The sequence below is a fragment of the Xenopus laevis genome, chromosome 1L (genome assembly GCF_017654675.1).
Source record: "Xenopus laevis strain J_2021 chromosome 1L, Xenopus_laevis_v10.1, whole genome shotgun sequence".
NCBI classification, from domain to species: Eukaryota; Metazoa; Chordata; class Amphibia; order Anura; family Pipidae; genus Xenopus; species Xenopus laevis.
In genome coordinates, this window is record NC_054371.1 from 140,586,384 (window position 1) to 140,874,741 (window position 288,358).

Here is a 288,358-nt window from a genome sequence, read left to right on the forward strand (position 1 = left end):
TCGGAGTGGGGTTTGTTGAATATGGTTTATGTAATTATTTGTTAGACCAGCACCCAGGCATTTTTTGATCTTGGTTGTGAATGCACCAGGCTGGACTTATATATATAAATCTTTGAGATTTTTCGTGAAGAATCAAAATGAGTGTATTAAAAAAACTGCATGTACCTATACAGTATACCAGGGAAGATGTCACCGTACCAGAGGCCTCCCCTTTAGACTAGAAGAAAAGAACTTTCATTTGAAGCAACGTAGGGGGTTCTTCACAGTCAGGACAGTGAGGTTGTGGAATGCACTGCCGGGTGATGTTGTGATGGCTGATTCAGTTAATGCCTTTAAGAATGGCTTGGATGATTTATTGGACAGACATAATATCAAAGGCTATTGTGATACTAAGCTCTATAATTAGTATAGGTATAGGTATATAGAATTTAATTAAAAGTAGAGAGGTGTGTGTATGGATGCTGTGTTTTCATTTGGAGGGGTTGAACTTGATGGACTTTGTCTTTTTTCAACCCAATTTAACTATGTAACTATGTAACTATGTCCAGCAAATTATTTCATTGGGAAGATCAACGTTTCAGTCTAAAGCTGGCAATAGACACAAAGATCTGATTGTACGTAAGCCCTAGACCTTTATCAGGACACCCCCAAGCACAAATGAACAGATCTTGAGTGTTTTGGTGCCAAAGATACATTACTATTACATCATAAGGTGTATACTACCTCATAATATGGTGTAAATGTAAAGAAAATAACATAAAATGAACATAAAAGACCAGAATGTGTCAAGTGCAATAACACTGTGCTACAAATGAGAGCAAGCAAATGTGTAATAAAATTAGGAGCCCATGGTGATCTGTAGTGGCCCTTGGTTTCCTAACAGTGCCCTTCAATTGGCCTGGATGTTTCACTGGCAAATAAATCATTAGAAAGCTTATCCCATGCTTACAATGACCTTGCGCAAATCATAAATAAACAGGAACCCAATGTACAACCCCATGGTACCCCACGAGTAACTATGTGGTGGCCAGTATAGCAAGTTACTGATGATTATATAGTTATAGTCTGTTTCTTGCACTATCCAGTGTGACCTAATCAATTCTGCTAATCTAGTTTTTTCGTTACTTTATATCCAAGCACTGATCATATTATTTCCATATCTGCCCTATCACTTGTCATAGTGACAATCACATAGTTTCTATTTCTTTCCTGCAAATCCAGAGTATGACCAAGTCCTTTGTCAAATCTGCTAATCCTGGTTTTTGTTACTTTATTTCCAATCACAATAGCTTTTGTTTCTTGCACAGTTATGGTCATGTGTTTGTTCTCTGTTCTATGTGTTATTGATTGTTGCTGTGGTTATTGGGTAATTTTCTGGTGCTGTTTTCTTAGGGAGAGTGCACATTCCCTGAGGAATATAACAATGTGGTGTTCTAAACATTGGATTTTTCGTTTTAATAAAGTGTTGATTATATTCTTGATGAGTGCAGTCTTTTGCTATTGCTAGTCAGTTTTACCTGCACCAAGACAAGCTGCTGGAATGGTCACGTGAGTGTTACTCCATGTTGCTGCTATAGGTATGGGACCTGGGGACTCTGGATTCCTCCCACACTCCAAAGCATACAGGCAGGTTAATTGGCTCCTGATTGGCCCTAGTGCATCTGAATGTGATATGGACCTTAGATTGTAAGCTTCACTGGGACAGGGACTGATGCAAATGACGTATAATCTCTGTAAAGTAGTGCGGAAATGTGTTTGTGCTATATAAGTACCAGGAAATAAATAATATATAATTAATTTAAATGATTAATTATGGAACTCTTAGGGGGTTATTTACAAAAACACAAATTTATCTCATCTTTTTATTAAACCAAGTTCAACCAAACTCCCATCCACAAATTAATCTTATTTATCAATAAAATCAGTCAGGTTTTCGAAAAAACTCGATAAAATCTTACAAAAACCAAAATCGTACAAGTTTCTTGGATTATCCGGCCACTCGATTTTTTTTGAGTTATCACCCGAAAACCCTATTACCCATTTATTTAAATAGTCCAGCAATATGTCACATACACACCAACAACCTATGCAAATGGAGCACCCTGGCATGGTCTACCAGACCACTGAATCTCTCTGAGTGCCAAGATAGCTTCAGGGATGCATCTTGAGAAGTGAGCAGTAACATCTGACACACAAAGCATTAGTAATTTGTTCTAAAATTAGAATAGAACTGAATCATTTTAATTACAATTTAGTTACTTTAAAATGAGTTATTTCATTATTCTAATGTCTGACCTGTAAACATTTCAGTGTGAAGCAGAAATAATAATTACTGGGCAGTACTAAGAACACCAAATGAAAAAAAAATGCAAACAACATTAATTTAGCAGATTACGCTGGCAAAGAGAACGTGAAGTGCACTTAACATTTTGCCAGATTTAAACATATTTATTTCTAGGATATTGCCTTGTTTTATCACTTATGGCTTTGTCCCAAATATAAATCAGCTGAATGTCTCTGGATTAATCTAAGAAGAAGCAACGCCAAGGGTATGACAGACTTTCACAGTAAGTTTTTTTTCTATCGAACTGCATACTCAGACAGTTTTACACCAGACAATACTATAGGAACTATGTTCCCATGTGCTTCTAATCCAAATGTATAATATCCCACTATGTGCAAACACTGTAAATTATCTCCACTTCAATACATGTATTATATGGAGTCTTCTGTAAACAAGGATGAGCAAATAAGGGTTTTGCAATTTTGTATTAGTTTTTTTTTTGCCTAGAAAATTCCAATAGAACAACCCCAGGAAGGCTTGTTTAGAAAGTGCAAATGTGTAAAATACAGTGGCATATTTACTTACCCTCAATGCCATCGTTTTTCTCCAGAATTCCATACACCATTGCATACACCAGCCAAGCAGAATTTGTTGCAACTTGTATGCAGTGCCCAAGAGTGCAAAACAACACCTACTTTTCATGAACTACAGTATACACAAGTTTTTGCAGACTCCAGAAACCCTAGATTTTTTTCTTGGTGCTAGAGAGTGCCCGTTTAAAACCAAGGCCCTGCTGATTCCAAGCCTACTCCTATTCCACCAACAAAGTTATCCACTTTTTTGACTATTCAAAAAACTCATAATTTTGAGTCTGAGATCAACTTGAAGACTTTTTATAGTCTGCAGACTAGCAATGCCCCTTAGTTTGTTCTGTATCCCTTCAGTCATAACGTACAATATCACTACTTTATAGGTATATGGCTAAATTAGGGTTGGCATAAATCCAGAATTTCAGAAATTCTGCTAAAAGTGGGCAAATACCTAAACAAAAAGCAATGCATAATCTGCATATTAAAATATATAACAATTATTTTATTAAAATTATAGCTTCTTACTGATTATGTTTTCATCAGTAAAGTTAGTAGGGGCTTAGATTTAGTTTGCCCATGTGCTTAGGATTTTGGCAGATCTGTATATTGCAAAAAAGTTCTGCACATTTGCACCCATAGCAAATACTCACATACAACACTGGGAGATGCAGTTCAGTTGCTCAGTGACAATATTTGGATACTACGTGGATACCACATGACTTTTAATGTGTTTACATATTTTTATAGGCTAATATTTATTATATTTGTTTTTGTAACAGATTCAGATTTGATTGTTGGTATATCCAATATATATTATATAATACATCCAATATAATTATTTTTCAGGCCCCTAAAATGTGTAGAGGTTGATGTGTTTTGCCAATTGTTATTGATATTGTTTATGAATTAGGGCCTTGTAGGGCCCCATAACTCCTGGGCCCCCTGCAGCCTCAGGATCTGCCTCCTCTATATTTGCCAGAATATCTCTATCTATCGCTCACTTAGAATTAAAAGGACTAAATTTACCCAGGTACAGTGACACACAACAACCAATCAGCAAGAAGAATTTACTGTCCATCTGTTTAAAAACAAGCATCTCTAATTTTTCAATAGATTTTATTGGAATTTATGAACATAAACCACCAAAATAACATTGTACAATGTAGACAAACAAGGTCTCATTATATATGTCACACTGTGATATAGTTAATGCAATAATAGTAATACATTTTCAAATATATACGTGTATACTAAATAGGAAAATAAAAGTGTAAGGAAAACAAAATAGAACCAAAGCATTGCCATGATGTTAACAATTATTCTTGAATAATTACATACATCTTATTGGCTTCCTTGGGTTTCTGCACCTGGACAAACGTAGTACCTGTTATTATATGGTTGTATGAGGCTAAATTCGGATTTGAGTGAACCCCTGTCTGGTGAGACTTGCTCACCATGGTGATGAAAATGGACATTTGTACGAAACCTCTATGCTACTTAAAGTATACCTATACATTATTTATAATTTTAGTCAGCTTTTTTTCTTTTCCAAGCAAATGTGTATCTCTTCATTAGCAGAATCAACTCAGCAAAAGTTGTATAGAGCATTCTACGTTCCTAGATCCTCCGCTTCTATGTTTATTTTATGTTTCCAGCAAATGGTTGGTCAAGGACAGGCATGTGTTTATTGTAATTTTTTGATTGCTATATTTCATTGCCTCTTAATCTATAAATTTTGCCAAAATGTTTCATATTATCAGTTTGGAAAACTGAATTTGGATTTTTTTTAGTCATAGTCTGTTAAACCCTTTTGTCCTGCCAGCCACAGAGTGTCCTTCTGTAGCCACTCTTCAATGCCCATTTAAAAAACATCTTTACAAAAGTATTTTTCAAGGAACACAGCTATCTCTAAATAAAAATCACTAATACATCCACCTCTCTGTGCTTCTTAGGGCAGGGTGCTGAGAATGTCTGCTGTGTGCCAATGCTTCTGTATTATGCAATATTATAATGAAACAGAATTGCACATGCAAAATCAGGAAATTTTCTCAAGCTCTGCTTTTTATTTGAGACATGCAACCACAATGTTTTGGCGTTGTCATACCACTACATCATGTTGCAATCACTCACTTCTATACACTAAAACACTCTCTGCAGATTTAAATCCACATATTTGCTCTTCAGAAACAACTAAAAATTATATATATATATATATATATATATATACACACAGGGGTGATTCTGTCAATTTTGATTCCTGAGGCGCCCCATTTTGCTGCCCCACCCCTCCCCTTTCAGCGCTGGAGGGGGTCGGGGTGCCAAAGGGGGTTGTGGGTGGTCCAGTCGCTAGTGCAGATAGAGCAATTGCTCTCTCTGCACTAGAAGAGAAATGGAGATTCGGCTCTTAGTTACCAGGAGTGGCAACCAGGGGTGCGCTGCCGCCTGAAGTGAGTGTCTCAGCTTGCCTCATTGGTGGAGCACCCCTTGATATATATATATATATATAAACAGTTAGGGCCATAAATATTTGGAAAGACAACTTTTTTTTCTAATTTTGGTTATGCACATTACCACAATAAATTTTAAATGAAACAACTCAGATGCAGTTGAACTGCAGACTTTCAGCTTTAATTCAGTGGGTTGAACAAAAAGATTACATAAAAATGTGAGGAACTAAAGCCTTTTTTTAAAACAATCACTTCATTTCAGGGGCTAAAAAGTAATTGGACACTGACTCAAAGGCTATTTCTTGGGCAGGTGTGGGCAATTCCTTTGTGGTCAAAGGAGCTCTCCATGCAGGTGAAACGAGCCATCCTTAAGCTGCAAAATCTACAGTTTGGTACATCCTTAGAAAGAAAGAAAGCACTGGTGAACTCAGCAATGCAAAAAGACCTGGACGTCCACGGAAGACAACAGTGGTGGATGATCACAGAATCATTTCCATGATGAAGAGAAATACCTTGACATGGCTGCCAGTGGCACTGGTACACCAGTGTTTATCAATGATGTGACACAGGACAGAAGCAGCCAAATGAATTTGGAGGTGTTCAGAGACATACTGGGGGTCATTTATCAACACTGGGCAGATTTTCCCATGGGCAGTAACCCATGACAACCAATCAGATTGCTGCATTCATTGTTCTGCTTGCAGCTGGCTTCAAAAAGCTAATCACTGATTGGTTGCTATAGGTAACTGCCTATGGGCAAATTTGCCCAGTGTTGATAAATGAGCCCCACTGTCTGCTCAAATCCAGCTAAATGCAGTCAAATTGATTGGGGGTAGTGATGGGCGAATTTGCGCCGTTTCGCTTTGCCGAAATTCGCAAATTCTCATTTTTGACACTGGCGTCCGTTTTTTCGGAAATTTTTTTTTTGACGCCGGCGAATTTTTGGCACGAATCGCGCAAATTCGCGCCTGGCGAATGAATTCGCCCATCACTAACTGGGCGGCGTTTCATAATACAGATGGACAATGACCCAAAACTTACAGCCAAAGCAACTCACAAGTTTATAAGAGCAAAGCAAAGGAGTGGAATATTCTTGAATGGGCAAGTCAGTCACCTGGTCCATGCCGCTCCTGTATTTTTGTTGGCCTGCCAGACTTGGGGTTTACAGCAACTGTGCCTGTGGCCTTCCATTTCCTTATTTCATTCCCTACAGTTGAAACTGATACACTAGTTTAAACCTCTGAGATAGCTTTTTGTAGCCTTCCCCTAAACCAGGATACTGAACAATCTTTGTTTTCAGATCTTTTGAGAGTTGCTTTGAGGATCCCATGCTGTCACTCTTCAGAGGAGAATCAAACAGAAGCACAATTTGCAATTGGCCACCTTAAATACATGGACACACATGCATATGAAGTTCAAGGCTTAACAAACTAATCCAACCAATTTGGTGTTGCCAGTAATCAGTATTGAGCAGTTACAGTACATGCATTCAAATTAGCAAAATGACAAGGTTACCCAAATTTTTGCACAGCCAGTTTTTCACATTTAATTTAATTTCATACAACTGAAAACTGCTTCACTAAAAATCTTTGTTCGGAATACACCCCAGTACTCAGATGTTCCTGGGAAATAAAAGACATAACACTGTTATTTTTTGTTGTTGAAAGTGGAGTAAATTATTATGCAGGCTGAGAGGGGTTCCCAAACTTTTTCATATAACTGTACTTATGAATAAGAAACTTTGCAGTAACAAGCAATGCCAGCCAGCAGCAACAGCAAGATAATACATATATTGTGGTGTATTACAAAGGGTATAGATTCATAGTGGGAGAGGGTTCTTTTTCCTCTTTACAAAGCTCTGGTAAGGTCCAAGCACTGAATATGCAATGTATTCTCTCCCTGAAGTAGTTGTACTGCTAGAAAATCATACTGTAGTCAGAGAGGATGCCTTTTTAGTAGGGATGCACTACTCATCATTTTTGGAACTGGTTAAATACCAAATCATTCACAATAAATTACTCTAAATACCGAACCAAATGAAACCCCTAATTGCCATATTCAATTTGAGTAAAATCCCAAAACATGGAAAAGCTTTTGCCTGTTTAGTGCTTTGATGTGAAATTTTAGTATGTTATAGCATCGCCTACTCTTAGCTACGTCTTAGTTGGTCTTCATTTTTTTTAAGCATTTGAATTGTCGTTCTAAGGGCTATTACAGACGAACGTTTTTACCTGCGCTCCCCTGCGTTCCGTTTTTCTGCATTCAGCCGCAGGGGAGCGCAGGAATAGTCGCATTACATTTTTTCCAATGGGGCTGTACTCACACAGGCGCGTGTAGGCGTCGAGCGCAGGAAAAATGCAGCATGTTACGTCTCAACCTGCGTTCGGCGCCTACACGAGTAACCAACCCACTGTTGGAAATGAATGTGTTGCTAATAAAGTACAAGTACTTCAAAGAATCTTCCATATTTGCACTTATTAGGCATTGCTGTTAATTAATTGTAGGGATATATGCAAATCCTCTATGCTTCGATAAGCGAAGGGTTCAGTGGGATTCTTCAGCCCATGGCTCTTTGGCTTCTAGAAAATTATAATCCATAGAGACCTTTACTTTGTAAGGAAGAAATACATGAGATGTACATCTACCACCATGATATTCAGAGACTATGATGGGAATGCAAGCTACACATGCTGTTAATTGGAGCAAAACCGCATAGCTCTTTGGTGTTATGCTTCCAACCATATCTCATCTATTGCAAAATCATCTTTTTATTTGTATATGCAAGAGTCGTTTGCATGTGGAAATGTGGAATATAATTGGAAGGTGGTGTGGGCAGATGCAAATTTGCTAGTAGCAATGTTTGTTAAAGTGGAAATATTGGCCATTTAGCAGTGAGACAATGATGCCCCAAGATTTAAATCCTGTGTTAATTAGGCTGTGTTTGTCTCCCTTGCAGTATTACAATATTAATAAGAGAATCCTTGGCTTATTCACTGAATAGTCATGCTTAATCTAGCATGAAGATAACATGCCATAAATTTGAATCCATATCTTGTTGAGCATATCTACACAGATGATTACAATGAACAAACCACATTTCTTCATCTTTATGCTAAATTCCTCTTAAATAATCCAGATTACACACGGACATCTAGTTTTTAAAGTATTATTACCTTTATCAGAAATAAGATCATCTGCAATTCAGCTGCCTTATGTAGTGTTGCCTGTACATTAATACAGAGCTTCTAAGGCAGCAGCTGTATCATGGGTAGTGAAGGCTCAAGCTGCTATTAAACTGTTATGTTAAGTAGCTCCGTGTTCAAATATTCATACGCATATTATTAGATGCACAGTCTTCAAAACAACAGCAACTGGTTAAGGGCTCCAACAAGAATTAATAACATAAAGATAATACCACACCCGAAGATTCTTGTACACTTCCTAGGTGAGCTGCTAGGACATGAACGTTAAAACTGAAAAAAAACCTTGGCCTAGATTCAATTCATTAATGGAAAACGTAGCTGCTAAATCAGTTGGAGATTTTCTCCATAGACTACAGTGTAGTTTTCACATGATAAACTATGAAATGTTTTTTTTGTTGTTTTTATTTAAACTTACCAAACAGGCGAGCTAATCAGCATGAAGGTAGGGCCCTAAGATCCTATTTTTACTCAGTAACCCTTGTTTCTTTATAAATTAATTTAAAGCGCTTTTTGCTCTATATATAAATAATTGATAAAGATGATGATAAATGTGCTTATATTTAAACCTGCACTATTTTCTGTTGGGCGCTCTGCCTCTAGTATCTTCTTACTTATCTTCTGGACTTTGTTCCTCAACAGTAGGTACTCAACAGATGGAGGGCACACTATTCTATTGTCAGGGCTACATAAGTTTTATGAGAAAAACTTACCTTATGATTTATTACATGAGAACTCCAGTAATATCTATAGCAAAATCTGTTTCATTTTTAAGAAATATTTTTTTTCTTCACACTGGGCCTTAGAGCGAATTAGGATTTTTGGCCTGATTGACCAAGGTATCACAATGAACGTGACAGTGTAGCATGAAGAATACATCTGCCACTGAATGTATGGCTCATTTCCAGAGATGGGTTAATGCATTGCTTAAGCGCAATTATAATATTGTGGTTAGGCAAATGTAACATTTTGTTCTTTAGTGCTCATTTACACATTCACGGAGCCTTCTTTACTGTCTGCAGAACAGGAACACTTTCCAATTACAAGAGCTTGTAAATCTGATTAAAAGCCAACCGCATTCTGCTAGGTAAATATTTTTCATTATATTGTGGCCAAATGTCCTGCATTATCATATGCATTTGTAAGTCCATAAAGTTCCTTAGGTGACATTATATTAATGTGACCTTATATGACTTTTTTTTAAATACAGATGACGCAAGCGACTCACGAGTGAAATCAAATTCCTGCTTCCAAAACTAAAAAGACTAACATATCACAAAAGCAGCAGCAGCAGTGCCAAAAAGAAACAAAGCACAAATCTCCCAAAATAATAAATCATAAAGAACATAATGGAGTTCAAGCAGTTCCTTTACAGACGAGATGTACAAACCTCAAAACACTGCCAGGCTAATCTAAACATTATCTTAAAGACTTTGGTGCAGATTTATTATTGATTGATCTGGGGAATCTCCAACCAGCAGTTCCACATATTTTATGATTTAAAGGGCAATGGGGATGATCTTGGGGACAATGTTTTGTGAGTAAACCTCACTTTGTCAGTGAGTTAGTAAGCGAGTGCAGGGCTAAGCAGTACTTTACTAATAGTGGTCATATTACTAGAACCATCAGTCGGAAGATGTGTTGAGAGATTATGTTGGTAATATGCAGTGAATATAATTCTGCCTGTAGCTTATATGGATATGCAATAACTAATCTAAGCCTAAATTCCTTGGAGGTAAAGGAATTTAAAGCTTAGTTTAGGGCAAGGGAATGTGTATAGTGTGTATAACAGTCCATATGTCCCTTACTTCTTGATTATTGCCTGATAAAACTATATGTCAGGAAACACTCTGCTGGAATAGGCAGAAAATCCTTAGGGCAAGGTCACACGTGGCGTTTTTATGTTTATGTAGCTGAACGTAAATACACACAAAATTAAGCCCTATTGAAAGAAATGGAATACGCACTATAGCAATGCCCACGGGGTGCTTGTGAGCCAACATCAGCCACGTAACGCAATGGGGGGAATTCACAAAAGTGTCGGGAGCGAAAAAATGTCTTTAAAATGTCGTAGAAAGTGTCGTAGCAACAGCCGACAAATTCACAGAGCATTTCTCCGCCAATGTTCCGACATGTACAACACTTTTGAATTAGTGCCGTTAAAAGTGGGCGTGGTTTTTTCAGCGCCACTTTTCCCGACATTTTTATGAATTACTCGTAAACTCATTTTTTTACCGACAATTTTTCAGACACTATAGGCTCTCCAAAATGAAAATGTCTGTCAAATTGTCTTTTGAAAAGTCTTGGTAAATGTCGTTTGTACGATGAAAAGATATACGACATTCTAGAAAATTGTCAGACTTACGAGACATTCAGAGATGGTAACATCTGCCTTTGTGAATTTGCCGTTCGTACGACATTTTACAAATTTGTCGAACGCCACTTCTGGGTTACTTATTTTACCGACACTTTTGTGAATTCCCCCCAATGTGTTTTTTAGCAGTAATGCCAATACACCAAGAAAAAGCCATTTTATTGAACTCTCTGTGATCCGCAGATTTGGAATACACTTCGCTGAAATAAGCTGTGTATTTTCAATATGGTGGCAAAACTCTTGCGAGATGGATTGCGTATATATATATTTGCTGCATTGTATGCTGGTGACGTAATTACGTTGCATATTGACGATCAGTATGGCTACAGTTGTCATGTAAATCTCTTTTCTGCTTGGCTTTTTTTCACAAAAGTTTACTAAAATTCTTCAGAGTGGAATTGTGGGGAACATAAAAAAAGGCTGAAAAACACATATTATCATGCGTGTATTGTTTAATTGGCGTATTTCCGAATGTTTTTAAACATGCAACGTAAAAATGCCACGTGTGACCTCCCCTTTAACTCAATTTCCATTTAGTCACTTTGTACCTAGATACAACTCCTGCAACATTCTTTTGCACATATATTACCTGTTTGCAGGTAAAGACTTAATTTTCTGTAGACACTCCCCTTCCAGTCCTCTCTCAGCTTTATGGGTGTTTGCAAACAAAGAATAGCAAATAGCATTGCCTCAGGTTAATTTATGCAAAGAAGGGTGAAAGGGTTTATGTGTATATTTTCAATGTTAGCACGACCTTCAGTTAGTTTGTTTACATTGGACAGAAGCTAACAATTAACTTAATGTATAGGCTGCAGGAATAAATGTTATTCTAGCACTGTAGATACATGTATGCAGACACCAAAGCAAGCCCTTAGGCTGGCAGCTGAAATGACTATTATTAATATTTGACTTAGAGAAGAAAACACTGGATACAGCAGGCTTAACAGGATTCCTCAAGCCATTTCTGAAAATAGCACTTTTACGTAAGTGTTTAAGAAGAAACACACACTTTTTTGTCGCCTCATCATTTTTATAATGCAAACTGCTGTCCTACAGAAAGTGGGACAAAGGACATACTCTGCCTGATGTGAGACTTATTCCAAAGTTGGTGGTGGGGAAGATCCAAGGGGAAACAAAACATACACAAGCCTTCGGAAAATGTAAATTCCACATAGATACAAAGTGCTAGAAGTTGAAAGGTCTACATTATAAGGGCTTGTTATTTTAGCATATGTAAACTGTGTTCTTAAGCTACAAGTTCCCACGGAGTCTGCAAGGCCACAGACTGACTTTCCCTGAAGGGTGAAAATTAAAGGGATTCTATTATGATTTTTTATAGTGTAATGCTATAGGGTATAGTGTAGGCAGACACACAAGGTGCATGTTTGTATGCCTCGTAATGCGCCTTCCATTAAAATGTTACCATGGGGGGTTCTCTAGTCAGAAACAGGATCTAAAATTTTCAAGCCTTGCCATTATTTGCTATTACTCATACAGTATTTCACATATTTTGAGGATATATCATATATTCACACCACTAACCTGTTTTGCAGCCTAAAACTGCATTTTATTGAAATGATTACATAGAATAATGTATATATTTTTGTAAGCCTTTTACCTCCAGGGACCACAAACACACTGAGATCTAGAACTTGCCCTCTGGCTACCAGGCCAACCTAAGGCTGGGGTATTACCATACTGTATGTGCTGTACGTTAAGCTCAGTCAGATCCGAATAAGTTGTATAATGTTCTGCACAGGGAAAAAACTATTAATACAAGGCACCCCTTGCTTACCATCGTGAATTTTGTTAGGAGTGTCAGCGACACCGCACATGCTCAGTGTGCTTTGAGCAGCTGTCGGGAAGCTAAGCTTAGAGGTCATCACAAATCATCAAGCAGAAAATGAGGTTTATCTTTTATAGCAGCTGATACTACAAGGCTGATTAATACATTCTTATGCAAAAGGAACTGGTTTCTGATCTGCTTTGTAATCTGAATTCATTCCTGACAGCAGCAAAGGGGATGTGGTTTGAATCAGCAAAAAAGAAGATGGGTTGCTACCAGGAAAAGAGTTGTGGCTGCCTTGGGCTGTTACCGAAACCCAAAAATATAATGTGCAGCATTTCTAGCCTAGTACTTTGTAAAGCAAAAAAGTAACTGAGCATGCATTCCGCTATGTTTTATAATAATCTGCCCATTGCTGTCATGGAGCCTTTAGTAGATATTTGATTTTACCTCCTAGGTAACACAGATTTGCTAAGAAATAACAATTTTTCATGTGCCACTAACTAACTGCCTTATGTAAGAAAAGGCACTAAGTTTGCCCAGGTGCAGTAACCCATAGTAACCAATAAAATGTTTACTTTAAACCAGGTGACCAGTTGCTGCTTGTTTGCTATAGGTTACTGCACCTGGGCAAATTTGTGTCTTTTCATACATAACCTAGAAACATTTGTTGCAGATCCAGTAAGTAACCCATGGCAACAATTGGCATTTATTGGTCTTCTGCAGTTAGAAGAATATAGCACAATTTTTACAATTACTAGACCTGGAGCAAACTTTGTACTTGTAAAATCATGTCACATAAACTTAAATAATGTATATTTAAACACAATCTTTTATCCAAACCTTATGGTTTTTAATGGCATGTACAGTATGTTTCCCTAGGCTGCCGAACGGGTCATATACTGCTACTACTACAATCTAAATATAATTGGAAAAGAGGGGCACTTATGGGTTGAATATTTCCATGTCAACCAGTTCTATATAAAGATTAATAGTTCTAACATATTAATAGTGTGGTTTGTAGTGTCTCTATATTTCTGACAAACTAGCTTGTGGGATATGCCAAGACTAGGGATCTACAGCAAGAGAACAAGTTAAAGGGGACCCATCACCCAAAAAATGTATTCAAAATCCTATTTTATCACATTAGTCAAGCAAAATGAACTTTAATTACATTATATAAATTATTTGAATCTTGTTTCCTTCAGTCTGGGAATTAATAATTATAGAAAGCAGGCAGGAGCCATTTTGTGGATACTGTTATTAAGGCAAGCCTTGTATTATCTCAAAATCTTGTTTGTGCACCAGAATGGGGGACCTGATGTACATCCCCATGCACTTGCTACACAATTAAATGGTGAAGAGACAGGGGCGAATGTTGGGACAGCAGTGACATCTAGGAAGTGCTGAGGAGGGGCAGGTAATATTTGATTGACAGCTGAGATTTTTAAATGAGCTTACAACAGCTATGAATGCTTTAATAAAACATAGAAATTAGACTTCATGTTTAATTTGAAAAGGACTTTTATTATACAGATTTATGTGTCTGGGTGACAGGTCCACTTTAAAGCCCTATCAGCCAAATAACACTGAAGTGGTAAAATCATATCTAACAACTGCAACAGTTCATACAAAGGTATATTCTCTCTCTCTTTCTCTCTCCATGAAAATAGTGCAGTTTAGTTTAGCTGCACTTTATAGAACTATAAGTCTATGTTGATTTTCTTTGTATAACATTGTTTTTTTTAACATTCTGTGTGTTCCTCGTGACTTTTTCAACCTTTTCTTGAGGACTTGTAATGTCAATTCATCCTAAAAAATGTGACTTTAATATTCACTCAAACACATTATTGAGACAGACCTATTATTGACTGTATGACTGGAGTAGACACAAACCAAAAACATGTCAAGCTAACTTTTGTGACCTGTATGAATGACTCACCCTTATTCAAACATATGAGCACTTACTTATGATTTACTGAATCCATCAGCAACATCACCTGAATGAATTTGTTCTCCTCTATATATAAAATCCTTATACGGGCTGTTAACACACAAAAGAAAATGTCCTATATGCAAATACTAAATGCCAAGCTGTACAGCACCATCCACCATGTCAATTCTTAAAAACCTATATTCAATCAAAATGGCAATGACTGCAACAGATGCAACATTTCAGGCTACCATAAGCCTACATTCAAGCACATAAACTAAGAGAGAATTTTGTTCTGCTCAGACACGGTGCTTTTGCTTCTTCCACACTAGAGCAGCCAAAAACCTCTGAAAATAACTATAGGACAATGCATTACCAAGATCAGCCAAGGAATGGCAAAAATAGCTCTTCCTGGTATAGCTACATAGTTAAATTGGTTTGAGAAAAAGACTGAAGTCCTTTAGTTTAACTCCTGCCAATGGACCCTAGGGCACATATATACATATATTTAGTCTGACCTATATATAAACTCACATATATAAACTATAAATACCAATATGTATACTAATTGTAGCTTTTAGTATCACAATAGCCTTTGATATTATGGTTGTTCAAGATATCATTCAGTCCAGGCATTAAAACAATCTGCCATCACAACATCACCAAGCAGGGCATTCCACAACCTCACTGTCCTCACTGTGAAGAACCATGTACACTAATTCAAATGTATTTCTCTTCCATAAGTCTAAAGGGGTGGTCTCTGATGTGCTGATCACACACTTTCTGTCTAAAATGCCATCTAATGTACTTCTAAAGATCATGTCCCCTCACAGGCATCTTTTTTTCCAGAAAAACAAACACAACCATGACAATCTTCATAATTTAAATCTTCCATCCATCTAACCAGTTTATTTGCACATCTCTGTACACTCTCCAACTCATTTTTATACCTCTTAAAGGAGAATTCAACCCGTAACTAAAAAAGACCCCCTCCCTCCTCCCCCCCAGCGTAGCTGTCCCCCTCCCACGGGGAAATGCCCCAAACTTTTTACCTACCCCTCTGCACCGATTCAGGGATTGCAGTTCATCGCAGCCATCTTACGGTCTTCGCGGCGCATGCACAGTTTACCGGTTTGCGACAACTGCACATGCGGCTAAATGGACGGAAATTGCAGAAGCGCAGGAAAAAGACATGAACACCCGGAAGATGCCTGCGGTAAACTGCGATCCCTGAATCTGTGCCGAGAGGGTAAGTAAAAAGTGAAGGGGCATTTCCCGGGGGGGGGGCAGGAGGCTGGGGGGGAGTAGGGAGGGGGGTCTAGGGTAGGGTTTTTTTTACTTAAGTGTTGAATTCTCCTTTAAGGACTGGAGCTCAAAACTGCACTACATACTCAAGGTGAGGCCTTACCAGGGGTCTATAAAGAGGCAAAATTATATTTTCATCCCTCGAGTTAATGCCCTTTTTATGCAAGACAGAACTTTATTTGTTTTAGTAGTCACAGAATGACACTGCCTGCAATTAAACAACTTATTATTCCCAATTAGGATTACCCCCTGCATTTAGTGTATAACTTGCATATATTATTTTTGCCAAAGTACATAACCTTGCATTTATCAACATTGAACCTCATTTTCCAGTTTGCTGCCCAGTTTTCCAATTTAGTCAAATCACTCTGCAAAGTGGCAGCATCCTGCATAGAACCTATAGTTCTGCACAATTTAGTATCATCTGCAAAAATAGAAACAGTACTTTCAATGCCCACCTCCAGGTCATTAATAAACAAGTTAAAAAGCAAAGAACAGACCCCTGCAGCACTCCACTAATAACAATGGTCAATTAGAAATCTTTACCAACATTCTTTGTGATCTATACTTCAGGCAGTTCTTTATATAAGTACAAATAATATGTTCCAGGCCAATATTCCTTAATCAAAGTCTACTGCCATTCTAGGGTTTGCGTTTCTGCTCACTTCCTCATAAAAGGCAACTTAATTAGTATGGCAAGATCTGTTATGTATAAAACCATCCTGACTCTAACTTATAATTTTGTACCCCTTCCAAAAGCTTTCCTACCACTGATTTCACAATAACCGGCTTATAGTTTTCATGCTGAGAGATTCCTTTTTTAATTGTGGCACCATATAAGCAATTCGCCAGTCCCACGGCACCATGCCAGACCTCAAAGTATCCAAAATTAAAAATTTTGGCAAGTAAAGAGGTTTGGCAATCACAGAGCTCAACTTGTTTAGGTTCCTATGTGCTGCACATAAGCTGCGATGCCCCTCAGCTGCCCAATCCAAACTTTATAGTTCAAAGAACGATGCACCAAGGAAACTATAGGCCATAAAACATCACTGTTTATTTATCATTATTACAATCATGTTTAACATGCCACAAACATAGTTTTGGGCTGTCCGTTTAACTAGTTTCGTGGCTTCCCACCACTTCCTCAGAAGCAAAGAATGAGATTTATATTCTCTATGTCAGTATACAGGGCCACCATCAGGGGGGGGGAGGGGGGACAAGTGTCCCGGGCCCGGGGCTGAAGGGGGGCCTGGCCGGTGCTGGTTGGGCCCCCCTTGACCGCTCCGCAGCTGTTCCTCTGCTTGCGAAGCCCCAAAGAGGCAGAATTTGGAAGTGCCGAACATACAAAGTCCTAAGCGGCGGAAAGAACCGAAGTCACGAAAGGAGCCGACACTGAAGTCCTGAAGCGGTGAAAAGAAACAAAGTTAACTTGTAAGGGGGGCCCTGGCGCCAATGTTTTTTAAAAAAAATTATTTTTGGGGCCCCAATTTTTTTAACTTGTATGGGGGGCCCTGGCGCAAATGTTTTTTTAAAAAATTATTTTTGGCGCCCCAATTTTTTTTAATTTACCCTGGCACCAATGCTTTTTTTAAAAGCATTGGTGTGGGGGGGTTATTTTTTTAGCGCTGATGTCTATGTGGTCTTTTAATTGTGATGTGGAGTGGGCGGGATCAGGGGTGGGGCTTGGGCGCCAAGGTGGGCGGGGCCCAGGGGGCCCCAAAAATGTTGTTGTATGGGGCCCCGTGATGGGGTCCCTGTCAGTATATGTACAGCACTATATATGTATAGCACTAAAGGTTTCCATGTAAAATGAACGTTGTGAAGTTTTGTAGGTGTCTTTGCATAAGAATATTGTTAGCATCTCTCAAAAAAGTGCTTAAAAATGTTTTTGTCACTGGCGAGTCTAGACAAGTCTGCATGCATATAAGTATTACAAAAAGAACACAAAAAAAAAGAGCAAAATATTATCCAAAACATTTTTTTTTTTAAATTCCTGGTAGAGTGTAATAACTGCCAAGTTAACATCTGAGCCAAGTAGTATCAAAAGTCAAATGCAGTGACCCGATGATAAGGCAGCATAACATAGAACAGTTGCTCAAAAGAAAGAAGTCAGCACAGTCAAACAAACAACGGTTTGCCCCTTTTAGATAGTACAGACATTTCTAAGAATCATTCACATGAATCATGTTACTTCTTTGAATGAGGGAAAATAAAACAGAGATAGCATAACTAAGGATTTATTGGCACTGATATGGATGTATCTTGTAAACGCTAGTACTTCCCTGCCATAATAACAAAGTGGTCTTTTAAGAACTGGCTGCAGCAAAATTGTGTTAGGAATTCATTTGTTATTGTAATAGTCCACAATATTTGTCCATTGCATATGTATATATGTTTTTCCAGGATCTATTGTGTTGTGAATGCCCTGGTCATGTGGTATTGGTTTCAGGGATTTTTGAGACATGGATGAACTGCAACAGATTGCATGAGAATAGAGACACATTGTGCAGCCTAATACTCAAAAGGTAGTAGATAAAGAACTAGTTAAAGTTCCCACAACTATGCTGTAAATTGGGAACATTGTTTTAACATGCCCTTAACTTGGGCTGCAGGTCCATGGGGGTATATTAGACACAAGGCTTTGGTAAATGCCAAACTCATGTTAAACTGATATTAATTTAAATTATCAGCGGTACAGGGGACAATGTAGTTCTGCCTCACAGACTTTATTAATTTTTCTTTCTGCAGAAGTGATTGAAATGAGTATTATTATCGTATTATGAGAAAAGGAGCTCATTATGTGATAAAAAAGCCCCATCCTGAATCATAATCCTTTAAAAAAATTATCCAAGATAAAAGTGCGAAATAAAGTGGATTTACCTCTTAACTGAAATTACTTTGAATTGGGTCTCTTTTTTAATTTCTCTTGCTTCCAGTTGGCTACAACATAAACTATATTATTTCTAATTCTTTCTTTTCCAAATTAAAAGCTAGATTATGTTTATTGAGCAGCACCCTCCTAACTCTTATATTTACTTTTATTCATACTCACCTTACCCCATTTGCTTAAATATTGTCCTGTTTTTCTCAGCTTTTATATTCCCAGTGCTCTGTAGGCTTAGCTGGTACGCTAGATACTTACAGTATAAGCTCCTGACTTTTTATGGTCTTGCTAAAATTTGCATGTAGACCCTAAGTGGGGACCCTGACACTACAAAGTGCTAAAATCATAGGAAAGAGAGCAAAACACTTGTGCTACTAACAGCAAGGACAGAAACACCAATTAACTCATATTTTATTTATGCATTTTATACAATTGGAGGTTGTTTTTATGAATGGCTTTAGATTCTGATTTTTTTATTTAAAGGATTTGTTCAGTGTAAAAATAAAAACTGGGTAAATAGATATGCTGTTGTGGTGTTTGTGCAGATGCCTGTAGATGTCACTGTGCTCAGACATACTGTGCATGCTTCCTGGACAGCTTAAAAGTTAAAGTGAAAGTTTCTGTTGTGTAATGGCTGCAAGAGTCTGCTAATAAAGCACTGTTATACTCTACTCATCCTCGGCTACCCAAAACATAACAGCTGTGCAAAATAATAAATGTTTCTGATATAGTTAGTTAGCCAAAATTGTAATGTATAAATGCTGGAGTGACTGATGTCTAACTTAACACTACTTCTTGCTTTTCTGCTCTCTAGCTCTCTGGGACTGTACCCAGGGCAGCAGCTTTAGGGGGACAGCCCTCGATTTCCTATATGGTAAATACAAATTTTCACAAAAAATAAATCTGTTCCCCCAACTACTACTACTTTAGTGTATTACTACACTAAGGTGCATATTTATCAAAGGTCGAACATCGAATTTGAAAAACTTCGAAATTCGAATTCAAAAAGACCAACCAAAATTAAGTTGAAGTTTTTTTTTGGCCGAATAGGTCAGTTTTAGATCGAATAGGTCCGTATTCGGCCACATTCGAATCGTACGAATCAAAGTAATATCGTATTCGATCAAATTGGAATCAAAGTTTTTCCCAAAAAAAACTTAGATTTTTCAAAGTCCACCAATTGACTCCAAATAGGTTCTAAGAGGTCCCCCATAGGCTAAAACAGCAATTCGGCAGGTTTTAGATGGCGAATGGTCAAAGTCGAATTTTTAAACAGGCAGTACATGATAAATTTCAATATTCGTATTTTCAAATTCGAATTGAATTTGGACTATTCCCTAGTCAAGCTATACTAAAAATATACTAAAAATAGCTTGAAATTTGATTTTTTTGAATTCAAAAATTCACCTCGAACTTTGATAAATCTGCCCCTAAATCTGCTGGCAGAAGGGGGGATTTAGTGGGTACCTTGTGGACTTTGTAATGCTATGCTTACATACGTTATATAACTTTCACACATGCGCATTACATCACTTTTGTAATGCTCATGCACCGATAGGGCGCACTAAGGTCCGGTGCCTAGAGTGGCACCAGACCAGAATACAGCCCTATTTGCATACACAAAACCTATTATTAGGAATATGAACAGTGGCAGAGTGCACCATACCCCCTGCCCTCCCACCTGCCCACTCCCCACCCTTGGTTGTTCAGGGAGGTCATTCTAGGACATAATATTCGCCCAAAAAAATTCGCCAGTGTCAAAAAAAAATTTTCACCTGCGTCGGAAAAAACAGACACCGGCGCCATTTTGCGAATTTTCCCGCGAAGCGAAACGGCGCAAATTCGCCCATCACTACTGGGCAGTAACCCATAGCAACCAATCAGTAACTGTCTTTTTTCAGCCATCTGCAGGTTGAACAGTGAAAGCAAATCTTTGATGGTCGCTATGAGTAGCTGCCCAGGTGCAAATTGGCCCAGTGTATAAATGAGTCCCATTCAGTCTAAAACTGAAAAGGCAAAATGAATTGTTATGTAATATACCTTTTATTGTAAAATCTACAAATGTCTTGATGAGCTAATAATTTCCTGCTTTTATTCTTTTTGTTTATTAAAAAATGCCAATAAACATAATTGGAAATGGATAAAAACATTTTTCATAGGAACTGTGAATTTCTCTGATATCTAGGTAACATTCTAGTATAGTGTGTCTTCATTGGTCTTGCACAATCCTACTCCTTTACTGCTTCCAACACGTGCCATGGCAAGAGTAACCTATAAATATGATGGAGCCTGTTGGAACATGCAAGTTTGTGGGGCCTTCTAAATGATTTACTTTAGGGAAGAAAGTTGGATTTCTAGGTCAGGGCTAAAAAGAAATCCAGTAGATGTCCCTGTGCATGTGTTTTGTTCCTGAAGCTATGCAATGCTATTCCACAGTATTATTTTGTTGGGCCTTTGTCCTGACTTTTGGGCAATTATGGTGATATGCCCACCTTGAAGTGAGTGATATTGGGCTGCTCACAATGAGGGAATGTAGGCTGCATGTATGAGCAATGCAATCCTGTTCCAGATGGGATTTTAAACCTGCCTGATCAATATCTGCATGGTTTTCAGCCAGATATAAATTGGGCATGCCCATTGGAGGGGCCCATACAAAGGGGGAGACTCAATTTAGTGAGAAAAAGTTATGAAAAGTCATGGACGAGATTCAATTCATGGAGAAAAGTATTTTCCACTCAATTCCAATTTTTTTCCATAGACTTCAATTGAAATTGCATCTCAAATTGAATCTCATCCATGAGTTTTCATGTGAGATACCTTTTTTCTCACTGACTTGAATCTGGCCCAAAGGGAGATAAGCTGTTGACTCCTTTTGCCAGTGTTCCCAGTGTTTTACGCTTTCGTTCTCCTTGATAAATGATAATTCAAGACCCAGACCATTTTTTTTAAAATCTAAAATTTCAGTGTAGGTCTATTGATTTCCCCCCCACAGGCTAAAATGTATAATAAATCAGTAGAACTCTTAATGAATGAGATGATAGTGAGTGTAGGACTGCCCAGAATTTAGATGGAGGCACATAAGACCTATTGTTCTTGGAACTAGATGGTATAGACGATGGGGTGGGGGCTAGGTGACTGTCCAGTAGGCAGGGCCCACCACCCCCAGCTGGTGTGAATAGGGAGGGCTTTAGTAGACTTGAAAGGTGAGGATTGGAGGAAAGGGGCCAGATACCTTTTTTGTTTTCTGCTTTTTCCCACCACCCCAAACCCCTAAGCTGTACACATTTCTATAGGTCACTAGCTGAAGTTGCAGAGCGCATTTTGGGACTTTGAAAAGTGGAATGCATCAGGATGTGATTGATAAAGCACCGGAGGATGGAGCCATGCCCAAGCTAGCAGGCTGTGATCATCTGATCAGACTTCTACAGAACTGTGACATGGACCACCATATGGTGCACCCTATGGACCACCATAGGGTGCACTGAGAAGAGGGAAACCAAGGAGAGCAGGGCAGAAGGATCTGGGCTCCTCCTTGAGACTTCTAAATGTTAATAAAACTGTGACCTCTGGTCCCTCTTACTTTTTTCAAAAAAACTCATGTGGAGTTTGCTAGTGGGTTAGGTTTTGTTGATGAGGTTATGCAAGTTTGTATTGGAGGAGTAACAGATAGGAAACATATGGACAAACAATCGCTGTCTTATTTAAAGGGGAGCACATTTTTAGTAGCTTTATGCTTAAAATGTCTTAATGTCCTTAATATATTCATAATGGGCGAGTGCAATGGATTTTTTGTTTTTGTCTGTCTATATGTATAAATAGATATATTTTTATACACACACAAATGTACACACAATATATACATTTGTGATTGTAAAATGATGTTTGACGATTTAGTATAGAATATAAATATTGCAAGTCCAAACTCTCCTTTTTAGTCTCCTTTTCAAAACACATTTTCTGTGTCATGCTTTGGTGAGTTCCCAGTTTCTTAGCAACTTTTGTTAAAATAGAACAGAATCTGTGAAAGACTAACATAAACAAAACCTTTTGGATTCTGTTGAATTGCAAAAGCTTAAATGTACATCACAAATATGCTGTTTTACACTTCCAGAATTTGCAATACAAAGAAAAAAAGCCAAATAGCTTTTTGTTTCACAAAAACCAGGAGGTCTATCTTTCAAATATTCTTAAATAATTGAGTGTGGTGTACAAATGGATTTGACAATTTGTTCTTAGGTATTATGTATTAAAATAAGATAATTGTGTCAGATGAATATCAATGTTGATGAATGTCATTTTGTGCACTGGGGTGTAAAAATAGGCAAGCAACTTACCCAAAATGGGACTGTGCTAGGCAAATCCTTGATGGAGAAGGACATAGGGGTGTTAGTTGTAATTATAAAACATTGTGCTTGATTCCAACTAAACTTCATGAATTCACAAAACAATCCTACTGGGTTTATTTAGGGGCAGATTTATTAAAGTAGGAATGGTAAATTCAAATTTGAATTCAAATTTTAGAGTTGAATTTTTGGTCAAAAAATCCAAACTCGAATTTGAGATTTATCATATATCGACCCTGCAAGTGGATAGTTCGCTACCTAAAACCTGACAATTTCATGTAGGAGTCAATAGCAGAGGTCTGTTGACATTTGAAGACATTAATAGCCTTCCTGACATCCGTTGGAATTCGTTTTGAATTGGATTAGAGTTTTCAGTTTGGTAATATTCGTTCGAATTTTAGACGTTCACGTTTATTCTTAAATAAGATACCATTCAAGTTTGGAGGCCATTCCAGGTCAACCTTTGATAAATCTGCCCTTTAATGTTTAAATTTTATTTTCTTTTAGCAGATTTACCTTTTGTAGATTACATAACGATCCCTTATATGGAAAACCCCAGGTTCCCAAGCATTCCAGATAATAGTTTCCATACCTGTATTAAAAAGGGTATAAATTCCCATGAGGGTAATTCTTACTTTTAACAAAGTGTTGTTTTGGTTTTATCAAGAATATGCAGCACTCAAACCTGCACTTGTCTACTGAAGTAATGTAAAGAGAAGAGGACATGGAAGATATTAGTAAGGAAGAAAGGCCAGGCAAGAGGTTTTTAAGGGTGATATTTGATTACCATGTATAATTATATGAGGCCAATGTTACACATGGTGGCTTGAAAAACATTTATTAGTAATGTCATAAATGCTGCACAGTTTACACCAGTCTAGAAATCCATAGCAAATGTAACTTTTGCTTTAAGCAGGTAACTAATAAATGCTACTTGCTGCTTGGTTTATTTGGTTTCAATGGTACTCTTAAAAGGATTAGGTCATGATTTTTATGGTATCGTTTTTATTACTAAAGGACACTGTGTACATTGTAAGTAATTCATTCTACCATTTAAAATGTTGCTCTTGAACCAATAAATGTAATTTTTGTTAGTTGTAATATTGGTGTGTATGAAGCCATCTCAGGTCATTGTACCTGGTCATGTTCTTTCAGAAAGAGCCAGCACATCACAATGGAACAGCACATAACAATGGAACTGCTTTAAGATAAACTATTGTTTTTCCTTTTCAATGTAACTCAAGGAGTCACAACTTTGGTTAGCCAGACTTGGATTTATACTATAGAGTGCTGTTCTCATATCTACCACTATATGGGGCATGGAAGCATTTTTAGCAATGCAGGTGTTAGGGAGCTGTTATCTGGTTACATTCCCATTGTTCTGATGATGGGCTGATGGGGGAGAAAAGGAAGTGGTGAAATCACTCCAACTTGTAGTGCTGCAGGAAACAGTGACTAAAGTTTACCAGAGCACAAGTCACATGACCGAGGGCACCTGGAAAATGAACAACATACATAGCCCCGTGTTAGATTTCAAAATTAACTATATAAAAATGTGTTAGCTCTTTTGAAAAAAATGTAGGATTCTGCTGGAGGAAACTATTAACTGATGTGTTTTGTAAACAATATGTTTTTCCATGACAGAATCCCTTTAAATATATTAAAACAGTGTTGGACTGGCCCGGCGGGACACCGGGAAAATACTCGGTGGGCCCGACCCTTTATGGGTCCCCGCCGGGCCAGACTCTCCAGATCTCCTGAAAACAGATTTTTTTTAATGTGCCGCGCAGCGCCATCTGCGCACCGGCTTCTGCACATGCGCTTGGCACCAGGCGTCTTCTACCGTGGTCCCGGTGGGCCCCCCAGTCAGACCCTGTATTAAAATGTTTAAAAACTGAAGGTGGAAGTGCTTAGAAGTCCAATTTGAGATACTGTGTATATGTATAATGTGCTTTTGCTCTGCAGTCTGTCATAGGGTAGGAATTCTTTGTTTGCAAAGGTTGGCAGCTTTTACAGATAGGAGGATTTCCAGCTGGTCAAAGATGAGCTCAAATCCCAGCCTGTGCTACTGAGGAAAAAGACCCCCAACACTAGAAAGCAGAAATCATTCCTGCAAACAGTAAGGGTCTGCTCTGTGGTTTGGAACAAAATAAAAAGCTTACGGCATAGCCTGGGGAGCCAATGCAGCTGTTACTATCTATTTAAACTTCATTAATCTTCATCTTGCTTTTACCACATGGTCCCTAATTATTATGTACACAGTAGTAATGTTATTTATTGTTTATTGTAGATCATGCTTCAAAACACACACACAAAGGCATTTTTTATCCATGTCCCTTTTATTGCAAATTATTTGTTACATAATTTCAGAAATGATCACAGCAGTATTTTTTTTTTATTTCTAAACACACAAACTAAAAGTGCATTGTGAATCCAGTAAACAATTTTAGTTATTCCACTGAAGAGAAGATATTTACACTGCATCCATAAAGCGATTTAAAACTTGCCCATACTTTTCTGTCTTTTATTAGATAAAACAGCAATATGGCACCCATGGCACAGCCTGCTGTGTGGAATAACTGTATATCAGGAATACCCAAATTGTGCCCCCTCTCCTTACTTTTTAGACTACACCCCCAATATGCAAAAGATGCCGGGGCAGTAGAATAACAAAAGCAGAAGGGACACATGCTGGAAAGCTCTAGTGTATATATACATATAAATATTAACACAAAAACAATAGAAACAATTGTAAAGGATTGTATTTAAAACATCCTATTGATTTCCCTTTTATGTAAAAGCTACTGGTCATCATTATAGCTGAATTTGTACTGTATATATTTTATTGTATTGCAAACACACTGTCTTAGACAGTAATAGCAGCAAATGTTCTCCTTGTGTTGAAGGGCACTGTAAAATATCAGACACACTGAAACATTGCTTCAATATCAGGATCAACATAGGAGCACTGGCAACTAAAGATTTGTCTTCAGAATAACAAAGATCACCCTTGGTTAACTCCCATAATGTTGCTGCTTCATCACAATTTAATAAGACATGGGTTTTTTTTCAGCTTTCAATTTACAAAAGGAAGTCTATTTCATGCGGTCCAGTGGAACCATGGGACCAACTTGTCTCAACATTTGAGTGTCATTATCTAATATAGCCAAGGATTGGTAATGCGTCTCAGCCAACCAGCAGTTAACTTTGGTTGGAACGGATGGAAGAAGAAAAACATTGGATTGGGGTAAACTTTGCTGATGTAATCACATATCACTGCCAGTTCAATGGAAAAAGGAAAGTTCTGCCTGGAGAATATTGTTGTATGTGGGCCAGCTATTCCATTTGTAATTACCAGAACCATATGTTAACAGTTGTGGCCAGCCATCATCTAGGCCTTAATTGTCTTTTTTTTTTTTTTTAGGAAAAAGAATAAGAATTAAGATACTAAAATATTATGAGTCAATACAAATTAAGGGCCTGGCACAGTATTTTGAGCCATAGATATAGATATACAGTATTCATGCCACATACTGTACATGGGAAAATTGATCCAAAACTTGTTAAAGGAGAACTAAAGACTAACTAAAGAAGTAGCTAGAAATGTTGTACATGTTTTGTGCTTCTGTACCAGCCCAAGGCAACCACAATCATTCAAGATCTGTGTCTCCAAAGATGCCCCGGGAGCTCCCCATCTTCTTTTCTGTTGATTCACTGCACATGCTCTGTGCTACTGTCACTTACTGAGCTTAGGGATCAACACACAATATACTAAACATACAAAATATAAATGTCACAATATATGGCAGATTAGTAATTAATACAGATAATTACTACAAGGCAGCACATAAACCAGTGCAATTAGCATCAGAATGTAATAATCAGCCCTGTAGCATCAGTTTATATTACAGGCCAAACTAATTTTCTGCTTGATAATTTGTGACAATCCCTAAATTTAGCTTCTCAATAGCTGCTCAGAGCCCACTGAGCATGTGAGTGTCAAAGACACTTTCCAAGATGGTGACTCCCTGTGACAAGTTTGAAGTCCTGGATCATTGCTGCTATTGAGAAGCTGAAACTTTAGTCTGGTGCAATACGTCGGGTATATGAAACATGGCATTATTAGCCATATTAATTTTTAGGGGTTATTTCTCCTTTAACGGGCACTCAAAGACTGCATTGATGTCTTACAAATTATGAATGTATGCACCTATTCTTTTTGCCCATTCATGAGTAGATTTTGTCTATAGATAAAGTATAAAGATGGTTCCAATAGTGGTAAAAAATAAGAATTACAAAAAAAAAATTGAGACAATTATACATTAATTAAATTAAACGAGCAAGGCTCAAAAATTCAAAAAAAAAAAATAATGCTTTGTGAACAAAGTTTTTCCATTTTTTTGGAGTGATGTATTGATAAGCACATACAAATCTACTTCTGTTAGGTAGAGTACATATCTAGGCCTTTAGTATGAGTGCACAATGCAGATCTGATTTACGTCAGAGGGGGTCTATTATTTGCATATGGATAAGTAAAATACATATAGTATAGCCATTGTATTCTGTAACTCCAGTAAGCACCCCAATAGTTATAACTTATAAAACCAGTAAAGAATGTTCCATGAGTGGCAGTTCAGCTGCAGCTTATGAAATTATCCACATTAAGTATGTGAAGGTCGCACTGTACCCTAAAATCCTTTGGCTCCCTTACAGTTATACGGTGCTAGAGAACATTTATAAAATCAGATGCAAAAATTGAATTGCTATAAAAATGCAGGTGATTTTTTTAAGAAGTATTTTCCCATAAGGCTATGTGTTTGCTTTCTCTGGCACTTAATTTAAGTTCTTTTCACAAACGAGACAAGCATTCTTGAAATATATCATAGGCAAATGTAGGCATATACTTTCCAGCTCATATAACCAAACTATTGTCAAAATGTCAGCATACTGTATTAATGTAACTCGATTTGCTCTTTGCACTCTGTAACGTGCCCCGAGTCTTCTGTTCAAATGAAAAAAAAAGATTCCATAGACTATGTGTCAAAATACTTTTTAATGGTTGTTACGTTTTTAAAAAATCTCCTTTTTGAGCTGGCTGATATCTCTAACTCAGGTGTTGCTGTGTAGTTTACAGTTGCCAAATATACTTGGGCACCCCCAGTGTCGGACTGACCCACTGGAATATCAGGAAAACACCCACAGGTGTCAGTGGGTCCTCCTGCTTCTAACCACTTGGTTTAATCCACAAAGCAGAATAAAAACATTCTTCTCCAAAGGCTGGATATTTCCCTGTTCTGTTCTATGGAGGCTCATTAAAGGCTCCAAAATCTATAGAATGTATTTTGCAGGTTAATATGTTGGGTGTGGTATAGTACAGATTTCAATCTAGATTTGATGGAAAAGGTGATTCAATTGTTCAAACTCATTAAATAGGTATAGGTTTATGTCCTGTTATCAAGAATACCCAGTTCATGGGTTTTTCCAGATAAGGGGTCTGTCTGTAATTTGGTTCTTCATACCCCAAGTCTACTAAGAAACTAACTTAAGCATTAATTAAACCCAATAGGATTTTTTGACTCCAGTAATGATTAAATATGTCTTAGGTGAGAGCAATTACACAGTACTGGTATATTTTTCCGGAGGAAAAAAGGAAATAATTTTTTAAAACTTCAAGGGGCACATTTACTAAGGGTCGAAGTGAATTCAAAGTGAATTTTCGAATTCAAAAACTTCGAATTTCAAAGTAATTTTTGGGTACTTCGACCATCGAATAAATTCGATTTGAATTGAAAATCAAACCATTCGAAAATCAAAGTACTGTCTATTTAAAAAACTTCAAATTCGACACTTCGCCACCTTAAACCTGCCGAATTGCTATGTTAGCCTATGGGGACCTCCTAGAACCTATAGCCAATATTTGGCTAAGTTTTTAGAAGTCAAAGTTTTTTTTTTGAAAATCGTTCAATCGATCGTTCAAATCGTTCGATTCGATCGAAAACAGCTAAATTTAAACAAAAAAAACTTAGACTATCGAATTTTTTCAATCGCTGGTCGAATTCAAAATTCGACCCTTAGTAAATGTGCCCCGAATTATTTGCTTAAAATGAAGCCTATGTGAGATGGCCTTCCTGTATCTTGAACTGCACAGGACACTGTTGACAAGCTGAGAAACCTAGTCAGTACAAAAATAGTGTGAAAAAATATCAGTTATATGGTAAAATCCAGTCATTTGAAATAGTTGAGTCAGCTAATGCAGGCATTAGGGTTGTAACAGATAATAGGCCATATTCAATTCAGTGAGAAAAGGTTTATCACGAGAAAAGTAATGGGTGAGATTCAATTTGAGATGCCAATCAGTTCAGAAAAACTTATTTCAAGGTTTATGATGTGAAAACTCTATTGAAGTCTATGGAAAAAACTGGAACTGAATTTGGCGAAAAGTTTTTTCTCCTCAAATTGAATCTCGTCCATGAGTTTCATGTGATAAACCATGAGATAACTTTTTCTCACTGAATTGAATCTGGCCCAAAGTTGGGGAAAGACCTTTTTGGCTTGCGTTGATCTTAAATAGATACTCAGAACTTGTGTGCTTTGCGAAGTGATCGTAGCTCTCCAGCGTGACACTGGGGGTCATTTATAATGTTTGTGCAGCGCATATTTATTCACATATGGTTGTATTGCCCATGCTTTTTCCTGAACGCTAATATATTTCACTGCTCTGCCCGTCTTTCTGGTTTTTGCGAATTCGCATTGTGAATAAATTTTCGCAAATGGCTCGCAAATGAGACAAGTGTTCGCGTGAGGTCGCCCACGAGGCTGTTGTGCACAAATATATCATTGACAGTAACTTAAATTCGCAATTTTCAAAACTTATGCAAATATTTTCTCAGCCGCCAAAGTTGTGGCGTAATTCACAAGTGTGCACATAAATATTTGGGATTTTTGACATATTTAATAAACTCTTATAGACATTCACATTGTGAAAAAAAAAATTGCAATTCTGTTTGCACCACACTTATTCAGCTTTAGAAATATAACCATGCACAGGGCAAATATATTCATTGTGAGAACCAATCTGCCCTGCACAAAGTTTATTAATGAACCCAACTGAGTCTTCATCTTGTTGTTCCTGCTCATTTTGACCCAGCCTGCTCTTGGATTTGTCTGACTGTGTTCCTGATCTGACCTTCGGCCTGTACCAGCCACCAGCCTCTGACCTCTGCCTGTACCTGATACTGCTTCTGTTTACCCCCGGATCCCGTGTTTTGGAAGTCTTTTCCTACTATAGCACTTCTGCCACTCCTCCACGTGGCCAGTCCTGTTACCACAGGTGCTGTTTCCATTGTGGGAGTTGCAGGAGAGGCATCACCTCATCCCTACTCTGCAAACCTTGAGTACCCTAAAGGTGGCCATAGATGCAAAGATCCGCTCATTTGGCAACATCGCCAAACGAGCGGATCTTTCCCCGATATGCCATTAACAAACATGGCTATATCGGGTGTAATCTGATTGTTCGGCCACATGGCCGAACGATCCGATTACGATGTGCCGTGGGCTCCGGCGGGATCGGTCGGGTCAAAATCAAACCTGACCGATCGACCAAATGACCGATCTCCGCCAGACAAAACATGTCGGCACACGCCACACACAATCTGAAAATCGTACGAATCCTTGATTCGTACGATAGGATCTGTGTGTCTATTGCCACCTTCCACTTGGAGAAATAATTTGCAACTTTGTAGCTTTGAGAATTACAATTATTAGGTTTTCTACTCTACAGACTAAAAATGTACTCCTTCCACGTGAAGCCAAATAGTGTTAATGAACCTGCCTCTGTTTCTATGTTTCATTAATAAACTGTGCTTCAGTAGTTTAAGACCAAATTACCCTTCCTCTTTGGTAGTACTTTGTGGTGGCGGAGGTTTGACTGTATGCTTGAGCCATTTAAGTGGGTTTGATAGTACAAGCTTATTGTCAAACTGAACAACTGTTTTCTAAAATTAGCAAGTACATGTGCCTGAACATTATTAGTGACATCCTGACTCCCAGTTGGCTGTCCAAATCCCTAAGCACACAATGCAGCACCTAATGTTCTTGCTCCTAATTGGAGTAAGAAATGATTCAAATGTCACATCAGGCTACTAACTGACCCCAAGTGACACTAGCTGGAGCACAGAATCCAATATCTGTGGCACGCATGAGAATATTCCTCTCTACATATGAGAACTTACTCATTTTCATAGACACTATTGTGTAAAAAAAAGAAGGAAGACCTTCAGATCTGAATATCAAATCCGTATTGATAAATACCTGCACATACAGTATTTTATCAACTTTATTTTAGATGTTTTTGGTTTTTCTTGAAGTGAACTTTATAACCCAGAGAAAGCTGTTGCTGACTTGATGTCCATTTTAAGGAAGACAGAGTAAAATAACCTTTTACAGCATTTTAAGGGGTTCTTTTAAAAAAAAAGTATAAAAGCAGCTGTTGGAAAATACGTTGGCAACATTTTTATTTAACAGAACTTTTTTTCCCAAAAATATACTTTTTTATGTAATTATTCTATAAATGTGCTTAGGCACTTTTATAGGCTTGAAATAGTAAATGATCTGCTTTTAGCTTGTTTTGGTCTAGAACTCTTTTAATCATTATGTTGCTGAACAATTTTCATTGTTAGTTAGAGGTGTACAATACTGTAAGTGCTGTTACAGCTGTCAACGTCTTTGTTATATTTCTATAATTCTTTGTACCTTTATTATCAAGCTGACACAATGTGGATTAGTTTTATGTTTCATACATTTGTCAGGTTACATTAAAATGTTTTTAAACGGTGGAATGTTGTTTGCATTTCTTTGTTGTTGTTTTTTTGTTTCGTTGTTATTCTGTTCACAACACTCATCATTATGTGGCAGCCCTGATGTTTCTCTTTCTAAAATAAATGTCACATGACTACAAATAGGTACTAGTCACATGCGTAGCAGGCTATGCATTTATGTCTAAACTAAAAATGTGACCAGAAATGTTGAAACAGCTTAAGAAATTACAGATGCAAGTAACCCATTATATTTGCTTCACAAGTGTGTGCTTTAACCTTATTTTTCTTGTGATCTAATAGGAATCAATGCAAGCAGAAAATAGTTAACACTAAGGGGCCAGACTCATTTAGGCATGGGTGAAATAGCATTCATTCATCCAAAAACTCCTATAAAATGAGACTTATAAAGAATACACATTTAATGTTCCTTGATGTTATCAGTAACATTGGGGAGCAGTGTAGGGAGTGTAGTGTGAGTTTTGTGATATAATTACAAAGTAGGGCTTCAATTATATTCTTATAGATCTCAAAGGGTTAAAGATTTGACAGAGCAATGGCTAGACTTGGCCAAATTTTGCTCTTGCTGTTACATTCCCCCCGACACTGCTATTTGTATCACACAATAATGGCCTGAATGTAGCTATCATCAGGGTAGTACGTAATAATGCTTAATGGACTCGCTGTTAGCTTTTACCGATCTATTGCATTTACAATAATGAATGCCATCGTCTGTTTGCTTATTGTGATGGCTAACTGAACTGAAATAAACTTTGCCTATGTCACTGCATAACGTCGACTCGCCCAGAAAATTGCACACATCACAGTTTGATTTGATTTGGGCTGAAATAGCTAAAAGCTCATCTGCAAAAACAGAACAAAAAAGTAATAAAAAAAAAAAAAAACAGCAAAAAAAGCTGCAGAGCCAAGGAGGAAATACAAGAAGTTAATGTTTCCTAAAAAACACTGTATGCGTTTTGTGCATTTAGGGCTTATGAAATAGATTGTATACCATGGTAACCAACCGTTTTATAACCTGGCATCATTATGAAAAGAAAACTGATGGAATTGTATATATGTTGCTGCCTAACTAGATCAGATGTGACCCATCAAGAGATTTTTATGAGATCCCTTGACCGCTACCTATAGCATTGTCATATTATCTGGGCCAATATTTAAAAAAAAAAAAAATATATATATATATATATATATATATCCACATATATATATATATATATATATATATATATCTACATATATATATATATATATATATATATATATATATATATATATATATATATATATATATATCCTTCACTTTCAAACGAATTTGCTTGCACAAAATCTTTGCATGCATAGGTGCAATGCAAAAAGAGAGCCCTATACTATCCAGCTTGTCAATGGTCAATAACATATCCAAAGTACAGGGCTTGCCGTTGCACCTTACATGTACTACACAAGGCAATCTAAGTATAATTGCTGTGTATGGCACTTTAAGGCACCCATTAATAGTACATGACTCCCATGGTCCCTTTTTGTAGGAAGTATATGCATCCGAATATTATGGGCAAATAGTGAACTCATTTATTAATTAAGAATAACAAAGATTTGTTTTGTTGAACAATTCTATTATATTTTGAATAAACAAAAAAACTGAAAAAGAACACAAGATTGTCATTCATTCTTTGCATGTGTTTATAATGTTTTATACCAAAGTTGCATCAATAGGTTTTTCCCACGTCATTTCGTACACTGTTTAGGCCTAAATCCCTTGGAAAACGTTTCTGCTCATGACATATTATATATTAACACAATATCAGTTGTATGTATTTACATAGGGCAATGCCAACATCAGTGCTTAAAAAGATTTTGAAATAAAAGTAATCACAAATTACTACTCATGTTTCTGTAATAGGCTCAATGTGCTGCTAGAGGAGTAAGAATGATCTGGCAGTGATTACAGAGTAGGAATTAGAATACTGAGAACACTGAAACAACACTCTCACAAAGCGTATCAGCTTGTTATTGTCACTGCTCTCAAAGCATGCGTTTACTGAGGCAACTGCATTGACAACACCTGGTAGAAAAATAAATATATAACAATAAACCATTAAATTACATTCATCCTGAGCTTACTCCACTGTACTGGATTCCCCATTAAAAACAAGAATGTTCATTTGGATATGCTTCCTATAGATATTCTATTCTTGTATTGCAATACAAAAGACACGTCTTCCCTTCAGGTTTCAATTATATTTATGCTGAATAAAATAACTATTTTGTGGCACTGGAAGATTGGAAGATAATACAGAAGAGACACTGTTCATGGCAAAGTCACTTTGTCCATCCAGCATGATGAATATTAGTCACGTTGGCATAGCAGGATTCAAGACCTGAGACCTACTGTTGTGGAATACATAAAACGTTGATTGTTGTCATAGCATGGAGCTGATATAAAAGCAGGGCTTGTCTATTTTTGCAAATGAATCCAACCAATGAAGAGTGGTAGCCGTTTTGAACATGGCAAAGAAAATCTTGATAGGTTTGTAATAATAAAATGCATATAAATACAGCTGAATCAGTATCTGGTCCATCAGAAGCAGATACTGCAAAGTAGATGACTAGTATCAGCAATTGCTTTGGCCCAATAATCTGCATTGTGATTTTATTTTGTTGTATATGGAAAAAAAATTGTGTATTTAGATTCAATGATTTAACCTCTTTCCTACATTGCCAAGCCTTCTTTTTCTTTAACTGTAGCTATGCTTACTTTCAAAGCTACGGAAGGCTGATGTTTTTGAGAGTCTCCTCATGGACAGATTATCCCCTCGACTTTCGGGTCTAGAAGACTTACTCCTTTGGAATGGATTTCTAAGGCTTGCAGTGGTACGCTGCCTATCTAGTTTGTCACTTATTGAGTAGCTTTTCTTTGTGTGTGAGTATGTCATACTGGGTTCCTCTGCCGAGTAACTGTTAGCCCGCTCTATTTTTGGGAATGATATATTGTTGAAAAGTGTTCTTGAAGAGCTACTTTCATGAGCAGATAAGGAGGTCAATGTACACTTGTTTTTCACCTCTGCATCGTTGTCATCGTTGTCTGAGCTTGGATGGCTAAGCTCAGCTTCTCTCTCTGGGTGACAGCTGCTTAATTCTTCTACTTTTTCTCGCACAAACCCAGGAGATGTAGACCTTTCTGCTGTGGCCTGTGGTGTATTGCTGACACATCTCGTATCTATACAGTCTGTGATACTTGTGTATTCCGCAGTCTTTACTGGTACTCCAAGATTGCTGTAGTAGCTTCGACAAGGAGAGAACATAAAAGTCTGAGACTTCACAATAGGTGTTTCTTCTAAGATAAATGGTGAAGTGGCCAGAAAGCGACTACTTTTGGAGCGCTCTAATGTATGACATAGGGGAGAATCTGTATCCCAAGGGTTTTGGCTGATTGGAATACCTGCAATTTCTTGAGGATATGTAAATGTATCCATCGGGATGCTTTCCTCATAGCTAGGGTTTCTACTGCAACTTCTACCACAGTGTGTTGAAGAGCTGCAGCCTTGTCCTATTGAACCTATATCCACCATTGGGTCTCCAGTGCAAGCTACATTCATTGAGCTCTCACCAGGTTCTAGACAAAACTGTGCCTCATCCATAGCTGAAACATATATGTCTATGCAAGATGAAGGCCTCCTGGAATCTGGCACAACTGACAAAGAGTTTAAAGGGGAAGGAGGGGGTTTTGTATCTTTAGATATTGAATGGGAGCTTATAGCTCTGTGTAGATTTAAGGTTCTTTCCTTAAAAAACCCTTCAAAACGTTCAATGCCACCTTTGTCTCTCAAATTTGGAGCATAAAAAGACTGACTTCTCATGCGGGGTGTAAGATTGGGGGATGTAGGAGACAATGGCTCCTCTCCTACAGGATCTATTATGTCATGAAGTTTATATGTATTTCCTTCTTGGCTATTAAAACTGCTCTGTCTTACAATATATGCTGCATCTGTGCAGTCTGAAGATGTTCTAGACCTTGCTTTATTTGTTTCACCTCTTTCCACTCCAGTGAGTCGTTCCATTGCTGTAGCCATTCTTCCTAGCATTTCCTCCAACTGAGCAAGCCGGATATCTACTGTCTGAAGTGATGCCTTCATAAAATGTTCCCGCTCATTCACTTCCTCCAGTCTCATTGACATGTTTTCCACCCTAAAATGTAAAATGATTCTTGTTATAACCTTTGTGTTTACTTGCAGCACACATAGGCTATGCATTCCCTGGTCAAAGACAAGGCAGGAACCTCAGGCATAAAATCGTAAGAGCAGCTTTGTTTAAATGTCTATACCCCTTTGCTATAATAAGGCCACAACTCATCTCTTTCCCACACATGGTGTCAGGACATTCAGCTACATGTTACAATAAATTACACCAAAGCAGAATCCACGTTATGTACTGTTCATTACTATTCACTTGCACTGCAGAAAGGAGCTTACTCTCACTCCAGCTTATTTCAGTGAGCCAGTGTGTTTTGCAGTGGCTCACCTTGTATGGAAAGAGATTGTTCATGCACTGAACTTTGATTCCAGAAGTGGGGATGGAGGCTTTTGTTATTATAGTAAATAGTAGTTGGATGAAAGCAATGATTGTCAAATAAGGAAAAAAGCATAATAATGAGTAGAATATGGGGAATGGGCTTAAAGGAAAACTATACCCCCAAAACGAATACTAAAGCAACAGATAGTTTACTGTATATCAAATTGAATGACATATTAAAGAATCTTACCAAACTGGAATATATATTTACATAAATATTGCCCTTTTACATCTCTTGCCTTGAACCACCATTTCGTGACTCTATCTGTGCTGCCTCAGAGATCACCTGACCAGAAATACTACAACACTAACTGTAACAGGAAGAAGTGATGAAGCAAAAGGCAGAACTCTTGTCTGTTCATTGGCTCATGTGACCTTACATGTGGTTTGTTTGTGTGCACAGTGAATCTTACGATCTCAGGAGGCGGCCCGTATTTTTTAAAATGGCAATTTTCTATTTATGATTACCCAATTGCACATACTACTAAAAACGTATATTATTATGATAATGGTTCATTTAAATGAAGCAGGGTTTTACACATGAACTGTTTTACTCAGTATCTTTTAATAGAGACCTACATTGTTTGGGGGGTATAGTTTTCCTTTAAGGAGGATAGAATGGAACATGGGGTAAAAAGCAGATCACAACTGTATTTTCCAAAGAAACACGATCAGTTATGCAATTGAGCTACATTTGCAACAGTTAATAATGTGAGTGTAGGGGACTGTAGTCTCCCAGTATTATTTATCAGAAAGTCCCCTAGTTTTATTGATGCCTAACTGGGTCCTAAAATACAGTTAGGAGGGGGGCCTGTTTCCTTATCCTGCCTAAAGCTATACACCCTGTAGTTTACCTAGTGCCCGGCCAGTAGATGACACTGTTCTAAAGTATAAAGCCCTGTGCAGCCATGTGTTAAGGGTCCATTTTGTGCAAGCCCTGGCCTGAGCAGGCAGGCTATGTTGGTTTTACCGCCAGCGGTTATTTCCAATGGAGACACGTTTTCCATTGATTTGCCGCCCACAGTCGAGCATAAAGAATCCTAGGCGACAAATTTACTTGTAGGCTACTGCCCTAACTGCCAAATAAAACTAAATTAAGACAAGGTACCTGTATACACGAGAACTGATAAATAATTAATTTGCTTTAAAGGAATTTAGATATTGGCAAATGTGGAAATGTATGCATGTTTAATATTAAAACAAATGGCAGTTCATTCCAGTGCATTCTTTTGAAGTATGTCATTACTCCATATCTAAGCTTTTATATAGTGAGAATAGTTTACAAATACCAGTGTATTTTCATATATCTATGTATATATTGCACATAGAGAAGGAACTGGTTGCTCTGTTGACTTTTTGCATCAAATTGTTTTTAAATTGGCCAAAACAGTTAGTATTCTGCATTTTCAGGCAACTATACTTTGTAAGCTGAAGGGAAGGGGACTTAGTGAGCCTACCAAAAACTGAGTGAGATACGGGAGGTTATGTAATAAAAGACACTAAGTTTGCTCAAGGGCAGTAACCGATAGCAACCAATCAGAAGGTAGCATTTACTGGTCACCTGTTTAAAAGCAAACATCTTATTGGTTGCTATGGGTTACTGCTTCTGGGCAAACTTAGTGCCTTTAATTACATTTGGGGGACAGAGTACTAAGATTAAAGATATCCCTCTGAAAAATTGCCGCATTGGCACATTTATTCCATGAAGCAGCCAGGCCAAACAATATTCAACAAGCTACTATTTCCTGATTATTACAGGTATAGAACCAGAATGCTTTGCGGTTTGCCAGAGAAATGGCCAGATTCAATTCAATGAGAAAAATATTTATCATGTGAAAAGTCATGGATGAAATTTAGTTCAAAGTGCAATTCAATTCAGAAAAACTTATCTCATGGTTTATAACGTGAAAGCTCTGTTGAAGTCTATGGGAAAAAACTGGAACTAAAATTGGTTAAAAGGGTTTTCTCCTTGAACTGAATCTCAACCATGAATTTTCAAGTGATAAACAATGGGATTACTTTTTCTCACTGAATTGAATCTGGCCCAATGTGTCTTTCTGTAATGTAGATCAACATGTCTTTAAAATTTAAATATGAAAAAACAATAGTATTGTTGCTGTGCCATCAACATAAGATTTACAAGAGCTTAGTTATCATAAAGTAAAAGGTACTGTTGTATAAATACAGAGAATTAGCAAAACAGACAAAATGAAGAATTGTTTGCTTTAAACAGGACACTGTGGGAAATGGTTTTGCTGAAATGTAGAGCTTGTTGGATTCCATATAATAGATTCCCATATCTGTACTATGCTAAACCTCTTGTTAAGAGAGAAAAATACTCACCTTTCTGCTGTTACCCGAATTCTTTCATCATTGGAGGAATTAAACCTGTCATCCTTTTCTCTGAAATACTCTTCAATGCATTGCTCTTCAAAGTCATGTACTTTTTTCAGATCATCCTCTGTTATAAATAACTCTAGTTAGCAGAAAAAAAACAAAGACGGATATTGTTAGTATTTGCTGATATTTTGCAAAATTGTTAAGGCTAGACCTGTACATTGTACAATGACAACTAAATCTGCCATTAATAGGAGACTAATGGGCTACATTTTCCATAAAGGAGTAGCCTTGGAACTATTGTGTCTGTATCATATCTGTTTAATACATAGTGTAGTGTAGGACATAGAGTATGTGCATTTACCAACATAAAAGTATGAGTATCAAGTAATTCTAAATGTTACCCAATCTACTTTTCTTTTTATCACAAAGGTCATTTTAACAATGATTACTTTCCCACATATTGTGTATGGAAAACATCAAACAAACAATAGGCTAGGCTCAGTAAATGGCAGCAGTTAACAGAGTCTACAAATCTCACCAGAACACATTTTGATGTGTAAAATGTATCTTTCATATATTGGTTTCAAAGTGCAGTTGTAAACAAAAATAATTCCTCATCATTTATAGAGGAGAAAATGGGGGTTAAAAGGGAAAAAATATGTAATGTTCGAGTTTTCGGGTCAATTCTATTCATCCGAGTTTTAACAATTACATTTTATTAATAGATTTTGAATTTCGAGTTCATGGGAGTTTATGGGAGTTTTCGACCCATGATAAATGTGCCTCTTTATGAGTTTTCCATTCTTATCATCATCATTTATTTATATAGGGCCTGCAGTGCTGTAAAGGGGTCTTAGAATAAATTAAAAAACAAGGGTTACAGAGTAAAAAATAGAATCAGCAGGACTTACTCAAAAAGGCTTACAATCTAAAGCATTATCCATCCAGACCATGCCCAATTCTGCCATGGCACGATCCTAACCCATTGAATCCCAACCAATCCTTTACGATATTTATAGATATTAACAGCAACAGATGTGCTAATTTGTTTGATAAATTATCGAAATGTTTAGGGAGTTATAGGAATTGATCGATCCTTAATTGGATTAGTTGTATTAGGAATTTTTAGTATACATAATAATAACCTTGGCATCTTATTTAAATTTATTTTGTGACATATGTGATGTGTGTATTGTAGCCAGGGCTTTACCATGCTAAGGAAGGCATTACTGTAATTGAAATGCTTACTAAGTCCATAGTCTCTCTCATCTTGATCAAGTTCACGCTTTCTCCACCGACAGCACAGATGCTTGCAGATCATTGTAAAATGGCTGAAAATGATTAAAGGAGGAGGCAAGACTGGCCTTTCATGAAATGCCATGATCAGCTGATAGCGCTGAAATTTCCAAACTTGGTTTGAAATAGACTTGACTTCAAAGAATGTATTGCTAGGGAAGAAAGAAGAAATTTAGTTAGCTCATACCCTTACTTCTGATCTCAGAAAGAAGATATATATATATATATATATATATATATATATATATATATATATATATATATATATATATATATATATATATATATATATATATATATACATAAAAAATATATTTGCTATGTGTTATATCTGTAAACAGTATTTTTTATTTTACCTTTGCATGGCTCACTGAGGCATAGTATTAAGTTGCCTTTAAGGCACATGTTGGAGAATAAATCGCATTTATGAATGGGCCCTGCAACTCTTACTTAAAGGGGCTTATTTGCTAAAATAGGTGTTAATGTGCACCAGTGCAGGGTTGACATTAGGGGAAGGCAGCAAAGGCACTTCCCTAGGGCAGAATAATTTGGGGATATGGAGGTGTCCATTCCAGAAAATATGTTTATTGTGCTATGTTGCTATTTTGTTGTCCAAATATTTTTTTTTAGTCGAACTGAAGATGTATAGAAGTTATTACGTCACATAAAATTCTGATTCATCTGTATTTCTTTTACTGTGAAATTATCAATATGATATTAAGTTTACATTTCCAGAGATCCATTAAAGGGCACCTGTCGTCTGAATATTTCCTCCACAAGAGGTGCAGGCTGATAGTTTTTTTTCAGAAGATTTGCCCCTGCCAGCGCTAGGCCACCTGCACCATGTGGGCTGCATTGTTGAGCCAGTGCCACCATTTACTCCAAATGCACATGCATGTGATGTCAGCTTCTGAGGCAACTACATCAGACGCTTGCACATAATGAGCAAGTGGGGAGACTTGCTCATTATGTGCATGCATGCTATATAACATGGCAGCCCACACTGGGAGCTCAATCTTGGTGCCGGTGGCTTATCGCTGGCATACTATTATTTTTGAAAAAATATTGTTTCCCCTAAGGCTCTATATGCCTGCATCTCTGGTGGGGAAAAAACAGATGACAGGTGTCCTTTAAGTATAAATAAACCAAATACAACCCAACATATAGTACAATAACTGTAATAGGGAAATATGGTGAAAAACTTACTTAAATACTGCTATTAGGAGGTTAACTAGAAGAATGTTGGCAACTAATAAATAGCAAGCCATGATAGCAGGGACAATCCATGCTCCTGTTTTGCAGGGGGGAAGCTGAATTATTTTCCCATCCTCTCCAGTTACATTATATCCACAAGGAGCTAGAAAAGTAAGATAAAAAAAAGTAGGAGGTCATTTTTTTTGCAGCACCCAAGCTTCATGTATTTTTGCCCTCTTATTGATATATTCATGCTTTCATCATGCATTTTTCACAACTCATTACTTGCCAGTGACTGGTGGGATTTGCAAAGTGCCAATCACAATATCGTTTGAATGAGATGAATGACAGATATTAATGAATACGTGAACAAAATTAGTTTCTACAAAACACATAATCATGAACCCCCAGGAAAAGATCAGATGTATCCATTGGGACTGCAAAAATCTCTCTATGTGAGAATGTGTACTTGAAATTGATCATAGTGCAAGCCTTCTCTGGCTTTCCCTGTGTATGCACACCTCATCATGACTGACCAAATGAAGGCTTCTTTGCATATTTACAAAAATATTATTTTTGTCAACAATTTTGAAATACTTCATCATATGACTAGTAATGATTACCAATGATTTGTCATGGTTGGTTCTCTGAAGAGCAATATATAATACTTTGTAGGGTCCAAAGTCTCATACTTTACAGCTGCCCCGATATTAAAGTTCACTTTAAATTGATTCAAATGTTATTTATTAGGGTTTTTCTTTTGTGTTTAAAGTTTTTTTCTTAGCTTATTTGAATCCCTTTGATTATTTATTCCACAACACCACTGATATTTTGGAAAGGAAAGTGTTTTAAAGATCTGGGAATGCAGATTTCAGGAATGTTAGAGAATTAACTTAGAACTGGGCTGATTCCACTTTATGGATATAGTATTCCTGCAGCTCCAGATTGTCATAAACCAAATAATAAACAGGTTGCTGCAAAAAAGTTGGCATATTCTTAAGTTTAAACTTCATTAAATGGAGCCATAAACTACCCGTATGTGTCAAAATCTAAAAAAAGTAACATAAAACATGATTATAAATATTTTTTCTCAAGGAGTACTATTTATATGTATTTATATATATTTGTATAAGGTATGTATTTTTTTGTGAAAGCCTATAGACTGTAATCTGTAGACCCAAGACAAATGCCATTGCAATGATTTGGATATGATGTTAATGATTCTCAATGGCTGCCACAACATGGGTTTATAGGCAATCTATGCAATTGGCTCAGTAAAATGATTTTGCTGAAAATTAATCTGATTGAACCCCTTTCTGGTATGCCACAGACGACACCGACTTGTTTTAAGTAGCTGGTGCCATCCCAGGCTTCCATGGTGCTGTTCGATTAATTGTTTTTAAATCATTTTACAGAAATGTTGAAAAGTGACATGCGAAATTATTCAAGCTTTTTGGCGTCTAATGTTTAACCCCATACGTCATAGCGGGTCAGCATGAATGCATGCTTTAGTCTCAGTTGCATTTTGGAGACAGACATTTGCAATAAAGAAAGCATACCATATTTGAACTGTACATTTCTCAAATGCACATGGTTTTTATCTGTAACAGATGCAACCACATTAGGACAACAACTTGATTGACATTGTAAGTTAAACATAACAGTATTGAGAGTGGGAATATTTTTGTCACATGGCAGAAATTGTTAAACCTAGTTTATAAGCACTGATTTTGCAAACTTTCAAGGGCTCCTAACATGATTTCATTAACCATTGTTTTATTCTTTCAAATGTCCACCAATGGGACTCCTTAAAAGTAGTGATGGGCAAATTTGGGGCATTTCGCTTCGCCGAAAAATTTGGGAATTTCCAGCGAAATTGCGCACCGGTGTCTCGTTTTAGCGCCGGTGTTCGTTTTTTGCATTAACAGGCACAGCCTTGATCTGTAAGCACCCACACAGGCTCAATTTAGAAAATGCATATTTTCACATTCCCGTGCTGACAGGTCAATGCTCTGCCTGTCAGTGCATACAGGGGCGATCCTGGCCCCTCCGCCGCCTGAGGCAGCAGCAGTTGCTGCTGCCCCCCCTCCCCCAGAAATTCGCTCTTAAAGTACCAGGAGCAGCATTTTTGCTGCCCCTGGTACCTAGTGGGGAAGCCTCAACTTGCCTCATTGGCGAAGCACCCCTGAGTGCACACACAACAGAACAGGAGAAAATGGATCAACCAATAGCCTTGAAAACCTTTAAATGCACTATTCTGCAAGGTACCAGCTAAGAGAGAGAGTCACATGTACAGTGTTCCCCCTGGAGAGCATATTGTGTTGAAAAGCCCTTGTTTATACAACAGTTAAAATAAAACCCATGGGCTTTAAAGTTCTTCAGTTTTGTTTTGTTTTACTGCAACTTCGCCCACATTTATAATATACTATAGTATTATGCATTAATGTTATTATTTCTTTAATGCAGATGTGTTTCCTAATTTACTTTGTAAAGCATTGACATTGGATGCCTAATTATTTATTAAAAAAGAAAAAGTACACTACTAAAAAAAGAAAGAGAAAAAAAAAAGAATTCAATCCAATTGCCTGAAACTGTAGACATTGCTCAAATTAAACACATGCATTATGGTGTAAAACACTAATAAACACCAGATTTTGCAAGAATATTTCCCAAGTACTTTCATAAGAATGCATAATCACTGAGAACTGTACTCTGAACAATGTATCTGAAGAAACAATCTTTTGAGATCATATTTAAGGAAAAAAAACATGCACCTGTTGTATTTCTTTTAGGTAATGTTCAGTTGTGCAGATAAAAAGCAGTGCTTCTACCCCAAGCCATGAATTTACAAGCTCATAAATACCTGCCTGAGTAGCTAGAGAATAAAGAAGGAATTGCTTACGGTCTATTTGGTCTGCGAAAACTTCTCCATAGATCATCCAATAGGGCATGTAAAAAATATTCTTTGCTAGGTTCCATGAGGGCTCTTCACTGGGGAAAAGGATAGCCTGCCTTGCCACACCGAAACTCATCAAAATCACTAGCATGATGATGACAAAATACATCATATCTATCATCTAAAATGATATTAAAAAGAGAAGACAAAGTTCAGAACAGTATGGTTAAATAGTAACAGAAACTATAGTAACATCAATTTCACAAATTCACAGCAGAGAACTATTTTTCAAGTGGTGCATTGGCTAGAATATGTTATTTTTGGGCACAAAGCAAGCTACAGTTGCACTGCCCACCCAGCTGCACAATTATGTGTTCTGTTCTTGAAAGAAGGACTAGAAAGAAGGAGAACTGATGAACATGCTCTGGACTGCTGTCAGCTACCTTAGCTTAGGGGCTGAATCACAATATATAGTAATAGTAGTATATATATATCTATATATATATATATATATATATATATATATATATATATATATATATATATCTATATATATATATATATATATATATCTATATATATATATATATATCTATATATATATATATATATATATATATATATATATCTATATATATATATATATATATATATACATACATACACCTAGCCCCAACCCTGGGTATGGAAGTTAAACAGCTAAACTGCTTACATTGGGAGAAAAAACATTAGATCCTTTGAATGCAAAACTTTAAAATAAATGCAAAATTGATGTTTTCAGAAAGTTACTTGTGTCTATACATACTCCTCTGCAACTTGCAATGAGAGCTTCTTCAGTCTGCCCTGATGAATTATGCACTACTGGACAAATTGATGCAAGGGAACCTGGGAATTATGCCAATTGGCGCAAATGATACTAATGCTGTCGCTTAAGGTGCACTATGCAGCTGTGAAATTTGCTATTTGTGACAATTGCTTGGTAAATGTGCAACATAAGAGCTTGTAGGGTTGATTTACAACCAGAATCAAAGTTGCAGTGATGCAAAAATGGACACAGTCATTGTAAACATTGACTTCATTCATTTAAGGTGCATGTGCCTGAACACACTCCCCACACTTTCCCATATTTGTGGCAAGTACTGTTAACACAAGGGAACTGTGGAGCTACCAGGTAATTCCAGGGTTCCTACTGTGGGCTGTATCAGTAGGTGCAGTAAAAGACTCACACACAGGTGTCATTTTGACACCAAGTACCAGAAATAATGCAATTGCATCTAATTTGTCAAAATTCACCATTGCCCATTATGCCACAATATTCTTGAATTGCGGGGAAAACACTGCACCTGAGTTTGTAAATGAGGCCTTTTGTTTTGAACTGTTAATGAAGAAAATTCTAAATATTTAACTTGGTCATGAGGTGATCAAACACTGTGCTATGCAGTTCAATAGTTAAAGGCTGGTACAGTGTGGGTTGATCTTGTGCTGAGCCATTAGTTCCCCCACTTCCCACTCGAAAGGCCATTTTTTAGTGAAAACATTATGAGACTCTGGAACTCTTCGTGCAATATTTGTATTTTCCAGACCATTAATCAGATTTGCTCAGCTCAAATGTTGTTTGTGTTTTCATCACAATTTAGTGTTATGTTCTTGGACTAAATGTGAATAAAAACCACAAGATAATAAAACTTCACATCTGGAAAAAGCTGCCAATACGTCTAACTTAGCAAAAAATAGCTTGTAGCAGATGTAAGTTTGAATAAATGAAAAGTTATAATAGAAAACAAACTTGAATCTGACATAACAATGCCAAAATTCATATTTTACAAATGAGGAAAAGGTGCGGTGGTATATGCACGTAATAATTAAGCTCCTAAGTAAGTATCTGGTTGCACAGCTGAAGGGTTGGTTTATGCTTTTTATGCAACAGGCGCAATTTTGCTGAATATAGCATAATGGGGCTTATTCATGAGAAGAGCCCCCTCCAAGTTTAGCTGGTCAGCCTTTTGAAAACTTAGTTTTCTGAAGCGCCGCGAGTGCCATCCCAGCCATTTTTCATTATTGCGGGCTGGAACGTAGGGGAAGGCAGTTTGGGCAGATTGTCACCCGAAGAAGAGGAGATTTGACTAATCTCCCTGAATCTGTCTGTGTGCCCTTACCCTAAGAAATAAGTTACAGCCATTCTTTTTCAGCAAAAAGCACTAGCAGTGCAGAAGTTAGAGTAACCTGGGTATTGCATGCTATTGATGATTAGCACACTGCACATGGAGACAAAGCTTTTATACAGTACATATGAATTTTTTTAAAAAAGGCAAGTGAATGATGCCCAAGTAAAGGGACTGGCAACATGAAGTGATGTCTACATCCCTACCCCTGCTTGAATACATCACCACCAGCTCTATATTCATTGTACGGTGGGTGTCTGCAATCAAAAACAAATTATGAAGACTTTCAGAATGTATTTAGGCTGTAGGATAGGGTGCAAAGTGACAAAAAAAATTCAAAACAATTACAGAGTGCACTCATTTTTTTTGCACTTTGCACCTTTGTCTTCCAGTTCATAAAATACACTTAGGGGCCCATTCATTAAGTTCGAGTGAAGGAATAGAAGAAAAAAAAACTTCGAATTTCGAAGTGTTTTTTTGGCTACTTCGACCATCGAATGGGCTACTTCAACTACGACTTCGAATCGAACGATTCGAACTAAAAATCGTTCGACTATTCGACCATTCGATAGTCAAAGTACTGTCTCTTTAAGAAAAAACTTCGACCCCCTAGTTCGCCACCTAAAAGCTACCGAACTTAATGTTAGACTATGGGGAAGGATCCCATAGGCTTGGCTAAGTTTTTTTGGTCGAAGGATAATCCTTCGATCGTTGGATTAAAATCATTCGAATCGTTCGATCGAAGTATTTGCGCAAAATCCTTCGACTTCTGTATTCGAAGTCGAAGGATTTTCATTCCCCAGTCGAATATCGAGGGTTAATTAACCCTTGATATTCGACCCTTGATGCATTTGCCCCTTATTGTCACGCAGTTTAAGTGGATGTCATTCTTTAATGACAAGGATTTACGTATCATGGTCCTGCTTTGGAATGAAGAAGATATCAGGGAAATAAAGGAAAGGAAGAAATTGCTGTTTTTGGGTGATGCCTTTCTAACCTTTAAGAAACCTGCATGTTGGAAAGAATTGAAGGGTTTGGGGAAAGGTATCAAAAAAATCAGCCATTCTGGTCATCAAGAAGAAGGCAATAATCATTGAAGACAATAAGCTACGATGAAGAGCTACTGGTGTGGCAGAGCAGACAGCGCTAGGTGCCAGTAGGTTGTGAGAGTGATTTGCAGAGGAGCAATGTTGCATTTTTCCGTTGATGTGGCCCTATCCTGATAACTGGACCTCAGCTTAATTGTAACTTTAACCTAATTTGCTGAAATCAAATATGTAACCAATGAACTATAAAGACACCTAGTATCAAACTTTAGAACCGTTGATTTTTCCTCAGTGGTTCATGGCTGAACTTGAAACATCTCTTGCATGTGTCAGACTTAGGTATTATCAACACTGTGGACTATTGGCAGCATTAATTTAATACTGCTATATGAGTTTGTAGGTGTGCAGCACTATAATAAGTGTATTGCTTGTCTTTTGCCTGTATTTTCAGTGGGAGGTGCTGTATGTTGTAATTGGCTTTTTCAGCTGCAGGGTGGGGCAGAACATAGTTAAAATGAGTCAAGTTTCCTTCCTGTATGATTACATTTGCTTTCTTGGTATTATTAATATTGACAGAAAATAGGAAAGCATCATAGTCTTGTATGGGCCTATTGCCTTTTCTTTCATGGATGACTATTAAACTATGTCAGTCTGGGTAAGGTTTGGTACTAGTTTGTTTTGAAAATAAAATTGTAAAGCCAGATATATACATACAATAAACAGAAGATAAACTCACCATTTTTCCAATCATCATAACATACGGTCCAAGGTATTTGTTTACACCAAAGATATCAAGCAAGCGAATATACCAGTAGATAATGTTCACACAATAAATCACTCTGCCATAGCTGCTAAAGGGTTGCTCTTGCAAGCGAAGTACCATCCCAATAGAAAAGAGCAGAATGGAGACGAGGTCTGCTAAATTCCAGTATACTTGCAGCCATACTTTAAACTTTTGTAACAGCTTTCCTGGCTCGGACATCAAGATCTGTATGAACACAAAGCAGTGTTACAGAAAGTACTTGGCCAAAGCTCCTTTGCAAACCCAATATGCTGTAATCCTGTTTTTTATGCTGTAAGCAATCCTGAAATTAACTTCACAAATCAAAGAGTCATCTTAGAATACTAGGCAATGAATGTTTTACAATATATTGTAGAGATGAACCCTAAATAAGCACTGCCTGTACTGTGTGAGAATATGCAATCAATATAAACAGTATTGAGCTTTGGCACTGCCACTGTATGCTGCCAATTTGGTATGAGTGCCAAGAATTCTGATTGGCTTCCGAAACATTTAAGAAGTAATCCACTTGATTGCACCAATGTTAAAAAAAGGAAGACATTATTCAGTGCTGTATATATATATATATATATATATATATATATATATATATATATATATATATATATATATATATATATATATAGTGAAAAAGGATTGTGGCACTCACAGGGTTTTAGTGAAAAAACTAAAAATGTTTTATTATTAATCCTCAACTTTCGATCCCCCACAGGGATCTTCGTCAGGAGCAAAAACAAACAAAAAACCCTGTTTCACTAAAACCCTGTGAGTGCCGCAATCCTTTTTCACTGCTTATTTCCCATCCTGGCACCCAGGTATTAATTTTGTCTACGGAGTGCACCATTCCTTTGGTTATATATATATATATATATATATATATATATATATATATATATATATATATATATATATATATATATACAGTGTATATATATATATATATATCTATATATATGCTCTACAATATAATAACAATCCCCCTCTAAGACTGGCATATCACCTCTTTATTTCCATCCTATGCCTTGGCCATGGCAATGCCTTAGCATGTCCCAGAGTGGGGAGATTTCAATTTACACTGGTCAGACGTACACCTGATACGGATATTCCCTCTGAGTATTGAATTAATATATAACTAGCACACAGTGATGACATCAGTCTTGACAAGACAGACCTTCCAGGATAAATGTAACTGTATCTGCCTAACAAGGGAGGTGTTCCTTTTGTATCATAGGCAGCATAGGCAGATACTGACATCTTCTTTTATTCCGTATTATCAGACAAAGGCAATTTGTCCTTAGAATGATCATTTAATGTCATTTTATAGCAGGACAGTTTTAAAAGGGATCGATGGGTATTATCTATAGATATAAGAGGCCAGGCTCTAACAATAGATTCTTACTTTGCATTATGCCACCCTCTCTCCAATATCTCAAACGTTACTTCAGCAATAAATATCAGTATTATCCTACTACCATAACTGCTAGAAAAGCTAGAATAAATTGTTCCTAAATTTGGTGTCATACTCAAAATTCATTTTTAGAGATTGCAGAATCATTAGTCATTCATTTTCACTGTAATACGGTAAATGTTTAAAAAAATTTTCCCAGACTAGAATAAAATGAACTGATAATGAGAACCATATAGTTCACTATAGACAATGTTCTGCATTTTCATTAATGCTCTATGAATATCCAACGTAATATATCCAAACCCTTATAAAGACAAAGCAACAAATGTGATTACAGGTAATATATATATATATATATATATATATATATATATATATATATATATATATATATATATATATATATATATATATATATATATATATATATATATATATATATTTAAAACAGGAAAAAAATGTAACACTGCAAAAAGAAAGCAACTTTTTGCATTCATAAAATATTGACAAAACTAGAAGGCCACTATAACCAGAGTTTACAACAGTTTATTTCCAAAATTATAGTGTCCTCTAGTGGCTACTCATGTTCTTTTCTTTTAATCCCTGCATCTGAAAATTCTCTGGCATCTTGCTCTACACTGGATGATGCAAGATAATAATAATGATAATACAGGTATGGGACCTGTTATCCAGAATGCTCTGGGTTTTCCGGATAATGGTTCTTTCTGTAATTTGGATCTTCATACCTTAAGTCTACTAGAAAATCATATAAACATAAAATAAACCCAATAAGCTGGTTTTGCTTCCAATAAGGATTAATTATATCTTAGTTATTACAGATAAAAAGGAAATCATTTTTAAAAATTCGGATTATTTGGATGGGAGACTTTTCGTAATTCAGAGCTTTCTGGATAACGGGTTTCTGGATAATGGATACCATACCTGTAATAATAATAAATCAGCTTGCTATACAACAGGGTAGATAGTAAACAACTGGACCAATATTGTAATGATCCAGCTGGTGAGGTCATGAAGATAAAAGCTACTATAACGATTTGCTTGCAGTAGTAGAGGAACTACAAATGGTTACCATGGGCTTCAACACTGGTGCAAGGTTGCACCTGAGTGTTTTATTTTCCTATCTGGCTTTTACAGCAAAATCTTGGTTATTAACAAGAGAAAGTGTTAATAACCCACCTGCTGTAATTAGTTCAGATAGCTGGATGATAAACTGTCCATAAAATATCAAAGGCAGAAAGCAGAACAAACATTTTTATATAGTTGGAACACGATATATTCTTTGTTACATATAATAATACATGTTAAAAGTTCAACTGAATCGGCTGTACCTCACGCATTTTTTCTATTCCCAGAGTGAAAATATATGAGATGACAATCCATTCCTGGGTTGATGGCCAGCGGTCCATTTTAACTAGAACAATGTAGTTGAACAACATGAGGTAACCCATATAGGCCATCTGTGGGGAGACACAAGAATAAACATATTTAGATACGGCATTTATTGATCAGACTTAAAGTACAGAAGCAGATCTGTAGTGTATCAGTAATGCTGTGTAAGAAACAAGAGATTAACACCAGAGAGTACAACTATTTAGAGTTTAAAGATGTCTGTACATGTATATAGACAGAAAGACAAAGATATGGGGCATATTTACTAAAGGGTGAAAGAGAAAATCTGGAGTAGTTTCCCTTAACTTTGCCAGTTTACTAAAAAGAGAAAACACCAAGTTTTGGAGAATTAACTTTGCATTGGTGAAAATTCTCTTTGCATTGGCATATATTAACCTCTCTTCTCCAGGTGAACTTTCTCCAGTGAAAATTCTCCAATTGCCTAAGAGCACAAGAATGTATTTTTCACATAGAGATATTTCTCTAGGTTCAGGCTGGCAAAATACCATTATAAAGATAGAGCAGCCACTTTTAAATCTCATCAACATCCCTAATTTTCTCCATGGTGAAAGGAAAATCTTTAGACAATTTTTCCCACTACAATTGTACGGTGAAAATATACTGGCGAATTTAGAAGTTAGATGAAGCAAAAACTGACATGTTAGTAAATGTGCCCCTTGATGTGCATAACAATAAACTTACTGTGAAGAACCAGAATTTAACAATTGGTGCATTGTAAAACTCGTAGATCTTTCTACCAAAAGGAATTAGTCGGTGACGTGGGTGCTCATCTTCATCCTTTTTCCTTGATGAATCTCTATTGCCTCTTGCCAGCATTGCCTATTTGAAAGGATAAATAAGGCTTACATATGTGCATTTACGCCATTTGCCTTGGGTTAAGGTCTTGATGTCTATTGTGCATAAGGTTACTCATAGAATTATCTTTAGAATTAAAGAAATAAATGTACATGTACACGTAGAAGCTTGCTATGTCAAGTCTGTAGAAGCTGCTGGAAATACTTGAGGACCCTGTCTAACCTCAGGCAGGGATTAATTAAATCTAACATTTTATGGCAGCCATGTTTGACACAGTGCTTGGTACAGTGCGGTATATTGTACTAAAATATTAATTCATTAATTAATTAAACAATTGAATATGTTTTTGTAGAAGTTGTAGTCAGTAGAGGATTGGGATGATATAGTGTTGGGCACACTTCATGTCAGCTAACTATACACATTCACATCACATAAGAATATCATTTTTACATATGATAGTCTTTTAATAAATTGTGGATTACACAATGCAGAATTATTTTCGGGTCTGCTGGAAATAATTCTATGAGACAACTATTTACATTTCAAAGATGCATACGACTTGCAATTGATAGGTGGGGAATGGTTAATGATGTCCAGCTTTGTCCCTTCCTATACCAACTCCTTCACATTTTGGTCTTGGTTCTCATCCCTATAGATCTACAACAGGGGATTAGCCTGGTAGATCAATGCTATGGCCAGGAGACAAGTTTCCTAAAAAATACAACCTAGCAGAGATGCTATAAAATATATGACTATAGGTAAATAGTTAGGATCACCATAAAGGGTTATATCACGAAAAAACTTTCACAGCGTTACCTATTGGGATTTAAAAAATGATTTTTCTTTCTACGAGTCCTGTGATAAATTGTTCCTCCGTTTAATACACATTGATTTGTTTAATTTGTTATTATACTTTTATTATCTGCTTAGTACCGGTTTCAAGCTCACCCTTAAGGTTTGCTGGTCCGGGTGCGCAAAGCCCCAGACCCCTCGCAAGGTCACCGGATTCAGCTTCCCAAATGAATGAAGATATAATATCTTACCCGGACTTCATTGTGACCCAGGTGCAGCCGCCCTGAGTCCGTCGCTAAGGGAGAACGAAATGCTGCACACACCAAAATCCTGGACAGCGCACTCTTCGGATCACTCAAGGAATCGCTTGATCATCAAAATCATTGGTAAAAAACTTGATTTTGTTAAATATTTAACATTTTAACAAACTGGCAGTGACACGAAACGCGTCAGACCTCATGGCGCAGGGCTATACAGTTTGTTAAAATGTTAAATATTTAATAAAATCAAGTTTTTTACCAATGATTTTGATGATCAAGTGATTCCTTGAGTGATCCGAAGAGTGCGCTGTCCAGGATTTTGGTGTGTTCACCATAAAGGGTTTACTTTGATGTGGTATGGAGGCAATGTTCTAATCTGAAACTTGTAATTACAATAAACAGTTTTTGAAACATAATGAATTATTAATAAAACATAGGGCCAAGGAACATGGGAATTTCTTTCCATGGTTTCATCAGGAACTATGGGGCAGATTTATTAAGCAGCGAGTTGCGTTTTCCACGAACATTTGAGTTTTCAAGGTTATTTTTTGTTCAAAAATCACATTTTCGTGTTAATTATTTTGATTATACCCCGACCCTGGAAATCGCTTGAATACGAAAATACGCCGTCTAAAACCTGTCGAGGTCATGTAGGAGTCAATGGCAGAGGTCCCTTGAACCATTTGATGTTAATAGCCTTCATGATGTTTGAGTTTTTTCAGGGGTTTTGCCTGAAAACTCAACAGAAAAGTTTTTTTCAACAGAAAACTTGATTAATTCAAGTTTTCAGGTTGTTAACCCCAAACTCTCTGAACTGAGTTTTTTCCATTCGAGTTCATTCAAGGTATAAGAAACTCTAAAATTTGACCTTTGATAAATAACCCCCTATGTGTTACGTATCCAAATAAGTACTATATATTGACTATGGTATGTACCCTAAGCATCTGAGATGTTTTCTGTGGAATTATAAATCAAACACACTAATTGTTACCAATTACTCCTCAATGAAATGTATCATTCTGTATATACTAGGGATTCTATCCTGATTAGTCAGTAGTCTAGGCTCAAGAGAATAGTTAAGGGGGTTATTTAATAAAAGGTACTAAGTTTTCCCAGGAGCAGTAACCCATAGTCAAACTGAGTGCCTTTTATTACATATGGGGGTATGTGAGCTAGAACAACACTTACAAGTAATGTTTAAATATGATAAATTATTTATACAGGGATATGCTAGTTTGGTGCTAATTAGGGCTAAGTTTCAAGAACAAAATGAAAAAGTTAATGGTGTTAGAAATTTAATTTATTCCCCTTGTTACAGAGTATTGACCAGGTAGCAATAATGGGGCCATGATATTGCATAGGCATTGGGGTATTTTGAAATCATCATATACTAAGGCAGGGGTCCCCAACCTGTTTTACCTGTGAGCCACATTCAAATGTAAAAAGAGTTGGGGAGCAACACAAGCTTGAAAAAGTCCCTTGCGGTGCCAAATAAGGGCTGTGATTGGCCATTTTGTAGCCCCTATGTGGACTGGCAGCCTACAGGAGACTATTTGGCACTATACTTAGTGTTTATGCAATTTAAACTTGCTTCCAAGCCTGGAATTCAAAAATAAGCTCCTGCTTTGAGGCCACTGAGAGCAACATTCAAGGGGTTGGACAGCAACATTTTGCTCAAGGGCTACTGGTTGGGGATCACTGTGCTAAGGTGATGGCGTTTATAGCCTCATTTGTTTTCATAGAAGTGAGGGTTCATTTTGATTAGCTAGGTGGTAATATTGGGTTTAGAAAGAAGTTAGGCCAGGTCTTGTATTCCATGGCCTTGAGCCTAGGTAATGGGGTTTCCTATCCTGTGACCAATGTTACTGTGTAAAGAAGGTTCACTCCTTCAGTGTCTGACTGGGCCAGCAGGACCCTGGGAAAAACCTGGTGGGGGCTGGCCTTCATGGGCCTGCCAATCCATGCCTGCTACCCTGCCTGGACTGCCCCCTCTCCCCTGGTCAAACCCAATCACTGCACCAAAATTAGAATGAGTTAAGTACACGCTGTCACTGCATGGGGGGTGCAAGGTTTGCTGCCAGGAGGAGGGCCCCAAAATTCACACTCCCAGTGGGCCCCCGGGTGTTCTAGTACAACCCTGCACTCCTTCATTCTAACTCATACAGGTCTAAATTAATGGATTAAAGAATATTATAAATGTCTGTCAAAATATGTGGTATATGTTATTGAATGTGCACGTGAAGGGCCATTTACACAGTGCAGGGCATGGTACAAAGTACAAATACTAACAAAAACTGCCATATTTTTGCACTTTGTGCTAGGTGCAGAGCCAGACCATGGATGCAAGTACTTTTTAAATGAGCACTAAGGGGCATGCTTTGGTGCTCTAGCAATTGTGTCCGGTGTCTCTATTTTGTGAGCATCATTTTAAGGCATTAAAAATAGAGGCATGGGGCACAATCTGTATATAGATGTCACTTTGTTATTTGTATGCAGTAGCGACATATTTTTAGAACAATTTTTAGAAGCGTATTTAAATACACTCCTCAAAAAATTCCATAGTGAATAGAAAGTGGGTGAGTTTTTTTGTGTTGACAGGTAATTTTACACTTTGATAAATCAGCCACTAGCAATGCTAACTTTCCCACAAAGGAATTCTACATATACAGGTACATGTACATGTGAACTGCATAGCTAATGGTTGTACTAATTTAGTGTAAAAACGATATAAAAATGTATAAATATATAATGTTTTTATATTTCAGTATGTAAAGACAATAATAATCATTATGGCATGAAAGTAGTTGTAATGTTTGAAACTTTGATCATGTGCTTGGATATGGGAGAATAAATAAGGATCCAAAAAGGATGGAAAAGCACAAAATAATCAGGATCCAGTTGAGAAATGAGAAAAGAAAAAAAAAATACCTATCCTGCTCGCCCTTTGCATATGGCCTTAGGTCAAGTACTTACACCATCTAACTTTGTCCTGAAGTCCACCATTCTGTCTTGAAAAGTTTCCTCTGGTGGGCGACTCCACACCCTCACCACTCCCTGTATAAAAAAGTGTTGTTTTAACTGCCCATCCCTTCTTATGTTTGTGTTATATCACATTTTGAGTATATATATATATATATATATATATATATATATATATATATATATATATATATATATATATATATGTTCCTCACTAGCATATATGATATTAAAGGTAATGTTTCACTGAGAAATAGTTGATAAGCAAAGCACTACCTGCTTAGGTGCCCTGAGTGGGATGCATAAGCAATTTCTCTAGATATCTAGTTTATTGTCCAGGCACATTGCACAATAGAAACTGTCACTAAACTATTACATCTCATTGCTTTTTGTCTGATATGACAGTTGCAAAGGTCAGTCCACTGTTATTTGTGCTCAGTGCAGTGTGCTGGGGATTTAACACATCATTTCATATGATACATTTTATATATATGATAACATATATGATAACATATTCTTATGTAATTTGGCAAGTTGGTTCTTCATTTCTATGTCTAGTTGCCTTACAGTGTATGAAGCGGAATTATTCAAAGACAGAGACACCAATGGAGTCAGTATGTATACAATTTGATTAAGTGAATCATATCACCTACTTGACTTCAAATTGATAAGGAAAAATGTGAAGGACTGAGCAGGATGGTTGAGTGTTGATGGGGTGAATAAGGAAAGTTGACCAAACAATACACAAAACTGAAATATTTAGTTGCTGGGAACAGAATTATATTTATATATAAGTTCCTCAACAACTAGATGGTATCTTAAATACTGCTAGGGACATTTATCATCACTTTTCCATTATCTATGGTCCTGTCCAAAGATTGTCCTATATTGGAGGGAAATCTTTGGTTTTTTGAATTATCATTTGAAGATACAGATTAAATTGTCTCCGTGCTTTGTTTTTTTGCATCTGGATAATATTGTATGTTCTTCAGCTCCTAACACAAATTTTATTTCCCATGAAGATACATTTTTGACAGTTTTTTTCCTAGCTGCTTCCAAGAAAGCTTTATTTAATTCTTGGTTACATAAAGAACCCCCCTCGTTAGCAGATGCTATTTCTTTTATGAATTAGCTTAGTTGGCAAGAAGCCTTATTATCCAAAACCAAAGGGAATAATTCCATAGACTCTTTTAAACTGATTTGGTCTCCTTATCTTGAAGCTTGTAATTCTAATTCAGGTAAACAAATAGGACGGTTTCTTCATTTGTAAGTTACGTGTTCAGACATTCCAGTCAACGAATGGACATTTTTCTTTCTTTCAATATGTTTACTTCCACTGGCTTAGTTAATTTTTGTTATTTTCAGTTTATTGTTGTCAGTCTCTTAAAATTGTATTCCGTTTTCAATCTCACTATGCCATCATATTTAATACATGTCTTTCTTCATCTGCATAATATTTGCTGTCATAATGTTATTACTTGTTTAATATGAAAATCAAATAAAACATTTTCAAAATAAAGGGACATTTATCATTAAGATGCTAAAAATTATACACCTGATGCTTCCTGGAGCTACTTTTTTGAAGTACCAAGAAGCAACTTAATGAGTGTTGGAGCTCCACTCAGACTTGTACAACTGACTCCCTTAGAAGCGCTTAGTAATTTCTTAACAAATTTGTCAGACATCATTTACTATGTAAGGCTAAAATGATCTTTTTGAGTGATGACTGCAGTGGTTTGTGTATGTGGTTACTGGAAGAAAAAACTTGACAGATGCTTTGAGATCTGACCACAGTGATCAAATATGATACAAGTCCATGAATTCTTTAGTCAGGTCAAAAGACTGGAATGTCCCTTGTCTAGTCAGTAGCTTGCTATTGCCCAACACTGCTGTCATACTCTAGGGTGTTGTTAATATCTTGTTCTGTTTACCAGATTTTATAGAATTTATAACTCTATTTCCAATATAATACATTTTGTTGACTGTGTTCTCTGAACATCTCATAATAAATGTCCTTCTAAGAGCAGTTACAGTTGTAGTACATGTACCGTAAGTTCCATGTCATCATCTTCTTTTTCTTTTACTGTTTTCTCTGGTTCTTCCACTTCCTTCTCCTGTAGATCCATTTCATTGGCTTGGGACATATATGGCATCTCATCTTTATTTTTAAACTCCAAGCTGAGAATTGAAGGAGGAAGTAGAATGCCAAGAATTACCTAAAAAATGACATTAGGAATTGATTAAACTATAAACACTATGAAATAATCAGTTCAGGTATGGGATCCATTATCTGAAAATTAGTTATCCAGAAAGCTCCAAATTATAGGAAGGCCATCTCCCATAGACTCTACTTTAATCAAATAAATCAAAATAATTTTCTTTTTTTCTGCAATAATAAATCAGTACTTTGTACTTTGATCCTAAATAAGATATGATTAATCCTTATTAGAAGCAAAACAATCCTATAAGGTTTAATTAATGTTTAAATGATCTGTAGTAGAATTAAGGTATGTAGATCCAAATTACAGAAAGACCCCATATCTGGAAAACCCCAGGTTCCAAGCACTTCTTTATTAAATGAGCCTTAAAAAGTGGAAATAGAGGAATTTTCTCTCTGTCCCTTGAGGCTCTTCATTGGATTTAATGTGACAGTTACATTAAAAAAAATATTTCTCAAAGGTGTCATAAATAAGGCAAAATAAAATAGCTGTAGTGACTTTTCTATTCCAATATATTCTGTATTGAGATATATTATATACATTACACATATCCCTGTAGAAGTCATTTTTGCTAACCTTCGCTGAATCAGTTATGACCACTGATAATTGTATCTGACTTCACATTAGCAATAGTTTGCAGAGGTCATACATCTCAGCACAAACCTTAAGGCTAGAATTTTTTCGCATCCGGAGCCTGCCCATCCACATATCCGTCAAAAGCATTTGGCTGCATGTGTGAGCAATGAAGTCTCTATGCTTGGCTGCTACGGCCAGCTGGAGGCATGTGGCATTGCTCCAGTTCTTAAGCTCATAGGTCAACAGTTTCATTGCCAGCTGTTCATCCTGCTTGTATGACTGGTCCAGTAACTCAACTGCCAGCTGCCCAAATTCCCTGAAATGAAAACCTTGTGATTATTCATTGAATTCACCATTGGTGATGAACACTAACCTCGGTATTTTTAGGTGCAATTTGGAAATTCTCCCTTCATCTGATTATTATAAAAAAAATAGTCCTGTCACCACTTAAACTAGAAAGCAGAATGTCCATTGAATATGAATACTGTCAATGGCTGTCATAAGGCTAAACTACATTTCCATTACTGGTGGAATGACAATGCTCTTTCAACAGTGCACCTTGAAGAAAATGAAGGGCCACCAGTGGTGCAAGCTAATTGGGCACCTAAAGCATATAACATTGACAATTACCAGGGCTAGACACAAAAAGCATAAGGGGGTATTCCTCCTTGTATTTTCTGCAATGCAATATATGATTCTGCTGATAATAACTTAAGGTCTAGAACTCTAGATAGTTGAAGTTGTTACTGAGGTTTCTTACTCATGGTAGTGTATTAACCATAGAGCTGTGTAAAGAAATAATAGGATCACAGTATTTTAATAAAAACAAATTCTCAGCAAACTGTCTGTTTGTATTTACGTAATAAATATTTACTTATGGGCGTCTCCATGAAACTTGGAGGTGCCAGAAGTAGGCAGGCTGTATGAGGTAGCTTTGAATGAAGGCCAGGTTTAATGAGTCATATAGCCTGCCTGTTCAGCTGCCTCCAGGGTCTGTCCAAAAAGAGAACAACCATATATTATACAGTAAATATAATATAAACAGGCAGATACTAATTAAAATGATTCTACCCAAATGATTCAGTAGGAGTAGAAAAGGTGATAGTAACGTCATTACCAACCTGGAGTTGTGGTTTAGCTCCTGTGAAATATCATCGACCATGTCATTTTCAGAAGCTTCGTGTGCCATGGCTTTGCAAAGTTTGCAGGCTACCAGGGCCTTTGCCATGGCTTCCTCTCCATGCTGCCAGAAGAACAGAGCCATCTTTTGGCGCTTCATGAGAACTGCCCATAACATAAGCTCATGGAAGGGAAAAGGGAAGTGATTAATTTCAGGGTCGTCCAAATCAATATCGACTTCCTCCTCTCTTTTCTTTGTAGTCTTTCTTCCTGTTCTTATAGGAATCTCATCCTGTCACAGGAGAACACACATGCTTTAACTTGTTAAACAACAAATTCCCTTTTCAAAGAGGTCAATCCAATAGTTGCATTGATAAATGTATCAATTCATTAAACATTTTACACACTCTCAGAAAAATACAGTAAGTTTTATTTAACTCTGCCCCATAATGCTTGCTTTTTTTCTCTGTTTTATCGGCCTGCTGTTGGTTCATAGTTTTAGCAATTCATGTAACATTATTATGTTTGATTGCTTCAGCTTTATTCATGCTCTTATAAATGTATGTCTTGTACGCCTTGTTCTCTGCAAGGGAAATAAAATATCTCAACACATTTGTATGCTCTCACAACAGTTATTTATTGCAGTTATTTTCTTGGTCCATGCTTCTATTGGAATTTCTCTCCAAAGATTTATGATCCACTCATACTTATATTGCCAACATTCTGTGCTCTAAAAATCGACAAGTATGCTAATTCTCACTTTAGCCTATGGAGATATATCAACCCAGTCTCTATTCTGTGCCCTCGGTTTTTTTCATGTAATTTCTTATAAAAATAAAGTGGTTATATCCTTGAATTCCTACACAGTGTAGGAATTTATTAATGTACTCAACAGTCACTGTTAAAACTTTCATTTGATCCCTTGAGTTCCCTTTTACTTTTGATCCTTCCAAGTCACATCTTATTCTATGCTTATCAAAGATTTTGAGAGCTCCTGAAAGCTTTTATAAAATTCATGTCTCTGTTTGCTAGATCAGATCTTTTTATTATGGTCTGCTTATTGATGGGCGAATAAATTCAACAGGCATAGATTTGCAGTGAATTTCTGCATTTTGCCACCCACGAATAAATTTGCAAAGAATTTAATGCATTTGGACAAAATAGTCACGCATATAAAAATTGTTGCATGTCAAAATAATTTTGACGCCCATTGACTTTTGCAAATTTTCGCAGTTTCGCCCATCACTAGACTTCTATATAGAATTTTGTGTTATTTCTTAGTTTCACAGTGACAAGCCAGTGATCCTTATTTATAAATCTTATTCTTCCTTCCTCGATCAGCTGAAGCATCTACAATAATCCTCATATGGACAAACCTTGAAAGATGTCAAAGCATTCCATACTGCATGATGCCATAACTTTTTTCCCGATTTACAATCAACAGTACATTTGGCAACAGTGCCCTGAGACTTTTTGGGTACCTAGAGAAGCCCTAGGCAGAATTGCTCTTTTCTTCTGTGAACTTCTATCCCTTTTCTATTGTGTACAATTAGTACTAGGAAAAGGACCAATGCAACTTATTAAATAAATATGGCTTAATGCCTTGCACCTACCTTGTTTGTGTGGCCCCACCAACTGACTATTCCACTATCAATAACCGTTTCAGTTTCATTGAATGAATATTTTTTTGAATCTAGTGGTTATAAGTCTTATGCAACCGGACTTGATAAGTAATCTGAGTGGCTTGCTAGGCAATCTGAATGCCCTAGAAATGTAACCCCTCAAGGGTAATATGTTATGTTTTGGGTAGCCGAGGATGAATAGAGTATATAACTTTCACTGTTAAGCTATCCAGGAAGCATGCACAGTATAAGTCTGAGCACAGTGACATCTACAGGCATCTGCACAAACACCACATAATAGTCACCAACATCCAGTCACAATTCTTTGTGTGATCCTGCCACAATGGCACTGCACAATTTCATTGAGGCACATGTTAATGTTTAATGTCCCTTCCTCTGTTTAGGGATAGTTGTTCCAATTTAGCATGAACGGACTCCTTCGCACTCCTTTCAAACCATCTGACTTCTGGGTCCATAATATGCATATTTCTGTCCAAAACTGTTGTGTAGTCTGCTCAATATATAGATCTGTGCATTATCATTACATCGGACAATATATCACATATTACTTTGCTTCTGCGTAAGGGTTACATTTATTAAAATGTGAGATTTTGCTACAAAAAAATCACCCACTTTCTATTAATTCTTTTGGGATTTTTAGAACTGTATGTATAAAATGGTGAACGTTCACCTACTGATAAATATGCTTCAAAAAATTCCACATGAATGAATAGAAAGTGGTTGTCACGTTCGGCACCCTATATCCAGAACCCAAGCTAAGCTCCCTGGTCTCAGCTCTCACTTCTGCCTTTAACCGGCACCTTTCACCTCGGGAGGAGTGCTCGGCTAATCGGATGCCGCTAGGTCTTAGTTGAGAGAGGAGCTAAGCTAACGGTTCTGGACGAGCAAAGGCACACAATCGTCTCACCAGGATACTGGAAGGAAGAACACCACCAGGAACAGGCAGGCCGGGCCAGCAGAAGCAGAGATTAGTCAGACAGGCCGGAATCAGGGTTGGAGAGCGTAGAATAGTCAGTGGACAGGCAAATAGTCAGGATTGGAGAGTTCGAAGTTAACAGGCAGGTAACGTCAGGGTAGGAGAGGATCAGAATAGTCAAGAAGGCAGGCAAGGTCAAAACCAGTAGATCAGATAGAAAACACAATAGCAAGTCACCTAGGAACTTAACAAATTGAACCTAACAACGGGCAACATGCTAACACTGAATTCCCCTTTTTATATATTTATTTTTTTATATCTGGCGCCAAATGCGCAATGACGTCATCACGCTGGCGCATAAATCAGGAAGAGCGCTGGTGTGCACGCCATAGAGGAACTGGACACCAAAGGAACAGGACGCATGCGGCGGTCATCCCCGCCGAAGGCATGGCGGGCGACCCGCATGCCAGGGGCACACCACTGGACCACCAGGGTAAGCGGAGACTATTACAGTGGGTTTTTGTGGCAAACACTAATCTCACATTTTGATAAATCTGCCCTTAAGGTTTGGTTCTTTTAGGTGGGCCAACTTCTTTGTTTGCTTCGAAAAACACAGAAATGCCTTGCTTGTGAAAAATATTGCTGCAATATTGGAAAAACTTAAGATGATTTTTTATGTTATTTTCCTTGCTATGCACCTGTGTTGGTCTGGTGTTCCTTTTAACAAAAGCCCAGTGTGGGCATACACAGAGCTCCTTTGAGACCCTTGTATCCATAATGGTGGGGAATTCAGCAAGACTGAAAATGAGTTGTGAAACATTTTTAGGATTAAAGCAAGTCCAGTTGACTTTTCTCTACTATATACTGTTTATCATGTCCTCAGCACCGGATTCGCTGGGCGCGGTTCTAGCGCCCTCCCGCACTACCGCACGCTGCTGCAAAAGCGCCGGAGCACTGGGGAGCACAGGCTCCCCACAGAGCGGCTGGGCGGCATGCCGCCCCCAAAAATGTGCTGCCCTAGGCCTATGTGGCCTCGCCACAAATCCAGGCCTGCATGTTCTGCATAAATATTAATTATTCGACCGCACATGTTATAGTCATATTAAACACTGTGTATGTACTATACCTATTATTGGCGGTGTGCTGTAGGCCTTCCAATACTTAGCAAACAAAGCAGTTAAATTTTTAAAAACAACCACAAAAGGGGTCTTTTCTGCTTTTATTGGAAAGACACAGATTTTGGATGGTCATCAAAATTTAGACAATAGATAATCAAAACATTACAAGGACTCTGCAGAATTTGCAAAATCAAATACAACAACAATAAAAGAACAGCAGAGCAAAAGACTGTATAGTTTACATACCTCCATTCCTAGTAGTTTAAGAGCTTTTGGCTGTTATGGAAATACAAGAAAAAGAAGAGAATCAGCCCTGGCACTGTATATTTTACAGTAATATTTTCAGAAATAAATAATTAAATATATATATAAAATATATAAAGTCAGAATTCTGATTCTTTGCAAGCTGTTTTGGATTTTTGGATTTAAGTCACTGCTGCATGCCCTGGGATGCCTGTCTGGTTACATGGATTTGCCTATTTACTTCCTTTCTTTACAGCTGAGACACACTTTGGCTCAAACTTCTGTCTACTGCTCTGCTGTTTCATTTCTCTGACCAGGATAGGTTGCCTGTTATAGCAGAAATCAGACTGACGTTGGTGAACACCAGTTCCCCAATGAAAACTCAATCAATTCACCGATAACTCGATCAAATTGAGTATTCGCGTTTTTCCCCCTAATTGCATTCATTAGAGTTTTTTCATAAATAATCAAAGATCATAAGAGTTGTGAGTTTATTCAAGGCAGAAAAAAACCTCATAAACCTTACAAGCTCGACCTTTGAAAAATATCAGATGCTGCAAGTTGCTCCACCGTCTCAAATTTTCTAGTGGCAGGCTTCATCTTCTGTTCTGAACCCATGCAAGCTGCATTTGCTTGTGACTGAACCTAAAAATACATGCGCCATCTTGTGGAAGTCCGATGTCATGTAGAGAGTTCCTTAACAGTTAAGACTTGAGAGTTCCTTAAGTTTTGCATCTCTACATGTTTTTTCTCCACTCTCTCTTTTCTCCTGTTCTACAGTACCTTCTTCTCCTGATTGGGTAACCCTAATTCAATATCCAGGAAACTATGGACTCTTGCAAATCTAGGGGCAGATTTATTAATCTTCACCCATTCATGTTCAGGTAACCAACTAATAAAAAAAATAGCGAGTTCAATATAGCTCTGGCTTGCTGCTAAATGACATTAAAAAAGAAAAAAAAAAGAAAATCTCACCAGGTTTTAGGTGGCAAGCTTTGAGTGAGTTCAGGGTCTTACTTGTTTTTTCATCAATCAGATGACCAAGCACAGGTGGGTGAAGATTAATAAAGCTGCCCCTTAGAGTAAACCTCCAGTACTTTAAGTGATTCTGTCATGATTTTTATGATGTCGTTTTTATTTCCAAATTACACTGCTTACACTGCTAATAATTCACTCTACAATATAAAATTTAATTCCTGAACCAGCAAGTGTATTTTTTTTATTTGTAATATTGGTGTGTAAGTAGGCATCTCAGGTCATTTTGCCTGATCATGTGCTTTCAGAAAGAGCCAGCACTTTAGGATGGAACCGCTTTCTGGCAGGCTGTTGTTTCTCCTGCTCAATGTAACTGAATGTGTCGCAGTATGACCTGGATTTTACTATTAAGTGCTGTTCTTAGATCTACCAGGGAGCTGTTTTATTGTGCTAGGTAGCTGCTATCTGGTTATTTTCCCATTGTTCTGTTGTTAGGCTGCTGGGAAAGGGAAAGGGGGATATCACTCCTGTTAGGCTGCAAATCCCCACAGCAGATGTTTGGTGGGTGGGTCATTTTGTATTTAACTTGTTGTACACTGTTTGGCTAATATACACTTGATAAAGAGCAAGAGCTCGAAACATGTTGTGTTCATGAATAAAGGCACCGTTTGAAGCCGATTCGCCTGTGCTTGTTTGTATCCACACCTGCATTTGAATTTCGATATCACTCCAACTTGCAGTACAGCAGTAAAGAGTGACTGAAGTTTATCACAGCACAAGTCACATGACTGGGGGCAGCTGGGAAACTGACAATATATATAGCCCCATGTCAGATTTCAAAATGAAATATAACAACATCTGTTTGCTCTTTTGAGAAACGTATTCCAGTGCAGAATTCTGCTGGATCAGCACTATTACCTGATGCATTTTGAAAAAAATACATTTTTTCCCATGACAGTATCCCTTTAAGGTGTTTGGTCCTAAGGAGAGAACCTGGGTTATGGATCTTCCATGGCATCTGAAGAAGTTTCATATGCCTTGGGAGTTTCTGTTGAGTGCTACTGAGAAGGGTTCTGTAAGACACACCTCCAGATACACTTATAGTTCTGCATGCCAGCCTTCTCTGCTGTTCACTGGTATCTGTCTGGTATCCTCATAGTTTACACAGCATTTTCCAGTATTTTTTCAGTTGTTCTCAATAAACACTGAGGGCAGATTTATCAAAATGCAGGATTAGAGCTGACCACTGAAACACTTACTCACTTTCTATTCATTCCTATGGGATTTTTAGCAGCATATTTATTAGTGGGTGAAAGGAAGAGTTCACCATTTGATAAATATGCTTCTAAAAATTCCATAGGGATGTATAGAATGTGGGTCAGTTTTTCTGTGTTGAGCTCTAATCTCGCATTTTGATAAATCTGCCCCTGGATGTACACACACGGCTATATATTATTTAGCCACTAGATGGCAGCCAAAGTATGACACATTTATATCTTATTTGACCCAAAAAACTGACTGTTAATGGCATTGTTTAGAGCTCTGCTGATCTGCAGCATCTGATGAAAAAAAGGTTGTTGGAAGTAATACAATCCTGGTATTCATTTCTTGTCAGGAAATCAAGCAGAGTATAAGAGTCTGTTGTGTCAAATGGCTTTCAATGAAGAAAGGTTTTTAAATATTTCTCTCACCCTTTTTGGTCCAAACAGGTTGTGGTAAAGAGTGCGAAATCTTTTTCTGGTATAGTTGCAACGATATGCTCCTCCCATCAGGTATTCGATAACAAGTCCGATATCAATCAGGCTTATTCTGTAATCTGGAGGGAGGTTTCCCTAAAACAGAAATAGACTGTATTTAACATATAGGGGTTTGTTGCTAACCTGTACAAAATATATACTATAAAACAACAAATCATACAAGTACAAAACCGACTTTAGAATGAATAGAAATGTATAGAAACAAATGAAACAAATAATGATATTATACTGGGTAATTCACCTTAAAATAGATCCAACCGAAACCTGGATATTCACGCTTGGAAAGAAGACATACAGTAGATTAAATAAGAAGGTGCAGAAATCGCGAGACATAACAGTGGATACAAATGTAACCGCTAAGAGTTCAGCTAAAAAAATAGCTGTACTTTCAGGAGCAGCTTTATTAAAATATGGAAGTGGGGATGCACCGAATCCAGGATTCGGTTCGGGATTCAGCCGATTTGGCCGAATCCTTCTGCCTGTCCGAACCGAATCTGGATCCTAATTTGCATATGTAAATTAGGGGCGGGAGGGAAATTGTGTGACTTTTTGTCACAAAACAAGGAAGTGGTTAACCCTTCCCACCCCTAATTTGCATATGCAAATTCGGATTCGGTTTGGTATTTGGCCTAATCTTTTGCGAACGATTCGGGGGTCTGAATCCAAATAGTGGATTCGGTGCATCCCTATATGGAAGTAATTTGCAACTTTTTGCCTGTTTTTTAATGGGGAAAATGTAGTTTTCCCCACCGTTCACTATCATTTGCTATATTTGTTTCTCATGAGATTACAGGTGAAAATAACGTCTCTCCGGAGGGAGGATTTTCCTTAGATGACCCTGATAAGAAAATACTATAAATGTTTACCAACTTCACCAAAGCATGCTGAAAAGCTTGGTACAATAACTTCCTATACTACATGTTCAGGGGCAGGATTATAATAAAATGGTGATTTTGAGTTTGAATAAAAAGAGATTTTGAGCAGTCTTGGGGCCCTAAATCTCTTGGAGTGCCACATCTAGTCCAGAGAGGAAGCTTACACTTAGCATGCTTCAGCAAATGATGGGAAAACATTTGCTTTTCAAAAAAATAATTTTAAGCAAGCCACATCACCAGGTCCAAAGATAAAAAGTGATTTTATTAAAAAGAAAACATACTTGTAAAAACATGGGTGCATCAAACTAGGAAAACACTTAACTGTACTTATTTCAAGCTCCAGGCTCTAAATCATAGGCTAACATTGATATGGTCACATTATGCTATGTAAGTTAGCTCACAGAACCATCTGGTCACATGCTTGTTCAGCAAACAGTTTAATAGTTGAACAATTTCATCTGTATCTGATGAATGGACAATAAGTGATACTACCTATTGTGTGTCGGTTAGCTCAAGACGTCATGTTACCTGCTGTGGGTTTATAATATAACTTTGGTGCAATTTTGCTTCATTTGCTTTATTTTTGCGTCTCCATTTAGAATAACCTCTGGGGTGTGACATAGTGATATTGGCTAACTAATATAATCTTAGCAAGCTTTCAGAACATTTTAGTTCCTTTTTCAAGCTGATTTTTTTTCAAGATGATTGTAATCAACTTGATTACAAAAAGTTCCTCTTTCGAGCTGATTGTAGTCAGCTTGAAAAAGGAAATAAAATTGTCTGAAAACTTGCTATGATTATATTAGTTAGCCAATAAAGGTATCACCTTAATACCACTTTGTTATTTTTTATTTCAAAAGGGTTGCCCTGTAACACTTGTACACATGTGAGTGGGCTAAGGATTCTATTTTATCACTTTTGACTTACTCACAGTGTCAGACTGGCCCACCGGGATACCAGGAAAAGTCCCGGTGGGCCCAGGTGTCAGTGAGCCCTTGTGCTGCTAGACATTTGGCCTATTTCATGGCCATTCCCTATTTTTATGAGAACAAAGAGGCTAAATAGTTGGAAAAATAGAGTATAGTATGTAAAGAAAAGAGACTAGGAGAATAGAGTTGAGTGAGTAGAGGAAGAAAGGAGAGGAAGAGTGGGCCCCTGGTCTGAGATTAATTGGTGAGCCCCTGGTCAAAGTTTTTGGGTGGGCCCCTGTTGTCCCAGTCCGACACTGCTTACTCATAATTATTTCTGCTTTAAAGGGAACTGTTATGGGGCATTTTTTGCAACCTCCTATGACAATCTGTTCATGGGTTTGTAGGAGCAGTCTTGTGTCCATGGAGATGCCAATCCCTATTGAGATCACATAGTTTGGTACAGTAGCTTAATAGACAACCTCATATTAATTTGGAAGGGCATGCTAGGTGTTTTGAAATGTTTTGAAAAATTCTAATCCATGTAAGAGAGAATATTAAGAAAAGAAAAACTTCCATTAACCAACAAACATTTCAATAGCTGCACCCCAAAAGGTACCATAGATATAGGCATTATAATCATTGATAAAGTACATGCCCCATCATGATGGGGGGGAGTAGTTTCATTCCATTTAACTTCAGGGAAATATTTTGATTTATAACATATGCATCCACACCTCTAGGGTCTGAATTCAAGGTGGGATATTACAAATTTAGTCTGCTTAAACATGATGTTCTCATATGTATTAAGATATTATATATAAAACCTGTTCTAATACTATGCTCATAAAGGTATCTGGTTTTATACCTATTCTGAGTTAATACTATAGTTTCAGGAGTATCTATTTGCTTTGAATGCAATGGAATTTAAAATGCCATGGAGGTCCAGTAGATGGTGCTGTAAACTAGATTATATAACGTGAAGTGACCTCATCAATTTAAGTCTATGACTTAAAGGGATACTGTCATGAATTTTTTTTTTCCATAATGAATCAGTTAATAGTGCTGCTGCAGCAGAATTCTGCACTGAAATCCATTTCTCAAAAGAGCAAACAGATTTTTTTATATCCAATTTTGAAATCTGACATGGGGCTAGACATATTGACAATTTCACAGCTGCCCCAAGTCATGTGACTTGTGCTCTGATAAACTTCAATCACTCTTTACTGCTGTACTGCAAGTTAGAGTGATATCACCCCCCTCCCTTTTCCCCCCAGCAGCCAAACAAAAGAACAATGGGAAGGTAACCAGATAGCAGCTCCCTAACACAAGATAACAGCTGCCTGGTAGATCTAAGAACAGCACTCAATAGTAAAAACCCATGTCCCACTGAGCCACATTCAGTTACATTGAGAAGGAAAAACAGCAGCCTGCCAGAAAGCATTTCTCTCCTAAAGTGCAGGTACAAGTCACATGACTGGGGGCAGCTGGGAAATTGACAAAATGTCTAGCCCCATATCAGATTTCAAAATTGAATATAAAAATCTGTTTGCTCTTTAAATGTTGCTGAATCTGCTGCTAAGGTGCTGACAGGTTCCCACACTGTACTGTTAATGTACTGTACTCAACAAAACATCTGTAGATTTGTAAGCAGAAGCACAGGTGCTCTTCTTATTGAGTCCTTTTTTGACTTTGTGCACATATGCAATGTATCATGGTTATTGGACTTTGAATAAATCCTTGTAATCACTTTTAATTGCTTATTATAAACTGCTTTGGATGCATCGCTTACCTACATTGTGTCTTCAGTCAAGCCATAGTCAACACATAGAATTCTGGTTGAGCTATTATAAACCAACTTGAGAAATCAGGTAATGGCTTGTGTTATTATCAGTTTTAGACAACACAACACCAAATACCGCTCATTCATCCGTGAAGAGATCTTCACCGAATATTGAGCTTACAAACAAATTGCACGGCTTTGCACAGAAAGACACGTACATCTATTATATGGGAGCGCACAAAAAAACTTTTAAAAAGTATCACAGTTGTTTCAGATATGTGATAAGCATACCTGCTTTACGTTTAACACATATTTATATATCTGTCTCATTTCATTAGGAAATGAGATGACCTGGAGGTGAGAAAACACACAGCACATGTACATGTTTGGGAAAATCTAAGGAATTGCACAATGATTAGAGTTTTTGGCTTTTTTATTTTTCTTACCATATATCAGATTTAGGTGCAATGTAGTAAATCTAGTTAACAGAGTGCAATCACGAAATAAATAATAGAAGCCCTTTCTATTGGGTGGTTGTTTTTTATTGTTTGTTTGTGGATTCATTATCTTTGTTGGGGTATTTTTAGAGAAGGATCGATCAATGTGCACTGTTATCTCAGCACTTAAGAATGTTAGACTATTGTCTTTGGCAAATGGCATAAGAGATTTATCCAAAAGATAGATGTAGTTCGATCAGTATTGTAAATGCAAAGGTGGCACTGAAAAGTGTTGTTTATGTTTCAATGAGTAAAATAAAACATTTCATAATCAGCATTGCTCTAAATGACAGATATTAGTTTTGGTCTCTGTTTTTGGCCTTGGCCTTGTATACACCAGATGTAAATGATGAGATCTAATATCATATGGTTTACGTGTATAGTTTCATTCTTCATTAGATTTTACCTATTAATATTTAGGAGTAAGATTTGCAGAGGCAAATATACACTTGGGCAGTAAACTATAGCAACCAATAAGTTGTTAACTTTGTTCAACTGGCCACAGGTAGAACAATGAAGCTAAAATGCAATTGATTGCCAGTGGGTACTGCCCAATGTTGGCTAGTGAACCTTCTTGTATCTTCAAAACTGCTTTGGTGACCATCAAACTTATTTGTTTCTTGAGCATGAGACAGCTTTTTGGAACATTAGTCATAAAGGTGTAGTATAAATATTGGATATTATTCCAACAGGAGATGACTGTGGTCATTTATCATGACCCCAGCACATGTGCTAGATGGTTAGGGAGCATAAAATAGGTCTTCTCCATGCTCAGTCAAGAAGCACATGTGTCTGGCGTCATACTGTGCTCAGGATTAAAAATCGTAGGGCCCAAGGCACCAATGGCAAGGCAGGGTACAAATAAAGCAAAACATAGTGACTTGAGCTTTATTTTCACAACGTGCACCATGTCCTCACTTACATAAAATTACCCCTTCCATTTATTTTGTCAATGTAGAAATACACACACATGTGAAAGATAATATCTTTAGAATTTTACTAGCGCATTGCTGTGAGGGCTAGAAGAATAAGGGATCTCAACTGGGCAGCCCAAAGAATTGCCTTTTGAACAAACACATTTTATGGTTATGCTTACAGTATATATATACATCACAAGGCCACTGCCCACGCCCAATTCCTTGTGTGCAACGGCATCTACTTATGAAACCCAGCAATTTTCTGATGAAAATAAAAAGATTTTTCCCCAGAATTCCTGCATAACCAAGTGTACATGGAGAGTTGTGGCTGAAACTCTATTACAAATGCACATTGTCATAAATTGGTTGCAGTTGCATTTAGTATTTTTATGGGGGGACTGTGACACTTCCGAGACGTTTCAAAAATCTGATGGTAGCTCAAGGATTCACCAGCATCCATAGGCACTGCATACCATTCATCAGAAGAAGCAGGGGAATTTTACTCCTTGATATGCAAAGCTAACTGTAGTTTTGGCATGTTAACTTGTTAATATTTAATTCAAAATGCTAGCGGCCACTGATGTTTAGCTAGTTTAACTGAATACGAAGCACTTTTCTGAATAATCTTCTGGTGTCTGAGAGAAGTGTTTGAGAACATGTAGACTTATATATTTATGAGATGTATACCAAAGTAATAATCAAGATTGCTTTTCTCATCAACACACTGCACAAAGTTTTATGAAAAGTGTTAATTTATTCACTTTCCTTGGAAGACAAGTCATATTTATAACTGCGCCTTCTTTTCAATGCTTTCAGATATTAAAATGCATCCTGTTTATGTTTATTCTACTCTAAGTTATTAATATAATATAATTATGTGAAAATATGATTCACTAATATCTCTTTCCTATTATGATTTTTCTAGGCTCATTTGAAATGTCTGATGTGTAATTCCTTAATAGATTTCTAAATGGATTCCAATGCTCTTAGTGCATTTATGTCATCTAGCTGTCTGCTATCAAATGGCACAGGGCAGGTTAGCAAACTAAACATTATTTCTAGGAGTTGTCAGTCCACTGGTTTTCAAATAACTCCTATAATACAAAAACACATTAATCTGGGGCTTTTGGATGGGGGTCACATATGCAGGTAGGGGGGACCTTGCATGATGCATAATGCAACATTAATCTCATACCTTGGAACACTCACTGGCAATATCAGTTATCCTTGTAACAGTGATTAGCATTATTATTATTAAGCGGATGCTGATTTGTGCTTTGTTCATAAATTATTTCCATACGTTTTTATTAACATTTTATCTCCCTTTAACATGGCTATCTCTTCTCACATATTCATGTGTGCCTACAGTATGTTTTTATGATGTGCGTTCCTACAACTGATCATCCTGAATTCAAAGTGTGTTGTATTTTCTTATTGGAGGCTGTTTCCTCACGCTAGAACTCCAGATATATATATATATATATCTGTATGATTCGATTCACTTGCATAAACAATAACCATATACAATAACATTTCGCAAACATCTTATTTCATTAGCATTGAAATGGATCTAATCACCATTGCCCAACCATGCTTTACATTTGTTGCTGGACAAATTGCAGGTGAACCTGGTATACCTATATGCAGGGGGTATAGGGGCCCCATCAGGCCATAATTCAAATACAATATCAATAAATATTGGTAAAACAGATCAACCTCTAGACATTTTGGGGGCCTGAAAACGAATTTACTGTGGGGCCCAGTGATATCTAGTTTCTCCACTGCCTACACTATGGGGGTTATTTATCAAATTTATCTCAATATTTTTTGCTACAAACTCCAATCAATCCGCTCCGGTGTTTTACGCTTATTTATTATTAAAATTAGCGGTTTCACAATTTTCACAAATTTTTCTGACTTTTTCACTGATTTTCACGATTTTTTTTATTTTCACCCGAAAACTCCAAAAACTTCGGGGTATTGCCCGAAACCCAGCAGACATCAAGAAATCATTGGGACTTCTCCCATGGACTTATATGCAACCTCGACAGGTCTGAGATGCCGGATTTTCAGATTCAGACTTTTCCATCCTCGGGGTTTAATAAATTGATGATTTTTTAAAAGTCAGATTTTATATAAGAAAATCATAAATTTTTCATGATTTTTGCATTCGGGGTTTAGTAAATAATCTGTAGACATACTGTATTTGTAGTACTGAACCAGGGCAAACCTATAACATATACTAACTCCAGTTAGTATATATAGTTAGATTTACTGAAGTTTGAAAACACCTAACTGATTAGCATTGATTGCTAGGCCTATACATTTTGTGCCACTAAAGATATGAAAATGTAACAGTTTGTTAGTATGCAGCATTCTTGTAAACAGAGTATCATGTAAAAGTGCTGTAAAAAATATTCATTTTTATCTAATAATAAAGATTTAACCCAGCAGATGCTTCAGCAAGTCTAGCTCATTTAAACATGGGCAAGTGACTCTTTAAACTGATATTCTAAAATCAAACTTATAAACCCATAGTTATTTAAATATCATCCTGTGAGTAATGTATAATAAAGGATGCAAGGCATGAAACGATACATAATGCATACAACTAATGCTAATATGCAGGATATTTGAAGAATCCACATTTGAATGTCTTAGATGTGCTATGCTTCTTACTCATATAAGTGAATGATTAGCCTATTGATCAACAGGGATGTGGACTCTGCTCAGATCTGGAAGATCAGAAGTAATCAGATGCTGTTAAAAGTATTAAAGGAGAAGGAAAGCTACGGAGGCATTTTATTGCCAATAGATTAGCTGCAATAGTGCAAGCTAGAATGCTATATTTATTCTGTAGAATGTTGTACCATACCCGAGTAAAAAGCTCTAGAAACTCTCTGTTTGTTTAGGATAGGAGCTGCAATATTAACATGGTGTGACATCACTTCCTGCCTGAGTCTCTCCCTGCTCTGGGCTCAGATTACAGTAAAGAAGGGAGGGGGAAGAGGAGCAAACTGAGCATGCTCTTGCCCAGGGCAATGAGGTTTAAGCTGAAGGCTGGAAGTCTGATACAGAAGCCCATGTGTACACAATAGAAGGAAAGAAATGCTGTATTTCTTTTGACAGGGGACTCAGAGCAGCACCACTTTGGGGGTTTACTGGTATATTTAGATGGACCTTTCTGATAAGGCTTACTTAGTTTTAACCTTTCTTTCTCCTTTAATGAAATTGATTTTATCCCTCATTAGCTACATCAGCATCACATGCTCCGAGGAGGGAGAACTCTGAGCTGTCATGTATTGTTTTGGCCCCTTAAATCAATATTATACATTACCTAACTATTATTATGATTTAAGTACAAAAAAAAAAAAAAAGTATTTGACAATTAAGGTAAGAAGTTCCTCAGAAATGTGAATGAATGTGGTTGGTATAATATTGCATGCCACAACATTTTAAAAAAGGAATCATCACACTGAACTATACTTGATTCCAAGGCTGACCATCTTATCTCTGTGGAAAGTTGTTTTCATATCTCTTACACCCGAGCATTATAGAACCTAATTACATATCTACGTTTATACAGGATTGCCAGAATTATGACTCGAACCCAAGCACAAGAATAATGATTTACAGTGTGTATTCACCCAAATATATTTTGTACACTTTAAAAAAAGTAATCTATGGCACCATCTAACAAACATTAAAGGGGATGTCCATCCAGCAAACTGTTTTTGCAGAATTAAGAAAAATGTAATTTTCAATTATGCATTAGCTAACATAATAAAAAAAAAAAAACTGTTTATTTCTCTGCAGAGCAAAGAATTTAACCAACCGTATAGATATTATCAAATGATTTTAAACTAATGCAGGACACATGTCCACCAAATAAACAGCTAACCACCAATTGGTAGGTTGATTCAGACAAAGGTAAATCTGGCAAAACCTGGCTGAGAAAAGTAAATAAAGAACATATGTTCATGTAAATTAAGTATGTAAATGAATGCAAATATCTGCACTAGCAGTGCCTCCGCTTCAATGTGGAGAAACACAGGCTGCAAACAGGAGGATCTTGCATTAATTATATTTGACTTATGCTACTACAGTATATCTCTCTGACAACACTCTGCAAACAAAACCACAGCCTGCCATGAAATACTAGACAATAATTTTACAGCTTCAGTGTGTCCTTAAGATGAGAAAATTTTTGTCTGCGTATATTCTGCGTAAAAAAAAGAGAGTGTATATATATACACAGTATATTGTTGTTTGTTTGTAATCTCCTGATGAAGATCCCTGTGGGGGATCGAAACGTTGAGTGGAATAAAACACATTTTTGACTGCAAAGAAAACCCTGTGAGTGTCGCTCTTCTTGCAAATATATATATACAGTATAAAGACTTACGCATACTTCATGTATTTTCGGTTCTGTTGGTATCTTGTATTAAAGGATAATAATATCAAGAAAATTGCAGCTCCAGTGTGACTCATGTACACAAGGTTTACAACACAGGTAATTTGTACTGTATCAAGATCTCCAAACAGGCTTTATTGGATTTATAATATGAGTCAATCAATAAAGAGAGAAATAAAACAGCCCACAGCAAATACACAATATTTTTTTTACTCGAAACAGAAACAAAATCTTTAGGGAATAATGGGAGTTTAATAGCATGTTTGTCTGATTTTCCTATTTTGATGAATAAGAAGGGCACTATGAATGATATCTTAATACAGAAAAATAACCACTGTACTGTCTTACCTAGGCATGCCTAGGTAATCAGTCTAATAAATTTTACTTAACACTCCATCATCATATTTAGATACAACATACAACATAGAAAAGACTTATATTTGGTCTTGATACATACAGGTTACAAGTTGTGACTGAGATGAGTGTTGGAATGTAAAGCTGGCCATAGATGTAAAGATTTTTAAAAGATCCAATCATTATCGTGAGACCACGAATATTTCGAAACAATCTTTAAATGTACGAAGTGCCCATCAACTAAAAAGACCATTTCATGTGATATTGCCAGCAAAACCGAAGGGTAGCTGCCTGCTTGTCCTGCAAACATAGATAGATTGCACTGGGAACGATAAAGATTTTTTAACCTGGCCGATCAATTTTCTGACAGATGTCGGGTGAAAAATCAAAAGATGTACGATCATTCGAATCCCACTAACCGCACTATAATTTCGAAGGATTGGTCGGACTTCGCTAAAATCGGTTGTTCGTCAAGAAAAATCTTTGCATCTATGGGGAGCTTAAGGAGGTGAAATAAACACAGATATCTGAGAAGCTCATGCAATACAGAAATAAAGTTGGTAGTTGCTTACACGATTAGTAAGATTACCCTTTACTTGGTGTCCAACTCTTACCTTTTTAACATCCCTGACCAGATGATATAAAGTGTTTGATGGTCCATGTCTCTATAATAATATAAAAAAAACAATAGACATACAGTAAATAGTTATACATGCTATTACTACAATCTGAAAACAATGAAAAGTGAATGACAGCAAGATATAGCCAGGAACCTTTTTGCTATAGTCACAGTCACCATGTAAATTCTATATTTCCATTGGTGAGGTGGTATTTGGGCACATATATCAAGTATAAAATTTATGTAAATACACTTTATTCTATTAGTATATACTTTGCTTATTACCGGTAGTTTTCTTATCATAGTTTATTCTCAGTTGTTATCATTTTTATCAGGTATATGATATAAACTGTTACTTAAAGGGGTTGTTCACCTTTGAGATAACTTTTAGGGGCAAATTCACTAACATTCGTAGTTTCGCCAGGCGCAACTTCGCCGCGCTTCGCCCCACTTCGCCAGGCGTAGTTTCGCCAGCGCTCCGCAAATTCACTAAAATTCACTAATTCACTAAAATCCGAAGTTGCGCTTAGGGGTAGCGTAAGGTTGCGAAGTTGCACTAGCGTTGATTCGCTATGTAAAGCGAAGTTACGCTAGGTTTGAGGTATTTGGTGGAGAAATGTCCACACTCTGCTTTAGATCTCTGTATCTCCCCAACACCACAGAGAAACCAGGGTTCGACTGACCATCACTACTATGACAATGTCTTGTATATCCTTTTGTAATCAACTACTACATAAAGCATACATATATATCTATCAGAAAGTCCCTGGTTTTGAACCAGGGACCTGTTGCATTTTTGCCACTGCTCCTCCAGCTTCAGTCAAAGGAGGCAGTATGGCGGCAGTCTTACCCTGATATAATATTTACTATGACACTGCCTCCATGTCCATCTTCCCTGAGTTACAGCCCATATCCAGCTGTGGGCAATGGCTTGTTAAAGGGCTATTTAAGCCCACTTCCCAGTTTCCCCATTGCTGGATCATTGGCCAACCTGCCTTATCCTAGCCTCTTGTGTTGTTCGTGATCTTGATTTTCTCTGTTTCTTGAGATCTTGTTTCTGACCCTGTTCCTGATTCTGATCCTGTCCCTTCAACCTTGTTCCTGAAACCCTGCTTCAGTCCCTGTTCCCTTTGGTTCTGACTTCTTGGTTTGACCTCGGCCTGTTTGAAGTCTTCTGCCTGCCCTTGACCTTCAGCCTGTTATATGAACTTCACTCTTTCTGCCAGCCGCTGTCCCTTGGTCTGTTTCCAGGATCTGTTTGTTCTGCTCCTTACACCTTTCTGCAGAGAGTGGTTTTTCATTTATTTTTTTTTAAATTAAACCTTTGTTTGAAGCACACAGTTCGTATCAAGTGTGGTAGTGGTTATACCGCACATGAGCTCCTGACAGTCAAATCAGTACATATGCATAACAATAGCTACATAAATACATGCTACTTTTGCCTGCTAACATTTTTACTTTTTCTTTTTGCGTGAAAGGCTGTCTTTTAAATTTTGTAAAGGAATATCATTTAAAAAGATTTTGTTTCAAAACTCTGCTACTCTGAGCACATGGCAATCATCACAGCCTCATCTGTGTTACTTTTTCCTGTCAAACGCATCAATTTGCTTTAATACATAGGAGTTAGACATGGAGAGACTACAGAAGAGGAAACTGTACATAAGGCGCAGCAAATCTGCTAGTTTCTATGCTAAGAAAAGATAGTGACTTTACAAGATAACTTTTTGCTTTTCAAAACAAAATGAATGTTACTTAAAAATGAATAAACTCTTTATATAAAATGAACTAGACCTTTGGGAATAAATGATCCATAATCTATGTAATGTAACAGAGTGTGGAACATTATGCGTTTTGGCAAATGCCTTTCTACTTTCCTCCATGCTGGAGATTTAAAGATTTCTTTCTTTCTTTTTCTTTCTTTCTTTCTTTCTTTCTTTCTTTCTTTCTTTCTTTCTTTCTTTCTTTCTTTCTTTCTTTCTTTCTTTCTTTCTTTCTTTCTTTCTTTCTTTCTTATATCATCTATCTTTCTTTCTATCTATCTATCTATCGTATCTATCTACTGTATCTATCTACTGTATCTATCTATCGTATCTATCTACTGTATCTATCTATCTATCTATCTATCTATCTATCTATCTATCTATCTATCTATCTATCTATCTATCCGTCTATTATCTATATATCTCTTATTCTAGCAGATTATTTGCCAGATGCTTTGCATTGTGGATAAAGCTGGGGAATAACAATAAAATGATATAAATTTGGTTTCACATTTAAAGATTTAATACATGGAATGCCTCATGGTATTTGCTCTGAGCATATTGCTGTGAATGATGCACTTGTGTTGTATGCACTGGACCAGATCTGAGGCTTCCATTTTCTTATTTTTGTAATGTAGTTGCCTCACTTTATAGCACAATCCATATACTACTTATGACTTGTGTAACATATTCTCCTTTGCCAGTTGTGTTCAAAGCAAGGTCAAAGCTTCAGCCATAGATCAACGTGGATATATTTTAAAATGATTCCATAGTTGTGCATCTGTACACAGTGTGTGCTGAACAGACATTGGTACTGTAGTTGGCAAGGAAAATGGAAGTACTCCACTAAATTGTACCCGGGAACAGCTGCTTCTAAAATAAAATTATCTGTAATGGCTGTAATAATATGTGTCTGCAGAGGAGAAATAAAAACTCATCATTGAAGCTAATATGGTTATTGAAGAACACTGCAAACATTGACGTGACCAAAATATTTTTTGCCCTACCGTATTATACAGTTCCTCTAGCCTGGAGATTGTGAGGAAGCGATGCATGCTTACACCATTTTCTATAAGCAATTTCACAAAATCCACTCTGTCCAGCACTAAAGCATCCAACATTGCTTGCTCAAGGGAACCCACCTAAAATAAATGTATATGCATTAATAAATACATGTTTTACAAATGCTAAAAAAAAACATATACTTAAAGGGATTCTGCCATGATTTTTATGATGTCGTTTTCATTTATAAAGGACACTGTTTACACTGCAAATAATTCACTCGACCATATTAAATGTAATTCCTGAACCAACAAGTATATTTTTTTACTTGTAATATTGGCGTGTAGGCAGCCATCTCAGGTCATTTTGCCTGATCCTATGCTTTCTGAAAGAGCCAGCACTTCATGATGGAACTGCTTTCAGTTAAGCTATTGTTTCTCCTACTCAATGCAACTGGAGGAGTCACAGTGGGACTTAGATTTTTACTTTTGAGTGCTAGCCTAATTTGTACCAGGGAGCTTTTATCTTGTTACCGTCCCATTGTTCTGCTGAAAGGCTGCTGGGGGGGGTGGGAGGAGTGATATCACTCAAGCTTGCAGTGCAGCAGTAAAGAGTGACTGAAGTTTATCAGAGCACACGTCACATGAATGGGGGCACCTGGGAAACTGACAATATATCTAGCCCTATGTCAGATTTCCAAATGAAATATAAAAAAATCAGTTTGCGCTTTTGAAAAAAAGAATTTCAGTGCAGAAGTCTGCTGGAGCAGCACTATTAACTGATGCATTTTGAAGAAAAACATGTTTTCCCATGTCAGAATCCCTTTAAAATAGTAATGTCTGAGTTTGTCTGAAAAAACTCATGGGTATATGCTTACATTTCTCACATTAGATTATTAGTTTATGCATCTTGTTAAGCATTTTTAATTGAAATCATCAGTGCTTAAAGTGCTTACTTTGTGTGTATTTGCACATCATTGTTGCACATCATTATGTATCATCAATCTTTAACCTGTAGCTACTGCTACAGCATGTCGCATTCTAACAGATTTACCAGCGTTAACATTTTATTCTTGGTAGTATACACAACACAAAATTCAAAATGGCTTAACAAAAGAAATATTATTTAACACTATTAAAACTGCAGTTCTTGTATCTTATTCATCCTGTTCCACCACTGTAAAAGCAGCATCTTCATCTACAGTATTTGTGTTAGAATCCCCTCTATAGAAAAAATATTTCAAGGAAATTCATGGAAATTTAATACAAATGCCCTGTACTGTACTTTATTGTATGGGTCATATAACATCCATCATACCGGCCACTGTTGTCCATAAATGAAAATCTGACTACGAGCGATATCCACTCTGTTCCAAGCTAAGGCAAGGCTCAGCTGATCTGGAGCAGAAGCATTGGCACCTGTGTAGTGAAGGGTGAAAATAATGAAATCATATATTAAAAAATGAATATATAATTTATACAATTGTTTTAAGGCTTAAAACACATCGGTGCAGTTCAACATAACAATACATATCATGCAGTTTTGTAAGGGATCTAAATATGCTTTACTAAATTGTTGCTGCGCTACAAATACCAGCATGCTTTAACATACTATCAAGTGATACTGGGAACTATAATCCAGGTTGAATTATTAAAGTACTATTGAATAAATGCATTTTCCCCAGCTCTCCAGGGTCAACACATTTACACCCTGATCTACTGTATGTACACTTAACAGCAGTATGTCCATCTTCTTACTACAATGTATTCAAGGTGACTGAGAAAGTATTGATAAGCAGTATGCTCATTGGTGAATTCTTTTGCATCTATAATTATGTTTTCAGTCAGCAGCATTCTCATTAATTGATTCTCTTGAATTTTTAAATAGGTTTTGGTCATCTCTAGAGAAATAGTGGCATTTTTTTCTGAGGGTTAAATGCCCTCTAAATATAATTTTAAATTGACCAGAACAACACTGGGAAGGTGCACTTAGCTTCATTCAATAACAACAATCACAATAGGGCTCATTTATGCCTGCTATGCAGTATCACCAACTTTGGTCACAATTTGGCATGTTTTTTTAAACATAATGCAGCATTGTTGCATCTGCACCTTAATTTGTAGGCAATTGCATCTGATATGTTAGAATGTGTGCAAATACATTTTATGCAATTTAGCGAAAAATTATCAGGGATTGTGCAATTTCTGTTGTTCGATGTAAAAATGATGTCTGCACATGATTCTTTAGGTAAAACTCTTGACACAGCCCACAGTTGGCACCGTGGAATTACTGCCATTTTCAGGGTCATGGTAGATACAAGGTTCCCATGTATCAATAGGTGCAGTTGTGCGTGATATATTAGATAAGATTGGGTGGGCCAATAATACACGCAAATACAACAAATACGAGTGTGTTTAGATTTAAGTACAGTGTCAACATGTGCAATGATTGTGTCCATTTTTGCACAACCGCAATTGTGGCTTTGTTTGTAAATCAGTCCTATCTGTTGTGTGTAAGGAAGCTGTTACTCAGTACTACGGGTTCAGCTTTAGTAATAAACTTGCAGTATTATTCTAATAACTCACCTGCCATATGGCACATATATGTGCTCAATTTCAGTTTCCAAAAGCTACATAGAGTTCATAGAAATTTGCTTCATTCTAAACATATTTTTTCAGACCAATACGACTATATACGAATATTGCTATCATTTCCAGTTGACCATTCAATTAAAATCCAAAAACTTTGTGCACATTGACTATGTTGTGCACAGCCCAGTGGTTCGTGGGTTGGTTTGGCCTTGATTGGGTGATATCATGTTGCTATCATATTTAAACAAGCAAGAACCAATTCTGAAGTCATTACTAGGAGAGCTGCAAGTCTACGTAGCCAGTGAAAATGTTTAGATAACAATGAGCTCTTCTCTTTTACTGTATTTGTGGGGGACAATAAAATGAACCAATAAACATAGACTATTTTCAGAATATGAAGCCCACAATACCACTTAGAATATTTAAAAGCACAAAATGTCAATAGTGGTAAGTTATTATTGCAATTCTATCTAATGTTAGCAGATTCTACAGCGCTGCGAAATTTGTTGGCCCTATATAAATACATGTTAATAATGTTAGCAGACTCTAACAATATTCTGTATATTGCAGTCAAGCCTTCTCATCTGAAAGCACAAAGCTCTTTGTTATTACAGACTTACAAAGCAATACTGAGAGAGGCCCACAACTGCACCGCATATTGTATGAAAAACATGCTAAGAAGGACATATTTTTCCTTTCTATTTAAACATCAATACATTGGCTTTGCTTATAAGAGATATGAACGGTAAAGGGTTACATAGAAAAGGCATATTACAAATTTATATGTGTAGGTATTTTGAGTTGTTTTTTATATTAATTTCGCTGGAATGGTTCCCATGATAAAACAATTCAGTGCAGCAATGCTATGCAATCGGAGAAAATAGATGACCCTTCCTGAACTGTCTGGTTATAAGCTGTAAGCGCCGTTGGGCAGGTTAAAAGTAACATATGCTTGAAGGTGAAATGGATTATGTGACTCTGGGAAAATAAGTTATTTCACATTTGCTCAACATGAGGCAAATAAGCAGCTTGGGGGAAAATAAGCTACTTTTTCTTTGTAAAAATAGGGCACTTACAAAATGCTTATTCACCAATATGCTCTTTGCCCCTGCCTATATGGGTTTGTAAATAAACAGAAAAAAATGCTCATTTAATGAGCATGGAATTTTAGTGCTATTAGGCATTGTATAAAGCTTTCGAAATCAGGTCACGTAGATACCTTTGAGCAGAGCAGTCAGAATTGCTAAATCTATATCTTGGTGGCCTTCTGATCCCATTCGGAACACAGTGATCTGAAAGCCAGGACACAAAGAACAAACATAAGAATTTCTTTTGTTAACAATAGGATATAGTTGTCAATGTGATAATACTTTGTAACTAGCAAGGTTACATTGGAATTGAAGGATTAGTGTATCTCTGCATTGTGTATCTTCAGCTTCAAGTGCATAAAATGATTTTTTTCCTTCCTATTACATGAATTACTTGCTGCTTGCAGTGAACTGATTTTTGTCTTCAGTATAAAATAATCTTTCTTTTCCAAAAAAAATACATTATGCGTTCTAAAATTGACTCTAAACAGAAAGAATAGAGTTCCTAGTCAAGTTAAGAACATAGTCTGCTATGCTGTCCACCCTTGTGAAAGTGGCGACAATATTGAATTGATGGGAATCCCTCTGGATAGGCCCATAATGTCATTCCTATATAAATTAATTAGTTATGAACGTTTGCCACTTCTTAAACCTTTCTCTCTTGCTGCTCCTTACATTTGGAATGCCATCCTTTAATCTTCCCTCCGTTTCTTAAAAAATAATCTCAAAAACGACCTCTTGGAGCATTGTCTTAACATTGGACTCAGTTGTGGCCCTTATGATGCAGTGACCAGCACTGTAAACTGTGGCACTTAATCTCTTCCTATTTGTCTGTTACCCACTCAATTAGATTGTAAGCTCTATGGGTGCACAAGTAGTACTTTATAAATAAAAATATACATATATACATATACAAATCATCAGTTTCTAAAACAGGCATATCCATGAAGTGGGGGTTATTTGTTAATATCCTCAACTAATTACATGCTAATTATAAGCATGACACTTTTGCTCTCTCTCTTCTGTCAGTTTATCAAGGTGTAGGGCTGCCAATTTCTATCTATAATTTCTAAACTCATAACTGTCAGTTATTAAAGGGATGTGGTTTAAAACCTGGTGTCAGGCTGAGAAGCAGTCAGGGGCTATCCCTGACTCGAATTGATCGAGTTTTCGGCAAAAAAAAACCTTAAGTCACTCAAATTGATTGAGTTTTTGAGCGAAACCCTCCGAAAAGAACTTAAACATCATGAAGGCTATTAACATCTTCAAATGTTTCAAGGGACCTCTGACTTCTACACAACCTGGTTTTAGATTGTGCATTTCCAGATTTGAGTTGTTTACAGGGTGAGGGTATAATAAATCTAAAAAAAAAAAATATTAACCCGAAAAAATTATTTTTGACCTAGAAAACTAGATTTTTGTTGTGCACAACTCAAACCTTAATAAATATGCACCTAAGTATGATGTAAAGAGTGACAATTAACAATTGGTTTCCATTTTTAATTATTTGTGAGTTTTGACTTGTTTGGTTTCTAATTGAGCAGCTCTCCAGTTTGCAATTTCAGCAATCTGGTTGCTAGGATTCAAATTACCCTAGCAACCATGCATTGATTTGAATAAGAAATTGGAATGTGAATATGAGAGGGTCTGAATAGAAAGATGAGTAATAAAAAGTAGCAATAAGCATAAATGTATAGCTTTACAGCTTTTTAGAAGGGGTCAGTGACTCCCATTGGAAAGCTGGATACAGTTATAAGAAGAAGGCTAATTCAAAAACAATAAAAGATAAATACAATTATATAAAATAAAAAATGAAGTCCAATTGAAAAGTTGTTTAGGATTAGCCATTCTATAACATATTAAAAGTTAACTTAAAGGTGAACCGCCCCTTTAAAGTTTTTTTCTGTGCTGTGTATGTGGAAGAAGCAGGTAGAAGAGGATTGCTCCATGGTGCTCGCTCAAAAGTATCCCAGGCCGGTACAATTTTCTGCTAACTGGAGCACTGGCCCAGGGTATCAGGTAAGTGATTAAAATCACTGGGGGTGCTTAACAGTTGACACCCCCAGTAACTCGCCTTTTCTTCTTCTTTAATACCTGTATCATTAGGGGAAAAGAAAATGCTCTAAGAAATCTCTCACTGCCTGTAGCTCCCATTGGCCATTGTTTATAATTAAATCAATATGCTTGCAATAGAAAACGTATTTACCATTTTCTCTTGTTTTACTCTTGTTTTTTATGTTAAGTTGTACACTTAAAACACAAGAGATAAGCAGCAACAGTATATCCTCATTACTGTATTCTTCGCAACCCTGTACTATCATTAAAGAAACCACATTGATTTGTTCAGGACAAACTCCTGGATTAGTACAATTATGCCCATCTAGTAACGATCCGAGCAGTGGTTGGTGACAATTACTGATTTGCATAACATTTTATCTATTTCAGCATCCTCTTATGGATTAGAGAAACCGATTGCTGTCCAACTGCAGTCCCTACTAAAGGATTGTTATGGATGAGACATGGACTGACATTCCCACACCAGCAGCAATAAAAAAAAAAAAAAACTCTACAGATGATTTATGGACAGAGTGCAGAGCTCCCAGAATGAGCATGTAACCACGTCCATTGCATCAATCCCATTTGATGCCCTTTGGGCTCTCTGTTGGGAAATATCACAGCTGCTACTCCACCAAGAAAACCTTTTTAAAATTACAGGTACAGGATCCGATATACAGAAATCTATTTTCTTTTTCTCTGTCATAAAAAACTGTACCTTGTACTTGATCCCAACTAAGATATAATTAAACCTTACTGGTAGGAAAACAATTTATTTGAGGTTTAAATTATATTTAGCAGACATAAGGTATAAAGCTCCAAATTTTGCAAATATCCCCAAATATCGAAAACCCCAAGTCCTATACATTCTAAATCACAGGTCCCATACCTGTAGTAGCATGAGGTAGGTAAGAATATGCAAATAATACAATTCTTTCCAAATGAAGGCAATTTAAATAATATTGTGTAGAATCTGTATATATACAAATTCTTCACAATATTATGGGGATTATTTAAAGTGGACCTGTCACCCAGACACAAAAATCTGTATAATAAAAGTCCTTTTCAAATTAAACATGAAATCCAATTTATGGATGATTTATGGACAGAACGTAGGAAAAATGCAGCATGTTGCGTCTGAACCTGCGTTCGGCGCCTACACGCGCCTGAGTGAGTACAGCCCCATTTCAAATAATGACTTGCGTCTATTCCTGCGCTCCCCTGCGGCTGAACGCCAAAAAACGGAACGCAGGGGAGCGCAGGTCAGAACGCTCATGTGTAAGAGCCCTATGGGGGCTGGGGGACGGAGGGGGGTCCTGGACAACAGTCCTGTGCCCCCCAATCCAACCCTGAATAGGAGAGGTACCAATCTTAAATTGACATTGTCTCAGTCTGCGCTGGGTTTAGCCTGAAAATCCAATGTAATTGGGGTTTTCGGAAAAAAAAGCCTGAACAATTTGAGCGATTTCGGGTTTTTATGTGATTTCATTAAATTGAGTTATTTTTATTAATAAATAAGCTAAAATCGGGCATGGGAGTTTGGTCTTTTTATATATAAAATTGTGTTTAGTTTTATGACATTGTATTACCCCCCTTTTTTTTTTTTTTATAGCTGCTAGGTATCATTTGGGGACCATTATATTATTAGCCAGTAACTACAAATTTTCTCTTTGGTGTCTCTGCATATTGCTATATCTTACAATCAGTAAATGAAACATTCACTTAGAAGATCACTCATAGTATATAATTTCAATCTTAAGAGCCACATTTGGAACCATAACACATAATTCAGTCGTGTGCTACATTAGCACCGTTTTCTGTATTGGCTAATTATACAATTCCCTCACCGATCTTGTTACTTCAAGGTGGGGAGCAGCTGCAAATCCCTCCCATGCAATCAGTCTAATCTAATCTTTATTGATCATTTGTCTTTTTTACTTTGAATGATTTTTTTTGCCCATGAATACTTCTGTAAAGAACTGATCAGTATGCATATGGTTTGCTCAGACTGAGGTATGAATTTCTGACTTCTCTTTTATTAAACTGGAAGGAAAGAACTGTTCACCTATGTACAAAGAACTCCCACTGAATGAGTGGTTAAATTATATGATTTTTCACAACCTCTTAACCTTACACATTTTATTTTGGCAACAGCACCCATTTCAAGTTTCATTTGTAAATATTTGAACTAATTCCAATACCATATTCAACGCAGAACACCCATCTGAAAAGACATGCATTGCAATAGTTCACAGGAGGAAGGGTTAAAGCTAGTTTTCTGTCCTGCAGAGTAACTGTTACTTACTGTTTCATATAATTATTTACCACTTCCTCTCTTCATAAATTAGAAATGAGGCCCTAAAGAAATGCTGTTTTTCAAATAGGAAGAGTCTCGGTTCTGCTTGCAAACAAGTTGGTAATTGATTATAAAAGTACTGTATTTCTCTTTCCCCTCTGCTGTCATATAACAGTGAATTAAAAACTATATAGGATGCAGTTAACCTCTTCTGTAATACCCTATTAAATTACCATCACCTATCTTGTGGCTGCGCTTTAAATGTTTCTGACAGACCCAGCTTCCATACTAATTGATTTTCTATTTCTATGCTGTCAGTCCTGTCATTGATTACCCTTAAGCATTCAATACAAATCCTTCCTTTAATTTGCAGACATGAGTAATTTTTCACTCTTAGTCCTTTGTCAAATTGTCAGAATGACTGGGCTGCATTTAAGAAAGAATAAACAATGAAGACGCTGAACAAAAATTATGATACACGCACATCCATTGCATTAGCAATTAACAAATCAAAAAAGGGCAACTGTTCAAGTTACATTCAAGATAACAACTACAAAAATATAAGGTACATACCAGTTCCTTTTTCTTCATGCATTCCATAAGAATCATAAAAAGGTGCTGTGCTTGGGTTCTTGTATAGGTAAAAGTCTTCTGAATTGTAATTAATAATTGGTCCCTTAAGGATTCATTGATAAGGCTGAAAGACAGAATGCTTTTGCATTTATACAGAATGTTATGTACAGCTGACATGAACAAATAAATGTTAGTGACCAAAATATTTCTTTCTCTGATTATTTTGAAAGTTGCCATCAAAGACTTTGCCTCAGGCATACGTGAAAGTTCGAACTGAGTCACTCAGATTATACTTGGATTGGACTCACTTGAATAGTATAATAATAATGGTATATGATGCACACACAGCCGGACCAAGGTTGTGGGATTAAATTTAGCTCTGACTCACTCTGATAGGAATCACATCTAATAACAGTCTATTAAACTGTAGGGCCAAAGTAGAATTTTTACTACACTTAAAGGGATACTGTCATGGGAAAACATGTTTTTTTTCAAAACACATCAGTTAATAGTGCTGCTCCAGCAGAATTCTGCACTGAAATCCATTTTTTTATATTCGATTTTGAAATCTGGCATGGGGCTAGACATATTGTCAGTTTCCCAGCTGCCCCAGTCATGTGACTTGTGCCTGCACTTTAGGATGGAACTACTTTCTGGCAGGCTGTTATTTCTCCTACTTAATGTAATTGAATCAGTCTCAGTGGGACTTGGCTTTTACTATTGAGTGCTGTTCTTAGATCGACCAGGCAGCTGTTATTTTGTGTTAGGGAGCTGCTATCTGGTTACCTTCCCATTGTTCTGTTGTTGGGCTGCTGGGGGGGGTAAGGGAGGGGGTTGATAACACTCCAACTTGCAGTACAGCAGTAAAGAGTGACTAAAGTTTATCACAGCACAAGTCACATGCCTGGGGGCAGCTGGAAAACTGATAATATGCTAACCCCCATCCGAGATTTCAAAATTGAATAAAAAATCTGTTTGCTCTTTTGAAAAATGGATTTCAGTGCAGAATTCTGCTATTAACTGATGCATCTTGAAAAAAACATGGTTTCCCATGACAGTATCCCTTTAATAATGACACTTGCGCCGTTGGACCAAATACAGTTGTTCTCAACTTCTTAAAACATAACCGAAGGTAAACCAATTGTTAACATATTTCTAACATTTTAGCAATGAATTTGGATTAGTTCTCAGTTGTGAGATGTAAATTCAAGATGAGATGTCAAGTAGAAAACTCTGCTTTATTTCACTAACATTTCATTGGGAAACGCCTGTTGGTGGTAAAAGCCATTTTCACTGCTGCTCTTCTCCCTGAAATCATGACAGCCAAAACGCCTACAGACTGTACAACTAAGATGAGATACAGAGAGTACAGATCATCTTGGTGGATTTAGTACACTCTTCTTTGTGCCTATATATTAACGCCTATTATCGCATTCATGCTACGTAAGTTGTCTAAAGATTATCATCAGAATTGCCGCCAAATATAGACAAAACTGTTGCCAATTTGTATCACCTCCCAGAGATTGGTGTTATGTGAAAAAAAAAACAAGAACTTGTAAAGTTTAAGAGATGTAAAGTTGTGAACATATTTCATTCCTGATATTGCTTAATTGGTAAGTATATTTAATAATACATCATTAATTGCTAATAAATATTATTTTATATAAACTATTCATTAGTGGGGCCACACAGTTAATCTAAATGAATGCCAAAAAACTCGCAACTCCCCAGAAATAACCCTGAAACAAACTTTTACCCTTGAGTAATTAACATCACTTATTGCAAGGCAATTTGTCTCATTGCACTTTAGGACATATGTGAGTGGCATTCATTTTGTCACAAGAATATTTGCAGCAATAAGGGGCAATGTTTTATTGACAATTTTTATGATCTGTAGTAAATGGATGCCTTTGTACCTTTTATTACTGTATTGTTTTGATGTAAAGTACTATGCACACAAGTAGCGATATATATATATATATATATATATATATATATATATATATATATATATATATATATATATATGCGCACACACAAAATATATGAACTACAACCAAACTTAGGTATGATTTTGGAAACTGGTTATATATTTCATTTTTAACAGAGAAACAAACTTACCCTCCTTCTTCTGAGTATTTGTGACCAAAGGCAAGAATATCAGATGCTCTCCCACTGCCATCACAGACCACAACAGGAACAGGTGGGTTGTCTCGCAGGTATTCCAACACAATTGATATCACATTAGGTCCCCCTTCAACAATGAGGGCCACCACAGGAACTCCTTGACCAATCCCTATAGCAGCCAAGAAAAACACACCCCCAAAATGGTAAAGCAAAAATTAATCAAGGTATAACAAGTTCCCTGGTTATTATAAAGTACAAATTGCTTCCAATTAGTTGGCAGATCATGATATACATTATGCTCCTGGATATCTGAGGGACATCTAATCTTTGGCCTTTAAGCTGTTTTACTAGTGATGGGTGAATCTGTGTAGTTTTGCCTCGCCAAAATGTTTGCGAAATTTGCGACACGGCAAAAAACTTGCAAAATGCATTGAAGTCAATAAGCATCAAAATAATTTTGACGTGAGCGTCATTTTTTTTATACACGTGACTATTTGGTCCAAATGCCAATGGGCGTCCGAATAATTTTGATGCGCGAAAATTTTTATGAAAACGCCAATTTTGACCAGGTTTTTCACTAGCGAATTTTTGCTGCAGTTTCTATAATTAATTTGCTTGCTCCAAAACGCAGAAATTCACAGCAAATTTGTGTCTGGCGAATTTATTCACCCATCACTATAGGGCTGGGTGTATACAGTATGTAAGATATGAAAGTCAAAATATCATATTTATTAGCTACCTCAGAATAGCAGAAAGAATATAATACAGATATGGGATCCATTATGTAAAATGCTTGAGAACTGGGGTATTCCAGAGAAAGGTTTTTGTACTTTGGATCAGAATGCATTAAGGCTATTAAAAAACATTTAAAGAAGAAAGAAAGCTTAACAAAGAAACAGGCTAGAAATGCTGCACATTCTCTTTTGAGATTCTGTACCAAACAAAGGCAACCACGGCTCTTTAGCAATGAAGATCTGTGCATAGTGATGGGCGAAGCTGTCCCATTTCACTTTGCCAAGAAATTCGTGAAACTTCAATTTGCGAAATGATGAATTTTTTTACGTACAAATCTTTGGTTCAAATGCATTAAAGTCAATGGGCATCTGAATAATTTTGACGCGCAATAATTTTTATGCGTCCATTTTGATGAGCAACAATTTTTTTTCCGCAGCAAATTTACCCACTGCGAATTCTTGCGAAAACATACGCTGTCAGCAAAATCGTGAAATTCATGCCTGGCGAATAAATCCGCCCATCACTATCTGTGCCTCCAAATATGCCCTGATTAACTCTCCATTTACTTTTCTGTGCTGCCGTTAGGTATCTGAGATTAGAAACTGACTCACAATATACAGTACACATAAACTATAAATGTCACAATATAAATGTTTATTAATTCAGAGTGACATTACATGGAAGCTAAAAACCAGTGAAAATTGCATCAAAATTGAAGTCATCCCTATAGTCTCAGGTTCTATGGCCGGTAAACAGTGTTCTTTGGCATTATTTTGTAAAACTCTATGTTATTGGCCTATTCAGTTAATAGGCCTGCATAATACATTTGAAAATAATTTGTTATAGTGAATGTTTACTTAAAAATCAACTGATATAGACAGTTACTCAAGAAATTGTGTTAAATGCGTATCCTGCTAAGTAGTGGGAATGGGATTTTGCCTAATTATGAAGAAAATATATGGTGCATCCTTATTAAAAAATAAACAACCAGGCTTATTGTATACTGCATACCAATATCAATGTCTACATCATATTATCTCTAACATGAACAAATTGGAAGTGGACCTATTTATACTAAATGTAACTTTTAGGGGCACATTAATCAAGGGTCAAAGTGAATTCGAGGGAATTTTCAAAGTAAAAAAATTCAAAATTCAAAGTAATTTTTTGGATACTTCGACCATCGAATAGGATACTACGACTTCGAATTAGTTTCGAAGTAAAATCGTTCGAATATTCGACCATTCGGTAATCGAAAGTACTGCCTCTTTAAAAAAACTACGACTTAAATACTTCGCCAAATTAAACCTGCCGAAGTGCTATGTTAGCCTATGGGGACCTTCTACAGCATTTTTCTAAGTTTTTTAAAGTCGAAGTAAAATCTATCGATTTGAAGGATTTAATCGTTCGTTCAAACAATTGTACTTCGACCGCAGGATACCCAAATTTGATGAAAAAAGTTTGAATTCAATATTCAAATTCGAAGTATTCGATGGTCGAATTTCGAAGTATTTTTAACTTCGGAATTCGACCCTTGATAAATCTGCCACTTAATGTTAATGGTTTATAGATATTAGTTTTATCAAAATGAAAAGAGTTCTGAAAGTTATCCAAATCATGGAAACGTTCTTATGGGAATGTTTAGTAATAAGCAATTTTTTTTTCTCCAGGCATGGATTCACTGTGAATTTTTTACCCGGGCAACAATTGCTATCACACCAGATAATTGCTAGGGTCATTTTGGAAACTAGATTGCTGGAACTGCAAACCAGGGAGCTGCTGAATAAAAAGTTAAATAACTCAAAAACCACAAATAATAAAAAATGAAAACCTTTGCAAATTGTCTCACAATATCACTCTCTACATCATATTAAAAGTTAATTTAGGGTTTGAAATTTAAAAAAAATGTTTTTGTTGATTTAAGGTATGGTCATCCAAATTAAAGAAAGATCCCTTATCAAGAAAGCCCCAGGTCTCCAGCATTGCAAATAGAAGATTCTATACCCGTATATACAAAAATGCAGGAACTTAGCAAAAAGCACCTTTTAATGAATCAATGTTTTGGTCCTGACAATAAAATAACATCCTATCTGAGACTGTATACCTATCTTTGGGTACCAGAGTATTGATACAATAAAATGTACTAATTGTTCAATTCCTGTCAGCATTTTGTATTTTATTACTGGGACCACCCAGACATATACGTCTGTGAGTGTGTGTATAAGTAATATATATATATATATATATATATATATATATATATATATATATATATATATATATATATATGTTCAGAAAGTACCTGCACTCAATCCCTTGTGGTTTGTGGTGGGTGCTGGGTCAAGTTTATGATATACAGTCTTCAAAAATGGATCCGCACTCCAAACAATTCAATCAAAGTGAATTTTATTAGAACATCACTCATGTGTCCAACGTTTCGGCCCACATCCTTGATAAAGGCCCTAATGTGGGCTGAAATTTGGACACGTGAGAGATGTTCTAATAAAATTCACTTTGATTGAATTGTTTGGAGTGCGGATCCATTTTTGAAGACTATATATTATATATATATATATATATATATTTATAATCACACACACACACATACATACATTAGTATAGCTAAAATGATCATATATAATCGTGGAACATCAATAATATGATTGCACATGGGTTTTACACTTAAAATTCAGCTGACCTGAGTCTTTTTAACTTTTTAATGCAAAAAATTAACAAACAATTATCTGTGCAGACAGAGTTAAGTCACTAAAATTCTAGCATTCATGTCAGAGAAGCAGTGAACAAAAAGTGGACGATGAACTGTTATTAATATGAGTAGTACAATAGAAAGTCTGGTGTTGCATGAACCTGATCAGATGTACAGGTTGATGAAGCGATGGCTGAGAAAGATGTTGGTGATGACAACTGAACGTCCCTTTACCTTCCCAGCCCCCTTCATATATTCTCAGGCATAGGATGACAAAGGGAAGCCCACAGGTCACATGAAGAGGATCTGCACAGCCAGCAGCCAGTATAAAATAATATTATATTCCTAAAAAAGGCTCAGCAAATTAGATCAATTTAGCAAGCGAAAATGTTAGATGTAAACAATGTGCAAGTAATACATGTGTCTTTCTCTTTACCATACAGTTAGGGGCCTATTTATCTAGTTATTTATTCAGAGTCAGATTTTAGTTGTTTTAGAGGTTTTTATAAACCATGACTAAACTCATAAACTCTAAAACTAGGAACGTCATGACATTTATTAAAAAATCTGAATAAAAAAGTACTCATGGAAAATAATAGCCTAAAAAATACAAAAACCTCGAAAAAACTCTAAAAATTCAAGTTTTCCGTACAATTCCTGGCAAAAAAAAAAATTCCAAATTGATTTAAAATGGTCCAAGTGGAACAGCTAACAAGACCTCAACTTTTACCTGGTGAAGTTTTGTATTTACTGGTCACCTGTGTAAATTAAAGGGATACTGTCATGGGAAAAAAAATGTTTTCAAAATGAATCAGTTAATAGTGCTGCTCCAGCAGAATTCTGCACTGAAATCCATTTCTCAAAAGAGCAAACAGATTTTTTTATATTCAATTTTGAAATCTGACATGGACTAGACATATTATCAATTTCCCAGCTGCCCCAAGTCATGTGACTTGTGCTCTGATAAACTTCAATCACTCTTTACTGCTGTACTGCAAGTTGGAGTGTTATCCCCCCCCCCAGCAGTCAAACAAAAGAACAATGGGAAGGTAACCAGATAGCAGCTCCCTAACACAAGATAACAGCTGCCTGGTAGATCTAAGAACAACATTTAATAGTAAAAACCCAAGTCTCACTGAGACACATTCAGTTACATTGAGAAGGAAAAACAGCAGCCTGCCAGAAAGCATTTCTCTCCTAAAGTGCAGGCACAAGTCACATGACCAGGGGCAGCTGGGAAATTGACAAAATGTCTAGCCCCATGTCAGCTTTCAAAATTGAATATAAAAAAATCTGTTTGCTCTTTTGAGAAATGGATTTCAGTGCAGAATTCTGCTGGAGTAGCACTATTAACTGATGCGTTTTGAAAAAAACATGTTTTCCGATGACAGTATCCCTTTAAACCTGCCTGATTGCTATGGGTTAGTAGATTTGATGCAAACCTTTATTTGATTACCCTTGACTTTTGCTGTTAAGCAAAGAATGTTTTTTCAATTGTGAAAAGATCGCTGTTGCAGCTGTATGCTTGCCAGTGAAATAAATGAAATTATTATTAACATGTATTTATACAGCACCAATATATTCTGCAGCACTGAACAATAGAAATACTTATTACCATTATAAGTGGATTATAATGACAGCTTGGGATGGCTAGCCTCTCCAAAGCAAAAGCAGTTTCTGTAATAATTCACCTGCAGCAGAAGTCTATTAAGACATATTAGCACCTCTGCAATTCATTTTTGGACTTCCCCTAACAATAAATGAATTTGTGTGATATGCAAAGAAGTACCTTGTTGCTGTATTCAAACAAGTACAAGTCATGGTATTCATGTGTAAGAGGGCTACCAGTAACTGGTAAATCCCCAATAAAGGAAAGAGGAAAGGGGACTTGGGGAGCTTCTCACAGGTGTAGCAGTGGCAGACCAGAGCACTGTTTGTCAGAATATTTCAGTTACACAATATACACTGCTTGGAAGATCCCCTCTCTTCCTTGCACACACAACTATCTGTCACTCACTTTCCCCCTATTGTGTCCAGCATACAGTGCATGAGTTATCCATAAGCCTCCAATGTCAGCTATTGAGGGGGGAACTCCTCTCTCTCTCTCTCTCTCTCTCTCTCTCTCTCTCTCTCTCTCTCTCTCTTCAACACTTTCCCATAATATTTCTGTGGTGTCAGCATACAGAGAATGAGCTTCTCCCAAGCTGTCTTATTACAGCTCCACTAGGTTTCCACTAACCTAATACTAAACACTCCAGTTGCCTAACTAGCGCTCAATCACCTGGGTGCTCTTCTCCTCATGCTCTCTCTTAGTGATAGCCAATTTATTTGCTGCAAATTTTTTCACGAAACTGCAGCAAAAATCCGCAGCTAAAATTTTGCAGCAATAAAAACGTCACCAAGACAAAACTGTTGCCATAAGAAATAATGGCCATTGACTTTAATGCATTTGGACAAAAAAGTCACTGAGACAAAAAAGTCGCCACAAGAAAAAATGGAGATCGACTTTGATGCCGTTCGGTGCAGATTCGGTCATCACTACTCACTGAGCTGACATAAATCTCCTAACTCACTTCCTAGCCCTAACAAGGTACAGCCTTCCACCTGGTCCCATGCCTCCCAACATTTGAAAAATGGAAAAAGAGCCAAAAAGATCTGTCACGCATAGCTTGATGAAATTTTAGACCATACCCATTTTGAGACCACACCCCCCAAATTTCTGTGGGGTTTATGCTAATGAAGGTGAAATTGCCCTTTAAGCTACAAATCTCAGTTCTGAAGAGACCTGCTTATCTTGTTAATTTTGATCACATCTAAGTGCAGTGCTGAGTACTATATGTTGGGCTCTTTGCCAAAAGCCTCCTTATCTAATTAAGTTTGAGAAACTTTGTATCTTTTTCTGGTGTTCAGTGCAGGAGATCAAAGATAAATGCGGGACATTTCATTAAGAAACTGGGATTGCAGACTTGTCCCTTGAAAAATGGCACAGTTGGGAGGCATGTGTTCTGGCTCAGAGGACTGTCTGTTTGCTTGATGTTTCTATGCCAAAGAAATTCCTGGCTCTTGCACTTTCTAATACAGGCTCCAGCAGGGAAATCCCCTACAAACCAACCATAAAGACTGGCAACCTACTGGCTGAACTGAATATTGACTATTTACACTTTGAACAGGTGTCCTGTTTAGGCCTTATGTTTGAAGGCCAGTGAAACTGAAGAGAAAGTGTGAAATGAGCTGATGGTTCAGACAGTTATAAGAATAAGCTGTTTAACTGGGATACGAGATTGGTGAACGCTGGGTGGTGCAATTTTTGCAATTTGTATAAAGGTAAGGAGAAGTGGAGACCTATTGCCCTAGTGGCAATATGTCTCTTGGAATTACAGTTAAATGCTGGCAACTATTGTTTGCACTCAGCTGTGTAACAGTAAATACCAAAAGCATTCTATTCCTTCCTTTATATTTTGATCGATTTCCATCTGCCTGTTAGAAGGTCTCCTCACCTGTATGTTGTAAAAACATTTCATTAGTCTTCCCAAACAAAAGCGTCACCATACCCATCACTATAATGCTTCTGCCCCCCAAACATGACTTTACCAGTTTGCTGTTCCCTTTTTGCCCATTTGAAATGCTGTGGGTTTTTTGCATTAAGATCTTACTTTATTTAAAGCCGAATATCCTAATCGATGACATCACACATATACTTCAGTGCATGTGCAAACTTCTCTATTGCCATGCCCTTTAAGAACTAATCAACCAGGTTATGGGTTCGTTGTTTTCTCATGTTGTGGGTATCATTCTGAGACATGAGACAATTTTGAAATGGAATAACAATGCCTTCTATCAAAATCACATAGATTCAACAAAGTTAACTGCCGATAGGTTGTTGTAGGTTACTGGACTGAGACAGACCTTCAACAACATTGCTGCATATGACTGAAAATGTTCTTCAACATACGCTATTCATACAACCTGTTATAACAGAAAGGGTATAATCTGCAATTCTATCACAATGAGAGGAGTTATAATAAAGGATGGATCTGCAGTCATTGAGAAAGCACCAGTTACTGAGAAACAACATGGAATTATTAAACTTTAGTTTACTAGTAATCAAATAACTGTGATTCTTTTATTGCCATGTCCACTCCCAGAATCATCTTCTAATGCCACCAGTCAGGTCAATAAATTGAGTTTCATTTTAGTCAGACTTCTTGATGTTCATGCATGCCAATGAGATTCTATTTTTATTATCAATTCACATTTTAAATTACAAGATGAATATTAATTAAACAGTCTTGGACTCCCCATTGAGTCACAGCAGATTACATAACTACACTACCAAGATCATTTTAAATAACACATAAGCCAATAGAGATGGTCATGAATTAGACTAATAATTGTAGACTAGATTTCATATTGTTACAACTTTGGCCCAGAATCGGTCATATCCCCTGAGTTAACATGAAGGTGTTGTCTTGCTAGTACACACATAAAGCAAATTAGTCAAAAATGAAGAATTGTTTGTTTAAATAGAACACTACTGAGAATGGCATTGCTATATTTCAGAACTAGATTTTACTAATGTGCAACTTTTTTTCTATTGATAAAATTTGTATTAACTATATAAGAATACATAAGCCTTATGTTTTCTGACTTTACATATGCAACTAGATATATGTAATATCTTTAAGGACTGCATGTCCCATATTATGTTTATTACATATTTTGCCTATTTCTCTAAACTGCAGAGATGCTGCTAGAAACTGCATAAGCAATAGGTCTTGCCTTCTGAGGATCCTTTAAAAACCCTATATATACTATATAGTTCTGTAGATGTCTGTACAAGATAACATATTATGATTGATTCATGTTTTCACACTCCATATACTTCATGTGTTGATTATTTTCTTCTGCAATAATTTGGTACTAATCATAAAGTCTGCTTTGATGAGAAATTTTCATCATTAATTATAGAATTCTTCATGGTATTATCAATATCAATTAAATGTGAATTTATTTTGTAATAGAGGATTTGACAGTGTGAAATACATACAAGAAATAAAATTAGCCTTTCTCCCCTCCTACTGCTTGGATATATCATAAAGTTATCCATAGTGGTAATAACTTTTAAATGTAATGTGAATTAAAATTAACCATTTGCTCAATTTTTATTCTGTCTGACATATAGCATGTTTTTCATTTTTACAGCAACATATTTTTTGTCAGAGAGAATAGACAGAATGTAGATGTAATTATTAATTAACCTTTTACTTAAAGAGAAACCAAAGCCGATGGATAGTATTTTCTTGGGTTAATTGATGCCATGCTGCATGTTGTCTGGCAATGTATGGCATTGCATTTAAATAGATTTTTCACCTTCCAAGCCTGAGGCTTGAGAAAGGGTCCTGTGAGTCCCCAAACGTTGCCACATATTGTCTGCTCACATGTTTTGAGACAATAAAATTCACTTTTTGAAAATTAAACATTTCACAGTGTGCTGCAGTATACTGGACTGATGCATTACTTGTAGTCGGTTCTGCTGAGCAGAATCCCAGAGTTTCCCAGAGTTAAAGGCAGCTGTTAGAATTGATACAATATTTGCTAATACTGCACAGATGCTGCTGAGAAATGTATCAACTAATGTAGCAAATTGTAACAGTTCATAATCTGCACCTGGATTACTGAGTGGCCAGACTGAAATAGGAACATTAAATTTACATCTTGGAAATATGGTAAAAAAAAAATTAAAAATGTAAAGCAATTGAAAAAAAGTCATTATTTCTGGTGACACTTTACACTTGAAAAAGGGTTTCATCCGAAACATGTAGTGTGTTGCACTGCTAATAAAAACACATGCAGTTTGAAATTACTGCTTTGAAGCTGTTTATTCCAACAATTCTGACTTTACCAATGAAAATGAGGACTGATATCATATGAATCGCAAGTGGGAAAATTTTACAAGGCCAGCGTTTATATTTAGACATGTCATACACTACATTGACCACAATTTCCACAGAGATCAATGTAGTACTCAAAATTAGGGATGTAGCGAACGTCGGAAAAAAGTTCGCGAACATGTTCGCGAACGTCCGGACAAAAATGCGAACGGTTCGCGAACGTTGCGAACCCCATAGACTTCAATGGGAAGGCGAATTTTAAAAGCTAGAAAAGACATTTCTGGCCAGAAAAATGATTTTAAAGTTGTTTAAAGGGTGCAACGACCTGGACAGTGGCATGCCAGAGGGGGATCAAGGGCAAATATGTTTCTAAAAAATCCATTGTTGACACAGCGCTGCATTTTGTGCTGTAAAGGGCAGAAATCACACTACGTCACTCAGGTGGTGTTTCTGGAGACGGTATTATTATTGATATTTAGACAGAATGTGAACAAGCTCACACAGCTAGGTGGCAGTGGTTTGAAGAACAGATGCAGATGAGAGATCAGCAGCAGGACAGACAGCTGCCCACAGCAGCTACATACAGAGCACTGCAGTAGAAGGTAGATTACTAGCCAGCAAAGCTACCTAACCTGAAATGTCCCTCAAATCCCTGCAGAGTTCTGTCCCTACAATACAGAGCAGTATCAAGTAGATTACTAGCCAGCAAACTTACTATCAACTGTCCCTCAAATCACTAACAGCTCTCTCCCTACACTAGCTCTTGCAAACACACACAGGCAGAATGAAAAAACGCTGCAGGGCTTCAGTTTATATATGGAAGGGGAGTGGTCCAGGGGGTGTGGGGGTGGTCCAGGAGGGAGAGCTTCCTGATTGGCTGCCATGTATCTGCTGGTCTGGGGTGAGAGGTCAAAAAAAAGCGCCAGGTAAGGCGAACCCGAAATGGCGAACGTCGCGCGACGTTCGCGAACATTCGGCGAGCGCGAACAGCCGATGTTCGCGCGAACAAGTTCGCCGGCGAACAGTCCGCGACATCCCTACTCAAAATGTAACTTGTGTTAATCTTGTTACAGAAGGAAGGTGGAATATTACCTTTAATGAAAGGTTCGAAGATGCTTTGTTCTAAGCTTGTTTGAAAATACAATTCTGCTCATTCAGTAATATAATATTGATTATAATCGTTCAACATGCAGTCACTGAAGAATGACACTTTTGAAAGGACGCAAATAAAGCAATGCTATACACTGTTATGAAATGAAGATGTAGCGGCAGTGTCAAATGACAAGCCTAGCATAAGAAACCAGAATCCAGATTTCATGCCTGTCTTGGATTCCAGTTCATTCTTAGATGACCTTGCACTCAAAAGACTCATAAATCATTTCTCATTGGAGACACAGTAGGGTAGACATCTCTTGATAGATATTGATTTTCAGTGTTTGCAGAAGTGAAATGCAAAAACTTCTCTTTCTACATCAGTACAGAAAAAAACCTGTGACCACTTACTTGTATTAATTTTTTGAAGGGAAATGTGTTTTTCCAATTGCCGACGCAGTTTTACTTCTGCACCGTATTTACCAGTTGTCCCGTTGTCAGCAAGAATGAAATGTGAGTGCATACTGTTGAGTACGGTGAGTTTACTCATGGGATTGGACATTGTTTGATAGGGACGAACAACCTGTGAGAATGAGAGAAACAAATAAGACACTGTTATGACTGTATTTCGATAAGACACAGTATACAAAATATATTGTTTATATATAGATATGCTGTAAATATATATACTGGCCCGTTGAGTTCCTGGGCTCTAGTCTCTTTCAGGAGTCATATTGTATTGCTACTTTAAGGCATGATGGGGAAGAGTCTGTTGAGTTTCAGAAACTAATCATTGATACTTGTTAACAGCAAGTCTGTTTACCTGAGTCATAACAGGTTCCAGAATCAATTTCCTGTTTATAACCTTAATTAATAGCTGATATTAGTGGAGTATAACAGCAAACTTAATAAACTGTTCATTCGTCCTATCCTCCTTTATTCTCAATAATATTCTGACTCACTTTTGGTTTAGGGGCTGATCATAAAACTGCTATAGAACACAGGCCTCCAGCAAGTACTAATGTTTTCAGCCATGCAATCTATTATGGTTTTGTAGATAGGCAGTTTGCTGAGAGCCATATAAAGCAGTATAATTTAGAGCAAAATAAGAATAAATGAGAACTGAATGAATGCAGAGCACACATAAAGTGGCTATAGCTGAAATCATGATTACACTACAATACAAATATATTCCATGCATATGGAACACCAAGGATTTATTGCTTTTAATAAACGTATTCATATAAACAGTTTCAGCACATAAGTGGTTTAAGCAGTGCATGTGTTCAAATAAATGTAAACTGTTTTATTTTACCCTCTGGGGCAAAACTGCCATTTAAATTTGTTGCTGCATGTTAAAATATACATTGCCATTTGGCATTGCTTAACTGTATCATCAACAATATACTGTTTATAAATTGCTTGACAAAATAAAAAGCAAACATGTGAACCATGTCTGTGTAGTGTAGACTGCCAAGCTGGATAAAAGAGGGGTAAGTGATAATACTTGCAAAAATATTTGGCACCATTTCTAGATTAATATTTTTATTTGAAAAGATCTGTCCTTTTCATATAAGACTCCATCAAACACACAGGCCAGTTGGTGGACAGGTAAAAGATGGGTTAAACAAAAAAGAAAACATGACTTCCACTTCAGAGGAAATATTTTCACAGGTATAGGACAGAAATAAACCATATAAAAATATTACTACAACAAAATGTTATATATTATGCACAAGGATATGATTAATAAAAGTCCATGGAGTGTGGCCATAATGCGTCAGGGTTGTTTCTGGACTATTGACTCAGAATATAAATAAAAAATGAAACATAAGACACTTTAACTGCTTGGGTTATTTTAACGTTATCCTTGTTGCCTCTGGGGCAATTATCTTCCTTCAACCATTTGGGTTAATTACCAAAAAACAAGGTCAAACAAGACTATTTTTCTGTATCCTGGGGCAGAACCAACCTGGTTTGTGCTTCCCCTTCCTTACACTTCTCTGCTTGGACAATATACTGCAGGGCAGTTGCCTCTTACAGTAGGACTTTAATTTAGAAACAAACTTGCAGTTTTAAAGTTGAAGTATAACTTTAAATTAGGAGTGCATTTAACTTCAGGGCGATGTCAACCTAACCTATAAGTCTGAAAATCTAAATACCCATTTAATCAGCTTGTAGCTGAATGCTGAATGACAAAATACCAACTCGAATAAAAACACATGACAAATGCAGATTGATGATGCTAAAATACACCATCACAATTGCCACCAATAACCAATCGTATCTTTCCTTTCATTAAATGGATTGCTATTGGCATGTTAGTAAACTGGCCATGTGTCAATAAGAGATTAAATACATATTTATGTATATAACAATGAAGATAAAACTGCACAATGTATAGATATATTATTACAATATATATTTACAGTTTTTAAATTGTGGATTACTACTTGTAAACTACATTGACCTACATCTTTTCCAATCAGGTCTTCTTGATTTTCTACTATTCCCCAAGGTGCAATACCGATAGTGCATATCTTCCCTCTTGACTTGGACGCGTGGTCTTTTAGAGCATCTCCAACGTGTCGTATAACACCTTAATAGGGAAAAACATAAGCAGCTGAAGACTGATCTAGATACCCAGCAACTCCATATTTTAAATGCATTTTTTTTAATAATCTAATGGTAACACCAATTTTGATTTCCAGCACTCAAGAGGCAAATGCAATGAGTTTAGTCTAAAACCAGTTTCATTAAAGATACTTCAAAGATGCCCTTTTTGGTGCTTCTATATAGTTGGCTGCTCAGTCCTTTCCGCCTTCCGTTCAGAATCTGGTGCCACTACTCGTATTGAAGCAGGAGAACCTTGGATCTACCAACAACTCCTGACCAGGCAGTAACTCCTGGAATCCCTTTGCAGCCTGCATCAATAGGCGCAGTCCACTTGTTCCTAAAAAATTGCACTCAGGCATCACTCATGCAACTAAAACTAGAAATTATGCCAGACAGACTTAGAAAATATTCAGTGCAACTATGCCCAATTTGTGACAGAGAGAACATATCTGTTTTGGCGAATCAGAAGCATTTGCCATAGATGCAGAACAGTTGCACCAACTGTACAGCACAAAATGAAAGAGGTCTGTGATCACCTGTCACCTTTGCAATGTGTCATGTTGGATTTCTTACCATCATGTACTTCTTGTATGTGAAACCTGATCAGGGAGCAAATATACTGGAACAAGTCTTTAGAGAGAAAATACAAGGTTCCCAAGGAATGAAATTTTACACGGTACAGTGAATTATTTGTGATTTAGAAATAAAAACTACACCACACAAATCATGAGAGAATCCCTTTAATTAAATAAAAAAAGAAAGCTGGGCCCATGTTCATATTGCTCATTAATAGTTTTACAATTTAGGGGACTTAGTGATTAGGAAGTGCAGCATGTAGGAACACTTTGAATGGCAAATAAGTAAAAATAAAAAAGATTAACAACTGGCATTTGCACATTTTTCATTTGAAATAAAATAATTTTAGTAATGAATGGTGTCTATGCACTGATAATGGAACCAAGACCTTGTACAATCCAAATTCTAGTGCAGGGTTTGTCTTGTTCTATTATACTTTGATTTGTTGCTTTTAGCTTACCATTACACTATATAGCACATTGGTTGGATGTTTTTATTTGTGATCCTTGTCATCTTTTCAGTATAAAGCATCAGTCAGCAAAGTAAGGAGGGTATTTTGAAAAGGGAGCAAATTCCCTTAAGAAGGTTGGTACAACAATGGCTCATGAACCAAAATGTTCTTGCTGCTGAGCTACACTAGGTGCCAACTGGGATACAGGAATGCAGTAAAGACATTACATTTGTAAAAAGGCAGTTCATTATAGATTAATGTACTGTTACTGATCTGTTACTAGCAAGAATAAAGCTACAAAAGTACTGTAAAACAAGGTAAAAGTAGAGAAATAAAGCAAAGTAAACAGTCACACATAAATCTTGCTATACTGTAGTTCTATGTATGCATGCATTTATTCATATGAAGCCAAACAAAGTCAGATGTATCAATTTTTGAGAGTTTTTCTGTGACCCCATTTTTAAATCTTTAGCAGTATCATATTTAAGAAAAATAAGAATATTTACGGTTCTGTATTGTTGCGGTAACAAAGTTGCAATCACATAAAAATCAATGTTCCATTCATTTTTCAATGAGGTGAGAGATATCAAATATTTTAATAAACTGGGAAATAATAAATAAGATAAAGTTGCTTTAATTCCTACTGAATTCTAAAGAAACTATGCATCTTTAATTAATTGTGACAATTCCAGTTTTTAAGTAGTTTCAAGTATATTCACAGTTGTGTTTTTGCTTGAATACTGGAAAAACAAAATCTCATTATTGGTTAATCTGCTCCATAGACTATACAGTGATAAATCTATTAAAACACTGTGGGGGTTATGTAATAAAAGACAGTAGGTTTGTTTAGGTGCAGTAACTCATAGCAACCAATCAGTAGTGAAAAAAGAGAAAAAGAACTGACCCATATAATTGCACCTTCCCATCCAAATACAAAACTCCGGTGAAGCCAATTAATAAAACATAACCTTTAATGATTAATTAAAACAAGTCTAGAAAACACAATTAAAAATATGGTTAGGTGTAGGGGGCTGATTAACACAGCACCTATGGGTTCAAAGAGACGTGTGCCAACAGCACTTAAGTCATTTACAGATACGGTTGGAAATCGTTGTGGTGAAATTTAGGCATGTAGGCCACGCATTATTTCTAATAGCCACAACCAGGAAACAACCCGTACCCCACCAACCCCTTCATCCACTTGAGGATCTCTCCCGTTGTGGTATTAGGTTTTTAGGATTGTAAGCAAAGGCCAGATAGCGCAAACATCAAGATACTTGAACTAATAGTGCCAGACCCACGGATAAATGTTTACTCAGTGCCAAACCCACCCCTTCACCCACTTGAGAAGCCCTCCCTCGTGGTATTGGGTCGGATGAACAAAACCAGATGACAAACTCTGGAATACTTTGTTGCTGCAGAGACTGATAGTGCTATATTGCTTCAGTATCTAAATTGTATCGAGCAAAGTAACAACCCGCGGATCATTTAAATATCCAACCCCTTCACCCACATTGATCACCTCCCGATCCGTATTAACCCTGTGGAGCAAATCTGTGTCCCTATCAGACGCCTGCCTAACCAAAACTAAAAATGCGCCTGACGCGCGTTTCACCCGCCAAGTTGCGGGCTTTGTCAAAGGCCTTTGACAAATCTGTGTCCCTATCAGACGCCTGCCTAACCAAAACTAAAAATGCGCCTGACGCGCGTTTCACCCGCCAAGTTGCGGGCTTTGTCAAAGGCCTTTGACAAAGCCCGCAACTTGGCGGGTGAAACGCGCGTCAGGCGCATTTTTAGTTTTGGTTAGGCAGGCGTCTGATAGGGACACAGATTTGCTCCACAGGGTTAATACGGATCGGGAGGTGATCAATGTGGGTGAAGGGGTTGGATATTTAAATGATCCGCGGGTTGTTACTTTGCTCGATACAATTTAGATACTGAAGCAATATAGCACTATCAGTCTCTGCAGCAACAAAGTATTCCAGAGTTTGTCATCTGGTTTTGTTCATCCGACCCAATACCACGAGGGAGGGCTTCTCAAGTGGGTGAAGGGGTGGGTTTGGCACTGAGTAAACATTTATCCGTGGGTCTGGCACTATTAGTTCAAGTATCTTGATGTTTGCGCTATCTGGCCTTTGCTTACAATCCTAAAAACCTAATACCACAACGGGAGAGATCCTCAAGTGGATGAAGGGGTTGGTGGGGTACGGGTTGTTTCCTGGTTGTGGCTATTAGAAATAATGCGTGGCCTACATGCCTAAATTTCACCACAACGATTTCCAACCGTATCTGTAAATGACTTAAGTGCTGTTGGCACACGTCTCTTTGAACCCATAGGTGCTGTGTTAATCAGCCCCCTACACCTAACCATATTTTTAATTGTGTTTTCTAGACTTGTTTTAATTAATCATTAAAGGTTATGTTTTATTAATTGGCTTCACCGGAGTTTTGTATTTGGATGGGAAGGTGCAATTATATGGGTCAGTTCTTTTTCTCTTTTTTCACTACAATTATTATTTGACCCTGCACACCATTTCCTGTGATTGATGGAAGGTGCTCCCCAACTACATTTTTTCTAGCAACCAATCAGTAGGCAGAATTTACTGGTCACGTGTTAATATGCAAACATCTTATTGATTGCTTATTCTGGGCAAACTTAGTGCCTTTTTATTACATATGGGGGTTAATGTTTACAACAGGTGTGTGACCTGTTATCCAGAACATTTAGGACCTGGGGTTTTCGGATAAGGATCTTTCCATAATTTGGATCTCCATACCTTAAGTCTACTAAAAAAAATTTAAAACATTAACTAAACCCATTAGGATTGCTTTTCATCCAGTTAGGACTTTATGTGGGATGAAGTACAAGGTGCTGTTTCATTACTACAGAGAAAAATGAAATCATTAAAAATTTTGATTAAAAATTGATTATTAAGGAGTCTGTTGGAGACGGCCTTTCTGTAATTCAGAGCTTTCTGGATAACTGATTCTATACCTGTACAATACAATGACTAGTTAGGATAATAAAAGAATACACACTGAATGAGAATCAAACCTTATTCAGATTTTTGCAAAAGCATGTACAAAAAATCAGGGGTAACTGTATAAAAAAACAATAATGCAGATGGTTTTATTTAAGGCAGTTTCAGTCAATGTGACTGCGGTCATGTTGCTCCAGAAAACAAAAGGTACTTACACAATCAAAAGCAACCTGGAAACTATGAGTTAAAAGAGTAGCTTTGATTCCCATGGTAGTGAATGTACCTTCCGCTCTGCTGCAAATCTACAGTTCAAGTTACTGTATTGCTTTATGTGAGTCACCACATTCAACAGTTCCTTCTGGGCCTAACATTTACAGTCTGAGGAGCAATGCGGGGGACAGCTGATATCTTTCTGAACTGGAGAGTTCACAATAATTCCCTTTGTGAAGCTAGTTAAGAAGTGTGCACAAAGTATTAAGTCTGTTGTGTCCTCGAAATCGATACAACATTTTGTTTTGAGAGTTGGTTCATATTTAGACAAATGTCAAATAGACCAGTAAAGTATTGTTTATTGCTTTCGCAGAGAACCCTATACAGGTATGGGATCCGTTATTCGGAAACCCATTATCCAGACAGTTCCAAATTACGGAAAGTCAGTCTCCCATAGACTCCAATATAATCAAATAATCCAAAATTTTGAAAATGATTTCCTTTTTCTCTATAGTAATAAAACAATATCTTTTACTTGATCCAAACTAAGATATAATTCATCCTTATAGGAAGCAAACCCAGCCTATTGGGTTTATTTAATGTTTATATGATTTTCTAGTAGACTTGAGGTGTAAAGATCCAAATTACAGAAAGACCCATTATCCGGAAAGACCCAGGTCCTGAGCATTCTGGATAATAGGTCCCATACCTGTATATTGCAATGTGCATTTATATAGTGAATAAAATGCCCTCTCTTGTAAATTATAAGGATATTATAAGTTACAGAGGAGTTTCATTACATAAACAGGTCATGGAACTTCGAATATCCTCATATTTTGCATCAGGGAGTACTTTATTTATTATAATACACACATTTCAGTGAGTCATGTGAGAAATGACATCACTACATACCATTTATAACTGATGACATCAGAACTCACCAAGGATATAATTTACAAGATATTCATGGCTTTTGTGTATTATATATGTGTATTCTAGAGATGCTGTACTGAGTATTTCTGAGAATGTATTCACCATAAATATGGGCAGACTATGACCATCTGATGGTTAAAAGACAGTGCTATTCTTTTAATAACAATGAAAAATATTAATGTCAACAAAGCCCCCACTCATATTTATAAACAGCATTATCCAAACTGATTTACCCAAGTTACTTTATTTTACAGGGCCAATGAAACATGGTTTATTTTTATACATACTTCCATCTTGGAATGTAGGGGCCAATAAATGGAGTTAATACATTCTGTACCCCCTTTCTCCTGTACTATTAGGTGTGACTAAGTTAGGGGCAGTTTTTTTATACTTAGGAATAAACATTTGGGGGTGGTGCCTTTTAGTGGCAAACTTTACAGTTTTTATTCTAAGTTGTTTATCATGTTAAGACTTATCATGGCTTAACCTATTGAACTAATACAACATTGTCATGTTTTTCTTTGTTTATTATATTCTTTATAGCAGTTCATTATTCATTAGGAAATCCTGTATCTATCGTACTTTTCTTCACCCTGCATAATTGAATTTCTTACACTTTAATCTCACCTTAATTGATATGATTTTGCAAACTGCAATAAACCTAAATATGTAAAACAAATGTCATGCAAGTACAATTCCTAGTAACTATTTACCTGTGTTAACTCCTCCAGTAAATATCCATGCCCCAGTTGTCATGGCAGCTTTTATCAGGCCTTTCCCAAAAACCTGCTTCAATTTTGGCTGAAGTTCAAAATTTTGCAGGCCTCCGTGGACAGATATGAGAAGTTTTGGAAGCTCTAGCTGCCATTCTTTAGTCATAAGGTGCAGCAGAAGATCAGGTTTTGTATCGAATGACAACCGCACATACTGTAAATTAACAACACAGCAATTTATTAAAACAAAGTACATAAAAATATACCACTGGAATTTCAGTTAATCCACACCGTTTGTGTTTGGCTTGTATAAGAAATCATTCAGGTTTTTAAACAAAAAGTTAGAAACCTTGTTATTATTAGTATTAGTAGCACTAACCTTGTGGTTAGGAAATGTCCTACAATTTTTTTATTTCTATGAATCATTTCCCAAATAAGTAATTTAATGTTGAATACTAAAATTCTGCATAACTACTATATATGTATAGTTACTGAACACTTAACTACAGCATACTGTATATAGTTGTATAAGTGAACTGAGTCTGCAACTTCACATCATTTCACATGGCATTTCTGCACTTTAACATGTGGAATTATTTGACCCTGCTAGTGAATGACAACAAATCCACAGTAAAGACTAGCTGGTCTATCTATTTATCTATCTATCTATCTATCTATCTATCTATCTATCTATCTATCTATCTATCTATCTATCTATCTATCTATCTATCATCTATCTATCTATCTATCTATCTATCTATCTATCTATCTATCTATCTATCTATCTATCTATCAGTCTATCTATCTGTCTATCAGTTTATCTATCTGTCTATCTATCTCTGTCTAACTTCTATCATCTCTTCTATATGGTATAGACTGAATGATAGGTTGCTTAACTGTCTAATTCTTAATCGAGAGTGATGAAGGTTGGATGCAAGAAAATATAAGCACCTGCCAAATTGAACTAATATGGAGGTTTTTTACACAGAATAGGAAATACAGTACACCTTAAAAAGAAATTTAGGTCTGTCAAGGCCATCATTTCATCTAGATACTAGAGACGGAAAACAGCATGGGCCCTGTTTGTAAAGAGTTATAAGTAAGTCATCATGTAAACATTAAAATTGGTTGAATAGTGCAGATTTTCCTAATGTATAAAAAAGGTTTGACGAAAATATTTTATATCAATATAAGGTTTAAAGGCTACAGGATGGGAGGTAACTACAACATTCTTCAGGAAGGACCAAGCCCAAGCACATTATTCACACAAAAAGTTTCGGGTATAGTGTGATGGGAGGTAATGTGCAAAGTGCCACAAAACATTTATAAAGCACTAAAACACCATGTTTTTGCACTTTGCAATGTGCTACCCTGATATATGGTCACAGCAACCATAGTCATCCAGAAATCTTACTCCTCTCACTGTATGGAGCACAGAATACCAAATGGAGTTACTATGCCCTGACTATGCCCTTAGATACCCCTACCTTGCATGTCATTCAGGACATTCAAGGTTTTACAAGAATTTTACAGGATTCTTGTACTTAGAAACTGTTTAGTGCAGGCATTACTAGGGCTCCCTTGCTCGTGTCAGTGCTGCACTTTATAACTTAGTCCAGTAGCTGTTTCTGGAAAATTTTGACAGTGACCTTAACCAAAATATGTCTTACTCTTTGCCAGACCACAAAAGGGAATATTACAATATTTCCAGTGGGAAGATGAAGACATCCTTTTGAGCAAAGCAAAATGATTGCTATTTTACTACCTACCAATAATTTTGTTGTTTTTGAACTGAATGAATATATATTAGTCGAAAACACACATTATATGTAAACTTCAAAAGTACCATGGCTTTATTGGAATGCCCTCCTCCTTGGAATTCAATCGTGCCAAAAGCATCAGTGGGACTGAGCTGAGTATGCTTTCCGATCGACCACTTTTCGGACTGGATGTCATTGCGATGCCTGCCTTCATTCTTCTCATTTTGTAGGATGGAAATACTTGGAGTCAACCCAACATGCTGTCCTATAAGACGCCCACAGCAACACCTATAAAAGAAGCGAAACAATAAACAACATGCTTCAAAGTTACACTCAGCTGGGATTCTAGTGTCACTGTCATGTAGAATATTAAACACCAAGCGCAAACACAAAACAATCTTTCTCAACATTTCACCCAAAATAAATACCATGATTTTATTATTTTTTTTAACTTTTTAAAGACAGTATTCTATCTGTTCATGTGGGCACCCAAACAACTGATTTGGCAGCTCAGCCAATGGTGCAATGGCATCACTGTTGACTCTCCAAAACTGAAAACTGGCCCTATTAATCACAGTGTACCTATGGGTGACAAGATGGAGGAGTGGTTGGCATTTCTGCCTTTCAGTGCAAGGTGTTCTGAGTTAGATTTTGATCAAGGCACTGTCTTCAAGTAGTTATTTTTCCATTGTTTGTTTTAGTTTCTTTCTGGTGGTGTCTGGGGGGCTGCTGCCATGAGGGGCTGCACAAAGCTGCTCCTGGTAACTTAAAGAGCTGAAAATCAGATTTATAAATTGGAATTTCAACTCTTCTAGTGGAGAAAACACAATTGTGTTCTCTGCACTAGCTATATACCCCCCCTTGACCCACTCCACTGCTAATAATCTAATCCTAAAGCACCCCTGGGTGGCTTGGTTTACCTTTAACACTTCCATACTAGTACATTTGTGTGTAGTAGTGATGGGGCACTTATGAGTGTAAACTCCACTCGGGCATGAATCAGTGTGAATGATGTGTGTGACTATATTATGCCAATACTATAGAGTTTGCCACAGTGTTCAGCCTTTTCATATACGGCCAGCAAAGGTCAGATTCAAAGGATAATGTTACAATAATGCCCTTAATGCATAGGACTAGGTCTATCATCTATCTATCTATCTATCATCTATCTATTTTTTTATGTCTGTCTATTTCACTGTCCTGTGACATAAATACTTTGTTTTGCTGTAAAAAAAATGATTTTGTTTCCTATGGAGGAAATGGCAATATTACTTTTTATCCCTATAGTTTGCCCTCTGAGCAAGACTGCATGCTTGATTGATCTATCAGTTAAAACTATCAATAGTTACTCATCACGAAGGACCAATTAAAGAAAGAGAATAGAAATAAATAATTATCTGGAAATTAGGAATTATGTTTGAACCATTGTACAGCATAGAAAAATGTACTTCACCTAGGGGTAACCAGATCACCAAAAAAACAGAGGATACAAATTAAAATATACACAGCTGGGCTGTATATAATTCAGTGAAGTCTAAATCCAAGCAGATTTCAATCAATGAAGCCTGGCTGATTTAGTGTGTTTCCTTTGTTCAGATGATCTCGTAACCTTAACTGAATCAGATGCTTTGCTACTTATGAAGAAACATCTACATACTCTATTTATCCTCTCTACATTAAGAATCACAGGCATTTTTTTCTTGTAAATAGACCAGGCAGCAGTCAATTATATTTTTGTTTGTTCGGTTTTTTTTTTTGCTAAAATGTTATGCATTCATTAGAGGCAGCTGTAAACTGGTGCATTTGGGAATAGCAACAAATTTTGCACGTGCATGTACATAATCATTCAACCCATGAAAAAAAAAACTTTACTGTGCTGTGATTCCAGCAGACATTACAGGAGAGGCTGAATCATTTGTTAAAACATCATTACTGGGAATCCTTCTCATACTGGTTATTTATATTTGTTATGTATTGTGAGGTACAGGTATAGGATCCATTATCCGGAAACCTGTTATCCAGAGAGCTTCAAATTACAGGTAGGCCATCTCCCATAGACTCCATTATAATCAAATAATTCAAATTTTTAGAAATGATTTTCTTTTTCTCTATAATAATAAAACAGAACCGTCTACTTCATCCCAACTAAGACAAAACAATACTGGCTTTAATTAATGTTAAAATATTAAGCTCCAAATAACCGATCCATTATCCCGAAACCCTAGGTCCCAAGCATTCTGGAAAACAGGTATATTCTATATTTGTCTGGTTGTATATGACCCAGGGCTGGGCCATGTCAACTGGGCATCTCACTCCCCCCACCACACGCTCGCGTTAGCAGAGGGGAGAGCAGTAGAGGGGAGGGAAGGGAGGGAGAGGAGGACAAAGAGGAGGGGAGGGATGGGAGAATGAAAGATGCAAGGGGAGAGTGACAGAGAGGAGGGAGGGTAGTGCAACAGAGGGCAGTAAATGTGGACTAGGGGTAGGCAGAAGACACTTAACAGGTACCTGCCCAGTGCCCCCCTATTGTTGTGCCCTAGGCCATGCCTACCCCTAGTTTCGGCCCTGATATGACCTATGACATAAGTGAAAACATGGTTGGTCACAATCTTTATTATGTTAAAAGCCTTTCTATTATGTTAAAAGCCATAACATAACATAATAAAGGGTAACTTAAAGGTGAACCACCCCTTCAATAAAAGGAAACTTATCTTAGTAGTAAAATACCTATGCAGCAATGAATCACATTCTCAAAGGTAGACACACAAAAAATGAAACCATTGCACAGGTATAATGGAAATATACTGTGTTACAAGACCCTCATATAAAACACATAGGACTCGTTTATTGATGGTAAGGCAGGGTGCAGAGTGCAAAAAAACAAGGACAAGCCCCTGTGGTTTTGCACTTTGCTCCAGGCACCACCATCAGTACCTTGTCTGTCTGTCTGTGTTCAGTAGTAATGTATTCAGGAAGATCAGGCAGAGGCATGCTTAGATGTGCAAGTTAGAAAGCAAGAGTGGGTGTGCAGGGTGCAAATGAGCCCTGTACTTACCACCTGCCCACCTGAAACCACCATGTTTCTGAACCACACTACAGATGTTAAATCAAAACAAAGTGCAGAGTGCAACAATAGTCTGGATTTAAGTGATTATTTTGCTCCCCCCTAGTGCTCTAGAACTTGCATCTGGGCTCTTCTTAAATGACCTTCCTAAATGTGGGTGGCTTCTTATATTATTATTCTCCTCAGTCATGTAACCCACATATGTTTGGTAGCTTTATTCCATATGTAAGTAATTCAACAAAAGCAGTAGCCTAAATCCTAAACATTATTCCAGTATACTTTGAAGTTGTGTGAAATAGAAGGGTGATGTTCATAAGTGATGAGTTATAGTGCAGTAGGACTCCTGCCCCTGGTCTGAGGACAGGAAAACATAACAACTGTTCCCTGTGATTAGTTCCATTCACACATAATGGAGTGTTACATTCAGTTGAACCAGGTAATTATCTGTTTTGTTAGAATTGTTAGAATTCCTTTGGATGTTCAGGTTTCCTCTTGTAGTTCATAATCCTGATACAATAGGAGAAGTTGAATAAAACGGACTCTAGTGTGAATGGTCAGATGTTCAGATCCCAAATATGTCCATAAGACACATTAGGCGTGCTCACAACCACATTTGCGTCACTTAAATGTAAACGACATACACAATAGTGATGGGCGAATTTATTCGGCAGGCGCGAATTTGCGGCGAATTTGCGTGATTCGCCGCCAGCGAGTAAATTCGCGAAACGCCCGCGGAAATTCGTGGAAAAAATTTGGTGTCAAAAACGTCATTTTTGACGCCGGCGCTGTTTCGAAAATTTTTCGTCGTTTCGGCGCAAATTCGCCCATCACTAATACACAATATTACTGATCGAGTGGAGAAATATGTTTAAGTTATTGAAATATTAAAGTTATTAGACATTTTAAAAACAAGTCAAGTTTCCATAACCATTTATTATAAAATACTCACCTATGGGGGTCTTTGATGCTGGGTATGATGTGCACACATTCCCTTTTGTGAAATGCTCTTTCTATCCATGATTTCTGTGCCTAAAATACAAATAAAAAGTTACACTTTTATATGGAGTTACTAGAGCTGAATAAAATAAAACAAATCCCCAAAAGGGGTGGTTCATCCTTATATTAACTTTTGGTATGTTAAAGAATGGTCAGTTCTAAGAAATTTTTCAATTAGTCTTCATTGTTTATTTTTTTTATAGTTTTTGAAGTATTAGCCTTCTTCTTCTGACTATTTCCAGCTTTCAAACGAGGGTCACTGACCCCCATCTAAAAAAAAAATGTTCTGTAAGGCTAACAATATATTGCTATTGGTACAGCTTACTATTCAGGCCTCTCCCATTCATATTCCAGTCTCTTATTCAAGTCAATACATGGTTGCTAGGGTAATTTGAACCCTAGGAACCAGATTGCTGAAATTGCAACCTGGAGAGCTGCTGAATAAAAAGATAAATAAATCAAAAAACAAATAATTAAAAATGGAAATCAATTGCAAATTGCCTCTAAATATCCCTTTCTACATCATACTAAAAGTTAATTTAAAGGTGAACAACCCCTTTAAGAGAGCAACTGCTTTTATGGACATTTGGTAATCTAATATCAATTTAAACGAGTAACTCATACCAACCAATCCGCAAGTAGCTTTTACCTGTCTGCTGTGACAGGGGTCAGGTTATTTAATTTTTGACATCCCATCATGCTATATGCATAGATAGCTGGTTTGATCACTGTAATGTAATTCTGAAAAACTGCTGTGTACACACTTTTCTTTCTTTTTTAATTCTAAACTTTCATTTTAAAACTTTTTAGAGCTCATTTATCCAGCACTGGCATCCACCAGACTGCTGTGTGTGGCAATGTAGGCCTTGGCAGCCCTGTTTTTACTACCTGCTGTGGGGAGACTTATTTTCAAGTCCTTGAACACCGTTCTGAAGCAAAAACATGGCAGCTTGTGGCTGCTTTTTTGTACTTTGCATCCTCCCCCACCATTTGTAAGTGAACCCTAGTATCTCACCATACTCCTATAATCTACCAGTCCATATAACAAAAGGGTTGACATCCTTGCACTAATATTAAATTTCCTATTCCCTTGCTAACATGTTGTCAGAATCCACTTTTCACCATGTTATTTCTTTTTGATATCAGCTGCAATACATCTGTCAAGAAAATGTATCAACAGGATTAAAAAAAATTACTTGATGGGAATTTTGTCCTAGAAGTTATCTCCAATATTACTAAAATGAGCATTTTTTAACATACAATGAAGAAGGTCATCAAAAAAGAAATCTTTAATGTCAAAAAACACTTTTCCAAAAAAATGCAACTTGGATTGCAGGTTAAAAAATTATAACAATAAAGAGTTAACCTTGACATTAGTATGGTGCCTTATCAATTTTATAATAAATTTGTGGCTAAAACCTCCCGTTTTTTTATCCACTTATAGAGAAGTGAATGACTGTTAAACATGAAAGCTAGGAATGTACTGTAGATGTAAATAATCTATTTGTATTTGTATATATCTGTAGCATTTCAATAAACTGGCCTAAAGTGTCCCCTTGAATCTTTTTATGGGACAATAATCTATGTTTTGCTACATCAGAGTTGTTTAAAACAAAACAAGCACTCAGATATTATCTGCTCTCCGCCAGCCAAATGGATTGCATTGAGCCCTCTAGGTCACCATCTTAGAATATGTGCGAAAAAAATGAACATATTAACAATAAAATCTAAATACGACTCACAGCATGAATTTTTTTTTCTTTAATCATGGATCCGTTTAAACATGCCTATTCATTTTCTATTCAACTCTGTGCACTTTCCTGTTACTTAGAGTGTCTAAAATAATTAAATCAAATAATAATACAAATTAAATAGCAGCCAAATTATAGGTTGTTAATTATGAATAAATCCGCAGACACATAACTCAATCACAAACCTGTATATCCTAGTTATCCAGAATTTTATTAAATTTATTAATAATATTAATTATTTAAATTCACTTTAAAGGACGATATAAAATGGCTATAAATTTTCAATAGCACTGTAACATCACAATGAGCCCGAGTCGGACCACTAAAACTGGTGCCACATCAGAAGGATCCCCTGTTTTAAAATACTGTGAATAGTTTTTCTCTAACTTTACTTATCTTAGCTTTCTTTTGCTGTTACCAAAGGCTCCAGAGACTTCTGTGTATTTTTATATTTTATATTACAAAACTGGCCCAGTAGACATAAATTTGGTTTTACAGAGGATCCTAGAACATTGTGAAGCTAAATAAGTAACACTATTTTTCCCCAATGGAGATGCCCATAGCAACCACCAGTCAGCAGGTTTGCTAAATATGTAAATTCACTAAAACTAGCCCAAAAGTGCTGTGAAGTATAAAACAAAATCTTTTGAACATGGAAATCATTCTGGACTGATTTGACCCTGTTACTTACGTATGTTTTTTGACCCTAACAAGTTAATTCACATATACATAATTAACTTCGATGCTACCTTCTTGAAAACAATCAGATATACTGCTACGCAATCTTAATGCGTTGTGTAAGACCATTGAACCTGAAGCGCAATAGCAAATAGGAACATTGAGCTTCTGGCATTGATTTTTTTTCTGTAAGTCGATACAACAGAAGGAGAATATTTGTGATGTGATGTTATTTACTACTTTACTCGATGACTTGATGCATGTCCAACGCGATTACAATGGCTCTGGACAATAAAGCAGCATTTATATAATGTCTCTGCGCACAGAAGCAATCTGATGCCCTATCTACATGATTTGAAATATGAAATGTGTCTTTTCCACAATTGCATCAATAGGAAAATGCTATTATATCCCCTTCTTCTAATGAAGAAGTTTAAACCACTAGAGTGTATTGTTTTCACAAATACAATTGAATACATGAAATAGACATTTGTTCTGTTGATAGCATTTCGTTCTGCCACAAGAGAAGTACAGATATTTATTTTAAAATAAATAAGCAATATTGTTTTCATACACAAAATCTGGACTATCTAACTATCTATATATGGCGATATAGGCATTATATATTGTAGACAAAAGCCAACTAATACAAATAATGTTGCTTAAATACACAGCAGAAGTATAAACCAAGAGAATATGAATGGGCTAGTCTGTCTCTTGAAATAGTTTACCTGCGTTGCAGACAAGACTGGCTCCTAGGGAAATCCAGGGATATGTGGCTGTTGCTCTGCCGCTGACTGTTATACTAATAACACATTCATGAATCCCAGCCACATCCTGCACTGGACACTCTTTCCATTCGTGTCCAACTAATGGTAAAATAGGTAATGATCCTGAGCTCATTGGTTGGTTGGAATGTTCTGTAGTAGGATTAGCCTCATTAAAAGTTACACAGACTTTCATGGCAGCTCACAAATGCAATGCATGATTTGAACATCTAATCTGACGCCAAAAGAAAAACAAATCCCCTGAGAGCTTGGATTTAACTGGCACAAGCCCTGACAGGCTGGTTTTTCCCCCTTTCCAGTAAGAAAGCATGTGAAAGTGTGATAAGGTGTACTGGCCTCTGAAAGCTTAGCTCTGGAAAAAAAAGCAAATTCTTCAAAAGAAACAGTGTGCTAAAGCAGTGAGGAATCTGCACACACAAGGGATATTGTTAATCTCTGAAGAATGAGACCAGTGTGTTTACTGGCAACTTGATGTGAAACTGTATGCCATAGAACTTTATCGTGTATTTATCAAAATTGAACCAAAAGTTCAAAAGTTAAACGAAAATATCAAACATCAATGCTGAAAAGAGTAGCTAATGTCTGCCAGTGGTGCTCACTGCATAAATGAAATTAAGCATATGTCAAAAAATAACTTTACACTGGTGTTGTTCTCTGGTACTCAATGAATATATTTTATACTCAATATGCCAAAATATAACTGCACTTATCGTGCTCATTTTTGCAGAAGTATCAACTCCAACCCATGATCTTATACCATTCTCTGGTCTTTGTAACTTTTTACATTTATTATTTTTTGGAGAGCTCATGTCTGCACCATGGGGGGGCATTTATTTATCGAGAAGTGAAATGGGCAAAAGATGTACCATTAATAATCTATGCAGCTAATCAATACATAGAACAGGGCATATATAAGGGATTCATGTGGCAGCGACATGAGTTTTTATACCCTCAAACTACTATGGGAAGATTAGCTTTTAGCAAGTAGGTTTCTTGTGCAAAGACGAGACAGATAAACTAAAATTAAAGGAAAATAGGACTTTACTTTTACTTTATTCAACAGAAAAACATTTCAACAAGGTACTTATCTTCATGGTATCAAAAATATAAACAGTCACACATGAGTTTGTAGTCTTCATGACTACCCCAAGGCCTCTGCCAAATACTGGGGTCCGCTACAATATCTCCTTAGTGGGCACCCACAATGTTGCTAGAATACTTTGGACTAAAACATTGCATCCAAATTGTGCCCTTTGTACAGGATTTGTAAATGAGCCCTTGATATACTTAAACAGTGTGGAATTTGTTTACACAGTACATTCCCATGTCACAGCGGGCACTTGTAGAAAAGCTTGCTAATTATTATTTACACATTGTTTCCATGTGATTTATTGAAGGATTTCATTTATTACAGATTAGAGATTTTATTAAGCTTCAGATAATTGAAGCCCCACAGCTTCATTAGCTGCTGTTCCATGAAATGGATTCATATAGGTTTTAATCTGCTGGTCCCAGGCTTCTGAAAAGGTTCAGATTACTCACCAACAAAATTGGCTGGTATGTGAATGAGAAAATAATACAGAATCATTGCTGTCTGTGTATGTTATAGATCTGCATCATGTACTCTTACCACTGAACTATCCCTTGGATAGAAATGGCAAAGCCTGATATAGTATCAAATAGACCTTTGGGAGCAGTAACCTAGTGAATAAATATTACTCTTTACCACCATTGAATTATTTGTAGCTTCTAGAAACTATGTTCAAATAAAGAGAAATCAAAGAAGGCAATAACAATATATGAGTTTTATAGAGGGAGAATAGCATGGTCAGAAAAAAAGATATGCTTTGTTCTCAGTGCCGCACAAATGGAAAGTGCAAAGTCTTTGGGTTTTGCATGAACGACTACCATCACTATACATTTTCTTTGCTAATTCTACCTAGCTCTATGCATCTATGCTTTATCTATCTATGCAACTGACTTTGAACCTAGTGAATATGCTGAGATTGTGTGCATCGGTGTGCTATTAACAATAATTGTTGTCCCATAGTATTTATGGAGCAGGAAGGAGTTAGGTAGTTGTGTGGGTGGGGGAGGAGGAAGACAGATGCTGAAAGGGGGACCCCTGAGGTCTCAGGTACAGGACACCCCAATCCGACTCTTCCATTTATTGATGTCAATGGTGCCGCCTGGCATACCTTTTTTTTCTTGAAAGTGCTATATTTTAGGGACGCACTGAATCCAGGATTTGGTTCATGATTCGGCCAGAACCAAATCCTAAAAATGGGTGGAAGTTAAAAAAATGTTAGCCACTCGTTCAGAGGGTTGGGATTTGTTTTGGTTTTCGGCAGAATCTTCATGAATGATTTGGCCAATACCAAAATAAAGGATTTGGTGCATCCCTCATATTTTTGTTATATTTTTTGTATAACAATGCTTAAATAATGGTTATAGCATTTGCACATCATTATCTTTCATTTTTTCCAGTTACTATTGCCAGCAAAAGTCTCAAAAGTTAATAATCACAGGAAACAATAGCCTTGGGCAATTGATTTAATGATCAAATGTGCATTGTGACTATACAAATGTGCTAGTAATATTTAGGTGCTGGAACATATTAAAATCCCTATCCCTGACTGTTCTTTTTGCTGACAAAGCAACAGATGGAGCCTCCAGAGATAACGTGTAACTAATTTCTTTGTGATATGGAGCGTGGCAAGAAATATGATTTGTGCTTTTCTAATACCAATTCAGCAGGGAATCTTATAAAAACAGCAAGTAAACTAAGAATACAATTTGTTCCATTAGATTTAATTTTGCAGTTCAGAAACATACAGTATATGCAGCAAACCACTGTTTTTCATTATTTTTATTCCTTCTTTTGCACTCCATACTGAAGTGAAGATTTCAGATGGGTCAGTGGTTCCCAGAGCCATGGGTGGGAGGCTCAGACAGTTTTGTATATATGTTATTATGAGATAAGTTAGGCCTGATCAAATCTGTTCCATAATGGGGGCTTAAAGAGTGCTGATCTGATCAGACTGCATAGAGCCAAAACAGTCAAATATTTTTTCTAACTAACTTAAGTGTAACTCCTCTTGATGTGTGTGTAGTGAATATTGTAATAGCTCAGCTACAATCTATTGACTGCTTCACCATCATGATACAGGCACATTGTCAATGTGATTACTCATTGCGTGCCCAGTTAGTAGCAAAATATGTATTCACATCTGTTGCAATTCATTAAAACACATTTCATACTGTGCTTCTTCCGAAAAATTAAAAAAAAATACAATGAAAGCCCACATAAATTAAAGATCAAATGCATTTAAAGAACATAGACTTCATAGCTATTCTCAACAAGAACACAATTTACCATTAGACACTCTAGGTCAATTTAGTGGAAATAATCATTCCACTGTAACTATTGATGGACTGCCACAAATGCTCTAAATTCAAATCCATTAAGAACAATATGATTCTGCAGTCCATCTGAACATTAATGTATTCATCTGCATATTTAAACTTAATATACATGCAACGTTTGATTATATTTCTGATATAAATTAGGATATGTTGTCATATCCCATGGGATATTCTGCATAGCCCGGTTGCTTTGTAGGCAATTATCAAAGCACTACTGGTTTTTATTTGTATCTATAGAATTTTTCAGTAGAGAAAAAGGTATCTTGGCATTTTATTCAGAAAAATAAATGTTTTTGCCCATATTAATCTCCAGCCAGTGAGTGATTGCTGTTTTATCCTTTACAGTTGAATCACTTTTTGTTCAAGCGTGTATATTAGAAGATCTCACATGTTATTATGGAGCTCCCCTGAAGCCATTTAAGAGGAATACAGAGGTGCTACCAATTGTGCAATCATGGGAGGACAAATGTGAATGCCAAATTGGTCTACTGGACCAGAAAGATGAGCTTGTTTAGCAATGTCACTTCTAATACATTACAGCAGTAAAGAAAAAGCATGCAGCCCATTTCCCACAGATATCTTCAAAGCTCTATAGCCTGCTACTTGAACCATTGTTTAATTTCCCTTGGCACAGGCATGAGCTACGTCCACTCTGCCAAAAAGTGGGCATAATTATTGAATATTTTTCTATAAACACACTATGCTCTCAATGTAATTTTTTAAGGAATCAAGGCATAGATACAATTATGAATGGAATGCATAAATAGTCTAGGAATTATAAATAGTCTAGAATTATAAAAACCCCCACAGTAATCAGTATTTCTGCTGTTTATTTATGTATAGTATTTAGTGAACATGTCTTAAATCACCAGCATGTGCTATGGGCACAAACTTTAAACGGCAACTTGTCTTTATTGGGGTTGTTCAGCTTTAAATTAACATTTAGGGGCAGATTTACTAAAGGGCAAAGTGATTAAGCGTTACTGTTTTCACAGACTTCGCTGATTTACTAACGGGCGCAGGCGTCACTTCCCTAGCGAAGGAGATAGACGCTAGCTGTGATTTGCACTCTATCGCCGGGCGAATTTTCACTCTGGCGAATGGACGTTACTCCACAAATTCAGTAACAAGTGGATTTTACTGAACGTTACCTCTTTCGCCAGCTCAGACCAGGCGAAGTGCAATGGAGTGCATAGATCTTCCTCATTGTTCTGTTACTTACATCATATTTTTAGTGGAAAAAGTTTCTAAGTCCAAAAAACGCTGGCGTCTTTTCCTTTTTTCAGAGTGATAGCCTGCAAAAGTCCTTAAAATTTCATAGGGTAACCAGGTTCCCCCATACATTTTCTAACATATGGAACATTAACTATACAGTGGGCTCATGTGTAGGGCATTATAACAATTCTATTTTCTTCGTTATGGTTCCCTGGACTTGTGTAATGTAATTTATCTGCTGCAACATATACATTCGTTTTAAATTTCCCTCCGTATGCAAATTAGCCTAAATGAAGGCCTCTAACAAAGTTGCGATAGGCAGAATTAAATGCTAGAACATCTTTGCTTTGATTTGCATTGCATTGCCGAAGTAACACTAGCAAAAATTCACCAGCGTTTGGTGCCCTGGACACAACTTCACATTTTAGTAAATTAGCGTTGTCTGAGCAAATTTTCGCCTGGTGAAGTGTTGCGAGGGCTGCGTGCCCGACACTGATGAATCTTCGCCGCTTAGTAAATTTACCCCTTAGAATGATGTAGAGAGTGCTATTTTAATTTGCTATTTTTTCTGCTATTGTTTCTTAAATATTCAGCTTTTTTGGTCAGCAGCTCTGCAGTTTGGAATATCAGCAGCTATCTGGATACTAAGGTCCAAATTAACCTAGCAACTAGGTAATGGTTTCATAAGAGACTAGATAATCAATAGGAGAGAGCCTGAATAGAAAGAAAAGGAGTAAAAAGAATTAAAAATAAAATTTTAGCCTCACACAGCAATAGTTCATTGACTAGCTCATTCAGTTTATTGCATATTTATTGGCAATATATATCAATTATTTTTGTATAATCCAAACATGCATATTTAACAAAGGATTTAGAGGCAATTGTCCACAAAAGCCTATAAAATATACTTTACTCCCACACACAAGGTACATATTAAATATTTCAATTCAATTGTATAAAAATATGCCCCACTAACCAGCAACATTCTCTTATTCTTATAACTCATATAAATGTTATGTTAATCTGCTTTAGAAGGCCCATTTCTAATAAAACCAATTTATAATATTATGCATGAAATATAAGCCTGAATCTATTCATGTAATAATCCTTCAAAAATATTTTCATCACCAGAGTTGTCAAACCTACTGGCCAAAATTGTGTCTCCACTTACGTCAGTATCCTAACAACAGAATGATTGTACTGATTCAATAATAATGTTTTTTTAAGTACTATTCTTTCTTATTAGAACCTCTCCGAAAGATCTTACATTCTGACTTCCAAAGGTTTGCCTTGTTGCTAAGGTAATGATGCCTTATCAGCCAGAGATCAGCTGAAATTCCAAGAATGAGAGTTGCAAAAACCAAATATAAAAATATTTCAAAATCCACAAAGAAAACAAAATGTAGTTTCATTGTAAACAGTCTTAAAATTCTGCAGTATAAATCATGCTAAAAGTTATATTTAAAGAGAATTACCCCCAATGCAAAGCATGTTTTTTATTATTGCAATACAAGTAACATTTGTTGATCTGCAGTGTATACTGGGGAATACAAATAATTAATTAAGCTCACTTGCTATGATTGTGTTGGCTGTAACCAACATATTTCCATTTTATTGTTTTATTAGAAAGTGTTCAGAGATATCCTGCAGTAGTTTTCTCAGAAAATGCCACAATAACTCTTAGGACCCTGGAATAACAAATTGCTAATCTGTACCATCTGTGTATAATCAGACATTTAAACTGTACTATAATCTCCTTTTGAATAATAAATAGATACTAAAGCTTTTGAGTATAAATAGAGCTATTATTCTGTTTGTCGAAATAAATACATTATTATGTGTGAGTCAAATACGAATTACTCAGAATGAATCATTTAGCATGACTTGTACTTACAGGTATCTTGTTTGATAAAATGGTTTACACTGGCTTCTGGCTTTAAACAATAAACTTACAATCTACGGAAAAAAGTTTTTTGCTTACTTAGAAGGCACTGGCTTAAACTGTGGTCAAATGGGTAGAACTGGAGCATGGGTCATATAAAGCAGGGGCATAGGACATTGAGCAGTGTAACAGATAGCAAATATATAGTTGCTATGGGGTAGTTGAATTTAACAGTCAGTAACTGAAGTTCGAACATGTTTCCATCTACTAGGTGCTCAGATTTTACAAATTTCAGAACTGAAAGATAGATTTAAGGTCCCCATAGACGAAAAGATTTCAATTGCCGAACGACCGATTTTAGTGAAGTCCGACCAATCCTTCGAAATTATAGTGCGGTTTGTGGGATTTGAATGATCGTACATCTTACGATTTTTCGGCCGACATCTGTCAGGAAATTAATCGGCCAGGTTAGAAAATCTTTGTCGGGCCCAGTACAATCTATCTATGTTTGCAGGGCCAAGCAGGCAGCTCCCCTTTGTTTTCCTGGCAAATTGGTCTTTTCAGTTGATGGTCAATTCATATGATTGTACAATCGTTCCGAGATAATCGTGGTCTCGCGATGATGATCTTTTAAAAATCTCAACATCTATGGCCAGCTTTACAATAGATTTACACCATAATTTTGTATGCAGCCCTTGGCACATGTTACTGGGTACAATGGAGATTGTGTGAAATGGTCTATTTATTGACAAGAGTAAAACGGCCACATCTCAATGAAAAGTTATCCAAACCACCCAAACATTTGCAAAATGGTGAAATTTCACTGAAATTTTGCCAAATGTATTGGAGTTGATGGGTGTATATTTTTCTAAAGCATTAACGTTAATGGAGGTTTCTTCTTATGTCATATAAGTAGTGGAAGGGAACAGTTTTCAGAACATATGGTATGACATCTGTATAAGTGGTAGCAATTTGGATAGTCTAAATGAAATGATATTCAATTAAACTAAATGTAAATGTCCAAATAATGGAGCATTCGGCGAATAATGACCACTACATGTTCAATTTATCCAGTACAGACATCTTATACTGCACATTCCAATTTTAGTAATCTTGAATAAGCTTCTTTGAATACCACTGTAAGCTAATTAATTAAATTCTGCTCAGACTTGCCTTTTATTTGTTCATTTAAAGAAGCATTAAGATTAAGATTTTTTAATGGACAAGTTGTTCTTTATTGTGCTGGGCCAATAAACCTCAATTTGAGTAAAGGGCATTTAGCCCAATCTGAAGTTTCTAAAGCCATGGGAAGAGTGTAACTTGTGAGGCACTCCTGCGAATTGTTTAAGGCTTGAGTGGACTCCTTGCACCCTGTACATTACAAAATACAACATGAAAATAACCATGACGCAATGGAATGCACTGCTTTTTACTGACTAGCACTAACCTCCTTTGACTGTTTTGTGATGTGTGACACATTTGACACAACCATGCTTAATGAGTTTAGAGAGGTAAAAAGGCAAAGGCTATGGTATGGAGAAAACAGCAAAAAGCCAAGGGCTAGTAAAATAAGTGAGATATGTGATGCTGCTCCTAGAGAATAGGGCCACACATTGAGTGACATGCCAAAAGATGATGAAAAAAAACCAGATGTATGAAAAGATTTATGCACATGGAAGCAGGGCATAGAGAGCAAAAGCTAATACATTTGGGGAGTAAGGTAGGGAGAATACACTTTATGCTGCACTTGTATTCTTTACTCACAATCCCTGCAGACTAGTGAAGGGCGAATTTCGCGCGAAACGGCACGGCAAATTTTTTCCACGAATTTTCGCGGGCGTTTCGCGAATTTATTCACTGAGGGCGAATCGCGCAAATTTGCGCGAATTCGCCCATCACTACTGCAGACACCTATAATTGATAAGGTCTGGATAACATGAGGGAATAGGGGGAATCACTGGAGCAATTGATACGTTTTCTGCATTGGGCAATGTATCCGAGACTAAGGTGGTTATTTACTAAAATCATATGATTTTTCCAGGCTTTTCATCTGAGATTTTTTTCGAGTTTTTGCCTGAAAACCCAGAAAAAGTCAGATTTTTGGTCTAAACCCAGTGCAGAGCAAATTGGGATAGGTGCCTCTCCAATTTTTTGGATTTTTGGATTCAGGTTTTTTGCAGCATCTGGGTATAATAAATGTAAAAAAATTTAAGTTTTGTTTTCCTCTAAAAATTCAAGTTTTCCAGTGAAAAAACAACTCAAATATTTCGAGATTTTAACATTTGGATTTTAATAAACAACCCCTAAAATATGCAGGGCAATTTTGATCTCCAGTGCTCAAAAGTGATATTATTGAAACAGACTACTGTATAATTGAAATTACTACTGAGTGTTGGATAGTTGCTTAGAATCACATTTTCCATATTAAAAAATAAATAAATAAATTGAGGAGGAGTTCCCCCTTTAAACTCAAACGTGTTCTCATGCCTCAACAATATATATACATATATATATATATATATATATATATATATATATATATATATATATATATATATATATATATATATATATATATATATATATATTCTGGATTTCCACCCACTGCACAGGTGGATAGATAGATCACTCTGACAGCCATAACTGTGCCAATTAATTCAGCTGTGTTGCTTTAGATATAATAAGGAAATGCACCATTGGTGAGGCCTTAAGACAGTTTTAATAACTGTGTTCTCTTGATCTCTTTGATAGTCCTTTCTGTCTGTGTTTATTGACCGCTGTCTCTTGATGCATGAATTGCTTGCATTTCACTGAAACTTATGAGGTTTAACAGGTGTTTCAACTCTGAACCTGATTATTTAACCATTAGGATAAGCCAATAATTATGTTTGATGTTACACCTAGAACTAATCGTTTATTATATATGTTTACCAATAGCCAGCATCACAAAATTCAAATCTTGTTCTCGTGGGCACGTCCCATGCTATCAATCAGAATTGGTGCCTTGTAATAGTGCTGTGCAATAGAAACATTTCAACTGTGCTTAGCATAGGCAATTGTATAGTATAGTACTCATTTATTACAGCCCCAGACAAAAGAGCAAGAGCACAAAGGGGAACAAAATTGCACCCCTTAGTGCTCAGTTATGCAACACTTTCTTTGAGGGCATTAAAAATCTGGCACCAAACGTAGATTGCTGAACTGTAGGTGACAAGATAGATAGTAAACCAATAATAAATACAGGGCTTTGTTTCACCTTGCATTTGTTGGCAATACTTCGGAATAACACCCAAGTTAGAAGGTGGGATACCCATAAGCTTCCCCAAGCCAGATCCTCTTGAATAGAGTGCTGGAGAGTGCAGACAGCACTTCATTCATGGTAGAAGCTCAGAAGCACAATAGACTGTACATTGTATGCTAAGTCTAGGGCAGAGAGACCAAAGTGCACAAATAACCCAAAAGATGGTGGTTTGTGCCAGTTTTTTTATTCTTTAAACTATTCCCCACACATAGTAAATGAGCCCTTCTGGGTTTTTGCAACACATACCCTTTATATAGTAAGTCAAGTTCTGAGTAGCAACCAATTAGGTCTTTGTTTATGATATCTTACTAATAGTAGACTTAAAACTAATTGATTCTTGGTTGGTATTGTCAGTTGTTTTTGTACAATTCATGGCTACTGTATGTTGGTACATCAGCCCCTGGATGTTCATTATTGTCAACAGATAGTTATTGGCTTGGCTGACCCTCTTATAACATCTCTATTGACTACAGATGCCAGTGTCCTGTAGAAGTTCCGTATCCTTTCTTTCCTTTGCTGAAATTAAAGATATTTTATTCTGTGCCAGTATTTTGAATCATTATATTGAAGTCAGAAGTAGTAAAACAGCAACATCTATAAAAATGTAAAATTTCAAAGATTCAAATCGTAATGTATTTTATTACAAGCCCTGAAACCTAGCTGTACAGTGTATTATAGATTTCGAGAAATCGTTATTAAAGAATAGGCTAGCTTTTCTGTTGTTTATCTTGATGAATCTGATTATAAAAATGAATACAATTTAATCTCATCAAATACCAGCTGAAAGTATAATATTGTAGAACATGTGTTTTCTAACATCTCAGTAGCTTCAAAATGCTCTGCTGCACGTTTTGGGCAAAGAATTGTTCACACTCAGGTGCAGGAGTAGGGTAGGTGATGGAAAAAAAAGCCTTTGTGTAATAATTCTTTATGGAAGTTCATTTAATCAGCCGAGAAGTGAAACATTGCATTACTGCATAAATTAAAATTAATTACTGAGAAATGTATGTTCTCCTAGCATTTTGTATTTGTAGTATGATCTTCTATTCATAGTCTAAGAGATGTAGGATTTTCTCCTTTCCCTCAGTGATAAACAAATATACACACATGAAATCAAATGGAAAATAAAAATAAATGAATAGCCTTTTTGCTATCTCTGAAAACAAGGTTTTCAAACAGTGGCCCATCTAATGAATACTTTTGTTACTAGCACATCCCACCCTTCTGGACTGGCTGCTGTTACATTGAAGTCTAATAACGATTTACTTGCACAATTAATAACTTCCATTAAAATAAGATCTTTAGCTCCCTCATGTGGAATCGACTTCATTTTAACACACTGTTACATGCTTTAGCTAGAACATTATAATGATTTGTGATTACTGTGGCAAAAAATTGTAGATCATAGACTGACATATAAATGAATGTTATTTTGGTTTGTATGGTTTTCTACGTTTTCTAGATTAGATAGTTGCAAGAAGTAAAATATTGTTCTAAACAGGACAATAAAATAGTTATTGAGTAGCAGAGTTACAAAAAAACATTTTTTAGTGATTCTATTATAGCCCCTGCTTATTTATTAAGGGCATAGGTTTATAAGTAATAGTAATTATATATAGTTATAAGAAGAAGAGGAGAAACTGTACTACAAAAGTCTATTTTAAGTATTTTATAAATGTATAAATGAAACACAATATCAGGCAAAATGGTAGCTTTTCCTTGGGATTCCGCTATGTGTAAGCAGTAAAAAATATAACTAACCTACATTTAGCTTCCATGATGCAGTAACCAGGGAAACTATCATTATTATTATATTAGCATTAAAACCAACACTTTTTGATATTGTTTTAAGTGCCAAAAATAGTCTACTCAGTTATTCATGTACCAGCTTTGCACAATTTTTGGGAGAGATTTAGGCCAATTCCTTCAGGGAGATTTTATCCATGTTATTCAGGTTAGTTAAATCATGCTTATATACTCAAGTTTCAAAAAACTGATTCTCAATGTCATTGAAGGTTTTGTTCAACTTTGAGATAATTCCTAGTATGATGAAGAGAGTAATAATTTGAGACAATTTTCAATTGGTCTTCATTTAATTTTTTGTACCAGCAGTTCTCCAGTTGGGTATTTCAGCAGTTGGTTCTGTTTACTAGGGTTCAAATTACCTTAATATCCAGGGAGTGGTTTGAAAGAAAGGCTGATACATGAATAGGAGAGGGCCTAAATAGAAACAGTTATAAAAAGTTATAAGTAATAATAACAATAACATTCTAGCCTCACAGAGCAATAATTTTTGCCTAGTGGCATCAGTGCTCCCCATTTGAAAGCTTGAAAGAGTCAGAAGAAGAAAGAAAACAATTACAAATAAAAAAAAATAATAATCAAGACCAAATGAAAAGCTGCTTAGCGTTGGCCATTCTATAACATACTAAAAGCTATCTAAAAGATGAAACACCACTTGAAGATCAGAGCTTTGGCTTGGTCTTTGTAGTTGCATGTATGAGCAGTATGTTGCAGTATTTCCATGTATTTGTTCTACTCATATTGCTCTGAAATTTGGGCAGAAAGCTCTGTCTGGTTCTCATCTGACCACAAAACCTTTTCTCACATTGGAGGTCATGCTAATGGTTTTGGAAAACTCCAGTTGTGCTTCCAAATTGTTCTTTTTGAGTGTGACCATACATACAATAAATTATAGGGGGTTATTTACTAAACTCCGAATGCAAAAATCACGAAAAAGTAATGCTTTTTTTTATATAAAACCAGACTTTTAAAAAATCACAAATTTTTCAGAATTTATTAAACCCGAGGATGGAAAAGTCTTTATCTGAAAATCCGGCATCTCAGACCTTTCGAGGTTGCATATAATTCAATAGGAGAAGTCCCAATGATTTTTGATGTGCGCTGGGCTTCAGGCAATACCCCGAAGTTTTTGGGTGAAAATTCCGAATTTTTTTTTTCCCGCAAAGCAAATTTTTGGGAAAATGTTATAATGAATAAGCATAAAAACCAGAGTGGATCTGATCAGAGTTTGTAGCAGAAAATATTGAGATAAATTCGAACATTTCAGACCTGTCGAGGTTGCATATAACTCAATGGGAGAAGTCCCAATGATTTTTTGATGTGCGCTGGGTTTCGGGCAATATCCCAAAGTTTTTGGGTGAAAATTCCGAATTTTTTTTTCCCGCAAAGCAGATTTTTGGGAAGATGTAATAATGAATAGGCATAAAAACCAGAGCGGATCTGAACGGAGTTTGTAGCAGAAAATATTGAGATAAATTCGGACTTTGATAAATAACCCCCATAGAGATGTCTGTATCATCCTATGGGGCTGCATTTCATCAGCAAACTTCACTGCACTAAAATTTGACTTGCACAAATGTCTGTTGACTACGCTAAACAAACTGGAGCAAATTTGCCTGGAAAAATGGGCAAAAATTACTCCCAAAAGCTGTTACTGCTGTAAAGGGTGGTGCTAACAAATATTTAAGTTTGCACACTGAATGCAAACAGCATATTAAGTTTTTAAATTGTTTTAAAGATATTTTCTTACATAATACAATGTCATATTAAAAAAGAGGCTTATTACTTTGAAAAAAATAGCAAAGCCAACAAAATGTCAGTGTAGCATTCCCTATGCAGTAAAATAATGTAGTCGGTTAAGAGAGTGAATATTTTTGAAAGGCATTGAAGTGACACTTTACATGCTGTAAACTTGCTGAACTACTCCTTATAGTCTCAGTCGGAATTATGTCCAAGACTAAGAGATCCCTTGATATCATCATTTCAGGCTGCATTAATTTATCACTTTTCTAGCTGAGTCTCAGGGGGTGAGCATTTGGAGACAGGAAAGCTCTTAAAATACAGAATAAAAAATGAAAATATTTCTACCTTTGATAAAGTTCATTTATGAGGGAATAAATGATGACAGTAGACCTTTAGGAGTTTTGGATGTTGATGGTATATGTACAGTATGATTTTATTCAAAATCAATCTCTTTCAGATCTGGGACATGGTGCATAAATCTTATATATTAATATCACTTATACTGGATTTGCTAAATCCTCCTGTGTTCCGCTTTACTTCTGCTTCAAGTGACAGCAACTTCTCAATGCCAGTGGACTTTGATTAAGTTTATATCTATGGACTTTCAACAAAATCTTTTTAATTTTTTGAAAAATAACAAGTATATTATTTTCATTGGGTGGTAAATAGCAGACTCCAAATATACCCCTGTAGATCTGTGCTGCTGTCACTTACTTAGCTTAGGGACCAACAACAAGATGTTATCAGTTTTTGAAGGGGTAGTAAGAAAAATTTTACTTCTTAACATATTTAGCAGTTTTTTGATTCAGGTAGAAATTTAGTTTTGCAGTTCTCAATTGATATTTAAAGCCCAGGGTTAATAAGCCAAAGGGTGTAGCTTTGAAATTAAAATTACAGTTGATAGGGCCTATACATACGTGTTTTAATCAACATATAATTCTAGTTTTTATAATTTTTTGCACTAAACACTGAAGAACATTGAAACTGAAGCTACTTCCATTTTACACCTTAATAGTTCTTTAAAGCAATTGTGGGAGAAAGAGATGTTAATCAAACCACATGTATACTGAACTTGTCCTTCCAATTGCTGTTAAATGAATAACTTAAAAATCATCCTTTCATAAATTATGTTCAATCACATACATGGATTAATGAAAATAGTTAAATTAACAGCAGCGTGGACCTGGTGGTAATTCCAGGGCCCTGGAGAGGCTTTTGTGTCCAGACTCAACTAACTTGTGTCAAGTGAATTTGACTAAAATGCTGTTATTGATGCCATGATGGGAGTGTGGAACCATTCACACAAAAATGCAGTAGAACAAAATTGAGCTGCAACTTGCATGGGATATGCCAAACAGGCAAAAAAAAAAAGGCATGGATATTTGTATCTAAATTTTGCAACTTGCACATGGTACTCATAAAGCACTGTACAGTTAAATAGCTAAAATATATGCAATAAATCACTGCAGGAATGTTGCTATTTGCAACAAAAGAAGCAGACACATCTGTATAAATACTAAAAAACACTTTCTTCCCTACAAGCGCAACAATATTTTTAGAGCAAAATATATTTTATGCCATTTTCAAGCACAAATTAAAACATAACCGTAAATACAAATATATGTGTTAAGAATGAATTCTTTCAACTATTTTAATCAGCACCCAAACCTAATAACTGACTGATCCTGATTAGTAGAAAGATATCTAAAGGGACTTAACTGCAATTAACCCCAACGATTCTAGCTCACTGATATAGCTCAAGCCATTTCACCAGTATTTACTAAATATGAGAGATTTTTTTTCCCATGCACCATCACTGCTAAGTGATATATTTAATGGAGGACCACAGTTATAGAAACAAAATAAATAAAAGAGTAACCTAGTTAAAATTTGATTTCTACTGCAAGGTTTTCTTACTTCAGTCACACTGATAGTAATCTGCTCAAAATTCATGTAGCTTCAAAAGAATATGGAATTCTCAGACAGATGCAGAGATCCCAGTGGTCAATCTATGAGCAATCGACATTTTTATGAAGTGTAAAACATTCAAAGACTTTCATCGTTTTGCTCCTGTGAGCAGAATTTTAATTCACGTTGGTTTTCTAGAAGCTGGATACTCAAATACAGTATATAATAAAAGAGACTTCAAGTGCCACTGTCATATAAAAGTAGAAAAGAAAATAGTCTTTCAACTATAGATGATATATATATTTAAAAATATATAGTAAATAAAGTACCCCCTCTTGTAAATTATAAGGATATTATAAGTTACCGAGGAGTTTCATGATCATATAAAAACACGAGGCCAATTAGAAGTTACTCCAAGGTAACTTCTAATATCCTCATATTTTGCAACAAGGGGTTATTATAATAAACAAGTTTCAGTTAGTCATGTGACAGAAATGACATCACTACTCCCCGTTTATAACTAATGACATCAGTACTCACCGTTTATAAGGATATAATTTACAAGATATTCATGACTTTTGTGTATTATATACACATATATCTATAGTAAACTAGGGGGCCTCTTTAGGAAACCTCCATTTTTTCTGGTCGAGTTTTAAAGGGGAAAACTCAAATTTTTAAAGGAAAAAAAACCTTGAATATTTAGAGATTTATTACACACCAAAGCTGCTAAAAATCCAAACCCGAAAATACTCCATCTAAAACCTGTCAAGGTGATGTAGAAGTCAATAGCAGATGTCCTTGAAGTTGTTTCTTGGCCTAGTAAAGTGCGCTGGATAATCTGATAAAGTCAGGGTTTTGCGGGTGACAACTCGAAATGAGTGACAATATGTAAAATTCCAATTGTCTTATGATTTTGTTCTGACTTTTTTTTAGCTGATGTCTTGATAAATTAGTTACATTTGTGGATGGGAGTTAGGTTAAGTTTGTTTTAATAAAAAAATAGATACATTTGAGTTTTAGTAAATAACCCCTAATTGTACATCTTGAGCACACTGTAGCCTTGATATTATACTTGTCCAAAAAGTCACCTAAGCCATCCAATTTCATGTGGGTTTACCAAACAGAAACACAAGCAGACATGTGGCATGTAAGGTTGAGTATCTGGATACTGGTTCAAAATAAAAACATTTTTTTCGCTTGAATTGTTATATCAAAGATCCCTTTATAAATGAGCCAAACATAACATGTACCAAATGTGTTCTGCTATATAAAGTACATGCATTTCTAAATCATTCTAAAAACTAAAAAGTGAAACATCTAAGAAAACTCATGTGCATAACAACAGTATTTATAGAAATGTGTATTGTATCAGTATGACTTCAAAGGCAGGTAGTGCAAGAATGTAGGTTTCAGGAAATCCTGATACTCATGAAAGATGTTAAAGTATATGTGCCACTCAGAGTGGTCAGTCTTAACCAGCTCAGAATCTGGTGCCACATCTGATATTCCCATTACAACTATTTCACTAAACAACGAAGCCTCTGGGACTGCTGACAGGCCCACTGGAATTGGCTGTCAGATACATGTAGTAATTTAGATTAACCTTTTTAGAAAAACCTGTCACTGACTGACTGAAGCAAAATATTCTGCTAATGTTTAAATACAGGCTGCTATAAGACTAGCTGAAAATGCTGAAACAGCGTAGAACAGGTTTATCTGAGGACAGTTCAGCAGTCAAGGACTCAGAGTTCAATGTACAAAACGATTACATTTTTAGCATTTATTACATTAATTTGTTGTTTTTCTAAAAATGCTGCAAAGGCTTCTCAGGCCGCCACAGCCCCCATTCCATCTTGTTTGTTCTCCTATGCTCTCCTTTCTCTGATGTGTCTCCCTTTATCTTTTTACATCATACTCAGTATATACTGCACTCTCAGGGCTTCTATTTGAGCAAAACAATATTCAACGTTTCAGCTTTACAACGCGAGCCATCTTCAGGAAGTCGCCTCGCTATGTAGAGCCGAAATGTTGTTCTCTTGGTGTATATTAGCAATCTATAACCAGCACCCAGGCAGTAATTCTATTATGGTTTTCTGTGTGCTCCATACCAAATTGGTATGTACTTTGCAAGGTAGATTATTCATTCATTGAGAAGAAAAGCTTTCATTTCACTCTACCCTCTAGATTTCTCCTTTAACATTAATAATACATAAACCTGGTGATTGCAGTGGCCATGGAACAAGTTCACCATGAAACTGGTTTTAAAACATCAGTATTCAAAAGGTATTGTCATAGAAATATAGTAAAATATTGGCATTTATCCTGCGTGACTAAAATGGCTTCATATGTTTTTGGCAATGGTTTAACACTAAGCAGGAATAAATTGAACCAGTGACACTATGGGGCAGTTACCCACTCTATGCCATGTTTCTAACATTTGTAATCAGAGAACAAAGTTTTGCTGTGTTCAAACATAATTCCTTCCATGAACCTTGATACAAAACTAATTTTTTTTAATTAATTCTTTTTTAAAAAAAAACAAATAATATGGTAACGGAATAGTCCTCAATTAATCAAATCACTCAGCTGGCAAGTGGATGTTTTACGTGTATGCATCAAGACAGAAGGGCAAATTCCCTAAAGGGCAAAATTCGCCAGCAAGACGTCATTTCATAACTACGCCAATTCCCTAATGGGCGCAGGCGTCAGTTCGCTAGCGAAGGAGATAGATGCTAGTGTTGCTTTGCACTCTAATGCCAGGCGAATTTTTGATCTGTGGAATGGACGTAACTCTGCAAATTCACTAAGATGTGGATTTCTACTGAACGTTGCGCCAGACTTGCCTTCGCCACCTCAGACCAGGCGAAGTGCGATGGAGTGGATAGGACTTCCTCGATTTTTTTTTAGAAAAAACGCTGGAGTCTTTTCCTTTTCTCTGAGTGATAGCCTGCAAAAAAATGTACATTTATTTTTGGGTAACCGGGTTCCCCCCTACATTTCCTAACATACTGTATGGCACATAAACTATACACTGGGCTCATGTGTAGGGCATTATAACAGCTCTATTTTTTTTTTATTAAGGTTCCCTGAGCTTGTGTAGTGTAATGTATTTGCTGTAACATATCCGTCCATTCAACTTTCACTTCCTGCAGTATGAAAATTAGCCACCGTTAGCGCAACTTCGCTTTGCTTGATGAAGTAACGCTAGCGTAACTTTCGCCCTGGATGCAAATTCGCATCTTAGGGAATTATCATTGTCCTGGTGAATTTACGCCTGGGGAAGTGTTGTGAAGTGGGCGAATTGGTCGCTTGCACCCTAGTACTTAGTTTTTGCTTATGACTTCCATTATTGTTTCAATACTGATGAAGGCTTTTAACACAATCCCAAAAACATTTAAATGTTCAAATTTTTTTAAAGGATTCCTGTTAACTCATCATGAGTAAGACCACTGAGAGCACTGTGTTCTCTCTGCTTTATTCAGGTGCCTTGCAAAGATTGCATTTCTTCCTACACACATCAGTAGACGCAAATTGGCACAACAGAGATTTATCTAGCTTTGACACAGTGTAATCATTTCCTCCCACCATCGTCCTAGATGCATTAATTTAAACCATTCTTCTTATACTGTTATGAGTATTTATACACTAAATTAGATATTATAACAAAAGCTTAATTTTAGAAATGAATATACATATGCAAACTTATTTTCCTAGAATATTTGGTACTTCCCAAGCTTTGAAAACTATATAACTCACATATATTCATTTCAAGGGCACTAACATAAAATCAATAAAGATTAAACTAAAAAATATATGCCTTTTGCATTTTATTTCTAGGGTCATGCCTTTCCCCACCTAGTATGCAGTTGAGCAAGGATGACAATTACAAGGGGGGAATAACTGAGCAAGGGGTTCATGTTGTTCCCCCACTCATTTTTAATTCTTGGTTATGTATGAAATGTAGGGGCTTAGTTTGAGTGGTGCAAACCTATGGGTTTCTTTGTTTTCTATTGTTAAATTTAAAATTGTTAAATTGTTAAATTTAACATTGTTAAATAGTGATGGGTGAATTTTCACCTGCGAATTTTCGCAGCAAATTCCTGAATTTAATTGCTGGTGGCGAAACACGCAAATTCGCCATATATCACTATTGTTAAATTGTTAAATTCATTATTTATTTCCATTAAAGTAAACATTCCAGTAAAAATCCAGCCCATAGTCCATACAAGTACAAAGTCTTTCCCATTAATAACTGGGTAGAAATAGGACTTTTCATAAAAAGACAAAGTAGGTAAAAACATAAACCCAATGCATATTATTTAATGATTTATTAGCTTATAAGGGCAGATTCACTAACAGGCAAATTTTCACCAGCGACCGATTCGCACACCTTGTACCATGTTCTGGCGCAAACGTGCATTCTGGGGTTAAAAGGTTGCTAAGGCCTAGGCTCAATGCGAGGTGATCATCTCTACTGACACTAAGCATATTTGACTACTGATGATTATTCTGATTACGACTACGGCTTGTTCCTGACTATTCTTATGATTATCCCTGGATTCCTGTGATTGCTACTTCTGATTTCGACCTTGGCTTCTATTGACTACTCTGCTTTATTATCCTCAATTGGCACCTGCTTCCTGATCGTTTTCTGTGTATGGCCCGGCCTGTTCCTGACTTCGTCTCTTCGATTGCAGATAAGTGCTGAGTCCTTATTCACAAACTGTTATTTTTGCGGGCTCAATTGGCACTCCTGCTATTCCTTATCTGGGACCGTCCTGTACCAACCCCCAGGGCGCAGCTCAGTGGGAAGCGTGGGGGAGGCTTATACCTTCAGACTCGCCTTGATACCTGACAGTTGCGTCCTGGGCGCCCAATGATCGTAACTTTTTGCTTGCGTTACTTCGGCAGTGCGAGCATTTCAAAGCGAAGATTCACTAGGGTTCGTTTGTGCCTAGCGAAAATTCGTTAGAGATCTTGCGCTTAGGTCAATTTGAATAGGGCAGATACATTTAAGTTGTATGGACGTGTTTATTAGAGATGTTGGTGCAAACGCTTGACTTTATCACTTTTTATTACGAATGTCCAAGGAACCTTAGTAAAGACAAAAGAGTTAATATAATGCCCTACACATGAGCCCATTGTAAAATGAATGCTCCATATGTTCCATATGTTCTCAAATGTCTGGAGAAAATGTAAGTTAGGACTTCTGCAGGCAATCCCGCTTAAAAAAAGGAAAAGTCGCCAGTGTTTTTTAAACTTTTTTGCATTTTCGACACACAGGACATGATGTAACTGACATCTGATTGAGGAAGATCTAGCTTCATTTTAACAATTCCCCTGGTCTGAGGTGGTGAAGTCAACTCTGGTGAAAGAGGTAACATTCAGTAAAATCCTCAATTTACTGAATTTGCGGATCAACGACCATTCGCCTGAGTGAAAAGTTGCCTGGCAATAAAATGCAAATGAACGCTATTGATGGTCCCGTTCACTAGCGAGTTGTCGTCTGCATCTGTGAATTTGTGATGTCCCTGCAGATTGGATTTCTATCAAAAAGTCGCTAGCGTTAGCCACTTCGCCCTTTAGTGAATCTGCCCCTTAGGGTTAGAATTAGAAAACACTACAAAACCCAAAAGTGGTATAGTATGTATTAAAGACAAACTGTGCAATGAAGTTTGGTTTTCTACAAGCCCGAATTTCTTATTTGGGCGCCCCTAGGCCAGAGGGTCCTGCAACTGCTCCTCATGAACGCCCTTCCTCCACCCATGACCACGTGCATGAGCAGGTTCACTCTGGAACACTGGTGGTTTGGTGCACAGGAGACTTAAAGAGCTGTCAAATCTTCTGCGTGTCTTTAGTGCTTCTGAAAAAATGACAATGGGGTTTAGTGGCATGCCACCCATAAGATCTTGCTGCCCTAGGCCGGGGCCTTTGTGGCTTTCCCACAAATCCAGGCCTGGTTGTCTACCTGTGACCAGAAATTTTGTGTATTTCTGAAACTTCAGGCAAGTACAATTGGTCTTTTCATGGGTCTTATTGTGAAATAATTCCACTCACACCCCCTTAAATAAAACAACAAGCAATTTTAAATTACAAATTAAATAAGAACATTAGTAGAATTTTTTTAATTTGCATATTGTTTCCCTCATCATACTTACTCTTGCCAAAAGCTGTACTGGACATAAATCAATTCCAATTGAATCTAGTGCTTATATATATATATATATAATCAGTCCATGAAAGCACTCACAACAATCGCCATCAAGCATGTATCAAAAACTCATTTATTGGTGCATGGTGTTTCAACGCGTTTCGGCTCACATGGAGCCGTCGTCAGGATATATATATATATATATATATATATATATATATATATATATATATATATATATATATATATAAAGCCATTAAACATTGTATTATGTATTATATAAAGTCTATCAGGTAGGAGTTACAGAGGAATAAAGTACTAGAATGTGCTTTGGATGGACCCTCTGTAAATAGACATACTATGCTTTCAATATGATATGTCATATCTCTAGCTAATATTTGAAACAAGACAAAACTGCTTTTTTTCTGTCCTTCTGTTAAGTATAAACCATTAATGCTCTACCTGCTATCCTTTAGATACATTTACACTATCATTGAATCAGTTATTATTAACCATACAGTGTGGCCATGTCTGGACGTACAAAGCTCCACTATTATAGTCACATGTTATTTGACAGGAATAAATCTGATGCATCGAATCCTTGATTTCATCACTTCCCTACTATTGCGTGAAACAACAAAAATTCACCAAAATGCATTTAAGTCTATGTGTGACCAATCATATTCAAAATTACTGTATCAGTCATTCAGTCATAACTATAATATCTATCTACTGCTTTAGAACCCTTTGCCCACTGACACTCTCTAATTTGCATATGTGAGTGTCACTCACGTTAAAGACAGGAGAGAGGTAGAGCTTAGTGAATGAGTAATAAGTGGTTCAAATTTCACCCCTTAGTGTCCTAGTACTTGCATCCAGGGCATTGGTAAATGGCCCCTAACATGTTTAGGGGTTGTTTTCCAGACCTTTACATTAATGATTTTGGAAGACCCATTAGCTTAGCATTTTAACAACAGCCCAGAGCACACCAATAATGTGCAATGCCACTGACACTCAAAAGTTGGCCTTACATGTTTAGAAGATGGGATACTGGTGTGCACATCTGTAAAGGTAAGGATCATAACTGAAATAGGGCTGCTGAATCACTGCATGGGTACAGTCATTTCATTATATAAATACAGTATTTCTAGTCATATGCTTTTGCAGGCTTTAATTCTCCAGTAAAAGTCATGTTCTAGTGCCAACAGAATCATTGCATTAAAGGAAATCATCGTAAATCGTATTTAATTGAGACAAATGATTTTTCTGTCGACTGTTAGATTATAAAACATTGTCTGGGAATGTACATATTATCTACTTAATGGTCTGAGTTACATTATTAACATCACACAATGATTCCATGATATGCTCAAATACAGAAAAATCACAGGTGTCAGTAAACAGCCAAAGGAAATATTTTCATATTGCATCAAGTTGTCCCAGACCTGAGCTATATGTTTCTTTCATGTCAGCTTACTTCTCTGACAGAATAATCTAATATACTGTACATGTTAATTTTTTTTAAATGTGTTTTTTTTTAAATCAAAAAAGGTTGAAACTTAATACATTTGTGAAATATATATGCCTTGCTTAAATAAGTGAATAAATAAGTGACACCCCCCCCCAATTGTTGGACCCCTAGGTGACCTGCTTTACAGCCTGGGACTCTATGCAGTTCATATATATATATATATATCAATAGTTTCCAAACCAGCACTCCCTTTTGATGAAAACATATAATCTTTTATTGTGAAATGGTATAAGATACCATGTCACAATAAAAGATTATATGTTTTGCATCAAAAGGGAGTGCTGGTTTGGAAACTATTGATGTATGCTAAAATTACCGTGCACCCCTCCTTATCCTTATTGCCTTGGAGTGTGGATACTCATATATATATATATATATATATATATATATATATATATATATATATATATATATATATATCTATATATATATATCTATATATATATATATATATATATATATATATATATATATATAGATATATATATATATATATAGATATATATATATATATAGATATATATATATATATATATATATATATATATATATATATATATATAGATATATATATATATATATATAGATATATATATATATATATATATATATAGATATATATATATATACAGTACATGCAAAAAATAAGGATTTTTAAATTAAATATGAATAGTTGTTTATAAATCCTGAAGCTGCTCCATCTCTCTTTCAGATGAAACACATATAGCACAAGGCAAGCAAAGTCATGTAGATAGGAACAGGTGTTCTATTTATGGGCAATGGTCCAAAAATGTACTTACATGTTCATTTAAATATTTATAACAGCATGGGCCATTTTATTTAACACTGGGGAGAATTGTGCACTTTACTGAAAATCATCAGAGGTGTATATTGTAGAAAAGACACGCTTGGCATGTCACCAAGGGATTCTTTGTTTTTTAATCATAATCTTTTTTCTTTTTGTGCCATATCACGTACAGGGAATCTAGTAAATTTTTACTCCTATAAAGTATTGAAACAAGGTAATGAATAAATTGTGATTCATGTGAGCCAAAGCACACTTAACAGAGCCTATACTCGCTGACTGAAGCTTAAAAGGTATATCTGACAGTGCCCTTGATATTTAAGAATGCATCTGTAATTGTGGCATATTGTAACTAGGTCACGTTGAAAAGGCAAACGTTATCAGTGTGCAGAAGAAATAATATACGATTTTCAGATTGTTCTTTGCTTGGAAATTTCCAAAACAAATGCATTTTATGCATAATTAAAAAGATTTTGAGTTCATAATTCATTCTGCTGCACTCAGGCTACGTGTGGCTGCCAGACCAACATGTGGGTATAAGTCTTCAACTGTAAAGTGTACTCAGATAGTTATTTATCATTCTAACAGGTTTTCTCAGCAAATGGTATATTCACAGTCACTAAAAGAATCTGGTTTCTGTGACCTAATGTAACCTGTAAGAAAACATTACTGCGGCACAAAATCAATTTTGTACCACGTAAGCCAGTACTGTTTGACAAAATAGATCAATATCATGTTTTTGGAACTCTTTGTGGTTATAATCTATTTCACTGCAAAATATATATAGTCAAGGTACAACAAAGATTAAAATATAGGTCACTAAGTAATTAGATTGATATTTATTAAAACTACATAAGCTACTGAAGATGCATTATCATATTGGACAGATGTAAATGTTAGGTTTAATGGATCTTTAAAAGAGAAGGAGAGCTACTGAAGCAGTTGATAGACTTAGATTAACCACAAAAGTGCAAGATATAAAACTATATATATTCTGCTGAATATCTAAGTAAACAGCTCTAGAAGCTCTCCCTGTTTCTTTAGGATAGCAGATGCCATATTATCTTGGTGTGACATCACTTGCTGCTCACTCATAGCTCTGAGCTCAGATTACAGCAGGGAGGGAAGAGGGAGGGGGAAAATGGAGGGGAGAGAGGAGCAAACTGAGCATGCTCAAGCCCTAGCCCTGGAGGTTTATGCTGAAAACAGGAAGTCTGATACAGAGGTCCATGTATACACAATAGAAGGAAAAAAATGTTGTTTTTCTTTTGACAGAGGACTCAGAGCAGCATTACTTTGAGGGTTTACTGGTGTATTTATATAGAATTTTCTGATAAAGCTTACTTAAGTTTAACCTTTCTTTCTCCTTTAAAATACAATAGTTAATGACAGTAGCATATTGGGGTATACTAACAATATAAATATTATTATTGAAACATGCATGTAACACAGTAACATAATCTTTGCTTCTATAATTGAAAAGAGTATGCGAAGTGAGCAAATACACCTTATCTAGAGTGATTTGAGGTCCTGGGTAGTTAGAACTAATCTGTTCTGTTTGCCGAAAAATGCACAAAACCATGTGTAAATTCCCAAAATGCTGAAATTTCCCAAAAGAATTTGTAAATCAATGGTATTTTTTGTGCTCTATCAGAGTCAGCGGGTGCTTTTTCATTGCAAAATGCATTAAAGCAAATGGGTGTTTTTGTGCTGCAACTTTTCCAATGAAAACCAATTTAAAATGAATGGCTCTTTTCTCACAGCAAAAAAAATTCATTCATCACTAGCTCTGGGCAATTTGTACAAATATGAAAATGGAGTTATGTAGATAGAAGCTGTGTGGCAATTATCTATTAAAAGAAAAACTTCAGTTAACCAATTACATTTTCATTGCAAAATGCATTAAAGTAAATGGGTGTTTTTGTGCTGCAACTTTTCCCATGCAAACCACTTTAAAATGAATGGCCCTTTTTTCACAGCAAAAAATGTAATTCATCACTAGCTTTGGGCAATTTGTACAAATATGTTATGTTATGTAGATAGAATCTGTGTGACAATTATCTATTAAAAGAAAAACTTTAGTTAACCAATTACATAATTTCATTCAATAAATGGCGTTACCACTATGCATAGATGAATGCCTCTCCAGTTTTTTTCTTTATATGTATCTTCAGTGTAAATTAAGCTGGCCATACACAAGCCTGTGTTAGCTGATGACTCTATTTCTACCATTTCTACCGCAAAAAACTCCAACGTCATGAAGGCTATTAATATCTTCAAATGGTTCAAGGAACCTTTGTCATTGACTCCCATACAGCCTAGATGGTGTATTTTCAGATTCAAGCTATTTCCAGCTTTGGGATATAATACATTTTGAAAGATTAGAGTTTTTTCTGAAAAAAATCGAATTTTTCTAGTTTTTTTTAAACCCAAAAATTCTAGTTCTGACACAAATACCCTCAAAACAACTCAACCTTTGATAAATAACCCCCTAAGTTATTTATGTCCGGTGGGTTCTTAGGAGGCTCCGTCTAAAACTGCTAGATATAAAATATGTAATAAAAATAATAAAAATAATAAATATAAATAAATAATACAAATAAAATCTGACCTTACAGTTAAAGCTGCTTACTGGTTGCTGGCAAGGACAAAATAAAGAGGCAAAAAATATTTAAAACCAAAACATAAAAATCTAAAGACCAACTGCATGCTTAGATGACTTCCATTTAGAAAATACTAAACAAATATCTTTTTTATATCAATTGAACAAATAAATAAACAAGTAAAATAACCCCTATGATTACTGTATTATATAATATTATGTCTTTGTTACTCTTAAGCAGCACCTTTACTTTAAGGGATAATATTTCAGCAGAGTTGTGCACTTATTCCTTCAAAACAACCCATAAAATTCTTAGGTAAAAGTTTTGCAAAGCAATATAACATACAGTGGCTACTGTGGAATACCAAGGTGACAACCCATAGGCTAAAAAATAGTCTTTGCAATAGTACCTTGCACATCAATAATGAAACTGAAGGGGGGTTGCTTCCATGAACAATACTCTCTCAGCATGTCATAGATTTTTTGCTACATTACACAGGCTATTGCACTTTTCTCAGAGCAGTCAAGTGTCTGAAGCCCAAATCTCACTATGATACAATTAATGTCTCTGCAAAAAAAGTGTATACAATGGATTACATTCTCTGACTCCAGGCATATGTTAAACAAGCACATTTTTTTTTGTTATTATTTATATTTGTATATTATGACATTTCTGCAACTACATTATCTGGGATTATCCAGAATGCATTGGGAGCTGGAGATAAGGGGTATTTCTGTAATGTACAGTACTAAAAACATTTAGGGGGTTATTTACTAAACTCCAAATGCAAAAATCAGGAAAAATATATAAAATGAGAAATAAAATGAGATATAAATATAAAATATTGAGATAAATTCAGACTCTGATAAATAACCCCCATAACTTTTAAAATCCCCAATTATAGTAATGCTTTAATATGGATTTATACCAGTTTAGTTTATACAGTGTATATTGTGATGTTTGGGATATCACAGCGGGGTTTTTTTCACCAAACATGCAGGCCACTCCAAGTTAAAGGAAACATTTAGTTTATTTTCTTCAGTTCAAATAAATCTCTCACAGACAAGCAATGGCACAAAACAGCTTCAGTTCAGCAACAAATATGTCCCAACATAAGAGCCGTGTAAAAAAAAAAAAAACTTGCAGTGTCCAGTCTGCCGGTAGTGAACTCCCTAGTCTTTTAGAAAAGAACTTTCTCCAACTCCACAGTGAGTAGCCACACATGAAAACCAAACTTTTCTGTTTAACACAGCAGTGAGTTTCCACACTTGAGAAAAAACTGCCACCACTTTCACCTGCTGCTCACCTCTATTAAACATCCCTTGGATGTCCAGCCCACCTCTGGCTGGTTAACCCCATGGTTAGTGATGGGCGAATTTATTCGCCAGGCGCGAATTCACGGCGAATTTGCACGATTCGCCGCCAGCAAATAAATTCGCGAAACGCCTGCGAAAATTCGCGGCAAAAATTCGCCGGCATCAAAAAATATTTTTCCGAAAAAACGGACGCCGGCGTCAAAAACGGGCGCCGTTGTCAAAAACGGGCGCTGGCGTCGGAAAAATGGGCGCCGGTGTCAAAAACGATATGCCGGCGCCGTTTCGCGAATTTTTCGCCGTTTTGCGAATTTCGCATGAAATTCCCGAATTTTTTGGCGAAGCGAAACGGCACAAATTTGCCCATCACTACCCATGGTGTCTCTTAAAGAGTTAGTTTTTAAACCTAAAGAATGGGGATATATACCGGTCATCTACAATATATCCCCCCAGCTTCTACAATATATACAATAATAGATAGATATATATATAGATATATATATATATATATATATATAGATATATAGATATAGATAGATATGTACAAGGTATTATTACTAGATATGCCAATACAATGGGGAATGACAGAGATGACATAAGGTAATGTAGCATTTTTATTTTGTTCCTTACTATTTTTCCATTCTCTGATACTTGTAATTCATCAAATGGTATTTTTTTAGGTGAATGTATACTCTGCCTATACATTTCATTTGAATTGAACTGGATGGGGCAGATTAACATATGGTCGAATATCGAGGGTTAATTAATTTTTATTTCGAATCATTCGATTCGAAGTCGTAGTCGAAGGTCGAAGTAGCCAATTCGATGGTCGAAGTAGCCAAAAATATCGAGGGTTAATTGATTTTTATTTCTAATCGTTCGATTCGAAGTCGTAGTCGAAGGTCGAAGTAGCCAATTCGATGGTCGAAGTAGCCACAAAAAACATTCAAAATTCGAAGTTTTTTTTATTCTATTCCTTCACTCGAGCAAAGTAAATGGGCCCCGATGTGTATGTGATGATATGGCTTTATAGAATGGGCTTGGAGGAGGTAAATCCACTACTGCCTCCTCTGATTACCAAGTTTTGGTTTTTAAACTCGTTTATATCCTTTTATTCTTTTGGCACCTCTGTTCTTTTTATACAATACTAAGTCCACCCTGGGTGGAGGGTTGATACCCTTTTTCTATCTACAGAGAGCGACTTCTTAATCCTGAGTGGGGTCAGGACAATCTCCCCACCTGCCTTTACAGTGGTTGCCTATTGGTAACCCTGGTTTGTGAGTATATGTTATCTACTCTTATTTCATTATCCCTTACCAATACATATTACACTATTGGGGCTCTTGGTGTTCCTTTTGTTTATAGAATGGGCAGAACATGTAAGATGTGTAAAAAGTAATTAAGTATATTTATATTTACAGTTTTTAATACTGCAACTTACACTCTTCACATATGCTGACACACTTTGAAGGCTGACATCTTGGGTGTAATGGGCACAAGTATGCCACATTCGAAGATCTGCTTTAGACAGCTCAATCAAACCCCAGAGAGTACAGCTAATGGAAATATGGAAGATGGAAGATGAGTGAAATCTTTTGAAGCTCACAGAGTCCCTGAGATCAAAAGTGGGATTATGGCAGAATTTAAGAGACAAAGCTAAATTTACAGCATTGCAGTTCACAATATCAACGTTCTGTAATATATATGCAAAATAATTACATCTATGTTCCATTTTTTGGAACACTGTCCTTCTATTCATGTGTCTTAAACAATGCATTCACAAATATAAATTAGAGCTGCCTTGTTTCTTACCTGAGCAGAGATATTCTCTCTACATATTACAATGCTCTTATTGGCCATAAAAAGATGGTAGTGTTATGTAACCATTAGTAAAATGCTTCATATAATGTATGCTGGAGTTTAAGTGAATGGTATAATGATAACCCTGTATATTATGTATGGGGGACCTTAAAAAATACCCAAAAAAATCCTCTAGCTGAGTTTCCATTTCTTGGGCTAGGTGCACTTAAATAAAGTTGTGTGAGTAACTTATTCACCTTTTAAAATATGCATAAGCATAAAATTATTTTTCTTATTTTGCCCTTTGCTTATAGGAATTCCTTCTAGGACTGTGTTTAAGTCAAAAGAAACACTGCATTTATTTCCTTCTATTGTGTACACATGAGCTTCTGTATCAGAACTTCTTTCAGCTTAAACAACCAAGGCATGGTCTTGAGCATGCTCAGTTTGCTCCTCTCTCCCGCTTCCTTCTCCCTCCTCCCCTCCCTGCTGTAATCTGAGCCCAGAGCTATGAGGAAGCAGGGAGCAAGAAGTTATGTCAAGACAAGCTAATATGGCAGCTGCTATCCTAAACAAACATAGAGAGCTTCTAGAGCTGTTTATTCAGGTATGGTAAAGTATTCTACAGAATAAATATAGAGTTCTAGCTTGTACTATTGTGGCTAATCTATTGTCAATAAAATGCCTCGGTAGCTTTCTTTCTCCTTTACTGATTAATACTCACATTGGATGATATTAATGTGTAAACATCCATGATCCTTAGGATTCAATATTAAAGCTTTTGTTACCATTAAAAGTATGTGATAATTTATGCACATACCATAATCTACATCACAGTAAAATTATAATAAAGGATTTAAAGAAAAAGAAAGGCTACCAAGGCAGTTTATTGGCAATAGATTGGCACAATAGTGCAAGCAAGAATACTATATTTATTCTATAGAATGCTTTACCATACCTAATAAACTCATATCCTGTAGATATGCACTTTTTTCAAATGTCAGAACTTGCTGAAGCCCCCTTAGAACAGAAGCAATACATTCAGTATACTTTTTTTTATATATTTACTTGTGCTAAAAAAAATAGACCTCTAGGTACATAAATAAAAATCATTGCATTTATAAATGTTTGTAGATATTTCATTGTAACTAATGGCAAAATGACAAAACAATAATTTTAGTTTAAATCTAGTAGTATCACTAATGGACATTCTAATTATTTTGTTAATTTGATTGTAATTTGATTGTATGCAGGTAGTCTGCCTTCACTTAGACTGAAGGTCAAACCTTTAGCCAAATAATATTTCATTTATACAAACAGGGCTACACTGTTTGAGAACTGTTTTCCTTATTACTGAAGGCTTTCCTTTGCTTTCCAGCTATTTCAATTAGTTCAATCAGACTTCCTTTCAAAATAATTTAAAGGAGTCCTAGGTCACAAGAAATAAGTAGTGAAACAAAAAATCCTTCCAATTTCTGCAATATTTTCTTAAATTTCTTTCAGAGTTAATTATTGTGATGCCGCGTTACCATAAATAAAAGATCAAGGTGCCATTATAAAAATTCATAGTTGACACTATGAAATGGATCTTACCATGGTTAATAAACTGGACTGCTAAAACTCATTAATTTTATGAAGAATGCAATGCAAAATTGTATAAACCATACATATATATATTAATTAGAAATGAGATGTATGCGAGGGACTGTGATTAATCTTTACAAATGCCCTTGCAGTGAGAAGGATTCCTCAAGGTTCCTCTTTATTCTAAGGACCATGCAAGTGACATAAGTAATCCACTGAAATGTAAGAAGAAAAATGAAATCATCACAGTTAAAATAGTGTCTTTTTTCTTAAGTTAAGGAATTCATTAACATGCCAAACATAAACTTTTAGTTCCTTGGGATGGAATATCTTTCACCCTGGGTTTTATTGGCTAACCATAATTCCATATAGGCACCTTTGAATAGATTCTGTTTAAGTTTTAACTTGATTGTGTATGTCAAATCTATGATCTACTAATGCATCTTTAAAAATTCTCTTTTGAAGGTTTAATAGATCATGTCATGCAATGCTGATGATGAAATGGAGCCTCCAATCTAACCAAGTGCAGATACAGAAATGTAAAGTAAGAAGGGGTGAAATCTCTGCTCCCTTTATGATACTGTATTATTCTAGAAACAGAATAATTGGTACACTGCTTGTTTATTAAGAATCTATCTGGAAATCTTACTTTTGAATTTCAGAATTCCTACCAGTTTACCAGTTTAATGGCAAAGTAATGTCCCATTGGTTGGCACATTTCCTAATTACCAGACTAGGAAGCAGTCTCATGCAGGAAAGGGCTTTTGACTGCTTAGTGAAAAGTTGGTACTGATTTAAATGCTCAGCAGTCTGAGAGCAGAACTCTGGAAGTGCATAATTTCTTTGAAATTATTCCTACATCTTGGATGTCTATATCCATTTTACAAACAACAAAAATATCACTAGTTGCAGTTAGCGTATTATTCTAATCACACAGTATGATGTTGCTTAAAAAAATTCATGGTACTTTAATCCTCTTTAGCCATTTAACAATTGAACTGCTAGCAACTAAAATGGGACCAAAGGTCATTAAGACACGAATAACTGCCGAAAAGGACCAAATCATCATTATGTACTGGATACCATAACCTTATTAAGCTGATCAGTTGTAGAGTTCTGCAAATATATATGCAGGTTATAAAAATATAAACCATATACTGTATGTAATTACAATAGTCATACATAGTTTTGTTTAAAGAGTATATATCCCTCCTCCTGCCAATTATTGCTGCATGTCTCATATGCTTAATTTAGCACTGCACAATAAAAGGGTTTTTATGAGCTGTATTTTCAGTTTCAACATGCAAGACCTGTGGCTATAATAACTTGCAAAATTTTTTTTTTTGAATCTCTGGAAAAAAACTGTTTTTCCCATCCCATCCACAAACACACACAAAACTGAGATTTTAGGTCAGTCAATGAATATATTCTGAAAACTGGAATAAGAACAACAAAGAGAAGCAGGAATAACTTGAACACAGTATCACTGTAATTGACAAGTTTGGCATATTATAATCATATTATAAATTAAAAACAACCCATTGATTATTTAGTGTGTGGATAATATATAGTGAATAAAGTACCCCCTCTTGTAAAATATAAGGATATTATAAGTTACCGAGGAGTTTCATGACCATATAAAAGTACGAGGCCGAAGGCTGAGTGTTTTTATACAGGTCATGGAACTCCGAGGTAACTTCTAATATCCTCATATTTTGCAACAGGGGGTACTTTATTTATTATAATATACAAATTTCAGTGAGTCATGTGACAGAAATGACATCAGAACTCACCGTTTATAACTGATGACATCAGAACTCACCGTTTATAAGGATATAATTTACAAGATATTCATGGCTCTTGTGTATTATATATGCATATTAAAGGAATTGTTCAGTGTAAAAATAAAAACTGGGTAAATAGATAGGCTGTGCAAAATAAAAATGTTTCTAATATAGTTAGTTATCCAAAAATGTAATGTATAAAGGCTGGAGTGATTTGATGTATACCATGTCAGTCAGAACACTACTTCCTGATTTTCAGCTCTCTTGGTTTATGCTGATTGGTTACCCTGGTTACCAGGCAGTAACCAATCAGAGACTTGAGGGGGGGGGGCACATGGGTCATATCTGTTGCTTTTGAATCTGAGCTGAATGCTGAGGATCAATTGCAAACTCACTGAACAGAAATGTACCATGTGGCCCCCCCCCTTCAAGTCGCTGACTAGCTCAGAGTGATAGAGCTGAAAAGCAGGAAGTTGGATTCCTGCTGTTTTATTAGACTGTTATCTGTTCACTCCAGCCTTTATATATTACATTTTTGGCTAACTAACTATATTAGAAACATTTTTATGTCTATTTGCCCAGTTTTTATTTTCACACTGAACTGTTCTTTTAAGATTCATATACACATATTGTCACTTTGATCAAATACATCTATTATCTAATACAGGATAGAGGCAGAAGCTTCATTTCCTTTAATTTTACTTCCTTACACCAGGGGGCAGATTTATCAAGGGTTGATTTTCGAAGTGAAAAAACGTAGAAATTCGACCATCGAATAGATGTAGTATGATAGTCAAAGTCGAAGGTTTTTTCCTTAAAATTAAAATCATTAGATCGCATGATGAAATCCTTTGAATCGTTCGACAGCAATTCGGCAGGTTTAAGGTGGCGAAGTGTTGAAGTTTTTTAAAGAGAGATTTTCGAATGGTCGAATTTGTGAAGTTTTTTCAACCAGTTTTATCAATTTAATCAATTTCTGACCAAAAAATAACCTTGAAAACTCGAATTGTCTTGGAAAACACGACTTAATCCTTAATAAATCTGCCCTTTTATTTAAATGCAGTCGATGCAACCAAGCAAACTGCTTTTATTAGAGGCATCCCCCATTTTTACAATTATTGTAACCTTGCATGTTTTGGTATTTGAATGAGCATGAATCTGGCTTTCCATTAAACATACATGTATACTTCTAGCTGTATGGATACAGAACATAAATAGAAAAGAACAATGTTGAGGGCTAATATAATACCAGGTGCACACTCTATGCCAGTTCTTATTACCCATAGCTGCTAATAAGCAGGTATCTTATATTTGAAAGAAAACATCAGGTTAGTTGCAATGTGTTAGTAGATGTTTTGCAAACATTCCTACTTTTATTTTAATCACTCCCAGGAAGGAAACTGTTTATACTCACTTTTTCACAGCTCTTGTCTTTTGACAAGTCTCACAAAATATAGCTTGCAATTTAAACACTTAGAAAATCATACACTGGAAGACTTGGAACAAAATTACCTTTAGTGATTTCTTTTTCAAGAATATGTTATTATCTGTATACACTGTGTACTGTCTGCAAGTTAAAAGTTATCTATCTGGTTTATGGGCATGTGAACCTATGATCATGGAAAAATAATCAATGTGTTTCTTGTACAGTACATCCACAAAACCAGTTTCATCTAAACAGTATGTTCAACTCAAGTGTAAAGCGGTTAAGCGGTAAGAGTAAAAATGAAATTTTATTGTTGAAGGGCCTCTTGTGAGAGAATTAATAGGTTATGTTATAAAAGGCACAAGGTTTTGCTCCACATGTCGGGGGAAAATACTGCTATATTATTTGGTTTATGTCACTGTAAAGAACAATTTCCTAGCCTACATACAACACATACCTTTAGGAAAGCAGAAGACAAATACCTTAATTGCTGGCTAGTATTTGGATAGCTATTGAGATTGTCCTATTAACTGACAACCTGAAAATAGGTTAGAAATTATCCCCTACTTGAGAAACATGGTGGAAGATTCACAAAAGTGTCAGGATTGGAAGAACATTGTTTTAAAAAGTGATGGTCACGAAACCATAGATATCTGGAAGTTCTGTGGATTTGATGTAATGCCACTAAATTTGCAAAACCTACGCATGAATGGTAAACAATTTGTCATTGTTTTGCCAGCTATTAAGGTATGTGTCTTCTGCTTTCCCAAAGGTGGAAACAGAGGGAGTGTGGGGAAATGATACAGCCCAGATGAATATGTCTGAAAGGGTCATCAGTCATCAGGTGTCTAAAAATAAAGATGTAGGGTATCATCATTTCATTTCCTAGAACAAATTAAACATTCCTTAAGCAGCTAATGAATTTTCCGCAAAGACAATGTTGTATTTATGTTATATAACATAACCTCCATTTAACACTAATCTAATTAATTCTCTAAACATAATCATGCATATCAAAAGCCTCAAGTACAAAGAAATAATTTATTTTGAAGTGATTGTTTTTAGATCTTGTTACACTTAATCGACTTTATCCTGAATTAATGAGTCAGCCCACACAGGTATGCATGAAACCCAAATACCAGACAGGTCTGAATTATGGGAAGGCCCTAGACTTCATTTCAAGCAAAAAATTCTAATTTTTAAAAATGATTTCTTTTTTCTCAGTAATAATAAAACAGTACATTGTACTTGATTCTAAAAAGTTGCATAAATCTATATTTTTGGTATTTACAGATAATAGATTCAATACCAATACTTATATATACTTTGCTGAAAATTTTTCAGGGAGAATAATGAAATAAGCCATATAAGGCACTGTTAGTAAAGTACAGGTTTGAAAATGTTGGGCTGTGATAAAATTAATGACCGAAGCAAAACAAAACCTGCATTTTTGTATTGATTTTACTGAAGTTACGAATATTTATGCTAATTTATTTAACTAATGAAAACATAATATAGAGCTGCATGTACTGACAGGTGACTTAATTAACAGTAGTACAGTATTATTATTATCATTTGGCACTGCTGCAAAAAAAGAAATGATTACAGCAGCAATCGCTAATTAACATGGAATGTAATTCCATGCTATATAGATATAGGAGACGAAATGGCATTGCATTTTCCAGTTGTTAAAATAATGGTAAATAGTGCATGCTGCTTGTTTGCCATTTACTTCAATATGACAGATGTATTTATATTTCATAAGCTCAGGCTTCACTGACATGTTGTGACATTTTTACTGTAACAGTTTTTCTTTTTTTTTAATAGATATTTTATAAAATAGATTTATTTTAAGGACCATATTTTTTACACAGAGTAATCATATGTGAAGCAATAAAGAGTCAGATACATATATTGAAAACCTACATAAATGAAAAAGCTTTATATCATTTAACAAATCCTTTTGAAGAAATAGACATGAACATCGGATAATAAAAGATGAGAAATTAATTGTTTTCAAACATATCTAAACTGTCATCATTCTCTTTTAACATTCAAAGCTGTCATCATCTGATATTTGGACCCGCTCACTAGGAAAATATATTCTAAAGGCATTAGGAAGGCATAGGAGGGCGAAGTACATGTTGAAGATGTTGAGATGACCTTGCTATGCATATGACCAGTTTTATTTTTACCAATAGTTAAAAAAACTATTACCTTTAAACCAAAGACTGAAAAGTTTAAAAAAAAAAATGAATGTCCTGATAAATAGCTATTCCTTAAACTGTTAAATTTTTTTCATAATTATTACTTCAAGAATCTTGTTCATTCTACTTTTGTTATATTAAATTTTAGTACAAAGTGAAATTTTACTACTTCCATCGTCTGCATGTGTGGAAGGAAACAGTACCAGTCAAATTAAATAATTTGATTCCCAACTAGCAAAAAACATGGAGCCTTTGAACTACATAAGTCTTATCAGATTTGAAAATCACTTTTTCAAATAACAAAAACTGTATTAAAACATAATTTAAAAATGTATTTAACCTTCGGTTGGTTGAAGGATGCTGCCTACCATATTTTTGGAAGAAGACTTCAGAAGAAAGGGCTACTGAAGACACCCAAGGAACCTAAATGTGTTGGCTGAAACATCTCTCAAAGGATAATTAATTCATCATTATTATCACATTATTTTAGCTTAAATACAAATTACAAAATAAATAAAGCTTTACAAATGCAACAAATATGTATCATTATACAGAGATTAAAGGATATGTAAACCCCCCACAAAAAAATGTAGTCAGCAAACCACCTCTTTGAAAAATCACTCAAATTGAAAAAATCTTAATTAAAATAGATTTTTTTGAAAAGATTGATTGGTAGTTTATTTATGAAAAAACTCAGATTGTGAAAAAATTATTGTGTAGGGGAAACATTTTTAGGTGATCGGTGTCCTTTAATATGGGCATTAAAATATTTTCATAAAAAATAGTTAATGTTTACAGAACCAGTTTCTATCTCTAGGAAGAAAATATACAAAGTATGTTAAATCTCTGTATGAATCCATACATCCAGCTGAAGGTTAGTAAACTAAGCAATCATGGAGAGTGCTTTTTTCAGGAACAAAAAGTGATTTCTGTTCTTGAAGGTAGATTTAGGACATTTTCATCTCCACATTTCGAAAATCTGCCCAGATATTATTACTGCACATCAAACTAGTTTACAATATGAAGCCATAACGTAGTAAGTTACGTTTTAGGGCTACTTAAAAAAGTTTACATCCTAGTGTTTTATTACTTAAAGGGGTGGTTCATCTTTAAGTTAACTTTCAGTATGTTATAGAATGGCCAATTCTAAGCAACCTTTCAACTGGACTTCATTATTTTTTATAGTTTTTTTAATTATTTGCCTTTTTCTTGACACCATCTAAAACCAAATACTCTGTAAGGCTACAAATTCATTGTTAATGCTACTTTTTATTACTCAACTTTCTATTCAGACCCTTTCCTATTCACACTCTAGTCTCTTATTCAAAGCAATGCTAGGGTCATTTGAACCCTAACAACCAGACTCAGCTAAAAGCTAAATAAATCAAAAACCCCATAATATCTCAAAAACCACAAATAATAAAAAATGAAATCCAATTGCAAATTGTTTCAGAATATCACTCTCTACATCATATTTATGTTTGCAGCCTTCCTGACATTCAAGTTTTTTTCGGAAAAAAAAAACCTTGAATCAAGTTTTTTAAATTAAAATCAAGTTTTTCTAATTTGAATTGAATTGGATTCGAGTTTTCGGGTCAAGTAGTCCGAGCTAAGAAAATAAAATGTTCAATTTATTTTCAATAAATTGAATCGAATTTTGAATATGGGAGTTTATGGGAAATTCGACCCTTGATAAATGTGCCTCTAAATGTTAACTCAAAGGTGAACAGCAACTTTAAGTTGCATGTTACTCTCAAAGCATTGAAGGTTCATGTTTTGAAACTTATACTGTATGACAGAAATTGTATTTTTAAAATGTCTCATTTAAACTAAAATATCATTTAGAGCTCAAGGTTTTTGTTTTTTTTATTGTGATCAATACATGTTCCCACCAATAGACCATGCTGGTGAAAGGACAGTGGTCAGTGGTTTTCCAGGGTATGACTTAGAAAAATACAGAAAATGTTTGGTGATACCTTTTATTGGCTAACTGAATAGGTAACAATTGCAAGCTTTTGGAGCAATCAGGCCCCTTTGTCAGGCAAAATACAAATGAATGGCTGAAACGGCACATATATACTGTTAGATCATTGAAAAATAGAAAGTCAACATTTCAGAGCAATACCAGTTTAATGTAAATGGGTTAGGCCATTGGAAATTAGGTATCAGACACTTTATTGTCTTTATTAGCTTCACCCTTAGAATTATACATTACAGTGGAAATGTCTCCAATTACAAAGAAGCAGGGCAAGACCAGAGTAAAATACATGTGTACAGAATTGAATAATTGTCAGATTGTTATTTAGTGAACTTCCCCAAAATTTGCTCTTCTTTAACGGTTGTAAAACAGCAGTAAAAGCATTACAACTTCTCTTGTAGGCTATTAATAACATGCAACTTTGTGATCATTACTTCATATAGCTGAAGTTCTTAACCTTTCTGCCATGTTATCCAAGAATATTTAAGCAACCATTATCCCATGTAAACAAATTGTCTACTGATCCTTGAAAATCTTGTTTTCAATATCAGTCTAATGCAAATGTGCTATTTGTGGAAAAAGCTGTTTAAACAGTAGGAAAGAGATGTCTTTACTTTAGAAGAGAGTCATAATGAAGATTCCCTTTTATGCTCCTCCTCAAGTGTGCTTGAACAGAAACGAGCCATAGATGTGCCAACACTTAGAGGTAGCTGCTCATAGCCATTAACAGAGATTAGATATAGATAGTAGATATAGATATTGTTTTAACACCTACACAATTTGTTTATTTAAAGCAAGTGTTATTTATCTATATTTCTATAGATAAAGAAAAAAGTCCCCTGTCAGGAATTATCAGTGTAGCTGCAACAGAACTTCACCACTTCAGCATTATTTAATTACAGAGAACTAATTCAGTCAATACAGATATTTATTCACAAAAAACACAACATGACATGTATCTTAGAGATGCAATTTGACATTTCTTAGTCTGGAAGGTTGAAAATATGACATGAAACAAATATTACATTTGAAGGATTTGTCAGAACAGAAAGTTATTCTAAGGATCTTTACCGAAGTCTTAATTTCTATGTGCTTACTGTTATTTGTCTTTAATTAAAACAGTAATGGTTTTACTAGTGAATGGTACCCTTCAGAAGGGAGCTGCTGTGCAATCAAAGATTACTCCTATCAAGTTTCTTAATTTAAAAACCTGTCTCTCTATTATGCCATATATTATAAATCGTTTAATGTCATAAAAAAGGGAATCAGAAGGGTATTGGAATAGCTATAGCAGAAAGGAGCGTTTGTTCAATCCTGCCCTAAAATTATCCCACCACTACTATAGAGGAATATACTCAAGCTGCAAGCATTTATGCCAGCATAAATCAATATGACTACTCCTATCTAGTGATGGGTGAATCTATTCGGCAGGCGCAAATACGCGGCAAATTTCCACGTTTCACCACCGGCGAATAAATTTGCAAATTCACATCGAAAATTCGCTGACGTCAAAGTATTTTGGACGCCAGGGACGGAATCGACGCGAGCAACAATTTAGACACCAGCGACCCTTAACAGACGCCCATTGACCTTAATGGTCGCCGGCGCCAAAATCAGTGTTTCGCAAATTTTTCTCCAGTTTTGCGAAACGGGACAAATTCGCCCATCACTACTCCTATCCAACTAGTGATTGTTATGTAGGGGACAGATATTGCAAATGCAAAACAGTGTAAGTATATTGAGCTCCTGGTACATTTTGACTTATGTCACACAATATCTTTTTGGAAATGCTAAAACAAAAGATAAAATCCACTACATAATTGTCTTTCATGCCAAAAACAGCCAAACGTGAAACCAAACCTGTGACTTGAAAATGGCTGGATGCCGGATATGACTTATCTTGTATTGGACTCTAAGGGGCCTATTTATTAAACCCCAATGTAAATCCTTCGAAAAATAGTTTGATCGAATGAAAAATCCTTTGAATCGTTCGATTCGAAGGATTTTAATCCATCGATCAAACGATTTTTCTTCTACCTAAAAATTGTTACAAAGCCTATGGAGACCTTCCCCATAGGCTAACATGGCACCTTGGTAGGTTTTAGGTGGCAAACTAGGGGGTCAAATTTTTTTTTAAAGAGACAGTACTTCGATTATCGAATAGTCAAATGATTTTTAGTTCGAATGGTTCGAAGTCGAAGGTCGAAGTAGCCAATTCGATGGTCGAAGTAGCCAAAAAAATCATTCCAAATTCGAACTTTTTTTTCTTCTATTCCTTCACTTGAGCTAAGTAAATGGGCCCCTTATAGTGGTGAGAGAGTAGTGACAGTGAGATACATTTTTAAAGAACCCTAACCTGTTGTGGATGCCTAATAAATCTGTTTTACATGCAATTTTTATAATTTTTTTGGTTTTTGAATAATTAATTTGTTTTTACATCTTACAATTTATTTCTGAGTTTCTTAACTTAACTTTTTTTCCAGCTACAATGAGTACACTCATGATGTAAGTCACTGGCAGAGATCACCTACTCTGACTGGCGAGTTTCAGAGTGGGTCAGCTATTTGCATTGGGTAACGTAACAATGTTTTTGGCTAAGTTGTTTTCTGTAAAAATAAAAAAATTGGTTCAGGAAGCACACTAATAAATCCATTTGTTTCTTAAAAACTATCTATGGTGCTAACTAGACACTACCTTTAATTCAGTGATATATTCATAGTACTTATGAAGTAAACATCAATTCTAGATAAAGGATCACACAGCCAATAAACAGAGAAATCTTTTTTTTTTTTTAAATTTGACATCAAAGAAATTCAAGAAAGATTATATCAAAAGGGAATACATCTCTTTGTAAGTAGACACATTATAAAGTATATAGTATATATATAATGAATATCTGGTGATGTAGTAAAATAATACCACAGATGATCATATTTCATGTCAGCATGTAAAACTGGTGATTAAACCATATTTGTTTTCAGGCCTCAGAGACAAAACAGTAGGAAAATTGATGTAGATCTGAGGCCTTTATTGCCTAAGATGCATTATACCTTTCAAGAAAATATATTGTTGGCCTCTGCTTGAGGAAGAAATGTATCAATAATATAAGGACATAGATATGAGAGGCTATTGTAATAATGTTAAATAATGACAGATTTATGTCCAAATCTATGAATTTACAGTTTGCTTTTTTCTTTTCACAGATACTTGTATTTAGACACATAGTATTGATAATTCAGTCGTGTAATTGATTCTTTTTGAAACTACACAGAAAATAAAATGCCTTTGGTAATAAAATCTTTAGGACTTCAGATTTTAAAAAGCTGCTTTGTTTTCTGAAGTTTTAACTGCATCCCCAAGCTGAAGTTTTTAAAAAAAATATTCACATATTTTCAATAAAAGGAGAAATATATATATATATACTGTGCCTATACTGTGGCGGCCAAGCTCATTTTGCGAATTCCTGCCCTTTGAAGCCGAAAGGTAAATCAGGGATATCTCCTGTGGGTGGCATTACATCAAAGCTTCAAGTGAATTCTCATTAGTTACGCCTTCCTCTGCAGATTTGCCTGCCTGCTAAGACCTCCCGTGGGCGGAGTTCGCGCATAACAATGCATGCCACGCTTCCACTGGAAGGTCTCCTTTTATGACAGTATACGGACAGCACACTCAAGCCTTTCCACAAGACTTGGTCTTGTCAGATGTCCCTGCTGCAGACGATCAAGCAGCCAAAGCAAAGTTGGAGAAAAGTGCTCTGGTGCATAAAACTTTAGCTGATCGTAGACGGAGAACCTCTCCTCTATACAAGGATGGAGACAAGATATGGTTGTCCACTAGGAACATTCATCTAAAAGTTCCCTCACCCAAGTTGGGTCCAAGGTTTGTTGGTCCTTTTTCCATTTCTGAGATAGTTAACCCTGTGTCAGTCCGACTATGTCTTCCTCCGGAGATGACAATTCCTATAGTTTTTCACGTCTCTTTGGTTAAACCAGCAATTGCCAATTGCTTCTCTCCAGACCAGTCTCCTCCTACATCCATCTCTGTGGACAGTCAATAGGAGTACGAGGTGGAAAAAATTTTGGATTCCAGATTCTCTAGGAATTCTCTCCAGTTCCTCATTAAGTGGAAGGGCTTTGGCCCTGAAGAATGCTCTTGGGAGAAACACTCCGATGTACATGCCCCTCACTTGGTAAGGGAATTCTATAGCCAGTTTCCCCAGAAGCCAAGGCTTGGTGGTCCAGGGGCCCCATGTAGGGGAGGGGGTATTGTCATGAGCTGTTTCCAAGATGGCGGCACCCAAAGGTTAAACATGGGTAACAGCGGCACCCTGACACCGATGCCTTGCCACCGGTGCAATGACATCACATGCATGGGGCAAAATTCGAACTTAAAAACCCTTCCAGGTCACAGGTTCAATGTCTGATTATAGCGTTTTTTGGAACATTCCTGGGTGTTTGATAATTCTTGTTAACCTGTTTTCTGTACTTCTGACCATGCCTGGATATTGACTCTGATGTTATTCTGCATGCCTTTGAACTTTTGCCTGGACTTGGATTACGATTTTGCCTGAACCCATTTGGACTGGGATCTTGGACTTTAACCCCTAAAGCTTCCTCCTTGGTCCTGACTACTCCCCGCTGGGAGCCGATAGGCCCCCTGGCAGGTACACAATGTGATGTTTGACAATATATTTCCCAGCACATGCTCTTTTCAGTATTTGGCATCTAGGTGTTATAGAGAGAGCTGTGCTGATCTATGTGGCTTTGGGGGATAAAGGATGAAAGACTTGGTAGATATGTTTTCCCAGAAGGCCCATGTTATTGGTTAGCAACAAATCACTTGGTGTGACATGGTGGTCGGGAAGCCCTTAGAAATCTATCTTGAATGGATCTTTTTCACAACTTCCCTACATGTTTCACAGTTGCTATTTTCAGTTGTTTTAAGAACTTTGCTAAATCATTTATAAAGTTCAGGTTTGTTCAGCACAAAAGCTTTTCACATCATTTAAAAAAATAGTTCAAGCATATTTCTGTCACAGTGTCTCATGAGCTTAAGTCTTTGGAGAAAAATATACTTTAGTAAGCTCCACACATTTTAAGGAATAATAATAAAAGAAAAACAATTTTTGCTATATGTTTTTAGGAGTTTCTAAGAAAGGTGTTTTCTTATGTAGAGACTAACCAAGAGGTTAAACAATATGTTCAAAATAGATGTAGTAAAATAGAAAAATCACCAGTAAGAACGTCAGGGTTATATCTCTAACCTGAATCCACCATCCATCATATGATGGAGCTCAATAATGCTGTCTCTAGCTGACTTGCTAATCTTACACTCTACTAGAGTGTGCTATTAGAGTAGTTAACCTTATCACTATCTAATAACCTTGTTCACAGGCTATCTGATCCCGACTAAGAGCACACTTCATTACTGAGGCCTAGTTGTCCCGGCATCAAGCAGATACCCAACCTTTTCAGAAGGTCTAGGCCAAAGAGAAAGCTAAATGCCCCCCCCCCCAACTTTATCAAACCAGAGTATGTTTGATATTATACTATATTTTATATGAACATTTTTTATTTTGAATATAGATCACACACTTTTGTTGATCAGCAAAGAAATCTCGGGTTTTTAGAAGAACTCACCAGTTTTGAAGGGAGGTCCAGGTGTGCCACCATGAACCCTCAACTTGGGGAGCGGATCACCGTAAAAAGAAAAAAGGCAGGCACTAGCAGAGACCAGTCTTCCAGGCAGATTTGCCAAATCATTCAGTAGTTTATTTCAGTACACAAGGATAGGCTGTATCCTTGTGTACTGAAATAAACTACTGAATGATTTGACAGGCCTGCCTGGAAGACTGGTCTCTGCTAGTGCCTGCCCTTTTTTCTTTATACAATTTTTATTTCGATTGATTTTTTTTAGATTTAGCTTTAGTGTCTAAATATGTAAACAAAATAATGTATTTACATGCATGTATTCAGAACCAATTTACAATTAAACAGCTGCCTTTCTTGGTATGTATTTACAGGATAGTAATTATGCTCAATGTGTGGTTATGTGAGCCTGGAAAAAAACCAGAAAATGTTGGATCCTGATATGAGTGCTTATTGTAAAATTATCAGCAAATATCAGATTTGTGTACAAATCAACAAAATAAATTGTGCTACATGCATATTTAGTCGACAGCATTTACTAGGCATAGAACATACAGTATATTGCTTGTGTGCTATGTAAAGCCCAGTGTTTCTTTTATATTCTTACTATGTTATACCCAGCCATGGAGGCCTATTTATCAAAGGTCAGATTTTAATGGTTTTAGAGGTTTTTCAAACCACAACTTAACTCACTTTCTCTAAAACCACAAATGTCCTGAAATTTATTAACAAATATGAAGAAAAAAGTACAAATGGGACAAGTTTCAGAAACTTCGCAAAAAACTCAACTTTTTCGAGTTGTCACAAAAAACTACAACTTTTTCATATTGTTGAAAAAAATCAGCGTCAAAACCTCTCGAAAACCTCTAAAATTACGAATCAAAGAAATATCTTGCACTTTTTCTCCCAACTTTTTGGATTTTTGCCGTCAAAAAGCTTGATCCGAAAAAGTCACAGCTAATCTCTGCTTTAGTAGGTTCGTCAATAAGCATATACAGTACTTTTGCGCTTCTGTATTTGCTCATATGGCTAGTATTAATTACTAATACGTTTGCTAGAGCTTCATCCATGAGGAGTTAACACATTTAATACCACTGTGTCTTTCCTCTCTGGGTCCTCACTTGGACTCTCTCTTTTAATTTCTTTTGCCAGATTCTTTTGTTATTCATTCTTTTAGTCATGAACAATTCAGGTGGATCTTTACTATAGGGTACTGACAAGTCACTGACCCAGCTACACCTGCTTAATAGAGCAATGGGTTCTCACCATATACCTCTATTACCTCTATTGTACTGTAATTCCTTGTCACATGCAGCAGGGCAACTGTTCTCACTCTCTTAGGCCCCCAATATAATTCTTCACTGGAAGCTTGAAATGGATCCAAGATAATGACTCTTGACATCACACAGGTTTTCATATTGCTAGGGTATTCACCCAACCATTTAAATCTCTACCCTAATACACTCATAAATATTTTTTATTATCAGTGGAGCTACACAAAAAGTTCCCACTTTTGCTATCCCCAAAAAAAAACAAACACTGTTCCTGCACGAAATTTCCATCCTTTTCTTTGACACTAGGATGCAATATCAGGGGGGCCCTGAATAGAAATTACAGTTATCTCACCTCTACATATATTATCGATCATAAGTTTAGCATAAATCGTTTATTTATAGTTATTGAACTGCTGAATAACTATCTGTCCTTTAGTGAAATTACACTGTGTTCAGTTGCCAAGGCCTGAGGTTTAAGGTTATAATATCTTTACAGTACCTTATAGTGTAGCTAGGTTGTGTATGAGTTCTGTGTTTTTTACCAATGTAACATGTGAATGAATTTTACATCAATGTGAAGTGGAATTCAGCGTTAGATCACTTTAACAAAGTGGTAAGCCTATTTATCTGTTGTATACCTAAATCTAAAGCTGTTTGAAAATCAACTAAAATTTTAACTCATACGATGCTGGCAAACCAAATCAGTTGCTCTGTTTGTTCTGATATAATCAGTATTCTGTTTTACACAATGTAAAAGTTTGCATTAGTAACAAACAGATTTTTATCAGTGTAATAAAATCTTTATATTGCGTGAACATAAATAAACTGTAGTAACATCACATTCTGCTTGTGTTCTGTCAGTAGAACCTAAACTGTTTAGAAATACTGTATGAAATCTTCGGGTTTATGGCTTTTCCAAGGTTTTCTTAATGCAAAGTATATTTTACTGTTTATTAAACCAGCCGAGAGCTTTTCAGTTCTAAATGCACCAGACTATGCATATTTTATGTGCTTTCTTGAACTCTTCAATTGTAGAAAATCCTACAAAATATCTTTCCACATTTGAGAAAGCTAATAACGTTTCTAAGCTATGTTACATACATAATACTTCATCCATATTAAGGTAGTTTTTTTATTTAATGACATTTAGTTCCATGAATAATAATCATTGCTGTTTTTAATAAGTTCACATGAATAAAACTCTAAAAATGTAATTTAACTTTTACTTCTAGCAGAGAGGCGGGAAGTTTCTTGAATATTTGAGTTTACAACAAGCCAGGCTGATTTGCAAAGCTGCAAAGTAATGACATTTGTTTATCTTTATGAATAAAAAAAGAGTTTAAAACCATTGGGGTCCTTTGTAGATCTGAATGCAAGCTTATGGCACTGAACCATATCATTTGCGTTTGACTGTACCATATCAATGGTGCTTATTACAGATCTATTGATTTTTGCAAAAATTAAGTCACAAAATCACAATCCTGTTTATTTATACCTATGAAACCTTTTTTTTTTTTCATGATTACATTACTCATCTTGTCACCTAAAACTCATCAAGCTTTTTCATTTTTGAAAAAACGTAAATTCTGTTTGTGAAACAAATGTCATGTGTGTTTAAACCAAGGGCCAACACTCCCCTTTGTGAATAACAGATGGAGATGTTGTACCACAAAATGAGAGAATAAAATCTCACTATTCTTACAGCGAAATATTTGCATGCATCCAAACTGAAATGGCTGGCACTTTTTTTATAAATATAGTACTGCAGTTTGGTGTAACCTACCAGACAAATTACAGTTTATTAAGAAAAAAATAAAATCACAGTGTACTAATTATTTGATTTTTCAATAAACTTTTATGCAGTTGGTAAGTGGAGTAAGTGGAGTCCAGTAATTTGCATTTCTAGTTGATATACTGTAGTTACTTGCTTCCAGACATTTTTTCATTTGAAAGGAAGCCCTCCATTTGGACTCTCTCTATGGGGTAAAATTATCAAAGAGTGACGTTCCGCCACTAGAGTGAAATTCCGCAGCTCTCCATTCATTTCTATGGGATTTTGAAAGGGGTATTTATCAATGGGTGAAGTGAATGTTCGCCCTTTGATAAATACGCCTATAAAAATCCCATAGAAATTAATGGAGAGTGAAGGAACTTCACTATTAACTTCACTCTTTGATAAATATACCCCTATGTATACATTTGTCAGAAGTTTTTTTTCCTTGAGTTTATGGAGTCACAGCTTTAGATGAGAAGATGTTTTGGAGAATAATAGGGAGCATATAGTTGGTTTGAAGGAAGAGGAAGAGTTAAAAACTTTAAGCTACGGAGGACAAAAGCAGGAAGGAAAAACAAAATTCTGTCAACCAACCTTTTTTTTATTAATGTGCTCAAGCCTTTCACAATGAAAATTAAGTCAAATCCCACTATTACTTAATAAAAAGCAGTCTCATCTTGTATTACATAGATGTTAAGACATCATAAATTGACACAATATGTGCCTAAACTTGCAATTCAGATTGGTGGCCCAGAATAATTTATACTTTGATAGATCACTTATAGAAGCACAGATTAATATACAGTAGCTCTTGTGCCTGCCTTCAGTAACCCATATTTTCTGTATGTAAAGGAACTTCTAGAAATGGTTAAAAGATGACTTTTCAGACAACACGCCTTACTTGACATGCAAATATATGTGAAAAGTATTCTTCAAAGAAAAATCTAAATGTAGAGATGCTGGCTTACAACTTACATACAGTACAATCCTATTCTTAAAATCAAGATATTGCATATCCCCCATCAAATAAAAATCAAAATGTACTGATGTACTCACATACAATCTGATTCTTAATCCCTAAAACTGTATCTTTTAATGCAGTTGGTAATCAAAAGAGCTGTTAGATCCAAACATCTATCAGCCACTCTAAGGAATTCAGAGTCATCTGGTTTGCTTGGATGGGAATGAAATGGCTGTTAGAAATATGTCCAAATGCCTACTGGACTGAAATCAATAGACAGGTCATTTAATATTACTCATAGGCTGCTGAAAATGACCATAAAACTCAAAAATGTGCTTTTTAGTCTTTCTCCTGAACCTTGCATCCCCTTTAATTCACTTGTAAGTTTACAATTTATTTTTGAATAGTGGCATACCTCCCAACATTTTAAAAATAAAAAGAGGGACAAAAAAGTTGGCAAAATGTTTTTTTCCACACCTATTTTTGTGGTTACACCATGTGGTAATTACCATGTTCATTTTGCAAAATTTGGCAGGTTATGAAAGTTTGAACATATTTCTGTGTTATTTCAGTTATTACTGTTTTGCTAATGAAGGTGAATTGCCCTTTAAGCTGTGAGTCTAATTTTTCCCAAGGGACCTGTTATCTTATATTGTTACAATTACGTATTTGCTTAACTTGAAATTTTTACAAAAGTATCTTATCTGCTGCTGTGGCTGTTCTAGGCTCTCTGCCGAAAGCCAATTAAGTTTGGAAACTTTGTTGGTTTTTCTGGCTGTTTAGTGCAGAGAAAAACAGGACTTTCCAGTACAAACAAGGGACTGCGGGTTGAGCTGTCAAAAGAGGGACTGTCCCTCTAAAACAGGACAGCTGGGAGGTATGTAGGGGGTAGTTATATGTGTCCAATAACTCGCCTGTTGTTGCAAACAACTTTAAAATCCTTAACCAAGGGGACAGTATACGCACATGCTGACTTGAAAACCATTTACTGCAGCTAAAGCTTTTGCAGTACTTTATTCTAGCTGGTATAAATCAATGCAAGGCATAAAAAATGTAAAGATCTTGTGGGCACTTTTCTTTTGTAGTTATATGTTACTCTATGGGGCAGATTCACTAAGGGTCGAATTTCGAAGTAAAAAATACTTCGAAATTCGACCCTCGAATTGAAATCCTTCGACTTCGAATATCGAAGTCGAAGGATTTAGCGCTAATCCTGCGATCGAACGATCGAAGGATTTTTCGTTCGATCGAACGATTAAATCCTTCGAATCGTTCGATTCGAAGGATTTTAATCCAACGATCGAACGAAAATCCTTCGATCAAAAAAAGGTTAGCAAACCTATGGGGACCTTCCCCATAGGCTAACATTGACTTCGGTAGGTTTTACCTGCCGAAGTAGGGGGTCAAAGTTTTTTTTAAAGGGAAAGTACTTCGACTATCGAATGGTCGAATAGTCGAACGATTTTTACTTCGATTCGTTCGATTTCGTTCGAATTCGAACGAATTTAACCAATTCGATGGTCGAAGTACCAAAAAAATACTTCGAAATTCGAATTTTTTTCATTCGAATCCTTCACTCGAGCTTAGTGAATCGGCCCCATAATGTACAATAATTACTATATGTTTTATTTACAGTTTAATGAAGCTGATAAGTTTATTATATCTGTAAACTATTACGTCATTATTTAGCACTCGTGGTATCTGGTATATGTGCAAAAAAATTGGTTTGACATTTAAACAGTGTTACTGAAATCTTATAGGATAACTAAACTCTAAACACAAATATGTCTAGAAATTCATATTTTACATAAACCAGCCTAAAGTTTCAGTATCTCTATAACTGTAATGGTCAGTAGGATCCTAATCTCTCTTATTTATGTAAAATGCCAAATGTGGCATAGAAATAAAAATATTTATTTACATTTGTAGCATTTGGTTTTTAATCCCAGCATTCTTTGGCATTTGTCAATTTTCTTTCCTGTTTTTATGCACATGAATTAGTTAGTAGTAGTAGTAGTTGAAGTACCCTGGGACCTGTTAGATTAGTTTGGTGAGTGGGTGCCTCTCTGTATACATATACCCTTTTAAAGGCATTTTGGTTAGTACTCTTCTGCCATTTAGAGCATTTCACAATAAAGTAACATCAAAGCAACAAAAATATAAAAATCTGGTCCTAATTAAAAGAAATATATAAATGTAATCCTGGTAGTAAAGGCATATGCATATATTAGTTTGTGAAATGTCATCCCTGTTAACAACAGTAGACTTGACCCTCCGCTTATTACTGGAGAACGGCATTCTCTGTAAATATAGAACTGGTGTCTCCACTCAGTATGGGGTTGTGCATTATAATTATCCTTATTAGGACATAATACACAGCAGTAATGCACAGTCCGTGTATTAACAGAATATTGTTTGTGGCAGCAACTCCAGAGTGTAGGTTAGTAGTGCTTTAAAAAATAGCAGCTGGTCAACGCTACCACGTTGTTTGGACTAAGTCCTCACAATTTCTTATTTGTTTCATGTACATATTGTAGCAACTATTGTACTTCTAGCTGCCACTGAGCCTATAGGAAAAGATTCAGGCACAGGTGTATCTTATATATGTATGTACAGGTATAGGATCCCTTATCCGGAAACCCGATATCCAGAAAGCTCCGAATTACGGAATGTCTCCCATAGACTCCATTTTATCCAAATAATCCAAATTTTTAAAAATAATTTCCTTTTTCTCTTTAATAATAAAACATTACCTTGTACTTGATCCCAACTAAGATATAATTAATCCTTATTGGAAGCAAAACCAGCCTATTTGGTTTATTTCATGTTTAAAAGAACTTCTAGTAGACTTAAGGCATGAAGACCCAAATTACAGAAAGATCCGTTATCCGGAAAAGCCCAGGTCCCAAGCATTCTAGATAACAGATCCCATACCTGTACTGTAAATAGTTGGGACTTAAAAACTTCCTAACTGGTCTCACTAGAATTTCTGAGCAAAGTGTGGTGAACGTGGTTCCACCGCTCAGTGCTGCTAGGGGTCTAATGTTTATAAATGTTTTTTTAAATATTAAATAGACAGTAGGCAGTTTAGGACTCACGTTCAACTAGGGACCTTGATGTGGCACCTGAGCTTACATATTTTGGCCAAAATGCAATACTAATGCCTCAGTTTTTGTAAAATATATTTAATTGGATTCACAGAAACTGAACTTGGGCACTGGCATTCTCCTCCTAAAACTGGGAAGAGCATACATCTACATAGGAGTATTAGCAGACAGTATTTTACATGTAGTAATCCTTGGACATTTTGGTTAAGGGCATTACTGCTGTTTTGCCATTGCCTTATGATTTATATACCTGTTCCTGTTCCCCTCTTCCTGCCATGAGAGCAGAACTGCCATGTTCTATGTACCATTAATTTTTGTGGTTGTCTGACTGCTTTACCTGCACCAACATAGCAGAATCATTTAGCCCACTGCTAACCAAGCAGTTTATCACACTACATACAAAGTAGCACAAAATATTCACCCTTCTCACCATGGTGACAACCTCTCTATTGTTTTTGTTCAGGGAGGGCGTGGAGTCTGCAACCCTGACAGGAAGGAAGGACCTGCACAGGAAGTGAAGCAGTAGATTGAAAGCAAGGTGCTGTACAATCCTGGATATTATTATCGTGTGTGGATAGTCAGTAGGAAACCCCAGTGGCAGAACATCACTTTCTGTTTAGGGTGCAGAAGCAAAGGTAGTCCTTTTCAGGGCTCTGAAGAAACTGCCACATAAGTGGGGATCCCCCAGCAGCTCAGAGACACATAGGTAGTTGCAATCTGCAATATTATATGAAGGTGCTCCTGGCTGGCAGGCTGTATGTATGCAAGTTGTCTTAAAGGTACAGTGTCCTGCAAATAAACACATTAACCTTTGACTGTGGATCAGAAACATCCCCAATGAGAAGAATTACAGACCAGTTTTTCCTGACCCTAGATGGAGGTACCCCAGTTTATAGTGTACCCGTTTTGCTATATAAGAATTGCTAGTTAGAAAAGCCAACTAGCAATACTCATGTCTGGACTAAAGAACTAAACTAGATAGATAATGTCACAATGAGTTTTACAGTGTTTCTGCAAAGGATTTCTATACCAAATCCTGACATATTTGATTTTTTCTTGAAGTTAGATGTTTTTCCTTATAAATACCGGGCATGAACGGGTGCTGGAGTAAGCACAGCGCTTATAAGGATTTATGAGTTGTTTGCTTTCTGATCTGCTCATTGGCAACCTTTTGCCTTATTTGTTTGTTCATGATATCACAGAAGCAGAACTCTTCTGATCTGTACTAAGTAAATAGCAAATGTACCTCTGAGAAAGCACTCTAGTTAGATCGTGTTCCCTCTGCTCACAGAAAACTCTCACATTCATTTGGTGGATAAAATGGAAGTTATTATAGATGTATACCCCTCAAATCTGTTTTTACTTATATTTACCTTGAACTAGCAGATGAACTAGAAATTCTTGGGCCCCTTAAAAGGGTTGTTCACCGTCCAAACACTTTTTTCAGTTCACTTGTTTTCATATAGTTCAACAGAAATAAAGACTTTTCAATTGCTTTCTATTTTCTTTATTTGTTACCGTTTTTTCCAAAACTCTAAGGTTTCATGTTCCTGTCTCTGGTGTTTCAGTCTGGCAGCTCTGTAAATCACGTCAAGATTCTGAACTGTTACATTTCATTATAACAATTGTTACATTGCTACATTTTATTGCTACATTTCTCAACAGCATCTGTGGAATTATAATACCTGCCTTTAATGCAATTCAGCTCAGCAGGGCCAAAGATAAGAAATGTGTCAACGAAATGTTTAGAAAGTTTGCAGAGTCTGTGTCCCCTCTCCCAAAGCTGCTTTAGAAAGACAAAAGAAGGTGACAAATGCAAATCTACACTTCAATATTAGGGGAACAATTGCAAATAGAAAATAGAAAGTCATTGAGAAAAGTCTTTATTTTTGGTGAACTATCTAAAAAAAATGAAACAAAAAAAGTGTTGAAGGCGAACAGCCCCTTTAAGACACCTTTACCATTCTCATGTCTGAGTTTACACTCTTAAAGACATTGATACTCGAAAATTAATATATTAATGGGGTAATTTACTAACAATCGAATTTCACATTTTTCCACAAATTTAAAAAAAATTTTGGTTTTCTAATTTTTTTAAAAAAGCTCTAAAAATGTCAGGTGTTTTTAAGTGAAAACCAATAATACAAAACGTCATCAGGTAAAAGTTGTCAAGGTCCTATAGAAGTCAGTGGGAAGCTGTGCTGATTCTTTTGGACTGCTTTAGTATCAATTTGGACTTTTAAAGGTTTTCTCTGTTCATACTTTTTTAATTGGGATTTTTTTTAATAAATTTCTCTACATTCATAGTTTTAAAGTTTGTGAGTTTAAAACCACTAAAATCTGACCTTTGATTAATTGGCCACTAAAACTCTTAAAGGCATTAACAGAATCAGCCATCACAACATCAATTGGCAGGGCATTCCACAACCTCACTGTCCTCACTGTAAAGAACCAGTTTTGCTTCAAATGAAAGTTTAGTTTCTTAATAGTGATGCCGAATTTATTATTGACTTTAATGGACGCCGGCATCATTTTGACAGATTACTGCACACAAGTTTAGAAGAAGGAGAAAGGGGGGTCTCTTTTGTGACTGCACGGTGGATTGATTGATACAGACACTACTACTGCTTGTGCTACGTGACAACCCACTTGGATTATCAAGACACTGCAGATTCATGACCAGCTAGCAGGGCTGCTGAACTTCTCTCATGTTGGCACAGAGCAGAGTAGCAATCTCTTGTTAAATTCTGGCTTTATAATATTGCCTCAGGTTAGGCTGGCAAGGTCCTTTCTATTTGATAAAATGACAATAAATGCTGTGTCCATTTTACCCCATCTCTTCCTCCGGTTTCATTAAGGTATATAATAATGGGGTTCAGTTGAATGGCTCTTGGGGCAGGGTCAAATTGAGTGGTTCCCTTGTCATGTCCCTCAATCAAAATTTCTATCCTTCCTTACCTAACCCAGCCAAACATGTATCCACACAGATTGTATTCATTGGTAGGGCATCTTTCAGTAAAACATTTCTGCATAAGTGGCTGTATTTTTATATGATATGCTTGGTTAATTAGTACAGGTAATGCTTTCACACATTCTCTGGTGGCTAGCAAATTCCTGCTGAGGCATTTCAGATATGAATACATTACTGCCACATATGCTGCTAGATACTGCTGTCATGTTGCCTGTATACCATGTTTAATGTATTGAAAACTTGACAAAATATGCCAGCAATTCAGATCAAGTTAATTAAATGGCCATGTTGGAGGTAATGATAACTTAGTTTCTTAAGGATATTGCTAGTGCTCTGCAAAACATTCATTCAGTATTTAATCTTATAAAGGATGACAGATTTGGTGATCATTTTTTATTTTCATAAAACAATATAGCATATATCTTTAGTGTAGTAATTAAAAACATATTTAAATAATTAGAAACATTACTTAAACATTACTTATCTGGGGGTAAGCCCAGGCACTTGCAGTTATCTCTCAGTTTCTACATATCAAAACAAGCAGATACTTGCTGACCAGTGTTGCTGTAACTGCTTACAAAGGTTGGACAATTTTGTACTCTGTGCTGTTTAGTCTAGCAAAAATGAAATCATTAAAAAAAGTTTAATTCTTTGCTGATAATGTAGTCTATGGGAGATGGGCTTCCTGTATTTCAAAACTGGCTTCTGTCAAATTGCCCCCTGTTATTTTTAAAGGTTCTGTACTCATATATTAAGAGGTGTTGTTGCTCTGTCTATAAGGTTGACACTTCTCAATGTGACCATAGCACTTTCAAATGTAAAGTTATACATTTTTTCTAAAACAACATTTTAAATAATATCACCCTCCTAGATACAAATTAACACTTGGCTTTATCCCTCACTAAAAACATCTGGATTTTAGAATATATAAATCAAAATCAGATTCCCGTTTATGCATCCGTGTTTGAGGGTGCAGCATTTACAGTACATTATTCTGTATTTGAAAAACACATGATTTTCAGTAAATTGATAAATAACATATTTCAGTTGCTGTTGTATTTTGTTTACAGTTCTAGCTAAAAAACAATGTAAATGTGTCTTTCAGCAAAGGAGAAATGTGTATATTATGTTTGCCTCCTTCTCAAGAGTTAACACAATTGCAATACAGAATGGTTGTTGGACTCGAGAAGCACAGAAGCTTCAGCTGCAGCTTGCAAATGAATTTGCCTCATTCTGACAGCAAAGGAAAAAAACTCATTTTCTAGGGAGTTACATGAAATTCTGTATTTATCAGTCTGGGCTAAACCATGGCTTTCTGATGCAATCACAGATGCCAAGTCCATGTCCTTGTTATAGTCTTCCTTTATCAAGCAGCTGGACCAAGCACGGATTACCCAGGCTAATGAGTACACACCATATTGACAATGGTGTGTATTATCTATCCCTGTCCAGCATTAAATAGATACATTTAAAGAGACAGAATGGAAAAAAGTATTCATCCAGCAAACTGTACATTTGATTTCAACATGTGATAATGTTAAATCATTCTAATCTATCATTTTTACAATATATTTTTATAGAATTATACTGTAATACAGAAATTCAGACAAAGATACAGAATAAGAATGGATATAGGTATGTACTCATGTTCATTTGACAAAACTATCTTTTTCATAGAATAGTAAGCGAGGTAAAAAAGTACAATATTCTACTAAACAAAAATACAGAAAAAAATGGATCATGACAATGATAATTTCACTTAATAGGTTTAACCCAGATTTGAAACAAACCCAGCACAAAAAACAAATTACAGCAAGGCTAACCAGTGATCGCTCACCCAGCAATATTGTGCTTGGAAGAATGCAGGAGTCAAATCAGATTAGCAGAGATTATAGAAACATTTTTATACTTCCCTGGACAGACATCTCTGAGAATCTGGCACAGCTTCACATTACTTACAGCAGAGCAGAAAACAGGTCAGCAGTTTCAACACAGGAAATGCAGTTGGCAATTACACAACTCCTTAGCAAATTAATTTATTATATGATAAATTATAGGACTGAATTGACACCACATTCTAACAATATTAAAATGTATCAATTCTATGGCAATTTATATGTATATATGACTTTTAGAAAAATTCCGTGTATTTGCTAATTGTTAAATAGGATTTTGTTATATTGTTATATTTTGCCTTAAATCAAAAGCCCTAAAGGAATGGAGAAAGTTCATGAGTGTATAAAAGGATCTGGATCCTTTATTGTACTCATCTATCTGTAGATTATATGTGACCTAGTTTTAATTGCCCATTGTAAAGATACCATAGACTTTTGCTCCAAATTTTGATGTTGTATTGTTGGTAAACATTTATTTAACTGCACAAAAGGAGGCCTTTAATTATATTTATCAGTTTTTTCACAAGCTCAAAAAGCCCTCAATCACATAGATCTGGCAGTCTTACACTAATCATTATCAAAGACGTAAACTGAATCCCAAAGCAGATCCTGAACATAGAACATCTAAGAAAAAAAGATACAACAAATCTAACACAATGTAACTAGCAAATTCTGACTTAATAGAATAGTCAACAATGATGGTATATTTCTCAGGCTGATATTTTATTCAGATCATGGAAATATTTAAAGTCTATGTATGATCAGATGTGCATTCAATGTCTTTGTGTAATAAGGTATTAAACTAACATGAAAGTCCTAAAATGAGTATCAGATAGGCTGTCAATCTCAGCAATGAATCTGTCTTAGAAATGAATCTGAAAAGCAGATACAAACTATTCACTGAATTCATCATACAGTAGGTGAAACAATTAGGTAATATTTAATCTGTAGAATTATAATACAATAATACAATAGAGTACAAAAGTACAGGCTGTAGACTTCTTGGTCACACTATGAATATTTATCACGGGGGCAAAACAGTGCCCAATTGCCCAGTGGCTCTATTAAAATAAATCGTATTCTCAAAAGAAAAATTACCATTCCATCAAAGGCCTGAGTATGGCATTATATAGATACAGCTACCAATATACACATAAAATTATACAATCCCACTCACCATATAAATCATTAGTGCTAAAGGTCAATCGCATATTATATTACCATAAAATAAAATTTCCTTCTTAGAGACTGCATTCAGCTGTTTTGCAGTTTTTGTTAAGAGCTGTGCAACAGTGTCCCAACATACTGCATGCCACAGATATAGGTCCCATTGGGGATGTTATGTTTTTATATATTGAATAGGATTTTATTCTTGTTTGTATCTAATGGTTTAAAATATATTGGCAGTTGTTTTTAATATAATCCCAGAGGCCATCATGCCTTTTATGATATTGTATTTCAACATGAAATGCAGTAGACTAGGTCCCAGGTTCCCTTAAGGATGTGTGCTTTTAACCTTTATTATAATAACATTAATTTAGTATGATTGGTCCATTGCATGGGATGGGCATGAGGTTTGAGTACCAGGTTCATCTGGTAAGCTTCCCTTTTTGCCACATATTTGTTCGTTTAATATTCAGTAATAATGATTCAGGGACCTTTAAAAATCATTTCATTAAAAAAAACATATCCGTGTATTGAAAAATCCATTACAAAATACCTTTCACACAGAATATAAAACATGTTGTACCTACACTGGCCCTTTATCAATGTAATCATGGGATCATTGTGATCAATGTGATTAGTACAAAATACATGTATACCACCTTTGACTCAATTAACAAGAATAGTGCTGTAAATAATGAGGAAAAATCAGATTACTTTTTTCAATACTGGAGGAAAGACATAAAATAAATTTTAATCAAGGCCTGGGGGAAAAAAGCAAAATTTTAACAAAAAATTGTAAAAAATGTATCTTTTTTTAAAGGCTGTCTCCTATTCGTTTATGATTCCAAACTGATGCCTGTTTCCTAAGGTAGTAGCAAACAGAAAGACTGTGTGTTGCAGATCATTAATAAATCTGCACTGGTGACAGCTGTTACCATACTGGAGGGAAACAATTGAGATAGGGGAGTCTCTATTTTGTGCACAACTACACTTGTGCAATTCTATATCTTATTGTATGAAAAGGACATCATTCATGATGGAGTGTGCTCTCTGTGAATTTATTTATCAGAGATGCTGTTTATCCTAAGGTAAATTGAGAGGAGCATCTGGGAAATCTTTTGATCATGGGCTTTTGACTTTGATTACTGCAGAACTTTGACTTTTGATTAGCACTGGCGTATCAAATTGTTATTACTAAAATTAAACATTATACAATTGAGAGACAGGTAAGCAATTATATCTATCATCTGTATGGGTGCAAAGTACCTTTGTGAATAAGATCCAAACAAGGATCCATTTTAGCAATTTTCACTTGAGTTTCAAAATTAGCCCTAAATTATAGTATCTGAATAATAAAATTATAATACTCTCAGGTCCTCAAGTGCCATCATGTCCTCATAAAGACCAGTATCAAGTATAGCAGATATGATGTGTTAGAAGCTGTGTTAGTAGCTGGATACACTTTGCTAATTCTGCAAAATAGGGTCAGATAATCAATAATGGACACAGTCTTTAGATTGAGTTTTTTTTTGTTAGATTGTTTGTTGAAATTATTTTGGTAGAAGCAATTATATCACATTGCAATAAAAATATATATTCAATTGAATATTAAGAGAAACTGTATTATTAAAAAGTTATCAAAGGTTAACAAAGGTGCTCCAGCATTCTTGTACTTGTATTTTCCAACATCAGAAAAAAAGAATCATCTGAGGGTATTTAGATTTACAGAGAAAGCGAAGGACTAGCACAAACAGCTCAATACATAGGGAGAAAAAAATGACACTACCTGATATTATGCCAGTTTTTGACCACAGCCATTTTTCAACTGCAATGAAACTCAACACAGTTCATCAGTGCTTAAGAAGAGTGGACATTAAACCAATAATCTAACGAACAGAAGGAAAATAATTACCTGCAGAACGGAGAGTCCGTGCCTCTCTCTTAATGTCATGCTTTCATCTACTTCTTGGGTTGTGTAGCTATAGCAGGGTTTTAGACTACTGCACATGATAAGTTAGCTTGAACTTTATAAGAAGGGCAGTCCTATTTCCTGATGTTTGCTTAAGGCGGAAATGGATGGATGGATAGAAGATTAAAAAAAAATCTTAAAATGATAAGCATTATATAATGTTGTGAAGATGCATTTAATTAAAATGTGGGTTGTGACCAGAGCCTAGCCAACACATATCCCAATACAAAACAGTTTTCCAACGTCTTTCCATACATTCTCTTAGCTGACAAATAACTGACCTGTTACTTGCTGTGCAACTGGGCTTTACAACCCTCAAAGATCTTGCATTGCCATTCTTCACTACTATAAATAACCTTACTTTGCAAAACAAATGCAGTTGCACAAGAATTTATTTGTTACTCAGACACATGGTGTAGCTACATATTCTGTAGTGAGGATACTGTAACTTCTGGCATTTTGAGCTTAGACGGCATTAATGTTTGCAAGGGAACCCTGGCCTTAGACAAGCATTAAGGTCAGTATGGTACTCTCCAACTTGCACATACTGAGCGACTTGGGGATATCCCAGGAGGGAATTTAATTGCTGCTCACTTCTAACCCCTACACTTAAGTATGCAGCACTCTTGGTTAGCAACAGCCCGACTAAAAAAAGGAGCTTGGAATCGGTTGTACCTTACCCCAATGTTAATTGATGAGTCCCTTTAGCCTTTTGCAATGACATTTATTACTCTAGGGCATTGCAAATGAATTTGAAAAACTTGATAGACCTTTAGAATTTATATTAGAATTAACATTAGCAGTTATACTTTGACATTATAGTAATAGCAGGGGGTCTGGCTAATTCAAGTAAGTGCTGCAAGGCCGGGACCCCCTCAGGACCCAAAAATCTAACGGGCTCAGAATGAATGTCCCCCGTGTCCCCCCTTATGGTGGCCTGAAAACAACACAACTACTTAAACAGTTGTAATCTGTGTGCCAGACTGTTTAGACACAACTGCGTTGCACCTATTGATGCAGTTGGTATAGTGAACACTGGAGCTACTGCCTGGACCCAAGTACTGGACACAAGCACTGGGGTTTAATGCACAACTGACTGTGAGGAAAATTGCTGGAGCACAACTACTCTTGCATTTTTAAATGACCCCTATTGATGATAGAATCTGAATCCTGCAAATCCATGTCCCGGGACTTGACCTAAACTGAATCCTGGATTCTGTGCATGCCAATTCCTTTTTACAACAATCATTCAAAATAAGATTCTAAATTTACTGAATAATATTGTTAATCTCAGCACGTTATTCTGTAATACGTTTTCTAATGTTGCATATGCAACCTTATAAGATTCATTGTTTTTACTTAATGATTTCATTCATGTGCCAAATGTGTGCACTCTGTTTTGGCAACAAACAATTTTATCAACATCCTTAACTTTCTACCTTCTAAATAATACAGCATTAGAAAAATGTCTTTCCAGTCAGCCATTAGGCTCTCGTGTAATCTTTCTTGCTCTAGGGAAACTTTGGGGGTGTCAACTTCTCCATTACTCACTCAAGGTAAAGACTGCAGAAAGAACTAAGCTGACAGTTACGGTGGCATGATTATTAAAATTAGGTGGGAGTCTGAGAGTAGGTAGCAGTAGTGGGTTGTTACACTTTTTCTTGAGTATTCCGTACCTTGTTAAATACTTCTATTAGACAAGCAGAATGTGTCTCTTGTATCAAAGGGTGAAAGTGAAAGTTTATCCTTTGATAAATATGCCTTTCATTATCAAATATAAATGAATGGAGAGTGGCAGAATTTCACTGTACTGTACTGTGGTGATCTCTAAGTTCACTTTTTGATAAATATACCCCTATGAACAACTGGACTTGCTGAGTAATCAATGAAGAAGTTTCACTACTCATCCGAGCAGCTTCTTCAGTTCAACTGACTGGTGTGGGAAGTTCTCGGAATATAAACTCTTCCACTAATCCATTTACAATGGCACATTGTAACTCTTCAAAGAGGTGACATCTGAAGAAACTCACAGAGGTGTTGATTCTGTGTAGTTGTGATAGGATTACCAATGTGTCATGCAACTCCTAGATACAGGTGTTACTTGTGAAAGTTGCATGAATGGATGTGTGAAGTGTTCTGAATCCGCCGGGGTACAGATGTTAGAACAGCATTGTATGTAGCAGACAGGTGGTGCCGAAGGCCCCCACCTCTGTTCAGAGATGGTCTCTCCACCTTGACACGAATCGCCTCTTTCACGCCTCGTTCAAACCAGCGGTCTTCTTTATCAAAGATTTGGACCTTGCTGTCTTCAAAGGAGTGTCCCTTGTCTTTTAAGTGTAGAAAGACAGCTGAGTTTTGCCCTGTAGAGTTCTCCCTCCTGTGCTGAGCCATTCGCTTGGAGAGCAGTTGTTTTGTCTCCCCGATGTATAGATCTGTGCACTCCTCGCTACACTGGACTCCGTATACCACATTGCTTTGTTTTTCTTTTGGTGTTGGATCCTTTGGGTGTACCAGTTTTTGTCTCAGTGTGTTGCTAGGTTTGAAAAACACAGGGACATGGTGTTTGTTGAAAATCCTCCTGAGTTTCTCTGACACTCCAGCTACATATGGGATGACTATGTTTCGCCTACTATGTGTCTCCGGGTGGTTATTTCTATTGGTGTTCCTGTTGGGCTTGGTTGCTGCTGTTTTGACAAAGGCCCAGTCTGGGTAGCCACACGCTTTCAAAGCTCCTCTGAGATGTTTTTGCTCTTTGTCTTTGGACTCTGTATCAGTTGCCACACATTCCGCCCGGTGGTGCAGGGTTCGAATGACACCCAGTTTGTGTTCCAGTGGATGGTAGGAATCAAACAACAGATATTGTATCACAACTACACAGAATCAACACCTCTGTGAGTTTCTTCAGATGTCACCTCTTTGAAGAGTTACAATGTGCCATTGTAAATGGATTAGTGGAAGAGTTTATATGCCGAGAACTTCCCACACCAGTCAGTTGAACTGAAGAAGCTGCTCGGATGAGTAGTGAAACGTCTTCATTGATTACTCAGCAAGTCCAGTTGTTTTTACATTGACCTATACTAGATATACTATGACCTGGATGAATGAAAATCTTCATAGTCATATACCCCTATGACTATGCCTTTGAGATTTGAAAATGCAACTGCACACAATTTGTATTGACTCAATCAGATGGGGTTTTCAAATAAAAATCACCTAAACAGTAATGGTTTCAACCAGAGCTCAGTGCATGAAAATCATGCAAATCCAATTTCTATGCCACCTACAGAGGTAAATGAGATTTTGATTGTCAGCCTAACTGGATGGGTCATAGCAAAGCTGCAGCAAGATTGAACTCCATTTAAATCCTGGATATAGATCAGATCTGATGTCAAGAATGACAGGAAAGCACAAGCACAGGCACAACACAGGGACATCATGAGGGAAAATCGGAGAAAATCATGGGGACTAGTGATGGGCGAATTTATTCGCCAGGCGGAAGCCGGCGTCAAAAACGGGCGCCGGCGTCAAAAACGAGACGCCGGCGCCGCTTCGCGAATTTTTCGCCGTTTCGCGAATTTCGCGCGAAATTCGCGAATTTTTCGGCGAAGCGAAACGGCGCAAATTCGCCCATCACTAATGGGGACAAATTTCATCTCAACTACAGACATTCTGGTTGGTAGCACTATTTTTGTGTCTTAATTCCATACAGTAGGTCTATATTTGAGTGTTTTCTTAATATTGTTCCCCTTCCTCAATTTAGCTTAAAAAAGAATAGCACGCAATACACTGCCTTTCACCCCCTTGGCTTTTGACCTATTTTATTACATTCCAATCTGTAATTTAAATGTTTCTTAATCGTATTTGATGGATCTGCACAAAATAGTCTAAGTTGGTGAAGTGAAATGAGAAAAATATATATATAAAAAAAAAAAAAAAACTGAAAATTGGCATGTGCATATGTAATCATCCCCTTTGCAATGAAGCCCCTAAAAAATCCTGGTGCAACCAATTACTTTTAAAAGTCACATAATTAGTGAAATGAAGTCCACCTGTGTGCAATCTAAGTGTCACATGATCTGTCAGTATAAACACCTTTTCTGACATGGTACCACAGCAATGGTACCACAACAAACCTGCCAAGAGAGGGCCACCCACCAAAACTTACAGACTGGGCAAGGAAGGCATTAATCAGAGAGGCATCACAGAGACCAAAGGTAACCCTGAAGGAGTTCACAGCAGAGACTGGGAATATATGTCCATAGGACCACAATAAGTAGTGATGGGCGAATTTATTCGCCAGGCATCAAAAAAAATTCACGAAATTCGTGTGAAATTCGCGAATTTTCCGGCGAAGCAAAAGAGCGCAAATTCGCCCATCACTAACAATAAGCCATACACTGCATAGAGCTGGGCTTTATGGAAGAGTGGCCAAAAAAAAGCAATTACTTAAAGTTAAAAATAAGAAGGCACATTTTGAGTTTGCCAAAAGGCATGTGGGCAACTCCCCAAATGTATGGAGGAAGGTGCTCTGGTCAGGTGACACTAAAATTGAACTTTTCAGCCACCAAGGAAAATGCTATGTCCAAACCCAAACGGTCCGAATCGAGGGAAAGATGGATGCTGATAAATACAGGGATATTCTTGAGCAAAACCTGTGTCAGTCTGCCTGTGATTTGAGACTGGGGCGGAGGTTCATCTTCCAGCAGGACAATGACCCGAAGCATACTGCTAAAGCAACACTCGAGTGGTTTAAGGGGAAACATTTAAATATGTTGGAATGGCCTGGTCAAAGTCCAGACCTCAATCCAATTGAGAATCTGTGGTCAGACTCGAAGATTGCTGTTCACAAGCGAAAACCATCCAACATGAAGGAGTTAGAGCAGTTTTGCCTTGAGGAAAGGGCAAAAATCCCAGTGGCAAGATGTGGTAAGCTCATAGAGACTTATCCAAAGCGACTTGCAACTGAAATTCCCACAGATGGTGGCTCTACAAAGTACTGAATTTAGGGGGAGTGAATAGTTATGCACGCTGAAGATTTCTGTTATTTTTTCCTGTGTTGTTTGCTTCACTCTTCGGCAGTGCTGTATTCATAAAGGGTTGCCATACTTAATTGTACCCTGTGTACCCGTCTCCTAACATAGCAAGTTACAGAGCGCTGGCAGGCACAGGCCACAACAGAGTCCTGTATTTTCTGTGTGCAATATGGCAGGCATATAGAACAGGGCTACTTTGCCCCTACTGTATAGGCACAGTACTCTGCACATAGTGCTGGATTTCCAGTCTAGTGCTAGGTGTAGTTGGCTGACATATTCCGGATGCAAGTGCTTTTTAAATAAGCACTAAGTGATATGTTTTTGCACACTTTTAGTGTCATTACCTTGTGTCAAAGTAGATTCAAAGTAGACATAATTGCTTAAATTTCTGCTGAGGACTTCGTTTTTTGGTAGCTTGCTGATTTTATCATAAAGTGCCTTTATTATGTTTGCAACAGGGGACACCCATACACGAGTAGCTCATCTGGGCACTATTGCACTGCTAATGCAGTTTGTTCACTGATATCAAGCCATTGGCCCATCACTTATCATCCTCTTTGTTTTAAGTGATAACTGACACCTGTAAATGAATGGCAGAATTGGCTTCCTGACAAGAAACAGCTCATTTGTTTTACTCCTCCAGTGAGGGGGAGGGACAAGGTGCAAATGGGAAAATGCAATTTTGCAGGCCTGATTACATTACTTATGCTTAACCCTTTGTAAATGAGCCATACAGTATGTCTGCAGTTCATCTTTGTGCATTTCATAGTGCCATGCCCTCTTTTGCACTACCATATTTGCTGTATATAAATAAAAAAAACATGCATACAGTACACCAGGTATCAATATAAAAGTGTAGCAAATCCCGCCATTATATGCTATCACATAAAAACTGAGTAATTCTATCTTCAGATTACCATTTAGTTCCAAATTTATCCTCTCCACCTGCGGTTTTCAATCTGCGGAGCCAATTAGGGTGATACTAAACCCATTTTCTGCCCTAGTTGTTTTTATAAATATTACAGAGTAATAGTGGTTTCATATACAGTATATCTGTTTTTATTGAGTGAAAGGCCTATAAGCAAATGTTGGAGGACTAAAAGGGGGGTTGGAAAAACTTGTATTGGTTCTGACCGTCATTGCCTCCAGTGGCCCTTCACTGAAATGAAATGAATTTCACATTGAACAGGAAACATGTCACAATGCATATTACTTTAGGGAAACCTCTATGTTTTTTCTTTTTAAATAAGTTTGGTTTCATGTACTTTTCATTATTAGTCAAATATAGTAAGTAGCGTCCGAATAATTTTGACGCACAACATTTTTTATGTGCGCGACAATTTTTACACGCATGTCTCTTTTGTCCAAATGCATTAAAGCTAATGGGTGTCCCAAAAATTTTCACATGCAACAATTTTGACAGTGAATTTTCACTGCAATCTCGCGAAAACATTCTCACTTGGCGAAGTGCGGAAATTCACAGAGAATCCATGCATGGCGAATACATTTGCCCATATCTAAACCTTAGCAATGAAAAGCTGGGAGTAATGTAAAACAGTAACACTGGTGTAAGTTTGATATCCTTTATGTACTGAGTGCATTAATGCGGTTTTCCAAGGAAGCGACTGATTGATCTGCATATCATTGCTAACCACTACATTGAGACTGTAAAGTGCTACATAGGCTTAAGGAGACTCATATTCCATAAATATCTCAGCATTTGTAGTCTTTTGAAAACCTCTGATCAGCTGCATTGTGGTCTAGAATGAGTTAAAGCATTTGCCACTTTCATAGTACCACACAAAAAAAAGTGTCAGAAAGAAAGGTTAGTAGGCACTGTATCTTGGGAATATGAGTAATACTCTTTAGCTATTTTTCAGAAAGATTCCATCTTCAGTAATGATTTGCTTCCCATAACCTCTTCGCAATTTTCATTTAATCTCATAATGACTTCTTAACTAATATTGATTGGGTTGCATTAATTAAGTTTTTGCCTTTGTCTTATACAGTTTTCATGTTGTTGTCAAATTATGTATAATGATACTGTGTATTGTATATGTCATTGTATCTTCCCTTCATAAATCCTCAGCGTGGCACGTATTCCCTCCCATGGCCTCTTGCCATTATAGTGGAGACATCTGTCAGATACATAGTACACACTCATTTCAGACTCCTCTTATCTAGACCTGTAGCTTATCTGAAGATGAATCCAAGGATCCTAGTTTTAAATAGAGTTCTTTTTTTATTTTAATCAAGGAAGGAGCCTGAAAAGCACCCAGACTGAAGTTTATAATGAACATATCATTAAAACAAAACTAATGAGGTCAAACACAAGGCTTCAGGGAAGGGAACATTAAACTAAAGACATACACGAAATATTACAAATCGAAGATAATATTGCAGTGCTGTAATATCCCTTTAAACAGCTTTGCTTATCACAGGGGAATGTAGAGTACAGTAATCTGTGCCTCCTGTGTAGAGTGCAGAGGAATTTCACCACTGACATGCACTAGAGAGCAATTCACTCTAACATTCATCACATTCAACATTCATCAACTTGTTAACTTCATTAAATGTGTCCTTGAGGAGTACTGCCCAAAATGTGTGTACAAGTCAAAATGCTGCAACCCCCGGTCAGGGTTATTGGCTACAGTCTGCATGAGTATCCCAAGATAGGTAGATAGATAAATAGATATACTGTGGGTTCCAGTTTAGCATAGTGAATAAAATCACTATCTTTGTAATATTTAGAAATATTTTTTAAAGTTTTATTTTGGGTTCCAGGCTAAGCACAATTTTTTTTCCAGTGTGTTATTTTGGATTTCCATTTGCATAATAACAAAATTAGGTCAAGGCTGCTCTCAAGAAGCAAGTTTTATAGCATCTAGCTACATGTTTGACATGCACAGAACATGGATAATACCGAAAAATGTTGATGGTAAAATAAAAGCATCTTAAGGATAATGAAATACAAAAGATAAACAGAATGCATTCCGAGCACTATCAATTTAAGACTTTAATGGACTTTGTTTCTGTGTAGCACAATATGCTTTTCATTTTGCATTGTTTCCATGTCAAATAACCATTAACCCTTTCCGTTACAGAATGAAGGAAATTCTCAATTCTAGTGTTTACTGCTATCTCCGAGTTAAATGGTGATCTAGCAAATGGGCATTTTATCAACTGTGACATTCTTTTGTTCTCTGTGAATGGATTTTCAAACTATCCCTATGTGACAATTGTCCCGCAGGAAATGAAGAAATACTTATGGTTTTGAAGTCATTTGGCAGCAGCTCTTGAATTGAATTGAATTCAGAGATCTGCACAGATTGGCTTCATGGTTCAGGGTGAGTAGCAAGCACTATGGAACACAAAAGCATTGTGCTCTCTTTTTTTTACGCCAGTTTTAACCCTGCTTACACATGCCAACAACTGAATGAAAGGCTAACAACTGGTGCGTGTGAGTGCCTATGTGTGTTTTTTCTGCAATGCAGGATACCAAAGTTAGGCAGCTCACTGTTGTTGTACAATAACATATTCAGGCACTATGCTCATTGCATAATATGATTCAGAACATCGTGTTGCATTCATACCTTGAGTAGTCTGACAGAAGGGAGAAAGGCAGCGTGGCAGAGCTTTCGAATGGTCCAGTTTAGAGGCCGAGGAGCATCACTTTGACTCATGACCCTTTATAATATTCCAGTGGAAAAAATTAACCTTCTGGAGACCTCTAAAGAACCAAACAGCCCTTGCGAATCTGGCATCCCATATTCATTAAGCCCAAACCGGCTTCATAACAATTCCATACTGCTGATGCTCCCTGGAACTTAAAGTGGATTTGCTCTAGCTCCTGATCCTTCCTGATATCAGCATCCTCTCTTGGAACAGCAGTGCTCATGCATACCAAATGTAGCTGAATGCAAGCAATCAGACTGCTGCTCAGGGGAGGGTAGGACCATTTTAAAGGAAAGGGGCAGCCCTGAATGAACACATCTACTTCTCTCTCTCTGGTTCTCTGTCTTTCTCATTCTCCCCCTCCTCCTCTTCTTCCACTTACACATGCCGTGCTTTCTCAGTACCGCCACATGGTATGTCACTGGATGCCTGATGATACTCTCTGGATTGCTCTTTATTTGCTTGGTATGCTTGCAGTTGCTTTGAAGTGTGGGGAAGACCTAATAAGGATGTGCTTTGCATTTCATTAACCCATATATCAGCAGGAAAAAAACATCATAGCAGTCATTAACTCTTTTCCTGCAATGTGTACGTGTATTTTTTAATGAAGCTCAAAACAATCAACCTTTACTGAAATGTCGCATTGAAATAAAAAATTGACAGTTAGTGAAATCATGTCCACTGATGGTACTTATGGCATCTTACTAACAGACAAAATAACATACATGGAAGTTCAAGGCAATCACATAAATGATAAATGATTGATAAATGAAATACATGAATATGGACTAAGGATGAGAATGAAGAAAGTTATGGTTATATAATACCCCATAAACTAAGCAAAATAAAAAAATAAATGTCAGTGGGGTTTTAGTATTAAAATCCTGAAAGCTAGTTTTAGGAAATGTTCTGCTTAGTTCCATAACAAAAGAGAGGATTAGAATCAAAGAGAGCCTGGTGCTAGGGTCACCTTCTCGATTGCAGCAGAGACAGCATGGGCCTTTGGAAGTCTTGCTTCTCACACAGTATAGCTGCAACAGTTATTGCTGTACAGTAAAACATTTTGAGATGATAATGGCGTAGACTGGAGAGAGGTGAAAGTGTTTTCCATTTAAAACCAAAAAAAAGGACTATCTAGGGAATGCTTTTCCACAAGTACTGTTACCATTGTTAATATTTTTATAATGATTTGATATTCTTTTCTGTTTGTCCTATACTTGGGATTGTTAGTTTTGAAGCAAAGAGAATTTTTTCCATTTTCTTAATTGTGCGTCCATATTGTACCACTGTGTAAATAAAACCAACAACTATGGGGAGGCAGTCGCTTGTTTGTCATAAAACATTACCATTGCAACAGATTTAGATAACATTAGAAATAAAACACTGGACTCAGTTTTCCCTTTAAATGGGTGGTGATTGCCCACCATTTTGACAAAAAAATGATAACCCATCCATGACATGTTATACCAAACATAGGTTTTGATGGGAGGGGGAGGGGCTGTTAGCTCCAGGTCCCTTCAGAAGATTTTTTTGCAGACAGGGCCAAGCACAAACAAGTTACGCCACTAGCCATTGGTCTGTCATCCTGGTCATTTCCGGTGCAGGTGCCAATGTTATATATCATTTAATGCTCATATCTTCTTTAGAACTACCTTTATGCCCTCATGATAAAAGGAAAATGTTAAATATGTAAATATGTTTAGCACTGCTAAAAAAAAATATTTCCTTTTCAGGTTACCCATTTCCATGACAAAAGATAAACATCTGGATCAGTGGTTTCCATATTGATCATAAGTTAAAAACATAGTAGATACCAACCATTATAATACTTGAAGCGTTATAAGTTGCCTAACTTTCCTTTATCTTGGGCCCTCCGCTTATTGCACTAGGCCCCTTATATTGGGATTAATTGATCTAGATTAACATTAAATTTTTACTAGCAAAATGGGGATCTGAACTAATCAACAACTGGCAACTTTAAAATACAGGGAGTGAATTGTACAGAGTGGCATCTTGTGAAATCTTGAGTGTCATCTTGAGATACCACATGCATTGGTCAATTAACTATGCTGCCCAGCACAGCAACACATAGCTACAGTGTAAACAGCATAATTTTTGCAGTATAAAATTGCTAATATCTAAAAAATGAAGAGGCATAGACAACTACTGTAAATTGCAAAAGTGCTCAGAAAAGCAGCCAAAGCAGTTCAATATTTTTTACTTTCAAGGTATCCCTATACATAGCCAATACTAACCAACCAACATTTATAATGTGAATCATGTAATGTAAATGTTGTCGCTATATAAATAAATGATAATTAGCATTTAGAAGTGAATATCGTTAAAGGTAATAACCCAACTGGTTTATTATAGTCATTTATTTTCTTGTTGTTGTGCTTAAATGGTTCATATACTCCACACTATTGTGACCACTAATCAGTTTCATTTGTTTTTTATAATTTAGTATCTTAATATATTATTGCACTATAATTTAAGGTGGGATGATGTTTTATAGTTTATAGCCAATGTTGCTACATTGTCATTAATTGTTGGTTAAGAATATTATCTAAAAAATCACAACGTATCAAAATGGACATTATAGTTCTGTGACTGTATATGATACGAAGCACTATATTAAGGACTATTAAATGGCTAAGAATTTTCATATTAACTATAAAGGTTTTTGAATGGACTACATCATTTCTTTCATGTGCCTATCTGGATTTTTAGGACTGTATACCCCATGGGATGAATTGCATTACTACATAATTAGAATTTTGTGACCTTGCTGCCTGCAGGGGATTAGCCATATTACCTTACTTTCTGCTAAGAATCACTTTTGGTTGGGGAGTGGGATTATGGTGCTTATTTAGATGTGTCATTTTCATTTTTGTTTCTATATCACCCCCCATATATGTCGAAAAATATGTTCATGGCTGCAAAAACATGAGTAAAGTACATATCATGCAGATTAAAGGAAACATAAGTGCAGGTGGTAGCTTCAGGGTTCCCTCAGCACCCTATGTCAATTGCTGTAGTTCAGCTGTGTTAAAAGAATCTGGCATATGCAGCACATGCATACCAAACACCAGTAATAACACTAACTAATAAGATGCCAGGCAAACTTCGAAAATATTCAGCATAACTACACCAAATTTTGAACAAATGAAATGCAAAGCTGTGTTAATTTTGGTGTATTGTGGTAGGTGCAGCAAAATTTAGTCAAGAACATTGTTTCTTTATGCCCACAATGATGCTGGAATTCTGGGGAACATGCTGCATTTTGGGAAAAAGCATTGCATTGCACTACTGCACTTGTGGACATACATGTTCCCTCATGTGAGTCAGAGACATTTTAGAAATGCTAAAATTTTCTTTATATGCACCTTTGACAAGTTTGTCCAAAAAAAAGGGCTTATTTACAAACCCCAGGGATTGGAGCGCAAAGGAATGCAAGAGTGCTCCTCTTAATTCTCACTTACAGAGCACTTGCCCCAGAGTTGTGGCTCTCTGCATATAGAGCAGTGTCAAGAGGCACCGTCAGCCCTGTGTTTACCACCTGTCTGCTGCTGTATACTACTCCTTATGCCACTCCCTATTTTGTGCATCTGAATGATATGCAAGGTAGGGGGCGGGAAGGGGATGTCTATGTGCCTCCCCCTCCCAAAACTTCATTAATACAGCACTAACTAGCACTAGTTTAGCTTCAAAAGAAGCCCAAAGTCCTAAAATCTTTGTACATATTTGCAAGATTTCCTAATACTCAAAAACATTTTTTGCCAATTTTCAATTAAATAGTAATGAAGAATATTAAATATGTCCTATAATATGGATTTACTACACACTGCTAAAATGATATAGCACAATTCAGACTTTGATACCTATGGCCTGGTAGTTTTATAAGATAGTGGTGCACGGAGGCCTCCGTATACCCAGTTACTTACTTTGTATGTTGCGTCTATGCACACAAAACACTAGTATAAAAAAATGACATGGTGATGCAAGTCACTGGCGCTTACTTATCAGTGTGGTTCCAAATGAGCTCTCCCATATTGGTAAACCATGTAAGTTTCAGTACATGCTACTTAGCAGCCATCTTCAATTATACAGAAATCCTGGAAAATAATACATTGTCTACAGAAATGTGAGAATCTGCATTCATTTTTGTACTTAGCACATTGCACTTGCCTCAGTAAATGATCCTTGCAGAGTATAAAAAAGATTGTTGTAATCTCTAAAATGTGTATCCCCCCTCCCTTACATTTAATAAATCACGATTGCAATGGATAATCCCTACGTGCAGTAATTAGTTTATAGTCACAGGTCACCTCTTATCTTCTAATTCTAACATTTGATTAAAACTAGGCTGGAACAGTGGAGAATACAGTACAGATGTCTTGGAGAAGCTGATGATATGAATTTCAAAAGGTAATTAAGGGAATAATGAAAAGGCCGGTATTGGAATTTTAATGCATAGATCATTTACCATGAATTTTTCATATTTAACCATGTCATCTCTGCAAGGTTCAATTTTAGGTGCTGTGAACATTGTAGTAAATGACATAATGATTGTTATTTGAGAGTCTTAAACTTTAATACACATTGCATTTTCAAAGTGGGACAACTCCATAACTTGTTAGGTTCATAACAAATATATGATAACATTCTCAGCATGTTTGTATCCATGGCAACCTGCATTTTCTGGGTTGTAGTCAGGACTTGTGTTTCACCATTACTCTCTTCAGTTCCTCTCAAAATATAGAACTAGATTAGAACTAGATGCTTCCTTTGAATCTTTGTTTAGTAATATATGTTGTATAATCACAGCACTCAAAGGAAAAGTCAGCAAACAGCATGTCATGTTTGGAACTAAGCCCTGTCTAGTGAGTGCCAGAGATTAGCTTTTTTGACAGTGCTTCTGTCAACGTGTACTGGGGGCTGTTTTTTTTTTCTTTTATAGGTAATGCTAGTTCCGTTTATTGGAGAGCAAAAAGTCAAGATATGATATATACCTTTAAATATAAGGAAGTGGTCCCTTGGATCCCTTGGTGTTCCTTACGTAAGCCTGAGCACTATATACAGTACAGACAAATTGGCTCACTAAGTGACCATAATGTCTGAGTATTAGGGACCATAGACTATGAGCTCCATTGGGGTAGGGACTACTGTGAATGATGTATAATTTCCCAAAAGCAGTGATGAATGTATTTGTCACGGCCGGCACCCAATACCAGAACAGGTGCCAAGTACCCTGGTCTTGGCTCGGCTTCACCAGTAGTGTGACCACCGTTGGGCTTCGGGAGGAGCCCTCAGCTTACTTGGGTGCCACCTGGACTTAACGAGGGGTACAAGGCAAGATGTTCTGGCTAGCAGAGGGGCATGGCAGGTAGCAGAGTCTTTTGGGCCGAAGGTCACGGTACAAATGGAGCAGGCAACAGAATCGTCAGACAGGCTGGGTCGAGGCAGGCAGATAACAAGAATCGTCAAACAGGCAAAAGGGTCAAAACCGGGTGATCAATCGAAGGGTTAAACTGTAGAGTAGTCGTAAGCAGGCAAGGTCAGGATCCAGAATTCAGAATAGTCAAAATAGCCAGGCAGGGGTCAAAACAGGAATCAGACAGGTTCAGACGGAATCAGACAATAGCACAAGGCTCAGGAGCACCAGGAATACAATCCTATCACGGGCAATGTGAAAAATCCAAACTGTGCCTTTAATACTTTTAAATTTCGCGCCACTGCGCGCTGACGTCACACGCCAGCGCGCATGCGCACATAAATCAGGAAGGAACGTGCCGCGCGCGCCCTAACCATTCCCCATTTGCGCCCAGAGGAGCAGCGTGGCGGGCGTCCCCGCCGAGCGGGCTGCAGGCGTCCCTGCAGACCCCCTCCCGCTAGACCACCAGGTAAGGTTGTTACAGTATTCTAAAAGGATGACTGAATATTCCAAGTGTGAAGACATCATTTGTCTGCCTATAGTATATAGAACTCTCTGGATTCATACATATGAATGGAACCAGGTATAAATGTCTATTCGCTGAGATACTTATTATACACATAGCTCTGTAGTTGTTGCCCTGCATGTGAAAAATAAAGGCTTTTCTTTTAATCGGAGAGCTGCCCATTTGAATTCCTTACACATGGAGTCGCCCAGGTATGGGTTCCATTATCCAGAAACCGTTATCCAGAAAGCTCCAAATTACAGAAAGGCCATCTCCCATATACTCCATGTTATCCAAATAATACCGTTTGTTAAAATGATGTCCTTTTTTCTGTAATAATAAAAAAGTACCTTGTACTTGATCCTAACTAAGATATAATTAATCCTTGGAGGCAAAATCAGCCTATTTGTCTTAAAAGAGAACTAAAGCTTAACTAAAGAAAGGCTAGAAATGGTGTACATTATGTTTTGGGTTTCTGTACCAGCTCAGGGAAGATCTGTGCCCCAAAAGATGCTCCAGTAGCTCTCCATCTTCTTTTCTGCTAATTCACTGGACATGAGCTGTGCTGCTGTCACTTACTGAGTTTAGGGACCAATGCACATTATATAGTATATACAGTATATCATGTAAATGTCACAATACAAGCAGGGTCGGACTGGAGGACTCATTGCCCACCAGGGCTTCTGCCTCAGGGCCCCCTCTGGACTCTGAGGGCTGCTGCCTCACTGCCTCCCATTCCTGCAAACCCCCCCCCCGTCGCGCGGCAAAGAGCTGTGCTGACGTGCATGCGTGAGTTCGCACTTGCGCACACGAGAGGCGGCGCAGTTGCTGGATGGGAGGCCCTGAGGCAGTAGCCCTCAGGGTCTGGAGGGGGGCCCAGAGGCAGAAGCCCCAGGAAGAAATCCAGGTGGCGGATCTGGGCTGAGGGGCCCACCAGGTTTTTTCCCTGCGTTCCACTGGTCCAGTCCAACCCTGAATACCAGGCTGATTAGTACATAATACTGATAATTGATACATGGCAGCACATAAACCAGTGCAAATAGCATGAGAATTTAATAATCAGCTCAGTAGCATTAGCTTATATTACAGGCAAACCTAATTTTATGCTTGAATATTTGCGACAACCCCTAAGCTTAGCTTCTCAACTGCTGCTAAACTCACAAAGAACATGTGAGTATCCGCAGACATTTTCCAAGATGTGACCCCCTGTGACTCCTGGACCATTGCTGCTATTGAGAAGCTGCAACTTAAAGCTGCTGCAATAAGCTCCGTATATAAAATATGCCATTTTTAGCCATATTAATTTTGAGGAATGAAGATCCAAATTATGTTTAAAATCCATTATCCAGAAAACCCCAGGTCCCAAGTATTCTGGATAACAGGTCCCACACCTATATTGCAAAATGCCTCAATCCGTCATGACTGTCCAGCTAAGAGTGGGCAGTTACTGTATATCCGCTGGATAAATGGGGCCAGAAGCAGCTTGATAAAATTGCATTGAGTGGAAGACACTTGTAATGAATGCAGATAAAAGCAGAGCCAGTACACAGGCCAGAGGTCAGGGCAGGCTGAGACAGTGTCAGTAAACAGCTCAAAATTCAGAAACAGAGTATCCACAAAAATGGGGCAAGGAACATGGGCTGGAACACAGGGCAAGGCAGGGACTCAGGAACCAAGCAGGAACAAGAAAGAACCAGCCCACCACATCAAATCATTTGACTCAAGACAGATCTTGACATATTAACCCACTCTTAAAATAAATGGTAGATCAAATGTAAAAGTAATCAATGCACTCCGTAACCTTTAACTACATGATGACCCATGGGAATATAGTGTTGTGATCTGCATGAGAAATTACATAAGTCTCAAAGGCACTGGTAAAACATCAACATAGGAAGCACACTGCTATAGCTGCGCTAGGTTGCAAGAAGGGATGCTTAGTATTTACAGTAAAGCCAGTGTTATATGTTTACAGTTTAAAGAACTCATCAACAAGTACTTTCATGATTAATCACAAATTATCATGAGTTCATTGAGCCTGAGCTTTCTTTAATAACAAGCATAGCAGAAAGGAACAATTGTAGAACACTATTGAAAGCATGACTCATTTTCTCTTCACCATCAAAAATAAACCAGGAACCTTTAGATTATATTATATTATTTACTAGTGATATGTGTGTCGACAATAAGCCATCACTACTTATTTACTGGGGTTTTCCAGATATTGAATCTTTCCATAATGTTGGATCTTCATACCTTAAGTTTAATAGAAAATTATTTGAACATTAAATAAACCTTTTAGGCTGGGTTTGCTTCTAAAAGGGTTACTTATATATTCTTTTAGATCAAATACAAGGTACAGGTATGGGATCCGTTATCCGGAAACCCGTTATCCAGAAAGTTCCAAATTACGGAAAGGCCGTCTCCCATAGACTCCATTATAATCATATAATCCAAAATTTTAAAAATGATTTCCTTTTTCTCTGTAGTAAGAAAACAGTTGCTTGTACTTGATCCCAACTAAGTTTTTAATTATTAATCCTTATTGGAAGTAAAACCAGCCTATTGGGTGTATTTAATGTTTACATGATTTTCCAGTAGTCTTAAATTGTGAAGATCCAAATTACGGAAAGACCCGTTATCCGGAAAGCCCCAGGTCCCGATGATTCCGGATAATAGGTCCAATACCTGTACTGTTTTATTATTACAGAGAAAAAATAAATGTTTTTTTTTAAATTTTCATTATTTGGATAAAATGGAGTTTATGAGGCAAATTTAATAAAGGGCGAAGTAGCTAACGCTGGCGAAAATTCATTCATTTTGGCACTTCGCAGATTTACTAACTGGCGCTGGCGTAATTACGCTAGCGAAGGAGATAGACTCTGGCGTAACTTCGCACTCTAATGCCAGGCGAATTCTTGCTCTGGCGAAAGAGCATTTCTACGTATATTCACTAAGTTTTTGATTTTACTGTCCATTACCTCTATCGCCAGACTTGCCTTCACCACCTCAGATCAGGCGAAGTGCAATGGCGTCTTTTCCTTTTTACAGGGTGAGAGGCTGAAAAAGATCGAATTTTTTTTAGGGTACCCTCCTTCCCCCCTACATTTCCTTACATATGGCACCTAAACTATACTGTGGGCACATGTGTAGGGCATTGTATAATTTTATTAAGGTTCCCTGGCCTTGTGTAGTGTTATGTATTTGCTGCAGCATATACGGCCATTGTACTTTAACTGCACGCCGTATGCAAATTACCTGCCGCTAGTGTAACTTCGAACTGTTGATCGGATTTTTGCTAGAGCAACTTCGCAGGTGTTCGGTAACCTGTGCGCAACTTCGGATCGAAGTGTTGCGCTGTGTACGAAGCCATCGCTGGCGGATTTTCGGAGGTAAGTAAATTTGCCCCTATGGGAGATTCCTTTTCCTAATGTGGAGCTTTCTGGATAACAAGTTTCCAGATAACGGATCCCATACCTGAATATTTATTGAGATGGCTGTAGGCAGAAGCAAGGCACAATTACAGTATTTGTCATGCATAATGAGTTCAACCTGTACCTGCCTGCAACTCCCTATGGATGTTATGGTTTCTGTTGGTTTTGGGCCGGCCTACACATCACTATTATGTACAAACACTGGCCAAAACTCATGTGATATGTTATAATCTATTTAAAGAATTTCAGTGATGGAGCAATAGTTGCCCTAGGGAAATGGTGGAATCTGTCACTGCCAGTAGATATGTTATCTTGGTTTTCAAGCTCCCCCAACATCTCTCCAGCTCAGCAAATATTAGTTCATACGCATTTTACTAACCAAACACAGAAACAGCATGCAATCCATGAGATTAATGTTTTGTGGCAGTCCAATCAGTTTATTTTTGATATAGATTTTCTTCAGCATTTCATGACATTAGTTATTATCGTTTTAAGCATAATATTTTTTTTTTTCACAGCTCTATAATGTTTGTATAGTAAATGTCCATTTTTAATATTCAGTTTGCATCTATTTTGCTTTGCTTACTTGTAAATAAAGATTACATGTTTGTAGCTAAGTTATGTATGCATCTTTGTATTTATTTAGTACCCCAAATATACTCAGTGGTTTGCAAGACATATAACAAAAACAGTGATAACAGTTAAATCTATGCCTAAAGTGCTAGGTGTTTCAGTACACAGTGCAGTTGGGGTAAGGTCCCTGCCCTGTGGAACAGGCGAAAGGGTTGGGGTTTGGGGGTCAGGTTGTTTTGCTGTAAAGGAGATTAGCTGAGCGCTTCCTTAAGAAGGTGATTTTTAAAAAGCTCTGAGAGAAGTTTTGGTGTGGGAGGTTACCTGCAAGGAGGTAGAGTGTTCCAAAGATGGGGGTGCAATAAGGTAGGAAGGTATTATGTGTTGCTTTGTTGAATTGTATTGTCAAGAGAGTGTCCTGAGCTGAGTGCAGGACCCAGGGTGGAGTGTATAGGAAGATAAACCATGTCATTGCTAGCATCTTATAAGGAAACCGCACTGTGGGAGGAGTTAAAGACCTTTTAACTATGTACTATGTATATTTTATTTAAGTCTGAAACTGTAAGTAACATCGGAAACAACTGCATATACCCTAGTAAGAACAAACCAAGAATCATTAATAATGCTAATTCTTTCAGAGCCAGGCAATTTTCAAACTTCATTTGTATACAGAGCCAGACAGTTTTTGATAATTTTAAGTTGCATTTACAAAGTGCACAGCAGCAGCATGCAAGGTGCAAAAAACAGGCACAAATCCATGGCATGTCACAACACTTACTACAAAATCAACACACTCCTTGGCCAGTATTTCTTCATAACTGAGGCTTTTCATACCCTTAACTAGCTGTTAAGTGGCTCTTTTCTGGTCTCTTTTTAATTGAATAATGCCCTGTCGGAGGACTGGATACCAAATGTATTTCATATTCCACATATGTCCTCGAAATTTAGCTCAAAACGTTGTTTGTCCTTGCAGCAGCTGACTGGCATTACTTGCTACAGCCAAGCTTATTATTCACAAGTGTTCTTAGGTCCTTCTCTGGTGTGGATATTTATGATGGCGTCCCATCAATATGTATAAGTGGCTTGCATATTTTTACATTCCAAATGTAACCTTGCATTTATCAACAATGCATCTCATTTGCCCAGAATGCCAGTTTGTCAAAAACCTGTTGCAAAGATGCCACATCCTGGATGGAATTAATTGGACTGGATAGTTTTGTGTCATCTTCAAAAACTGATACATTACTTACAATACCCTCCCCTTAATGAACAAGTTTTATAAAAGTGAGTCCAATATAAAGCCCTGTGGGACCCCACTGAGAACCGTACTCCAAGATGAGAAAAACAAGAAAAAAAACTTTGACAACCACATTTTGTATAATATAATCCTTTAGTCAGTTTCCTATTCATGCAAAAACAACATTACCAAGACCAACAGTTTAGAAAGCAGAAAGTAGTTGTTTATACAAATCATCATATTTTTTACCCATAATGCAGTGTTTTACCCATAATTCTAGCATTATTGCAGCCACAAAGGGTATATGTGACTGATGCAGTTTTGTCTGATGCACCAAAATGTGCACAGTTGCAGCGTATGATTCCTTTTTAAGTGTGATAGTTAAGAGTGAGGGAATTTATGTATGGAATGTTTGATGGTATGAGACTTTTTATACTTACTTTGTATTGCACATATACGTGAGTGTGATTATTTCTGTGCTTGAAGCTTTTTATGTAGGAATAGCCTGAATGGCCATAATATTTACTGAAAAGTGATGATGACAGAAACAATGTATTGCTAGTTGGGACATCCTAGTGAGATACAATTGTAGAAATGTGAAAATTTAGACAACCATACACATTACTGACAGGCACATCCCTAGTAATATGGACGCCTAAGTGGGTCCTTATGGGGACCTTGTGCTTATGTAACCCCTGTATGAGGTCTGGGTCCATTACTTTAGCCCAACCAAGCAGGCTGGAAGGGAATGGGTACATGTCGACCCTAGGCACATTGGCCCTAGTAATTAGATAGCATACTCTTTTATAGATCACTCTAGAGAGGTTATATAGTTGAGCAGCTCAAGGCTCCGACAAAGATATTAGAGGGATTAAGATCCCAGGGTATTACTGACCCTGAGTAGGGACTAAAGTGTTGAGACTAGGGATGATAGGAATTCCCCTAGACTGCCACTGAAACATATCCTGAAAACTGGGCAATACCCCTCACAAGCTGCAACTCTCTCTGCTGTATATTCTCTGGCCTGCAGGGATTCAGCCTATACTGGTTCTGTGAGTATATGCTACCTTTATGCTGTCTGATTGTTCTAAACTCCATTGTGGATATGTGCTATGTGCTATGTTAAATAAAGACAGTTCATTGTTTAAGCGTTAAAGAACTACTGGCAGCCATCATTGTGCTATTGCACCTGGTTACAGTTGCACTACACCCTGCCTCCACCCCGCTGCGAGGGCTTACCCCTGAGAGAGAGGGCTTCATATGTGGTATTAGCCCACATCGATAGTAGCTTAAACTGACCACAGTAAAGTCAATTTACTATAGCGCTATACAATTAAAGCTGAAATTTTCTCTGTTATAGTGGCATAACTTCTGATGAATTTGCTCGGCCAATTTAGCCACATTTGACCAAGATAAAGGGTAATAAACAAAACTAATACTGCAAAAATCTGCAAATTGGGAATGTTCTGGATTAAAAGTTCAGTTTGGGATTTGGCCAAATCGGGGCACATTTACTAAGCTCGAGTGAAGGATTCGAATGAAAAAAACGTTGAATTTCAAAGTATTTTTTTGGGTACTTCGACCATTGAATAGGCTACTACGACCTTCAACTTCGATTCGAACAATTCGAATGAAAAATCGTTCGACTAATCGACCATTCTATTGTAGAAGTACTGTCTCTTTAAAAAAAACTTTGACTACATACTTCGGCAGTTTAAACCTACCGAGGTACAATGTTAGCCTATGGGGCCCTTCCCCATCAGTTTTCTAAGCTTTTTTTGATCAAAGTAAAATCCTTCGATCGATCGATTAAAATCATTCGAATCGTTAGATTCAAAGTATTTTATCGTTTGATCAAACGATTTTTACTTCGATCGTAGGATTTGCACCAAATCCTTCAAATTCGATATTTGAATTCGAAGGATTTTACTTCAAGGGTTTATTAACCCTCTATATTCGACCCTTAGTAAATGTGCCCCTTAGTGTTCAACCGAACCAGCTCTGAGCCCTAAAAGTGATGTGACTTTAGAGCACTATACAGCTAATTGTGACATTTTCCTCATGTGATTCACTATTCTTTTGAATTTTTTGAACTGAATACATCTTTAGTTAGTATTTAAAATATCTCTTAGATATTGTAATATTTTTTCTTTGAATATTTGTCCTTAGTATTATGCAGATCTCTTTGTTAAGCCTACATAGCTTGTCTTCAACAAACAAGGCATTTTATTAGTACAGATTTAGAGCATTCCAATTTGTCTCCTACCATCTGGTGTGGGGAATGCCAGGCTAACAATAGCATAATATATAAACCTATATTTTATTTATGGATTATGAAATATGTTTATCTCATTACCAGACCTGAATCCTTCACTATAGACATATAACAAGGTAAGTTAAGTTTCATTTAAGTCTGCAAAATGTTTTTAAAGTAATGACTGCACATTAAAGACTGTATATTTTATAATTATATATCATACAAGCATATAGATGTCTAACCCCCATACGTAATATAAGGCACTAAGTTTGCCCAGGAGCAGTAACCAATAGCAACCAATACAATGTTTGCTTTTAATCAGGTGATCAGTAAATGCTACCTGTTGATTTGTTGCTGTAGGTTACTGCAGATAGGCAAACATAGTGCCTTTTATTACATAACCCCATAAGAGGCAAGGAAGGTGCAAAGTGACAAATTAAATTAGACCATGGTTTCTGCACTTTGTGCCCTGCACCTTAAAGTTCAAAAGTGCTGTGTTTATTAGGGGTAGCTGGGGGAAGTATGCAGGTGTCCCCCAAGCCCTACCAGTTCCCTAATCTGCACATTTACTTTGTTAAATGTGGTATTATTTTGAGTGATTTTTAACTTGTCTTTTCTTTGCAACAGTCAACCTGATGTTGTCTCATTAGTAATAGTAACAGGAATACATTTAAATTGCAGATTTTTACTATAGCACAGAACTCAATATATATTTATTTTATTTTACAGGACTGCCCCATCACCACCTAGTGTTTTATCATACATGGATTATTCCATTCTTCTATAGTTGCCTCTTTCGTTCACGAACACAACTTAGTTTGAGTTTATTAATTGGTTCTAAATATGCCAAGGCACAGACACCAGCTAAAATGATGCTGATCTAATTATGTTTCCTCCCAGTTTATAAGGAATGAATATATGCAGTGACAGTTATAATGATTTATGGCTTACAGAAAAGATTGTATTACAGATAAGAGGCCCAGGGCTGATCATAGAATTCTTGAGAGATCATATAATTGAGATTTTTTTGTGACCCACCATTTATATATTGTAAAAATAAGGAATTAAGCAACTGTGGCTGAGAATAAATATAATAGTATGAATTGTTCTCATACTTTTGTCATTCTGCTTATCATTTGTCACTTTTCACACTGCGGCAAACTAACTTCTATCGCCTTTTTAAACTATAAAACAATGACATTTTTTAAAAAAATATGATGAGATAAACTGACATACATCTCATTGTTATGTCTTGTAACGAGCATTTGTATAATTTAAATGTGTCTTATCTGTCTGGTATATAATGTGCAATCAATTGCTGATAACTTCATTCACCAGTAGTTTCCAGATATGAAATGCAAAATATAAAAGCAAGTATAGAGTAGTGATGTGCGGGTCGATAAAAAGTCAACCTGCACCCGACCCTAAACCACCTGTTTTCTACCTGCACCCAACCCTGGCATTTATAGGCCGAGGAAACGGGAATCCCCATGTTCACCTCTATATACAACTGGGGCCCATGACAATTCATGCAACCAACTGAGGGTTTGGAAATGGGATTAGAGGCAATCCAGTGAAGCTCATAGTGATAGGGCTGAAGAGTAAAATTTACTTGAGATGTTACACTTGGTGAAGAACATTAAAGACCCAAAGTGACTATGTAGGAAATTGTTAATTAATTGCCAATATATGGTTTCATTAATTAATAGCAATTGAGCACTCTAACTACTGAATCTACAAGGTGTAGGTTAGAGAAATAACTTGCATGTATCACTTCGGCGTGATGACTATATAAAAAGTCTTTTATTTTTAAAATATAATTCACTGTTACTCACAATGTAACTGTTATTTAGGTTCTTCCATTGATATATTTGTAACATGTTCTTGGACTATCCAGGCCAACGGGGTTAACATCCAGCTAGTATACTAGAGCATGGGTTACACTGGACTCTATCATATAAAGCAGAGCCTTTTGCAAAAGGGATGTATTGAAGGTGTGGGGTAGTGCAACTACAACTCCCACAGGCTACTGTGCTTTAACCAATAAACAAATAAACAGAACAAATGATCCACAGGATACTTACAGCAGTAAAGAGGCATTTGCAGAATATATAGGCACACAGCTCAGACAGTATATCAGAGGTAGATGCAGGTGCATTCCCTGAGGATGTAGTCAATGCAGTACAGCAGACCTCCAGGCAGAAATACCTCACACATGGTCTGGATCTCATACAGTGGAGTGATCAGGGAGAGAACCTAAAGCCTGACACCCTATTCACTGTGGTCCCTTCACTTTAGGCAAATCTTATAGCCTAGGAAGCTAATCCCTGCTACAATCCTTGATGGAGGACAAATCTGCTCTTTCTATCTTCTCTCGCTGTCTTACTCTCCTAGAGAGTACTATAACAATTATATTTCTGCCACTCACTAGCCTCATTCACGGGGTCCCTGCTCCCTGACTTAACACTAGAGGTTCAGGTCCCTCTAGGGCAAACTTGGCTTTACTGGGCCTTGTTGTAACCCGGACTGAATGGAAACATCCGAATGGGTCAAACACCAGGAGGAAGATCCACCCCTTCTCACTCACTATACCAAAGTGTGACAGAAAGTGAACACCTCTTTACTAATAACTGGGATATGTAAATTACAAATAGCTACATGGACATCTGCCCAGCAACTAGGGAGATCAAGAAGAGTAGGGATTTAAGGCCATAGGGGCATATTAACCCTACAGGTCCCTACATATTCCTGGATTTTATCAGATGGAAGATCTACAGAGTAGGGATGTCGCGGACTGTTCGCCCGCGAACTAATTCGCGCGAACATCGACTATTCGCGTTCGGCGAATGTTCGCGAACGTCGCGCGACGTTCGCCAATTTGGGTTCGCCTTAGCTGGCGCTTATTTTTGCCCTCTCACCCCAGACCAGCAGATACATGGCAGCCAATCAGGAAGCTCTCCCTCCTGGACCACCCCCACACCCCCTGGACCACTCCCCTTCCATATATAAACTGAAGCCCTGCAGCGTTTTTTCATTCTGCCTGTGTGTGCTTGGAAGAGCTAGTGTAGGGAGAGAGCTGTTAGTGATTTGAGGGACAGTTGATAGTAACTTTGCTGGCTAGTAATCTACTTGATACTGCTCTGTATTGTAGGGACAGAACTCTGCAGGGATTTGAGGGACATTTTAGGTTAGGTAGCTTTGCTGGCTAGTAATCTACCTTCTACTGCAGTGCTCTGTATGTAGCTGCTGTGGGCAGCTGTCTGTCCTGCTGCTGATCTCTCATCTGCATCTGTTCTTCAAACAACTGCCACCTAGCTGTCTAAATATCAATAATAATACCGTCTCCAGAAACACCACCCGAGTGACGTTTTTCAAGCAGCAATAATATATTCCGTATCCAACGGCTGTAGTGTATACGTTGCCCTTGCAGGCATTATTTGCCCAGTCTTTAACCAAGTGCCACCTAGCTGTGTGAGCTTTTTCACATTCCGTGTCCAGAAACATCACCTGAGTGACGTAGTGTGATTTCTGCCCTTTACAGCACAAAACGCAGCGCTGTGTCAACAATGGATTTTTCAGATACATTTTTGCCCTTGATCCCCCTCTGGCATGCCACTGTCCAGGTCGTTGCACCCTTTAAACAACTTTAAAATCATTTTTCTGGCCAGAAATGTCTTTTCTAGCTTTTAAAATTCGCCTTCCCATTGAAGTCTATGGGGTTCGCGACGTTCGCGAACTATTCGCATGTTTTGTCGCAAGTTCGCGAATATGTTCGCGAACATTTTTTCCGCCGTTCGCTACATCCCTACTACAGAGTCTCACGTCTCTATGAAATAACTCAGCTTAGTTCTATTCCAGCAGGTAAGAACCGCTGTAAAGTCCAAATAACACAGAGAGGAAGATAAAAGTAGCCAGAACTCCTATTTAAAGTGTCACTATAGTATCCACTAAAAAACATAAGAGAAATAGTGTGCTTAATAACAACTTTTGCAAGTTAAACTCATGCCTTATTTTAGTTTAATCTAGTTTAGTGATTAAAAGTTACAGCACAAGGTGAAAAAGCATATTTCTATATGTTAGTTATCTAGTGTTATTCACTATTTTGCTAAAATAAAAACAGATATAACCTAGTAACCTATCCAACATGTTCTTCTTCTCTCTGTCCCTTGGGTTCTATCTTCACTTTTTCCCTTGATACAATCAGAACTTTTCCCTGTTTGTCTAAAACATTTATTAAAGGACAACTAAAGCTTAACTAAAGAAGTAGCTAGAAATGTTGTATATAATGTTTTGGATTTATGTACCAGCCAAAGGCAACCACATCCCTTTAGCAGTTAAGATCTGTGTCTCCAAAGATGCCCCAGTAGCTTCCCATCTTCTTTTCTGCTAATTCACTGCACATGCTCTGTGCTGCTGTCACTTACTGAGCTTAGGGACCAACACACTATATAGTACACATAGTATATAAATGTCACAATATAAGGCTGATTAGTAATTAATACAGATAATTAATACATGGCAGCACAGAAACCAGTGCAACTAGCATCAGAATGTAATAATCAGCCCGGTAGCATCAGATTATATTACAGGCCAACCTAATTTTCTGCTTGATAATTTGCGATAACCTCTAAGTTTAGCCCAGAGCCCACTAAGCATGTGAGTGTCACAGACACTTTTCAAGATGGTGGCCCACTTGTGACAAGTTTGAAATCTTGGATCATTGCTGCTATTGAGAAACTGAAACTTTAGGCTGGTGCAATAAGTTCATAATATAAAATATGGCATTTTTAGCCATATTAATTTTTAGGGTTTACTTCTCCTTTAACCTGTATATTCATAGCTCGGTTCACCGTTGGTATGCAACAGATTTCTTGTAATTAAAAAAATTGCTGAATTGTTTAACTCATCAGTTCTACTATAATGTAACTGTCACTAATTGGCAATAAAACTAAGGCCCCTTGCGAAGAATTTAATCTTCTTAATGCTGAACTATCACATAAGATTGTTGAAGTCACTCACTATTAAGATTTAAAACACAACAAAGATGCCCAATATGCTCCCACACATATAGTGGTGCACTCCATCATTCCAACAGAGGGGCAAATTCATGTAATAAAGATAATTCAGAGCACAAGTTCCATATATAATTTGATATTGTTGTTATCATTTTGGTGTGGTTTCCTATGTATTCTCTGTTTATCAAACAAATCACATGTCACATTTTGCCACAGCTGAAAAAACAAAACATTTTTCATTTTGTATTGAATTTCTATGTTTACTGCATTGTTATGGGTATGTCTATGGTCATGTGATTACCTTCTGATTTAGAAACCATATTTTACCATATACATGGCTTGTGTGGTTTTTTATCTAGGGAATGTGCATTTTGGAAAGAGTGGATGGTTAATGTGCAGTCTGTTTCCAACAAAACAGACAAAGCTTTCTATATGATATATGATGATATTTAAGATATCTACTGTATCTTATACAATGACATTTATGAAAGATAATGTTAATGGATGTGCTTCCTAAGTTACATGCTCTAAATGCATAGTTCCACAATACTCTATTTTTGCCAAACTTGGTGCCAAGATACAGGCTTTCGAAGGGAAATAATGAAAACCTTCAGCAGAATATTTTGTACATTAATAAAATGGGATCTGCCATGCAATGTCATAAATGCCCTGCAGCGCCATTCTCGTTTTTCCTATATGCATTCATAGCTAGAAACAGAATGATTTCTATTATATGGGTGCATTGTTGAATTTTAACTCAGAATATATAAAGTACATAACGTTTTACCTTAAGGAAGTGAAATAACATGATATAATAAACTGCCTTTTGTCATTTTACTGGGTTTGAAAATCTTGCAATGACCATTTAATTTTACTGAGGCAGATCAGATAATCTATTCTATGCTGTCTATGCTACTCTACCAGCAACTGACTGAAACAAACAAAAAAAGTGGTGCAGAATTCTTTCACAAGAACACTGTGTTTCAATGCAGTAGTCTTGCCATTTTCCTAACCTATGAAGACTACTGTTTTTAGCTTGCCAATGTTACACTGTAACCAATTATAAGTAGGGCAGACATGAGTGATATTTAGGTGTTTTTTATGTTTCCACTTCTGATCACAGCAACAGCAAGTTTCCCATTCGAAGGATCATTTTGCATTTATTGGACTGCAGTTCTTGCTAAAGCACGGAAAAGTTATTGCTTTAAGAAAACAACACTGTGCTAAACTACAGTACGACTCCCGGTATGCTTTAATCTTAGATGGTATGTCGGAGTACTCTTAGGGGGGTCATTTATCAAAGTCCGATTTTATCTCAACATTTTCTCCTGCAAACACGAATCCCAAAAATAGTGAAATCGGAAAGTTCCCAAAAAAATCATGAAATTCTACAGGTTTCACAGAAAAATCGTGAAATTCAAACATTTTCACGAAAAATAGAGCAATTCGAACATTTTGACAAAAAAATTGAGCACTTAGAACGTTTTCACAAAAAAATCGAGCAATTCGAACATTTTCATGAAAAAATCAAGTAATTCAAACGTTTTCAAGAAAAAATTGTGAAAATCGGAAATTGACGCAGGTGAATTATCACAGACAAATTTCGTAGGAGATTCACAAATTTATTCGCTGGCTGCGAAACATGGGAATTCGCCGCAAATTCCTGCTAGACTAATTTATTCGCCCATCACTATGCATTACTATACCACAGAAATGAAACGATAAACGTAATGCAGAATAAATCTTTGGTTATTATTTTTCTATTGGTTCCCTAGGGACTGTGGGTATGGTGGCAGTGAATTCTTTAGCCAACATTTTGATTATTAGTGATACAGGTATAGGACCTATTATCCAGAATGCTCGGGACCTGGGGTTTTCCGGATAACGGATCTTTCTTTAATTTGGATCTTCATACTTTAAGGGGGTTATTTATCAAAGTCTGAATTTATCTCAATATTTTCTGCTACAAACTTCGATCAAATCTGCTCGGGTTTTTTACGTTTATTTATTATTATATTTTCCCGAAAATTTGCTTTGCGGAAAAAATCAGATTTTTAACTGACTTTTTTATCCGATTTTCACAATTTTTTCGTAATATTGTCCGAAACCCAGCGCACATCAAAAAATCATTGGGACTTCTCCCACTTTGGGACTTATATGCAACCTTGACAGGTCTGAGATGCCGTATTTTCAGATAAAGACTTTTCCATCCTCTGGGTTTAATAAATTCTGAAAAATTCAGATTTTTTAAAAGTCTGATTTTACATTAAAAAAACTAATTTTTCATGATTTTTGCATTCAGAGTTTAGTAAATAACCCCCTAAGTCTACTAGAAAATCATGTAAACATTAAATAACCCCAATAAGCTGGTTCTGCTTCCAATAAGGATTACTTATATCTTAGTTTGGATCAAGTACATGGTACTGTTTTATAACAGAGAAAAAGGTAATCCTTTTTAAAAATTTGGATTATATGGATAAAATGGAGTCTATGGGAGACAACCTTTCTGTAATTGTACTGTGTTTTATTCTGTTAATAAGTTACTACGTAGAAACTTTTCTCTGTTATAATGTTTTAAACAGAGAAGTTATATGGATTATGAGAATAGAAATGATAGTTACCCAAAATATGAAAAGAGTACTAGAAAGGCCTGAGTCCTGCATGTTGGTGTGAAAGGCTAAGAAATCTTTTCAACAATGACTACTTTTAAGTGTTAAATGTCAGAACGTTTTGTTAGGGGAGAATAGAGTTGACAGCATTTTGTAAAAACAACCTAAAAACCCTTTTCATGATAAAACTAAAAAGTATTGAGTTAGCAGCTACAAAGGTCTTGATAAAATATTCATTCAATAAATAAAGCTGCCACCTTTGAAACTGCTGCCTGCAGAGGCCTACTATAAAGATAAGTACATTCTAATTATACTGTCTATGGAAGATGAAATAATATACTATAAATACACAAGGTTAAAAGGGGCTTTATAGCAGATTTTTGATCATCTGATGACTAACCATACTTGCACAAAACTGTCCTACAAAGTGCAAACAAGCAATAAATCACCCTGCCTTTTTTCAAATACAGAAGTTTAAACAGTTTAGCATATTATAGATTATGGGAGAAGCGGCGATTTCCGCTTCTCCCACTTCGCAACACTTGGCCAGGCATAAATTCGCCAGGACAACGCTAATTCCCTAAAATGCGAAGTTGCATCCAGGGTGCTGAACGCTGGCGAAGTTGCACTAGCGTTACTTCACCAAGAAAAAGCAAAGTTGCGCTAGCATTGGCCAGGGAACCTTAATAAAATAAAGTTGTTATAATGCCCTACATATGAGCCCAGTGTATAGTTTATGTTCCATATGTTAGAAAATGTAGGGGGGGACCCAGGAACCCAAAAAGAAATTTACGATCTTTTGTAGGCTATCACCCTGAAAAAAGGAAAAGACACCAGAGTTTTTTGGGACTTTGGGAGCTAAAAATTGAGGAACTCCTATCTACTCCATTGCACTTCGTCTGGTCTGAGGTGGCAAAGGCAAGTCTGGCGCAAGAGGTAACGTTCAGTAAAATCCACATCTTACTGAATTCGCGGAGTTACGTCCATTCACCAGAGCGAAATTTGCTTGGCGTTAGAGTGCGAAGCAATGCTAGCGTCTATCTCCTTCTCTAGCGAAGTGACGCCTACGCCCGTTAGGGATTCGGTGTAGGTACGAAATGACGTCACACTGGTGAATTTTTGCTATCGTTAGTCACTTAGCCCTTTAGGGAATCTGCCCGTTAGGGTGAACAAAATTAGTCAGGAACAGTTAGTTACAGTCATAATACCATGATATTCACTTTATTGCTATGACAATCTTCGTATACACCATACATGACTTACTGATCAAGGGGGTTAAGCAGGGAGTTACTCAATTTATTTTATATTTCTAGGTATTTATTTTGGTTCCCTTTTTTTGTTTGTATTGCTTTTTCTATTTCACATACATCTACAACAGCTTTAAACCATTGGTCATGTGTAGAGGGTCAGGGCATTTCCAGTGCCTGGTTACTTCTTTACTAGTTATAAATAGAGCTTTGTGTAGGAATTGCATGTCTGCCTTTGATAATGTTAGGGAAGTGGTTATTCCCAAGAGGCAAAGCATTGGTTCTTTAGGTATAAGTCAACCTAATTGTGCAGAAAGGGTTGTCAGGATATTGGACCAGTAACTCCACGTTTTTACACGAACATAGAGTATGCATCAAAGACACGGGGGCAAGATTACAGAGGTTGTAGACTGGGAAGATGTTTGGGTCCATTTTATGTAGCCTTGTTTTGGTATAGCAGGCCCTATGAATTATGTACAATTGGATCATTCTATACTTGTTGTTTAAGGAGACCTGGGAGGGGACCCTAAGGGCTTGTTTCCATTGGCTGTCAATCATCTGTGTGAGGTCTGCTTTCCATTTAGTGTGGGGTTTGGTTGCATCCGTGCCACGTTGATGAGTTATTATAAGCGTGTACACCCCGGACATCAGCTCTTTCTGCTTATCCCGTCACAATCAGGGATACTTGACAAGAAGCATCTTTAATATAGCAACAAAAACTAGTACTCTGAATACATGTCATTTTCTGGCTAGTCAGTGGAAGCAAACAGGAACAAATGATTTCAGAAACGATGATTTCAGAAACAAATGTTTGATGGAATTGGTAGAACGGATTAAAGGACGGGTCGTTATCTACTATCAAATGCAATTTTCTTTTTCATTGTTATACTGCCTGAACTAACAATGATTGTGCTGTTTTTTCTTAGTTTGTCAATAAACTTCCTTTACCTTTATCATCTACTGCAATTTTTACTGCATACTGTTGATTTATCCTACAAAGTTGCCTATCAAAAAGCAGGAGAAAGAATTATTTCCATACATTTTAAAAACTGTTTTTCTGTTGCCTATTTTCTGATGATTTCTCTAAAGTTGATTACAACTCAGCATGAATTACCAAATAGACCTGCTGTTAATATTATCCTTACAACAAACCTCTTTTCCCTACTACTGGCCGATGACAAATATCAATTGATGTGATTGCAAGTGAGGCATGTGTTGGACGTTGGGGGAGTGGGGCAGTTCAGACAGATCTTGCTGCAATTATAGATAAAGTTTCAGTTTTGAAAGACCAACTGCAATGCAATAGAATCACAAGAGGGTCTGCCAAAACTGCATTCTCAAAATGCCATACATACTACAGCTCCTTCTGGCAATCACCATTCTCTTCTTTCTACTACTGTCCTCAGTATAGCTAGGTATCATAGCTTTCTTTGAACCAGATGTTCAAAATCTCTAGTGGTTCTAGTGGGTCAATAACACAGATATAAGTTTAATTCAATAAGGCAATTAAAGACCAAATTTGCATTTCCTTATGTTTTTGGGTGACATGGTTACTTGTAATTGAGACCTACTTTTCAGAATCGATGATATAAGTAGAGGTAGAATTGTTTTATTCAGGCACTCATCTGGAATTGGTTCAGTCTAGTAAATATTGATGATACAAAGATTAGGCAGTACTAAATCCTATACTGCATATGCCTGTAGGAACTGATATCATATGGAATATTGTCATGCTGGGACCAAAGGAAAGATTTGCAACAACACGTATTTTATAATTAATCTTCTATTCAGCACTATCTGTAATCCATATCTCAAGGGAGTAGACTATGTTTACTCATACATTTTGTTTAACTGAATATTCCACATATGGAGTAAAACAGGTTTTAATCTTGTTTTAGTATGTAGGAATTATGAAGATAGGTTTAAAGGCATGATCATGAAAAGATACATTAATCTGTAAATAATTCCATTAACCATACATCTGTAGAGAGAATAAAATCAGTGTGTGATATAGTATATTTCAACTGATAACTTTAATATATTTCCATCCATAATGCAAGCAATAAGGTCTACTGTGTAAAAAGGATATCTTTACACTTTTTTTAGCGTAAAGGACACTGTTATGCCTGTTATGTCTCCCTTTCCCATTCAGCCTGTGAGCTACAAAGTAAACTAAGGGGGAAGTCTGAGAGTAACATTTCTATCAGCTTTAAAGGACCAGTAAAATGTTTTAAAAAAATTGTTAGTATACTGTACATCTAAAAAAAACCACCAAGACAAATTAAACTTTAAAATCAAAAAGTCTTTACACGCGGCGCTTGATTTCTCCTCCCTGCTTTCCTTATAGGAGATAGCTAGGGAGGAGAAATCGAGCGCTGCATGATGGATCGTCGCTGTGTCGCCTTTTTTGAGAGGAGCGGAAGCAAAGTTTCGGTAAATTACTTCTTAATGAAGGCTTTTAAACTTTAATTTGTCTTGGTGTTTTTTTTTCTATGTATACTAACAAATGTTTTTAATGTTACTGGTCTGTAAAAGGAAAAGTGGAGTTAGCCATGATTAAGTTTATAGCATAAAAGTAGATGTGGGGGTAACAGAGCTGGATAAGAGTAGTCTGAGCTGTTCTAAAGAAGTTTACAGATTAATCCTGCGACAAATCATACTAATCTTAATTTTAACAGCAAAGTCAGCCTCCTCTTTCTTCTTTAGTCCAAAGTGCTTTCTGCAATGTATCCTGGGAAGGGACGTGGAGATTGATTTTTTTTAATTAACATTAATTTGTATACTGGGAAAGGAGGAGAAGAGTGATTTTTTTCAACATTAATTTGGGAAGGGAGGCGGATAGTCATTTACTTTTCAACATTAATTTGTACAGTGAACAATTAAATTGTCCTACTTGAGCACAGCTCATACACAATATCAATAACAATGTTGCAAACCTGCTCAATCCCCCCTGTTCCAGGTGCCTCCATTATCTGATAGACCTCCATCTGGTAGAGCTTTTAATTTCCAGTCAACAGTTCATCCCAGAAAAAGGCAGTGCTTAATGTGCTATGGTTCCTATGTACGAGGGTTACTTGGGCAGAAAGTTTTTTTCTTTTCAAGTGTAGCTCTGTACATTATAACATCCAGTGTGTCTTTTTTGTGTGCTTGTGTATCTATATCTATTACTACAGTATGGAACTGTGTTCATGTGGAAGTCACCACTTCTGGAGGATGGAAGATAATGATTATAGGTAGAGATAAACCAATGTTTAATACTTCAAGGTCCTATAACATGTTAATTAATCTAGACAAATTCCCCAATATATTGATGGAAATTAAGGGGCACATTTACTAAGCTCGAGTGAAGGATTCGAATGAAAAAATCAAATCTCAAGGTATTTTTTTGGGTACTTCGACCATCGAATAGGCTACTACAACCTTCGACTTCGTTTCGAAGTAAAAATCGTTCGACTATTCAACCATTGGATAGTCGAAGTACTGTCTCTTTAAAAAATACTTTGACTACATACTACGGCAGTTTAAACCTACCGAAGTACAATGTTAGCCTATAGGGACTTTCCCATCAGTTTTCTAAGGTTTTTTTGATCGAAGAAAAATCCTTAGATCGATCGATTAAAATCCTTTGATCGATCGATCGTAGTATTTGAGCAAGATCTTTCGAATTCGATATTCTAATTTGAAGGATTTTACTTCGAGGGTCGAATTCGAGGGTTTATTAACCCTTGATATTCGACCCTTAGTAAATGTGCCCCTAAGTGTGCCTGTAAAACCATATAGAGTCAGTTGAGAAAAATGTGGGGGAGTTACATTTTCTAATCAATCAATAAAAATGATTTCTGTCTGAAGAGAATTGACTGCCTGTCCTCTCAAGGCCCCATAGTAATGACACAGGAATCTTCCTGATAAGAATGAAATGGTGAAGCACATTGCACCAATATGTTGCTTTAGTAATGGAGGAAAATTCCAGGACCGAGGTAACTGTATAATTTATGTATTTATTATCCTTTATTTATATAGTGCCGATACGTTTATGCAGCACTTTATAGAGATTGCTCATTATTCATATTAGCCCCTGCCCCAGTGGAGCTTAGAAGGCTTCTATCATGCACGCAAGCAAACACACACGCATGGATCAGGGGGCAATTAAAGCCGTAATTCACATTAAAATATGCTTTTAGTGTAAACAGTTTGCAAGTGGTCTTCGTGTTTTCATTTTTTTGTAATTACAACTACTTTACAGTTTTAAGTTTTGTTAAACGGTTTACTGTTTGCTTGCTACAGGTAATTGCCCTGGAAACATTGAAAACAAAATGGAAGATGCTTTCTAAATGACCCAAAAAGAAAAGAAATAAGAAAAAATAAGAATAACAGGGAAATTAAAGCCTCACGGTCAATTTGTTTTTCTTCCTGGGGACAGGTAACACCCAGACAGAATTTTCCTCTACAGGCTGAAAAGAGCCACAATAGGAAGATTTAAAAAACAATACAAATGAACAATGAAGACCAATTGAAAAATTTCTTACAAGAGGGTTATTTAATGTTAATATAAAAGTGAAATTCCCCTTTTACCTGCCTTTATTTTTGTAGTGTGGGATAAAACTGGAGATCTCCGAGGAATCCCAAACATAGTGCCAATGTGGGGGGGGGGATGCTACATGGTTCCAACAAACTCATCTACATGGTAATAACAGTTGAATATGCTTCTGGACAAAGAAACAGTTTATGATATCAGCATAACTTCATGCAGTGCTAATAAAAAACTGTTTAACGATCTTACAAAGCCATTAACCTGCAGACATCCATCATTCAACAAAATGCTAATGAACAGTCTGTGCATAGAAAATGAAATACTGCATAGAAGATGACATTTATCATTTACAATATAACTCACTAAATGGAATCTGGTATAAGCATTAAGTGAAGGTATCAGGACTTAGACAGGATAAGTATTACAAGCAATTACATAAAAGATCAAAATGCTTGTGTTTGTAATAATTTCTCAAGTGATAACAATGCCTGGAATCGGTATGAATGAATAGGAAGTGTCAAGTGGTGACATCATTTTGAAGAATAAAATCATTCGAACACATCCATTTTCTGATAAACATCACATTATTCTTCCAACCCTGAGAAATGATTGAAAGAAAGTCAAATATTTTACACATCCTATTGTAATACAGGAAACCTCCATGGATTAACAGGCAATACAAGTGATATACATAAATATGATAGAGCTTAATGAATATACATAAATATTTGCCTAGGTTATAGAAAGACGTAAGTGTTGTTATTTAAATGGCAGATACTAGTAAGACTGAACAGTATAAAGCATCTGCTAAATCTCTTCTTTCGGGATGAGAGATCTCATTAACTTAAGAAATGTAATATTGCAGTGCACCAGCAAGCAGCCCAGACCTATTTTATGATATGTTATATGTCATTGTTAATGTCTGTTCCCTGTTTTTAAAAACATACATATGAACTAGTGACCAACATTCTGGTCATTTCACATCTCCACGAATGCACTAGAATAGGCTGCAGCACATAGGTAAGAATAAATGTGGATGGCAGAAACATACAAAGAGCGTATGCTCTGTTTGCTCATTATGATATTTGTCTTAATGAATCTTAATGAATGCATTATACTTTAAAATAATAATCTTAGTTTTTGGGCAAAACTGTACCCATAACCTCACTAAACAGAGCAGATTATAGTTTAAAAAGAGTTATCAATTTCATAGTCCCAAAATTCGCCGAAAATTCGTGTTTGACGAATTTATTCACCCATCACTACCCATAATGGAACACAATAATGCAGTATCTTTTCAGCTATTTAAAGGAGAAGGAAAGGTGGTCTTTACTTGGGGGTGCCAAAAATTATGCACCCCGGTGGGCCCTGGCTCTTCTGGGCCCCGCCGGCCCAGACCTGCTACCTGCTTACCTCCCTCCCTGACATCGGCCACCGCACAAAGGAAAAGGTACTCTCGCGTGAGCCCACGATTGAGGAGAGGGGGAGGTGCGGGTTGCCGCTGAGTTTGGGGGAGATGGAGCTCTGCGGCTGGACACTACCCCAAGTGATTGTCTATACTTACCTCACACCCCAGGCTAGTGCTCAAATCAGCAGAATACTGCACTAGTCCAGGAGTTCTTCCAGTGGATCAAAGTGGGTAAAAATGCAGGTTGTGGTTCGGGTCGCAGGCTGTGGGTTCGGGTCTGGGTCTTAGAAATTGGTTCCGTGCAAGACTCCAGCGCATGCATCTGCCCCAGGAGATTTGAAGAATTATGAAGCAGGAAGACTATCGCTCCGTGGTGCTCCCTGGAAGAACCCTGGACCGATGCAGTTTTCTCCTGATAGGAGCATCTGCCCCGGGTGTGAGGTAAGTATATACAATCACTTGGGGGTGCCTAATTTTGACACCCCCAATTAAATATGCCTTTCGTTCTCCTTTAACCCGTTTCTCTTTTCCCTGCATTCTTTAAAGCTGAAAAAACACTTTTTTTCAGCAAAGAAAAAGCAAATACTTACATTCTTGGCATGCTTTCTGGTTTATATTACAGCTGTTCAGAGGCAGAAGGAGATAAAATGGACTGCAAGCAAAATCTATTGTTTTTCCCACATGTGCTGCAGTTTCTAATGGGCACTGTTTTAACCTAATTTTAGTAATGCACTGCGAATTTAATTCCCAACATTTCTACATAACTGGAAAATTACTCAAAACAGAGATTAAATATTGAAGTTTAATACATTATTTAAAAAACCAGCAGGAATTTAAGTAACTGTGCATGTCCTACTCATGCCATGTTTCTGTGTCGTGACTTACATCTAACACTGTACTTTTAGGGAATGTCTTGGCACAAGTGGGTGTGCAATCAATTTTACAGTTACAGTACAAAACTGCACAACAAAGGAATCTAAAGCACATCATACACGTCAAATTCAGAGGCAAATTAGGAAAAAAAGCATTAAACTTCTCACAGTTCACCACAAGAATATCTCACCACGTACCCGGCCAAAGGTTACACTTGTAAAAACTTTGTACTAATGTGAATATAAACTCATGCTAACTCTGAGTGCTTCTGGGGTTTAGGCTACAGGATATCCAGAATGAGTGTATTCTGGTAACGTGGACTAACAAACCAATTTCCTCTATGTGCTTTCAAGAGCACCTATCATAGCAAGGGAGGGAGCTCCCACTTTGGGTCATCATGTTGGGATTCTATGCATGCGCATAATGAGGAGTGTCCTGAGTCAATCATTGTGCACATGTGAGTGATGTAGAATTGGTAGGCTCCTCCCCAACTCTTATGTCATGTGCATAAGCATAGGGAGTGAGCTGTGACAGTCTAATTATGTGTAACCAAACATGGCTGCCCACACTAGCTCCCTCCTGGTTTGAGTGTCATAGCATTCTCTAGGGTCATATCTGCTCAAAACTATTGTTTTCCCCAACTAGAGTGCATGCCCTTTTAATAATTTTGCTATTATAGGTGTCCTTTAAATCAATGACGATTAAGGGGTTATTTATCAAAGTCCGAATTTATCTCAACATTTTCTGCTTCAAACTCCGATCAAATCTGGTCAGGTTTTTTTGCACTTATTTATTATTACATTTTCCCGAAAATTTGCTTTGCAGGAAAAAAAATCACATTTTCAAGATTTTTACAGATTTTTCATCTGATTTTCGTGATTTGTTTGTGGATTTTTCACCAGAAAACTCAGAATTTTGCCTGAAAACCCCCAAAAACGTATGCAGCCTCGACAGGTCTGGATGCCGGATTTTCAGATTCAGACTTTTTCATCCGGGGTTTAATAAATTCCAAAAATTTCTAGTTCTACTAAACTCCTGATGCAAAAATCACGAAAAATTTGTGATTTTTTTTACAAAATTAGAATTTTTGTGTGATTTTTACATCAGGAGTTTAGTAAATAACCCCCTAAGATTTCAATAGTACAGTAATAGTTTTTGGAAAGAAGCAGCTGGGGTGTTATGATAAAAGATAGTTAAAAGAAAGATTTTATAGACAATAAAGCCCATTTACTATATGAAGGGGTGTAAGCAGCACTGCTGGGCTGTAGAGGCATCCAGAGAACAACCAGGTTTGGCCTAAGTGATCCCATTCCAGTATGATGAATTGCTAGTTACACAAAGTACTTCATACTGAGAGAGGTGCAACTGCAAAGAGTCTACAGGCCCTGGGACATGATGCTAACTGGCCTTCATTTATAAATGGGCCCTAAATATATATAAATGTCATAAATGTTTAATGTTAAAAGAATAAAGAATAGAAATGAAAAACAATGCATTTTGCAAAGTAATATTTTCAGTATACAGTTATTCTGCTTGAATTTTTTTTTTTATTGCAATATAATGACTTTGCCATTAAGAACGTTTATAAAATGCAAATTATAAAATTCATTTTACCTCTTTTGGAGGTAGTTTTGTATTTGTAAAGGAATTTTTTTTTCAAAGTTCACCTGATTTTTACTACATATATCATTTTGTCCTGGTTTATTGAATGGGATTGATTTTTGTTTCTTTTCATTTGTGGTCTGTGGTCTACCTTACATACCAAATAGATCCCTTTACCATTCAATAAAACAGCCAGCACAATTGAAGGCCTATCTATCAATTTTCAAATTCAATAGCATTCACAGCAGTTTCCTCCATCAATAGCATATTTATGAAAAAACTTGAAGTTGAAAAACTTGATAGCATAGAGTTATTCTAATGTCCTACACATGTGCCCACTGTAAAATTAATGTTCCATATGTTTGCAAATGTATGGGGAAAACCGGTTACCCATTTAAAGTTTAAATTAGGTCTTTTGCAGTTCTCTTTCCACCTAATTTCCCAAATTTACAAATGCAAATTAGGGTTCAGATTCGGTTCGGTAATGGGTGGAATCTTTCACAAAGGATTCGGAATTTGATTGAATCCTAAAATATTGGATTCAGTGAATCCCTATAGTTCAAACGTGCTTCAGGTAACAATTAAATAAATGGATGAAGGGTCATTACATTTTGGTACAAAATAATATTTCAGTGTAGGGATAACAATGTATTTTTTTATTTGCTAAATAGATTCACTCAGAGGACCGTGTGTAGGGATGATTGGCAGTTATGTGCATTGCATTTTTGTAGCTTGAATGTTTGAATACGTTTTAATAATAAATGTATTGAAGGGACTGTATATTTTATTCATATTATTCTTTTTTATTTTATTAAATTGAAATTCTAGGTAGTTGAGTTATATTTCTAGACATTGTATTCAAAAGCCAATGGCATTTATTAAAACAGAAAAAAGGAAACATCTGTGAAATAGAAGAATAATATAGTTTTATTCATTTTAAGCAATTACTTTAAAATAGTACACAATTTGGTGTAAAATTATATAAGAATGAATATTATACAATGCATAAAGCTTTGAAAAACACCTTTTAGCGTTGGTTATCCTATAAATCATTGGCAAATCAATTACAGAGCAAAAGGTATTGGTACAATTTTCAAAATTAATTTAGTTTTTAATTGTACAGATTTTTTTGACTATATAGGCAATAAAATGGGAAAAAGGCACTGAAAATTTCTTAAAACCATTGCCAATTTTTGCTCCATATTTGTCATATTTACAGCTTTTTTTCTGTGGTAGTGCCAATTATTACACCCTTAAGTGTATATAAATCACACGTCACATCTTAGTATTTTATATCTGAGATTCTCTAAGAGAGAGATAGATTGTTAGTTCAGTATACATCAGTATATCCAGTATGCCAAAACAATCATTTATTGAATACATCAGAAGCCACTAATTAGACAGGGAAGAACTTTCAACAAGCCACATACATGACATTCTATTACCTTTAGCCTTCATTTAATTCAGCATGGATTCCTACTTCGAAATGCTGTTAATTAATATGCAATGATCAAAGTCTCTGTTCAAGTGTCAACGACTTCATTTATACTCATTAATATCAGGTTTCATATTTTCTATCTTGATCTTTCCCGTTTCTTACATTATTAAAGTAAGTAATTAGTGTGGAGAAGTAATATGAATTAAATAAAGACATGGTACTAAGATGTGCAGAAAGTCTATTTCTGCTAGACCACATACATGGTTCAGTTAATAAAATAAATCTTCACTGGGACGATAGAGAACATTTTCCAAGCCAAAGAATCCATTAGAAGAACAACTATTTATATTATATAGTATCTACTAAGGATATTAAACCAAGCACTTCCAGCTGATACTGAACTTAAACTCATAGAATCTAGTGATGGGAATTATGGAAGACCACATTTGTAACAAAGTACAAAATATAAAAAAAAACATTCCATTACAAACAGATATTTTATGTTTGATAAACTCAAAGAGAAACATGAAAAACCTAATAAAGTGTTTCCAAAATCTGGAATTCTTTTCAAGCATATAGGTGGCTGACAAGACAATTTTAAACACCCGATATTAGTGGCACTGCACTGTTTACGTCTAAGTAAAGTATTATTCAATTCTCTTTTATGTTTATTCTTGTAAATCTTTAGACATTTCATGAAAAAAAAATCAATGCTTCTATGGTATCTGCCAAGTGCATTATACAGTATCTATAAACATGAAAATGTCAGACTTGCCAGAAAGAGGTTAGAATATTATGTGATGAAAACAGCAAACTGTGCTATTGTCCATACAGGCAATAATAGTAGCTAGAATTGCTGGAAGCAAAAAAGCTGAGGTGTTTGGATATTGTCTAACAAAAGGCATTAAGGAATAGGGGTAACTAGATGTTTCTAATATGATAAATACAAAGTTTTATAGAACTAGGAGTGTGACAAAAATTACCTTGCTCGTAACCACCCAAAAGGGCAAATTCACTAAGATTCGAAGTTGCGCCAGGCGCAACTTCGCCGCACTTCGCCGCACTTCGCCGCACTTCGCCAGGCGTAGTTTCGCCAGCGCTCCGCAAACTCATTAAAATCCGAAGTTGCGCTCAGGGGTAGCGTAAGATTGCGAAGTTGCGATAGTGTTGATTCGCTATGTAAAGCTAAGTTACGCTAGCGAAGGCTAATTTGCATACGGCTCCAAATTCAAATTTCAATGGAGGAACACGTATCAGCACTACAAATGCCAAGAAAACCTTCAAATCATCAAATAAAATTTTTATTTTGCCCTACACATGTGCCCACTGTCTAGGTAAGTTGCCATGAGTCAGGAAATGTAGGGGGGAAGGAGGGGAGCCCCAAAAAAATTACGATCTTTTTCAGCCTATCACCCATAATTTAGAAAACACGCCAGCGTTTTTTGGGACTTAGAAAAAATTTTGCCTTTTTTGGAAACAATCCCTATCTACTCTATTGCGCTTCACCAGGTCTGAGGTGGCGAAGGAAGTCTAGCGTAAAAGGTAGCGTTCAGTACACTGCGCAAGTTAGTGAATTTGCGTAGTTACGTTGCTAGCGAAAATTTGCCTGGCATAAGGGTGCGAAGTAACACTAGCGAAACTACGCCAGCGTTCGTTAGTGAATTTGGGCAGTAACGAAAATGCCAAACGCTAGCGAATTAACGCTAGCGTTCGGCGCTTCGGCGCTTAGTGAATTTGCCCCAAAGTGTTTTCACTTTTTTTTTTGTAAGAGAATAGATCTACATTTCCTTTACTGCATTGATCATTCAATCTTATATATTCCATACAGAACTGTAAGGTTGTGCTTGGATTTTAACCAGGGACCTCTGGGTTACTGTTTGCCATTCCCTAAACACTAGGCTCGAAAGTAGGGATGCACCGAATCCACTATTTGGGATTCAGACAAATCCCAGAATCCTTGGTGAAAGATTCGGCTGAATACCGTATCTGAATCCTAATTTGCATATGCAAATTAGGGGCAGGTAAGGAAGAAGTGGAAAAAATTATTCTTTTGTGACGAAAAGTCACATGATTTCCCTACCCACCCCTAATCTACATATGCAAATTAGGAGCCAGATTCAGTTCTGCCAGGCACAAGGATTCAGCCGTATCCGAATCCTGCTTAAAAAGGCCGAATCCTGGCCGAATCCCGAAACCGAATCCTGGATTTGGTGCATTCCTACCCGAAAGGCTGTCAGATGTTACTGGGGCATTTTGAATTTTCACCTACCTTTACCACTGTGTCTTCTACATCCCAGCCTGTCTGTTTAGGGTCAGACAATCAGAGACAATCAGAGACAATCAGAGCTGGGCATACCCTATTAAAACCATAATTTCATGACCTGATCATTGTTGCTTGAGCACTGAGGCTTGTCTATAGCTGCTCCATTTTGCTCCAAATTATCCTGCTTTTTTGCCCACTCTGGCCCACTCCAGTCTGCCCATGTTTCTTTTCTCATTCCACTCCACTTTGTCCTGCTACTTCACCTACTCTGTCTGGCTCCAGACTGTCCTGACCCTCTGCCTGATCCATCATGTCATGTTTCTTATTGCTTCCTTTTCGGTCCTGATTTTCTCCTTGCCTGAAGGAATCACCACCCTCCACCACTATTAGTTTATTGGATATGTTCCCTTTGCAAATATCATACACAGGCAAAAGTCTATCCACCACCATAATGAAACATTTTTTGTTGCAGTCACTGCAGTTTCCATCTATATATAAATTCAAATGATTAGAAAAAGATTGTATGTATGACAATAAGTCCTTATACTCAAATCCTCTTATTCTACCAAAGTCCTAGTGGATTTATCATGGTTGCTCTAACTTATAAGTAGCACCATTTAATATTGTTAGTGTCATAATACAGGTCTACAAGAGTTAATAAAACAGCGATAAGGTATCATGAAAAAACATTTCTGCCAGTACCAAAACCAGATATGTAACAGGCCTCTCTTCACTAAGGTCTGGAATCAGCTATGTGAAAAGGAGGTCACAGCCTGTGATGCTCTGCTCCAAGCCCTGGCTGATAAGAGCCATTCTAGTGGGGGAGTGAAAGCCCATGGAGGGGACTTAAGAGTTCACATTAAAGCTTCTCATAGGTGAGGTGGAGGTCACACTATAACCTAACCATATTTATCATCTTAGAAACCATACCTGTTGTACCAACAGTATGAAACACTGGTTATGGATTCAATGCCACATTAGCTTTCAAAGAGTCAAAACATGATTCGGTTTGGCTCTTGGTATATCAGATGGGAATAATTATGCAGGGCAAACCGGTTGAAAAAATCATAACCAATGAATTTGATATCATCAAGTTTCAATCAAGAGTTATGATCATTATGATCATAAAAAAACTCAATTGTGTGCTGCTAGGCCATACCCCCTTGCATTCCTGTGGGAGGGGGGTGTCCAGTTACCTGATGCCCCTGAAATCAATGATAAATAGTCAGCTTTTCTAAATCATGGATTTACTTTGGAGGACCAATTTTGATTGGAAGTAAATCCCGTTTGTTTTCCCTTGCCTGCAGGAATTCTATATCTATGGGAACAAGTATAGGTTTTTCCATTTTTATTTTACAACTGTTTTTGACTCTGTTTTTGTAGAGTGGGAGTAAACTAGTGCATCTGGAGGAAACCCACAGAAACAAAGGGAGAAACACTTCTAGCAGATAGTGAGCAGGTTAGAATCAAACCCCAATGCTTTAAGCCATTGTGCCACTGAAAAATACAATATGTAGACGGACATCAAATATAACTGCTTCATTCTGTGTCTTTTTAAAAGGGCACATTTCCCTGTCCCATTTCTTATTTATAGAGCTTTGGATTTGCTCTGCGCTGGCACAAAGGTTACTGCTGCATGGCTGAATTCATTCCAGGGAGGCTTCATGACACTAAACATGGATCTCCCCCATCTGCATTTTAATATACCATCGCTTACTGCATCTGTCAATTATTTTTCTAGAATATATAAAATTGTATTTGCCTTGAGCACTTGTTTTAGGGCATGAAAATAAGTGTTACTATAGATATGGCATGTCTCTTACAATAGCAAATGTTGTTACTATATGTGGATATGCCATGCAATTTAACAAGAACACAGTTTATCTGTACATAAAGTTTTCATAATGTAATTAATATTTCATTTTTCTTCCCCGTTCAGCTTGCAGATATCTCCGGGGACACCTGCTGGTGAATAATGTACAAGCAGAACTGCCAAAAGCATTAGCATAACAGAAACAAGTGGAAGAAAATGTGATACACAGTAACATATAAAAAAGAAAATTCGGTCATTATGTTCCTGTGCGTTTTTAGTTTATTTTCATATTTTGTTGTAGATAACATTATAGGTCATTTACTAAGAGTCTGCAGATGTATTATCCACACAGTAGGAGGAATTTATTATAGCAGTGATGTTAAGCCACAATAAAAATAGATTTGTTAGGTTTCCTGAGATCCACCAACTGCTGATCTCCCAACTGTTTCGTCTAAAACAAAATTTAAAATATAATTTCATCATAACCTGATTCATTAAGCAAAAAACGACCAAAATTATGCAAATGTCAGTTATATACTCACATTTGCAGCTATTTTTCGTTTCCAACAAGTTGTTAATGAGGCTTTTACACCTTCTGTTATTTTAGTTTTAGCTAGAAACTTGAGCTTGTACTCTAGTACGCTAGACTGCTAGTCCCCTTTAATATGCTTATATACTCCCATACTGCAGCTGATGTCAGGAAAAAAAATGTTAACTGTGTCTACAGACATTCCAGCTAATTCATATTTTTTAGGAGTCACCCCCCCGGGGACCTGTTTACCTGCAATAATAAGTCAGTAATTTGCACTCACAGCCTAACTTACTGCTCTATTAAAATGCATAGAATTATCACTTGAAGAGCAAGGAGCACTTTAGGGGGACAGGCCAGGGCAGGTCATTATGGAACTGTGTCAGGGAAGGTGGGGTCAGATCCCAGTTGGCATCTCTGTGATGTGAGGATTTATGTTTATAAATGTGGAGAATGTATTTACACCTGTTTCAAAAGCAAAATTACTCCAAAGTTTTTTTTTTAATTTCCTCTACTACTCTTTTTTCTTGGAATATGCCACTTTACCTATTTGATTACTGGATAAAGTTTTATGCATGATCCTTTAAAGGCCATTGGACGTGGACATTTTGCCCACCACTTATGTAGTTCAAACATGTCCTTGCACTTTCATGTGGTTCTATAGAGAACAATAGACTATTGAAGAAGTCAGTCAGTGATCAAAATGCCAAACTCTTCAATTGTGCCATTGCTCAATATTTCTCTTTTCAATGAAGCTGTTAGGATAGCTCCATTGTGGAGCACTCCACTTCGCCAAGATGGGGGTGCCCATGACTGCACACTGATGTCATTGCATGTTGTGTATGTGATGTTGTCACATTTTGGAGTGCAAATTCAAAACAAAATGATGCCGGAGACCTGTGTTCAATGCCTGAAAATAGGTCTTTCTTGTTAAAGTTCCTGGGTACTCTTGGGTCTTGCCTTGATTCATTGGTTCCTGACCTCCTGCTTTGACTTTGACTCTACTACTTGCTGCCTGCCCTGATCTTTTTGCCTGGACTATGAACTCTTGTATCCCCCTCGGAAAATGCAAACTGGATTTTTCTGTATACAGCTTCCTAGAGTCTCCGTTCCTTGCAGATGTCCTAAAATCTGTGCACAAATGGGAGAAAAGCAAAAACTAAATTTTGTCTGCTGCTCATCACGACCTGTTTCCCATACAATAAGAAAGCAATAACTAAATGACTGCCTGTTTTCCTATGAAAGTTTTTTAGGGGCCAATATTGAATAGAGGCATTAATCCATTTGGTTTAAGTTCAAGGTTTGGGGGCAGCAGTTGCTGAGTTCAATAGGATACTTAGTTCCTGAAGCATAAAATAGCTGATTATTAATCAAAATCAATAAAGTATAACAGTTTATTTTATAATAAATAAAATGTGTGCATATGACTAATTCTCTTTTATGTGTGAGTGCATGTTAGTTCGAACCACAGGTTATTAAATAGTTTAACAAGGAAACAATCAAGAACTGATACTAAACTTCTGATTGGCAGTTTTAGCCTTTAAGATTTGACTAAAGTGAACATAACAACTTTTCTAGTGACAGTTATATGTCAGTGTGCCTGCAAGGAATGAAAGGACACACACACAGATATTTCTAGTACTGCCACTATATGCATAAATTGCAGTGACTTTAAACTTGAAGAATGCACCTAGTTTCCACATACAGACACAGAGGGCCAGCAAAGTCTGAAGCAAACTACTCCCACAAATATACAATAACCATACAGGAATAGGAGCGTTATCCAGAAACCCATTATCCAGAAAGCTCAGAATTATGGGAAGGTCTTCCCCATAGACTTTTAATTTTTTCCTTTTTATATCAGTATCAATTATAATATGCTGATTTATTATTAATAAATCAGCATATTATAATTGATACTAAATAATCCTTATTGGGTGCAGAACTATTGGGTTTCATTTTTGTTTAATTTCGTTTTCAGAAGATCCAGAGCATAGAAAGATCGATCCCTTGTTAGAAAAAATCCCAGATCCCAAGCATTCTCTTTAACTGAGGCAGCAGCCCAGATGCTGCCCCCCCCCCTCCGGCTCTGCGCTTAAAAATCAGCATCGGAGCGGGTCAATAGAGGGCAGCATCGCTAGTACATTTTTGACCCCCTTGTAACTGGCCGCTGACTGCCGCCTGAGGCAAGGGTCTCACTTTGCCTCATGGAAGGATCGGCCCTGTGTGGTTGCCTTGGGCTGTTACAGAAGCACAAAACATAATGTACAACATTTCCAGCATCATGTGAGGATCTTTTACACTTGGCCCAGGCCATTGTGTATTTTTTTAAACACCAAGGCCTGACACCAATACTACTTTCATGGAATAAACAATATTTAATAGTGATGAACGAATCTAGCCCGTTTGCTTCCCCCTGAAAAAATTGCAAAACTACTTTCATAATTTGGGAACTTCAAAAACTTGGCAAAATGAATAAAAGTCTATGGCCAACTTTTTTTTCTCACTACGATTGCATTAAAGTCTTTTCCTGCCAGTGAGTGGAAATGCTGAGTTGTGCAGAAAAGCTGCCTCTTGTACCTCATGTAGAAATTACAGAATGGAATATCCAACCATATCTCCTCCAAATCTTGTTGACCTACAACTCTCAACACTTATACCAGCTTTCAGCTTTTTGTGAAATACTGGAAGCTTTGTTTTAACAAGAATTGCCATCTATAATAAAAGTATTAAAAATATCTGACAACTAAAACACATATGAGCATATCAAGGATATCATCTGGCAAGGGCCCCTTCCTGACTTGGGCCACAATTGGCCTGCACTAAGTTATTTCTGGAATGAATGTGACACAATAGTATGTATTTATTGTCACATTTCAGCCATCAGATATCATAATTTAATCATGCTCAAAAACAAGACCTAAAATCAGTGACCTTTAAGCTTAGTGACCTTTATTAAATTTGAGGGCAACAGTGTTATTTGAGTTAAAGGGGAACTAAAGTCTAAAATAGAATAAATCTAGAAATGCTGTATTTTGTATACTAAACATAAACATGAACTTACTGCACCACAAGCCTAATCAAACAAATGATGCTTTCAAAGTTGGCCACAGGGGGTCTCCATCTTGTAACTTTGTTAAACATCTTTGCAAGACCAAGACTGTGCACATGCTCAGTGTGGTCTGGGCTGCTTATAGATTGTCAAATTATCAAAACAGCACAAGTCAAATAATATCTGCCAGAAGCCGATACAGCAAGAATGATTAATAATCAGAATATGCGGACTGCACTGGGTCTTCTGTTGTCATGTAATTTAATGTGGATTTTATCGTTTTTGTTTTGTTCTTTCTCCAACTCTGCAGAACTAGTGGCTGCAGCAAAATAATCCTCCAAATAGAATTCCAGTTTATCTGTTTAAATCTGGCTCCATGATCTTTGTCCCTGCAGCTGTAGTTGGAAACAGTAAAGGGGACGTAAGGTCAAAAATAAAACCCAATACAAATCTCTACAGTCTACACAGTCGCCGACTGTATGCAGTGAAATTCTCCCTTCATTTACTGCTGTGCATAGCCCTAACTGCTCTGCAGGGAAACAAGCAAAGCTGCTCCCCCTGCTGTTCATAAGTATGATTGTTTCCCTGCAGAGCAGTTAGGGACCGTCTGACAATTCCTATGCACAGCAGTAAATGAAGGGAGAATTTCACTGCATACAGTCAGGTTTCTTATTAAAACGGTACACATTTTTTAATTTAAATATATTGGAGATATGTTTCTTTTTCATTAAAGAAAGTAGAAATGGGATTTTATTGTTTTGCCTTTACATGCCCTTTAAAAACAGTTGGGAAGGAGCCCAATAGTTCTATTTCAGCTATTTAGCATAAATTGGCCTTTTCTTTTTGTTTACATTTGTGTAGTTTCATTGGCAAGTTGCCAAACTACAGTTCACTAGAGTGGATACTTACACTGCTCTCTTAATATGATAGGTTATATAGATATATATATATATATATTTTTTTTAGTTCCATAGGTCACAAGGTTTAATATCATGAAAATCAATAATGCGGCATTAAAATTTCTTTTGTACTTTTCTGCAACATTCTATTCTGAACCTTGTATGTCTGACTGTCTCATCTCTGTCTATACTACATCTCTCTGGAAACCTAATTATATCCAAAAGGTTTTTAATTTATTATATTGTACATCTATGTAAATTTCCTCTCCTCTGCCTTTTATGTATTATACCTAGCTGGCTTTCTGCCATTAAGAAATACTAAAGCTAGTAATATCCTGTGTATTGAAAAAACAATTACCAATATAGAATGGGAGCCAAATATGCAATTTAAAGCACACTGACTGTTTTGATTTGATTTGTTGTGCACAAGGGAGCCTATTGACACAGAGCCTTATCATCCTTTACGTGATCCCAGTATTTAACCAAAAGCACTGCTCATTTCACTTCATAAAGAAAATTCAAGCCATTATGAAATGAACTATGGGGTTCAATTAGTCTTTATTTTTAATATTTTTTTTTTCATCATCTGTCTTCTTTTTCAGCCTCTATCCAGCTGTCAAGTAGGGATCAATTTTTTAAAATTTTTTATTCAGGCCCTTTTCCAATTCATTTTCCAGTTACTCATTCATACTACTGCCTGGTTGCTTGGGTTAATTGGTCCCTAGCAACTAGATAGCTGGAAAAATCCCACATTGAAGAACTGCTGAACAAAAGCTAAATAATTCATAAACCACAAAACATTCAATTGCAAAAAGTCTTATAATATGAATGTCTACATAATACATAATACAAAAGTTAATTACAAAGTTAATTTAAAGGTGAACTACCCTTTGAAATGGGTGGGATTACAAGCATAAATAACCCCCAATCCAGAGAGTAATTTTTGAGAATTTAATATACAGTGTAACATGCCTGGAACCGATTGGTTGTGAGTTGCTTTGGGTTGTGCATGAGCTAAGCATTAGGTAATGGTCGCATTTAATTGATACTATTTTATACCTTTCACTTTCTACTAGAGGGGCCATCTGTTGACCAAGGTACTAAGACTCTTCTCATACTATTGTGGGTTAACCCAAGTGTGCCTGGTAGCATACCTCCCAACTGTCCTATTTTTTAGCGGGACAGTCCCGATTTAGACAGCTCAACCCGCAGCCCTGAAATGTCCGAACTTTCTCTTTGATCTCCTGCATTGAACAGTCAGAAAAAGGTACAAAGTTTCTAAAACTGGGGCTTTTGGCAGAGAGCCCAGAATGGCAGGTGCACTTAGATACATTTGCAACAATTTAAGATAAGCAAAGATACAATTGTAACTAATAAGATAAGCAGGTCTCTTGGGGGAATTGTGACTTGCAGCTTAAAGGGCAATTCACCTTCGTTAGCAAAACTGTAATAACACATAAAACCTGAACCCAAAAAACCCCAGAAATTTCCATTACCTGCCAAATTTTGTAAAAAGGGTGTGGTATTTAGGGGTGTGGCCATAAAATGGGCATGGTCCAATATTACACGCAGCAAATATTTTTGTCCCTCTTTCTATTTTCCAAATGTTAGGAGGTATGCCATAGCACACAGGTCTATGCCATTTAAAGGGGTGGGCCACCATTAAGTTGACTTTTAGTATGTTATAGAATGGCTTATTCTAAGCAACTTTTCAACTGGCCTTCATTTTTTCTTTATAGTTTTTGAATTATTTGCATTCTTCTGACTCTACAGAATAAAAGCTCTATAAGTCTACACATTTATTGCTTTTATTATTCAAATTTCTATAGCCCTCTCCTATTCATATTCCAGTATCATATTCCAATTAATGCATGGTTGCTGAAATTGCAAACTGCTGAATAAAAAGCTAAATAACTCAAAAAACACAAATAATGAAAAAAATAAAAACAATTGCAAATTGTGACTATGAAGATTTTCATTCATCCAGGTCATAGTATATCTAATATATGTAATTATAAAACAACTGGAATTGCTGAGTAATTATTGAAGATGTTTTCCCACTCATTCAGGCAGCAGGGGGCGTAACTATAGAGGAACCAGACCCTGCGGCTGCAGGGGGGCGCAGGAGGTATAGGGGCCCCATGATGCCCTAATTCATATACAATTTCAATAAATATTGGAGAAACAATTCAACCTCTAGACATTTTTGGGGCCTGAAAAATAATTTGCTGTGGGGCCCAGTAATATCTAGTTATGCCACTGCCAGGCAGCTTCTGAAGGAGTAGTGAAACGTCTTCAATAATTACTCAGCCATTCCAGTTGTTTTGTAATTACTTATATTAGATTATTGCAAATTGTCTTATAATATCATCATACATCATACTTATAATTTCATCATACATTCATCAGAATGTGTTATTTAATATTATAAAACTAATAATTGCAGTACTTCTCAAGAATTGTTTAAAAACTGTTTAGGCTTATAAAAAGGTATGTAATTTGATAAGACTAAAGTAAACTTATAAAGAAAGCCTGCTCCATTCGTTTTTCTTAGGAAGATCAGATTTAGGATTAGTTATATAAAATGCATGAAATTTAACAAAAGTAAATCCCAGAAGTCTTACTTTTGGTGCAGTATAAAAGTTCTAAAAATAATGTTAGTTTTACCTGAAGCCACTAGAGGCCAGTAGCTACATTTATTACCTATTCCCTGTAAATTCACTCTTTCAAATTATTTTCAAACAGGCAAACTAGTTCTTGCAAATCACATACCCACAAAAAGAAAGAACCTAATTGTTTTTTTCATGTAGTATCTAATAGGGATGTAGCGAACGGCGGAAAAAATGTTCGCGAACATATTCGCGAACTTGCGACAAAACATGCGAATAGTTCGCGAACGTCGCGAACCCCATAGACTTCAATGGGAAGGCGAATTTTAAAAGCTAGAAAAGACATTTCTGGCCAGAAAAATGATTTTAAAGTTGTTTAAAGGGTGCAACGACCTGGACAGTGGCATGCCAGAGGGGGATCAAGGGCAAAAATGTATCTGAAAAATCCATTGTTGACACAGCGCTGCGTTTTGTGCTGTAAAGGGCAGAAATCACACTACGTCACTCAGGTGATGTTTCTGGACACGGAATGTGAAACAGCTCACACAGCTAGGTGGCACTTGGTTAAAGACTGGGCAAACAATGCCTGCAAGGGCAACGTATACACTACAGCAGTGGATACGGAATATATTATTGCTGCTTGGAAAACGTCACCACGTCAGGTGGTGTTTCTGGAGACGGTATTATTATTGATATTTAGACAGAATGTGAAAAAGCTCACAAAGCTAGGTGGCAGTTGTTTGAAGAACAGATGCAGATGAGAGATCAGCAGCAGGACAGCTGCCCACAGCAGCTACATACAGAGCACTACAGTAGAAGGTAGATTACTAGCCAGCAAAGCTACCTAACCTAAAATGTCCCTCAAATCCCTGCAGAGTTCTGTCCCTACAATACAGAGCAGTATCAAGTAGATTACTAGCCAGCAAAGTTACTATCAACTGTCCCTCAAATCACTAACAGCTCTCTCCCTACACTAACTCTTCCAAGCACACACAGGCAGAATGAAAAAACGCTGCAGGGCTTCAGTTTATATATGGAAGGGGAGTGGTCCAGGGGGTGTGGGGGTGGTCCAGGAGGGAGAGCTTCCTTATTGGCTGCCATGTATCTGCTGGTCTGGGGTGAGAGGGCAAAAATAAGCGCCAGCTAAGGCGAACCCAAATTGGCGAACGTCGCGCGACGTTCGCGAACATTCGCCGAACGCGAATAGTCGATGTTCGCGCGAATTAGTTCGCGGGCGAACAGTCCGCGACATCCCTAGTATCTAAATGAATGGTGGTAATTGAATCCAACATTTCTGATGCAATTAAATTGCTAAATCAACAGGTGGCAACAGGTATTTATAAAAAAAAAATATATATATACATTTTATTTTGGTATACATAAAAACATTAAAAAAACTGTGTGCCTTATGCCCATATCTATGACTATGACTATAGTATTTTTTTTTGCGAAAACTTTTATTTTGAAATTATTTTGAATTTTTTTTTTCTGCTATAAAATAGAATACTTCCAGGTAGCTCACAATGAACAGTGTCCTTCCTTTCCTGACAAGAAAACAGCCCTGCTGTGTTCTAATTACAATATCAGTTATCCACTACAGTTAAATTACTCATGGCCGTATTACATTTATATTACAGTTGCATGCAGAAACATTAGTGTGGGAGTCCCCAACCTTTTTAACCCATGAGCCATGGGGAGCAACACAAGATTAAAAAAGTTCCTGGGGGATGCCAAATTAGGGCTGTGATTGGCTATTTGGTAGCTTCTATGGGGACTGACAGCATACAGGAGGCTCTACTTGGCAGTACACCGATTTTTTATACAGCCAAAACTTACCCCTAAACAAGGAATACAAAATTAAGAACCTGCTTTGAGACCACTGAGAGTAACATAAAAGGGGATGGTGAGCAACATGTTGCTCATGAGCTACTGGTTAGGGGTCACTGCCTTAGCAGAATGAGCTGTAATAAGTAATGAGTTAAAATGGTAGCAAAAAATGTATAAATATCTAACTGCAGGTGAAACCACATTTATGACTCAGTGTGATATGAAAATTTAATGTAACGGTAATAGATTATCATCTAGAGGCCATTTGAAAATGCCCAGACTGAAGTTGTAGGGCATTAAGGGTAAAAGAGCCACCACTTCCAGTCAGACACAAACTGTAAAAAAAAGACCACTCTAGTTCCCCATAATTCCTTCACCCAGGTGCTCAGTCCTCAGTATAATAGTAACATTCACTGAGCACCTTGCTGGGCTGAATGGAGATACCTACATGCCTCCCCCAGTCTGCCCCTATTATGAATACTGTGCTGTAAAAACCCAACTACACTCTCTTCATGGAGGGGAACGCAGGTCTTTCATTTTGTTTTATTCTGTTTTATTCTGGAGCCAAACAATCTGCACTGGTAGTGAAAAGTGCACCACTGATTACAGTAATTCTACTGATAGATATAATTATTTGATAGCAAGGGTAACCATGTTGGTTGATTATGGACCATTCTGTACAGTTCCAATGCAATTTTTGTAGTCAGCACTCACCCACTTATCCACCTCTTAATTGTTTAGGTGGTGCACGTGTCCAGTGGCGCACAGTCCAACCGGCTTCATAAATACTCAGAATTAAGGCAACAGAATTAAAGAACTTTTAAAGAGAGAAGTGAAGTGGATTCGCCTATTGGATACTTTGGAACTCCATGGCATTAACCGTGAATATGATTTACATCCTATCTTCAGATAAACTCTATACTTCTGAAAAAGAATAACAGAACAACTAAAAATTTGTTTTTAATTAGGTTGATTTTAACATTTTTACATTTTTATATCTTTCAGACTATGGACAGATCTGTAAGGATTATCATTAAAACTAGATGTATAAAGACTTTGAAACGGAGTCAGAGAGATAAACCTAAAAGTAACAGAGATAAGTGATACAAGGTTGATATTTTATTGTTTTGTTGGAGTATTGAGAAAATGTCGCCAAAAGATGGCGCTGTGATATAGAGTATAAATTGTAACTTCACAAATGTTTTTAGTAATTTGTAAAAAGGGCTGTAAGTGAGCCCGAAACATCATGATTGTTGCAGATCTAAAAGCCACATGCTAATAAAGGCTTTTTAAAATTAATATCTGGAACGGAGCTGTGTCATATATTGGAGTGCCATATAGTTCTACCTGACACTATAATGGTGCAAACATTTTGCTCACTAATGTAAATATATTGTAAATATACAAAGTAATATGTGCTTTCATTTGGACCGCACTACCAAATGAATCAGTGTGCTGAAGACAGAGCTTAAAGGGATTCTATACATTCTAGATGAGGGTGAGCTGTAGACCCTCATGTTGCACATTCTTGCATTGATCTATACTGACCACTCAGGACAAAAGTGTAAACAATTATAGTATCAAGTAAACATATATATATATCATATATCCAATTCAATTATCTAGCTAATGTTTTGTTTGTGATACACTACAAAATTGCTTGTAATTTGCACACCTCCAATGTATAACATACAATCTGCTCCATTGGAAGTATCTAGAAAATGTTTGGTGGATATTTTATTGACTTCACATTCCAATAAGTAGGAATCCAGTGGTTATGCCATGGTGCCACTAAAGGTATCACACATACAGTAGATGCCCCTAAAGGACTAGATAGCATCCAACCCCTTCTTGTAGTACTGATACTAATGATATGGAAACACACTACTACAAAAACCTACATAGATGGCCAAGTTACCAAAGTAATATTTACATCTTGCATGCCAGGGTCCTATTCCTTTCTAACTACTTCTTCTACCAATGAAGGCGCACATGGAGAATATATTAATATACAACAGAAATTGAAGCTGCACAGTCCCGCAATGGATCATATATAAATTGATAAATGAATGTAATCTAGTTGGATGAGAAAAGGAACCTTGCTCACCCAGCAACAGACGTGACCTGGGTGTAAACACCCCAGGTCCAGCACTTAAACGAATATTCAACTGTGAAGTCGCTGATGTATAAATGGGAAAGCACTCACCCGTAGTCTTTAGTGGTCCGGGTGCATCGCCCCGAACCCGTAGCAGGGGGTATGTGCACTGTCAAGTATAAGGAAATAGGCAAGCACTGCCGGACGTCACTTCAAATGGGTAAAAATTCAACTTTTATTTCAAGGACAACTTGGTTTTAATGATTTTGAAATAAAAGTTGAATTTTTACCCATTTGAAGTGACGTCCGGCAGTGCTTGCCTATTTCCTTATACTTGACAGTGCACATGGAGAATAGGTGAAGGTGCTCATCTACTCAGTATTTATAAAGTGTGCCACCTATAATCAGCCTCTATGAACAGATAATTAAAAGTGATGTGCACCTTCATTACAGTTTTTAAAGATAGACAAATTATACCCTTTAAAAAATATTTTCAATTTGGTTTGATTTTTAAAAAATAGATTTTTTTTAAAATATCTTATTAAAGGCAGAGTTGTGTCAAGCCTTAGATCGCTTCACTCTGCCAGCCAGGTAGCCTCCAGCTTGCATGGAGGTGCAGTTAATGCGTGCTAGTGAGCATGCCTATTCTTTTCTGCTAGTAGTTGATCCAATTGACTGAATCACATCAGCAGGCCCGGACTGCTAATCTGTCCGTTTGGGCAATGTCCGGTGGGTCGCTTCATTTATGGTAAAGTGGTCCAGGGAATCCATGACCTGCCAAATGGGACTCGAACCAAAGCTTCCACTGAACACCAATGTTTTTTTTTCCCCTGGCCACCAATTTTTTCTTGCCTTTAACATCATACTGACATAACCTGGACCTTACACAGCCATGGTTTTGGAAATTCCCTGGTTTTGGAAGACAGAAAAGAGCTAAGGATCTATGCAGTGCTACCTTTGCAGTAGTGATGTGTGGGTTGACCCGAAAGCCACAGTGACCTGTGGGTTGACCACCCATTGAGCGGGTTTGGGTTGAAATCTAAACATTAGGAGTTAGGGTTGGGTGCGGGTCAAGAACAGCATTTCAAAAAAGATGTGAGGACCTCCAATAGTAGAGAAGCAACTAGTTAGAAAATTGAAATATAAATTTTTATTAGGACATAAAAACCAAACGCGTTTCGTGCCTGTTGGGGCACTTACTCATAGGCTGAATGGCACACCCCTGTACATGTATTATAAAGGGTCTGTAGCCAATCACAAAACAGCAATCACATGTTACCACTTTATACTATTTATAAAATTCCACCTAGCGGTCAAAGTGCTAATTGTTACAAACATATCTGTGCAAAATCAATAATCCAAAAAAATTACTAGTTACAGAATACACCTCAAAAACCAAAACGAAAAATATCAAAGCAAAGAAACAAAACAGAATTACTGAAATATTAATGAATAATAATAATGAATCATATATAAAATAAAAAATGAATGAATGAAAAAATAAGGAAAAGAAAACTGAAACAAATAACCAATACAAATTCAATTAAATCAGGTTTTCCCCGGTTGCATTTTTAAAAATAAACACATGTAATTTAAATATAATGTATTTAATATATTTGATACATATTTGACACTTTTATTTTAGGTGCGGGTCAGACTGGAGATGTATACTCCTCCACTTTTTCCTGACATGCTCATGACTACTTTGCAGGTAGATATTTTGAAAATAATCGATTTTTTATAAATTGAACCAAATTGGAAATATTGTTTAAATGCCATGATATATCTCTGTTTAAAAACTGTAATAAAGGTGTACACCCCCTTTAATTTAATGCACTAGCTATGTCAAGGGGAAATATAACTTCATCCATACAACTTTTTAAACTAGGATGAATTGGGCTATATATTACCATTAAGGTCCATATTTCTACACCTTTATTAGAGGCAAACAGATTTGTCTGTGATTATATTTGTCTTACCAAAAAAGAAGTGTGATTATGTCATGAATAATTTGTCTTATGAAATGTCTTATAAAAACTAATTGCAAGTGTGAAATGATAAAAATCCTAATAATGGTTTATGTCTGCTTAATCATAATAGTTAAGAATAAGATATGTGCCAAAGATTTACTTTTTAAAGCAAAGAGACAGTGTGCTAAATAGGCAGAACAACGACAAGGCCATGAAAGCAGCATTCTTCATGTTTAATAGGTTCATCTTACCTTCATGTAAATTACAAAAATCAAATTGTTTTGTTTTTCAGTAATTAGATGCAAACCTTTGTTATTGGAATTTTCTTACACAAACCAAAATGCATTTATCAGATGTGATTTGCATTCATTGACATCTCTCTAGAAGATTAAAGTATTTGCTGAGCTTAATGGACATCTGTTGTCAAATAATTATGAATGGAGCATAGTATTTCAGTCTTTTCCAGGAAAGAGCTGCTGGAGTTTTTGGTCAACTATTTATCTCTGAAAATTACAATTTCTCGCAAACAAAAGCAGCGTGTTTTTTAATGCAAGAAATCCACTTTACAAACTGACATACAATATACACCAATATGTAACAAAATGAACGTGCCATATTCATTGCTAGGGGTAGGGGCATTTGAAACTCATGTTATACTGTACACAGTGATCCTTCAAAAAATGCCAGATATACAGCAAAAAAGAATTGACTAGATCAGTAAGACAGAAATAATACAGTGTATGTGAAACCTTTTATGGGTTTATAACTCTTGACGGTTACCAGGAGACATTCTTTTCCAAGATATCATTTTATTTAAATCATCTCATTGCCTAGTATTGTTATAACTTTGAATATTATCTTTTTTAAACAAGTAATTCCTGTGCTGTTATTAGATTTTCTAACATTATGACTGGAAAGGGGTGGGCCGTGACATCAAAAGTAGTGGAGCCACGGCGTGTGATTGGCTGGGGAGGATCGTGACATCAAGGGGCGGAGCCTCGGTGCTGCGATTGACAAGAAGCCGGCAAAAAAGGTGAGTTTGGGGGCAGGCCATGGGCTTTTGTTAGGTGTATTACAAATTTACCGGCAGCTACATTGCCGGTAAATTTGTAATACCGGCCCCCGGCCTTGGCAGGTGTTTTACCGGCTAGGCCGGTAAAATACCGCCCGGGTAGCAACCTTAATCAAGGCCAACACCTCCAAATGAACCCCAGTGCACATATCCTGTATACACCTAATTATATAGACCTTTCTATACACTCACATATATAAGCTATACCAATGTAATTGTAAAGAGTAAACATGTCCTCTTGCAAAAAAAAAAAGAAGAAAAATGGAAGAAAAATAGCATAATATTGTTTATGTAATATGTTTAAACCACCCATTGGTGTGCACTTTTACATCAGTGAGAATGCCACAAGCCCAGTGAGTGAGTACTGCAGATCACGGAAAGGGACTCTTGAATGTCACTTTCTTTAGGATGTTTATGAGTGTATTATTTTAATGTTTCTAATGTGGTGGAAGCCGCTGTGGGACTCTGAGACTCCAGTCTGATGATGTCACAACAATGGTGATATTTGTATGCAACAATGGAGATTATTGACTGAGAATGTAAACGTGCATCAAAGGGTGGTTTAGCAAAATTGTATAGAGAATATTATTCTATTTTTGTTTTTTCTTCCTTTTCCTCCTTTTTTTTCCTGGTGAGGCAACTCTGGGCAACTTTGGCAATGCCAAAGCGATACGTATGCCATCCCGTTTGGTGATTCGCATTCTTGCTGGCGGGAAAGCATTTGGGGAGATTAGTTGCCCGCAGTAGAGAAGATTTGTCGATGGGCGACTAATCTCCCTGTCTGCCACCACCCTAAACAATTAAATATAAAGCTAGGAAATTCACCTCTGCTGAACCACAATGAACTTTACTATCACTCTGTAATAAATATGCACCCAGGCTAGAGCTCTGGCAAGGGCTTATACCGTATTTGTTTCATTGCAGACCAGATGACAGATTAGATTGCCTATTGTCCTACTAAGTGAGCCTCAGATATTTCTCTAGCAAGGGATTAAACAGACACCTGCTGGAACATCTTTTCTCTGTTTGAACTTTAATTCCTCGCTTCATTGCAAGATGGAAATTTGTAAACCTCTCTGCCGAGGACATGGCTGGAATTTAAAATCCTTCTTCTGGGTGACCAAATTGGCAAACTAAATACTATTTGTCAAGAAAAATTGCCGGCTGTCATGTACAGAAATTAAAAAAACACTGCTTGGCTGCTTCATTCCAGATCAGGATTTGATTACTTTGTACCACACTTGGGAAGAGGTTAAGATAGAATAATGTACCAGCTTGAATGGCAGTTGTGAGTTTCAGCTTTTAATTCACACATTAGCTCATGCCTGTCAGAGAAAGTTAAATGCAACTTGTTGTTTTACTTTTATTAATTTACAGATTAGTGTGAAATCAGCATGGTAAGTGGGACCAACAGACATTTCTCAAGGGAACTTTGCTTCCTTGGGGAAATTACAATACTGGCACACAAAGTAATAAGAAAACATTTCCTGGTGGGATACTTTTATATGGGGATAAAGACATATACAATAGCAAAGAGGTTTCCTAAATACAGCTGGCCCAGCAATATTTCTTATACCTTCTTTTAGTTATTGTGAACTACAAATCCTAACAGGTCCCAACAGTCAAATAAATTTCTACCATATTTATAAATAAAGGTAAATACAAGGAATAATAAGTAGTCACTGATCATGTACATACATATATGTAATAAAACATTATTGCACCAAAAGTTGTACCAAGATCATGGCCTAATATAGAGCTTAATATTTTAATTTGTCAGTCTAACCCTCACCATAGGGCTGCTGTATGTGCCTATAGGTAAAATAGTTATGTGCCTAAAGTTAACAAATAAAGTGTGAAATTGGAGATCACCACAGAAAAAAACTTTCTATCCCTATGGTATTTTTACAAGCCTTTTTATTAATGGGTGAAACTTTGACAAACATCTAAAAAATCGGAAATAATGAATAGGTAAGTGGGTGAGTTTTTCTGTAGTGATAAATCTGTCCATTGGAGGCCTATTCCTATTAACTTTTTAGTGGTTTCAGAGGTTTTTGAAAACAAGACTTAACTCACTTTCTCTAAAACTATGAGTGTCATAAAATATATTAAAAAAACAGAATAAAAAAAGTCTGTCAGGAAAACGATGTGCAAAAAATACAAATACAAAGTACAAATTGATTCAAAACAGTCCAATAGGATCAGCGCAGCTCCCATTGACTTTTATACGACCTTGGCAACTGTTTTTCGTGGTTTTTACATTTCGAAAATCTTGAATCTTTAGTGCTTTCAAAAAAAATAGGAAAACCACAAATGGGAAAATTCGAAAATTCGATTGTTAGTAAATCAGCCCCTTACTTTTGGGGTTATAATGAATGCAAAAGTGTAAATTCCTAAAAGTAGGGCAGAAATGATGATTGCTCCAATTATTAGGAATATGTATGCATCAGGGACGATTCCTTAGGCTACAGGTCACAAAACTTGTAGTGCTACATCGCTGTATATGTCTGTTGGTGAACAGCAGCGATTCCATAGTACAGTAGACAATAAGAAACAGCTTACACAAACTGCAGTTGATTTAACCAATGACTCTAATAGCAGAAATAAAAATGCTATGTGTAATATCCAGATCCTTATAAAATCCAGAGTTACGGTACATACTTTTCGTGGTCAGTCCTAGTTGTCAGTCCTATCCCATTTTTAATGTGCAGTGATCTTGATCATAGACCCTAGGCAATAACTCCATCTCCTGTCCATTTGTGTTAGAACAACCAGGGCTGGGCCAAGGTGTAGGCAATGGTGCAATCACTGGGGAGGAGGGTGCACTTCTCAGGGGAAAAAAAAAAATAAATATGTATATTTTCCCCTGAGAAGTGCACCCTCCTCCCCCAGTATCTATCTATCTATCTATCTATCTATCTATCTATCTATCTATCTATCTATCTATCTATCTATCTATCTATATTTGTTTTACTTTTTAGTTCACTTGGCTTGTTGGGCTTTATTAAAACGTATTATAATTTATAAAATTTGCATGCCCCAATCCCCTCTGTGGTTTGTTTTTGCTGGTAAATATCTGAACGTGCTCCCCCACCCTGGAGTGTGACTTGGCGTTTTCCATTGCTTCCATGCCGATACTGACGCCCTGATGCGCAGGCGCAGTATGCTGTGGCACCGGCGCGAAACGTCAGTCAGTGAGTCATTACAAAAGGATTGGTTTGGCAGAGAGAAGTGGACCTGCTGTGCACGCTAGAGGGGAGCAGCTGAAGAGACCTGTCTGCACTTTCCTGCTAGGCTTTTGGCAGCTGCACCTGCCTTTTACTTCTGTCTTTGAGACTTGCTGGCACAGGTACACAGCGTCAGACTGGCCCGGCGGGATACCGGGAAAAAACCCGGTGGGCCCCTGCAATCATGGGCCCCCGCTGCCTCCCCCCCCCGCCTATCTCCTGGTCCAAAAAAAACAAAAAACAATTTTTTTCATTGCCGTGCAGCTCCGTGTGCGCATGCGCACTGTGCTGCTTCTTGTGCGCATGTGCGGCTTCTTGCGCTCTTGTGCACCGTCGCGTTTGGGGGGCCAGGGGGTCCGGAGGGGGGCACGGGACAGGAAGTCCCGGTGGGCCCCGGGCCCCCCAGTCCGACCCTGCAGGTACAGATTTGGGGGCAATGTTTATTGCTGACTGCTGGCACAGGTATAGATTTGGGGGAAATGTTTATGGCTGGCACAGGTACAGTATGGGGGCAACATTTATGACTGCTGGCACAGGTACAGATTTTGGGGCAATATTTATGGCTGGCACAGGTACATGTTTAGGGGCAATGTTTATATAAATGAAAAGTTTCATTAATGTGTTGTAAGGTTTGTTTATTAAAAAAAACTGTAATGGTAAGGTGGGAAATAGTGAATAAAGTACCCCCTCTTGTAAAATATAAGGATATTATAAGTTACCGAGGAGTTTCATGACCATATAAAAGTACGAGGCCGAAGGCCTCACAAGTTACAGTGAGTCATGTGACAGAAATGACATCAGAATTCACCGTTTATAACTGGTGACATCAGAACTCACCGTTTATAAGGATATAATTTACAGGATATTCATGGCTTTTGTGTATTATATAGTGAAGAAAGTACCCCCTCTTGTAAAATATAAGGATATTATAAGTTACCGAGGAGTTTCATGACCATATAAAAACAGGAGGCCGAAGGCCGATTGTTTTTATACAGGTCATGGAACTCCGAGGTAACTTCTAATATCCTCACATTTTGCAACTGGGGTACTTTATTAATTATAATACACAAGTTTCAGTGAGTCATGTGACAGAAATGACATCAGAACTCACCGTTTATAAGTGATGACATCAGAACTCACAGTTTATAAGGATATAATTTACAGGATATTCATGGCTTTTGTGTATTATATGATAATACAGGATGGTGGGGGGGCACTAGTTGAAACCCTTGCCTAGGGTGCCAAACTACCTTGCCCCGGCCCTGAGAACAACTATAAATACTGCAGGGATAACAAATACATTACAAATAGAAAAGGAGTTTAAGACTGTACATTCTGAATTACAATTCAATCACAGGAATACAGTATATCTTCATATGCTTAATTTTTTTCTAAGTTATAGATCTTTCCGCAGGAATGAAACATTTGTCAGTGAGAATGTAGCTACAGCGGGGAGTTCTGGAAGGCTGCAAAACTATCTCAGGATTAACCTTTTCATCTGACATTTGATCAGATAACCAGGAGAGCACAGGTTGGCTTGTAGATGGAAGTCATTGATTGCCATGTTCAAATGATTATTGTAACAACATTGTTGCAGAATTTGCCATCTGAAAAAAGATAACTGACAACTCGGATCTATTATTCTAGAGCTATCATTTTCTCTGGCACTGACTCTTATCAAATCATGCTGGAGTCACAATTACATCATAAAGGTGGTATCTCCTTTCCATTAAGGGGGTAATACACCCAAGAAAGGCTGCAATGATGATAGAACAGACGTGTGTGGATGGAATTAATTCAAAATACAGGTATGGTATCCATGATCTGGAAACCTGTTATCCAGAATGATTCGAATTATGGAAAGACGATCTCCCATAGACACAATTTTATCCAAATAATCCAAATTTTGAAAAATGATTTCCTTTTTCTCTATAATAATAAAACAGTACCTTGTACTTCATCCAAACTAAGATACAATTAATTATTATTTAGATTAAAACCAACCTATTGGTTTTATTTAATGTTTACATGATTTTCTAGTAGATTTAAGTTATGAAGATCCAATTTACACAAAAAATCCCTTATCTGGAAAACCCCAGGTCCAGAGCATGCTGGATAACAGGTTACATACCTGTATTACTAACATATTGCTAATAATTCAATCTTGCAGGTGACAGTTATACAGACAGGGCATTATAATAATAAAAGTATATTGTTACAAGTTTCGTTACAGTTATTTGTAAGAAATGAGCAGGTTGCATATTGCTTTATGTGGAGTATATAAATGCAGGGGCGATCCTGGACCCTCCGTCGCCTGAGGCAGCTTGCTGCTGCCACCCCCCATCCCCCACTTTTTGCACCAGAGGGGGTTGAAGGGGGGTCCACAAAGTCAGCGGAGGGATCTAGGGGGCTCCAGGTCACTTGTGCAGAGAGCGCAATTGCTAGAAGAGCTGAATTTCCAGTTTGAAAACTTGAAATTCGGCTCTTAAACTCTAAAACCTGGTTAACCACAGCAGATCTGACAGAAATGTCAAGTTAGTTTTCCTTTAAAACAAACATTTTTACATGTATAAGGTGGGGAGTCAAATTAAGACTTCATTTTTGGTGTTACTGCTTCTTAAATATGCCAAGCAATGCAGTAGAAGCAATTCTAATGAAGTGACAATATCAAATCTACTGGTTTAAAAAAAACTTTGTATTGGTAGTGCAGTTTGCTGTTAGAAAATAGTAAAATATACATGTTAAATAAATAAGATGTGCATAAAAGCTCGTAGCTAGCTAAAGCCTTCCATAGCAGCCACAAAACAACTGAATACTCATTAATGCATAACACAAGTTGGGAGCATGATGCACAGGAGGAATGCTATACAACAATCACACATTTAATATTCATTTTTGTTATTTCCATGAGATGAATCAGTAACCAGGCAGAGATAGAGCAATACACATTATTATTGCCAATGGCTTTTTAGCTAAACAAAATATTAGCATATCAAGAAGATCTCAGAGATGCCAGCACTCAGGAAAAGCAGTTCACGAGCCTGGGTGCAAGATAAGCATACAATTATCCACATCGAACAAGGAGGATCTGCACTCAGAGGTCTTAAAGATAATAAAAAACTTTTATTACAAAATAAGGAGACTGATGTTTTGGCCTAAAAAAATGCATGTTTGGTTTAGCACAATTAAAGGGGTCGTTTACCTTTAAGTTAACTATTAGTATGTTATTAAATAGCCAATTCTAGCAACTTTACAATTGGCCTTCCTCTTCTTCCGATTCTTTCTAGCTTTTCTAGCTAAAAACAAATGCTACAAAGATATTGTTATTGCTACTTTTTATTATTCATCCTTATATTCAGGCCCACTCCAATTCATATTCCAGTCTCTTCGATGCATGGTTGCTAGGGTAATTTGGACCCTAGCAACCAGATTGCTGAAACTGCAAACTGGAGAACAGCTATGTTAAAGACTAAATAACTCAAAAACCCCAAATAATAAAAAATGACAACTAATTACAAATTGTCTCAGGATATCACGTTCTACATCATATTAAGGGGCCGATTCACTAAGGGTCGAATATCGAGGGTTAATTAACCCTCGATATTCGAATAGGAATTGAAATCCTTCGACCTCAAATATCGAAGTCGAAGGATTTAGCGCAGATAGTTCGATCGAAGGATAATTCCTTCGATCGAACGATTCGAAGGATTTTAATCCAACGATCGAAGGAATATCCTTCGATCAAAAAAAGTTAGCCAAGCCTATGGGGACCTTCCCCATAGGCTAACATTGACTTCGGTAGCTTTTAGATGGCGAACTAGGGGGTCGAAGTTTTTTTTAAAGAGACAGTACTTCGACTATCGAATGGTCGAATAGTCGAACGATTTTTACTTCGAATCCTTCGATTCGAAGTCGTAGTCGTAGTCGAAGGTTGAAGTAGCCCATTCGATGGTCGAAGTAGCCCAAAAAAAACCTTCGAAATTCGACGTTTTTTACCTTTGAATCCTTCACTCGAAGTTAGTGAATCGGCCCCTAAAAGTTAAGTCAAAGGTGAACAACCCCTTTAATAATGAATTAGAAAGTCTACATATACAGTATGTCTATAATCTATCTATGCTTATTGTGAAATAAAGGACATTATGAAGAAGAAACTGTTAGATAGGCGGTACACTTTTTTAATCTACAATATTATTGTATTACAGAAACGTCCTCCTGTTAAAGTGCTTGGGCAAAGAAAACAGGCTACAGCCAAAAACATGGAGTTCACTACCTCTGTAAAGAGGGCCTTAAACTGGAGAATTCTTTGGAAGGTGACCCAAAATGCAATTTTAAGAGAATAGTGGCAAGCAGTGATAAGCAGCATGATACTCTTGAGAAGTACTATTTATCTACCTTCATAATGTTGCACAGTATTTTACAGAATATTTAACTGCCTTGGACTGTTCTAGACTGAGCTGAGTTCACTAGTCATTGTTCATTGAGATTTTTCGTTGTATATGCCAGTGCAGTATTTCTCACATAGTAATAAGGGCTGATACTCTCTTTACTAGTATGCCTATCCTTAGTGTATTCTTTTAAGTGAATGCATTGTACAACAGGATGCTCAACTTCTTCAGCAGGATTCTCAACTTCGTCATAGATCACCTCCAAAAAACTCTGGTTCTGTGGCAGCAGCCCTACACCAGGGTGCATGTAGCCTGTCACTTAAGAATCAGTGCTAAAAGAGTCTTCATACATTTACCTGCTTGGACATCAATGTATTTTGAAAGGTTTTGGAGCTGAGTGTTCTTCTATGCTGTTTATGAATAATTTCGATGTCCTGCCGAAAACATAGGTGTCTGAATGTGCCTTCATTATTATTCATGGTAAATGAAGGTTAGTTATTTATGGTTTATATTCTGAATGATTTCATTATGTAAAGCAACTTTGTTAAAACATAAATTTGACATCTAATTGCAGCAGAAAGAAATGTTGCTTGTTACAATAATTGTAGAAGTGTCCTTTTGTGTCCTGATGTTAGATGTTATGTGATAGAATCATTATTGGGTTGACTGTTCAGCAGCTTGTATATGGGGCAAACTGCAGCACCTTCTCAATCCAAATGTCTATACACTTTTGAAGGCTGCTGTAATCTCCGGATCACTTTGCATTGCATCATGCAGAAAATCAATATTGACTGGAGAAACCTTATAAATAGTGCATTAAACGAATGCATCCTAATTTCCACAGTAATAAAGGACCATTCCTACAGTGAGTGTACTATGCTAGTTCACGTGAGACTCTCAGTCCATCTGTAGAATTTATTCTGAATTCATCAATTCCCCAAAAACATTTGCTCCAGAACCTCAAAATATCCCCTAAATGGTAAAGTATATATTCAATAATCCATACACTGCAGCCATTTCACCAGTGAACCCTTATTCAATTTTTAACTACACTTTCTTTCCATTTACTGATTTACACCTGCATACACAAATATCACCCTTAATCCAATTTCAGTTTGTAGCTCCCTGCGGGGACCTGTGAGCTGTGAAGCAGTCGTTTAGGACAACTTCATCTCCTATCACATCCAGCAACCTCACACATAGATTTAATATACTAAACCAGACAAAGGGTCATATGTTGGCTCAGATACCATTGGCCTACTGCTTTTGCACACAGGTATGTGGAGTCTGTGACCCATGGCAGGGAGCACCCAAAACATAAGATGCTATCAAAGCACATCTGCTGAAGGAACTCAAAAGGTTCTGTACCTTCTTGCTCACACACCAGTATGTTAAAGTATACATTTAAAATTAAAAAGACAATTCTGAGAAACTATTTGGATCTCTGTTGGCAGGCAAATGCCTCAAATTGTGATGAACTCTATAGGTAGAAGCTTCTGTGGTGAAGCCATGTTTGCATGTGTGTAGCTAAGGGTGGCAACAAAACACTGCGGGTTGTTTATAAACACTGGGCAAATTGCCAGCCTGGGCGGCAACCCATAGCGTCCCATCAAATGTGTTCTTTCATTGTTTTACATGCAGCTGGCTGAAAAAAGGCAATCACTGATTGGTTGCTATGGAGTACTACCGTGGAGCAAATTTGCTCAGTGTTAAAAAATGAGACTGATCAATCAACATTCACAACTGACTGAACAGGAAACATGTCGTAGTGTATAAAGCTGTACATTAGCTATTGGAGTAATTGGGTAGTGGAGATATTGACTGGCTTATTTACATTTAACACGGTCAATTATGAAATATTAGGACATCAAGAGGCACATTTACTATTGGTCGAATATCGAGGGTTAATTAAGCCTCGATATTCGAACCTTGAAGTAAAATCCTTTGACTTCAAATATCGAATTCAAAGGATTTACCGCATTTCATTCAATCCATCCATCGAACGATTAAATCCTTCGAATTAAACGATTCGAAGGATTTTAATCCATCAATCGAACGATTTTCCTCAAAAAAACCTTAGAAAGCTTCTGGGGACCTTCCCCATAGGCTAACATTGGTGCTCGGTAGGTTTTAGGTGGCGAAGTAGTCGAAGTAGTCAAAGTTTTATTTAAAGAGACAGTACTTCGACTATCGAATGGTCGAATAGTCGAACGATTTTTAGTTTGAATCGTTCGATTCAAAGTCTAAGTCGTAGTCGAAGTAGCCAATTTGATGGTCAAAGTAGCCAAAAAAAACTTCGAAATTCGAAGTATTTTTTATTCTAATCCTTCACTCGAGCTTAGTAAATGTGCCCCCAAGTAACAGCATTATCTCTTGAGACATAACAGATCTAGAAATTTTAGGGTGAATAAATGTGGGTGTTCAAAACTGTAAAATTGCAGCTTCAAGTCAAAGAAGGAGATTGAATTTTCCTAAAGATGCAATTTACATTATACCACAACAATACGGTTTGTTGAAAAAAAAAAACTACAGATACAACATTATAGTTATGCCCAATCTTCTTTGGCCACTTCAATATTCCATCTCATATAAGCACAATTTGTTTATCACAGGGAAAATGTAAGCTCTAAAAACACATGTTGTTTGGTTATTTTAGACATATTATGGGGAACTGAAATGCAAATTATAGTAATCAGACACTATTCTTAATCCATTTGGGAAGAAAAGCAGTGATTCATTTTCAATCTCAAAACTAAATTAAATACATATGTTCTGGCTGACTTCAGTGCTGTACAGAGAACCTTCTGTATCTTACTTAGAGTAATGGTTCTTAGTACTGAAATGATTAGAAAGGGAAACGGTTTCTCGAGGCTGCTAGCACGTCAGTTCAACTTGTTTGTAAACAAATAGTGATGTAAATATTATTAAAACTTTAAACTATACGAAATATACGCATGTAGCTAATGTTATCATTCAAAAACTACACAAAGATTATGTTGGGTAATATTGGAATAATAGAATAAAGAAGGCACAACCTTGGGGATGACTTGTGAACTGCAGATACGGCAAAGAACAAGCAAACTGCCTTCTGTAACTAACATACATTTTGGCAGGTAGCAATAATACTGTTTCCATTTGGAAAGTAGTCCACATAGATCTGTTTTTCCATATAATTGAGTGCAGGCCAAATAAATGTGGATCTGCCTAGAAGCAGGCAGGCGGTTCACAAAGTCTACAACATACTGTAGTGCTGCATCCACCAACACACTTACATTTTTATCCAAATTAATGCTCAGACCAGGCAACAGTATCATTATAAATCCATTATATTGTTGGCTGTCATAAACTAAAATGAAATACAGTCAGATTTAAAATGTTTAATATAAAGCAGAGGTATCTTGAACCCCCTTGATGCAATTGGGTCAATTAAATAATGCATTTTAAAGGTATTATATTACTATAATTAGTGATTATTACTTATTAATGAATAGACAAAATAATTTTTCAATGGAAACCTTAACTATGTATAGTTAAATAAGTATAGCTCCAAATTACAGGAAGGCCATCTCCCATAGACTATATTTTAAACAAATAATTTTTAGAAATCATTGATTGCTATATAATCCTCAGTGGAGGCAAAACAGTGTTATCGAGTTTAAATGATAAAATGATTATGTTTAAATGATATTTTAGTAGATATAAAGTATGGAGATACAAATTACAGAAATATCTCTTATCTAGGACCCCATGTCCTGAGCATTCAGGATAATAGGTCCCATACCCATATAGCAAATATCCTGAGTTATGACTTTTTGAATGAAAATGGGAAAAATGAAAATAGAAAAACCCTAAATAAGTTCTAGACCTAAAAGTAGAAAAATATCTTGTTACTTATACAGGAGCATTAATTAAATTTTGTTCTCTGGTAAAGTCATATATACACCTGAACTTGAGATTGTATGGACACAATGGGTGCGGAACAAGTGAGATGTCTGTGTTATTCTTTTGAAAGTTATCCTTTCCTTTGCATTGCTGCTCTCTCATGACTTGGGTTCTTTTAAACACATCATGTTCATTTTTGAAAGCCTTTACTATTCACCTCTGGACCCTGCGTCTGAAACAACTTGGTAGAAACTACAAGAGAACTGTATTTATTTATTTTATTATAACTTTCAGCTTTTTGTGAATACCCTTAGTTTCTCCCTTAGAATGTCAAATAACTCACAAAGTCACTTTATTAGGAAGGGTAACCCAGGAACCAAGAGCGAAAGGAATAATTAACACAAGATAAACAACATAATGTGGGCACACTGTATTTATATGGAGACTGCTTTTTTTAACAGGTGTGTCTAGATTGAACCTATACAGCACTTATTAGACTTGGGGGGATGGTGGGAACTGTAGATGAACAATACCCAGAGGGCATCAGGTTAATCATTTCTATGCATCGCCACCATCACAAAAAAAGAAGCAGAACAATTCCCACTCTGGATCACCAGATAATTAATATGTGCTAATTAAGATGTCTGGCACATCATATAGCTATTAAGCATGCGTCCATATGATACATCTAAATCACAGCTCACCGGTATTAACTGTGGATATTATTCCCTAAAGAAAGTTTTTGCTGTCTTATATCCTTCCAACTGTTTTTCTGCTTATCTCTTGGCCTTTTATTGTTTTTCCCATAACTCAATGTTCCTTTTTCCTTTTTAGATCATTCATCACTTCGCCTCCGAAGAGAAAAATATTGTGGTAGGCAGTGGTTTTACAGAAAAGAAGTTTAGGAATTTTGTATAAAATGTTATTTAAAACGAAGGTCTTCCAGCAGCCACACTGTGTACCAAGCTGAGTGTCTTAAAATATAAACTGTATATTGTGATCTGAGATAAGATGTCAGCATGTATAGCTTTGGAAATATCAAAACACACCAGGTATAGCATTTTAAGGCTTAGACTTGTGCAATATTTAGGACCTAGTGGGGAAAGTAAGATTACATTTTTAATGGCAGAAATAAATATTGTACAAAAGTTTGCAGTTAAGAGGTAGGTTAGAAGGCACGGATTGTTTTCTCATTATCGCTGAAAGCATTTGTTATAATGAGAGAAATTGACTCATGTTGCACGGTTAGCTTGCATTAGTTTGCATGCCATTAGAGATGGAAATTAAAGAATCAGTAAATTAATACCCATTTACATATAATGATCTTTGTATTTGAAAATGCTTGTAATTTATTTGTAGGGCTTTTGGTGGCAGTTCATGAATACATATTACATTTAACACAATATAGTTAAGAGCTTTGATTAGACATCAGATAAAAGATGGCTGAATTTAGCATAACTCACAGCAGTAAAGCCAGAACCTCTGTTTATAAGAAACAATTTCATATTTACAACATAGGAATAAATACAGGTAGTTAGGGAGCCTTAGCCTGCCCAAATATAAACCAACTGCCACAGTAAATTGTAAAATATATCCCACTAGTGCTGTATAAATAAAGTTACACATATTTGTAGTATGCTCAGACAAAAATGTAAACCTCTTCCCCTCATGTAAGATATCTGAATGATTACCTGGCACCTGGTACTTACAATAAAAGAATTATTAGATATTGATGGTAAAACAATCATATAAAAAATGTTATTTAATGTTTTGAGTAGTCTTAATGCTTCAGATTACAAACATTCCCCTAATCCAGAAAATTTTGGATCCCAAGATTTCCAAATGACATATACTATATGTAAAGTATGTTGGGTCAAAGGTATAACTTTACATTGAAATTATTACTAGTCTTTTAAGTAATTTCTTTAAATACTAATGTTCCCATGACCATAGTGGGACGGTTTGACAACCTTACATTGGGGTTCTCTTCCTGCAAAATGATCACTTTATCCTACTAGGCCACAGATTAGACACCAGTGGGATCCCACTGGTGTCTAATAAAAGGGCAGCCAAGTTTGGGAGTTTTACTTTGAAAGCAGCTAGTAAGTTGCAGGTAAAACTTAGTCCCTTTGTAAAATGTATAATTAAGCAATTGAATTCTTAATGAATCAGATGAAAATTAAGCGTAGGACTGGCCAGATATGGGATGACTTTGGCGTAGTTGGCCATCTTAAATATATTGCAATATATGGACAAACAATCCCTGTGTTGTTTAAAGGGTAAGGCATTTTTTAGTGGCAGTATGCACAGAATGAAATAGAAAGAAAGAAAGAGGGAGAGATGATAGAGTATATTTTTTACACCTAAAATGTGGATCTGAAATGGGTCATAGAGATATACTTCTGACCCATAGTTAGTAGCATCTAAAAATAATAAAAAATTAGGTGAACCTAGGACAGAGAATATTAAATGGCTTCTCTACAGTGACTATACTACATTGCATCAAGTAATTCAGCCAAGCGTACTACAGAAGCTTTGGGAATCAAGTGCGAAAACTTGGGGGCAGATTTATCAAGGGTCGAATTTCGAAGTAAAAAATACTTCGAAAGTTCGACCATCGAATTTAAATAATTCGACGTTTTTTTACCGAATTTGACCGTTTTGCGGTCGAAGTAAAATCGTTTGATCGAACGATTTCAGCGATCGATCGACCGATTTTTCTTCGACTGCATTAGAAGGTCCCCATAGACTAACATAGCACTTCGAAAATTCCCTCGAATTCACTTCGACCCTTGATAAATCTGCCCCTTGCAATATTTAAAGCAGGGATAAGCGGCATTCAATGTTTTTTGCTGATGCTAACACCCTACAGAACCAGCATCACATTCTCCTAATAGGATTAACAATAGCACGTTTCCCTTAAGGCAAACATAGCACATTGCATAACTACGCTAGAAAAGAAGACTTTTTAACACTGAGTGGAAGTTGTTTTTGAGATATTGCCCCAGGACAGACTTTAAATGCTATATAAACCTGAAGTTGCTATTCCTTTTTCCCAGATATATGTATGTATGAGAAAATGAAGTAATTGAAAAGAAGGATTCAAGCCTATTGTCACAATTTTTAGAGTAGAGATATAAATAAGAGAATTAAAAGCATTCTATAGTATGACAGATTTTGAAAAACAAGCAATGCCTGCCCAATCTATTACATGCATTGCCGTTCCATTTAATTACCCACTTTAATACAAGCTATAGCTAAACAGCTAAAAAAAATATATGCACATATAGTAGAATGATAAGCAAGCACAATGTGAAAATGGGAAATTTACAATACACTGCTTTCCTTCTAATTTCAGGAAGCACATTATGGGGTACATGTAGAACTCAGTACTTCACTGTATAGCTTGCATTCTATAAGTGCCTGACATACACAAATAGGCCTCCTGGGTAAATAAGACCCAGGTTTCTTTGACGCCTGCTGTCTTAAACGGATTCTGACATGATTTTTATAGTTTAGTTTTTATTACGAAATTACACTGTGTATATTGAATATGAATCATTTTATTTAAAATGTCATGAAAAAAAACCTTGGATTTGTCTGAATTCCTGATTCAACGTATTCCTAATAGTGTATAATACAGAAGTTAAATATAATTCCACAATTATGAGCTATTGGAATTAAAAATGTGATACAAAATATTATTTGGACCAGAATATAAATGCTACATTTAAAAAAAAAAAAAAGTACTTCTATTACTCAATAACTGTATGACTGTGTCTAAGAAACTAATGTCTGATTCATCTCAGGAGTAGGCTGATGGCTTATAAATAGCAATGCATGTTGTTACACATCGACACCATTTTTTTTCATGCATTCTAACATTTGATTATGCTTTATTATACAAAGTCAATTAGGCATAGCGTACTAGCTAATTCTACTTTCAGGTACGACCATTTATTAATGTCTTGCACACAAAAAACAAAATCACACGTTAGTGCTTTTTCAGAAAGCACTTGCATTTGGGGCCTATCTACAGTACATTCTGCATCTTGTGTTATGCAGAGTGCAGCATCAGTAGCCACAAGGTTACCCTGTCCTTACCACCTGCCTTATGGCTCTTATACACCGTCTCCCGACTGGTGCTCCCAATGTTTAGGGGGTGAGATGGCATGCCACTCGTCATGAGTCCATTTTACTGTATATGCTCTGAAGTCATAAAAACATTAAACATGTAAAACCATCATCTGTCATTAGTTCTACGTTTATACAGAGCAGTAAAATTTGTTCTAGCTGATCTTCAGGCTGGTTTTAAAGTTCTAATAACTTTTAAGAATAACGAGAACAGTAGTACCATAAGTGATCCCCAGACTGGATTTATTCAAAAAACCTTTTGTTGACAGATTTTGTTATATAAATTTTTTTTCAAACACTTTTTTTTTACCAATTGGACACTTTGAAATAAAATATAATATATTGTTTATTTCCAATCTGCCCATGCACCCAATGATGTCCTAGAGGTGTAATAAGTAATACTAACCCCTATAAAAGGGGGTAGTTGCAATGTTTTTACATTTTGCCCTTAACTGTAGGATGGGATTTGTAGAGTCTGTAGAAGAGCCTATGGCAGAAGGAGGTGGAGAAAATGTTAGTGGGAGTCAGGAAAAAGGACCCCAATAATGAGTGAAAGGCTAGCACCTGCATTAGCACAGGTGAGATGGCCAGTGTAGGTTAGTATGAATGTCCCTTTGATCCATGGAGGTGGTGCAGTGTGGGGCTAGTTCCTTAAGCATCAATCATTAGAGTAGGGACTTCAGAGTATAGGGGCTAAGGGTGTCATCACCTGTTTTGTGATTAACCTGCTAAAGATAATATTCCTCGATATACCTGCATTGTATATAGTAAATATGCTATATGCGTTATAAGTTTGGCTTGTGAGAAGTACTGAAACTATCTAATGTGTACTACTAAGTTAGGTACCGGATTTACCAATTTTATTTTTATTCCTTGTTACACAAAGCCTCTTTAAGTGCACATACCACATCGCAAGATCTCAGATCTCATACATGTATGTTTCTGTGTGTGTGTTATTTATGTATACTGTATATATATTTGTTTATATACACAACAATTACATCTATTACAGAGCCAGCTACCCCCATTTTATTTCACAATTACTGCTGCTGTTCAGGGACTATTGTAGGAAATATGTCCAGCATGGCAAATGTGAAAATATATGCACTGTGCACACCACCTTTAATGAGTTAGAAATGGGTGCATACTGGGTTTCTTACAATCATTGGTTATAAATGAGAGCTATTTTAAACTCTGTATTACCAATTACTAACAATTATTAACAAGTAGTTACTATTGCTCATTATATTCTCTGCAGGCTGCAAATGACTCTTGCCAGTACAATATGATGGAATTACTGGTAATGATAACATAATGTTCTTGTCATTTTCCTTTTTATACTGCATTCTAAAAAACTGCTGCTCTCCGAAATACTCCCCTCCCATAGGGCATCTTAAGGCACAATTCATTTAGCACTTTCAAATATGTGATGTGCTATGCATCTGTCCCAACATGTGCCTTTGTTGGCACATCTGATGTAATATGCAAAGTGCAGCTCAAGACACCACTTACATAGTACTCAATGCCTACCTTGAGCTGGACAGAATTTCAGGGTTTCTGTGGCATAACTAGATATTACTGGGCCCCAACTCAAATTATTTTTCAGGCTCCCAAAATGTCTAGAGGTTGACTTGTTTTACCAATATTTATTGAAACTGTATATGAATTAGAGTCTCATAGGGCCCCTATACTTCCTGGGCCCCCCGGCAGCTGCAGGGTCTGCTTCCTCTGTAGTTACGCCCTGGTTTCTGATCAGTCTTGCATTCACAGGCACTCCAAATGGGTGTCTTGTAAATGAGCAGGCATATGGTGTCTAAGGACACTTGTGCCTACCCTTACATGGCAGGTACAAGTTATGCCCACCAGCATACCTTTGTGCCCACCACCATCAGGATTAGCTGTAGATCTAAGATTATATTGACACATTCCATTCATAGTAATTTTGCCAGTATCACTTCCAAACTGCATTATTAATTTTTATAGGATCCTTCCTTCCCAGGCCCATCTCAGTGTGGCTTTATTCAACAGAATCTGCTTTTAGTGACACAGAATGGGATCTGTTTGTATCTGGATGTTTGAGCCTCCCATTAACCCTGGGCTGGTAGTGTGTTTGGGTGGCTATATAAAATTAATTGCAAGGGCCTCCATTGCAATCTACCTACAGAAAGATTGCTATGACCCCAGCACAGCATGTCTGACTGAATCCACTCTCAATACACTAAATTAAGTCATGTTGCAGTACTGGAACACTCCAGTAAAGCCGGGCTTTGTAAGGAATTTAATAAAAAGACTTTTGCTCTTAAAATATATTATTTTGGGGTAAAGGATGACAAATACATTGCATGACTATAAATGAGCAGGGCTATGTATTTCTAATGTGTTGGTCAGATATTACACTTTCCCCAACTGTGGTTTTAAGCACTGGCACTCCAACTACAGGACTATAAAAATATTATTATTTTGCAAATAATAGCTGATGTTTCGGCTAGCACTCTATCTAGCCTTTCTCAAAACGTTATCTATTATTTGCAAAACAAACCTCATCTATAATGTTAATGTGAGAAAGGCTAGAGTGCTAGCTGAAACATCAGCTATTATTTGCAAAATAAACCTCATCTATAACTTTAACAAGACCTGCAGGGGGTCGCCTACTTTTTAGATATCCGTAATTCTCTTTAGCTGATAGCACCCAGGCACAAAACACAGCTGATTACGAGTTGTACCGGCTTCCTACTGGTATATATATATATATATATATATATATATATATATATATATATATATATATATATATATATATATATACATACATACACAATCCAGCATCTGTAATGCATACTCCAATTGAGCTGAGTGGGTGCCACCAATGACTCTGACAGCGTGACGTAAATGATGTCACTGTGTCATAGAGGTACATTGGATACACAGATTAAGGTCCTTGAGTCCCACAGGACTAAATAAAGACTTTGATCTATATTTATTTATACAGTAAACTAATAGTGAATGGATATGTGCACTGTTAGATTATATGTTTCAGCATTATTAATGATGATCATGTATAAGGTTGAATATGATTACTATTATGCTATCTTGAGGTAATTTTAAACATTAATATACAAGTACATGTGATCTGCTAATAGACTACCAACCAACAAAATGGCTTTAAGCCAGCGCAGTACATTGAAGTTTCTGCGCTACCGACGTCTACGACGGAGTGACGTCATATATATATATATATATATATATATATATATATATATATATATATATATACACGCAAGTCGGATTAGGACCGCACTCCATAAGAAAGCCGAGGCCTGGGTGCTAGTTGGGTATAGATAAACATATTTCGCCAAGTAACAGCACTCCAAGGAAGTAAACAATGCCAAAAAAAATTAGTAATAAGCCAGGTTTATTGATTCCAACGTTTCGGCTCCATGTTAGAGCCTTCGTCAGGGAAAAGAAAATTAACAGTAACAGGAATTGGCTTACAGTAAAGAAAAAACTTGGCTGCTATAAGTGTCCGGATTGCGTTACATGCAGATGCCTCCTCACTGGTCCTGATTTCCCACACCCCCACACAGGAAGAAGATTTAAGATTTTACACAAACTCAGCTGTACATCAGTGTTTGTAGTATATATCATCACCTGTCCTTGTGGATTGTATTATGTGGGTAAAACTACAACTACACTTAGGGAAAGAATCAGTAACCATAGGTCGACAATAAGTAAAGCCGTACGGGAAGGAAAGGCCCTTCAACCTGTGGCCAGACACTTCCTACAGATGGGACATACCTTACCTACCTTTCGATGCATGGCAATTGACCACCAGCCCCCTCTGGACAGAGGTGGCAACCGTGATCAAGCCCTGCTTAGAAGAGAATCACGATGGATTCACAGATTAGATACTGTTACCCCTCGGGGACTTAATGAATCACTTCCATTGGGATGTTTCATGTGACTATCATCACTGATGCCTTTTTGACCTTACTTGTTTCCCTGTGTCCAACAGACTTCTCCGTTATGTTGTTACTATATTGCATATACTTTGTTGCAAATATCCCTAGGTGTTGTACTGTTTTGTTGTCCCACTTCCGAATTGCTTCTTAACAGTTATTTATGTGGTTACCGTTTACACTGTTTCCTTTTTGCCCCCCTTCCCTTTTTTTATCAATATGCCGTCATTCGGGATAGCAGGCGTATCCTGGAATAGATACAGTTGCGGACAAGGCCTCTAGGTTCTACCTGAGGGTTCCTAATATATGGTTACTCCCTAAATAAGACACCCTTGCGCTTCCAATTACTTTCAAGCACCTGTCTTCAGCATGTGGACCCCTTAACGATTTGCTTTCGGTTACTTGGGGACGATTCAGAGCAACCCACTATTCACGCTACACCTGAGCACCCCGATACCTATAATTCAGGGAGAATACTGTGCCAATGTGGGTTAACTCTTAGCTTTTACTAGCGAAGAGCTCCCCCCAGAGATGCCAGTCATATCCCCTATTGCACCCTGTGTATGGCCAAATACTGAGCGAGACGGTACTGTTCTGTACTGCCGCACTGAGCAGAGACACAGGAGTTGTTTACGGGTTGCTAGGCAACAGTCGCGGGTTCGTGCTCTGCTCTGTCGGGAACCACTAAGAGTTCCGGTTCACCTCTGCTGTGACTAGTGCGGGTCGCGCGTCTTGCCTAGCTGCCACGGTACTCTTGGGATCCCTCAGTATAGGTATGAACCCTTGATCACTTGCACGGCATATTGTCCCCCACGCCTACAACGGCACCACATTGTGCTCTAAAACTTTTTGTTACACGGGACGATGATCTAATTATGTAAAGAGGTTGCTAGGGGCTCCTAGCAACGCATGTTTGGCGCCAACTGCAGCCATTTTAAAAGTCCTGTTCAGTCACTGTTAATTTTCTTTTCCCTGACGAAGGCTCTAACATGGAGCCGAAACGTTGGAATCAATAAACCTGGCTTATTACTAATTTTTTTTGGCATTGTTTACTTCCTTGGAGTGCTGTTACTTGGCGAAATATGTTTATCTATACCCAACTAGCACCCAGGCCTCGGCTTTCTTATGGAGTGCGGTCCTAATCCGACTTGCATTTATAGATCAACCCCTTTTGTGGTTGCTCTGTGGGACGCACCCAGCTAAAAGACTTTCTAAACAGGGTTTGTCTGCTTGACCCCCTGGCTTTTCGTTTTTTCCCTTACTGACGGTTTATTCGGGAATCAGCTATCGGTTAAGTGGGACACCAGACAACAGTACACCGCAGACCGTGAGAGACATCAATCCATACTTCTCGACATATTTTCTTTTAAAGATACCCTAACGTTGAACTCTGTGATGGCGGAAGACCTTTCTCAACATACATTCGAAGTGGATACCAGTCTGGACTTCGCCTTTACCATACAAGACGCTGACCGGATATTGTTCTCAGAAACTCCGCTTGATATCGCAGTGAGTAAAACTAACCTTGATATCTACCATGAACTGATAAATCTAAAGAAAAAGGAGATAGATCTGCAACTGCATGGCATATACTTGTCCAACTACCACAGACAGAGACTTATCCCCCGTGGATTTAGAATTAACAATATCCCTACCATTGGCCGTAGCAACCCAGAATTTTGTGCAAAGTGGTGTGGCATTCTGAATAGATGTTCCTTTGATCTAATCTTGTTAGTTGTTGAACAAGTGGGCAAAGAACTAACAGCGATCAGAGAGGATATAAACAAATTGGAGGAGCAATATCTGGAATCACTTAAAAAGGACAGTGTCACTGACTGGCTTAATAAACTGAAAGGAGTGGTGGACAAACACAAACTAGATTTGACTAATTTTAAACAAAACAAACTTAGGAAAGTGTCGGACGACTACAAAACAAAACGTGTGTATGGGTGGCTTATGGGGCTTAAATCTGACAATTTTAGATCCACGCTCAGAAGGAGACGTCTCCCAAGAACCCTGCTAACAGTAGACAGCTCCGACCAATCGACAGACTCTGACACCACCACTCAAACCAATACTTCCAAACCTTTTTTAGGGGTAAAGACACGCTCTACCATAGACAGAGACAAAACAAAAGAATTAGGGGCCACACCAGACGGGGGGGCCGCTGTTCCAAAAGGAAAACCCCCCAGGAACAGGAGAACATAATATTCAATCTCAGCAAACATATTTTGACCCCAGGCGAAATGTCCTTACTCTCCAAAGGGTTGTCCTTTGTACCTAGCAACACCCCCAATAACTTGGACATACTGGTCGATATCCATAGGTTTCAGCGCAAACTTAAGCTGAAAGAGCATTTCAAGGAATCCCCTGAACAGACCAGACCCCTCTTCAAGAATAAGAGCACATTTGAGCCTCCAAATACTCCGGCCCCTATCAGTACCTTTGGCAAAATAGTCAGTAGAGATATGAACTACAAATCTAAGGATTCAAAAACATTCAGTAACCTATCCCCTTTGGAGAGACAGGCTATAAAAACACTAAAAGCTGATAATGATCTGGTTATTAGACCGGCGGATAAAGGTGGGGCGATTGTCCTACTTGACTTTATATATTATAGAAATGAGATACTGAACCAATTAGCTGACACTGGAACATATAGACTTCTTCCGGGAGACCCCACCTCCAGGTTCAAACGGGAACTTGATGAGGAACTACTACTAGCAAAAAATGCGGGTTGGATTGACCAGAACAGCTATAATTACCTAGTGACAGAATACCCCAGGACCCCCATTTTATACACTCTTCCTAAGGTCCACAAATCGTTATCTTCCCCACCGGGCAGGCCCATCATCTCGGCAGTAGGGTCTCTATACCAAGCGGTCTCCACCTTCATTGACCATTATCTACAACCACTAGTACAACTTATGCCCTCATTCACACAAGACTCCAGCCATGTGATCAAGAGACTACAACTACTAACGAATATTCCTCCACAATGCTTACTTGTCACGATGGATGTAACCAGTTTATATACTGTTATCCCACATCAACAGGGAATCGCAGCCTGTAGGAAAGCATTAATGACTTCGCATACTGGATCCGTGCCCACTGAATTTCTTTTGCATCTATTAGAACTAACACTAACCAGAAACTTTTTCAGATTTGAAAAATCGTACTATCTTCAAATATCTGGGACAGCCATGGGAAGTGCACTCGCGCCGTCCTATGCTAATCTCTTCATGTGTGAATTTGAGACTACCTACATCCTGCCGAGACTGGGGATAGACATTCTTACGTATTTCCGTTATATAGATGATCTCTTCCTTATATGGACATCATCGGAGAAAGCCTTGCTATTATTTCAACAACAACTCAATGATCTTGATACCCCTATCAAATTAACGTTGAAATATGACCCTAATAATATTGAATTTTTGGATCTTAACATTTCTCTTTCTGATTCTAATATAGGCACAAGACTCTTTAGGAAACCCACGGACAGAAACTCTGTCCTACACGCCAGGAGTAATCACCCTCCTGCTACGATTAGGGGTATCCCATACTCGCAATTCCTCCGGGTGATACGGAACAATAGCTCTAGAGACACGGCCTTGACACAGATAAGGGAAATGCACACTCGGTTCCGTGAACGAGGGTACTCAGAAAAACTACTGAATGTACAAATGGAACGAACATTACGCCATACACAAACGTCACTTCTGGCAAACAAACAGGTTACTGACAAAACTGACATTCCTTTGATCTTCTCCACAACATTCTCACCTGCCTCCCCCAGACTGTCATCGAGTCTCAGAGAACACTGGCCAATGTTAAACATGGACGAATCTCTATCTTTACATCAGGTCCCGAAACCAATGATGGGCTACAAGAAAGGACGCAGCCTGAGGGATCTTCTGATGCGTACAGACTTTCTGAGGATGGAGCACACAGAGAGGAATTGGCTTACAGTAAAGAAAAAACTTGGCTGCTATAAGTGTCCGGATTGCGTTACATGCAGATGCCTCCTCACTGGTCCTGATTTCCCACACCCCCACACAGGAAGAAGATTTAAGATTTTACACAAACTCAGCTGTACATCAGTGTTTGTAGTATATATCATCACCTGTCCTTGTGGATTGTATTATGTGGGTAAAACTACAACTACACTTAGGGAAAGAATCAGTAACCATAGGTCGACAATAAGTAAAGCCGTACGGGAAGGAAAGGCCCTTCAACCTGTGGCCAGACACTTCCTACAGATGGGACATACCTTACCTACCTTTCGATGCATGGCAATTGACCACCAGCCCCCTCTGGACAGAGGTGGCAACCGTGATCAAGCCCTGCTTAGAAGAGAATCACGATGGATTCACAGATTAGATACTGTTACCCCTCGGGGACTTAATGAATCACTTCCATTGGGATGTTTCATGTGACTATCATCACTGATGCCTTTTTGACCTTACTTGTTTCCCTGTGTCCAACAGACTTCTCCGTTATGTTGTTACTATATTGCATATACTTTGTTGCAAATATCCCTAGGTGTTGTACTGTTTTGTTGTCCCACTTCCGAATTGCTTCTTAACAGTTATTTATGTGGTTACCGTTTACACTGTTTCCTTTTTGCCCCCCTTCCCTTTTTTTATCAATATGCCGTCATTCGGGATAGCAGGCGTATCCTGGAATAGATACAGTTGCGGACAAGGCCTCTAGGTTCTACCTGAGGGTTCCTAATATATGGTTACTCCCTAAATAAGACACCCTTGCGCTTCCAATTACTTTCAAGCACCTGTCTTCAGCATGTGGACCCCTTAACGATTTGCTTTCGGTTACTTGGGGACGATTCAGAGCAACCCACTATTCACGCTACACCTGAGCACCCCGATACCTATAATTCAGGGAGAATACTGTGCCAATGTGGGTTAACTCTTAGCTTTTACTAGCGAAGAGCTCCCCCCAGAGATGCCAGTCATATCCCCTATTGCACCCTGTGTATGGCCAAATACTGAGCGAGACGGTACTGTTCTGTACTGCCGCACTGAGCAGAGACACAGGAGTTGTTTACGGGTTGCTAGGCAACAGTCGCGGGTTCGTGCTCTGCTCTGTCGGGAACCACTAAGAGTTCCGGTTCACCTCTGCTGTGACTAGTGCGGGTCGCGCGTCTTGCCTAGCTGCCACGGTACTCTTGGGATCCCTCAGTATAGGTATGAACCCTTGATCACTTGCACGGCATATTGTCCCCCACGCCTACAACGGCACCACATTGTGCTCTAAAACTTTTTGTTACACGGGACGATGATCTAATTATGTAAAGAGGTTGCTAGGGGCTCCTAGCAACGCATGTTTGGCGCCAACTGCAGCCATTTTAAAAGTCCTGTTCAGTCACTGTTAATTTTCTTTTCCCTGACGAAGGCTCTAACATGGAGCCGAAACGTTGGAATCAATAAACCTGGCTTATTACTAATTTTTTTTGGCATTGTTTACTTCCTTGGAGTGCTGTTACTTGGCGAAATATATATATATATATATATATATATATATATATATATATAGCTGTTTGTCCTTACCCGCCTGTATCCTCTGTTTCCTTCACGGAATTTTACATGGTGGTTCCTTGGATGCTCCGCCTCTGGCATCCTATATAGATTCAAATTGTTGGTTGTTAAGCAAAATAATTCATGTGCCGTTATTTTGTGTTCAATGTGAAATTGTCCCAGTCCGTGTAAGTGGCACCTTTCTTATTCAACCAAAGTTAGAAATCACAGAACAGTTTCTACAATGTGTAATAAAAAAATCAATTATGTACATAAGTTACTGATATATACAAACACTTGGTACTGCTCCAATTTTGAGCCTACCAAAGAAGCACTTTACATATTTACTGCCTCTTATATAGCTTTACTTATCTTACCATTAGCTGGTCTCTAGCAATGTGCTATTCTATAATGGACACCCTTCAGTATCTGTGGAGGAAAGTAAAGAATTTATTATCCTAAGAATGGTGTAATGCTCCAGTGATCATTCATGCCTATTGGGGCCTTGTCTTCATCTTTTTTATCCAGTAGGCCTCCCTTTGGGTCAGGATTTTTTAATATCTCCTCCCCTGTTGGGCATTTTTATTTACTCTAGAGCCATCCATTTTAATTGGCTAACATTATGTCCCTCGATATGAAAATGTCTAGAGACACATGTATCAGTGGCAGTTCCCATTTAAAATTTCTGATATTTCCCCTGTGTTCTTTTATTCTTTCCTTGACTGCTCGAGAGGTTTGGCCTATATATGCTAGTCCGCTAGGACATTTAAGCATGTAGACTACGTATTTTGAGTCACAAGTGGTGTAGTCTTTCAGTTTGATTTGTGTGCCCTTAGTTGGATCGCTAACCGTATTTCCTTTTATAATTGAGGCATAACAGATACAGTTTAAGCAAGGAAACAAGCCTTTCTTTGGTTTTCCTAAGAACCGACTGCTCTTTTTTTCTTGACTATCTGAGGAGCATAGGCTATCCCTTAGTGTGCGACCTCATGTGTAGCAAAACATGGGAGGTGTATGGAAGAGGTGCCCATATTTGGTGTCTTGCTGGAGAATTGGCCAATAACTCTTGATGATTTTTTCTATGGATCTACTTTGTTTCCCATATTTTGATACAAAGGGGATTCTAGCTTGGTCATTTTTAATTTTACATTCTGGTCTCAGTAATTCTTGTCTGTCTAGTTCCGTCACTTCCTTAGTGATAGGTGTAAGTTTGTTTTTCTTATACCCCTTATTAAGAAATGTCTTAGGCAATGTGTTGGCAGCAGATTGAAACGTGTCTGTGTCTGAGGATATGCGTTGTGCCCTTATATATTGGCTTTTAGGTATGGCTTTTATGATATTTGGATTGTGGAAACTGTCAGAATTTAACAACTTGTTACTGTCTGTGGGTTTAGAGTACATGGAAGTTGTTATTTACTTTGATATTCACATCTAAAAAGTTGATTGATGTAGCCGAGCTCTCACATGTAAATTTGATAGTTTTATGTTTCCGATTGGCTAAGTCTACCATGTCTTGGAACTCTTTTTCCGTTCCTCCCCATATTACAAAAATGTCGTCCACAAATCTCCAATACTGGATAGTATTCACTGTATTGCCCTTTCAGGAATATGGCCTCTTCAATGTAGTTTATAAAAATTATTGGCAAATGAGGGAGTGATTGCCGCCCCCATGGAAGTGCCTTGCCATTGCCAAAAATACTCCCCTTTAAACCTGAAGACCAATGATAAGCAGTCAATCAGGAAATAGATAAGGTGATGTGACAAATTTGTTTCTAGCAGTGCTTCCTCTATGTACCTTATCCCTTCCTCTTGTGGTATAGAAGTATAGAGACTTTGAATGTCTATAGTACACAATGAGACATCTGTTTGAGGTAAAGTGACATCTTGCAGTCAAACAAGTTTGACACGATTGGCTGAAGGAACTTATCCACAAACTTTGAAAGTGCTTCTAGTATAGATCCTATAGCTGAAACTATGGGGCATCCTGGTGGATCTAATATTGATTTATGTATCTTTGGTAAAAGATACAAAACTGGGGTACGGGGGTGTTTTACATTCAGATATTCTTTGTCTTGTTTGGAAATTACTCCATTTTCATACGCTTCCTGTGTCATTGCATCTATCTGTTTCTTTATTTCAAATACAGAATCAGATGTGATTCTTTCATAGTGTTCACTAACATTCATTTGTCTATACACCTCCTCTTTGTACTTATGCCTGTCCATCATTACTATGGCCCCCCCTTTATGACTTAACTTTATAACTTATGTACATAATTGATTTTTTTATTGCACATTGTAGAAACTGTGCTGTGATTTCTGGCTTTGGTTGAATTAGAAAGGTGCCACTAACACGGACTGGGACAAATTCACATTGAACACAAAATAACAGCACATGAATTGTTTAATTATCCTCTGTTTCCTTGTTTAGCTCTATGATAATGTATGTAAATCCCTATAGACTCCAATTATAAGTTTAATATATTATAATGAGTAAGTAAGAAAAATATTCTGAATGTAACTATGAAAATTAGCAACATTATTCTTTTTACTGCCCGCCTAGAGAGCACTTGGTCAAGATACCAGCTTAGATATCACATTAATTGCATTCCCTTGCCACCTATTGCTAAACATTTTTAAGATGACATATTCAATTTAAATAATATTGTCTTGGAACTAATTGCAGCTAATGCCATTGATATAGTACACATTAATGAAATAGTGAAAGGATACCCCAGGAGGGTTATTGCTAAAATAGGAACTGTAATACAAAATAGCTGCAATGTTTAAGTGTTTGCCATCAGAAGTCACACAGCTTTTTTTCTTAGGAATCAGCAAAGAAAAAGTCCTAAACAATTCTTGCTTCTAGTGTGCAATAAATATTATTTTTTCACCTGAACTGCTCATCAACCTCACACACAGTTTCCTAGATTTGTTTTCAAATATCAGCGGGAACAAAATCCTGTCATATATTTAAATATTTTACAGCAGCTGCTTTCTCTTCCATAATTAATATGCTCTGCCATTTTTCAAAAGGTGAATTCTTTATTGAGCAACAAGTGCCTTTGTATGTCGCCTTTGTATACCAGAATTGTGCTAAAAACCTGCTTTTTGCAGTTGTTGCAACAAAGATGCTAGTGTAGGAATGCATTGTTAGCTCTGCCCAGAGCCCTCAGTTGAACACTTATTTGCTGTGTAACAAGTCATTTCAAGAAGAAGACCTTACTACTAAAGCCCTTACTATGTATTAACTGTCAATTAAGAAAAATTTGTCAGTCTTAAGATATGGAACCTCCATCAATACAATGAAACTTAATGGCAGGGGTATAATCTCTGTACTCTGTATGATAATTTGGATGTAATTGATACGTATTCAACATTTGCAATATTCTGATCTATTATCTGCCCTATCATTTATGTGATTAGTTACATTGTCCTATACACTCTTAAAAGGGGCCGATTCACTAAGCTCGAGTGAAGGATTCGAATGAAAAAAATTCGAATTTCGAAGTATTTTTTGGGTACTTCGACCATCGAATTGGTTAAATTCGTTCGAATTCGAACGAAATCGAACGAAAAATCGTTCGACTATTCGACCATTTGATAGTCGAAGTACTTTCCCTTTAAAAAAAAACTTCGACCCCCTACTTCAGCAGATAAAACCTACCGAAGTCAATGTTAGCCTATGGGGAAGGTCCCCATAGGCTTGCTAAATTTTTTTGATCGAAGGATTTTTCGAAGTCGAAGGATTTCAATTCGAGGGTCGAATTTCGAAGTATTTTTAACTTCGAAATTCGACCCTTAGTGAATCTGCCCCTTAGTCTTTATCAACTTTAATATAATTTATAGAATGAAGTATTATGGCCACACCAGAAACATGTTTCTGTCCCTAATCCAGTTACATTACTTCAGAGCTAGTGCCAACAATTATATGCCATCTGGCTATTTACATGATAAATATACACACCCCAAAGAAAGTGTGAACCAGTTATCCTCATTGTTATTGTAATAATGAGGCCAAAACAAAGATGTAAAGGTGAACTAGCCAGCTAAAACTTTAGATACGCATATTCAAGGTTGTCCTATTTTAAAATATTTCGTTTTCTTTACCCAAAATTCATCTTAAAAACTAACTTTAACATTTTCAAATGACATCATAATTGTGTCTACAAATAGCTAATAAGACAGACCAATCATAATATATTTCTAAAATATATTATAGCACAGCACATGAAAACAACATGGCACTGGCAAACAGTACTTTGTATGTTTAAGTTCTAAGTATGATCTTTTGCTGTTAATGGTCCTTTAATACCTGCTGATAAATTATGAATTCTTAATGGCAATATCCTACAATTTCAATACATTTTTTATTACTGTATTCAATTTAGTAGATTAATAAACACTTTTCTTATTGCAAAATTCAGTCTAATAGTAATGATGACTGGATAGATACATTTAACATTTATTTTATTTTATTTTTTTTTAAAAAAAGGTATAACGAAAGTAACATTCTGCACATCATCTGTAAAATGAAAGAAAACCTTGAATACATTAGAAAAATAGCTGTGATTGTCTTTTGACCATTGTAACTTCTGCAAAGGCATGTCATTTCATTATTCACATGGATAAATGTTTCCTATAATTAGCAATTCATTTAGAAAAAAACAAACAAATACAGACTACTAAACAGAAATCATCAAAAGAAAGATAGGAAGCACAGAAGATAGGAAGACAGTCCTAGATAGTTGTGATTTCTTACCTGTTGAAGATTGTTCTGATTGGAAGAAGAATATTTAAGATTCAGAGGATTTATGCTTTCTACTGAAATTGGCATGAAGCGTGGACAGTGAGTCTATTGGAGTGTATCGACATTGCTTGTCTGCCTTCTATCAACAAGTTGCAGAAGTGTTTAATCAGCCACGCAAAGAAGGTTAAAAACTGGTCCGACAGCACCGCCCTGCAAAGTGTTCATCTTTTCCATCTAATCTGATTATCATACACTGAACTCCTTCAAATAGGCATGCAAAAATCATGTATCCTTGGTTCCTGCATGATGTGGAAGCATGGTGAAGGAAAACTGTTGTCTCTATAGACAGTCAATACATGCTTCAAACATTTGGGACTGACGCTGCTGCTATGGAAGATGTGTTAAATACAACTGAGATGGAGGTAAAGTAAAGAACAAAATTAGCACAGAGGAATTCTTTTTTCCCCACTAGGGAATTAAGCACCGAGCCACTCAATTTCAATGCTTCTAAGGCGTTGCACCTTACACACAGTCCAGGACACCTCTAGGCACTGGCCAACAACAAAATCATCAGTGTACAGATATACTTTGCAGAAAGGTACTCCGTTGAAAAGTCTAAATGATTTGAAAAGTGTTATCAAAATCTTTTTCACGTCTCTCAATAAAACTCTAAAGATTTCTTCTACAAGTGTGAACGGCTGGTCGTTGTCTGTTACTGATAAACAATTTGCTTGAAATAAACTCTTAATGTGTTTCCTTTAAACAGGAAAGGGCAATTATCCCTCCAGTAAGTGAATTGATTAATGTAATTTGGTAAAGAATGAATTCTCACGATTAAGATAGACAGCAAGAACGGACATAATTGTTTGATAGCCACAGGTTTGAGATGTCTCTTTACTAGGCCATAAAATCTTGTATTCTTCAGTATGATTAGATTAGAGTATTAGAGATAATGTTGAATTTTAGTCGTTTTAGAGCTTTTTAAAACCACAATTAAACAACTAAAACCACAAATGCCAGGAATGTTATTAAAAGATCTGAATATAAAAAGAACAAATATAAAAAGTGCTAAAAGATCCGAAAAAAATACAAATATCTCAAAAACCTCTAAAAATTCAAGTTTTTCAGACAATTACCTGCGAAAAAATATCCGAAAACCTCTAAAAGTGTGAATGTTTGAAAAAAAAAGGTCCCAAATGATCAGTGCAGCTCCTATTGACTTCTATGGGACCTCCACTGCTTTTACTTGGAGTTTTGTATTGTGTACTTTGTGTATTTTTTACACTGAACAAATCTTGAATTTTTAGCGTTTTAGAGAAATAAAAAACAAGAAAAAATATGACTTTTGTCTGAGAAAAAAGGTAATCCGAATGTCAGTAGATAGATCCCTTAGTAAAAGTATGCTTAGTGTTGTGGGGGGAATACAATTTCACTTTGTTTCCAGTAAATTTAACATCTGCGTTGTACAGATTCAAAACTGTGACCTGTGAAAACTGTTTCAGGCTGATGACTTACTTTCTAATTGCACTTGTATATATAGTACATTGTAAAAATGAGATTTCTTTGTTGTCCAGCATAGTCATAATTCATAGGCCTGAAATCTGCCAGTGTGCACCTGGAGCTTTCAATCCATTGTTACACCAGTTTTGGTTTGAACAAGTGGCACAGAATGATGTTTTGCAACTATGGTATGGTGGATATGCACAAAAAAAGACAGATCATTTGTCAGAAAATGTAACTGTCGTTATAATATTTATTGCTTGGTAAAACCCAATATACTTTGCTTTCGTCCTTGAAATAATTTGTTTCAGGCTGGAAAAAAAGTCTGTATTCTACATTCTATTTGTACTGGGGAGCAAGGATTTGAATTGGTGTTAGTGATACCACCCCATATATCGGAATAGTGTCAGACTGGTCAAAATGTAACGCATTCTGTGCCAGTTGGTTAAAAGTTACCCGATAGTCAGGAATGTCTAAAAAAAAAGGTTTAATCAAACAGATCAAAATGCCTTCTGGATCCCCTAGTTTGATTTACAATATATCTGCCCAGAGTGACTGATCGTACTAAATGGTTCATAGTTTGAATATGAAAATGTCATTGTTCTTCAATGTATAATGTATCATATGTAATATTTATGATTGTCTTTACATCTCCTTACTCAGGAGATAGTCACTCCAAGACCCTGCATCATCCTAAGAATGGCTGTAGTAGAGACTGTTAGGCAAATAACATAATAGGGGTTTACTGCAAATGGGTTTAAAATAAAATTGCCCTCTGGTTGGCTGTTAGAATGTGTAAAGTTTAAAATAATAATAACATAAGCATTTTATTACAGGGTTGATTTTTCTACTGCTGTAGGCTTTCTGAATTGTATCTAGTTATTTTCCTGTTACAGGTATGGGACATAGTATCTAGAATGCTGGATCATCATACTCCTAGAAAATCATGTAACATTTAAGTAAACCCAGATAGGCTGGATTTGCTTCCAATAAGGATTAATTATCTTTAGTTTGGATCAAATACAAGGTACTCTTTTATTACTACAGAAAAAAGGAAAAGCATTTTAAAACATTTGGATTATTTGGATAAAATGGAGTCTATTGTAGATGGCCACTCCGTAATGGAAAAATGGGTAACTGGTTTCCGAATAACGGATCCCATACCTGTACTATGCTGTATTTAGCGTCTCTAAAGATGTAACTGCTCTGACTAGGGATGGGCAAATTTTTTCGCCTTGTTTCGTCGAAAAAATAACGCCCATAGACTTGTATGGCGTTGTGCGTCAAAATAAAAAGACGCCGTGCGCTCCCACAACAGGCAGGAGGAATAGCACTTCCAGACATGTTCCAGTATTATATCTCAGCCCAGTTAGCCCACTGTAGGCATTTGCTACCCCGTACAGCAGATGAGAGCCTCCTGCGTCTATGGTCCGCTGTTACCCCACAATACGAGACGCCGTTCCAGGACTTACTAGCCAGTGGCTCCCCAAGGGGGGACTCACAAATACATCCCTTACTCAAACTGCAAAGGAAAGTCTGGTCCATAGCGCATCGGCAGATCGAATTTTGTTCCATGCATCCCCTCACCCCAATTACGAATAATTCAACTTTTCCAACGATGCGTCAGGTTGAGCTTCACAAGGTGTGGGCAACTGGGAATCTGACTGCTATAGGCAAGATATGGGTTGAGGGCAGCCCAGTCCCTTTTAGGACTTTGAAAACCGAACACCTCCTTCCTAATTCACAGTGGCTGGCATACAGTGCCATTTGTTCAGCACTGACCAAGCATAACAAATCCAAGCCTATCCAAGTTGACTGTTCCCCGCTGGCAAAAGCCATAGAAGCTACTACCCACAAAGGGCTGGTGTCTAAACTATACAAGGTTACGCAAAAGCATAGGGCAGAACACTATGTGATCAAAGCGCAGGAAAAATGGGACCATGACCTGGTTTATCTCACTGACGCCCAATGGGCCCAGGCCCTGAAGGTACCCTCACTGGTCTCCCTCAACTACAAGTACAGGTTAATACAACTCTACATATTGCATAGGGCGTACTATACTAAAACTAGATTGCATATAATTAACCCGACCATATCCCCTCTTTGTAACCGTTGCAACCTACACCAAGGCACTTTCTTGCATACGATGTGGGACTGTACCCACCTGGTACACTACTGGTCCACAATATTGGACACTCTGTCCCAACAGATAGGTCTCCCCATACCCAACGATCCCAAGGTGTGCCTTCTAGGGATAATGTCTACCCATGATATCCCTTCTGATAAGCAACTCTACCTGCAAAGAGTCTTATTCCTAGCCAGAAAAGGTATTACTTGTCATTGGAAAAGCTCTGACCCTCCGACATTTGAACAATGGTATAAATCAGTCCAAGATCTACATAATACAGAACACATTATATGTAAAAAAAATGGCAACCTCCTTCAATATGAAGTTGTGTGGGGCTCCTGGCTCAGGGCGCAGGAGGGAGCTACTACCTAGTGTATAGCTTATTCCTTGTATATCGCATTTCTATCCCTGTTGTAATTCAACTGACGTGATAACCTGGGTCCATGAATGTAAAAATGTGGAATGTTTTACCCGTGTCTTGTATTTGTTTACTTGCTTTTCAATAAAAACCTTCTTGAGCAAAAAAAAAAAAAGACGCCGTGCGACAAAATTTTGTTGACGCCCATAGACTTTAATGGGCGTCGGCGTCATTTCGCTGGCGGCAAATTTTTGGCGAAACGAAACGGGTCAAATTTGCCCATCCCTAGAGCCTCTGACAGTATCAGATTCAGCCACTGCAATGTTATATCTTTATACCAGCTGATTTGTACTGTACAACTGCAAGCAAAGGCAATGTTAACAATTTTAAGATAGGTAACATAAAGCAAGAGGGAAAAATTTACTTTATTATTATTAACATGTATTTATATAGCGCCAACATATTGCGTAGCACTGTACTTATTCAACAAAATTAAGGTACAGTATAACTGCCTTTACTGTACAACCTACATTTAAAAATAGAGTACCTTCATTTACACTGTCATTAAAAAGTCTATGTGCTAGAAATGGGGAGCAGTCCTTCAATTTCCTTTTGATGTTAATATTATGCAATTTTTAAAACAGTGTCTTTATCTATATTTACTGTATATCTCATTGTTTGCACAAAATCTAGAATACAGTTTTAGAATACCAAATTACACAGTGTAATAACTAAGTAGGATTTCTATTTGAGATAGAAAGGGGAACAAATCTAATTATTTGACAGAAGGAGCATTATTTTACCTTAGGGCTTTCTGTAGAGATTTTCTTTGCAAAGGATAAATGTCTACAATCACAGGCAGTAAAGTTATATGTACAGGGATCACTTCGGTCATCTTTTAAACTACATGGAATAAATCAAATGTACAATATTCACAGGTGGATGCTAACTTATCTATTCAGAAGCGGAATGTGAAAATGAATTGAACCCGCAGAGATACAATAGGATAGCTTGCTGCTCATAGCCAATTTTAAAATAAATGTTGTGTTAAAAATAAACCAAATACTATTCTGAAGCTAAACTATACCTTATTAATCTGTAAAGATTCTTCTCTCTCTCTCTCTCTCTCTCTCTCTCTCTCTCTATATATATACAGGTATGGGACCTTTTATCCAGATTGCTCACAGTCTGGGGTTTTCTGGATAAAGAATCTTACCATTATGTGGATCTCCATACTTTAAGGTTAAATGATTAAATTATTGAACCCAATTTGATTGTTTTTAGTGATGGGGGAATTTATTCGCCAGGCGCGAATTCGCGGCGAATTTGCGCGTTTCGCCGCCAGCGAATAAATTCGCGAAACGCCCGCGAAAATTCGCGGCAAAAATTCGCCAGCGTCAAAAAATTTTTTTTCGAAAAACGGACGCCGGCGCCAAAAACGGCCGCCGGCGTCGAAAACGGGCGCCGGCGTCAAAAACGAGACGCCGGCGCCGTTTCGCGAATTTTTCGCCGTTTCGCGAATTTCGCGCGAAATTCGCGAATTTTTCGGCGAAGCGAAACGGCGCAAATTCGCCCATCACTAATTGTTTTGCATCCAATAAGGATTAATTTCATCTTAGTTTGGATCAAGTACAAGGATTATAAATAGAAATACAAACTGTATCATAACTGAATGGTGCACCAAATATAAAATACAGTAACTTGATAACACTGTATGTACAGGGGAAGTTCTTCCGGGTATCAAAATAGAATAAATATAAAATGAACCATATTAGAATGGAGGACTCACACAGGTATAGTGATATCAAAAAGCTCACTTTATTGTTAAACAAACATTTAGAAAATGCATACCCAGATCAATTACAATTGCCTATGTACCCGGATACTGAATGAATTGTGGATTCTCCAACACATATGACATGCAAGCCAAATAGAAAATGTACCATATGCCTAATAAATAAATACTCTAACCCCCTCCTTCATTCAAACCAAGTTAAACCAATATATCATTGGGCGTAAAACGTATCTGGATTTTTGCAACACAATAAGATATATTTTTTTAAAGCAACATTTTTGACTGAGTTTGGTCTGGTTTGTGCCAGCCTATGTTCTGCATAGGGATGTAGCGAACTGTTCTGCGGCGAACTTGTTCGCGCGAACATCGGCTGTTCGCGTCCGCCGCAAGTTCGCGAACGTCGCGCGACGTTCGCCAATAGGCGTTCGCGTCAAAATCGTTCGACCATTCGACCATTCGGTCGCTAAAATCGAACGATTTTCGTTCGATTCGAACGATTAAAAATCCTTCGATCGTTCGAATCGAAAGATTTTCGGATGTTCGAAGTTCGCGAACTGTTCGCGAACTGTTCGCATTTTTTGCCGGTGTTCGCGAACGGCGTTCGCGAACACATACTCGGCGGTTCGCTACATCCCTAGTTCTGCATGGTTCAGAGACAAAGTCCCCAAAAACTCCTACTAAATTTAAATACAAGCACTGAACATAATCAAATCAGATTTAAGAGCTTCTATGAAGGAGGATATAGCAGAATCAATTCTGTTTCTAAGAACAATACTTTAGTTCATTTTGGATTGGATTTAACAGCTATTCTACAGCTATATGCCAGGTTCAATTAATATATAAGTTGTTTTCCAATTGTGTTTGGTTTATGTAGTTTAATTTGAATTTGGTTTAGAATAACCAAAGGACGTGGTTTATATTTTTGAGCTTCGGCAGTGATAAAATGCCTTGTATGTTGTGTACTTAACATGGAAAATACATTAGTATATTAAAGGAACAGTAACACCAAATATGAAAGCATTTGAAAGCAATTAACATATACAGGTATGGGACCTGTTATCCAGAATGCTCGGGGCCTGAGGTTTTCCGGATAACGGATCTTTCCGTAATTTGGGTCTTCATGCCTTAAGTCTACTATAAATTCATTTAAACATTAAATAAACCCAATAGGCTGGTTATGCTTCCAATAAGGATTAATTATTTTTTAGTTGGGATCAAGTACAAGCTACTTTTTTATTATTACAGTGAAAAAGGAAATCATTTTTTAAAATATGGATTATTTGGATAAAATGGAGTCTATGGGAGACATTCCGTAATTCTGAGCTTTCTGGATATCGGGTTTCCAGATAAGGGATCCTATACCTGTACTATACTGTTACTATGTACTGGTAAAGTTGTGTGTTTGCACAGGTTAGACATAACAAGTAACAGATAAAACACCATTTTATTGGACAGGGCTTATCTGTTATGTGCTATGTAACCTGTGCCTTTTCTTCTTTTTTCCAGCTTGAGGAAGAGCCCCATGGCTACACAGCAGTTTGTTTAAACTATAATGGTCTTTCTGAAGCAAACACACTTGTTTTACCAATGCAGACCAACAGTACATTATATTTTGATTACTTTGATACATTTTCAGTTTTTCGTGCTACTGTTCTTTTAAAAACAGAGGAGTCGGAGTCAAAGGATTTATGTAATGACTCCACAGCCCATAACAAGATGGGCCGACTTCTCCAGTCTGACACTATACTTTATTTTCTTTTTTTTTTTTTCTTTTTTTTCGTTTATACACATTTTTCATTATATATTATATATACTATATTTTTTTGCTTTCTTCCTTAATATGGAGGAATTTTTGGATTGCACCACGCGGGTGGATAAAGCAAACCGCACATTTTGTACCAGCATAATTACCTCACAGGATGGCTTGAACTTAATCAAAATGTTTAGAGACCTGGAACGTCTCTCCATAAAAGAACTCTATACGTGGTGGGATATAGCTTATAAAAATATGTTGATAGCCAAATGATACCACGTGGTTTAAGAATCAAAAAATTCCCTTGTTTTGTGGAGAAAGACGAGGTATTTGTTACTAGCTGGAACAAAATATTGTCGGATTGCTCATTTAAATTAATGGAATTGATGATTGAGTATAAGAGTAAAGCACATGAACAAATCAAATTAGACTTGAGAAGGATGGAAAGGGACCTAGAGTCGTTTAAAGGTCATGCACAATACATTGATATATATGAGAGCACTAAGAAAAAGGTAAATAAAATTGAATTAGATATTATGGAGAATAAGAAAAATAAATTCAATAGAGATACGACAGACTATGGAAGAGACCAGGTGTATACCTGGGCACAAAGGAGGAGGGAGAATAAATTTACACAGGGACATAAATATTCACAAAGATCGATTCTAAAGAATACGAGTACCCCAAAAAAGGTTAACTTTTCAAGTATGGAGGGTGAGGATCTTTCAGAAGGCTCTTTTGCTGGCTCTTCCCGTGTCTCTACACAGGTCAACAGGACTGAAAAAGCCCAAAAAGTTTTTTTAGGGACAGAAGAAACATCAAACACAGAAAACAGACAGTGGACACAGAACAAGACGAACAGATCCCTATGGAAAAACAAGAACCCCATGGAAGAACAAGAGACACCAAGAGACAAAGACAGAGAAAGCTATGCACTGAGGAAGAAGACACCGAGAAAGTAATGAACTTGTCATCTAAATGTCTTTCCCCTGTCCATTTACAGGTTTTGGCGAAGGGACTATCTTTTTCTCCTACTAGGAATTTTGATATTTTTGAAACAATGTTAGATGTCAACCAATTTGTTAGGAAAATTGTATTGAAGAAGTATTTTGCACAAAGGGAAGAGAATCAGAGAGATTTGGCTATCATGAACCCCCCAGAAACAATAGACACCTCTAGATTCAAAAATCGTAGTGAATTTTATCCCACACAATTTAGGGGATCATTGGTTGACGTATTCCAGACAAGAGTGGAAGAAGCACTTTGACAGTTACATTTCAAGAATGCAGACACTCAATGGTCCTCTAACTTAACAATAAAAGAAAAAGCTGCACTCAAGGAACTACAGGAAGATAACTCCATAGTCATAAAGAACGCAGACAAGGGTGGAATGGTAGTAGTCCTAGATGCTGTAACATATAAGGATGAGGCCTTGAGGCAACTTGAAGATAGAGGAGCTTATTTGTTATTGGGAAGGGACCCTACTGAAAATTTTTTACACAAACTAGTGACATTGGTGGAGCTAGCTTATTCAAAGGAGTTGATCACTGATATAATCAAGGAATATCTTATACCGAGTTCTCCTGTCATACCCACATTTTATCACTTACCTAAAGTACATAAAAGTCAAAGGCCACCAATTGGCAGGCCAATTGTGTCTGGAATAGGCTCATTGAACGAACATCTGTCTGAATGGATAGATGCTCACTTGCAGCCATTGGTGTTACGACTGACGAGTTATGTCAGGGACACCACAGATGTACTTGACAAACTTGAAAAGATTGTGTGGCGTGGGGAGTACAGCTGGGCCACACTTGATTTGGCCTCGCTTTACTCCTCCATTCCACACGATAAGGGATTGGAGGCTATCAAATTTCATTTGGATAAATACAGTAAATATACAGAAGAGTTGAAAGACTTTCTCCTAAAAGCTATAGGTTTTTTATTGAAACACAACTATTTCCTGTTCAACGGCCAATACTACCTGCAACAGTGCGGGACGGCTATGGGAGCTAAATTTGTGCCCTCCTTCGCCAACCTCTATATGGGGTGGTGGGAAGAAACCTATCTGACAACAATCAGTAATCAACATCTAAAATTCTATATTCGTTATATTGACGATTTGCTGTGTATTTGGACAGGAGGAGAACAGAAGTTCAGAGAATTTGTAGTGGACATTAACACCAATGATTTGAATCTAAGTTTTACAGACACATTCTCTAAGGAAGAAATAGAATTTTTGGATGTCAAATTGATGGCCAAAACCAATACCATACATACTACTATTTATCGGAAACCTTGTAGTGGTAATACTTTGCTTCATGCACAGTCTTGCCATCCAAGGAGCCAAATAGCTGGAATTCCAATAGGACAGTTCCTGCGATTGCGCAGAAACTGTTCCACTTTGGGTGAATTTAAAATCAAGGCAGACGATAAGAGGGACAGATTTAAAGAAAGGGGATATAACAGTAGGTCTATTCAGAGGGCCTACATTAGAGCTGAAACCACTGACAGGGATACACTCCTGACCCCACAGAATAAAACACATAAGAAAGAATTTGGTCAAAGAATTTCTTTTATTACCCGATATAGCAGACAATACAAAATAATTGTCAAAACAGTAAAAAAGTTTTTGCCTATATTATATGCCGATAGGGATTTCTGTAAGGCATTAGATCCGGGAATAGGCTGTGTAGCAAGACGTGCCTACACCCTAGGTGACTCATTGTCTCCGAGCCTATTCAAAGAGAAAAACAGCAGTAAACAAGATTTTCTGAGACACAGTGGTTGCTTTAAGTGTGGGCACAACCGTTGTGTCACATGTAAATATTTAAAAGTTTCTGGAGAGTTTAATTCAACTGTGACTACAACTACATACAAAATTAAACATTATATCAATTGTTGCAGTAAGGGGATTGTTTACCTCATTACTTGCACTAAGTGTGGTAAGCAATATGTAGGTTGCACTATTAGATCATTGAAAGAACGTATCAGGGAACATATCAATCAAGTGAGTAATATTAAACTTAGCAGCAAAACCAATGTCACTAGGCACTTCCAAGAATGTAACAACAGTAATTTAAAGTACTTTTCTATACAAGGGATAGAACAAATTAAGACAGGCATTAGAGGGGGTGACCTTCTGATGAAATTAAAGAAAAGAGAGGTATATTGGATCTTTCACCTACAAACCAGGTTGCCACTAGGCCTCAATTATACATTTGATGTGACTTGCTATATTTAATTATTTATCTATGACTATCTGTGAATTATATTTCTGTATATGCCCTGTAACATGTATTATCTAACATATAGATCATTGTATCTGAACAAAGCCAGTAGTCCATTGGATGATATTTGGCATTTGTAACATATGTTTGTGATTGGTTTTATTAAGGGGAGGGACTATATGTGCTAGTACTTAAGGAACTGAGCAAGAGAGACTAGATTCTGCCTATGACTAAGTGCTGGGTAAGCATGAAACGCGTTAGGCGTTAGAGGGAATACTATACATGTTTTTTAACTACTGATGTGAATAAAATATATTTTTTTACTTAATAGCATGTTTTGGAGAAATTATTGAGACTATACTTTATGTGACAAAGAATGGTGTAACAATATAATTTTCTTTTAATCTACGAAGATTTTTAGATCCTGGAACAATTGACATAATTAATAATAATGTTGATTTTATGTTATGCTGTCTCATAGCAATTATTTATAAAGATTCAGTGATGTTCTCTATGAGCTAAGGCATAACTCATAATCTGCCATTTATCAAAGGGTTTCAAAAGCCAAAGACCAATGTATTTATAGTGACTTCAGGATAGTCTATAGCAATAGTGTCCTTGTTACCACTGTCACAGCCTAATTATTTTCCACTAAATGAGCCTTCATCTGAAAGGTTCCATAGCACATCGCCTGTTGCCTCAATTTTTTACACATTAAAGCTGACAGCAAGTGGGTCATAAACACATAATCCTGCTTAATGTTACGTCTTGCCCTGATCATTTACCTTTATATCAAACAATTACATTGACATCTGTAAAATGCCGTTTTCCGGTATTTTCGGATTTGGATTGTTCGCAACTTTGGGGTATAACATCTGTAAAAATTCTAGGTTTTTTTTCCTCTAAAAATGTGAATTATTCCCCTAAAATCTCAACCAGAAAAAATCGAGGCTTATTAGCCAAAAAAGGCCACCTACTGTAATAAATCTCAAAAATTAGAGTTTCAGAAATAAAAAAGATAAAATTAGATTTGGAGATAAAAAAAAGTTAATAAAACCGCCAATTAGTGGGTAAGATCACCTAAGTGGTCACTTGAATAGAAACCCACTGAAATTGACACACCCTATTGTGGTAAACAAAAAATAGTAATAACTTTCTAATACCAGAGGCAGGAGCAAGAATATTGAGTCATTGCTCATAAATACAATAAAAAGAGCATTGGCCAACAAAGGGCAATTTAACAAAAGTGCAAAATGTTCAGCAGATCTATTATCTCATTCATAAGGTAGAATTTACTGGTTACCTATTTAAAAGCACACAACAGTTGCCATTGGTTGTTTGCTCTATTGCAAAAGTACCAGTTCTAATTCTGATTACCCATACTGTAAAACCTCAATTTTACATACCTTGATTTTAAGTTTTTATCAGGGATTTCCATGTTTAGCCACAAACTAATGAACTAGTGAAACTGTTGCGACAATTCACCAGCAAAAAATCCACTGCACGAAAAAATTTTCTCTTGTCAAAATAATTTGGATACCATTGACTTTAATGCATTTGGACCAAATAGTCGCGCGTATAAAAGCGTCATTTAGTAATGAAAAGTATAATACCCAGAGGTAAAAAATTATTTTTTGGTTATGTATATCCTTTAATTGCCAAACTAATCAAAGTTTAGCATGTAATCATTTAATCATTTTTAGCATCCGCAAACTTTTATTTGTATTATTTGTAACAGAACAGAATTTCTGTATTTGCCCCGATCAGTTAACACCTCAAAGAGATTCACAGGCTGGGAACACAGTGAAATGCTGCACGCAACTGATGGGAATTGAGGGCACAGAAGGAGGGAGGGGTTGACTTGCGACAGGCGATTGCTTTTCCTACATCCAAAACCAAAATCAATTAAACGATTATTCATGCATTACGTAAGAGCTCATTTATGAATATATGCATGTAATTACTATGTAGATTTTAATTTAGCTTCCTATTAATTTTTTTTCTTCCACCATGGCCCTTTGAAGTAGGTGTCTACACGTTTTGCTTTTGTAATACTGTATATATTGTATTATAATCTACAGACCAGGTAACTCCCTATGGGCCAGACTGTAATTTATATCCTTATAAATGGAGCATTCTGACATCAGAATACGCCGTTTATAACTTAATGCGTCAGCAGTTGTCACTCCTGCACTCTCCCTACAGGTTTTCTTCCTGCCTGTCTGCCTCACTTCTCCACTTCCGCCCTCACTATGCGCGCTCACTTGCGCCTCCTATTAAGATCTTGCTACCTTTCCTTACCACTCGGTTCTCCTTTTGTCTCCCACCCTCTGCTGCTTGCTCCCTCAGTGACCTCTTCTGTTTTCCCTCCATCTCTAGTCTCGCTGCATCTCTCTGTCTCTTCCGCTACCCCTCCTTCTTCTGTCACATCCACTCTGCCCCTCCCACACCCTGTCGCTCTTACCTCTTGTTCCTTCTGCGCTCTGTCTGCCTCTCACTCACAGTTTCGCTCCCCCTCCTTCTCCAGGCACACTCCCTCTGCCCCTACGGAATGCATTTTAGGAATACCCTTCCTTCCTGCGGTGTCCTATGCCTATGAATGGCGCATTGGGTGCTTTTACCGTCACTCATTGTCCAAATCTGCAGTCAAACCTCCATCCTCTACCTTCCCTTCTCAGCTGTCAGTCATACGAACTCCGCCCTCAGTCTTTCGCCCTCAGCCTTCCATCCTCCTCCTTCAGTCATCTGCCTTCCGCCCTCATTCCTCTGCCTCCCTGCCCTCAGTCCTGTTCCTTCCACCCCTTGCTCACACAGTTATGGATATGACGGCTGAAAAAGAGAGATCTGAGGGGGGAGGGCTGAAGGCTGAGGGATGAGGGCTGAAGGCTGAGGGCGGAGCTAGCATGACTGACGGCTGAGAAGGGAGGGTAGAGGACGGAGGTTTGACTGCAGATTTGGATGATGAGTGACGATAAAAGCACCCAATGCGCCATTCAGAAGGCATAGGACATTGCAGGAAGGAAGGGTATTTCGCCGCAGGATGTCCTAAAATGCGTTGCGTATGCCCCTCCCACACCCTGTCACTCCTCCTCACACCTCTTGTTCTGGCTGCTGCTCCCACCCTCCAGGTATCAAACTTCAGTTTTCACTCGTCTGTCCCTCCCACCCACGTTCCTCTCCAGTCTTTTGTCCTCAGTCATCAATATCCTCTCTCTCCCTCTCACCCTCCCACTCTCAGTTCTTCTCTCCTGTTGGCCTCCCCCCTTAATCTTCAACCCTTCATGCCTTTCCCCTTCTGTCACTTATTAAAGGGGTGGTTCACCTTAAAATTAACTTTCAGTATGTTATAGAATTACTAATTCTAAGCAAGTTTTCAATTGGTCTTCATTATTCATTCTTTATAGTTTTTACATTATTTGCCTTTTTTTCCTCTGACTCTTTCCAGCTTTCAAATGGGGGGTCACTGACCCCATCTAAAAAACAAATTCTCTGTTAAGCTATAGATTTATTGTTATAGCTACTTATTACTCATCTTTGTATTCAGGCTCTCCTATTCATATTCCAGTCTCTTATTCAAATCAATGCATGATTGCTAGGGTCATTTGCACCCTAGCAACCAGATTGCTAAAACTGCACACTAATGAGCTGCTGAATAAAAAGCTAAATAACAAAAATCACAAATAATAAAAAATGAAAACCAATTGCAAATTTTCTCAGAATATCACTCTCTACATCATACTAACAGTTAATTTAAAGCTGAAAAACCCCATTTAACCTACAGCAATATGAGTGCGACATGGCATGGTCATAAACTTACATCAAAGGAGAAGAATCATGCAAAAATACCTCAGAGGGTATAGAGGGGCTACAGGGAGACACAATAATAAAATGATAAACCACAAAGTGTGGCATTGGGTATATTATATAGAGCAGAGGCAGAGAACTCCTGCACATAGAAACACTGTAGATTATAATGAATAATGAACCCCCTGCCGAAAGTTATAAAGATATTGGAAGTCACCTCGGAGTTACGTGACCTGCGGCCTCGTGCTTTTATATGTCACGTAACTCCTCGGTGACTTTTAATATCTTTGTAAATTACAGTAGAGAATGCATTATCCACTATATAAAACTGTTCAAAAGGTGCAGATACACAGTATTTGTATTCATCAATTCATTGGTGAATATAAATAAATGTATTTTAGTATTTTTATCATTTTAGTATAACTTTTAAATCATATTAGTCTGACACTAATAGATATTTATTTTTCAGATCACAGTTATTGTCCCACCAATTGATTGACTACCCAAGTGTTTCCCCAAGCATATACCAATACAGGAAGTGGTGAAATGGTGCTTTGCAGAAAATCTCATCTGGATGGACATCTTTAATAGGACACAGACAACTATGTGAAATCAAAAATTACACACCAGTAAACTGGTTCTATGTATAAAATCTTATCTGTACCAGATTCGAAATTCCTCCATGCTATTAATGAATTGTATAATGAGCAAGCCCCTTTACTCGCTGATTTCCTTCCTTACGTAAGATTTTACTGGCCCGTTGTTTCTTCTTACTTGGCTGTTTGCCTGGCCAGTGTAAGCCTTGGTCTAACCCACCACTGATACAATGTATGTATATACAATTCTAATACATTTTTTGATACTGTATTAATGATTTAAAAATATTCACAAGCAACTGACATTGAAAGCAGTATCTGTCTGTGCTGTGTTACAGTGCTTGCCTGACTACAGAAATCCACTCCCCTACAGCCATGCATGCTCTGTTGGTTCCCGTTTGAGGTCTGTTAATCACAGAACATGCAAGTGATTGTGGGAACTGAAGTTGTGGGAGCCAACAAAATGTTTCAGTCATAAAAGTAGTCAGAAGAAACATATAGACAGATACTGCTTTCAATAGGAATTACACTTGCAAACAAGTTTGAAATCAGTCAAATATTTGCCATTATATTATAATGAAAAGTTACTTCTGGTTGAATATCACCGTTAAAGTCATTGGGCTGGTCATGGGAAGTGTCTATAAGACCATTCCCAATTTTTCCGACCACATCTGTTATTTTGTTACTTATTTAAGAATTTTAAATGAGGGGTTCCTCCAATAATTTTATATATATTGGTAGGTACAACAACCTCTACAAATCTATTTTTATACATTTACACATTAATGTATCTTGTGACCTTTTTATTAAATAGTTTTCTCCACCACTTCTGATTTCTCCTGTTTTTATTTTCCCCCTACTTCCATCTTCTTATATAGTTTCTGCTCCTCCAACCCAGTTTTACTTTGTCTCATACCATTTTCTATGGTCCATACTCTCCCTCCCCACTCTTTTTCTGTCTCCCATCTTTCCTCCTTTCTTTTTCTGCCTAAAATTTTAATTTCTGATTCCCTTTCCATCCTCTTTTTTTGACTTGCGATCCCACCTTTGGCAGAGATTAGTCAGCACCAATATTTTAAGCCAGCTGCAGGCTGCAACTAGTGCCCCTGTGTGGACCACAAGTTGGACAGTCCTGCTTTATGGTACACAACTACAGGCACACAGATCTCAAACTGTCCACCTACCCTACCTAACAGAAAGGTATAAGAAGCAGAGAAGCAAAATATATTTATTAATTGGCAATATTTAAATGCGTTTAAAGGGCATGTAAAGGCAACAAAAATAAAATCCTATTTTTACTTTCTTTAATGAAAAAGAAACCTATTTCCAATATACTTTAATTAAAAAATGTGTACCATTTTTATAAGAAACCTGACTGTATGCAGTGAAATTCCCCCTTCATTTACTGCTGTGGATAGGAATTGTCAGACGGCCCCTAACTGCTCTGCAGGGAAACAATCATACTTATGAACAGCAGGGGAGCAGCTTTGTTTGTTTCCCTGTATAGCAGTCGGCGACTGTGTAGAGATTTGGATTTTATTTTTTTTATTGGATTTTATTTTTGCCCATACATCTTTACTGTTTCCAACTCCAGCTGCAGGGACAAAGATCATGGAGCCATATTTAAACAGATAAACTGGGATTCTATTTGGGGGATTATTTTGCTGCAGCCACTGGTTCTGCAGAGTTGGAGAAAGTTTGTATTAAACAATACAAAAACTATAAAATCCACATTAGATTACATGACAACACATGACCCAGTGCAGTCTTCCTATTCTGATTATTAATCAGTCTTGCTGTATCAGCTTCTGGCAGATATTATTTGATAATTATTTTGATAATTTATGATGATCCCTAAGCAGCCCAGACCACACTGAGCATGTGCACAGTCTTGGTCTTGCAAAGATGTATAACAAAGTTACAAGATGGAGACCCCCTGTGGCCAACTTTGAAAGCATAAATCATTTGTTTGATTAGGCTTGTGGTGCAGTAAGTTCATGTTTATGTTTAGTGTACAAAATACAGCATTTCTAGCCTTATTCTATTTTAGACTTTACTTCCCCTTTGACCACTTCATTGTGTTCAAAAGCATTATAATAATAATTCTCTATTTTTTATTTTCAATAACTATTCAGTTTTCCAGTTACAATTGCAGATCTAGTTTTCTTAATGCCATATATAGTAAAACCACCATTCATGAAAACCTGGATCTTGGTCTTATTGACTGTACCACTTACGGTGATCCCCAACCAGTAGCTCGTGAGCAACATGTTGCTCTCCAACCCCTTCGATGTTGCTCCCAGTGGCCTCAAAGCAGGTGCTTATTATTGAATTCCAGGCTTGGAGGCAAGTTTTAGTTGCATAAACACCAACTGTACTGCCAAACAGAGCCTCAATGTAGGTTGACAATACACCTAGGGACTACCAAATGGCCAATCACAGCACTTATTTGGCACCCCAAGAACATTTTTCATGCTTGTGTTGCTCCCCAACTCCTTTTACATCTGAATGTTGCTCACAAGTTCAAAAGGTTGGGGATTCCTGACTTAGGGTGTTAGCACACAGGTAGTTTTGGTCACCTCAAGAGCCAAAGCACCCATAGCACCTGAAAGTGTCCCCTTTGATTTGAGCAGCAATCATCTTCACATGCAACAATCACCAGAAAAAGTGATCTGATGCATGACTGACAGATTTGACAGTAAAGTCACTACAATAATTCTAAAACTTGATAAAAAAAAATCCTTTGTGATTTTTTTATATGCTTCAATAGCTCTGACTGAATGCATGAATACGCTGTACTGTCTGACTGAAAAGAAAGACATACAAATCACATTATATTCAGGAAATAATGTCATCCTGCAAGACTTATGTTCCTGGGAAAAAAAGACACAGCAAATCACTTATACTGTTTCTAAATGATTCCCTTATTTCACTGGTATTAAGACAAAATAATAACTGCACTGATTAAGAGAGAATTCCACACTGTTGGCTTCTGTAGTAATGTGCTTTTGGACAGTGCTTCCATTTTCCTATTCTCATTCTAGCATGTCAAAGCGCATCGCAAGCAAGCTTTTAGCCTTTCATTCCAAATGCCACATTTAATCAAATCCTTAATATGTAAAAAGAGGTGTCAGGAAGGAGGATAATGAGAGGATCTTGTTGGAACTGATGCATATCAAGTCTGGTATTGCATATCAAGTTTTTTTTTGGTATTGTGATAGGAAGCTAATGTCCATTCTATTTCAATTTCTTTCTGCCAGTTTAGCTAAGAGTCAAGTGAAAAGCTTAGGTATCATTTTACCAGGACTAGAGACAGATTTTTGCAGAGAGTGCAATTTTTACTTAAAAGTCATGAGAACCTGTATAAGAACTTAAACTATGGGGTTGATTTATCAAGTTTCTAATTTGAGTTTTTGCTACAATTTTTGTTTTGTTGCTCTAAAAGTCACATTTTAGATCAGATTTATTTGTCAAGGTCAAATTCTCAAAATGTAGTAAGTGCAAGGAAACTCAAAAACTGGAATGTAACAATTCAGCATCTGAAAGCTTCCGAGTTCGTGTAGAATGGGAGTTGTCCTAGACAAAATGTAAGTTTGTTTTTCCGTTTGAGAATTTTGTATTTTTCGATTTTTTTAAAGTTAGTAAAAAGTGATTTTGCTGCATTCGAGTATTTATTTTACATTTTCGGTTTCTTTTATAAATAAGCTCACATTTGGGTTTGGTGAGTTTCCAGGTTTTTAAAACTAAAAAAAACCACATATTCAAGGTTTAATAAATAGGCCTCCCTAGTTCACAAAACTGGCCATGAAACTGGTTGCTAATGCTTATCCTCAAAACATACAGAAGATGCAATAGGAGACAGATGGTTAGAAATAGATAAGGTTATATACATGTGTGTGTGTATTTTTTCTGTTTTTTTTTAATATATATTAAACAAGTTAATGAAGATTTCCTTTTTAATAGACTCCATTGTAGTAAAACAACTACTGATGCATTGGGTTACTCAAGAGAAAATTCAAAAGATACTCGATCATGTAAATGTAAACAAAATTTACAAAGGGTTTCAACCCAGGGTCGATCTTAGATCTGTGATTGCCAAACCTCTTTACTTAATCTTTCAGGATTCTGTGAGGTTTGGCATGGTTCCCAAACTGGGAAATTGCTAATGTGGTGTCGCTCAAAAAGGATCCCGTTCTCAACCTGAAAACTATAGGCCAGTTAGTCTGACATCATTGGCAGGAAAGTTTTTTTTTGTCCCACAGTGCCATCATCATCTCAGATATGGTGAAAATTTTTTAATGAGAAAACCAATGTTAAAATTAAAAAAGGCTTTAGCTACAGGAGCAAAATATGTATCTAGAATAAAATGTAAGAAAAACTACACAAACAAATCCACTCTGGGGGGAAAACTTGACCTGTGATAAATCTGTTCCTAAATGTTTAATAACTTTACCTGTGTAATCAAATAATGTCCTCATGACATATCAGCATTAATTTAACATGATTATGAATGTGTGCTTATTATTTACAGTAGAACTAATGTATAAATGGGAGGGCTGAAATTGTTTTAAATGAACTGTTCAGTGTAAAAATTAATCTGGGTAAATAGATAGACTGCAGCTCTCTAACCTATTACCAGTTAATCAATGGCATAAAGGGGGCGCATATGAGACATAACTGCTTGGGTAGTTTGCTTCTGATCCATAGCATGCAGTTAAAAGGATAACTAACTAAAGGAAAACTAACTGAGCAGTTATGTTCCATATGGCCCCCTTGCAAGTAACTGATTGGTTACTGACTGGCAACAGGTTAGAGAGCTGCAAAAGAAGGAAGTGTTCTGGCAAAAATGTTAGACATCCATTCACTCCAGTCTCTATTGATTACATTTTTGCCTAACTAACAGAAACATTTTTATTTCAGACAACATTATTACCCAGTTCACCACATCGTCCAATCTTATTACCCAGTTTTTTTTACACTTTAAGGGATATACAAATATAAAAATGTCTTCCATATTATTGCTACTTGATGCCCCTGTTTCTAATAGTTACTCTACTGTCCCTTCTTGCAGCCTTAGTCTGTAGTATAACACTAATTCCTTGTATATTGCATTTATATCTTTTTTTTCCTGCTGTTCTACCACAGATTACTGGTAATTCTACATGATATATTCTTGACTGACCATTTAAAGACCTTTGTATCTATGGTAACAGCGTTCCCTTCGGGATACAGTTTTACACAGGTGTTACTAAATTTAACCCTTTTTTGCAAATAAAGATTAACAGCTAGTTGAACTAGCCATACAGTATTGCTGCAATTAAATTAAATTGCAAATGAAACTTGTGAGACTACCACTAATTGCTTACTGTATTATCATGGAAAGATAAACCAAAACTGAAATTCCTATTTAAGACATTGCCTATGAAGATTCTCATTTATCCAGTTCATGATATATCCAGTATCTAATAGAATTAAAGGGATTCTGTAATGTTTTTATGATGTAGTTTTTATTTCTAAATTACACTGTTTACACTACAAATAATTCACTCTACAGTATAAAATGTCATTCCTGAACCAGTAAGTGTATATTTTTTTATTTATAATATTGATGTGTAAGTAGCCATCTCAGGTCATTTTGCCTGATCATGTGCTTTCAGAAAGAGCCAGCACTTTAGGGTGGAACTGCTTTCTGGCAGGCTGCTGTTTTTCCTTCTCAATGTAACTGAATGTGTCTCAGTGGGACCTGGATTTTACTATTGAGTGTTGTTCTTAGATCTACCAGGCAGCTGTTATCTTGTGTTAGGGAGCTGCTATCTGGTTACCTTCCCATTGTTCTGTTGTTAGGCTGCTGGGGGGGGGGTGATATCACTCCAACTTGAAGTACAGCAGTAAAGAGTGACTGAAGTTCGTCAGAGCAGAAGTCACATCATGTCATTATTTTTTAAATATAAAAAAATCTGTTTGCTCCTTTTAGAAATAAATTTCAGTGAAGAATTCTGCTGGAGCAGCATTATTAACTGATGTGTTTTGAAAAAAACATGTTTTCCCATGACAGTATCTGGATATTAAGGGTTTATCTTAAAAACATTGCACCACTCATCCAAATGGCTTCTTCAGTTCAATAGGGAATTCCCCTGCTCTACTCTACTCAGATACTCATGGGGGAATACACAAAAATGTTAGTAAAGGAAGATGTTGTATTCACATAATTTTTCTGCCTCCACAATTTTCAAAAAATGTTGTAAAAAAATGTGTAAGGTTATAGTGATTTGAGAGGCCCTGTTACTCTAACTTGTAGCTTTACCCCACTAATGGCTCTGGGTGAGACCTATATTCCTCAGGGGTTTGAGCCCCTCGCAATGGTGTGAAGGGGGGTGTTGTGCAATGCACAATAATTGGGTGCTAGTGGTTCTTGAACAACAACTGAACTGATTTATTAACACAGATCCAAATGAGAGACTAGATCAATGATACAGAATACAACCATGGTGTAATAGTCAATACATACTCACAATGTAGACCAATTGTAAAGTTTTCCCTCTAATAGTGCTTGAGAGGGTGATATCAGTCTACTCAGAGTTCTCCTGTTTCCTCTGAGGACACTTCTGGGGGGGAGGTCTATCTAAATCCCTATTGCCCCATGTCCCCTAACTAGGAAACAATGCCCTTGGGATCTAATCCCTTCAATCACTCCTGGGTGGAGACAAAGCTGCTCTCTTTTTTCCTGATTATATATTACTGGCGAGTGGCTAGACCTGTGCCTTTACCTAATCCCCTTAATTGG

General features: G+C 36.8%; 1 protein-coding gene across 3 annotated transcripts; it reads right to left on the bottom strand.

Moving 5' to 3' along the window:
• Positions 1–34,200: 34,200 nt before the first annotated feature.
• trpm3.L (transient receptor potential cation channel, subfamily M, member 3 L homeolog) lies at positions 34,201–186,569 on the bottom strand. 3 transcript variants are annotated; one of them, XM_041564231.1, is made up of 27 exons: positions 186,170–186,569; positions 115,051–115,130; positions 111,124–111,325; positions 109,278–109,491; positions 103,272–103,396; positions 101,209–101,380; positions 90,367–90,541; positions 88,246–88,369; positions 83,453–83,525; positions 80,960–81,060; positions 79,648–79,782; positions 76,876–76,926; positions 66,448–66,588; positions 63,785–63,814; positions 59,864–60,153; positions 58,830–59,058; positions 57,996–58,163; positions 55,942–56,022; positions 51,803–51,940; positions 51,040–51,168; positions 48,217–48,468; positions 44,279–44,453; positions 41,389–41,539; positions 40,135–40,334; positions 38,890–39,022; positions 36,008–36,162; positions 35,107–35,259 (listed from the first exon to the last, which is right to left on the bottom strand). In XM_041564231.1, the coding sequence occupies exons 1-27, from the start codon at positions 186,257–186,259 to the stop codon at positions 35,231–35,233; spliced, it is 3,843 nt and encodes a 1,280-aa protein (XP_041420165.1). In that variant the 5' UTR covers positions 186,260–186,569; the 3' UTR covers positions 35,107–35,230. The 3 variants fall into 3 exon arrangements, with proteins under 3 accessions (XP_041420158.1, XP_018114261.1, XP_041420165.1); XM_041564224.1 differs by having other exon boundaries at positions 34,201–36,162; positions 186,170–186,567; XM_018258772.2 differs by lacking the exon at positions 55,942–56,022 and having other exon boundaries at positions 34,201–36,162; positions 186,170–186,566.
• Positions 186,570–288,358: the final 101,789 nt, after the last annotated feature.

Coding starts and splice junctions, on each gene's coding strand:
- trpm3.L (XM_041564224.1), bottom strand. CDS start 186,259: ATGAGTCAAAGTGATGCTCCTCGGCCTCTAAACTGGACCATTCGAAAG. Junction 90,542..101,208: donor CCTTCAAAAAATTAATACAA/GTAAGTGGTCAC, acceptor TGGCTGCTATAG/GGATTGGTCAAGGAGTTCCT. Junction 66,589..76,875: donor TGGTCAGGGATGTTAAAAAG/GTAAGAGTTGGA, acceptor TTTCTGTTTTAG/GGAAACCTCCCTCCAGATTA.